Here is a 288,358-nt window from a genome sequence, read left to right as displayed (position 1 = left end):
AGTAAAAGCATAAGGACTTTGAAAAGCAGATGGTCAGGTTGCAGGCACAGAGCCAGGATTTGAAGAAGGTACACACAGCACATGCCCCAGAAACATTTGCAGCTTTCATTGTTTGACAGAAATGTCTACTAATGATGAACATCCTTACCAGGAGAACTACAACACTGGTTGTTTGTTGAAGTGGTTGAAAGCACTTTTGTTGAGTAAAACGTTATATAGTGCTGCTCACAACTTCTTGAAAAGGACGTCAGGGTGGCTTTGACACCAGGTAGGTGGTGTCCTATCAGTCCAGTGCTTTGTTTATTTATTTTCTTGCAAATGGTAAATGGACTTGAGCCTGTATAGCACTTTTATAGTTTTCTGACTACCCAAAGAACTTTAACACCGCAGGTTACACAAACCCATGTGCCACTTTGAAATTTGTTTTTAGGGATTATCTATCAAATCAGCGATAGAGTCATAATATCTAGAGCTAATAATTCTGCTTAAATATTTTAAGATTCCAACGATAAATAATGTACCACCAATTTAACCTTTGAAAGGTTTTGTGTATCAGGGGAAAGGTAAGTGGAGCTAGTGGAGGACACATCCAACCATTTATTTATAAGCTGAATAAGTTACCTTGAAACCTTATTTGAAAAAAAAAATGTAACGGGATATATTTTCCCTGATGGTCATTATTTCTCAGACTGAAAATGAAACAATCCAGTGGACCTCTGGACTGTGCTCCAGTTTACCCTCTATCAAAATCTGAGCTGCAATGAAAAAATGTGTCTTTCACTGAGTTTCTGTTGGTGCAATGCAACGACGACGAAGTGCCTCTGAACCTATGGCTTTGAAACGCATCAAAGAAAAATAATGTTTCATGGCACATCTAATTCATCAAAGTGACGCTACACCACAGCTCAACGCTGATGCATTTTTTTTTAGGTTGTCTCAGCAAGAATCAATCTGCAAGAGAGATCTGACTCTTAATGTGTCTGTGGTAGTCATTTGACCCAGTCGATTATCTTTCAACTTAATTTATTAGTGACACTTTAGCTTTACATTAATCTTTACCTATCAATATAACTCAGCTAGCAGAGGGCTCTTCAGCTAAATGCCATGGTACTCTTGACCCATATGACCACTGGTTCTCCACAACATTAGCTTTCCCCTTGTCCCCGATTAGAGCGGTCACAACCCCTTGAACGTACTTTGTGCCGGTTACCCAGGTGATAAATTTATAGTCTGCAGTGGTGAAGATTAGTCTGCCAGTTTTTTTTTCCAGGCCAGCTGCTCCATCCGCTCTCTATTTGACATGCCCTTAGCCAGGTGACGAAAGCCAATCATTAAAATCAGAAACTGTACTTAAAAAAAACAAAACACAATTTAAACTAGAAAGCCTCTACAAACATGCATGTATGTCTTGACGAGTCTTAGTTATTTTGAAGTTCCATCTATGGACTGACTTTAAAATTAGCCAAGGCTGTAAAAAGTGACTTAGTTACGTCCAAATACCAATTAAAAGAAGATACACTGTATGTATACACATACATTAAACTAACTGGACAAAACAGCAGTGAAGAGAGTTCCTCAGTAATGTCCTGGATCTGGCTGCCAATCTGTCTACATAGATGAGCTGCGGGGACCAGTAGGGGCCATGTGGTGGGCAGAATCATCACTACTACATAAACAAAGCCTGGATCTGTTACAATTGGAAATGCTGCTTCAATTGTGGTGGCAACTCAGTGCCAGAGGGTTGATGATGTAATCATAGGGCATATAGGGGTCTGATTGGGATTAGGGGCTTCTTGACTTTCATTAGGGCATCTTGTTTATTTCAGATTGTAAAGACTCGTCCTGACTTTAACCATGTTTTTTATATCCTTACCTCAACTATTGCTGAAAGCCCCTGTGAGAAAGCCTCAGAAAGTGGAACCCTTTCTTCTGATTTAGTCCTGTTCATATGTAAGTAATGTTTATGGAACACAAAAATACCAGCCTGCTTTCTTTTGACACTCAATTCATTCATTCGTCAGAAGTCTTTTACACAGTAAATGTAAAAAAAACAAACCTTCCCAGCAGTAGTAGTTTCAGGCCTTAAAAAATAAGAACAGAAATAGTGACTCATTTTGCTGAAAGTGTTGCTTGCTTTTTTTAACTCATTAAGAAGCATCAAAATATTTTAAGTCTGTTTTATAACCTTGAAAGAAAATGCTCACAGGAGCTTTATAATCGACATCATGAGGATCAGAAAAGCTTAAAATGTTACAAGCGTTTCTAAAGATTTGGCTGACATCTCTCTTCTTATCTAACAATACAGGTTTTATTTATCAGAAATTTGGCTGCTCATAACATTGTGACAAACTGGGATGAGGGTACAAAGTGAATTATGCTGCAAGAGTCTGTAAAAGAATGTAAGACATTATATAAGTGAGTCAGTGTTTCAAACTTACTCAAAGCTGTTTTGACAGGAAGTCCTTGTACCCAGCACCTTTTCCTGTTAAGTAACACTCTCATTCAGAATTTGAGTTAAATCAACACGACTCCGATGCAGTCGAACAAAAGCTGATGAATTCAAATAAGTCATTTGTTGTAAGGCTTTTAAACTGGGCTTAATCTTGTAGCTTGTTGCTTGTACTTTTTCCTAAATGTCTATGCAATTCAGTCTTAAAAAAAAGTCACTGTTGCACTAATGCGCTGACCTCTTCTCTACTCTGCTATGACACTGACTTTTATTGCATCTCACAATACGATTACAAGTAAGAGCTTTTTTTATTGGACACTTAATCAGTCTAAATATTTGTTAAAGCTTCAAAATAAGACACAAATGTACTAAGCAGCTGACTGAGAATTTAAGACTGGGAAATGTGGAAAAGTTTTTTTTTTTCTTTTTAAATGAGGAGCCAGTGGGTTTAATAAGCCAGAAATTATTTATCAATATTAATAATCGACACAGCTTTAATAGCCCTAATGTGCTGTTTGAATGCACTCTCATCCTAAGGGTCAGTAACAAATGGCGGTGCATCTGGTAAATCTTAAGTTTTTGGGGATTTATGCCTTGCTCAAGGGCGAATCTCAACAGTGGTCGCAGAGTTTAGATCATCTCTCCAGCAACCGACACAAATCCCACACTTGGTCTGTACAGGGACTTGAATCAACGACCCCTCAGTTCCAAAGTCACTACAAAGTGAACCACTGCAGCCCCGAGTGTTTTGAAGAATTTGGGCATCAGATTTTTGATTTGCGTCTTCACACAGAGCATTTTTTCCAAGACGAGTGGTAAAGTTTAGAGCAATACTATACACCTCTGCTGATCTTCATATGGTTCAAATGTAAACATAAACAGTATATATGTAAATGATCAGTACATTGAATATTCTCTTTGGTGTTGTGCGAAGGAGATTATCCCCAAGAAGATCACGTGAAAAGCTGAGAGCACGTTTCCTGTCAAAACACCCCAGAGGAGGACACGTCAGACCCCCCTCATACCAAACACAAACACAATATCATGCATTCTTTGAAGTCGAGAGTAGATTGAGTCAACAAACAGTAAAGTCTCAGGACTGCGTTAAATTGCAGTAACTCTCGTGAGCATCAACAGACGTATCTCGTTTCCCGTGGCACCGCAGTGCAAGCGCGCTTTACTGCACGGAAACAGCTCTATCTGTTTAATTACCCTCCTCTGAGGCATCTGCACATCTCAACTGCCACCCCCACCACTCATGAATTAATGATGCACATCTCTACTTGTTATTAGGAAGCTGCAGTGGGAAACAGACTGGTCGAAGTTAATTTGAGATTCCGCTCTTAAAAACCTGAGGTGGTTGTTGTTTTCCACTGTTTGTGACGGTTAAAACAAATATTCTTCTTCATTTGTTTCAACAAGATGTGTTGTCCTTCTGGGACCAGGGGTGCACGCTTCGGATACAAGGCCAGCTGGCACCAGCTATCCTCCTGTCTCTGTCATGTTGGATGTACATGCAGTCTGAATGAAGACCTGAAATAATCAATAACAACCTTGGAGGTATATGGTGTAATGGTCCCGTGCCAGTGGAGGAATATTCCTATGTCAGTGTGTGCATGTTTACATGACTGAATTGGGTTTGCAGAAAGCTATAATTAATTCACTAACCAGTTTGTTATTCTTCCTTTTAAGTTTTGATTGAGGCAACGATCAAAGAAGACAATATCAACATAAGGATTCTATTTAATCGTCAACATGTTATTGCACAGTTAAAGGAAGTTAACTCCTGCCCATCCTTCTGTAGTTCAAATCAAAGCGTTTTACAACCATGTTAAGTGTTTGATATTTAATAATACTTCCGTCTGTCTTTAGTTGAAACCACTTTAATAATATTTGTGAGTGTAGTTGATCTGTCACTGACACAGTCGCTTTTACTGGCTGTCTTTCAATGCTAACGGTGTTTACAAAAGAACATGCTACATTGGGAAAGTGTCTTAGTCCTCTGATCACAGTGTTGCAGTACAGACAACACTTGAGACCAAGACACAACCTAAACCAGAGTTCTCAGCGATTGAGACAAGGCCAAGACATGTAGGGATCAAGACTACGTCAATCCAAAGCAGGGCGACACCCAGAATAGACCAACATCATAAATATCACCAAAAATCATCATCCTGTGTGCAGGGGGTTAGTCACTCACTGGGACGGTTGCAGCCTTAACTTGGGGATCAAAATCAAATTTCAAATGAATTAAAATTTTCTTTTGAAAAGGGGAGTTTTCCTTTAAATGAAACAACTATAGCCTCATTGCAGTGCACATTTCTGCCACTGCAGCCTGGCAAACCAAAGAGGTTCGATACAGGGTATAGAAATTGCAGAACATGTATTATTTTGAAATAAGACAATAATAATAAGACATAAAAATAAGACATCTTTGTAACTTTTGTCTAATAAAAAGGTACAGAGCTTATATCACAATGAGGTTAATATACATGCAGGCAGATCTTATTTCCTGTGCACCCAGGGCACTTAAATAGATCTTAAATAGAAAAAAAAGTACATTCAGATCTTTCGGAGCATTAGTATCGATGCACAATTTTTCAAGCACCCCCACCTGTTTTCGATACTGGGATACGGAGTTCTTTGAAGTGTCGTGTTTCTGCAGGGTTAAGCTGCTCTCACTGTAGTTGTTGTGTATCTCTCGAGATAGGTGTCTAATGCATTGTAATTGCTTACAGGAGAGCACTTAGAATCAATGGCGATGTAGCTGCTGATGATACAAGATGGATGTTTTCTCACTGTGACTCTAATATGATTGAAATTAGCAGATGGACAGCCCGCTGAATAATAAGCAGGATGTCATAACATCAAAGGTATTGAGTGCTTGTTTTTCCCACTGTCTTTCGACCGAATATCCATTTTCTAAACACAAAGATCAAGGAGGAAACTTTCTACTTTTGATGCTAATGTATTTGGTAATAGGTATTATTATTTTATTTTAACTAAAGAGGTAAACAAGTCTTATAAAACAAAGTTTCATTTTGTAAAGCGGAGACACATTTTCCACAGCTATGTAACAACATATATTTACTGTTTTGATTCTGCAGCTGTAGTGGGCATAGTTGTGTGAAACAACATCTCACCTGTGCGCCGACGTGAGTGGCCGCACATTCAGTAGCTCCGTCCCTGTCGTACTTGTCTGATATGTTATTCGTTTGTTGTGGCTCTGTGCCAACTTCTACGTTTATAGTTTATATAGTTTTTATAGTACTATACTATATAGTTTTTATAGTACACCTTCAGTGTATAACTTTATGTATCCTATGGATACTTTTTCGTGTTTTCGTGGAAAGAGCAGCGGAAAACTTTCCTATTCACGGGAAACGCTGCTCTCGCTCCGGTCAGCGGGACAAGCCGGCATCGTTCACCCGATACCAGAGGAGCTGAGGCGGCGGTACAGAGGCTGTAGAGCGGGGGCCCTGGTAAGGGCTAAGCTCGCGGCTAAGCGGTGGAGGTACAAGCCCTCGGTTCCGGTGATAGTTATGGGGAACGTAAACTGTCTAACAAACAAGACAGACGAGCTGGCTGCGCTTGTGAGGAACAATCGGACATTTAGAGAGTGCAGTTTAATGTGCCTCACAGAAACCTGGCTGACTCAAAACACCCCAGACGCTAACGTGGATCTACCGGGCTTTACTACAGTGAGAGCGGACAGAGACACGAAACGCAGCGGCAAACGGAAAGGAGGAGGACTCGCGCTGTTTATTAACAACAGATGGTGCCACCATGGACATGTTACTGTGAAGGAGGCAACGTGCAGCAGAGACATCGAGCTGCTGGCGGTAAGTCTCCGTCCTTACTACATGCCGAGGGAATTCTCTCACGCGATCGTGCTCTGCGTCTACGTTCCTCCCCGGGCACACGCCGAAACTGCGTGTGACGTCATCCACGCGACCACCTCAAGATTACAAACGCTGCACCCGGATGCTTTCATCGCCATCTCAGGGGACTTTAACCATGTTACTTTGAACTCCACACTACCGGACTTTCACCAGTTTGTAAGCTGTCCCACCAGGAAGAACAGGACAATAGACCTCCTGTATGCAAACGTGAAGGACGCCTACACTGCCACCCCGTTACCACCTCTGGGTAAGTCCGACCACAACCTGGTCCTACTCAAGCCACAGTACAAAACTATGATCCAGAGACAACCGATAACTACACGCACCTTCAGAAAGTGGTCTCCCGAGGCAGAGGAGGCCCTCAGAGACTGTTTTGAGACCACTGACTGGAGTGCCCTACAAGAGACCCATGGTGAAGACATTGAGGGCGTCACACACTGCACAACTGACTACATGAACTTCTGCATGGACGTTGTGGTTCCCACTAAAACTGTGCGCTGCTTCCCGAACAACAAGCCCTGGATCACCAGCGATGTCAAGGAGATCCTTAACAGGAAGAAAAGGGCATTCAAGGAGGGAGACCAGGCAGAGCTGAAGCGGGTGCAGGGGGAACTCAAGGTCAGACTCCGAGAGGCAAAGGAGGAGTACAGAAGGAAGGTAGAACAGAAGCTTCAGCAGAATAACATGAGAGAGGTCTGGGAGGGCATGAAGACCATCACAGGCTGCAGGAAGAAAAACAACAACGCAGAAGACGGGGACCCTGAGAGAGCAAACCAGCTCAACTTGTTTTTTAACAGGTTCGACAGCCCCGTCGCTGCAGCCAGTGCCTGTCCCCCCAGCACCCCTCTACACACCCCCTCCCCCCCTCCACACACCCCCTCCCCCCCTCTCACTCCTCCCCCCCCAGCACCCCTCCTCCCCCCCCCAGCACCCCCCTACACACCTCCTCCCCCCCTCTCACTCCCCCCAACACCTCCACCAGAACAGATACAACCTCCAGTGACAATCCATCCCCCCTCCCCCCCACCATCACCAGAGACCAGGTGAGCAAGGAGCTGAAGAGACTCCGCCCCAGGAAGGCAGCAGGCCCAGACAAGGTGTGTCCCAGGATGCTAAAGGCCTGCTCTGCTGAGCTGGGGGAGCCACTTCAGCACATCTTCAACATGAGCCTGCGGCTCGGGAAGGTTCCTGTGCTCTGGAAGACCTCGTGCCTCACCCCTGTCCCCAAGAAGAAGAACCCCAGTGAACCAGGCGACTTCAGACCAATCGCTCTGACATCCCACGTTATGAAGACCTTCGAACGGCTGCTGCTCCAACACCTCAGACCCCAGGTCCAACACGCACAGGATCCCCTGCAGTTTGCATACCAGGCAAAGGTGGGCGTGGACGATGCCATCCTCTATCTTCTACACAGGGCTTACTCTCATCTGGACAAAGGGAGCAGCGTGATGAGAATCATGTTCTTTGATTTCTCAAGCGCTTTCGACACCATCCATCCCCTCCTACTGAGAGACAAGCTGACCGAGATGAGGGTGGACTCGCACCTGGTGAGGTGGATCACGGACTACCTCACAGAGAGACCACAGTACGTCAGACTGAAGGACTGCACATCTGACACTGTGGTCAGCAGCACCGGAGCACCACAGGGGACCGTGCTCTCCCCCGTCCTGTTCACCCTGTACACCTCGGACTTCCAGTATAACTCTGAGCTCTGCCACATGCAGAAATACTCGGACGACACTGCAATAGTTGGTTGTGTCAGGGATGGACAGGAGGAGGAGTACAGGAGCCTGATCGAGGACTTCGTGACGTGGTGCAGTGCCAACCATCTGCAGCTAAACACCTCCAAGACCAAGGAGATGGTGGTGGACTTCCGAAGGAACAAACCACATCTAGAACCTGTTTCCATCGGCGGGGTCGATGTGGAGGTGGTCAGGACCTACGGGTATCTGGGGCTGCAGCTGGATGACAAGCTGGACTGGTCGCCTAACATGGACACTACCTGCAGGAAGGGACAGAGCCGTCTGTACTTCCTGAGAAGGCTGGGGTCCTTCAACATCTGCAAAAAGCTGCTGCAGATGTTCTACCAGTCTGTGGTGTCCAGCGTCCTCTTCTACGCCGTGGTGTGCTGGGGAGGAAGCTGCAAGAAGAGGGACGCAGCACGCCTGGACAGACTGGTGAGGAGGGCCGGCTCTGTGGTGGGCACAGAGCTGGACTCACTGGTGACAGTGGTAGAGAGGAGGTCTCTGGACAAAATGCTCTCCATCATGGACAACACACACCACCCTCTGCACAGCACCTTCACCGGCCAGAGGAGCATGTTCAGCGAAAGACTGCTGTCACAGTCGTGCTCCACGGACAGACTCAAGAACTCTTTTGTCCCCCTGGCAATAAGGCTGTATAACACTTCACTGTCACGGCAGGGAAGAAGCGCACGGTGATCCCTGGAATCTTTTTTCACTTTTTTCTCACTCCTCACCTGCACTGCTGACCTCAGAGTCAGCCTCCAGTTGGACACTTTAAATGCATATTGATAGTCACCTTACTGAGCACTGGTCACTTTAATGATAATCACCCTAGTCATGTCTGGTTTCATCCTACTGTTGTGTTATGCTACATCTGTAAGGGTTGACATGATCACCCTAATTAGGTCAAGTTTCACTCTATTGTCTCCAACACTTAATGCTAATCTGCCCATCAATAGTTGGGTACTTAACGATAATTACCCTAAGCACTCCTGGTTTCACCATATTGTCTAGGTCACTTAATGCAAATCACTGCTCCTTTAAGTTGGTGAGCCAATTTACATTCCTGCATTGACTGTTTAACGACTGTACTCACACCTCTGGCATAAGCTCAAACACCTCTGTACATGCACATGTAACTAGTTTCTAAAGGTCAGCACTTTGTTTCTAAGGCTCTTTAACTGTTTACAGGTCTCTTTTAACCAACACATATTTTTCTCTCCTCACAGGTTATGTACATTATGCTATATTAGTTTTAAGTCTAACTGCTAATGCTAACTGCACAGGTTTAACATATAATTATGTTTATTCTTAGTCACATAGGGGCTGCTAAATCTGTTTGGGGGATTTGTATACAGAGGGGAGGGGGGACAGCGGGTGTGTATTGTAACTAATGTCTTGTGTCCTGCCTGTCTGTATACTGCTACTGGATGCCTTGAATTTCCCTCTGGATCAATAAAGTATCTATCTATCTATCTATCTATCTATCTGAGCTTCAATACTCTTTGTGGGCATTTCCCATGGCAGTATTAGACTGACAGGAGGCTGTTGCTAGGAAACAAGCTGTCAACCTCCATTATGTCTTACCAACAGTCCTGTAATTGATGAACAAGATGTTTTCAATTTTTTGGCCATAAATGAAAAAAATGAAATAAAATACACATTCAAAGTGCAGAAACGTATGTGTTAATATCAACATGGATTTCATTTCAGTTTGAAATTTAGTGTGTACCGTAAATTCCGGACTATAAGCCGCTACTTTTTTCTCACACTTCGAGCACTGCGGCTTCTACTCCGGTGCGGCTAATGCATGGATTTTTTATGGGGGACAATGAGCTTCTGCCGCAAAAACATTTGACTTCGTCACGTCGGATCTTAATATCAGTCATTTTGCGCTTCATGCACGCACCCTCATGATGGAAAACACACGGAGAAATACATATGATGCAGCTTTCAAGTTAAAGGCGATCGACCTGGCTGTCAAAGAAGCTAACAGAGCTGCTGCACGTTAAGATGACACTGACAGCGACAACAGAGACTGAGGAAGTGAGTAATGAAGTCATTCTGAGGCAGTGAATGGATGGACTTTTTCTTGTGAAATATATTACGGTCATCTTTTTCATCAGCCGTGTTACAGACACCGTCGGCTAGGCTTCGTATTGTAACGGTTCATGTTGTAAAGTCAGTAGTTGATAATGTGTTCATAATTCCGATTATGTGGAGAGTCAGTGAATGCACCAGCGCGAACGTGTTGAGTGGCTGTATGAGAGAACGCTGGGGGAGAGAGTTGGATTGTTACGGCAAGTTATGTGTTGTTCTCTGCTGTAAACGGCGTGGTCACAAGTTATTATTTGAACGCTCTCGTCGTCCTTTAACGTCCGTACGGACGCTACAGTATTTGCGGATGTTACCGGTAGCCTACGTCTGTGTAAATAGCTCTTGTTATAGCGTGGACACCTGCGGCTTATAATCAAGTGCGGCTTATATATGTACAAATACATTTATTTACTTATTTTTAGCCGCTGCGGCTTATATCCAGGTGCGCTCAATAGTACGGAATTTACGGTACTTAATTTTTCAGCAAACATAACTGAAATTGAAATCAAATAGTGCTTTGTGCATTTATAAGGGACTACTTCCAGTTGTGGATTTATTCATGCTTAGTGCGTAAGTGGCTCAAAGAAGCAGGGCAGTGTCAGTATACTGTATGTATATTTAATGTTTATATGTGCTTGTACTGTATTGTATTTGTATATGTACAGGACAAAATGAACTGAGGTGGATGTCTTTACTGTGTGCTCAAGCTAACCACTAGGCCACCAGTGCCCCCTCCTTTAATGCTTTATGTTGATTTGGTGGTCATTGAAAGTCCACTTACTGTAGTTTATGTATTAAGAGATATTTCTGTGATAAGTCATTCTGCTGGTCTTTAAATTAAATTTAAAGTCCTGAACCCATAACTGTGTTGTTATATACACTAAAGATCCCAGAGATCACATTTTATCAGGGGATTGGAAAATGAGTTCATGGGGCAGCGGTGGATGAGTGGTTTGTTTGCTTGCCCCATGTACACAGCCTGTAGTCCTTGAAGCAGACAGCCCGGGTTTTAAGCAGACCTTTGGCTCCTGTTCTGCATATAATGCCCCATTCTCTCTCTCTCTCTCTCTCTCTCTCTCTCTCTCTCTCTCTCTCTCTCTCTCTCTCTCTCATTTACTGTCCTGTCTCTTTAAAAAATGTAAAAAATACTATTAATAAAGATAAGCTACAAAAACACTCTAAACAATAACTAACGTAAAACGTGACCTGTAAAGCTCTTTGCATCTCCGCTCATTTCATCATAATACATTGACAGTTTGAAGGACTAAATACATTCAAAACAGGTCTGTCGAGTCTTTGTAACAAAGCTTCAAGAAAAGCTTGAGTGACTTGGCATTTTTTCCTTATCAATTTTCTCTGATGCTGAAGGAGAATTAGAAAGGGGGGAAAAGGCCAAAGTCATTCATGCCCATCTATTTCGCTGTGTGCAAAACACATTACAATTCAAGGCTGGACTGGCAGACAGTGCCCTTGATTACTTGTTCTTATTCAAAATACCGTGGAAAAAATCCTCACCAAAATTACAACTACCAAGTTGCACTTGAATATTAAAAACATGGCGACTTTACACTTTCCTGAGGTTATAGCAAGGATCAATGTCTTTGTGAGTCTGTCAGGGTCACTTTAATCTATTCTCTCTCTTTTACTTTCATACGACAACAATGAGCAAGGACGATGTCACTTTCGTATAAAAGAATTATTAACAAACAGGACTATTATCCGACAAATTCTCAGGACGCAGATCATCTAGAGAGACTGACTGCTCCCTTGAAACCGCGTGCAGATAAAAGTAAAGGTCAGAGATAATATCCTTGCCACAGATTTTCAAACTACTCGTGTTGCTCTTCGTTATAATGAAATTCACCGGAGTTAACTCCCTACAGTGGTAGACTTTTGAGGGGGGGGATCGTATTGATCGAGAGGGATGTGGATATTCTCCGAAGCATTTTCACAGCACATTTCACCGCATCAGCACTGCCTCGGGGCATCATAGTGAAAGCAGCAGACTAGAGTGGCTGCTGAAAAGTCGGGTGGAGGAACTTGATACAGGTGAAGTGCATATAATGACTTCGCTTTTGACGTACCAGGGAGACAGGAGTCCTTGAGGGCTCAGTAACAACATCCCCATTCCTTGATCCCTTGTTATAGACTATTGATCTGACGTGTAAGCTCCCGAATTTAATGGCAAAGGGTTTAAAAGATGGCAGAATACATGTTTAATTCAATGTTGGCTCTAGGTCTTGTAACTGGAGCTCTGCATATTACATTTCTGCCATTTCTTCCTGCTTTCGAGTGTACTGCTAAATATGTGTACATTAATTAACTCACATCACATCAATTCAGATCTAGGTGTTTGAAGTTATAGTATCAGAGAAATGCACAGTTGTGTCATCGGCACTAACCAGACTAACGGTGTTAGCTATACCCTAACAGTCCCTGACATGACAGACATTTCCCATATGTCTGTTTCATATGGTGACAGATGCTCCTTCTCCCACTTCAGTTTAAAGATTCCTTCCTCACTTTATACTATATTTGCTTCCAGACATGTTCTCGCATTTAAATTGTCTCTGTTACCATCAGGGAGTCGTTAAGTTTTACCTGCTACTAAAGCTAACCGCTATAATAAAATGTTTATCCTCTCTGCAGTTTAAATGTTCTGTAGGTACAGTGCTGTTTTTTTCAGACTGGATGTGCTTTCAAAGTGTTATCAGTTCATTTAACTGTAGGTGTTTTTGCAAATATTATTTTCTGCTGTATTTGTCAGGTTCACAATTTGGTCAGAAGAGTGGAAAGAGGAGGTAGGAACAAGATGCAGACTTCTATGATTCTACATTTCTGTTTTGCAGACACTTTTATCCAAAGCGACGTAAATCAGTGAGTAAGTACAACACAAGGAAGGATCTAGAGAGGAGGAAACAACATCAGAAAGTACAAATCAAAAGCTTTAAGTCTGATCTCACACACAGGTGCCGACAGGGCCAAATAAGGCAGTGAGGCAAAGCTCATAATTTACTGCTGTTCTTGAGAGTTCTAATCAACATCGAAACCATCCTACAATCACCTTTAAAAAACAAAACCATCATCATAATCATCCTTTAGGATGAAGTGTGGCCTACACTTTTAAAATCCTAGCTGATTCCACACATGACAATAAATGGGATTCTGTTAATGGCCACCAAACATGTTTCCTTAGGGCGAACAAACACGGAAGACAAGAGGCGGGAAGAATTGGTGATGATAGTTTCTAGACTAAAAATTGATTTGCTGTGTAGTCATGTTTCCTTCATTAGTCAGATTGGTCTCACTTGGCCATCGTTTCATCCTATTTTGCGGCCGAACAGATATGTGCAGATGGGTAAAATCACTCTGAATAATCCTCACACAACAGGACAATCTGGCAGGATAACCTCAAGAACTATAAATTAAATCTGGACTTTTTTTTGTTGTAGGAGTGAATCAGGCCTCTAATCAGCGTATTTATCTTAAAATGTGAACCCCACTTTAAGAATTTATAAGAGAGCAAGGCCACTTATGCTAAAGCCTGGCAAGCAAACAGGGAGGAATGATGAAACAACAACAATAGAGGTTTTTCTTTTTTCTTTTTACTGCAACAGGAAAGAAATGCAACAAGGTGAACCAGGAACCAGGTAATAAGGCAATAAGGCAAAGGAAATGGTCTGATACAAGTAGTGTGGTTGACAAGCGAAGCGGGAACAGGCAGGTATATGGCTACAGTATATGTAATGGTGAAAGGACTGGAACTCCAAGGACCTCTGGGAAATGGGTAGGAAATGATTATATAAGACACCATGGAAAAAGGAAATCTAGATAAAGAAAAGAACAAAGAGGATGGACTGTTACAGTTTGTAGGTCCATTTGTTTTGTGCACATGCTGCCCCTAAGACGCTGACTTGAATTGTTCAGTTCTTCTACTGTAGTATTCTTTGTAGAAGTAGATGATGTATTAAGTGCTTAAAAATACATTAGACTTTCCATGTTGTAACAGCAAAAACAACGCTATCACAGTGCCAAAGATGGTAAAAGCATGTTGCTGAGGGTTTAAACATTTATAAAACATCCTTTTTTTAGTAATGGCAACTTAAATCTACATTTTGGCACTGACCAATGCTAACGAAGCATTAAAGACGAAGCTTGCTGACAAACACTGTGACCTAAAGGTTAAATAAAACAGTTTGGGCCGCAGAACGGAGCATGGAGACGCATAATCAGCAACGGAGAGTAAACAGTTTCTGTTTTGGGATTAACAATAAGAAGCCCATCATAGACATGGAAATACCAACCTCATTTCCTAGTCTATTAATTACAACAAGATAATTAATCACATCTGAGGGTGGGTTTAGGTCAAGCAGCACTAACACTAAGCACTTACTGCGCTGTGAATTTATCAGATGATAATTAGTAACACTGAGAATAGTGGTTTTAATGACATGGGGTTAACAAAAGCTCCTACACTTGATACTAAGGCCTCTCAAATGAAACCAGCACACCAATTTACACCTTTCATTTGGGCGTCTTCTATACAAACTCAACTAAAAACACATCAATATAACCTTAGCCAGTGGGTTATACTGATTTTTTAAATAAATCAATAAGAGATATCAACCACGGGTCAAAAAAGCCGACTCTTATTGCTGGGCTGATTTAAATAATCTGAATCACTCAAAACAGCTAGAAATTTCATAACTGATGGGAATAGGACTCAGATTTAATGCAGAAGGGGTTATTTATTTATGCTTCCTACTGTAGAGTTGTCAGTAATAAAACGTTTGCATCTAATCAGTTAAGATCAACATAAAAACAGTTGTCACTTCCTCTGCCACTCAGATCATTCATTGGCTGCTTTGATCAGGCATCACATTAATGCTCCAACACCTCAGTGCACCTTCAGTAAGACCATATGTGTAGAAGTCACTGGAGGCATTTATTTTACCGCTTCAGCAGAGAGAGAGAGAATAAGAACTAATTCAGTGGAATTAAACTGCTTTAGCTGCTGTTATCTTAGGGGAAAGACCCTGCAGAGCCTATTTTCACTAAATACTCACTGATGGGAGGGCGAAAGCTTACGTAGGCATAAATGAAGAACAGATGCATACTGTTATCTATTTTGAACATGTGGTGAAAATATGTCTTTTTAGTGTTTGGATTTCAATCCATTTTGAAAGTTTCCTGGTCACATTCACATGTAGATTTTTTGAGATTGGTTTAAAGGAGATAAAATACAAATGGATGCTGAGAGTCAGAAGAGTTGGAATGAGACAATCAATAGAAAAGTATTGTGCAGCAAGCAAATGCCTGTGACAGTGTAGCCCATTGGGGAAATATCTAGAAATCAAATCTAAAAGATCTGTATCAAGGCAACCTCTAGTACATCATTGAAACAGATTCAAAGCGTTTTAACAAGTCAGCTCAGGAGTAAATTACAGGAGGCAACAATGAACCAATGTGTCAATGATTGCACAGTTAACAATCTGTCAGAGTTAACGATTGAAGCAGCTGTCAGGCCCGTGATTACAAAGTGATCACAGAACAGTCTTGATGGAAAAACCTGGAGAGGTAAGTTTAGAAAAAATATGAAGGAAGTCTCGATGATCTGATGGAGCAATAACCTGCACAGCTGGGTGAAATCATTAACAGATCCATTGTGAGGGAGGCGGCACTGTTCACACTCAAAGAGACAAAAAAGAGAACGTTCTTTGGGATGTTCATTACAGACATGAGAGCACACAGTGTGCTCATGATGTGTAACAGCTGCTATAAAACAGGGATAAAATAACAATACACCAGTGATCAAAGAATGTAATGGATGTTCCTTTTTTTTTAAAAGTGTTTAGACACTAAAGAAACAATTTGGCTGCATGGTTTTTAATCTGGTATACTTTCAGTACCTTTATTCAATTTAAAGAAGCACTGCCCTTCTTATCTGGTTTTACAGTGTGTCTCTACTGTACATTAACTTATCACTTATTGAATCTACATAGGTTGATCTTTTATATATCGCCCTTTCTTACTTGTCTATTGCTCCACCGTCAATCTTGAAGTTTTAAACTGAATGAAACTGAACTTGTCAATGGCCATCTTTCTCTTTCACACACTGCAGTCTATCTCTGGCATGTGCCAGCAGGGCCAAATTTCGCCCCAAATATTTGCCAAGTCTTTTTACGAAGGAGCCTGCTGCAAAGTACGGGTCAAGCCTAACAGAGCAGATTGACAAGGGACACATAAAGCATCTAGTCAGCTTCAAAGGAAAACACAATAAACTGACTCAAGATCGCTACCAGGGGAAGGCTGCTCGACAACTCTGAGAGAGGATCGTCTATGCCTGTGGTTTTAAAGGCTAAGGCAAAGACTTGAAGGCGTCTCGTTAAATCATTGGTTTCAAATTGGGAAACTATCAAGTGATTTGCAGAAAAAGTTTAAGGCATTCTGCGGATTTACCCAAAGATTAATCCAACAGATGTTTACCTCGTGATCTGAAACTTTGCACGTGTCTAGTATGGGCATCCAGCACTGTAACAATATATGTTTGTTTTGAAATGGGGATCAGCCAAAGTTGAACACGCCAACAAATGTAATTCATATAATGGTATTTTAATGGATTACTATCATTTAATGTTATCTTTGTTTGAAGGTTTCCTCTGTGTACTTTCATGTTCAGCTGATAAAAAGATTCTCAGCGTACAGCAGACTGGAGTACATCCTGAAATAATCACTATTTTGTAACTATTAGGAAATGGGATTTGAATTGCCGATCAATTTTGAATCACGACCCCAAGAAGGGAAATCATATCGAATCGAATACCCCTGGTAGAGAGAGAGAGAGAGAGAGAGAGAGAGAGAGAGAGAGAGAGAGAGAGAGAGAGAGAGAGAGAGAGAGAGAGAGAGAGAATGGGCGATAGATGTAACTTAAATCATTGTACAGTATATGCAAAATCTCATTGTCTGTCCATTCATCATCTATGCTGCTTTTCGTTCAGGGCCACGAGGGGATGGAGACGATCTTGGTTGTCATTGGGCGAGAGGCGGAGTACACCCTGAACTATTCGCCTGTCAATCAAAATGCTTAAACATACAGAGACAGACAACCTGCCAAGAGTTTCATTGCATTTTGTAAATTTGTCTAAGATATCAATGAAAAATATTCCTGAAAAAAACATTTTACAATTCTAACAGGTTTAGGCCTGTGTTGCTTTTTTAGAGTATAAAGGACGATTTTAAGAGACAATCAAAGACAATTTTGGAGAGTCCATAAGGGAGGCATGCCGTTTCAAAACAATCGATATAAGTGATGAGTCATTAAAACAAATATCCTGCAGTGGAAATGTTACATTAGGCACTGCCAAATGTACTGTCTGTTTCTTTACTACAGCCTTTTTACTTTATTGACCAAAAAGTGAAGAAAAATGGCTCAGAATTTAAAGTTTAAAACTAACATAACTTATTCAATTTGAGCTGTAAACAACTGGAAATTCTTTATTTTTACAGCTGAAACCAGTAAGTCAACACTGCAGGGAAAAGGAATCAGAGCTTTCTACCTGCTGTACTCACTGCTCTGTGTTTGGTCTCAAGCCTGAGGCCTTCTATTGATATCTGCTTCTCTGACAGTCCCACTCCACTGACCTATGAGTCACTTTACTTAGATTTCCTTTTAGCCATGATAGGCTGCTTTCTCACAACATGAAACCCTCAGGAGAGACTGTCCTCCAAAGGAAAACAACAGCATCAGCCATTTTTGCAAGTGCCCTGAAACAACGTGTTTACACTCAAGTGACAAGACGCCTCCAGTTGCATTTATTGTGATGGGAGCAAAGGAAGGCGACTTTATTATTGACTGATAAAGTCCACAAAGGGAGGTCTGTGGGTCGGTCTAGCGCAGTAGCGCGTACTCTTTGAAATCAACTGTAATTTTGTTTTATCAAGCATAAACACGATAGTTTAGTAATTGTTACTGCATTCACACACAGCTAATGAAGCTGTGGGAGCAATTTCAGTGTCATACCCAAGGACACTTTAACCCTCAATGTCCACAGTCAGCTGCAGGCCCTCACAAGTCAGACAAGGAAATGCACAGAGCGTCCGGTCAATTTCAAAATAAAACGCAATATATGGACTCACAATGGTATTTTCCATCACTTTATCAACATAAACATTCAAGTTTATTTTCATCCCAAAAAGTAGGAGCATTGGGATTAACTTTATTTGATTTGATTTAAGTTTTATTTTTAATAAAGTTTGAAGAGAAACTTTGTGTCAATGTTGACAACCCCTCAGGAAAAAAACAAATCTCAACTTGCTTCCTTCTAACCTTTGAAAATCACTCACTTTCTACCTTTGCGATGGGAAAAGTACGAGGCATGTCAGCAGGGTGCCATTTATCACCTTGTCTAACACTATGGAGGCAGCGGTAACGTGTATTCAAAATGAATATATGGTCTGGTTTGCTTTGCAGCTCATATAGAAGCATACATAATGTCAACCCCTTTTACAACTTGTTTCAGGAGCATTAAAGAAAAATCAACAGACTAACAACTACATCAAACAATTAGTTCAAACAGGAATGATGTAGTTACAGTTGGAATAATCTTTAATCCATTTTGTTGATCGTCTATGCCAGTGGTGTCCAAACTTTTTTTCTTGCGGGCCAAAGTTGTCGCGTTAGAATCGCTCACGGGCCACAGGGTTTTTTTTTTGGGTTTTTTTTTTAAATATTGGAAGGAACTTTTTGTATTTTTACCACTTCAAATAAATACACAATTAATTGCAGTGGGAAACTGTTGTGTTCTAATTTTTTGGAAAGAATAGTCAGGCTTTTGTAGGTCTCCCTCGCTAACATGAAAAAGAGAAAGAACAAAATATGCCATCTGATGAGGCCTGGGGCCAAAATCTTCTGATTCTTCGAACGAAGTCAAGGGCCACAAACAATCCACTCAAGGGCCACAAATGGCCCCCGGGCCGCACTTTGGACACCCCTGGTCTATGCCAATGAATAATTTAACTTAAAGATGATAAGAAAGATTCCTCGCAACCTGAACTCTAGAGATACACCCAAAAATCAAATCTTTGGTGCTGTTTAGAGGTTAAGTGCAGCATACAAGTATCCGTGAGCTGTCTGTATAATTCAGCCAATCGTCGACATCCTCCCATTGGTTGGTCTCACAATATGAAAGCTTATAATGATGTTTTCTGTACTAACAGAAGCACACACACACACACACACACACACCTACACACACACACACACACACACACACACACACACACACAACACATGCATCTCTTCATTCCTGCCACCCACTGTGACACTATTTTTGTTTTTGGTAATAATTGGATAACAAGGCGACTCAGCCTGTCTTTACTTGGCACAAATGTCTGCTGGTGATTTAAAAATCATTTGTCATGGTTGATTGGTGTCTGGTTACAAAAATAAACATTTTAAAACCTGTAACGAAAATACAAAAAGTGACAATCATGTACAGGACGGATTTTAAAGGACATTTATTTTAACCAAAACTTGAAAACACAGACTGGACATCCTCACTTGTGACTGATATGTGAGCATTGAAGGTTTTTGTTCTCTCCATCTTCTAAATCCTTTTTGAGAATGCAACGTTTTTCAGGCTTAAAAAAAGAAGTGAAAATTGTGTGCATTGTCGTTGATAAAATGCTGTTGAAGTGTTGTTTGTGGTGGAGGTCTTGTTTGGGGGTCACTGTATTGTGACCTTCTGACCGAGTGAAAATAAAAACCCAACCACCATTTGATTGAAGTTCGCTCTTTGTTTGGAAATGTGAGTTCTCTTGTTCAGCTGTACAACCACAAGTCATCCACGCACCAAATGCACAAAACGTGAAGGAAAAGCTCTCTGTGTAAAAGATCAGGCAGAAAGTGAAGGCTGCCTTTCTATGTCGCTTTCACTGATTTCATTTACTCAAGTCATGCAGGGGAGATGAAAACAGAGGTGGGTGGCTGATAGAAAAATATGTTTACAGGTGAAAATCAAAAAATGGCTTTTGAACAAGGTTGTGAATAAGGTAAGCAGTAAGCTCAGTGTTTGTTTGACAGCATTCCCATTTAACTCAAAATAACTAGTTTAAACCAGCAGCTCTGATTTATTTTTACCTGTAATTTACCATCTGCTGGGTCTACCAGGATTGTGTTTCCTGCTCCTAAAATAAATCTCATGCTCGAAGGATGAGCAGAACAGATTATTTATACATCATGATTTATTTGGGGGCTTTTTAGGCCTTTATTGTCAAGACAGGACAGTGAATAGAGTTGGAGATTACCCAGTGATTTACATTTTTCTTGTTCAATTTCTGTACAATTTATCATTTCTACAGATGCTTTCATTTATAGTCCAAGGGAAAATAATTCCGCAAATAGTTTCCTTCAAAATTTGATATATGAAACAGTCTATAGAGTTGCACTGCATTTTTTGAATGATGAAATTGGATGAAATCACACATTTTTCTGGCAATATCTGTGTGTTTTGATTTTAGACTTTTAACCTTTAACTGTATCTAAGTTAAGGCAGGGTTGGTAATTTTCAAAAACTAGCCTGATTTTGATAGTAGCCCCCTCTCCATATTTACACACCTCCCTTACCCTCTGTGCTCTCTCAAAAGCCACGCCCCTTACCTAAATGCAGCTCAGTTGGTTGAGTCGTCATCACTCAACTGGAAGGTTGAGGGTTCGATCTCCAGCTCATGCAGCAACATGTCCTTGGGCAAGTCATTACACCGCCAGCAGCGTATGAATTTTTATGAATGGGATTAGTTACTTCTGATGATCTTACTACATAGCAACCTCTGCCATCAGTGTGTGAAATGATAGGAGTCACATGCGCCTCAGAAAAGAAGACAAAAGAACTTTACTGTATAAGCTCAAGTGCATTCACCATTTCCTTTTAAGCAATATCATAACATTAATAACAACGTGCAGTGCCGTCTACTTGATTCTCTAATTTCACCTGCAGAGACACCAATATAATTTTGAATTGTGTGATACTTATTCAATGATTTGTATTAAGCAGTTTCATTTCAGTTTTAACATCGTGTTATAGAAGCACAGTGGAATTTTCAGGCACAACTTCACCAACTATCAATGTGCGTCAAAAAGCTCCTGCAACACTTCTAGTATGAAAATCAACTTCATTAAAATGTTAGATGACCCTGATGAAGGCCACAGGTCGATGTGTCAGTCTAATGTATTGATAAAGTTGATTTTCATTCTACAAGTGTTGCTGGAGCTTTTTGACCTTTACAAAGGGCTTAAGAAAGGCAGCAAATAAGACAGGTCATTAAATCACAAGCACAGCAAGAATTGACAAATAAATACATTTCAATAAAACGTTCAAGATTCAAAAAGAATGAAAGTAGAAAAAGAGAAAAACGAAACCCAGGAAAGGCTTGCCAGTAAAAGTAGCCTATGTCTTAGAAGGGATTTAAAAGAGATCACTGGCCAAGCTGACCTGATCTCCCCGGGCAGATGGTTCGGAGCTTCGGATTCTTTTCAGCAAATCCTCTTCAATCTTTACTGACGATTACTGTCTGAATAGCAACTTCAGAAGCTGAAATGAAGTTGGAGTTGAGAAGCCATGCTTCAGAGAAGGTTAAGTTGTTAAAGGATAATAATCAGCTAAATCATCCTTAGATGTCAATTCCAGAACAGCTTGGCTCTGGATTTTGTTCTGCCTTTTTGCTCGACAAACAGACTGTCATTTCTTTTCTTTTTGTAGTGTTTGTCATACTACTCGGAAACCAGAGCACTTCAAATACTAAAATCTGAACCCGGGTCTGCAGAATCTGTAAGTTCTGTTGAGATAAGCCTTGAAGTGACTGTTTTACAATTATATACCTTTGCTTATGTCATCTTAAGAGGCCTTGGGTTTAGAAGCTAAAATCAGCAAAGGAAGATACGTAGAAGTGGTGGATCCATTCAATGTCACCAGCTACTGTAACAAGTGTCCTGCTTTACTTTTGTTGAAAGCTTTAATAGTTCAGTGCCACTCCCCTGCTGGCAGACCATCAAACGCTCGTCTCCTTCTCCTTTTATTGTTGTTAAAGTCGTAAAAAATATCGTCTGCCTTGTCAAAAAAAAGCACATTAGGTCAATAATCTCTCTGCTGCTCAATTTAAATTCTGGGCCGGAAATTGTTGCCTCGAAAATAGGCTGGGAAAGTGTGTCCTGTTTGCAGTGGTCTAAATGGAAGAGGAAAGTGTCAACCAGCAGGAAGCCTGACTATTACAGAGTGAGAATGAGAATGCTATTCAGAGTGCCTTTGAGTTTTCTCTTTACTGCTTAATGGGCATCCTACGACAATGTGTTTTTCGGTTAGCCGAAATGAAATTCAGTGTTGGACACTATCAGCACATCGATGTGTGATACACAGCATGTCCCCGTTTTGCACAAACGACCAAAGCAGTTGCAATTAGACAACTTCTTTTGATAAAACCTCCGATTTGCACCTGCTTTTCGGTGGAGATGTGAACGCATTGATCAGTCAGACTGAGACAGCTGCGGTCATTCCAGCAGGATATTAATGAAACACCTTTTTCTACCTCAGCCTTTGCATTTGTGTGATTTCCTGTTAATGACATCATGAAGACTTGTCATTAATTCGTTGACTGAAAGCAAAAACACAGCTTTGTTATCTTGCCATCTGATTGAATACTGTGACCTTGTTCAGACCATATATCTTGTGCATTTGTATATATACCATTCCAGACTTTAGATTATGTATCTGCCATTCATAGTGTCACTTTAAGCTCCCGTTGTGATTACGTCGGCAGCAGATCTTGTATTAAAAGGACGTTTATTTTTTAAGTTTTGGAGCTGCAATGGAAAAGGTTTGATCGCCCATAGTTTTAAGGCTTCTTTTAAGCACGTCCAGCTGGTTGGAGGACTTGTGTTCAAAACAACTGATTGGGCTCTGTTGCAAACAGACTGCAAGTAGCTTTTATGGCAGTCAGTGTTGACCAATTTCTTTTGTGGAAATGTAATCTTTGACTTTGGACATGCATCTTGTTTTGAGTCTATAAAAAAGGAGGCACATTCATATGATACCACTCTGTTAAAGCATATACAATGATATATATATATCATCTGTATTGTGGGAGGAAGAAATGGTTTGCACTGCAACCGGGACTCATCTATCATTCATATTCGCTCAACGTTAACAGAACAATTTAAGGTGTTTATGCGTTACATGTAGATGAAAACCTGAAGGAAAAGCTCTCTGTGTAAAAGATCTGGCAGAAAGTGAATGCTGCCCACCAGAAGCTTGTTTCTGGTGACTCCAAATGACAAAACCAATCAATAAACACCATACCACAACATTCATGTTAAGCATCATATTTCTTGTATCTAGCAAAAAACATCGCAAAGCTCTAGTTTCACTTATGTGAAGTCAGCAGCATTCTGTTCTGATTAATCAATCTGTGCATGCTGTAAAAACCTTTGACTGCACAGTTCACCAAAGTTAAATTCCTTGTGTGTTTAAGCATACCTGACCATTAAAGATGATTCTGATTCTAAAGGGAGCATATCTACAGTAACTCCAAACCTTAACTCTTTTTTTTAAACTTTCATAGAAACACTCCTACGGAGAGACATTTCATTTCCTTGCCAAAGTGCTGATTTCTAGGATCAAACAGAATACCAAAGAAAGTTCTCACAGTGATGGGAGAGACAGCTGAGTTTGAAAAATTGATCTTAATGAAACCAGCATGCAATTACACAGTATCGAAATACATCAGTGGTATCTAACTTAAGACAGTTGCACTTACACCAAAGAGCAGAGGAAATGCATTAAGTTCTGCCTGAGCCACAGTGAAATCATTAATGTGTCAAAGAGCAGGTTGACTCATCGGTAAAGTGACAATGTTGTTTGGTGCAGCAGCAGTGAAGTTCTGATAGAGGTTAATGTGCAGGGAAATGTCAGACTGAATGTAATGAAACTCAGGCTGCTAAAGGAGAGGGCCCCAATATTTGCACGGCACACTGTGATAATTATCTGCTTGTGTTGGCAGAAGCAGCACGGTGTACTGCAATCAGATGTGAGATCAAACCAATAAGATGGTGACAAAAAAAAAGGCTCTGTGTCTGGTTTCTTGCAGAAATAACAAACACTTAGGGAGAAGAGACTACACGGTTCATCGTAGGCTGTCAATCAAAATTGGAAAACCAAAACATATTTTTTACCGCATTGCTGTAAAAGAGGCCAAGGACAACATGGAATGACAAAATAAGCCCTCAGCATCAAACCAATAGGTTTATAGTCTCATCTGACTTATCTCGTTATTATGGAAGGAGCCTTGGAGTACATTTTGCTCCATAATGAGGCCAGGAAGGACTAGTTGGTGCAGAGTTGCTTGAGGGAGAAGTGTTTGTTTCCAGTGTAGAATTGTATGCCTGTTTATTGGCTACAAGAGTAATGAGATTTATCTGTGAAAGCCAAAAGGATTCAATCGTTATCAGCTCTGGCAGTGTAAGGGTTTGTCCTCCGTGATCCGATCCTAAAAAATTGTTATAACCTAGAAAAATGAGTGTACACCAAAGTCAAGTTAACTGAACTTGAAAAGATGAGTTAAGCTCAATTTGTGATTATTCCTAAGAGATACAGTTTCCTAGTCAAATAAACTTAACATCAACTCAAATCTTTAAGTTAACAAAACTGTTGATCGCAATTCAGTTCCTGTGAAATTATCTAATTGAGGCAAAATAATCTTTCAATTTCGTTTGACTTGGATTGCCATATTATGTAAACAATCATACTGAACACGTTATATGAATGATATAAATCACTGCTGTTAATAGTTCAATCCCAAGCAGCTGTAGCAAGATGTCCAATGTGTCCTTGGGCAAGACACTTAACTCAGAGTTGCTCCCGCTGCTTCTTTGGCAGTGTATGAATGGGATTAGTTCCATCTGCTGGTCTTACTGTAGCAACCACTTCCATTAGTGTGTTAATGGATTGGTGTGAACTGTAGTGTAAAAAACTCTTTTAGTAGTCTGAAGATTGGTCAATATGCATAAAACATGTTATTTTAAATTGTATACGCTAGATATATGCCTCTATACATACAACAGTTTTTGTTCCATAGTGTTTACGGACACTACATGGGGAGTTAGAACGCTTATTGGGGGCTCAATTGGATTAAGGGGAAGTTTGAGACCCCTTGGCCCCTTCTTCCCAGTCCTTATGAGCCTGCAACCAGCTCACCGTCACCTTTGATAAAAAAAAAAGTCTCATGGTGTAACACCTTCTGAAATAAGTTGGTCCTTTGGGTGCACATTTAATGGAAGTCTGAGAAGGATTTTTGTATTGGTGAGGGATGAGCTGCAGTTTTCAGAGCTACATGGCCAGCAGCTGGAGCAATAAACATCAACAACAACATACTGTAACACCCATCTAGTAATGGGAGTGGGTGTGAGTGTGAGAAAGCAGCAATATCTCTGTTACCCAAGAGACAACAAAGAAAAACACCGAAACAAAGTGATTGTTTTACCCTTTCATCTACAACGTGCCTAATCCATACGAGGTTTCCTGCTGGGGAGGCATTCTTTTACTAACAAAACTCACTATGATACCTCAAAGTCCATTCTTTGATCTCAGCACATAGACTAAAACAATAATCATTTAAACATAAATGGTTTTCAGATGATGGCTGAATCTGGCCCAAGGATTAACGTTTTCATATGTAAATTGCTCTGCAAAAACATTCCCATCTGCTATACTTGCCTCCAGATGGACTTTTGAAGTACTTTGGTCTCTTTCCTACTGAAAATCCAGAAGCTTTTTAGGACTACTGCATCTACGCAGCCTGATGATGCTACATCAAGCCAACCATTTATGCCTAGAAAGACCCTTTTTATTGCTCTCCCGCAGTGGTGCCAAATGAGCATGGTGCATTTGTTGTACTGCAAAAAACAACAACGGAGTGGACACAAAAGAGTACTTAATTTGCCATGCTCTAATTTTAAAAGCTATGAGACAGCTAAATTATTCTACAAAAGCTAGACGGATGAAGCACTTCAGTGAACCCTGAAGGACTTGCTGTTGGTGTCCGACAGCTGATTGGCAGGAGGGTAATTCCCATGTGGTTTCAACCTTTTCAGCTTGTGACTCCTAAATTAAACAAAATAGTTTATTCTATTAGTTGTTTTCTTTTGACTTTTCAACATTTCAAAAACTTGAAAAGAAGAGAGAATTGCTGTCAGATTTTTACTTGAGTTGAAATTTCTCCACAAACAGATTAATCACCTTATTTGCATTTAAATGACACCACTCTAGGGAAATTTAATTACTTGTGACCATTTGATTTCAGTATTCCAAAACCTAGACTAAATTTATTTCAAAAAATAAAAGCTCAAGCACACACAAGTAAGGCTCACATCAAAAGGTGGAATTACATTGTAATTACATTGGCAGGCACAGTATTTTTTTTCCAAGTTTTCAGGAGTATTGTTAACCTGTCCCAGTGGGTCATATCCTGTTCTTGCATACATCTTTATTTAAATCTTTATATGTGACCTGTTCATAGTGTGTGCGTGATGAAAAAAAGAGTTTATAAGTAGGTCTTTCAGGATTCAGTTTAAATATATTATGCATTGCATGCATGCTCATTGTAGCTCTCCATAGGATTTCCTTTAGATCAAAGCTCATCCTTTTGCTGAAATAATGAGGGATGGAAATAAGCGGAAGATATCCTAATCAAACGTGTCAGTCTCCCACTTTGGATATACTGTACCATGAGCAACCCTCAGTCTCAAGTGCTAAACTGAAAAAAAAACAGGTACAGTTCAGTGTGTTCCTTATAAAGAGCTAAAAGGCAACCGACTACTTCGACTTGGCGATTACATTTTAGATGTCACCAGTTATTAAGCAAAGAGGTGGTCATGTCATTTTGTATCAAGAACTCACCTTAAGCATCTTCAATGTAGCACCCTCCTTTACACTCACACGCATGAAGGGTTACCATGGAAACAAGGAGTCTACTGTTCTAGCCTCCTTCCAAAGTGCTGCAGCCTCACAGCAGACCAAACCCACCCCTGCCTTCCAAGAATGCGGCATTGTCTGAACCAGCTGCATACAGGGTCATGTTTTTTCAGAACCCCAGCTTATATATTTTTAGTGTACTTTTTGTTTTTTTTGTTACAGACTCCCCATTAGCTGTACCCAAGAGCTCAGCTATTCTTCCTGGGGTCCTCAATAAATAACATGCTGTTAACAAAATCCTTTAATACCGATTACACACTGATGTCCCAAAATCCATTTACAATCCCTGGATGAAAGCCTCCAGAAGTAGGCCTATGCTGTTTCATCCTGGTCTGGAAAAAACACACAACAACAATTATTAATCGGATATGATTGTGTTAGACATAACTGTAAAATATGGCAAATGTTTTATTAGCATGAGTTATAGTCCCGAAACAAGCTAATGATAACAAGCTTGACTGTATTCATCCCTCGAAAGCTTCTTAGGGTACACCATGCCAAACTAAATCTAAATCTTTCAATCTTTCGGGAAAAAAAATCCAAGAGAAAAGCATGCTTCCTTTAGGAAATGTATAAACTCAAATAAGGCAGAGAAACAAGCTTATTTTTTCCTCAGTCAACAAATCAACAACAACTAAACAGAAAATGTCTTGGGTCTGATTGAAATAATGGTTACTTTTGAACCAAGGAAAGCCCCCATCTTAAAACTCACCTGCAGTGTTACAATGCTAGATGCCTAATAGAAATCTCAGGATAAGTCTGAATGCCTTATCAGAAGAGTTTTTTGTAAGATTTTCACGACGCTGCTAAACCTCCACATGGACAGTTGGAGCCATTTCCATTAGCTGTTCCACAAGCACAGGAGCAGCCCGCCCCCCTAGCAACCCTGCAGCGTTTTGCTCCCTAGGTATCTCCCAGAGAGCTGGCCAACCAGAGAAAAGTGGGTTCATGGGGGAGGGGGCCTTAAAGAGAAAGCAGCTGGAATAAACTATATCAGGCAGAGGCTAAAATGAAAGTATATACTCTGACAAGTAAAAGAAAATAAAGCGTTTGCTTTAAAGCAACATATTTTCACAGACCGACAAAATGATGGTGTTCATTATGGACAAACTGTCTAATAACAGAGCCCCACTCAGGTTTCGATCGGCGAGGCCGTTCATCCCAATCACCCCCCTCCAGTAGAAAATTGTTCTCCGGTCTCAATGAAACATCTATGCTGTACTTTGGTCAGCATATACCATGAATCAAGCACCAGAGGAGGTTTGTGACCCTGTATAAACCAGCTCTCTCAGAACGAGTTTTGGTGTGCGTGTCTCTATAAATGTAATACGCTCCCCCTGAGTTTACCTGGTAGACATCACTCCTCTATTGTGAGAATAAAAATGGCAAACCTGCGCAAAGGCTACTTGCTAATAATTATAATCAGAGTTTGCAGAATTAACACCTGCATTATTAAAATTCTATTTGCCTATTTATGTAAAAACAATCTGCTGACCAAGTGCTCCAACATACTGCATGTCTGGGGTCTAGATGGATGGGGGGGGAGGCTCATTTTCAGCTGTAAATCACAAAAATAAGTGGTGGCATAAATCAAATTGCTCCAACTGTGTGATTTTAAAGCCAGAAAGGGTTAGCTCTCATTACTTAGAGCCTTCTGAAAGCATGGCTTGCTTTTCAACCCTCTGCAAAACTATCAGCAAGCAGTGACTAGCAGCCTTTAAAATATTGTGTTGTATGAGCAAGAGATATGTTAATCAAAGCAATGACAAAAGATGACTTCAAGGCTGGCAGGGAATCAGAGGAGTGATCCTGTCTGCTGCTAACTCCTGAGCCCTCCTCTCTGCACACTATTTAAATGCTTAGCCACTGTCTGCACACAATTTATATGCTTGGCCACTCCATGTTATCATGTTAAACATGTTCTAAAATTGGCCTCATTTCTGTATTCAGGACCTGTATGTTTCCTACATCACAACTTGAACCAAGACAACGTGTCTGAACCTGATTAACATAAAAGTATGCAATTAAGCAAGGCGCTGCCACTGCTGTGAGAACTCATTTTCATGCAAGTATGCAAACCACAGTTAGTGTAATTTGTGTACAAATCAGTGATTGGCTGAGCACTGACAATCAGTCCAGTATCTGTGAGTGACTGACTCAGCCCACTAAAAGTCTACAGCATCATGGTGGTAGATTGGTAGTTTCTTACGATTGTTTTTAAACCCTGTCGGAAACACTTGACTTCCAATGGTGTGCCATTGTAGTGCATAGTGTATGTTAAAAGTGATGGTCTTAGGGTTACTATTCAAAATTACTAAGAAACATTTTTTGGCATTCATATTTTCTCTATAAATTAAGATTTCTGTGAATCCTTATATCACTAAACTGTATAAGGAGCACCCTAATAAAAACTCTTCAGGTGCATTACAACAAATAACACCAACCAAAAAGTAGAAAAGTCAGCACACACATTAAATGTCCTTTAATGTATTTTATTAGATACAGCAGCGGGGTACTCAACCCAGATTAAAAGACAACACACAAAGATTCTACCCGCTAATATGGTGGAAACTATACAATCTATATTATACCTATACAAGCTCAAGTTCATTTACCATTTATAGATATTTTAAAAAATGCACACCAAACAACATTTTGAGAGCGGCATTGATACACATTCCAACTCTTGGGAATCATTGCAACAACCAGTCCTCAACAACACCTTTAAAAGGTTCATCATTAGCTAAATAGCATAACAAACGTGCATATAGATGGAACTCAAGTGGTGGTCAAGTTTATTATAAACTAAAAAAACTTTTCATTTAGTAAACAAGACCAAATGTAACAATTCAGGCTGTTGATAAAAAGCTCTCCGTTAGTTGTGAGAAAAATCACTACCCACAGAAGTCTTTTGGCTCCTTTTAGTGCATATTTATATCGTTTTCCCCCCAAAGCTACGCCCACTCAGACCAGACTTTACTGCTCACAGTCACCCAAGAAAGGGTTCTCTCTTCTAAAACAGGTTTTTGTCATTGGTGATCTTCAAAAACACAACTGTATCAACTGATCATTTATATTTTAGTTTTCTATTTTCACGTGTTGAATCTACAAAGCGACTTTAAAGAAGAAAAAAGGATGGCACTATGTGGGTTTAGAGTCATGACTCATAGTTCTCCATCCCTTCAGCAATGTCAGAGATCTTGCTCTCTATTTTTGATCATGTTCTTGTTCATATGCACCCTTTTGTTTCTGTAGACTTTTCATCTCTGTCTTTGGACTTTTCACAGAAGACACTGACATGTCATACCAAGAAAAGCATGAAAAGGGGGCAAGGATCCTGAATCACTTTTTCTTTTTCTTTGTTCTCTTTCAAAAATGAATACATTTTTTGGAATCCTGCACATCCATAATAGGTGATGACAAAATGTTACATTTTTGGGTTTATGCACAGATGCAGCAACATAGCTCCATATCTCCCCACAAACCTTGATTCATGCTGCTCATTCAGTATATATCACCATGTTTTACAAAGTTATACTATTACATTTTTGAAATGGACTCCTTTGACATTCTTTATCAAACTCATCCTAAATCATTGATCTCATCCATCATGAAAGTTTATATCCAGAAATATCATTGACAATAAAAAAAATGCCCCCATCCTGATTTTAATTCAAGTGTTGCGACTATTGTGCTGTGTCAACCCTCAGTGTTTCACCGAGAAGTTACTGAAATATTCTTGGAGAAATATTATCCAAATAACATCCAAAATCATTGAAGATATAGTCATTGACTTTTTCACAAAAAAATAAAACATAGACCTGAACAAATATAATGCCAGTGAATCGTTACTCATGAGCTTATATATGTGTGGTGCTGACTGTGTCTGTCGAGGCGCAGTATGGATTTTGATGTTTTTGTTGTCTCTAAAGCCTTCATGGTGGGGAGTTGGTGTGTTTCCCCCAGGCAAAGACAGTTGACAGGTGAGATTCAAACCTGGGAGTGTGACAGACAATGATACAGCAAACAAGATAATTAAATTCATAGAAAAGTTCCAAATCGTGGGCGAACCTTGGGTTGGCTTTTACCTGCAGACAAGGAGTTGGCCTACTTTCTGTTGGAAAGGCAGGTGCCAAAACCCAGTGGTTAGTGACTGTTGGGCGATGAGCCCAGTAGGAGGAATGTTGTGTTTACGAGCTGGAACAAAAAATGCTACTTACTCTACCTTTAAGGACAATGAGAACACAAAACTTGTTTTGTCCAGCTTGTATATTAAATCGTATCTAATAAGATCATATATTTCAATTAAAAGGATGTGAGTATGTTGTACCCCGACACAATTAAGGAAATTAAGCTCATTGAAGGATGGACTTTCAAATAAACATTTCAAACAAACATTTCACAGCTTCTTCCTACTATACAGTGAGGTACATTACCATTAACGGATGTTTGGGTAATACTAATGCTTGATTTAAAATATAAGCAGACTCATATAAATTGCATTAAATGGAATTAATAGGAGACTAAAGATGTAGCCCCATGTTTTTCCTGTATCCAATAATATCAATTTTCCAAAGAAAAACAATCGCCCAAAGGCCTGCATCGGCTGCAGTTCTACAAGTTTACGAACACTTTGTGTGCAGCAGAGGGGTTTGCCTGTCAGCACATCAAGCACCATTTGTGAAAAGTGGGTCAGAATGAGGCAAACGATTTTGAAGTAGAAAATGTGCACCTATGCTTATTACAGCATGTCAGGCTTTTGGATTGATTGAACTACACGGGGTGTCTAACTTGAGGCCATGAACATTTGTATTTGAGATTGTGAGATGAAGATATTTCAGTGAGTGTTACATCGATTGCTCTCAGAGAACAGCAGTTACTGAGATGTGAAAGATAACTGAGGTCTTTCACTAAATATTTATCAGCACATAGATTTTATGAATAGATCCCATCTTTATTGTTAGGAGACATTGATTAAAAACATATTCCATGCTACAGAAGAGAGAATAACCTCTGATTTTCTTTTAAACTGTGACTTGTGCTGTCAGAGGAAAGAGTGACAGAGCTTCAGTGTGTCTGATTTTGCCTTTCAGATGTGCCCTCATTTCTTCTTTTCCCTATTATCATTAAATTATCCTCATCCAGTATTCTTAAGAGCATTCCTCTCTTTTCTTCCTGTTCATTGTTGTTGAGGTGATGTCACCTTGACATGAAGGTAGAAAAATCTTGCATTCCCGCTGCCGTTCTATCCACAGCCTGACCTCTGGGTCTCCGGGAATTCTCAATGGGGATGGACTCACAGCAGAGCGTCTACCTTTATCTAATTATATGACAGCTTCAAGGGATGCAGAGCTGCGGCTCCATGGTGCCTAATATCCCATTCCTTTTCATATTGAATCTTTTTGTTCAAAGCAGCCCTTTAATGCCTGCTGCACCCTCATCACCCAGACTCTGAGAAGGCACGGAGGCACAAGCAGGGGGCCTTCAAGTGTGCGGGGGGGGGTGAATCGTTGGCTTTCTCAATCACACCTATTGAAGAATGTATCAGATAGATTGCATCACTTCATATTTAGACCCTTCCTAAAGTTTTTCCTCTGTAAGGACCTCTGTGGTTCAGGGCGTCAGACTAAATGTGTGTGTGTGTGTGTGTGTGTGTGTGTGTGTGTGTGTGTGTGTGTGTGTGTGTGTGTGTGTGTTTGAGAATTGGATGCATGATTTTAAAGTTTTTTATCTGTATCTTAAAGCCCAGTCAGATTTTACTCAGATTAGTAGGCTTTGCTTTATGCATGTCATTAAACGCGTAATAATTCATGTATACAGAATGGTTTGAAGTACAGGAGGAGCCTCTGCATCGTTGCATCGTTTATGGATGAGGAATTCAGGTATTTAGAGTCATGTTAACTGCAGTGTATGTTAAAGAATTAATGAGGGCAAATGAATGTGTCTCTGTTCCCCCTTGATCTTCTTTCGTGTTTACTTAAAGGATTTTTGTTGAAACAGCTGAGCCATTTTATAATTAGAAATGACCCTGCAGTAATGACTGTGCTATCTTCAGGACCCACCAACTCCTCTGTGAAAAATCACAACCCAAATCTCTCTTTTTGACTAATCAGACTTACTGAGATGTTGTGCAGTTTCGACATCGGCCGGTACAAAACATGTCACAGAAGCAAGAAACTCAACAAAATAACTGTGTTGCAAAAGCGCTTCAGATGCACACATTCAGGGCTCACTGAAAACGGCTCTTTGACCCACCTCTGGGTCCCGACCCACCAGTTGAGAACCACTCCGCCAACTGTGCTCAATCCAGCAATTTGCACTAAAAGCTGCACATTAAAATATTGTTGACATTACACCCTGTCCCTTAGTACATTATGACTCCTTCTATGAAGGAAACACAAACATATGAACTAACAACAATCTTCATGTTTTTTTTTGTTTTTTTTAGATTATTCTTAAAGCTCCTCAAAACTTCAGTAAGATACTACAAAGTTACATTATGTGCCATAACATTGTTCAGTATATGGAGAACTGTATGTTATAAGGTGTGATGAATAAACAAATATTAAAGAGTGCATTCAGTTCCCATGTCTCCCAGTTGTTCATGTTTTACACAATACAAGTTTGTATTATGTCAGTACACAAAGAGCTCCATCCAAGGTATAAATGTAGCAATGCATGAGAAAGCTCTTGTTGTTGCAGAAACACTTATTGTTCTGTCAATTCAGGAATTTGCAACATGTTTATTGTGAATGCTCCTCTCGTGACAGTTATGAAATTGGAGTTTGTTGTGCTGCCATAATATATTACAGGTAGGACCTTTTATTTAGACTTTGAATCAGACTTTGCAAGTTAAGTTCAAGATAAATTTAAGGCTCCACAAACACACCTGTCCTTGGCCAAAAGCAGGGCACCCAAAGAGATAAGAGGACAGATATTAACCTGCAAATGGCTCGACTTGACACACAGGTAAACGATGTTCCTCTCCTGGGAGACACAAGACTGATGACACACAGTATTGAGGTCAAGCCTGGCCCTGCAACCAGTTCAGGCTCAACAGAGTAATGCAAGATATCAAAGTCATTAGGACAAACGTTAAACTCTGACCTTTTATTTCTCCAGTATGTTTGTAACTAAGACAAAATCTGTTTTTTAAAGAACTCATTAGCGTTTTTTCAACTTTGTTTGGAGCTTCTCATAAACTTTTCTCAACCCATTTCCTGCATCCTAGGTTTTCAGTTTGTCCCAAATGTATGCATTTATTTAGCATCTATAGGTTTCTGACTGTCAAAATGAAATGTTGCTATCTATAAAGCTATCTGCACCCTCAACATAGTTTAGCTCAGTGGTGGCTCCAGGATTGTTTTGAATGCATATGAGAGCTTCCTGCAGCAAAAACTTGAAAGCCAAAAAAAAAAATTAAATCAAAACTTCGATCAATATTTAAAATGTTTCTGAAGGACAAAGAAATTTCATTTTTACACTTGGGGTATAAAATCATATTACATGAAATAACTCACATTTATTAAGCTTAAAAACACACACACATAGTCATAAGATGTGTATTATCCTTGATGCTCTTCTAAAAGAACAATTAGCTCCCTTTTTTCTTCCATTTCTTTATTACAGAAACCCACACAATTAAATTAAATCACTAACAGCACACTTTTCGTCCTGACAGATCTATATTTTCATTGTCTATGCTGGGCTCATAAAGTAGCAGTGTTTAATCAAATAATAGAACAAACAAGTGAATATACTGAGCAGCAAAGTCAACTTTTCTGAAGTTTTCAGAGATTAGATAAAGGAATGCCTACATGCACAGAAACTCTCTACTTTGTGTGATGTTTACTTCATCTCTGCAGTGTCCCTCTCTCCGAGGTATAAAAGATGGGGCTGTCATCCATCACAGATATAGGACAGAGGCCTTTGAGCCTACACACAGGAGAGACCACCAAAGCCTCAACTTAATACTGCTGGACTGTCAGATGCATGCTGGGTGCCAACAAAATACACACCCACTGGAAGGTTGGTGCAAAAACACATGCTGAAGAGACATGCAGGCACATATTCACTAAAGAGTATTTGTGTTGTGTGCCAATGCAGGATTAACTAAATGTCATTAAAATCAGCAGAAGACGAAAACCTGACGAGTCTTTGTTTATGTTTCCCAGTAAATCAAACCCCAGCTAGTAAATCACAACACTCAATTCTTCATACATATCCATCAGTCTGACACCTGTATCAACTGAATGAGGTGACATCTGCAGGATGCGCTCATAAACTTTACACAGCATATGCTGACAGTCGATCTACTTATATTCAAGCAAGGATGATATATTCGTTACGTGTAACAGACAGGGGTTAAGAAGTGCTTCATAATCAAATCAAAAATCAAAAACGGGAAATATATTGTGTGATTTTTTTTATTTAACTTTTATTTGACCTTAAAGTATACTTGTTGAAATAAAAGAAAACAAATGTTGAGAACTTGCACAAAAGTCCTGATATTTGCCAAAGGACCTCTATGTGTGAAAGCAAATAGCAGAATTTTCCACCTGGTCTTAAGTTAGAGTTTCTCCTACCAGACCCCTAGTATTAATTTCTGCAGCAACACTGAATTGTGTGATATTGAAATTGTATCAGGACATTCTCCAGAGAATTCACCTTGAACCAATGGGAGGGGGAGTGACATTTATACACTGAGACTGGAGACTGCATTGACTGTCAGCCCACAAACTCAATGTTGTCCATGCACGATTTAAAAGGCAGCATTACCTCGTCTGTTTATCAGTATGTTCTCTGCTCTTTTTATGATGTTGTGATTCTGTTGAACTACAAGTAGCATTGATATATGTAAAGACAAATATTCTCATTATAGCATTACTATAGTGGCTCTACTGCTCAGTCAGCTACTTCCATGTTGGTTTTACCTTGGGAGATCCTCCCGCCCTTCCTCCCATCTGACTGGGATTATCTTCCGCTGTGAGAAGCTACATCAGGAGAAGATTCGGAGCAGTCCTCCTTAAATTATCTAGATATTCTACTTTTATAGTAATATATTATTAAATATTAAAAGACACAAATGACACATTTAAACTGCAAATGTTTCTCAAGATCACCCACAAACACATCAGAGAGCCAGGTGTATCCGCCTCCAAGTCAATAAACATCGTCTTTAAAGCACAAGAGCAGCACATATAGAATTACACCGACAGCTGATACCTAAATGGCTGTCTGAATATGCCTTTTATATAATCCACAGAACTCAAACATACTAGGAGACTGGACTATTTTGAAGCTTAGAAACTCACGTCTGGAAAGCAATTTTGCTCTGAGCTTTAAAACATGTCAGAGCTTTGACAACTCTGTGAAGAGGACCTCAAATGTTCTCTCATGGTGTAAAACGAGAGAAAATAATACAGAATATAGTGTTGAAGTTCTCTACCCTTATTTATATTTGATAAATAGTGCAGTCAAACTACTTTGACCCCCCCCACCCCCCCTTTATTCACTTTTCATCGGTTCCACCTTTAATTAGTGTGGATGGAGGTTTGAATGCTAGCGTTTGCTATAAAAAGACAAACAAACTTTTAATCTTTTTTTTTTTTCATGGTCCCAGTGTCAGATTCAGAGATCCTGGGTCTGTCACTTGGCCCAGAGGCATGTCAGACTTAACGAACTCTGACTAGTTTTAGCTTGCGGTCTTTTATAACCACGCTTCATTCCCTGCATGGCGTGCAGAGGAGAAGGTCTTTCAGTCTGAGCCTTGAAGTTATACAAAGTTTGAGTCTTTTTTTATCCTGTGTCATGATTTCATTCCAAACATAGCAATACAGTTTTCTGTTTTATTGCACACTGTCGCCATGTACTTATTGTACATGACTCATTTTAATTCTATATGTTTTGTCCTTGCAAGTTCAAATCCTTTGCAGAAATGGTTTCCACTTGTTTTGCTGTCTTTTCTTAGTCACTTGTGTTGCTTGTTTTTTTTTTTTGTTTTTTTTTAAGATTTATTTTTGGCGTTTTTATGCCTTTATTGTAGAGGGAGGACAGTGGATAGAGTCGGAAAGGGGGAGAGAGAGTGGGGAGAGACATGCGGGAAATGGGCCACAGGCCGGACACGAACCCGGGCCGCCCGCGCGCGAGGACTGCGCCTCAATACGCCACCGGCGACCCCTTGTGTTGCTTGTTTGTTCATGACTAAGATCCAATTAAAGCATTATCTTCCAGTTTTTCCGAGAAGCAGAAATTGTCACACCCAGAGCGCAATATATTTCACAGAATGACACTTGTTTTGGATGGTAACCTCTTTTAGGCTAAAGTTGATTTCACTCTCTTTGCAGAAATGTATAACTCAAAGGTTTTAGGATATATCTGATATCTGTAATAAACGTGTTTCAAATGTTGCATAATAAACCTTTAACATAGCAGTCTTCACCACTAGTGTACAGTATGATTGTATGTGCAGCCCGTTTACCTTTATTTGTTCAACATAAAGTTGAGAAAATCTCAAAGAAGGGACGCTGGAGGTTAAAGCAACAGGACACAGCTCATCAGGAACAATCGTTCCATAGTGGACTAGGACAGGTAGTGGCAAGGAAAAAAAAAAAACACTTAACAGCTTCCAACTCCTCTCTTTATTTTCTGGATGAAAGACAAAATGACATTGACTGGAGGGGGTTCTCAAAGCGGGTAGTGAAGGATGAAAAAGACACTATCTGCAGAGAGACAGAGAGAGGAGCAGGCAGAAAGCCACTGCCTCAGCCAAGAATACCAATCAGGAAACTTAAGTTGACTTAAGAAAGCAGCACAAAATTCCGAGAAACCACTGTAGCGATGATGCTCAGACAGGCTCGACATTTTACGGCTGTCTGCAGTATGCACACTCGAGAGCTGGCTGCTGCTGGAAACTTGTAGAATGAAAGCTGAAGGCAGACATGACTGCAGATGGTTGACAGCATGACACTCACGTCTTCAGAGAACGAGCAAAAGGCCATCAAATGATTTCAAACTGCAGAGTTGCTGCAATGATTGAAATGAGCGAGCTGTGGACAAAGCGTGCGACTGAGACACAAGCTGTTTGAGCTCAGGTGAATTTGTTTTATTTATCCAGGTGAAAATGTTTGACAGTAAAACTGAGTAATAATGAATGAACACATACAGTACTTTCTAATGTACAGACATTTCCTCACAGGGTTGTGTCTGAATAAAGATCATTGTGTATGACTGAGCATCTCAGTTGAATGTCAGGTCAGTGCAGCCTCAAGAGAACAGAATTCTTCACTGTTCTTCGCCTCTGTCACTATTTTTAGCTCTTCAGATGGACATTGTGTGGCTGTGGCTCTGACAGGAATGAGGCCATCTGAATGCGAGGAATGAACCTGTGCCAACTGCCAGGAGACTCCCTTCCCCCCTCTGCATATTCTTTGTACAAACGGTAACATCTGGGACATTTTCCTGTCAGCCTGATTTCCACAGTCCCTGTAATGTCCCACTTTAATCAAATGATTTGCCCATTGCCCTGTCCCTGCAAACCATTATTTGAAAGGCCAAGTGACAAATTAAGACTGAGTCAGACAGGGACTGGTACATGACAGGGGTTTGGCTGAAGCGTGTGTTTTTCAAACTTTATAAATGAACTGAATGCCGATCTAACAATTTAGGTTTTGATGGATATACACATTGCTGTGTGTTTGTGTTATGGAAATAGGCCTGCAGAAATTCACACTTGGAATGGCCATCACTTGAACATTTGTCCTCTGCAACATGTGTACAATTTGCTGTGTGCATCATTACAATGTGCAGTCAGCTGTGAGATATTCTACCAAACTGTCATTATAACTCTAATGTTTGATAGCCTGGCAGGTGTCTATTTAAATCATGTCAAAGTTCTGCCTTTTTTAGATCGGACAGGACATTATGCATTAATTCATGGCCACAGTATTTATTGCCATAAAAATTAAAGAGAAAGGTTTGATATTTGGGGAAATATACTGTACTTTTTTATTTTGTATTTCATTTCTTTTAACCAAAATATTCTCAGTTAATGTTTGCTGACTTTAGTCAGGACTTCCTTTGTTATGCTGCTTTGTGCTGTAGATGCCAATGCTGGCACTTCTTGATTCATTGCATCCCCCAGATAAGGCTGGGATTGAGTTGGTAGAGTCGGTCATATCTTAACTGGAAGGTTGGGGGTTCAATCCCCAGCACCTGCAGCAACATATATCTGATGTGCTTCGTCGGCAGTATATACATGTACAAAGATTTATAGTTTGCTGCACTTTGATGCAAACGTGTCAGTAGAGACAACAAATCAGTTTAATGACGATAACGATGCTGATATAAATAATAATACTTCATTTGCACAGCACAAATCAAAACAGAAAACAAAATGCTTCCCAGCAGAAAATAAAAAAAACAAGATAAATCTTTATTAATCTCACAATGGAGAAAAATCACACAATAAAAGAAAACAGACAATAAAAGCAATCAAGCCATAAAAGTAAATAGACTATAATACCTTATTTGGGAGCTATGCTAGAAATTTCATTGTGTTTCATTGCTTTAGGCTAACTAGGTAGCTTGTGTGCTGATTGTGGAAGCTTATTCAGCACAAAACACATTTGAGACTATACCTTTAAAGTATTGTTTAGATCTCCTCCTGCTTCTTTATGATGAGGTTTTCAATAGGTGGTCACAGTAAATCCCCGTCGTTGGTTTTCATATATCACGATATGTTGGCATGCATCAAGAGAAACAAATAAATCTTAATTCTACCAAACAAGTAAAAAGAAGAAGTTATTTTTCACTCAAAGTCCACTTTTAAAGTAAGAAGCACTCAACCACAAAGCTGCAGTCTCAAGAACACTCTTTCACCAAAGAGAACTGATTCTTGAGTGGTACTTTTTTCCTGTTAAAGAGGTTTTGTTGAGCACCATGAAAACATCTGAAACTACTTCAGTATTAGCGTCCCATTAAGTCGTTGCTCACACAATTAGTTCATTAAAAACACACCACTTTACTGAATAATAGTTAAATGGTGAAGTTGTGTTACTTTAATACTGCAATCAACCAAGACTTAAACTCCTTATTTTGGTAAATGACCAAAGTAGAATAAAGTATTTGTTATCCAGGTGTCTTCTTGATGGTGTGTAATAAAAAATGCAAAACTCTGAGACTTATATAAACTGACCTTGCCTGAGAAATATCCCTTTTCATGGCTGGCTGCCACACCTGAGCACATTGGTTCTGATTCACAAGTTTGTGCAAAAATTTGCAATTTTCTATGCTGAGACTTGCTGTTAAAAGTCCAATAAGAGGTCACCAGATCTGTTATTCCATTCATATGTACAAGTCATTGACTGATATGTGATTTTTGTGTTACCTCCTGAATTTAAAACTTCCACGTTGTCTTCACCATGCTTTCCATCTGTTTGCTTAACAGATCGGACTAATGCACCAAAATCCTAAAAGCACATTAACACGTTTAAAACAATGATAGAAGTTACATCTGTGTAAGTCTTCATCATCTCTTTAATCGCAACATAATTATCTTGGAATCTGCAGAGATTTTGACATCCATTAGTTTATAGTTCTGCCGAAAAATCCAACCCCTCTGAAACCTGCCATTAAAAAAATCAGTCTTCTCTCTGACTCTTCACAGAGCCACGTGTGCCAAGTTTCATGCAATTTCCTACTGAGAAGCTGTAACCTGTGATTAGCTCCAGTACAGTTCGTATTTTACAGGTTTGTGGCTCTATAGTTGTACTGTACTTGGCAAGCTGTAAATGAAAGCAGGGAGGTCTCAACTTGGTTGGACTGTCAAAGCAAATTTATTCATCTCTCCTGTATTTTTATGGTTGTTTGCTGAGAGGGGGTGGTGAGAGTTCAGCTGGTGTACATTTGCATGTGCAGTGCCAAAAAATGCCACGTTATTGACTCTCTTTTTATGGACTAAAATGACCTTGGCTATGTCAATTTTTAGGGAGAAAACTCCTGAGGTATGACTGGTCCATCAAAGCAGTCAAGTTGCCAAAAGTTTCTTTTCAATCGTCTTCATGAGGGCAAGTTGCTCAAAGTTTAAAAGTCATACTGTTTGTGATGGCAACTGGATGCAGAGTCAGCATTAGGCTCAATGTAATCAGTGGGAATACAAAGCCTAATATAGTTTTTTAAATCAGGATTGATGCTTTAATTGCAAAATAATGTTAGCCTCATGAACATCGCCGCTCTGTAATTGAAATATTAAAGTATCCATTAGTGGGAATTCAGTTGGAAAATTAAAGAGTGGATGTTTTTTTTTTTTTTTTTTTTTCAGGGAAGCAGCACAGACCAGTGACCTGATGCTTTCTAGGATCCAAATTTAGCTCATGAAGTTGGAGTTCCTGTAATCTAAAGTGGATAGCACCCAGTGGTCTATCTAAAAAGAGGAAATGAAAACTGAACTCAAATATAAATTACATAGCAATGGCCATAAGAAAAGGTTTTCCTCTGCAGGTAATCTGACAGTGCACCAGTCACTGCACACTGACAGTTGTGTCCGAGCTGCATCTATCTTTCTGAAATGTGACTTCAGAAGTAAACCTTTTGCCGTTCGTACCCAAACAGCTCAAAAACTGATTCACTGATGTGGCCTTTTTGCATCTGTTCTCTTCTTGTGAGCCTCAAACACGTCATGTACTACTCCATAATGACCTTTGTCACCTTCATTTCATTATTCTGTCTGCAGGGTGCTGACAGCCTCTATACTTGGTTATACAGGGATGCTATAGTCAGCCGCTGCAGGTCATGCATCATAAGATGTGGAGCACGAGATGGACTCTGGTTAGTGCTGTGTTTCTGCTTTCTAAAGGGATGATTATTTTGCACTTCTGGCAGAAAAGTGCTGCCTCGGTTCAATATTGTGTTGATAATCAAATCAGGTTATTTGACCCTCTGCACTTTGTTTCCAGAGCTTATAACTTGACTCCCTTCTGCTACGAGTAAATAAAATCTCCTCTGCAAATCATTCTTCTCCATTATTAAAGGAAGAGTTGTGCACCAGTGAAATCCATACCCAATTCCATTCCAAGTTAAGGAATGCTTAAATTCAAACTAACATAAAATCAAGTATGCTAATGAGTACACTTGCTAAAAGTAGTGAGAAGAAATCCTTGAAATGTGATTGGATCACTTAACTGGTATGTTGTAGCCAATGAAGTCTGATACAGGTCATTAGAGGACCAATAGGCTCTAATCATGTCTCGCCTTCATTGGAAGAATTGTCAACTTTTATCCAAACCTCCATTCAACGAAATCTGCTAATCCCCAAGCTAATAGACTTTCTAGAAGCAAATAATTTTGCATGTTGAGAAACAAAGATTACAAGTCACAGTGATAATAATATTTGAACACCTCATGTCATCCCTGTGAAATGTGTTCACTATTTATGTATTGTTAACACTGAGTCTTTCGCATGGCACAACGCAATAATCATCCACATTTCTTAAGCACGTGCTGGCTTCAATAAATTCTTGTTACACAGCAGAAATCGGAGTTTTTATTGCCCATCCATCCCACGCACAATGCATGCCAGTACAACACCAAACATGTACAATTGAGTGGATGAAAAAAAACATGTTATTTCGCAATCTTAATGTGTTTTTTTTCCCCCCTACCCATTTGTGGCATGATCTCACTTTCCGTCAGTGATCTACTCTTTTTCCCTCTGCTCCTGCCTCTTTCACATTATCAGTGTAAGTGATATTCTTCCAAATGTGAGAAGCAAGCAGTCGCTTTGCCACAAGTTCGAGGCCAAGGACGGCCCAATTGTGAGTTTAGTGTCACATCTCTCTGCTGTGTCGGCAGCTTTACACAAGGTTGCTACAAAAGCTGTCCAATGATATTTTAGTTCATAATATTTTATGAGGAAAGGTGCTTGATGAGGATCGGTGCCAGTAAAAAGAACAATTTTATCAGGCACACTAAAGCTCTTTTTTTAATCGCGGGCTGCACCTGTTTGGAATTACTATGTCACCTTGAACTTAAGTGTGCCAAAAAATACGAGGAGAAACACAGGCGAGTGATTTAGTGGAGTGGTCATACAGCAGATTGTGGGTACCATGATCTAACATGCTGCACTTTCTCTGCTTCCTTTAAGACACAAGCACAGTTATTTTCTGAACCATTATTGTGTATTTTCTCCAAGATGTTCACAAGAACACATCCTACCAAATGGCTGTGCTTCTTGGGCTGGGAGAGTCAGTGAAACGAAATCAGGCATATCTTTTTTTCACCAAGAATGCCAGCCAGTAACGACACATGCAGCAGACATCAACAACCATCATATGATCGTAAGGAAACCTGTGAAATGCATACACTCAAAAACCACCCACCCACACAGGTTAATGGTCTGTGCTGCTGTGCCTCAATAGTTATAGCCGTTATATGTGACAGATGTGGCTGCAGCTTTTCTGCTGCGTGTTATTTATCTTTTTTCCCCTTGAACCCCATCTCATCCTCATGAATATGTAAACCAGTAAGGAGCATCCGAGGGTTATTTTTTCTTTAATCGATAAAGGACATGTTTACGACAGAAGTGTAAAAGTAAAAAAATATGCGTCAAGAATGCTTATGCTAAGTTACGTTTGTTTTTCATTGAAAAACAAGGTTTCGGTTTTGATTTGAAGTCCATGAGAATCAAACATTTAGATTTGGTAATCCTGGTTCACTACTCACTTCTTAACCACATGTCCACCATAGCTGCAGCATCCATTTCTCTTGCATCGTTTGGTAATTGTGTAACACCCTGAATAGTTGTGCCATGTATGACCGTCTGTGGATCTGAAAATATATTCCAAAAATGTTTTCACACATGCAAACATCGCAGATGCAGTTGTGCTGGAACATATCTGGCCCCTGAAGAGTCAAGGTAAGAAAAATAAAAATCTGTTTTTTATTTTTTTGTGTGCTCACAGTTTACAAATCCGTTTACACAGTTTAGTTTAGTATTGTCTGTGCTCATGGATATGAAATCTGTACGGTTTCCTAAACTGTGTACATGGATTTGTAAACCATGGGAATGGATTCACAAAAGGCTTTTTCTTTTTATGTAACCACAGCCTTTGAGGGCTCTAAAGCAAAAACTACACAAAGAAACACAGCACTCACTTTACACCTGTTGATTACTGTTGTTAATAATAGTCATGTTGAGTCCCTATCTGCCTCTATCCATTGTCAGTGAACTACTTTAAAGTGGTAATAATCCACACATTGTGCTCATGCTGTGTTCACAGGCGTGATAATGTATTCTCTGTCTCTAAGGCACCATGTCCACATAATGTAAGTAGCAAGCGGCAGCTGGGGCGAAAACCGCAGCTTCGAGCACTTCATGTTGAAAATCTTTCAACTTTTCCGTAAGGGGCGGTGTTGACTTCACCGGTACACTTTCAAAATATAAAATATTACCTGTATTTTTGTCTTTTGTCTTTTACCAACATCCTCTCTGCTCTGTGTCGGCTAGGTAAAAAAAGGTCTGAAATATAAAAGATGCAGTTATAAGCAATGGAAAATAAAAAACGGAGGGATGTGCAGTGCTTTTATTCTCAACACACACATGCTTCATGTTCTTTTCTGCCTGCAAAGGGGACAGAGGCCCTTAGCCATTTTCAAAGACATTGAAACAATCTGTCCCAATGAATCCTCCAGAATCAAAAAAAGGAGAACGGGAACAAAATAGAAACATAATTATCAGGTATATCCAAAATCCTTTCCTCAACCCTCTTTATTATAAACAGATTTGCTCCTTACACTGTCAATTTTTAGGTAGAAAATAGAGAATCATCTTCATGGTGGTCCAGTAGTGGCAGAAAGTAAAAGAAGAATTGGACAAAGTGAAGGATGCACTGATGGAGTAGTGGAGGGTCGGCAGAGAAGTATCTAAGGGGTTGCAGGCTAGTTGTTTTGAGGGCTGAAATAAGGAACCTCTGGGCAGACTGTATTTTCACTAGATTTTGCAGTATTGCCTCAGCCTACATGTTACTTTGTCATTTATTAATTCATATTGTTAACATGAAAACTACAATGAATAAATGAAAACATTTTCCAGCATATAGGGTAGGTTCTCATATTGAAGACCTTTGTTCTATTTTGAATGACCAGCCATGAAGAAATCCCTCGTAGAGACAGCAGTGTTGAGAACGAGTTCCTTGAAATGTCAAGGTAACCCTGTAAAGTTCCCTGTGGAGCTTGTGGTTGCTATGGAGCACAGTTTTCTTGTGAAGCCACGTTCTGTTTGTTCAAAACTTTGATGAAATTTGCACACACAAAAAAGAAATTGGCTCTTTTTTGAAAGTCGATGTATTCTTAAAAAATGTAAATGCTTCAATGTTACTAGAAGGACACAGTGAGTGTAAACAGACACTTCATTCACATGAAAACTTGACGTAGAGCCTGAAAGTAAATACTGTGGAGACGTTCAGGATATTCCACTCAGAAGGCAAAGGCCATCTTGGAAGACCCTCAGAACCCTCTGCATGCAAAGTTTATATTTCTTACATGAGGAGGGCCAAATCAAACAGTTATCTGATGTTTTTTGTCCCATCAGCATTTGTGTTCAAGCTGTAGGCAGTGTTGCCTGTTCACTATGTACTGTTGGTCTTTGTGTCCCTTATCTCACTGACGTCCATCATGATGATATCCATTGTAGTTATATGTATGCATTTATGTCTTTGTGCTGTTTTCTATGATGTGTGCTGCCTGTATGGTTGGACATCTGTTGCAAACTAAATACTAGATCCCCTTACGGTGAATAAAGATTTTCCAATCCATTCCCAGGAGTTCACTCCATGTTTGGCAACAACAGCTTTTTGGTGGAAGGACCTCAAAGACTTCCTTACTGGAAAAAAAATAATGTAAAGATAAAAAGTGTTGTACCATTTAAGGTACTATGCTTCATATTTTGGTAAGGAAAATCATTTCAAACAAATAAAATACAAACATATGTACCCAGATATACATTTAAATATCCAGGTACCCACAGCAGGGAAGAAACGGCAACTGCCTGACAGATTTCTTACATAAACGTCTACACTTCCTCCAACTCATTTGTGTTGCTAATTAGCTGCTTGGTTCCTATCATAGACTGTTCCTACCTTCACAAGGCAGTTTTGGAAAGTGACCAAGCTGTTTTATTTTGATCTACTTTATAGTGAGAATGGGCAGGAAATGCTTCATTTTAAGAACAGGACATTATCCACCAAATACATTTTACAAAAGGGAGACATATATTACATTTCCATATTTATTTATATTTGTCCAGTGAGTGACAGACACACTGGAGGCTGTGGTTTATAGAAAGTGCATCCTTCACTGTCTGTCTTCTTTCACTCTAACACTTTAAACAGCAGAAGAAAACTTGCATTGGTATGCCAGATGCTCCCATCCCTCAAAGGGCGGCCATGTTGGCCATTTATTAGTAGAAAATAACACATCAAGAGGGCAGATAGCAGATCCATTTTCAAAACCTGTGATCTATTATTTTTAAAACAAACTTAATAAAGGTCAAGTGAGCAACCAATCTAGCAGATGTTGTAGCAGAAGACATTCTTGATGAATGTTGTTAATGAAATAAAGAAAGATGGAGAATAAGCTGTTGAATGTTGTGTAGGTGATTTCCTGAAAGAGCTCAAACATCGTGGTTTGAGACAATTCCCCTCTAGCCTTCCCTCTCTCAATCAGGAAGCTGACGTCATAATGATGATTCACTGCAGACCTGCAGCCACTTCCTATTAAGGGTGTCCAGCCGATTTTATCGATCTGTTTGCCTGATGAAGGTCTGTTACCAAAACGTTACCAATAAACGTTTGTTTACAAGTGCAGGAGTTTACCTTTGTGACAACCCTACTTTAAATATGTACATAGTGAACATTATGGGTGCTGTTGTAGTCATGAAAGTATCCAAGCTGAGACACAGCGTTATTCTCTTCAGGGGAATTGTTGTTAATAATGAGAAAAAGAGAAAATAACACAGACTGTTTCCTTTCAAGTGTAGCTCTACATATTTTAAAGGGTGCTTGTAAACCCTTTTCTTCTTCGTCCTCTCTTTTTTCATTTCCCTCAAAGACTCCCTCGAGTAACTTCAATCAAATCCTTCTTTGTTCCCTCAGAGTTTATGGACACTTTCAATCTGATCTTGGTGATCTTCCTCTCTGATACCTCTCTCAGTGGCCTTTCTGAGACATCTCTCTCTCTTTCACAGTACAGCTGTTTACTGTCGTGTATACTGTTTCAGTTCTGATGTAGCCTCTTTGTCTTTGTGAACTCTCAACCCTGCCTTTTCTGAGTCATATACTGTATGACATTTGATGACATACTCCATGGTTTCCTTTCTGCTCTCAGCTTTTCCTTTTAGCCTGTCTGGGGCTGTTTGCGCACAACTTTCACAGTTCCCTTTTGTCAGTAGCCCTAGGCCATTTTTGTCTGGATATTTCTACCTGCTGGTCTTTTCCTGCTCTGGCTACTTGAACTCTTGAACTTTAAAACACAGTTTTGTGCATTTATATGTACAGCCTGTACGTGTATGTTTAAGTGCACTTGAATTTAATTTGACTTCTGTTGAGGTTCTAGTATTCCTTTTGTCAAGCATCACTTTTTGCTGAGAGGTTTTCAGGTCATTGGAAGCTGTGAAAGGTTGGTTTGTATTTCCTCCCGGCTTTACAAACCATATTTTGTGCTCACATGATGACTTCTGTGTAGTCTGGCAAAGGACACAAACGTTTTGTGCAGTTATATCACAAACTTTCAGAGTCATTAACAGCACTTTAAAGAACGCTAATTTTGTCCTTCAATGCAGTTAGAAGTGTGCATTAACATGCTAATTAATGCAGGAAGCTGCAGAAGTCTTTCCTGGACTGTGCACACTTGGTCATTACCTCAAATCATCAAGAGACCATCCCTCAATTGTGTTCAAGGGCATCTGTGGAGCAGCAGTGCTGGAGTCCGTTTTCCTGCAGGCATATGTGGAAGTGTCCTTAGGCCTAACGGCCCCTCAGCTGCCTTGGCGGCATGTGAATCTGTATGAAAGGGATTAGTTAATGCTGATGGACACTTTACATAGCAGCCTCTGCCATCGGTGAATGGGTGTGAATAAGGTAGGTGTGATCTTTGGTATAAAAAGTGCTCTTAAGGCTCTGAAGGCTGGAAAAGTGCCAAAAGTGTTATCAAGTCTTTTTACCATTTCACGTTAGTCCATCTTATAAGTGCCATTGATGTTGTTTGTGACTTATATGTAGATTTGCTTCACTTTGTGCATGTGGTTTGTTTGATTTTATTTATAATTATTGTTTCTACTTAGAGGAAGCTCAATATGTGCAGCATTGTTTAGTCTAGAACACATTTCTCTAAGGGGACAAATCTGAATGGCCAACCCACCAGCCCGTTTAAACCCAATACACTTTGAGACCATCAATGTGACGGTGCTTTTTATTCAATATGGTCAGTAAACTTCTTTAACAATTGATAAATCAAAGACTTAATCAAAATACATTTAAAAAATATTTCAAAAAATATATATATATAATTAACTTTCTCTGCAATGTTGCCTCTGGTAATAAAACACCATTTTATTGTAAATAAAGACAGTGATCTTTGGGCGGTAGTTCACTCCGTTGGGACATGGGTTGGGAACCGGAGGGTCACCCGTTCAAGTCTCGTTCAAGTGCCGACCAAAATATGGAAGTTGGTCTGGTCGTTGGAGAGGTGCCAGACCACTTCTCAAGCACTGCCGAGGTGCCCTTGAGCAAGGCACCGAACCCCCAAGCAGCTCAGGGGGCACTTCCAGTGGGGGCAGCCGCCGCACTCTGTAACATCTGTCAAGTAATGCATGTCCACAGGTCCTGCTTGTGCATGTGTGTGATTCAGGCCTGTGTGTGTGAGAAGCATGTCTATAAAATAACAGAGACGAACCAGAATTTCCCCCTCGGGGATTAATAAAGTATATAAAATTAAAAATTAAAAAAAGATCTCAATTCAATGGAAGAAATCTACAGTGACTATTAAGAAAATATTAAAAGACGGTGTTACTTTGTCATGTTCAAATCTTCCAAGCACCGATTCCCCTTTTGTACAGTGCTTTGTTCAGCCATTGAAAATGCAGAACCCTCACACTTATAAATTGCAGAAAAACACAAGCTGACTTCAATGGAAAACGTTTTGATAGTATGTTGTGTATGTACTGTAAGTATCATGCTGAAGCAGCCTTAATGCAGCTCTCGAAGGGTTGTAAAACCATTAAATCCGTGGTTGGGTCTTTTCCCTCCCATCAGCTATTACTATTATTATTATTGTTCCATGGTCTTCCAACAGCTGTCAGCAGCAATATTCACAGCAGTGATTAGATGAATCTCACTGAGGCAATTATGCACGGGATCTGAACTGAATGAACTACTACAGTGCTTTCCACTATGGGGGATAACAACGGCCCTGATGTTGGAAAAATTCAGTTGATGTCATCAGTTACAGGAAGTTGTCGACCGACTTCTTCGAAATAAACTGCTGACTGTAACTTTTTGGTTCAACTGATGAAGCGTCACATCGAGTTAAAAGACCTGAAGATGTCGCAGGGCAAGATATTTTGTTGACAGAGAGAGAGAGGCAAAATTGTGAGCAAAACAAACAGTTTCAGCTCGAGGAAAGCAAATGAGAATAAACTTGACTTTCAGGTTTTCCTTTCAACTAATATGAAATGTATGGCTGATAATAGAAATACAAGGATTCAAAGAGGTCCTGGTTGTTGTTGTTTTTTTACATGGTTTATAGAGTCACAGTTCAGTACTGATGTTGTTTGTTCGATTTTGTGTTATCTGCAGTAGAACTGTATCTGATAAAAACCCAAGAGATTCTTACAAGCAAGTAGTGGATTTTGTCCTATCAAGTAACTAATACCTGAGAATACTGTTTATTGGTAAGAAATAATTGCCTCCAGAAAGTAAGGCAACAGAGTAAGTCTGTTGTGAGGCACAAACAAAGTAACGCAATTGCCGACCGACTGCCTGGCATGCTTCTGAAGGCTGTGTTGACGGGGTGCTCTCTTGTGATTGGTTGCTCGGTCCCTTTGAGGTGACTTCTCAGCACAGGTGGATGGTATCAGCAATCATCCTGGATTACGCATTACTTGCCAACAAACACGCTCACACTCTCACCGAACACGCAAAAAAAAAAAAAGAATGGATATGCAGGGCCGTCAAGGACGAATATTAATAAGGTGTTGGCCTGCTTCCTCGAAAAGACCATGCCAATATTTTAAATGATACAAAGTTAATTACAGGCATGATGCTTAAATTTGAAACCTTAAGTAATGCCAAGTCTGCCCACTACTTGGCACATATAGGCATGAACCTTTGGGAAATATTGCACTGCTTTTTTAATAAGATGCATTTGTTATAGTTTAGCCAAGTTTCATTAAAGGTTCCAGAGTCTCATCTGCACTGAGTGGTCCCATTCATCCAGGTAATGTAAAGAAAAATCCAAAGAAAATGATCCACTGGACTTATTAAAAAGGCGATATTTTTCTCTCCAATTTGCTTTAACAACAGGCAGGACCACCCTCAGATCTTTCTCCATTGGCACGCATCCATAGGGGATGAAAATAATTGATGCCATCTGTTCAGAGGGCATCAAAAGGTGAGCTCATTCTTACTGAGATGCCCCCCTGACCATCCACCTATTAGGTCCAGGGAAATGTTGAAGCTGAAGTTTTATAGCAGCATTTTAAAGCCATTAACAGAATTCCTCTGAGTGAAACACTTCCTGGTAACATGGTATAAACCAATACCGGCTCAGTGGGTCAGCTGTAAATGAACAAGCATTATCTAAAATGTCAGTAAAATTGGTTATGCAGTCCTACGGGCATCCTGGGTTTTGTCCAGTAAGCTTATGGGCAGTCGGCCAGTTCGCTGTCAACCTGATTTCTCTCTAATAGGCTCACTCTTCCAAAAATGAGAGCAGGAATGTAACCATTATGCAACAAGCTGCAGAAGGACCTGTTTGGCCTGCTGTTTACAACATGGAAGTTATCAAGAGGACATGTATTATTACTAGGATGTGATATGTGGGCTATTCTTCAATGCTTTATCTTTAAGAATCTCAAAACCTAACCTGTAAATGAACAATAATGGATGTCTTTATTTTGAAAACAAATGTAGAGCAATAAAAGCAACTGTACTGAAACTGTACAAATTTATCATGCTTACAATGAAAGGGGAACTATTATACATACAAAATAACTAACGCAAGTAACTCTTGCCAGCAATATAGCTCATCTTTTTTCCCCAGAATGATTTCCCACTGGAGTTTTCCATTCAGTTCACAAAACTGCTTTTTGGTCAAGACATCAATGACCTGGTTGTAAAAAACAAAAGTAATTTTCTGCATTTCACACCTTTACTTTTGGCTTATGGATAAAGTACATTCGTGGCCTCCATCTAACTCCATGGACTTTGCAAGGTCATAGACCATCGTAGTAATCACCTTACTAGAACTGACTAACAGCAGAACGCACTGCAAAAAGGCATCGTAAACCTTGCAAGAATTGTGTTTTTTGCAAACTCAACAAAAGAGAAGCCATTTGCTATTATTTTGAGTGGAAAGGGCTTAGAATGATTGATGACTTCGCCTTGCTGACTGACAAGAGGCATCAGATTTTATGAGGATAGTATTTCTCGGTCAGTGTTGCACTGAAAACAAACTTTCCAGGGACAGGAGACGGGAAAGGAAAAGCAGCAGATTGAGGTGGGACTTGGCAGTGATACATAAGGGTTATTTAAGAGAAGGGATTTGAAAGCAATGAAAGACCTGACTTCTTGGACTTTGGTGGGAAGAGGACGATATTCTCCGGCCTGTGGGTAGAGTCACCCAAGGTCAGGAAAAAAAGCGTTTTGGCAAAAGATGTGATAAAGAGAAGGGGAGGTTGTGGTCATCAAACTTTCTACGAGACACATGAAGAGTAATCTGCTATAAATCCAGGGCTGTTCATGGGTAAAACCCTGGACAATGCCAAGACGTGTGAGCCTTAAGTACATCATTAAGAGGATGATACTCTGTTCGACTTAATGGCAGATCCATTAAGATTACAAAATGTAAACTAAGAACACAAATATGATGTCAAAGATGTAGAAGCTTTCCCTTTACAGAAGCTTAAACACTGCAATAAAAAAAAAAGGTTAGGAACACAATAACAAACTAAAAGGGGACAATTCCAGGACAAATTGCAGTGACAGGTTTGTGGGAAACGGTTTAAATTCTTCACATGATTTCTCTTTTCCTCTTGAATTGCAAAATGAAAATCTTGCCACGGGGCAGAACACACACACAAACACTGCAGAGGAAGTATCATGCATCACAGAGAGAGACAACTGGCGAGCTCTCCTGTGTGTTCGATGATAGGGAATATGCACGTGTAGGAGTCACATCACTCTCATGGCCTTTATACTTTCATGTACTTTGCTCTAATGGAACATTTAGAACACATATTACATGTCAGAAACTTAATTTAATGTTTGTCACGAGAGGGCAATATGGCACTTTAACTTCACTTTCAAATTTAATCAAATAACTTTACAGCCGACTCGTTTTTTAATCCCAGATGTACATCACAGGGGCCCATTTCACTTTCTATTAATAGAGCGCTGTAATATGTAAAGACATCTACTGAAAAAGTGGCCCTAACGCACTCTTCTCACTTAACTCTGGTCGAGGTTTATAGAGAGGGGATATATGGCGGAGCGTAAAGGTACAGGTGGATAAAAACACACCTCAGTCTGTTGTGATTGCACTTGACTGCAAGTTGCATTTATTTAGAAATGTATTTGACAAAATCCAAAATCAAGAACAGACATTTAACCTGGAAAGGCAAGTTATTCAATTACACAACAGCACACAGAACAACAGGCTGCAGTAAATAGGTGTCCAGTACGTTAGTGCAACACATTAACAGCCAGCGAGTCCACCAAGCTCTTGCTTGAATCCATGGTGTCGCTTCTGAAAAAACTCCACCAAGTCCGGAGGAAGATGTGGCACCATCTCTTCTTCTTCTGTGGGACTATGTAGTTGTAACGAGCCTAGAGCGCTCTCACAGCCGTAGACGGTAATGTTTACTTTACTTGGTTCATGCCTGTCAGGATGCACGTAGCCTATATTTTGATATAGAAGTCGCACCTGACAATAAGTCGCAGGACCAGCCAAACTATGAAAAAAAATTACGACTTATATTCCGGAAAATATGGTAGCTAACAAGTTAAAAAGGTAAGAGGCACTGAATATGACAGCCTTGGAGAAAACAACAACAATCCTTAACTGATGCCCTTTGCACCATTCATTACAGAGAGGGTAAAGTGCTGAGTCAACAAGAATATAAACGGGTCACAGTTAAATAGTAGTAATAATAATAATAATAATCATAATCATCATCATCATCATTATTATTATTAAATAGTAATCACTAGTAATTAAAGTCACAAGTGCATTTTTTAAGACAGTCAAATACATACCATATAAAACCACAATAATGTGAGTCTATAAACATAAGAAAGTAACCGCTGACAGTACTTCCAACACAATGGAAGAAAGCTAAGGTCATACGTCAAGCTGCAACTGAAACACAACAATAACATCAGCATCATCAGCACTTTCAATAGCAACCTCTGCCATCAGTGTGTGAATGTGTAGGTATGACCTGCAGTGTCAAAGCACTTTGAGGAGTCAGAAGACTAGAAAAGAACTCTACAAGCTCAATCCGGTTTTTTCTCTCTCAATCAGTCTGTGTGGAAAATGACCTGTTCATCTCCAAAAGGTTTCTCCTGCGGCCTTGCATTTTGCTTTCACAACGAAAAAGTCAACCAAAGAAAAGTTCAAACATGAAAATGTTATAGAGGGGAACCTGCTGAGATTGCTGGCCGAAGAATTTGGCACTGGTCTCTTGGTTTTAGAAAATAAGAAAGAAAAAAAAAACACTCATACTTTATCCAAAAAACTCTTCTCATTACTAAGAAGTGGCTTATTATAACAAATTGTGCTTTTGGCAAAAGGCCTTTTTTATTGTTCTCAGTGGTACTTTGAAGCAGGTGGGTACCGCCCCACCCCACAAAAGAAAAATCTCTTTCCCATTTTTGGAAATAATAAATGTTCTATCTGGCGTTTCTATCAAGAGATTAATTCACACAATGTAATTCAGGTTAACAAATTGGTAAAGATTTGAATACAATGGTTATTAATCAATTCCAACTATTTGTATATGCAGGAACTCTCACACAGTTTACCTCCCAAACCTGCTGGTCCTCGCAGTGGCAACTTTAAGAGAACATCTCAATGAAGTCTGGAAACTAAAATGGAGATCGCTTTGATATATCGCCTGTCTCAACCACACACCAGGTAATTAAGTTCTTTCTTTTACTACTCACATTTAGCAGCTGATAAAAAGGTTAAACCTGAAACTGGGATTCGTCGTTGGAAAAAAAATCCTGCCTCTCTTGAGAGTCTAAGCAGAGACTGGTGGCTGCCGCTTTTATGCCTGTGCTGGATTAAGTTTGACACATGCATGCCTCCGCACAAAGCTTACATGCCTGGATCGACATCTTTGAACCTACGCAGACTAAACCAATGGCTTATTCTTATCCACAAGTCTATCTTAGGTCTACTTGCTTCATACAGTCTGACCGTCATCAGTCAGAAGAGCACAGACAATTAAAATCTTCGATCACAGGACTGTGATGAGGAAGGTACATCAGCGATATACTCTTATCTGAGAAAATTAAGCAGCAACTTCACACATGTGAAAATGGAGCGACCAAATTACTTTCTCCTTTGTTTCGACGACACAAACAGGGGTCCAGGCTCTCCTGGAGGGGGTGTCAAAGATCTCCAAGGTGACATGAGACTTTGTAGGCTCTGAGGTTTTTTATATTTGTATCCAAAGTGTGACAGCAATACATCACTGTTTGCCAGAGGGGTCTTGGGGCATCTTTTTTTTTTTTTTTTTTTTTTGAGTAAGTTTTTTTTATGATATAGTAATGATAATTGCTTACACCCTCTGTTTGATTGACCAACTTTTGATTTATTTTTGCCAGTTGCAAAACCTTAATGCTGAGTGACATACCGGCACCATAAGCTTGAATTAATCGGTCGTTTTTTAATGCCAAGCACATTTAATACAAGGTGTATACAATGAATAAATGTCTTGGTGTATTGGTGCGAAAGAAAAAAAACAAGGCTAAAATAATAACAAGTACCTATATAAAATAAAATATGAAAAGCAATTACCAATATATAAAATAAAATTTAAAAAATGTCAAATACAAGACATTTCAAACAAATAAATTGAAATATAAACATGGACAAAATGGCAGTTGAATAAAATCAGTACTTTAGGTCCTCTGTCGGTATGGAGTGACATTGAGCTAGGTCATAAAAGTCATTTTCTAAAGATGATGTTTCTTATTTGGGTTCAGGAGAGGGCTTTATCTGGACTCCTACTGGAAACATGAAATGATTTATATTCATTTTTTTTTTTGCCTCGAGCTGCTGCTAAGAGTAACTTGCAATTACCAGCAGTGCCTGTGAGGTCAAGAAATGAATATGTTCTCAGTGAATGCAGCTCAGTGCAGCTTGCAAAAACAGGAGTGAAGTAAAGAGGTTTAACATAGCCAACACACCTCTGCAGAATACTTTAGCAATATATTCTTCATTTTTAGAATTTTCAAATATACCTTGAAGCAACAATTGCACTTAGTTCCAACAGTAATAACTATGACTACAGTGTGTTATTACCAATTTTATCTCGCTAACAAACTAACACAGAGGTCAGACTGAAAAGATGAATGCACAAAGGGTGAGTGACGTCATGCATCTGTTACTGCATGGGGCTTTAGAGTCCCATTGATGGTGGTCTCCATGTTGGACATGCTGTCTCAACCTAACTATCAGTCAACCTAACAACAGACAGAGAGCTGGAGCTGCACCTGCCTATCAGCTATGTGTGTTGTTGTGAAGGACGCTTATCCTTCATAAACTATCCTACATAAAAAAAAATCATCCCCCAGTTAGTGAGTGGTGAGTAATGAGTAATCAGAACTATTTCAGTTTTTGAACCAGGCTGTAAACATGTTAGTTTTTGGCTGTAAAAAAAAGGATTTTTTGAATAGACATGTGACGTCCGTATGTGACACCTGCCTGTTCATCATGTAACACACTGAACAACGCACAGCTTCCCCACCGTACTCCAGGTTGGTGTAGTGCAGACATGTTCATACTTCACGTCTTCTCAATATTCTAACTCGTTACCTCAAACTCATCGTACTTTTCCCAGCGTAGGAAGCATTTGATGATTGGCTAATGTGATGCCGCTTCTTGTTGATAAGGTGCCTTCCCTATCAGACTGAGCTCTAACGACCCATCAGAGGTGGACAGTGATTTCATTAAGGAAATCAATGGACATAAATAACCGGATTCTTATAACAAAAACTCCTCTTCAGGCAGAAAGCTTTGTTCAGTTTCAGCAGAGCAAGCATGGATAAATAAGGCTTAGGAGATTTGCGTTGTACACCTGCTGTACGATACAAACATACTCGTCTCTAACACGTAAAGAGAGCAACAGTGCTCTTTGGTGAGGAAGGCCTGTTGCTATTAGACCTTGTCGTCCTCAACCACCGCCCGATGCCCAGCCTCTACCATCGGACCATGAATTGACCATGTTATGAAAAGTTGATCTACAACTACATCTACAACAAATAATTGATTGACTGAACACACATCTGTGTGGTCACAGATGTAACCTTTGGATCATTCACTGATAACAAACAGCAAAAGAGGTAAAGGGTAAATGGACTTGAGCTTGTATTGCTCTTCTCTAGTCTTCTGACTACTCATGTCACAACAACGCGTTCACACACCGATGGTGGAGGTTGTGGTGTAGAAAGACCATCAGAAGTAACTAATCCCATTCACACACATGCATACAGCACCAACAAAAAGCAAGAGCAATTTGGGGTTCAGTGTCTTGACCAAGGACACGTTAGACACGTGGCTACTGAAGCCAGGGATCAAACCCCCAACGTTCCAGTTGAGAGATGGTCGACTATACCAACTGAGCCACAGCTCAGTTCAGGGTAATCAGCCCTGGTGTCAATGGGCTGTATAGATACTGTATAGGGTTGGAGTTACAAAACTTCTTACTTACATAAAAGGTCTTACTTACATACAGTATACGATTCAGTCCATGCACAAGAAGTTTGAATCTATAAAAGGTTTACTATCAATGAAGGAGCTTTTAGGTCTGCACTCCTTGTTGACCTGGAGCAGGTCTTTAAGGAGTAGATTTACTGTATGTGTTGCACATGTCAACTTTCACAAACATGCATCCCATCCTGTTGGTTTAGAGGAAACATGCTGAGTTCATGACTTTGATAGAAATTAGAATAATTGGGCAGGTACAGAACTTTACATTATCTATCAGCACCAACTGATAAAATGTAACTATTATTCTTGAGCCATCTGTTTATTATGAATTCGAATGGTCTCAAATCTTGACAGGAAAACATCCACTTTCAAAGAAAAATCAAGGTGGGTAGCGATTGGTCCCCTCCTAGTTTCTCTTCTTGTTGTTCATTCAGGCTTGTTTATTGTTAGCTAAAAAGAAGTCGATACAGATGAATCTCTTTCACCTATCATTGCGACTTCAAAAAATGATGATAATTACTTGGGCAAGATTACACATTCATGAGAGCAAATCTCTTCTGCAGGCAATTAATCGTTTACATACATTTAATATGTAAATAAAGGTTTCATTGGAATTTAAATCCTTTACAAATAAGAGCTGGGATATGTGTCAATAATTATTTTCCTCCCACAGTCTGAGTGGGGATGCCAGGTTCAGTGGGATGCCAGGATTGTGTTTCGTTAATGCTAAGTGATAAAAAAGCAAATGAGGATTAATTCGGCAAAATAAACACTCAGCATACATTCCAATGAGAGGCTTTTTTTAAAGCCCCACATTGGAAGTCTTCCGAATAGTATGACTCTTAAAATGCTTAACCAGTCATCAGTTGAACGCTGATTTACTTTCTTCCAGGGAAGCAGCCTCTTGTGGCTGTGTGAAATAAAAACATAAAAAACATCTCTTAGAAAAAAACAATGTACATCGTGTATGACAACAAAACCTCAGACATCTGACCTGGTGACCTCCCCTCCTACCTTCCTCCTCTGACTTCAAACCGCTGAACATATTGTTCTTCCCTTACAACAGCTACAACAGTTTCTTTTAATCATCACTGTGATTGCTCTTTAACCTTTGACATGTATTTTCTTTCCACCAAGACAAAAATGTCTTTCCTCCAACCCTTCTTTAGGGTCTTTTGTGTGATGTATTCTCAGAAGAAGAATCTTCTCCTGCTTCCTTTCAATGATGTACTGTAATATTTGCTTGGCAAAATGTGAAATGGTATTTTTTGTCCGTGTGCTTTATTGGATTCTTTATTAGATAGAGGTTACTATACTACCATGTATTACATCTTCTAACATTTATTTTTGTAATCCGAGTAGGTCCGTTCTATTACCAGTAAAAAGTCTCCAAAGTAAGTTTGTGGATTTCCAGATGTGCAAACGCTTTTAAATCATATTGAGAGTAACTCATACAACTGATACTTGATATGACACATGTTGGAGGGGAATACAGAACTGTTCCTTGCTACTGCTTATAATGGTTTCCTTACTGACAATACACATTTCTAACTTTTAACTGAAAGGAAATGACAAATGAAAGATATTTTAAAGTTAAGAGGACTTGCATAATACAATAAATATATATATATATATTTTTTGGAACCAATGTCTTGTGTCCTGCCTGTCTGTATACTGCTACTGGATGCCTTGAATTTCCCTCGGGATCAATAAAGTATCTATCTATCTATCTATCTATCTATCTATCTATCTATCTATCTATCTATCTATTTCTTAGGCAACATAATTGTGATGCTCTGATTCTTTTAAGTCCTTTCCTAAATAATTTACATTAGAATGAAGCTCAAACTGCTTTTATATTCATTTATAATATGGCCAACTTATGAATCTTAGGAAAGTCTACCAACCTTTGGGAGTTATCACCTTGCATAGTGTGGTCAGACAGCATCTTTCAGCTCATGCTGTCTCCTTACTTTGTCCTCAGGCTCAGGAGAATAGAAAACACTCATGACACAAGAGAAAATAGTGCAGCCTAGAGCATTTAAATATATGAACTTATAAACGCAACAATTTAAAAAAAAAAAAGAGGCAAAGAGGCTAGCTTGTTATGACGGTCAGAGCTGTAGAAGACGAGTCTTCTCCTCTCACCTGGGAATCTCATCAATAACTATACTGTATTTATGTCACATTGCTGCTGAAGGTCTCCTTTCTCCTATGCAGATACACAAAGTAGGAAACCTTTTCATGAGTCCAATTTAATGTGAATGGCTCACAAGGCCAAACAGACTATAACAATTCAAAATAGTCTTCAATAAGCGTCCTTGCTGTAATGGCAGTATTTGTCAGTGTCTGACTATAACTGTCATTTTATTAATTTGAGTGGGAAACAAATCTAGCATAATTCTCCTAGTTTTTGCACAGTGCATGTTTGTTTTTCAAGTCGCTGGGTTAATTTTCTAAAATATGGAGACCCATGCTGTGCAGGTCTGCACGATCTGTTGCTTGTTTGCATAATTTTAAAATTCTAATCTCCAACTCCATCAAAACAAAATCAGGTGCAGATATTATGCTGTGTGTTTTGCTAGCGATATCATCATGAACAACAGAACACATCTGATTAGGCCTGAGACTCAAGTTAAAAAAAAAGGTAGGTGAGGTTGTTATCTTATTGTTACACATAATGATGACACAGTCGGCATAAAATCTGCTCTATGTATTTTTTTCTTTTCGTAAAAGAAACAAAGTTCACAGATATTGTCAAAGTATGTCAAGCAACAACAACAACAGCACAGAAATCTTCTGAAATTGCCAATGGAATTAGGGGCAAGCTGCTCCAGATAAGACAACCTCCTGTATCAACTTGGGAAACCTTAATCTTGCAAGTTAGTGGATTCACACGACCAATAGTGATCTTTTCATACAGCTTGTTTCAATAAACCAGCACATTGCCATATATAATTAAATTGAAGCGTGCCATTTTGGCAGTCCCAGGGATGATGCACTTTAATGGAACATATGTTGTCAAATCTATTGACTGTAATATGGACAGAATGCCACTTAAGGTACTAGAGTGTGTACACAAGTGAAGCCAAAATACGTCTATGTCGTCTACCACATAAAAATATTTGAGATTCATACAGAGGCATGTCTGAAGCATGATTTTACTTTGTGCAAACTGGCTCAAGGGGGCAGAAAGACTCCTGTTGAATGTTACAGTGTTTTGCTGTGTATTAGAACAGTCTCGGTTACCTAGAGACACTGTAGGATGTATTTTCATTGCATTGGCATTAATGAGGGAGTTGACAGAAGTTATACGTTTGGGACAGCTGAGGGGCTTAATAAGCATCTCACAGCATCTAAGACAGAGGTGCACATTTTGCAGCAATGGACTGCAAATGTTTTTTTGTAAATTATTCACAAAGTAGTGTTTGAGCTGCAGCCTATTTTTGTATTTTTGTGAGTCTTTGGAGAGGGTCTGCTATTAGGGAGATATGGTTTTCATCCAAACTTTAATGGTGCCTTGTTGTTTGTTCAGACATGCTTTCAGGGAGCGCCTGATTGTGCATCGTTTTTCACTGAAAGCTGGACTCTCTGCAGCCTTTTCTTCTAACTAGAGCACTCTGGCAGTCGGTCCTTTTGCACATTAAGAAAGTACAAGTGCATCTTCTGGTGTTTTGTATTTCATAATGAATGCTGGCTAGTTGAAGAGCAGAAAAATAGGATCAGGTATATTGGGATGCAAATTGTGACTGAGGAACTGAAATGATGATGCTCATGAAAATAGCTGTAAAAAGGAACTGTATATTTTATGACACTTTTAAAGCAATACTGCTAATGTTACATTTGTAGTGTCAAGCTTCACAGATGTGTACATATGGTCACAATTTCTTTTGATATCACTTTCTACAGAAACTCAAAAACACACGGGCAATATATACAGTAGCTTGGTTAAAACTGAACAACACAAACTACCAACCAACATCAAATGGCATGTAACTGCCTTAAACAACAGCGCCATTCAGTCCAACACTAATCTTACTGGGAGACAAGGCATGATGGTCCATCTGTAGAATAACTTCTGATTCTTTCAAATTTTTGTTGTGCTCGTCGCTGTCACTTCTCCCTCATCAGCCAATCAAAACCAAGAAGGGGTTGGACTATATATATATTAACTTTGCCAACAACAATGCTGGAGGACAAAATGATCAGATTCATCTATAAACATACAAGTTTCAGAAGCAAATGTGCTGCTCATGCCAGGACATGATTTACATTACCTTTGACAATGTATTCTCTGTGAAATGTCCTTGAATAAGAACAACTATTAAGCACACAAGGCAATTTAAAACAGACAAAAATGGCCTATAACGAGGCAAGCACTTCCCTAACCTTTCAACAGTCAGAAGCACTCTGAAGAGGTTGTAGCTGCCACCAGTTTTTTAAAAAAAGAAGACAGTTATGAACACAGGCCCTCAGACACTCAATTAAAAAAATAGAAAAAAAGAAAACAATAAGACAGTCACAGGCATTCAGGAAAATGATGGAAAAATTGTTTTTTTTAATCTCCACTGGGCACAGTAGAGTTAAGTCTGAGTCTATAACGGTGTAAAGACTGGAAAACGAGTTATGTAAGCCAAATCTCTTACTCGTCTCATTGGTATCGATCAATGAACCGGCCCACCCTGAGCAGATATATGAAGGTCAATTTGTTTTTTTAAGACGTAAAACCTGGAGAAGAAAATTGACATAAGCTGCATCAGAATACTTTATATGCTGCTGCAGATCTTTGTTGACTACATGAGGTTTACTTTCCTGTCTTATATAATGTCCATATGGAAGTATTTCATCATGGACAGACTTAATGATGCAATCCAAATAAACCATATACTAAACTATACTGGAACAACAAATAAACTGCATGCAAGAGAGAGCGGGGCTCACAGCACTGTGAAAATCACACAAAGATCTGACAACATATCCTATGGACAGCAAACGTCTCTATGGCCTTATAGTAGTCCCTCCTTAGCCAAGGTATAGAGCGAGCAAGACCAGCACAGGGCCCGCCTTTACGCCAGTCATATCAACCTATTGGAATGCCACTTTGGCACTGGCTCATCGACAAAGTACGTCACTGATACGGTCCACAAACCGGAATATCTCTGTTCAGCCAGAAGCCATGTTTACGCTGCTAAAACAAGTGAACTCGTATTTAAATGAATACAGACAGTCACCATCAAAGTTAAGTACTTACAGTCAAATGTTGTTTAAACACTCAAAGAAAAAGAGTGATTATTATGAATTGTTTGCCTTTCATTAAAAGGATTCTCCATGATGTAAAGGCAGCCAAGTGTGCTCATCATTAATGTGTTTGAATTTCCAAGGCTGGACTAAATATATTACGAAGCCGTGCTGTTGTTATTTGAGATAAGGACTCATAACAAAATGTTGCTGGTGTAATTGTGAAGCAGGTGCAATTATACGGGTGTGAGGAGTTGAGTTAATAAAACTGAAATATTTTTCTTACACTGCATTGTTTATTTTTCTGAAATCATTCTGTAATCAACCGTTTCTCAATCCTGAACTTCTTCGTCCCCTCTCACCTCGTACGCTGAGAACAGATGGATGGGGATCAGAGGAACAGAAGGACTCTTGGACTGATCACAGAAGCCCTTATGTGACTCAGGTGTCCCTCTGATGTCGAATTCAAGCAACGTTTCATCTTACACATTTTGGCTGAAAATACACAGTCAAAGAAGGATGGTGTAAGGTGGTTTGGTTAAAGGCAGGGTGAGTCTTTTTTTAAAAACTAGAATTATTTCAGTACTCCCTCAAAAGCCCCTCACTTACAAGCTCGAGCGCCATTGCGCCGGAAGCAGACCTCAGCTCATTACTTGCATTGCATAGAAACTACGTTGTCTCAATCAGTGGTAGGTAAACACCATGTTTTCATAACACATAATAAAATGTATGTATGTGACTATTTATGTTACTACTCACAACAGCCAACAACAAACTCACAGTATAAAGTCCCTCATGGGTGATGGGGTAGAGAACGAGCAAGGAGACCGGGAGGCCTGATTGGTTCATCAGGTGGCTACTTCGTGGCAGACAGTGGTCGTTATTTTTACAGGCTTACAGCTGCTACAGATGACAGATTTTTTTATTCGTTTTTTTCAGAGCACTTGAGTTATTAATTTCTGTCAGGACCTAAAGAAAATTAAAAGAGAAAATGATTAACCCTGCCTCTAATGTTCAAAGTAAAGACCTGCATTGCCTCAGACCACCAACCCAATAAGCATTAAAAAAGTGTTTATACCTTCAGCTAAGAGTAGCTCCTTTGAATATATTCCTTAGAGGGAATTTACAGCCCTGTGCGTCTCATACAGACACTGGAGTTTACATTGTGTGTCTGTATGTGACACTAAGGGCCAATAACACGTCACTGTTGGACAACGTGGGTGTGATAATAGGCTTGGCAACACTACAAGGGAACATTGTAGCTGATTTGGGATTTGTGGGATGTGTGTTAACATCAGGAGGCAGGGCCGATGGAAGTTATTTTGAACAGGGGGTGCTGTAAAAAATCTTTTGTTCTTTTTTGGACAAAAAAAACCTATGAGCCTATAGGCCTATTTAGAATACATTCATAATATATACATTTAAATATTTTTTTAAAAAATATTAAGATTCACCACGTCATTGTTTTACACTCTTCAGTGAACACAGCCAGGGCCACACACAGACACCATCAGTTCTCAGAGGCACAATTACTTAAACTTCACAATAACACTTTAACAATGCAACAGGTTTGATCAGCTGGCATCAACCTGAGTCACTGCACCTATATTTATGTCACGCACGACTCTATCAGCTCCTAAATCCTTTTACGCACAGCGCAAAGAAATAATCTCAGACAATCTAAGCACATTACTGAATAGCTCTCCACAGTCACTACGCAAACATACGCACAAAATCACAGTTTTCTCCATCTCCAACCTTTTTACGCAAGCCACAAGGAAACAATCCAAACCATTTATACGTTATTAAACTGTTCTCCAAATCCATTACGCACAGAACACGATCAAAGTAACACTCTCAATCCCCACCACCTTACAAAAATACGATAGTGTGACATTAAACTGCATATATGAAAGTGCGCGGCGGCACCATGATCTTACTTTGAGCTGCGGACAGGGTGCCCTGGTTACAGGTGTCCAAATGTCCAGGTGCGCTCTGGGGTCGTGGAAGTAATGTCTCTAATGAGGGGACGAATGTCCAGAGAGTTCATGATGTCTGTGTTGTCATATATCAATTAATGTTTTGTGAGTCTTTTCTGGGTCATCATGGTGCTGCGTGTCTTCAAAAGACGCAAGGCTGAGAAAGTGCCCTCAGGTGAGGCAACAGAGATTGACGTAACTCAATCAAATTCTCTGTCTCTGAAAACATGGCTCTTATTTGTTCCTGGAGCTTAGTCCAACACGATGCTACATCTTGAACTGTGCCACTCGTAGCGCGAGCATGGAGCGAGCGGGGAACCTTTTCACTTTACTCTGCGTCTGCAACCATGAGCCGGCCTTACGCTGACAACGTAACTTCCGTGAACTTGTGTTGATTGTGCCTAAAAATAATTAAATCAAAATCAAGAAATACATGTAATAGCCTACGCATGTCAAAATATTTCCCATTCATAAAGGAATGGGAAAATGGAATTTATAAATTGTGCAAAAATATTTTTAGTTTTTCTTTAAAAAAAAAAAAAAAGAAGCTCCCCTTCGCCACTAGGGGTGGCACCCCCACTTCCTGCGGCCATGTCAGGAGGCTACACTGCAACCATTTAGAGAAACAAGATGTAGTGCAAGGCTGCTATAGCCTATGTGCATTACGACATGATTTGAACATTGTTTTACAGTTTTTAAGTAGCTTGGAGAAATCCTAACATCAGCGGCAGCCATCTTGTTAGTCTGTAACTCCCTCTGTGTCGTTGCATCCGTTTGGGCTGAAAATCTACCTGAATGGAAAGAGGGCAAGTGTAGCCTGCAAGAGCAAAATGTAATTTCAGCTCCTAAATGGGTTTCATATTAAGTGATATGAAACCCATTAAGTGGTGAACTGATTTACAGTTTCAAATCTCTTACAGTTCTTGTTATTGACTATTATCTGCACAGGTATCCATTACAGGATGTAAAGAAGCCATTCTGGAAGTTTAGGGAACCAAAATAATTATTGAATCATGCAAATTTGGTTAAGAGCTCTACTTTACTGTTACTTGGCAATGAAGAAACAATCATAAATACACACAAACACATACTACTCAGAGGAAAGGGGGTTCTCTATCTGTCAAACTGAAATCCTGTCTTCTTTTTTTGGGGGGATGGATTTATTAGAAATGGGAAATTCTCACAGCAAAGCCAAATATGCTTTTGTTTTGGTCCACTGTGAATGGGGAAGAGACCTTGCCTCGAGTGGCAGCACCATTTTGATCTGAATTGTAATGTGAGATAAAGCAGACTCTGATCTGTTAAAGGCCAGATAAAACACGCTACTTAAAAAACGTGTTAACTCAGAACTGAAAAGAGGAATCTTCAGCATTGTAATAATTTGAATACCAATTGACCCTGAGCATCTTTTTTTATGATATTCCTCTTGACATTAAATCCTGGTGTTAAAAGGCATTTTACACTGGGTCTAGGAGTGTGTGTGTGTGTGTGTGTGTGTGTGTGTGTGTGTGTGTGTGTGGAGGGTGGAAAACTGCTGAGATTTGCAAAAGGGTATAGAGATGGATTGAAGTGGCATCACACTTAACAGATATGGGAGAAGATCAAAAAGTAGTGCGGTCAGCATGTAGAGAGACAGTTGACTGAGAGGTTAGATGTGCTGGGTCCCATTTTATTTCATTATTATCCCGGGCTGGATGCTGAGCTCTGCTTGAAATATCTCTTTAAAAAAAAAAAAAAAAAAGTCAACCTGTATTCTAACGGATTCAACTTTTGCAGCTGCTTCAAAAAGAATGGTTTGGTTTCAATGTTGAAATTAAGATTTTAATGACCTTTGACCTTAAACAGAACAAATTGCCAGGATCAAGATCCAAATAATTATCGTATTATTTAAAAGACAACCCCGCTCTGTGTTATACATTTATTTTGTACAAACTGATAAAAAAAATATCCCACAATTGTTCAAATAAAAAAACACAAGGGCAAATTCTGTTAAAACTCATCAGCCTTATTCTGCTATGTTTTAATTTGGAAAGAAAACATGCCATTCTTATCTTCAGCCCATGTCCCGCGTATAATTTTGCCTAATTGGTTCAGAGCTCCTGATTAACTGAATACATTTGAGGCAATGAACACGTTTTTTTACCACCTGAGGTTCCGGGAGGTAGAAGAAATTTGTTTTTGTAAATAGTTTCATACTGCTGTAGTTTAATTAGGTGCCAAGTGGTTGGTGTTTGCCAAATGGGAGTCCCTGTGCTAATGAGTGCTCCACAGTCATAGGAGAATATTAAGAGTCCCTGACAATGCTAATTTGTGACTGACTTCCAAACACTCATAGCTGGACATGTTCTCATGTGGTCTGTATTCTGGCACTCGACCCAGGTTTTAAACAACTGCTGAGAAAAATGTACGTATGAGCACCTTTTAAACCCACATACCTCTGTTCAGGATTGATGGTGGTGTAAAGCAGCTCGTCCATCACAATCCTCCTCCTCATTAAAATCACTTACCCTCTTAGAGCATTAGCAAGCTGAGCTTTAAGAGCGCTGGATAAAAGAGCAGATGAAGTGGGCAGTCTCGACACACACTTATGCACGCTCTGTCAATGTTTTTGCAGTCATTCGTGTGTGTCTCAATCCAGTATCGCCCTGAACAGCAGAAGAAGTTAAAGAAGAAGTAGCAGCAGCTCCAGGCTGTGTGACTGGAGTGAGGGTTTAATTAGCTCTGTGTGCTTAAGCAGTGAGAGAGCTATCCACTGTCATAATACAGCTGACCTTTGCTGTCTGGAGACCCAGCCACACACATTTTCCTCATTTGTAATTGTAATACAATCCTAAGCTTTAATGGCTACTGGGTGGACAGGTTTGTGTAGAATAATAAAGTCATATCAAAATACAATACTCTTCCTGTCCAAAGTTTCAAAGAGGTTTCGGTCAATCCAGTAAAGTATGATAAGTACTGATAAATACTTAAAGCTGCTGTGTGGAGGTTTCGACAGGTCATTAAACACACACTGACAGTGATATTGTGAGAACATATTTTTGTTCTATGCCAGTTAGATTGTTCAAAGACAGAAGGATGAACATGTTTGTTGTGAAAAAAAAATAAATCTATCTATCTATCTATCTATCTATCTATCTATCTATCTATCTATCTATCTATCTATCTATCTATCTATCTATCTATCTATCTATCTATCTATCTATATATATATATATATATATATATATATATATATATAGTGGCACCATTGGGTTTGTTCGCTCATGTCACTCCATACTCTCCATACTCATTTCCAACTCTCTAACACTGCCCTGTCTCTCCAATAAAGGCATAAAAAGTCACAAAATAAAAAAACACTACTTTCAGATTTGACAAACACTCAGGTAAGGCGTAAAAGCCATCAAGCATGTACATGTAATTAAAAGCAAGTTGAACCTTTATGTTCGTTTTGGTGACCCCTGTGAACAAGCAACACCTCTCTGTCTTTGTTAGTTCTGTGCTCTTCAGTCTTAAGTTTCGTTTTCTGAGCTAACATCCAACTTAATTGAATCGTTTACTCTGTCTCTTTTGAAATGAGTAAACAATGTAACTTGGGTTCTTAATGCTGTAAATAGCTTGCCAGTGGACCGACACTGACTCAGTTTCAAAGTGAGAGCCAGAAAGAAAATCACTCGTTTTTATAACGGTCTTCTTGGCTTTTTAACTTACTGTGTATGCAGAGCATCCATATTAAATCAAGTCTTTGTATAGCATTGTCTACCAAACACATAATGATGATGGAAGTGTTACATTTTCAGATGTAGTGAGTAGGATAATTCAATGTGATATAGGACCATTCTACCTCTTAAAAAAAGCTCCAACATTTGTCCAGTATTTCCTTTTTGCCGTCCCTTTGCTCTGTCATGTTTCTTTTTTGTATCGCTGTCCTCTGTGGTCGCTTCACCTCTGCCATGATGTTGGTACACAGAGCTAAAGCTAGTAACAGGAGGTGTTTGCCTTCAGGTGTTTGCCGTTCTTTACCCAGGAGATCAAACCTGCTCAACCAAAGTTACAGAGAGCAAAGAACAGTCGTGAGAGGCTTTCAGTAAGAATGAAAGAGACTCAGTTTACCCCATTACAGCTCAGTGCCCAATCCAAACAATTTTGACACTTTTAAAATAATGACATAATGCATAACACTTCCCTACACTATACTCGGGTTCATCTTAATATCTTACATGCTTGGAATAAAAGCACCATTCCACGTTTGATGAAGTTTCTGTTGAAGGCGGAGTTGGCAATTTTCTCCAGATTCATTTTTGAAGGTTTTGGTTGAAATATTCTTTATGTTCTGACCGAAATGAATGACCCATGTGCTTTGAAAATGGAAAGAAGGGAGGGAATGCTACTTTCAAAATCATGCTAGTTTTTGAAACTTACCAACCCTGCCTTTAATGTGCAATATCTTTAGTGAATACAAATATGGTATAATGGGTCAGCTTGATAGTTTTTCAGATGCCGTGAACTCACAAAAGCCACATCTGTTTTATTTAATCAACATATGTCTTGAATAATTGATATGTTTAAAGTTCTTCAGAGTGACTAAAAAGGTTGTACCATTCATTGTGTGGACTACCAAAACATTCAGCCTGCTCAAAAGTTGTAATTTATTGTTACAGAGTGATGCCTCCTCAAACAATCTTTGGCAGAGAGCAGACACCAGCTCGCAGAGGGAACAGAAACCTGCCATCAAGGTGCACACCGAATTCATGTTACTAATATCATTGCTATAACAAGGACATTTTAGGACATTTTTATTGAATACATTTTTTGTGCAAAGTCTCTCTGAAGCATCCGACGACTTTTTCAAAAAATACTGTGTCCTGTAATTTAAAACATCATTACTTTATGCTGTTTAGGGCAGGGGTCTCCAACAGGTAGCTATCGCTCGCAGGCAGGTTTTCAGTAGCTCGCCTGTAGTTTGACTGACTGTGTTAATAAAACAAGTGTAAAATGGTCATGTTTTCTTGGACATCGATGTGAATTTTCAGTAACATAGCATGTGGCACAATAAGAAGTGTCAAAAAATTCATGTTTTTTTCTTGGACTTTGATGTGAATTCAAGATTATTCTACAAACAGTAGCTTCGTTCAGCTGCAGTGTATAAATGCAAGCAATGTGATGAAAGTAGCTCTTGGCCACTTTGCATTTTTCAAAGTAGCTCTCAGATGAAGAAAGGTTGCAGACTCCTGGTTTAGGGCCTTTGTCCTGTTTCTTCAAGGTGAGCATCCCACAATGCATTGCTAACTGCAGAACTCAACTGTTTAAGATCAAAACAATATTTTAGTGTTGAAAATGTGCCTTTAGCCTGCCTAGTTTCTGCCTTGCTGTATACCGAACTTCGAGCTTCATTAAACGTTTTACCCTTTTGAACGCTCCCACTGTGTCTATGTGTGAATCCATGGCATGCTTATATTTGTGTCACCTTGTAAAGCTGTATCAGATAAAAGTAAAGCCACAAAAAAGCGTTTCCCTGATGCTCGTTAGTTGAAACGAGGAGAGGTCGAAAACCAGGCTGTTGCTAAGCATTTGTGCAGTGCAACAGTGATAGCAATCATGGATAGACGTACAGTATGAAGCTATAAAAAATGATGGATATTTGAGTGTTTTTTCAAGCATTCAAGCATTTGAAGAATTCTAGCTATTGACCTAAAATTCAGGTTTAGGTGTAGGACTCAGTATTCTCTCAACATTTTATGTGGGATTTGAGTGACTTTGCTCTTTTTGTAACACTCAATGCTGACACTGCACAAATTCCTACAACCTTCTTTTCCATACTTCTTTCATTTCATGGTGTAAAGAGAAGCTCTAAGGATTTGTTTATAATTTGCGAGGTTTTATGACTTGCCTCTCCTTAATAGTAAAGCAAATAAAATGTATTATCTTTCCAATAGGCAGTGTTTTGAAATCATGAAACCATTGAAATGAAACAGAAACCATTTTCCCAATGACTGGCTGCTTTAAAAAAACAAAAAAAAAACACGTTTACTGCAAAGCTCAGCAAGAAATTAAGTCTGATGGTTGTCCTGGAAAAATATCAGTGCTTGCACACACTGCGACTGTGAGGCAGTAAAATGAAGATGGCATTCACACACCACACTGTCACTTTAATCACATCCCAAGCCTGTTTACTTCATAGTAGGCTCGAGCATCTTTCTTCTCCCCTGTCGCTCCGGACACTGGCAGCTCACACATTTAATGGCAGCCTTTGCAAGGTCTGCCGTTGCTCGCCAAATCCTGGCGACAGGCCCTTTTGTTTGCTGCTCAGCAAGACGTAGACCCGACCTGGAGGAGGCTCTCCAACTTGGAAAAGAAAAGATGGATTACAGGCCTTAAAATAGAGCCGTGCACCTGTCGCCTAACATTTTCCAGCATGGACACTCTTAGAAGCAGTGACCGCACCAAATGTCACATGGAGCAGAGGAGCTGTGACCACAAAGCTCATTAAGTCAGTAACAAACCTACGAAATCCAGAAGAAGATTTTTATAAACAACAATAAATTACTCACAAATCCTCGAGTGCCACAAAGGTTTGAAAGCTGAAGATTGATGGGAATTGAGATGAAGACATTTGAAGGTGAAGTGTGTTGGATTAAAAAAAATATATGTGTGTGTGTGCCTTAATTCTATTTTCCCTGTTTATTTGCATACTTTCTCTGTGCTGAACTAGTTTTTAATTCTTTGTTTATCCACCTGTGTTTATTGTGTGACTGTCGTGTTATTCTGATGGATCTAAGAACTCCCCTGAGCCTTGCTGTTCGTTCTCTTTCCTCCAGTTTTATCTTCTTTTATATCATGAAAAACAATCATGAAGTAAAGTCAAAAAGCTTCTGAATATGCACTTTTTTTTTTTTCCCAATTTGATTTTTTTTTTACTTGCGAGGTCGAGTCCTTCACAAAGTTTTCGACTCTCAGGAGTTATCCACTTTGCAATGACTTTATAAGTAGACCGACCCAAATTAAATCTCAATAGTGTTCTCAACACATCCTGAGCAAAGTGTGGTTGTAATCATGATTCAATAGTACTCTCATCAGCATTTGTACTCAGCTACCTTAAAGTGCAGCATGAATAATTACATTTAGATATTACTGAAAAATTGTTTTTTTTCCAATAAACATGGTCTCAGGAGCTTCAACAAATGAAATCCTGCAGTGCGTTGTTGTGTCCTATTGAGGCTTGCCGCAGACGCATCACAATTCACACACGCACCCATTCAAAAAAAGCCAGTTTTGTATTTAATGAAGGATAATCGTATTTACATTAAGGCGCCTTAAAACTGCCTCAGCTCCAGCTCTATGTTGTTAGGATGACTAAAAGGTAGCTTGAGACAACATTTACACCATGGGGACAGCAATTCATGGGCTTCCAAACCCCCCGCAGTAACTTATGGGTGACACCACTCAGGCTTTGTCCAACAACATTTACAATCCGGACAACTGAAGACATTCCCCTTGGGATCTTTGATTTACTAAAGGACATGTAGTATTTGTTGTACTGTTCTGCAAATGTGATCGGCTAATTTATACAAAAAAATACAAACTGAGACAAACACTCACTCTCTCATTAATCATAGCAGTTTCAGACAAAGTGCACACATTGTGTACAACTGCACATGCAACAAAAAATGTAATGTGAAAAAGTAAGCGCCAGGCAGGGACATGTCCTGGCTTAGTCAGTAGGGACTTGGGTTAGGAATGGAGGGGATGCTGATTCCAGCCTGGTGCTGAACAAGTCTGGTAATTGCATAGGTGTCTGGTCACTTCCTAAGCACTTCTGAGCAAGGCACTATCCTTTTTGTGTGTGTATTTCAGCCTGTGTATAAGATGTTCAATAAAGTCTAAAGGGATTAATGAAGGATATCTTTCCCTCTGTTATCCTGTGATAAATACCCAGTTGTTTTCTCAAGATGTCCTCCTATTTCATGCCTTTATCTTGAGATAATAATGTTGGTTTTCTCGTAATGAGTTCATTTGTAGTGTAATGAAAAATTGACCTGAAAATAATGTATAAAAAAACACTTAGGACAATCCAACATTGAGATGTCAAGATATGGGTGGCAGTAGCTCAGTCTGTAGGGACTTAGGTTAGGAACCGGAGGGTCATCGGTTCAAGTCCCGGACCAAGTTCAGAAATTGGCCTGGTAGCTAGATAGGTGCCAGTCCTTCTCGAGGCATTGAACCTCAAAACTGCTCTGTAGCGCGCTCTGTGGATAGCCCAATCACTCTGAGACCTTTCCATTAATGTGTGTCACGTGCGTGTATCTTGGCTTTGATGTTCATTAAACAGATTGTAAAACACATTTCTCCTCGCAAGATTAATAAAGTATGAACTAGTATCTTAATAAATCAGTCAAGATCTCGAAAAACTATCAAAAATGTACTTGGTATTAGGAGAAAATGTAGGCAAAATGAAACATGTAGATACATGTCCTCTTGAGGCTTCTGCAGTTTCCAACTTTAATGTATTTCTAATCAGTAATGTTTCAGTGACCACATAAGACTTTGATAAATCATAAAATCCATACTCTGTGAAATTGATTTAATTCAATCATTTCTTCATGAAGATTCAAAGTCATTCAGGTCAGAAGATATCTGAAAGTGTCGAGTAAAACATGGCTGGATTCAGAGTTTGGGAAAGTATAACAAAAAGCTCATGGTTTGACCTTTATAAATGATGTCATGGTTAATTTCCCCTTTAAAAGAAACTCTGATTTGGCTTTAACCTTAAATGTCAGTGCTCCTTTTTAACCTCTTCTCTGAAAATCTAATTAATATTTACGAGTCATAAGTTTTGATGGCGCTTTGCACTGTGCACATTTTTTGCCGTCTGTTGATCACAAACATATTCACTCATTTCTTTCCCACAAAGAACCATTTATTCTTCACACATTTACTGAAAATTACAGTTTATTGAAAGGACACAGAAAGGTCAGAGAACACAGATACATGTAGCTAGGAGTTACTACTCAGTGCATGGCACATTCTCAGGGAGACGACCCATTGTGAGTCTTTGGCTCTTTGCCTCAGGAGTGTTAAAGGCAGAAAGAGTGCTGAAATATTAAATGTTGAACAGTTGGCCAGCCAACTTGAGCCTCTATATTTCAAAATGTGGAGGAGTAAATTAACCTTGCTACAATGAGTGACAAACAATAGTCTAAGTTGGGTAGTAGAAGTAGTAGTAGTAGTAGTAAGAGTAGTAGTTTTTTATTGGTCAATTGATATACTTATCACAGGATACAAGTGTCAGACCTCACCAGTGCAAAGGGAATTTTCTAGAAAGATCACACATTTAGAAAGCAGTGTCCTCACTCAGAATAAAACTCAGATAAGTAAACAACAAAAGAACAATCATGAAACAAGTTACCAGTGCCATTGCTACCTTTAAAAAAAAGAAATTTCTAGAATGCATGCCATTTTACTATGGAAATTTTCAGATGACAGTTGTTGACATTTCCATCGTCTCAGGGTTCGCAAACAATGCAGATTTGAGTTTGTGTAGCAGTGTATGTCTGCGATTGTGTGAGTGTTTGAAAGAATGTCTGCACGCACGAATGCGTGTGTGTGTGAATGTGTGTTAGAGCGCACATATGTTTTTGTGAGTGCGCCAGTGTGTGCTCTTAGAAAGATCCTCCGGGCGATGCAGGGGCTCTGCATTTTGGATGCTCTGCCGTCCTCTCAGTCGTATTTATGCGGCTTTGTCTTTCTGCTGCTGCCTCCCTCTGCCTCCTTGCTGTCGTCTGAGAGCTTTGTGTCGAGTTTTGCAGTCTGATTTTGGATCCTTTGCTGTAAGGTTCAAAAGATAAAGAATTATAAATCAGAAGGACTGTGGTTTGTGACTCATGCAGGAAGCATTCCTGTATCTGAGATGCAAAGAAAGTTGGAGAAAAATAATTTTGTTGCATAAAGATTCATCTGATAGTTTCACTCCTTTTGCTCCTAGCAATTATAATCAGAAAGGTCCTGACTCCTCTGTCAGTCATAGTTCTAATCATATACAGTAACTTTTGTCTCACTTGAAGACTGCAGCACACAATTTGATGCAAACACAGAGGGTGCTGGCTTTGACAGATTAAATGCTTTTGTCTAAATCTTCTTAGCTCTCCAAACAGGATGACTGAAACATTCAACAAAGTGTTGTTTTGTCCACATCCGGGCTCAGACTACAGATGTAATGGTGCACATTTGGTTGACATAAGAACAAGAGACCATGAAGAACATATCAAACTCGACATGAAAATATATATTTAAAAAATAAATAAAAGTTAATTTATAATTGTATTGTTTCTTACTAATACACACTGGATCTTTGTAGGAACTTACATCCTAACAACATCCTTACACAATGAAAAAAAAAAAAACATGGAGTAATGTGACAATAAGAAGCGTCAATATGTTTTTTAACTGTGCTGTCCTGCCTTTTGTTTGACCATATTGCAGATTCCATGTGCCATCTAGAAGGTGGTTTCTCTCTGTCAACGGCCTGCCTGAATCCGTGTGAATGAACAATGAGCAGGAACTGAACTTAAGCTTCTTCACCGTCCCTGCTGCTGCAGCCATTCAGTTTATCATTTACGACTCATTACAAGTAATTATTAATCATTAATAAAAGTGGCTTCTATGACTTCAGCAGGGGTCTAATAAATACGAAGAACGCAAAACACTTGCATCGCCCACTTGTGGGAATTAGCGTCTTTTTTTTCATGCTATCAATTTTGCCTTTGAAGCTTAAAAAAAATATAGGCCCGCACACTTACTTAAATGCGACAAAAGGTTTTAATTGATCCGAACGTTTCGACCAGATATCTTCCTCAGTTGTTCATTTTTGAATTGCTTTTGATGCTGTCAGCAGTGATAAGAAAGAAATGGGTGAAGCGTGCAGGATATGGATTTGTCCATGTGCTTAACATGTCCATAAACAAAAAAGAAGCGTCCCACACATATACACATTGGTTCATTGCAACGTAAGGTAGTCAACAGACTCCCTAACGACTAAAAATGTTAAAAAAGCAATTAAACACCCACGTCGAAAACAACCCCTGTGCAGGGGGCCAGAGGTGGCGTGGACACTCCTTGAAACCTGATTGGCCACCAAAGGTGCCACCCCAAAATCTTTGATTGGCTATTTGCCTTAACAGAGACAAGTGCAGTATTTTGGCCAGTTTCAACAGGCTGATGGTAGGACTTTCAATTGTAAATAAATACTTTGCTGTTTCATCAAATTTCCATGGCAAAACTTGGACACTTCTTCATAAACCTAATTACAAACAGTGTACAAGCATGTTCATGCAAGTACTTTAAATTATGACTTTGCACACCCATCTTTGTTTTAGAGTCCCAAAAGAATCAAGCCAGGAAATTACCCATTGCCAAATTGTTTAACTTGTGTGTGCCCACAAACATCATGCCACCCCCGCATAAGTCCGTCCCCCAAGTGAGCCACCCCAGTTAAAATACTGTGGACACGCCCCTGTCCGTGGTTCACCATGATCATTTGCTCAAAATTACTATTTGTGTCTGGTTTTGTCAACAAAACAACAAACGTAGATTTTCTTTGGACAGGAAGTTAATAACCTCTCGAAGATTGCTAAATATAATGTTTAGATACATCATTTAGAACAACCCTTTATTGAGGTTGGACAGAGCAGCAGAGTCCTGCTGGTTTTTATTTAAGCTCTCAAGAAAGGGAGTTACACTTAGGAGTGAATGCAATGAAGTACCTGGTGGGAAGGAAACCGTTTACATTCAAACATAATGAAGTTTAACAGTTTTTTTGTTGGATTTGTTTCCTTGTTGTTATCCTGCTGTTTTTGTAATTTCCCTGTAACATTTTAAAGACAATTATTGGACCGCTGTGTGTTTCTTTAATGGTTTGTAATTTTCTTTGTGTTTATTTTGAATGGCTCCAGTCATTTGAGCAATGACATGTTTAAGCACTGCACACAGGCATTAGAAAGCAATTCCCCAAACAAAGCATCTGTTTGTGTTTACCAATGTCACTTTAGAGAAAGCCTGGAGGCGTTCTTGGCTGCCTCTGAATTATCCAGTTACAGATCATTCTGCATGGCGGTGGGTTAGAGCTCACTCACCTGGCTGAGAGCAAATCAATCAGAGAGAAGAAAGAGAGGAAAGAGACACCTCTGCATTTCTCCCATCACGCTCATACCAGGGCCTTTAAGCCTGACATTATGAGTGTTTGCCCTTGGGTAGGAAATCATGTGCTGGTCATGTGGACATATGTGTAATAATGAAGCTCTCATTTATCTCTCTTACTTTCTTCAAGACACACACATTAATGACAAGAACATGGTGATGATAAGACACCAGTGTTTTTTTCTCTTTCAAATGAACATGTTGCCCTGTTGTATGGATTCACTCACAATTATATTTCCAAATGCAAATACAGACAACAACCATGGTTTGTTTGGTCTGCACTTAAGAAACTTCACTGTGTGATTTCAGGGTGTATCCCTCACAGCTCTTCAGTTCCATACTGTCAGGTCTGTCAAAAAATATGGTGTGAATTTGACCTTACATTCGAAATTGTGTAATTGTGAGGGAAAAAAAGGCCATTTTAGACTGAGAAATGGTATTAGATGACTCTCACTTCCATCTGCAGGCGAACTGTATCTCACTTAATGCACTCTCTCCTGGCTTCTTGCCAACCTGGTTGCCGCCCACTGTGATGTGGGTTTGGGATTTTCTTTTTTTCTTTTTTTTTTTCCGTGTATCTTATTTATCACAGCAAAAACACCCCCAAGGACATCCAAACGATTTTGTGAAAGGGTTGATTTTTGGAAAAAGTTGCAACAGCTGTGTGAGCAGCAGCAAGTCAGCTGTCAAGTTGATTTAAAGCACACACAATAAACTCCAACTTTGACCTAATTTTGAACAATCCTGACTGTGTTTTATTTATGTATACAAACAAAACCAAACAAAGCATAGCAGATAGAGAACGCTTGAGACCATTAAAGACAGTGGTTTAAAAAGGGGGTAATTCACCAACATAACATGGCAGTGCTTGTGCTGCTAATATATTCTAAACTCTAGGATGACGTCATCTCACAATCAACCAGAACATTTTTTTAAAATTTTTTTACAATCCTTACAAAAGGGTTGAAAATCATTTATATTAAGGCTCTGTGTCTTTGATTTTATTGTTTTGTTAAAAATAGTATTACCGTAAATTCCGGACTATAAGCCGCTACTTTTTTCTCACACTTCGAGCACTGCGGCTTCTACTCCGGTGCGGCTTATTTATGGATTTTTTATGGGGGACAATGAGCTTCTGCCGCAAAAACATTTGACTTCGTCACGTCGGATCTTAATATCAGTCATTTTGCGCTTCATGCACGCACCCTCATGATGGAAAACACACGGAGAAATACATATGATGCAGCTTTCAAGTTAAAGGCGATCGACCTGGCTGTCAAAGAAGCTAACAGAGCTGCTGCACGTTAAGATGACACTGACAGCGACAACAGAGACTGAGGAAGTGAGTAATGAAGTCATTCTGAGGCAGTGAATGGATGGACTTTTTCTTGTGAAATATATTACGGTCATCTTTTTCATCAGCCGTGTTACAGACACCGTCGGCTAGGCTTCGTATTGTAACGGTTCATGTTGTAAAGTCAGTAGTTGATAATGTGTTCATAATTCCGATTATGTGGAGAGTCAGTGAATGCACCAGCGAGAACGTGTTGAGTGGCTGTATGAGAGAACGCTGGGGGAGAGAGTTGGATTGTTACGGCAAGTTATGTGTTGCTCTCCGCTGTAAACGGCGTGGTCACGGCCGACAGTGATCGGGTTATTAAAAGTTATTATTTGAACGCTCTCGTCGTCCTTTAACGTCCGTACGGACGCTACAGTATTTGCGGATGTTACCGGTAGCCTACGTCTGTGTAAATAGCTCTTGTTATAGCGTGGACACCTGCGGCTTATAATCAAGTGCGGCTTATATATGTACAAATACATTTATTTACTTATTTTTAGCCGGTGCGGCTTATATCCAGGTGCGCTCAATAGTACGGAATTTACGGTAATCTGTTTTAGGATGCTTCCATGAATAAAGAGTTGATGTCCTAGTTGTGACTTAAAAGAACAACAGTTCTGCTCAGCAAGTTGTTGGGTTACTATTATCCTCCTTCTCAACCAATTGAAAGGGGTTACTGGCCTTTGTGATATCATTAAGGGAAAATCTTCAAACGGCCTGTTTGAGCAAACATTTCCTGAAAAGTGGAGCAGGCAAAAGACGGAGAGGTGGACTTTTCTCATAACTGGGGTGTTTGTTGAGAGACGTGTTAGTGTTAGAAAAACATGGTGAAGTCTATTTTAAAGAAAATTTGACCTTTAAGTATTTCTTTATTTTTAAATTTTGCTATTTACATATTACAGTGGGTACAGTATGTTTCAAATCTGAAATATTAAATATGAGTAATGTTGTTTATGATTGTAGAGCCGTTTCTAACTCAACAATGAATGAAATAAAGACGACATCAATGTCTCTTTGTCTGAACAGTTGGCCTGGGGAGGGGAGATAATATCCTGTCTCTGTCCTTCAGACTGCAGATGTGGCGATTCTTTTTATTTAAATCCTTCTCTGTGTTTTACAAAAACACAACAGGAGTAGGTCAACAACAAGAAGCTTTTCTTCAACGAATATTTACACAGAGGGGTGATGCCACTCGGGGTCTCAGTCTCAGAAATCGAAACCCAAGTAGAACACATATTGAAGGTGGAGAAGTGGCAGGAGTAAAGAGCACTTTAATGCAGATTGATCCTGAGAGACTGAAATGCCAATCATTACTAATCAAATTGTTTACTGCAGCAGGGACGGCAAGTGCTGTGCATAGGAGTATGAAGCGAGAAGAGAGGGGGAGGAGGAGATTCAGAGCTGCAACATAAAGTGAGAACTCACCAATAATGACATACAAGAAAAAAGCTTTAACAGACTCATAAAGTCATAATTCATTGCTTCGTATGTGTTAAATTTGCAGCTGCTTTTCTCTTTGGGTTTAGTATAAAACACAAAGAAAAAAATAAAATAAAAAAAAAATAAAATAAAAAAATAAATAAATATATATATATATATATATATATATACTGTATATATTGCTGTGTTATTGTTTTGTGCTTATCTTGCATCTTGTTTTGATACACAGCACAAGTGCCTTGGGATCTAAACAGTTTTTGACATCAAACATGTAACATATTATGGGGAACTATTTCACTACATGGAGTGTTAAACAGAAGACGGTTCTCTTGTACCGCTTTGAAGCCGTGACATATTTCTATGTTGTGTTCCTTGCGATTGTCAGAAGCTCTCTCGCTGAAAATCTCTGGCACAGAACCAACCAGTGAAGTCAAATCTGCAGCATTTTGTCGAGATCTCCTTTGAAATTATCTTGCATTCTTGTGCAAATAGTCATGTGCTTCTAAAAATGGATCAATGCCACTTGGAATGCAAGACGGTCGCTCAGTTACACAGCATTGCACCGCGCTGAGATGAGATGCATTGTTTTTGCTGTACCATCTGCCACCGCCAAACAGGTGTGACTCAATTCAATAATCTGATGAGCAGCGGCTTTGACAGAGAACTGAATCTCACACACTATATATGACACTGCCACACTGAATATGAGGTTTGAGGAGATTTGTTGTCTTCTCTTTTGAAAGGGATGCAGGCGTTGCATGTCTGTGGAACACACTATTTCATAATCTGTCTCACATCTTTTATGTTGATCTGTTTGCTGGCTGTGTGGACTCTGCAGGTTATGAGATGTCACTCACTCACAGGTTGTGACATCTGTTTCGCCTCACTGTCTATAATTTCCTTTCACGTTTATACAGTATCATTATTGATCAGAAAATATAATAATCATTGTGAAAACTTTCCATCTGACAGGAATTGTTTTCTTTCTAAGACTAAAATCACCAAGGTCTTTCTTTATATTATTTCTGGTCATAGCTGCAGTATGAAAATGTTCATTCATCTTTGACATAAACCTCCATTATTTCCCTAAAAAACACATTTAAAACAAACAAACACATACATGAACAACTGAGTTGGATAACCTGACATTACATTTACTCCACTATCAGGAAAACACACCTTGCTCCTTTTTTTGGAACCCAGATCCACCAAGTTCAGGGTCAGGTTACTTTGTTTGTACTTGTAGGTAGATTGGTTTTGCAGCAAGAGAGACCCATCCATTATGACACACACGTTACAAAACAGATGTAACAATAAATAATTGATGATAAAAGGTTCCAACAATCAGCGCTTATAGGAGAAAGAAACATGGACCAGTTAAATGACTACAATTCACATAAAAATAACCTTTATGCTCAAGTTCTGGATTTAGAAAATATCTTTATGGCTCTTTCAGTTCAGTGATAGCAGCTTTGTTCTGGACCTCGGGACTATGACCTCTAATATGACCCCTAATGTCATGAAGTTAACTTTTACAATTAGTCTGCAGATTATTTGTCTTTTGAGCCTTGCTGGGTACGCACCCATAAGAATCAGGTCAGAACTCTGATCCATTGCATCCCTTTTTCACTCATTGTTGTTGTTTTTATTTTTTTACCTAATGGGCTTAGCTGAGAAAAACTGAATACACACAGAGCACCAGTCTTAACGTCTTTTGATTAATAATGTTCTGTGGGGCTAAAAATAAGACCAAGAATTTAAAGCAGCAACCTGCCGCACTTTTCAAATTGTCAGATGTTATTATTTCCACATAAATCGCGACTGGAGCTCACCTGCTCTGGCTCTGGTTGCTTTTTACTCTCCGGGGTTGATTCCTCCGTCTGATTCTTGAAGCAGTCGCCCCCGGCCTGTCGGAGCAGAGGAAAAATATCTCATTGCGGAGCAAAAAGTGCATGCTGGGAAGTGTTTTTTTTTGGCTTCCCAGCTGTGTGTGTTTTCAATAAAAACACATGGGATGAATAAACTGATGCCAGAGCCGTTAATGTGCTCGTTTGAATTCCTTTGAAAGCTAAGAAACCTTTGATTTACTTCTTTTACAACCACAGACTCTACTCTTACATTTTCTCAGGAGCGGTGCAGCTTTCTAGTTAATTAACTGTAAATTAATTAAAAACACAAGGCGGATTCATGAATGTACTGATAAGTGAAGGAGCTGATTTTCTTACTTTTCTACTGTCAAATGATTAGTGAACTACCTTTGTGTGCAATGTTCTGTTTTATAGACATCACCTCTGCCTTTCAGAACTCGCGAAAGTCATTTTACTGCTTTCCTGACATTTTATGAATAAAACACTCAGTCTTAAAATAATGACTTCAGACGTACAGTATGTGTTTTTCCTTTTCTTGTAAAATTGTATTAACCAGATACACAGAATTATTTTATTAAACTGAGATACAAGTTACAAGTACAACACATACTGATAAATAACGCATGATAGCAGCATCAGTGTCATTGCAGCATTTTCAACTGCAAAATATCCGACCAGCCAAATAAATCGTACAATATTTGCACATCAAGTGACCATTGGAATGTGCCAGTATTACTGGATTTATTTACCAGTCAAATTGCGTTTCATTGTATTACTAGCAATTCTCTGTCAGCAGCAGAGTGTGCTGTACAGATGACAATGAGCACTTTCAAGGGGCGGCAGTAGCTAAGTCCACAGGGACTTGGGTTAGGAACCGGAGGGTCACCCGTCCCAGTGTGGACCAAAATCCGGAAGTTGTTCTGGTAACTGGAGAGCTGCCGAGGTGCCCTTAAGCAAGGCACTGAACCCCAAAACTGCTCTGGTGCGCTCCCTGCATAGTAGTATGTAGCAGCCCCATGTCTGACATCTCTCCACCAATGCATGTCCTGTTTGTGCATGTGTGTAAACCTGAATTTTCCTCAGGAATGAATAAAGTATTTCAAATTTGAAACTTTGCAGAGTGGTCAAGCATGGTTAACTTTCGTGAGAGGGATCAAAGTAACCATCTTCAAACTCTTATCTCTACCTTCAACTATGTCTATCATTTTAAAGCCTGGAAGATTTGAAACTATTCGCTGCAGGAGAAACATTAAAGCGGGGCTGTTTGTCCCTTTTCCTCTTCTGTCTCCAGCTCTGCTCAGGTGAGGCTACTGATTGAAAGACCAGGTGCACCTGACCTCAGTGTTTAATATCCGTGTGCTGTCTTCAGCAGGGAGGCTTTTGTAGCAGGGAGCTGCTGCCCCTCTGCCTCTCAGACAGGGATTTTGTGTTGTCTCGCTGCTTAAGTCCTTCTTTGACCTTTGTGAAAGCCTCTGTACACCCACACAGGTGTTTTGAATTAGTCCGTCTGATAAGACAAACAAAGACTTGTAAATAAGTGGTGCTATTGTAAGAATGTAATAAATTCTAAGCAAAAACAAGTACGATAAAATATCATCAAGTCCTCCTTTGCCAAAAGGTTTCTTTGAAAACATACAGTACAGATCAGTGGAGTTGTCAATCCAACAAACTTGGCCACACCCACATGTACCTGAGAGCAGGTTCAATCATGGTCTCAATCATTAACAGCTGTTCAGGAGTACAGCTTTAAACGTGCAGTTCTTTATGTTACTGAGGCAAAGTCACATAGGAGGGTATTTTTGAAAAAATAAGTTTTCCTCCTTTGTTTTAAAAAAATAATCCCATCCACACACAATCCCAAAAATATCTTTGTCCACATGAAAACACATAATCACACCGCTGTGGCTGTCATAAGCATGCAAAGTCAACAATGGTTTTATGAGGCTTTATGGGTGTAACAAACAAGGGCTTGTTCCTTAATATTTGGATACATCTAGTTGTGTGCAACATGAGAGTTTTAAGTGAACAACTTTTGGTTTGTGTGGATTTAGGTGACCCCTGTAGACAAAGTGATTCAAGTTTGCTGATCTTGTGCTGTTCATGCTTAGGTCAAGTTTTTTTTTCTTTTTTTTTCTGACAAAATCTTTTCTCTGTATCGTCAAGCTTATCAAACACTGAAAATATTTTCCATCAGAGTTGTGAACAAAGTCTTGTCTGACACAAACCCGTGCGGCAGCAATGACAAGCTTTAGAAACAACTAAATAAAAAAAAAATCATATTTCCTTTGGTCTGATTGGCAATTAATTTAATCTTTGTATTCAAGCAAACCTATAACTGTTCATTCCCAGATCATAGCATTGACTTCAAGCTATCGATGATCAGACAAATTGTCCCTCCTCATTTCCTTCCTACAGGGAAATGTGAGTCCCTGTTTCAAATACATCTCCTCTTATCTGTATCACAGTGTTCCTCTCTCTTGCTGCAGATTTTTACAATGCAGCCAAAATTATATCATCAATTTTGGAACATTGGCGAACATTGTTTTTGGCACAATTTCATTAAAGAACAATCTCTCGTACAGAGTTTTCCAAAGAGGGTAATTTCCTCTCTGGGTGGCATCTCTCCATACTCCCCTGTCTGCAGCGCTCTATCAACTGAGATCTGTAATAGTTCTTGATAGCCACTTGTCAGAAATCCTTATGGACCCTGTTTCCTTCCCCTGCTTTCTTCACATCCTCTTACTTTTGACAGGCATAGAGATACTCATTCACAGCCTCCCTGATAACTGACTGCTCACTGTTGCCTGGATCTTAATGGGTCTGGTCGCTGGAGAGGTGCCAGTTCACATCCTGGGGGCCAGGGGGCAAGGCACTGAATCCCACCAATCCACCAGCTCAGGAGCACCTGCTGTGGGCCGCTCCCTCACTACAACATCACTCCATTAGTGCATGTCCATCGGATCCTGGTTGTGCATGTCATGTTTCATGACTTAACAGAGTGTAAAAACAGAATTTCCCTTAACGGGGATCAATAGAGTAAATCTTCTTTTTCTTCTTAGAGCAGTAACTGTGTTACTATCAGGTACCAAATACTTTCACAATAATCAGAAGAGCAGAGGACAGAGACGTATTCCCTCTTTCCTCCTTCAATCACTGCTTTCAAAGTGTTAGCGAGACACTCACCTGTCTCAATAAAGATCCTCAGTGACAAAGTGTGTTTGCACTGTGGAAGCGCAGCAGTGAGTGAAACGGTCTCTGCAGTGACTTTATATGTCCTTGTTTTATCCTCAGTTACAGTCCTCTTATATACAACTTTAGTGCAGTATTTGGCTTACTGTCTGGAAGCCTAGGCCTGTATCAATTTGTTTTTTTCCAATTGTAATTATTTTGTATTTGAATTGTTTCAATTGATTTATTTAAAAAGCCTGTCATTGTCTGAAACAAAAGTAATAAAATGCCTCGGTTGATGTCTTCAAACTGCTTTTTTATCCGACCAAGATTACAAACTTAGGCTCTAAACGTTAAGATCAGACATTGCATCGCACATTTTCTGTTGATAATTAATCAGCTGATCAGGTCAACTATAAAAAAAGCTGTGTGATTGACCTTCTCTGATCCTCATAGTTTTCATGGGTTAAAGTTTCAAATTCAAGAAAGAAAGCATATGATCAGTCCCTGAACAGTGTCCAGGTTTGCGGGTTTAATGACAAGTGAGAGACTAGTAACCATGCTGGACTCTCTGTTGCTCTCAAAGCGATAACCTCCATCAGGACACAGGCAACACGCAGCTGGTGTCTCCGTAGGCGCTGGTGAGATTATGATGATGTCTTGCTGGGGTTATCCATCCATCTCTTCCAATCAGAATATGAAAATCAATTTAGATGTTCGGAACCGTTAGCAAGGTTTTTAGTTACGTTAAATTTAGTCCATAAACTTAAATGTGGGCTGATCTGTGTTTTTTGACCAGAACATGAAAAACGTTTTTTGATTTACTTTGAAATAAAAACATAACAGAAGTAAAGTGTTTGCAGTTTGAGAGAAAAGACTGAACCCAAAAAAAATCCACATTTTTCTTGAACTGCATTCACCAAAAATAGTTGCACCAACTCCCTCATCTTACAGTTACGTCGCTAACAGTACTTGTTGTTCTTCAAGTAACCTCTGTTGTCTAAGCATCAGTAAACCCAACAGGACTAAATGAACATCTCTACAAAGAGAGACGGAAAAACTCTCATGTGTTTGATGAGTTACTCATCCATCCATAGACTTATCTCTGAGTAGTGAGACGATAAAAACTTAAAACCAACAATGTTTCATCCTGCTTCAAGTTTCCCAATTAATGGCCCAAACAAAGACACTTGTGGAGTCAAAGTAGCCCGTGTGATTTCTGATGTGGGACTCGAGTAGGAATTCAGCGAACAGATGAACGTCATGGAGACGGGCCCTCGGGTCATACAGGCCATTTCAGTTTAATTACTCTAAAGGCTCACCTTTTCCATCTGGCACTCTTTGACTCCGCCACTCTCTCTCCTCATTACTCCGATGTTCACGGGTGATTTAGTGGCTGTGACAATTCTCTGCACTTTAGAGATATCCTGTCGGGGAAAAAAAAAAGAGAAAACATTTCAACTGGGGGTTGAAAATTAAAAGTGCAAATGGCTCGTTGATGCAGCGGAGGCTATGGGATTCTTCAAAAGTAAACAGCTCTGGCTCACATGTTCAACAGTGTTTAATTCATACTTCTCATTTAAACTATTTCTGCTCATTTATTGTGATTAATAACTAATGGCTGGAATAACTGTTTTATACCCTTCCTGCTACCTTTCAATAAAAAGAGCTCCAACAAACAGAAATGTTATATAACGCTAACCACTGGCTTCACTGGAATAACTGAGAAACTTCCATCTGTTTCCAGAGGTATGTCTCGTCTGTCAGAGAATGATAAATTAAAATTTGCGAGAGGATCTAAGACTGCTTACATGCTGATGGTTGGCAGGTCAAATGTTGACCATGATCCCTCATGGTTAAGGCTTTTAACATCAAAACATTTCCGTACAGCACTAAAGATAATGTGGAGCTGATGTTGATTTAAAGGTCTTTTTTGTACACCATTATTTGATTAAAATGTAAAATATGACACAAAGCAGAATTTACTCTTCACATTACCACTAACAGAAAAGTCACACGTAAAGCATAATGTTGTACATTCATCCCAGTGCTGCACATAATCAAATATTATTGAGACACAATACCGAGACCAAGTGCAATATCCTTACCACAGCAACTTTTTAATGAGGAGTGAAAAATGAGACAAAACAGAATTTTAAGGATGTTCGTCGTGGCGCTGCCGAGAAACTATCAGAAATGTTTGTAGAGTTTAGATTGTGGTCGGTGATGGACCATCCAACAGGAGCAATGCACCAACAATGTCATCCAAACAGAGACTGGCTGATCGCATAGCTCTAAATGAGTCGAATGATATGAAGCATGATTTTTTTGAACATTGTAAGAAAAGGGAACATTTAGATAACATGCACTTTATACATGGGCAAGACAGGTAGCAGAAGCAAAAAAACGACAACATCTCTTCACCTTTGTTAAGTACTTTGTGGGTCTGATTTTCCCTTAAAACAAATGGAAAAATTCAAATTGTGTGCATCGACGTTGCAGCCTCACGTGTATAACTTTACACCAACGTGCATCTGATGTCTCTGTAAACATACACAGATCAGCTCTGAGAGGAAAACAAGCTGAATTCTGGGAGACAGATTTAGGATGTACTGCTGTGAGAGATAAATGTGATGGACAATGATGCTTCAGTGGAGTCCAAAAAAAGAAGCTTGAACAATGTCAAAGTGGTGGGAGGAAAACAAGACGGACAGTCAGAGATGAAAAGTTCTCTCTGGGGATTATCGAGCAATCTATATCAGTAACACCTGAAATGTTGTCCAAATGATAAAACATGACTCCTGTGAGGTTGATGTGCTCTGAATCGGTGGTGTAAAAAATTCTCGGTTTAAGAGGCTGAAAAATAGTTAATAAAAAACAGAGATTTCAGGAGGATTACATGGCAGGCTCCCCTATCAATCTGTTCTTATCACATATTAGACACCCTCATTTGAATGCTGATGGGATGTTGCTATGGTGTGGCATTTTGGCAAATGCTACACCACACCAATTCGATCCAAAATTTGATTAAAAAACTTCTGGTTAATAAAAAGATGCCTCATTCCCCCTCCATCTTTATCTCTTCCTTGTGCATTAAATATATTAGGACGTCCTTCATCATGTTGGAAGGGAAACACAGTGTAGGTATGTGGAAGAGTTTGTTTTCTCTTAAGGAGAAGGTTGGTGGTTTCAACGCAAAATCCGTCAAATCTCAAAGTGTCCCTCGAAGATACTGCACCCCACATCCCTTCTTAATGCTAGGTCAATGGTGTGTGAATGAATGTAAATGTCTGATGAGATGTTTGGTGTTTAAAATTATTTTGCAAATGTAAAAAAATGTTTCACAGTTAGTCTCATGCAAATAAAAAGTTAGCGGACAGGCCTGCAGCCTGTCTTATTCTGGAAACAAGTTATTAGTTGTTACAAGTTATTACAAGTTTGTCAATATCTGACCCTGAGTACAGCAAGTGACATCTCCGCCCTCATCCTGAAAGGTTATGTGTATTATGTTTTGGGCAACTCAAGTCTTTCAAAAACACAGACTTAAAAACTTCTCACAACTCCAGCAGGAGGCCATCAGAAAAAGTCAGCTACTCTCCATGAGGCGACAGTAACGCTGATCTCATTCAGTCTTTATATGTTCTTAACTCACAATCATTTCTTTAGTTTTTTATAAGCTTTTACGTCATATGTCAACATATTTTTGTTTCACCCGAAACCTACATTATTCATTTGACGTACTGTTTCCAGATGCTGTTTTTTTAAAGGCCTATAGTAGAAATGCGTCTGCGTAAAATGCTTTTGTCGAATAATCATCTCCTGTATGTAACTCATTTTCAAATTAATTCTGTCGGTTGTGGTCAGTTTCCTGCACAGGACTACTACAGTACATGGCGTCTTTCTTAACTGGGTCAAAAGAGGCCTCCTGAGAGCACAAAACAAGATGGTTGCAAGATGAACATGAGTAATTTTACCCTGTCAATGTCAGCCTCCATTCCGAGCCTGTCAGCTGAAACAACATGTTTTTAGGCAGCTTCAGTGGAATTGGCTTGGCATTTGGAAATGACCACTTTTGGCTGAAGATTGCATGCATTATTTCTGAACTTTGACCACACCCCTGAATTTGCAGAATATGTCAAAGATAAGATGGATCAAGGACAACATTTAACACGCTGTTTGGTCCCCATCAAGTAAGTTTAAGTGCTTTATCTGAAGACATCCATATGATAGAAGATTCTGTTTAACCGAAGGCTTCATTTAAAGAAGAACGCATTGGAGAAACATGTAAAATATCCAATCAAAATAAACACATTTGATCATCTGAAATCTTCCAGTGTGCCATGTTTTGCACTTTTACTATGGCGTTGGTCTTCAACACTGGAGGCTGCCACATGCCTGTAACATCACTGTTCAAAAGTGGATGGCCTTCTTTCTATATGAATTTTGCACATACTATCAGTAAATTGAAGAGGGCATGCCATGATCTATTTGCTCAGAATGGAAGAGGATGCTAGAGATAACACAATGTATACATCAAATGGAAAAAGGGACTGTTTCATGACAGCTGCTGCAAGGTAAACCTATAGCAAAGCAATTGGAGTTAAGTTGGAGCCATTGATTTGCAGACATTGAGGGCCGGCAATAACAGTAGTTTACATAACACGTATTTGGCATTAAGCATTGCTTTGAGGACACACAGGGGCCTCTCAGGTAACATTTCATGTGTATGCTAGTGTTACCCATCGCTAAATGACCAAATAAATAAATGATGAATGAATCATTTTCAGATGGCAGGACAGACAACTCAAACATCATCATCATGTTTTGGAAGAAATGGTCTGAAAAGCACAATGAGCATTTCCTTTAAACCAGGTTTTCCAAAAGTCATGAGGGCTTGTTTTCAGTCAGATTTTATTGATGCATGATGCCATTATTAATTTTGATTCCTTGATTTCTTACTTTTTCAAACCAAAATTGTACAAAATATTCAAGATTTATTTTAGAAGAAGATTTACTGGAAATAAAAAATTGAGCAAACATGTGACATAAGTCACATTTTGTAGCATTATGGACCATGTAGTTCTTCCATCCAACTTCAACTTCAACAATGTAATTTTGCAGGACATTCTTATTGTTTTGCCCTGTTATCTCCTCCCTGGTAGGCAGAGATGAATATACTCTCGATTTATACAGACAAAGAAACAATCATAAAAGTAAATAGCAAGTGCTGAGAGCAGGGCAATGAAATGCCTGCTTCCTCCTCCGGCACAGTGCTCCCAGCATCGCAGACATCATCTCCCATTACTCTGATGAAAATTGCATGCTATCGGACCACAAGCCTTGGCGCTCTCCCTGAGACTGTTAAATATGAAGCAACTCCCTCTCCAATCTTGCTGATCTCTGCATCCTCACACTAATGAATCTTTCACCAGTAACAGCAGAGTGTTGTATGAGTGTGTGTGGGTGTGCGTGTGTGTTTGAGAGGCGAGGTCTTGGAGAGTCTTATCTGTAGCGTCTACCAAAGCTTAAGGCCCATTATGTTAAGTCAAAGTAGGAACGTGAAGCTCAAAGTGGATATCAGTGAGTGCTTGAACAAACAGCCCAACACTTACTCACTCTGGGTTTCCAAATCACAAAGCGGATTTTGGTCCATGTGTAATCAGAAAACCCAACGTGTGTTTTATATCACTGCAAGTGGAGAAAGGCTTCTTCCATATGCTTCCTACAGTCTTTTCCACACTGATGTTTGTGCCATAACACCCTGCTGAGTGCAAAAGTAATTGCCTTTTGATAAGCAACAATAATTAGCTCATGATTCTGACATATTAGCATATCTATCTGATGCACTGCTTACTAATACAGCGCTTTGCTTAAGCATTTACCCCCCCTAAACTCTGCCATATGTTGTAGCAGATGGAAATATAGTTTAGTGGGGTTTTATGCAGACATACACATTTAAAAGCATACTTAGATTAGATGCATCCAATAGCTTCAGGTTAACTTGTGCATCCAGCAGAGGTTTGCTTTGGACTGCCCTTGATCATTAATCATACATTAAAAGCCAAAAAGTCTTACGAAACATAAATTATTACAAAGCGAAATGTTAAAAAACGGCCTTTCAGGGGTGATGTAATGTAATTTGATTCAAATACATCAACTTTATTCATCCCACCAGGGACCCCTGGTCTGGAGCAGTATCTGCCTAAAAACATCAAACAAATCCAAATAGAGAAAACAGCGAATACAGTAACAGGGCTAAATGCTAATTGAGTTTGTTAAAAGAGCAAAAACATCTGTTTTCCAATAAGTTGGGCTGTTATAATGACATTTATAAGTTGTTATTTTGACACTGAAACTATGGTTTAAGTTCTTGATTTCCTATTCTCAGCGTGCAAATCTTCACAAAGTTTCAAAGGGATTGTAATTGTAATTTGTTTTATATTGTACATAATACGTAAGATGACATTGTGTGTATTGAGATGGCTTTAGTTGTCACATGAACTGTAATTAAGAACACCTGCTCACCTGGAAAAGTATTGTAAACCAACACTTAATGCTAATTAATTAAATGTCTAACATGCAACTTATACAGTAGTTTGTACACTGGACAGCTCCTTCAGTGACAGGTTTCTCCTGCCACTGAAGGAGTGTGAAGGAGAGATACCGCAGGTCCTTACTTCCAGCTGCAGTCAGACTGTTTAACCATCCTATGGCAATAATATTATGATATGGTGTTGCCTTGTGCAACAACATGTTCCACGATGTGCACTGTGTGCATGACAGCATTTTTACTGATGGTATTTTGTTAAAAACTGCACCTCTCAGCTATTTATATTTTTGGTTCCAGTTTTCCATTTCTATATTTTTTTTTATTGTGCACTATGTGGACAGTGTGTTTTCTTTCAGCGATCTTTGCTCTTTTGCTGTAACAATGTAAATGTCTCCATTGTGAGATGAATTACAAGAATATATTTTCTTATCTTTAAAAAAATATTTGTTGTGGAAATATTCCCTCGTCTTACACCGACTCTGCGGCAGGGGAGACAGGAGAATTACAAGTCTAATCAAATTATAACAGATTCTCTCTCTGATGCTCTTATTTGTTTTTATAGGTCATTAAGAGGCATCAGTATACTTTTTTTTTTATCTGTTTCAAAACCTTCCAAAAACTCCTCAAATTAGCTTGAAAGTGCAGTCTGTCTGTGAGTAAAGATTTGAGCTGATCATATTTATCTTTCATATTTTTTTTTACGTTTGCTTATTTATTGTGTGTTTGTGTGTGTGTGTGTGTGTGTGTGTGTGTGTGTGTGTGTGTGTGTCTGTCACTCTTGGTCAGGTCTCCATTACAATCTCCAAAAGCAATGCTCATGCATGTAAAACATAACAGTACTGGTGCCTTCATGCTGTAAATGGGCATAATGAACAGCACCATGGTTATGAGAGGGTTCTTGATATTTGCCTCTCTGTCAGTGGGCTGCTACCTCGCGTTCTCAGCTGTTGGCCGTTTGGGTCCTCTACTCACAGTAAGTGCTTTTGTGTGTTGTATTTCTACTGCTTCATTTGAAAAAAACTTGGCTCTGATTTAAACAACATCTGACCCACCTCCACAAGCACAGGCAGAGTGGACAGATGGAGCACCCCTGTAATCTTTACAGTGAGGGTGTTGCTCAGATTTATCAAAAGGTCCGTCAAAGAGTATGGCAGCTCGAGGAGATAATGGAGCTGGAAACGGCTCCCAAATGGAGTGCTACACTTTGTATGCTAATGAAGTGGAAAGTATAAACTACATTAGCATAAAAAGAAAAAAATCAACCCACGCCTACCTTGAGTTCCGCTCAGTTGTGGTTTCTATTGTAAGATGTTGATTTTGCCCATGTGCTTCCTTTTGTTTTTCTCACGCTTGTTATAATGGAAACATTTTCCTGTTTTACTGCAAACAATGACAAGGGTTTAACTGTGAACAGAAAGTGACAATTACGGATTACCGTCTCGTGTGATTCAACGGCAGAGGGACAGCGGTGATGCTGGTGAAAATGTTGGAACTGAAACATGACGAGAGGTGATGAAAAGTGGAAAAAAGAAAGAAACAAATCTTCTAAGTTGCATGTCAAATCTGTCCGACGCCATGAAAGATGAAGAGTAAATTGTGACTATACTATACTAGGAGAGAAAAGCCTCTTCATGACAGGATTGCTCTCCAGGATCATGGCAGATAAGGCTCCGCGCGGCTGTGGCCGACTTGATGTTTACAAAGTGACTGCAGCGACTCCTTTTCAGAAATCAGAACGAACCAGTTCTCTGATTGGGGCTGACATGACTGCTTGCTAGAGGGGAAAATAACTGTAGATACCTTGAGGTATATTTTCAAGAAAGAAAAAAAAGATGTCTTTATTTTGCTGCTTTTCACTTTCTATTTTCTTTGTGTTTTTTAGTCTGTTGAGTCACCGAAACACACCGAAGATATTGACTGTGTAAAAACCTTGACACACATTAGCTTTAAAATGTCCGAGTGTTTGACTGGGAAAACAAGAAACGATATCTACACTGAAGGCATAATCCTATTTTTACAACAAATCCACTTTGCAGTCAGCTTATTTCTTTTTTGATTCTTCTAAAAGGGATTAAATCCTGAGCCCGTAGTGGGGTCTTTATTGACCTTGACTTTGAAAGGCTCCAAAAACAGGTTGTGTCATGTTGTGTTCATAATTTCATACAGAATAAACTTTAAGTCCAGTATACATCAACTCACACAGTATCCCCAAGATATCGGGCCTTACCTCCACATACAGGAGCAGAAGAATATAAAGATTGACATAAATAACTTGGAGTGCTTTTTGATTTAGACACGTTATTATCCCGAACAACCTCTGGAAATGTGTTTGGCCAACTATTATATTTGTTTGCAATTATTGTCCAGGATATTTCTCTCCAGAGAGCGAAACTCAGGGCATCAGATTGACAAATAACTGCTGGAAAAAAAGGAGGTAATAATCGGCTGACGCTCACATTCATATAGCAGACAGTGCATTATGTGCGCTGTGATGTGCAGCGAGGTGAAGAGTATGGCGCCAGGTTATATCCCACCGTGTCACCAATCTCAAAGTTACACTGTGAATTGAATTTCAATCCAAAAGTGTTTACACGGAAAGGAGAGGAGGGAAGAAAAAAAAAACAGCAGCATGCCTTATCTTATCGAGAAAGTCAGAGTGAATATTATACCTCACCATTACAGAGGCAAATCCCAAATCCAGATTTCCTGGTATTTTCACTCTGCAAAAACAAACTTATCTTCCTTTCATCCTTGAAGACACTGGCTCTGCTGTGTTCACACTGAGGTCACTGACAATCAAACTGCCCACATAATGCAAAGCAACGTGAATGCTACAGGCGTTTTTTTAAACTGCAAACACTTTGACATGTCAGAGCAGGAAAAACCACAGGCGGAATAAATAAGAATAATGAGTCCTGCTCTCCATTTAGCCTTACCTGTTTCAGGGCACCTCTATTTTTCATGCTTGCTCTCTGACATGGCCGACTGATACACTTTTAGGGATTGGAGCCAGAGTGATGAACGGTTTTAACATGCATATTCTGCTTTGACAAAGAAAATGTGAGCAATATAAATAGAATTTTACATCCAGCCTTTTGTTGTGAATTCAAAGCCGTCAAATAGCACGGCCAGCCGTAGTCCGCGAAACCAAAGTCTGAAGTTCACCATAAAGCAGCATAAAGTCAAAGATGGAGGTAGAGTAGGAGGACAGCGTAACACTGAGTGGTTTGAGAGCAGCTCGACTCCAATCTGGTGGCGGCACCGATGCTCTCTGCTCTGCTGATGGATGTCAGTGAAGTTGCCAAAACCACTTTTAAAGTTAGCTACAACTTGATTTGCTGTCTCTCTGCTGTGATTGGCTATTGATCACTGATTGATTGTACATCTTAAATTGAAAACAACGCATGTGTTCACTCCCCGACTGTGTAGAAATCTGATAGTTTCACATCACAGTTGGCACAAACGTGAGAGACATATGATAAATATACCGACTGGTAGAAGTGTGGCACTGGGATGAGAAAAAGGAAATAGAGTTGAGGGTTGGCTACTTTGATTTATGGTCTCAGAGTTCAGACTGAAAATTGGCAGTATTTCTGCTTCCTTTCCTTAAAATGTGTCAGGTTAAGAGAGAGAGAGAGAGAGAGAGATAGAGAGAGAGAGAGAGAGAGAGAGAGAGAGAGAGGAATATTTTCTTCGTGGACTTTGAACCATTTTCAAAAAAGAAAAATAAACTAATTAAAATTTCCGAAAGTTTTCCGAAGTATTTTCAAGGCTTTTTGACCCCACTGTGAATAATATAAAAACTTTACATTGTATAAATTCTTTGATGGAAATTCTTGTTCTCATGACATTATTGCATGGCACATTGATGTCTCACAGTAATCACTCTGTTGTTCAAGGATCTCTTTAACACGAGATCTGTGCGAGGCTGAGGATACCACTTTAACACATCTTCACATAAAAGGAGGATATATTTTACAATAACCCAGGCGCTCTTTTTGATCGACATTAATCAAGATGGAGCTGAGAGGAGTGCTGAATTACCTTGGCATGTGGCTGTTGAAAGGTGACTCTGGAGCTGTTGATGAGTGATGAGTATCTGAACAAGTGGGTGGGGGAGGTGGGAAATCTGTGAGTGCTGCTGGGCTGGTTGTGCAGGACAGCTGAGAAGCAGATGTGAACTGTGTCCTTCAGCGCCTTTAGCTGTGACTCCTGTCCCCAAACAAGATTACACACACAAACACACAAACAAGAAGATCTGTAAATCCCTCCATCCCGTCTTTCATGCATCCACATGAGAAAATTTACTTGGGCATAAAAGCCATCGGAGGCCACGCTTTAGAGTGACTTTAAAGCAGCCGGGAAGCATCGTTAGGCGAGATGTGGAGCGGAACTCACCGGGGTAATAAAGCTGATGTAATGCTCAAAAGATCATTTACTTTAAATCAATAATAATAAGGGACAGAATGATTAATTTTGTTAATCTTCAGCCTCTGATGCCAAATCTCCTGAGCTGAGTCCCGGAATCACCTGTTTTCCTAATCAGCACTTTTTCTCCCCTTTCATTTTTAGCTCATCTAACTTGCCTCCGGTGACAGGGTGTCAATAAAAAACATATAAAAATAACATCATAACCTCTCAAATTAAAGCTGCTGCTTGAGCGCAAAGTGCTGAAGCTCAACATTTTTATAATACATCTTCAGGATTGAACATTACGTAGCATGAATTGATATCTAAACTGGGCGTCTTTCAAGGCATCATTTCCACATATGTCTGTACACTGTTTTTAAAGTTTCAGGGTACAGACAAGACAGACCAATATTGGACAATCACTGCAGCAAGTTTGATCAATAAACTTCAATAAATAAAATCTTTGTACATTTTATGATCTATTGCTTTGTACCAAGTATTTAAAGATTAGGTTTGTCAATGTAACCATCATTTATTAATGTTCTGTACACGTCAAACTTAATGACTAAATGCAAAAAAAGCACATTTTGTCAAAAGTTAACACTGAAACAGTCTTTTTGTGTTTATTTCTCTGATCTCTTTTTCATTTATTTTTTTTACGATAATCTTTTACAAAATCTGGTATTTTCGGTCACAGCAATCACAGACATTGGAGCTAAATCAAAATGAAAAAGCCTTTGGGAGTCCTGTTGGGACTGTTTTAATGTCTGATATGCATTCACACACGGAGCCGTTTTTCTGTAATCTGACATTATTTCATCTGTATTTCTGCACACTTTCATGAAGTTTACTGACCAACTGTCGCAATACACTGGAATTTATGGGAGCAGTGTTCAGAAGAGTGACCAACAGTTAAAGCCAGCAAAACACACTATGAACACATATATAACATGGCCTCTGCTAGACGCAGGGACAGACAGCGAACAACAAACAGCTGAGTGGAGCTCGAACTAACACTAAATGGAAGTTAGACCTTGAGGTCCATGGGAGACCACGCTCTCTCAAGTGGATGCATTTTTCTAACGTCAATCCCAACATAAAGAACATGTTCATGGTTAGTCACAGGTATTTCACTTCAAATGTGCTTTTTTTCATACGTAAAAGAAGTCAAAGTGAGCCATTATTCACCTTATCCAGTGCCGTCTTCTCCAGCTCTTCCTTGGCGATTGTTAACTTGTGCTCCAGGTCCATTAGCTGCTGCCCCTGCAGAAAAGACAGGACATATAAATTGGCTGAACCTTCTTTGTTCAGTGCAAACAAAGCATTTCTCCACATGCACGTTGTCTTCCCAGCACCATCAATAACACAAATCTATAGCACTGAGGATTAGCAGCCCTCTTATTATTTTGCCAATTGTCACTTTCATCCTGACTTTTGAAATTCTGCATTACGGCTCTGTCACACACACTAATACACATCGATCGAGCACTAAAACCTCATGTACATTATACGCTCTTAGCCCTCGACGATTCTCTTTTTCTCTAAACAGGAGAGTGCTGGGAACTCATAAAGCCTCATAATCACAGCTGCATAATACTGAATAAAAATCTGAAAGTGGTATTCAAATGCTTTAGCGAATAATACCACTGGTCGGTTTCATGACACACAGAGAAGTGCAGAATCCAGAGGTTTAAGCAAGTCGGATAAGCCCGAGTCAATTCAAAGCCACACAGAAAAAAAAAAAAGATCTGATCTGTCCTTTAGAGAGAAGAAAGGTTTAGTCCTGACAGCTCGGAGAACAGACTCCCTTAAACCATCAAACCCCTTAATGAGCATCATTGATACAGTTTAATCCCTGAGTCGAAAACACACACACACACACACACACACACACACTAAGATGTCTTTTTACTGTAAATGAGGCCGTCTAACCCCATATGAGGATCAGCTGAGTCCCAGTGAGGATTTTTTATTATTGATAGATTCATCAGCAAGAAGAAAAGAAACTCTATTTTAGCATCATTTGCATGCAAACTGTGTAAAACCAGCCTCTGTGATGGACTCTGAGCCATGAACTTTTATTGGGTGTCTTTTACAGGCCTCTCAAAATGATAAACTGCATGGACTTACACTCTTTAAACACTCAAGGTCAGCTGAGCCAACAAACTGCATCTACAAACTCGGGGTAAAAACAGTATGAGCAATGAGCGGGATTGATGGTTTTTGGTGAGTTTCATTGACTTATTGGGTTCTTCTTTTTTGATTGTAAAACTCCAGGAACAATGTTTTGGGTGATTTTATCTGATTCCCATCTCAAATCATGCCAGTAATGCTGTCATTTCATGATGAACATGTCTGTCACTTCTTCAGCTCTGCAGTCCCTGACAGATGAGTCGTGCTGTGGCAGTCAAGGACGGGGCAACTTTCAACCGCTCTGGGTTTTCAAAGAAGCCAAAGAATCAGATCCATCTCTCAGTAGTTCTTTTTTCATTTACTGGAAGTTTGGAACAGTAGCACAAAGTCATTTGTAGCTGTCGGGCTTTGCTCCAGCGGCGATCCAAAGGTGATAAAGTTTGAGGATGAGTTCTTTAATCATGGCACAAAGGCCTGTATCTCTAAGAAGCAAATGGCAGAAGAAATGGACGAGTTTCCTTAGACATGCATTTATTACTTGTTACATGAGATTATGATGAGTACTGATGGCAAAAGATTTTTGAGATTTTTGAGACAGAATATTGGATTATTCCTATTTAAGTACTGACAGTGTCTATTTCTTTTCAATTTTGCATAGAAGTTGCCAAAAGAAAGAATTTTCGATTTCCACTATCCCTCAGAATATAACACAAGATGCTGCACTTCAGCCTCTTGAAATCTTTATGTCCTGGGCTCAGAGGGAGTATTGCAAATAAAGAGTTCTGAAATTGGAGAACTCATCTCTGTTTTATACCCAGAAAAGTGACGACACAACACTTGTGAAGCTTTGCACCAAAACTTAATAACGTGATACATGATATTAGCTGCTGGCTTCCGCGAGAAACTTCAACTTGAATGATTGCTCAATCTCTAATTTACACAAGCACCCTCACCAACACTGCTGTGTAAAAGGAGAAGATATCACACAAGTGTACATTAGAGGATATGTTAACCTACTTCAAAACTTTTATATAGGGTAGTATTATCATGTATTTTATCTTCCCTGTATGTCTTGTATCTTATCTTATCCAAAGCACTGAATAATGAAGAGTGCATGTTCTCGGCTCAAAAGCACACAGAACAAAAGCAGCTGCTCTTAGTATGTCTTCTAAAGGGTCTTGAGGATGTGCGTTTGTCCGTGCATGCGTGCATGTGTGATGCATTATAGTGAGAGCCATTACATCCATTACACAGAGCATCATCAGCAGAGAGTCCTTAAGGACTGCGGGCGCACGGCCACTGACCCAGAAATGCTGACTTTCAGGGTTAGTGCCTCCAAGTCTGAGGCTCCATATTCCTGCACTGAGTCCATTATAGAGGTGTGGGGTCAGTCAGGTACTTGCCACTCTGCCAGACAAGGCGTGCAACTACATCAAGCTGTCATTTTTCTTTTCTGTTTTTTTTTTTTCTAAGCTGGAAGAGAAGCAGCTCTGGGGGTCCATTTAAAAGTGGACTGACTGAGGAGAGAGGATGTGAGGGATGAATGCAGCTCCTCTGCCAAAAAATATTGTCTCGTAGGGAAAAGCAGGGGAGGAGCTGTCATTTCCTCTGAAGGCTTTAATGTTATGGCTGAGCAGGTGAGAGGGAACCTGTCTGCGCGTACTCTTTACCGTTAAGTACTGGAACTTCAAGGAGTAGGTAGAACATCTGAGTTTGTAAATTTGATGCTAACACATGATGGCAACTGCTGTCATCATGCTAGCAGTATTAACATCGTAATTTTAAATTCAGAAACGATGTATTTTATCTCAGTAAATCGGCTTTTTTTTTTAAGTTAAGAGATGATAAGAGAATCTTAGTATCGCCAAAGACTGTCAAATAATATGTGTCATTGGCCATTTAGAGTGCATAAGGGCATTAGTGACGGTACGATGTATATACTTTATTAAGGCTGCTGTATTAATAAAGTTTATTTGACATAAAAACATCAACCTGAAAGAAGGCGTCAGCTGTCCAATCACATTAAACGAAAGAACACTTTACTATTTTACTGCCAATGACAAGGTAGTGTCTGCTGTGCAGAGTGCTGTATCCCATGGGAAATTTGAGACAAACCATTAACAGAGAGGTCACCTCAGTTCACCCGCTTGGCAAAATTGCAGGATTTACATAACCCATAACCAGGAAGTAAATGTATTCATACAGAATGAAGCAGTGTGATTTGGAACCCATTTGTACCCATTTTAACTTCTTCTCTCTATGTTTGGTGGGGGCAGCGTCCCAGCTCCCCTTATTACCCAATCACCACTGGTTTTATATCAGTTCATGGTATTAATTGATGAAATAACTTAATAAAATAATAATACAAGCAAGTGGAAAAGTAGTTTGCTTGTGCTTTCAGAGTTTAGATTTCAGTACCGGTACAGTAGTACTCAGCTTTCAGTCACTTCCGTTTTGAATTATCCCCCAGGGACAAATAACGTTTTTTGAATTGAATTTAAAGTGGGGGCATGATACTGTAGTTTAACTGGACTCTTTTAGATTAATGAAGCTCCCTGCAATGTGCCTGTCCTGTTTTTTTTGTACCACCAAGCAGCTGTATATGTGTCCTTTGAAATTGGGCAGCAAAATGGGGTTTTTTTGTACAACAGTTGTCATAGCCACTTTGATTGCCTCCAGGTCAAGGTGCTTTCACTGACATGCCCCCTGTGAAGCTGATGAAATTTCTGTTTCTTGACTGACTGTCCTCTGTGGCTACTGCTCCCTTCATTTCCCCCGCTGGGCTTTTGATCACTGCACATGTGGAATACATATGAGTTTTCAAGGAAAAGTCACATGGGGTCAGAGGGACATGATGCATTTCCCTCTGGCTGCCATCAAGCAAAAGAAAAAAGCAGACTGTGTGTCATTCCCCAAAGATGACAGATTTTGCGAGACAAAGAGTGTTATAAAATTAATCTAATCCTTCTGCAAGCGCATAATGTTTTGAAAGGTCCACATTAAACGCTTGCTGACATTGAGGAATAAGGTTGTGTTGGCTGAGTGACTGATGCAATTTAGAGACAGCGATTTACTAACAGCAAACAAGTCAATGCATCCATCATTCACAGGCTGGAAATAGAACCACCAACAGGACATCCAGGGACAATATATATTCAGGCGTCAGGGCTTGGTGCCTAAAATTCAGCCTGTGAGGATTGAGCCCCCTTCTTTAATCATCCTATCTGACAAGGGTTTAGGAAAGATTGGTCCAAAAGATCAAAACATACATTTAAGAAGGGGAATCACAAGATATTGTAGCAGGAATGACATTTGAACACTGCAAACAAGGCCTGAAAGGTCAGTGAATAAAGCAAAAAATGCCAATAAATATGATGTAAGAACCCAGTTCTTATTGAATATTGATAGTCCTGGAAACAAGAGGGGCTGTGGAGCACGGGCATTCAGGTAACAATACAGAGTATTCTCTTGATGGCTGCTCCTTGTTTTGGGCTTCCATTGGCAGTATGTGAGCTGGAGACCAATTTCTGGTGTCAACTGCATACAGCACTGCACGGTGTCATGTGTAATTTGTGTCTTAGTGATCCCCCTTATATGATCTAATGCATAATTCTGTATGAACTTCCTCCACAGCTGTCCACATCATTTATCCACATAGTTTGCGTGATTGAAAGGGATGGGATGAGTCTTGCAGAGGGGAAAACAGAGGACAGCAGTATGTGAACCAACCGACTTTGCAGGCTGCAGATTATGAAAGACTTTGTGATTGCTGAGTGAATTAATTAAGAGAAGTCCCTGTGATTGGATCATGGTTCCAAGGTGGTCTGAAGTACCTGTTTACTCCTGGTGTGGAGCTACCATAAAGCTACCCCTAAGACCCCCCCACCCCCCCTTCAGTTTGAACTTACCTTAAAAATTAAATCCTTTTTCCCGTACCGCAGTTCTTTCAGTTGAGCCTGGATTTTTTTGGACTGCAAAGGAAAGATAAGGAAATAAGTGTTAGCTTATTCAAATAGCGAAATTGGTTTTAGATCACGTAGCAGGATTCTGCCAGCTGCCGCAGAAGACTCCTTTGTGAGTGTTCCCTGGGCAAAGCTCTGGCTTAAAGCGAGGCTGTGGTGAGAGGAAGAAAATATCAAATCTCCCCTTCACTGAACTGTATAGTCCACACAATGATGCAGTCATGCACTGGCTTCTTGCCCACTGTCTAAACCTGAATTCTCCCTCCCACTACACACATTACCGCCAACATCACCACACACATGCAGGTTCCCTTCACACCGTGCTCTTGCCTGTCAACTGTAAGCAACACACACACACACACACACACACACACACACACACACACACACACACACACACACACACACACACACACACACACACACACACACACACACACACACACACACACACACACACACACACACACACACACACACACACACACACACACACACACACACACACACACACACACACACACACACACACACACACACACACACACACACACACACACACACACACAATCAGAGCAGATCTTTACAGCCGCCCCCAAACAGACACGGTGACCGACTCTGCCTGACATTCACTCTGCTGCTGCACATCAGTGGGCACACGGAGCACAGAGGCTGTCTCCTAGATAGCTTGATACACAGGCATCCTCAAAGCTGCTCATGATGTGAGAGTGAACACGGAAAGCCTCCACACGGGGAATCAGCATCAGCTCAGATTTCTCTCCCTGTCTTTAGACAGACTGGAGGTTGTCAATTGTCACAGAGATTGTAAATAGCTGGTTCACTGTGAAGCCTTACAATACTGTATCTCAGTAATTGATATTCAAATGGAGTGGACTGACTTAAAGTTGAAAAAAAGATACGAATCGTCTGGGTCTCATTTTTCAGAGTGATTGGAGCTAACATGAAAGAACATGATAACATTAATTTCATTCTATTCACCCACTGTGATATTTAGATCTAAATCTCTGTTTTCCACATATCAAGGTGAGGCTTTTTCATGAGATGTAGTCCCCTTTATGATGTATTTTCATCTGCAGAGAAATAAAATAAATACCACAGAAATGTTGTTCTGCAGACCTCCACTCTTCAATAAAATAAACATCTCCAACATAATAAAATAAAGGGGAAGTCTGAGCAGACTGATGAGATAACTGTCCGTAAAACAGCTGGTGCTAAACCATCTTGTTCAATTGTCTATTTGAGGTCTTCTTGGTTTTCAGCATATTTTTTGTCTCAATTTTTTCTTATGTCTAATGTTTTTCAATTTTGTATTTGCATCTATTGATTGTTGTGCAATTAGATTACTTAAACGCACAGAATTGCTGTCAATTAATACAACAACAAGAAATGACGTTGAGGCTGGCGAGGAATCATGGGAGTGATTCTCTCTGCTACTTAAACCCACCCATCATTAAAAGGAGTAACGGGCAAAACAGACCTGAGGAAGTGATAATGTTTACTGACGATTTGTCCAAGTATGATTTACATGACGTTTTCATAACAACAGACTTCGACTTGTTATCTGCTATTTCCTTGACATGATAAACATGTCCTGTCTGTAACGGCGGCCACTAAGAAAAGACACGTCCCATTATAACTATAAAATCAAGGATTTCTTTGGCTTTCAATGAAAAATATTACTTAGAATTAGTCAATGTTTAATGAATTTAATTACTTAAAAGTATACACTCTAATGAAAATCTATATTTCATACCTTTAAATAACTTTAACTTTATGTGAAATAATATCTTATTATAAGTCATAATGCTTGGCTAAAAAGTTGGCCTGGAGCAGGTAAAAAAACCCAAAAACAAACAAAACACCAATATCAAAAGAGACTTATCTATGAACAACATAGATGATGGATGTGACCTACTCTTCCATAGAGAAGTGAAAACTGTCTCTGATAGCCTGTAAACTCTTCTACTCGGGATATGTTTGAACATCCTTCCAAACAATGTTAAGTCATTTTTATCATCTGAGATTGGATCAAGGATCTTCCAGTTATTCGACTTTGCAGATACTTTGCCAGTGGTTTAACAGCAATCTTTTTCTAATACATGTTCTACATGTACGTTTTCTTTTTGTATGTACATATCAAACATCTCTCTTTTTAACTTTCTGTCTATCAATATCTTTGTCTTGACTTCTCTCTATATATCTCTTACTTCTACCAATCTATCCAATAGCTGTTTTTTTTATCTGGCTGTCTATCTCTATAAACCTCTGCTGTTCCCCTTTCTATCTCTCAGTCTCATCCCATCTCTGCACTCCCTCGACACAGGCAGTAAAAAATGTGACATGAGGTCTAATCTCTCACCAAAGCACACTAAACACGATACTGAGGGACACATTCACTTCAAAGGGTTTTGTGTACTTGACAAGCACCTGTGCCCTTTTTTTATTTTTATTTTTTTACGAGATTCTTTATCTCGTTATTCTCCGACCCAGGGTGCCGCCATGTCCCAAGACAGCAATCTGTGTTGCGTGTAACTGGATTCAAAAATGACATCCTGAGGGCTCCTAATATAAAAAGGACAAGGTTAAACAAACAGAGACATTACTTGAAAACTCCCAACCCCAACACACACACACACACACACACACACACACACACACACACACACTGTGAGCTGTGTGTTTGAATGGTTATGTTTTCATACTGTCCATAAAAGGAAATGTTAACAAATGCAAGTTATTTCTATCTGTTGAGTGGAGCTGTGGAGATGCTCGCCTGTAATAGAATGAATCATATTAAGAGGCTCGAGAGTCACATGCTCTCAAGTGCTAACTTATAAATGCAAATATGTGCTGAGCCCTCAGAATTGCCAAAGCATTTGTCTATTATTTACTGAGAATAAATCATGTGAGCTGCCTGCTCAGCCCAGGAGAATCTCAGCATTATCTCTGCCTAGTTTTTCCTGACGGTTTGAATCCAGAGAAGGCGGAGCCTCAAATCTTCACAATCCCAACAAAACTGAGTTTCAGTGTTTGATAAGATTGCTGCAGTTTCCCAGCTCTCCCTAACCTGTCTTGAAATGTATCAGTGTGAGTTATAGTCCCTGTTCAATTTCTGTCCCAAGACAACTTCATTCTTGTGCAGTTTTGGTTTTGAAAATGTATTGCAAGGTTAATTAATGATGTGTTTTTAATTACATGCCCAAACAAACAGTGCTACACGATGCTACAGTCTGACAGATTCTGCTTGGATCTTTTTGTTGGATTTATTTTGCTGAATTTCCATTTGTGTGCCTTTATTGAAAGGGCATCTTAGAAGGAGACAGGAAATATTTAGGGGAGCGTTGAGTATGTCATGCAGTAAACAGTTGAGCGGCGGAGTCGCTGTTTTATGGTCTTTGGTTTCTTTTAATAGGAACTTATTCCCCTTGACAATTGTCAAGTGTTGTATAAATAATGTACATATTTTGTTCACTTTGGAGATAGGGCAACAACTGCAGATAGGACAAACATGTTGGCTGACAGCTGCTGAATTACTTAGCAACATTAGCCATCCTGTCATGTTTGTGTCATATATATTTAAATCCCTGCTCTGGTTTGCAAATAAAAATCATTGGTCTTTAAGTTGCTAAATGTTACTTGTTTTTATCATGTGCCCGTTAGTGTTTGGATAAGAGCTGAACAAGTTCATCTGGTTGGGAAAGTCCTAACTAGTATCTCTATAATTTCAGCATTACACAAACATACGATTATTTCATGCCTTACACTTTAACATTTAATTTCTGAAGAATTTTGAACTTCCTAAAATGGAACATGTGGCCTGTGTTTTCTCTTCTGTCACCTTCAAGACAGTGAGAATCTCTCGTCATTGTTAATGATTTTTTCTTTTTTTAAAACCTGACAGTATCCAAATGATGTTTTATTCTATTCGTGTTTTCCCTTAAAAAAACAAATCAGTTTCACATCTTTACATTTGTATCCCATTTGTTCTGGCTTACATCATGGAGTGTATAAAACATGGACCTAGTCTGAGTGAATTATTATTATTTTATTTTTTTTGACCTGGCACCAGCCTCGAGTGGACCTGTGTGCAAGTTCATTTCTTTGTATTTCAGCAGCGGTTTCATTTTTCTATACCTGAGGTTGCCGCCTGACTTTCCTCCCCTTAGACCAACAACTCATGTGCATTTTTGTGTCATTGACTTCAGATTAGTGTGTAAACATGATTTTCATTTCCGGAAATTGTCAATAATTCAAGGTAAAGCTGAAGCCATCCGGTTCTGCATTAGAAGACATGCCACAAGTAAAACAGCCTTTAAAGTATTCTTGTTATCCAGGTTCAAAGAGCCTGTGGTATATAGTGTACTGTAGCACAGCAAGTGGGAAAGTTTCTACTGAATTAGAAACATGGAGATCATTAAAAAAGACAGAGAGAATAGAGAGAGTTTGGCTTGGTCACGAAGCAATTTCCTCAGGTATATGAGATGCTGTCAACACTTTAATAATAGGATGTGTTTTTATGTTGTTTCAAATGTTTGGACGTCTTTTGTCTGTCATGTCAAAGCTTTACGCCAGAACGGACACATAACAATCGGCTTATATTGTTTCAGAAAAAAACATGAAAGAAAAGAACATTTGTTTGCCTGTTGCAAAGAAGCCTGCTCACAGTCCACGTCTATATAATGCACTATAAATCCTGCCTTTATGAGAACAACACAACAGCTCCATGTCATGTAAAAGCGGATACAAACATTATTATGCAAGTGTATACACATCCTCAGCATGCAGTTGTCTGAACACAACCACACACTCCGTCTGTGTCTCATTCCTACTTTCTACACATTGCTTTATTTGTGCGCTGTGTCTGATTGGATGGCACAAGATGAGCTGAGGTAGACCTTTGATTGGCAGGCAACCAGAACTTAACTGAGGGAGGTTTATATTTTACTTCAAACATTTGATTCAGGGTAATGTGATTCATTCAATACAGAAAGCAAATGTAGTAGAGCAGCAAAGTAATGCAGTTGTTTTGTTTAAAGGATCCACCAGCGTCTGTTCCCTGCACACGTAGTTAATTGTATTGTAGCGTATATCACTGAAGCTGTTGGCACATAACTCCCCAAACAAGACGCGAAAATCAAACATTTATGATTAGAAACTGTGCTCTGATTTCTTCTTCTGATCACTTGGTGAGGCCTGGGTCATTTTAAAATGGCACGTAAATACATATACGTCATCATTTTGCTGCTCCAGATAGGATAGAAAAATATGTCTTATTCGTTTTTCCAAAGCATGGACATGCATATTGGGAGGGACAGCTTAGACGTATCTAACAAGAGTCATGTGGCCGAGAACGCTAACAAAAGTGTCACTGGTGATCCATCTCTCCCATAGCTCTCATATGAGCACACACCCACTGTCCTGCTCGCCAATGCATCTCAGTTCAATTTGTCTTTATTTTTCATATTTGTTCAAAAAGAGAAAGAGTTTCTTTTCATAATACGGCTCTGAAGTAATATCATAGAAGAGAGTCACATGACTATTGATACAGCTGCCTCTCCCATTACGCATCGCCACGCCTTCGATAAACAACTACTGTTAGTGTGTTTTTCTGACCTTCCCAAACGAACAAATAAACAAATACACACACACACACACACACACGCACACACACACACACACACAAACAAACACACACACATGCACCAGATGCACGTAGCCACACACACAAACAATCGGGTGGCTGTGGCTTAGCGGAATAGTGATTGTCTCAGGAGGTTAGGGGGTCTAATCCAGCTGCTGCAGTCAGACTACTATTCTCAAATCCATTTACCATTTTAGATACAATGATAGTGTCTAATAATGAATAGATATAAAGGGCATATATTTAAATCACTAATGTTGTCCAATGACAACACAGGGCCATTCTCCTTATGATCAGACAAAAGAGGAAAACCTTCAAAACCCAGCCTGTTATATTTTATCTGTATATGGTTCAGGTTATTTCATGTTCCCATCAAATCCTTATGCAAGAATTTAATTTAAGTCAAGTCATAACAGATCTGAAATATTGAAGTGGAACTGCGCAGAAATCCCATAAATTTGTCAGACAAGAACATTGGTGATAAATTTATGGTCTGCAGGAAAAGATGCCCAACAGTTTAAATGGCATCTCTAATGCCATGTGTCGCTCTCCTTCACTGAACGGTCTTAACCTTGACTCTGACTCGGGTTTTCTAAGGTTTAAGGTGTTTCCCCTGAGGATATCGCTGTCTGCTTCAGAAAGGTTGCATGAACATTTCCAATGAAGCAGATAAAGAGCAGTAATGGAAGGACATGTACAGCATGCAGCTGTAGCAGAAAGACCAGTCTGAACAGCAGCAAAGATGTGGTTCTTTCCCATTCCAATTGGACTGGTATAAGTCTTTAGCAAAGAAGTGTTTCATAAAACAGATTTTGTCCATCTACCCATTTTTACAATAAAAGGCATTTTGAAATACGTTGTCTGTTTTAGAAAGAAACTTAAGGAAAAGACTTGAGCCTAAGCAGAAGTGTATTATGGTGATAAAATATATTGCATATGTCTATTTTAATCTCTTATCTTTGCTCAAAGAGGTCTGTGATTTTTGTAACTGTGTAAAGCACACAAGTTGCACACAAGTGGAAACCACTGGTCTTGAAAAATAGAGCCAATGTGGAAAAGCAAAATCCTACAGTTCTTCGAGGGTCTGCTTAAGGGTCTGCTCCAGGAGTCCCAGAAGGCACTTACACACCACAGCCAAAAAAGCTTTTTTTTTTTTTTTTACCACAGAAATAAACGTGTTTAAAGCCTGGTACAAAAAAGTGAATAGGTCTGATTAGTTATTTTCATCACTGGCTCACACTGCATGGGGGTTGAATATTTTTTAAACGTCACTGTTATGAATTTATGAACGAGGTGTTCTCCATAGTTCGATGCGTAGCTGACATGACTGGCAGATGGGAGCAATAAAAGAGTTCGTCAAGAGGCTTAAAACCCGCCTCAGCTCCAGCTCTAAGTCTGTCGTTAGGCTCACTGAAAGCGAGGCTGACACATCATTTCCAGCATGGAGGCTGCTGCCGATGAGCCTCGGAGCCCTCTACAGGAACACATGATCACTCAGGCTTAGTCAATAAATATTTACAGTCGATGGTTGCACAGGTATCTTGTGTTGCATTGTTTAAATTTATGCCCTCTGTTTGTTAATTTCGATGTTTTTTATCTTTAAACAATAAATATGAACACTGCTTGGTTCCTGGTGTCACTGGTTGGGGGATGGAGGCAGTGTGAGACAAACGGGATATTTGGGGGGAAGAAATTCATGTAGTTTAAATGAACAAAACGTAATTTATATAGATATGGGAGGAAAATGGCTGCACAAACAGCAGAAAGCTGCAGCCTTAACTGCTGCAGTCGCTGAATCTCCACAGAAAACTGGTAGGTTTTCCTTCCAATTTAAATGGACTGCTGAATTTGTCAAGTGTTTGTGATTGGTGAAGTGAACAAACACACAGCTGACTCAGGCCTGTGGCTGCCTGCCAGCTCTGCTGAGCCTGTGATGCATTTTTCGTAGTGACCTATCCCCATTTAAACGGTCATGTTTGAACATTTACGATGCCCCTATTGTCTTTCAAAATGGTTTTTGAGATTCAGGAAAAGAAAACTGGCAAGGAAGATTGCTTCCGTCCATTCTACAATGACATATCTCTCTGGGTTTGAAATTACAACGGGTCTTAATGGTTCACAAGTCTTTTAGAGCAAACAATGACATTCTTGAATAGCCTTCACCGAGACTATGGCAACTGTGATAACAAGGCCAATAGTTGATTAGCCCCATTTACCCTCACAGCAGCTAATGTTGTCCAAAGTGACCTTGATGGATGAAATGACTTTAAGCCAAATGACTGAATGTTTTAATACCTGCACAAATGGTTTGACCACATATTCTCACTGCAGCTGCTAAGTAAGAGGAAACGTAAATTAACTTTAAAGGGTACTCCTCTCCTGGAGAACAGTGTACGTGTTAGCCTACCAGAATTCATTTGAAATGAAATATATTGTAATTCTTTTTTTGAAAGCATTTCATCCTATCATCAATCTGAGACAAGAAATCAATTTGTTGGCAAATCAAAAATAACAGTGACATTGTGATTTATCTTATGTTGATTTTTTCAGGAAAAAGATCCGAAATATTCTCTGTTACTAGATTCCCAGTCTGAAGGATATGCAATTTTTTTTTTCAATTGGGAATTCCGAAAGTTTGGGTTGTCAATCAGCTATAAATGACCTCACTTTAGTCAACTTTTAGTACCTTTCATTGGCTAATATTTATCATTATTCTTGTCTTGTGTAGTCTAAAAAATAACACTTTCATCAGGGGAATTATTTCATGAAAATAAGTAAGTATTTGTATTTGTATCTATTCCCAAAGGAAACCAGTTTGGTAGCAGACTGAGAGAACCCAGTGAAGTTCATTTCACAGTCTGAGAGGCTGCAGGATGAGTTGCATCTTAGTGTAGTGGAAATCATTCAACACTTCTTTAACAATGTTGTTAACATGCAATTTCATGTCAACTAGTTCTCACCACAGCACACAGATTAAGAACACAAAGCATGCTCCTCCACCTCACACACAGACACAGAAAACCAAGCAGTTTAAGTTTAAGCTGCTTTTTGAAAAACGATTACCACACCAGATGAAATGTATTCCAGTACACAAAGCAGGAATTCCCCAAGCCAATTTTCACAAGACGAGAACACAAATAACCCATAAAGGGAAGCTGCTGATTATTCATACATAAGTCTTTAAATATATCATTTGCAATAATAAGCAGCCTGTGTGTTGAAAGTTTATCCAAGGTCATAGAAAATAGACCAAGCCTAATCTAAGTTCTTGGACATGTCTTCAAAGACATGATTTAAGATTCAAAGATTATATCATCAGGTTTTTTGTAATAGATCTGACTCACTTAAGGCTTGGAGGAAATCTTAATTGAAAAGATCTCTTAAGCATGATGGAAACATTTCCAGACAAAAATGTAGTAAAAGGTCAAGGGTAATCAATATCCGAAGAGTTTACCACGGGTCATCTTGGGTGGGCGATCCCGTCTTTACTTTTCTAAATAACAAGTAAAGACTGTTAAATATGGACAGCCAAAGGTTTTCCATGGAGAGTACTTATATTGCCTAAGATATATCTAACTGTTTTCAAAGCCTTAGATATTATTATTATTATTTCATTATTGTAAGGGGATGTTTCTAGTCTTTGTGGGCGCTATAACAGACAAACCATGTTTATTGTTGCCTTGGAAACAACAGATGTTGAGTCAAAGACAGCATCACAAGGAAGCGGGAACTGCTACTGAAAGCTGCCATATTGTATTATAAAGACATGAGGTTATTATACTTGGATCCATCATCGGGAATCGTTTGTCTTGGCTACGGTAACTCAGAGTTATTTTTTATTGGGGTTCGGGTTAGACAAACAGAGAGAATCACTCCCATGATTTTCTGCCAGCTTCAACATCATCTTTCGTAATTGTTTTTGATTGAGAGCATGCTGGTTGCTGAATTTACATTGGTGGCTTTGAATGACACCACCAATTTTGGACACAGAAGGAGACATGTTGTCCTTATTTAATCTACCCATGGTCTAAATACAGTTAAATATACAACAGCACAATAAAACCACCCACAAAGATTGTTTTCATACAGACAAAGCATAAAGCAGTATGTAAAACACATAAACAGAGGTTATGTTTAAATGTCTGTCCTACACACACACTTGCAGGAGAATAATGTTTGCAATTGCCTGCCCTGGTGGCAATTGTTTTGCAGCTTTAGTATCTGTTTCTTTCAGCCAGTCTGCAGTAATTGCAATGTGATTACAGGTTCAGTCTGTAACCTTTCCCATTTAAACATAAATACCTTCCAGGATTAAAGTAGGTGCATGCAACAATGCTCCTCGCTCTGATTTACTTCAACGTTTATAGCCTCTGGAGGGAATTGGAGATAGTGACCTCGAATGATCTACCTGTGTTTGAGGAAACTCTTGTAGCCACTCACTCCCTGAAGACCTTGAAGTCTACCTGCCTTGATAACAAGCGAAGAGACAAGAAAGGCACTGGACAAGAACAAATGTTTATCTTAAAGAGTATCTTGAGACATATTCCTCCGCAGGTACAAAGCCAACCAGTCATATTTGATTTGCAATTAGATAACTTCCTTTCCTGTTGCTGGGAATATTGTCGCTTAGTTTAGGCTGTCGAACAACTTCAATCAGGACCTCTTCATAGCCTTTGTGCGGCTTCCAACTCGTGAAGTGTTATAATCAGACTTGGCTGCAGAGCTGCCAAATGTTCTATCATCTCATCGCGGAGTTTGAATATGTGATGATGTCTTGGATGGGCTTTGCTGGTGAGATGTCAGGGATGTTCAGCTGGAGGATTTATAGCAGGAAGCGGGCTAGTTATTTTCAACAGTTTCCTGCCTCTCAAGAGCTTCCAAAAACTAAATTCTCTTATTGTATACCTCTGAGCTTTGGTGTGTGTGTAGCTTAATCAACATGTGTTTCTGCATTATGGGCCGAAGAAAGATTAGAAGATTTTCTGTGCAAATTACTTCTGAGTCTTTGACTGTTAATTATGGTACATCCCGATTAATAATTCATGTTTTTAAAATCTGAAATCACCAAGTAAAATAAATAGCCTTCAGTTATTGTAGCAACAGGGTCACAGTTTGTAGTTGGCAACCTTAGTTAGGGTAGGCAGCATGCTAAGGCGCTGAGGCGACAGCTAATTATCAAAATAATTCCCCTTAAGGTCATCCTTTCTCTCCATTTGTCCTTGTCTCCTCATCTCCTTCTCACAAAGCTTTCAAGCTCTATTGTGTCAGCACTCTGCTTGGGCTGAATGAATGCAGCTATGGAAATGGCTGTGCAAAATAAACAATGAGAGGGGATCAGAGGTTGTTTAAGTCACTGCCTTGTTTATACATTTATCCCATTTTTAAATACCTGAGTTTTTAAGGTACTTACTGCATGGTAAAGTACTCGGTTTTCAAGCTAATCTGTGTTAGCATCTGTCAGAGTTTAATCACCAGGGATCTCATTTATCAACAGTGCGGATAGAGTGTTCTAAATTCTGTCTTACAAATACAATGAGTGGACACAACGTACTGACATTTGTGTTGTTTCAAAGAATAGGTCAAATAAAAAGCCATTGGAAAACTCAATGGATAGCCTTTAGCTAGCTATAGAAAGGTGGACTTCATCCTTGACACTTGTCTATCATGTGTTGAGTGGAGGGGCACCAGGTGAAGATCCACATGGGAAATAACTATTAAAAGAGGCAAAAAAACGTTTTGAATGAATGATAAAACACATTTAAAGTGTAGTAAAATTAAAGATTAGACTTCAATTTGGAAATATTGAATATGGTCAAAAACGTACCTTTAAATTTAGATGGATGCTTTTTTAGCAAAAAAAATATTCATTTAAACTGTCACCTAAACTTGATAGATCAAGATTAGATAATAATCAATACGATAGGCCTATATGCATTTATTTTAGGTTTGTGGAAGTTGTTTTAAATACAAATCAGCAATAAGTAATTGACACATTTTTATTTTGTCAGAACTAAAAGACAGTAAATCTAATGAATCAGATGGGGGAGTATTCATCAACTTCCTTATTCATGCCCTCCCCAACATATTATGGCACTGTTGTGATGTGAGTCTGAAATAATGTGTAGGTTTGGAAGTTAATAAAGGGACGGGGGATTAGGGACATGAAGTAGTCTATGTCTTTTAAGGACATGGTTATTTCTTAAGGGTACCGATAACTAATTTAAGAGACCTAAATATCACATCAATTTCCCATTGGATAACTGCCAGGCTGTATAATTGCTTGTCTTCACCCGAACATGCACACGACTGACAATTGTTCTGTCATTCAAAAACCTTGACAACATCCTGTGTAGCATTGATCGAACATGCCTGAGCTGCCTCAGGGGATGACAGGCTCAGGGTCTCTCGAAAGAAAAACATCCAACTCCACGTCAAGGTTCCCGTCCATCAATGTGTTCTTTGTTGTAACCATTGAAAAATATTGCACACAGTATGACTTGGATAAAGGAAACGCTTGGAATCACGGACTCCAAAACTTATTAAATATTGAGCCTCATGATTATACAGCACGAGGTGAACTCATGTGGGCATGTCATCAGGACACCCATAGGACCTGCTGCCTTGTAAGAGTCTGCATGACTAAATTACCACATGAGCATTGGTCAGCATGAAAGCAAAAAATACCAGTTCAAAGCTCAGCTCACGGCTTCACCAAGGATGTGCACCTGCTGAACGCTGCTTACCGTAACAAGTTGAAAGTCTAAAAAAGTAGACGGCAGCAAAAATAAAGACACCTAAAGTGCACTTACTCAAGTTTCTCAGATTACACTGTACCACTACCAAAGAGATACACAAGTGGCTCTGAGATTCACAAGACAGCTGAAGTCAAAAGTGTGTGTGTGTCAGAGAGGGGGAGAGAGTGACACTTTTTATTTGATCCTTTCTGCCTCTATAACTGTATATAAATGTGGTCTTCATCTTTTGTGAACTTACCAACAATTTAAAGGGTGTGCACGGGTTTGCCTTCAGTTTTTGATTCTTAAAAACAGAACATTACCAAACACAGCGGGCCTAGGATTTCTATTTTCTGCAGTGACAATGAAACAAGAAGCAAAATCTTTGATTTGTATTATTGTTATATCAATGATTAACATTTGGAAGTACACTAATATATTTTTTGGATTGTTTGTTATTTCATTAAAGTCCACATAAATACCAATATTCCTTATGTGCTCCAAATTTTGCAATATCCAAGCTCATGTCATCACACCCTTAGAACTCAAAGAATTCATGGCTTACTGTATTTAGAGTTATTAAAATAAATCCCCTTAAAAAAAAGTTGTTTTTGTTACCTCTCGTTCCAAAATAATGAAACATGTCTTATCATGAAATGCACCATTTCCAAGAAGAAGAAAAAAAAAATTCAGCCATTGGAGCTGAGAAATATTGATGTATGTGATAAAACAGAATGTACAGATAAATAATCCTTACCTCTTCAGCATAGGCGTCACAGAGTTTGTGTCCCGAGAGCAGCTTATTTTTCAAGCTCTTGTTCTAAAAAAGAGAGCACAGAGAAAGCAGTGAATCCATTGGTTTCTGCCCTGTGTTCCGCACTACATGTTCCCGTAACATTTCTCACAGGTTTATAAAAAGAACTATTGACTCAGTGGGCCTCAGTTTCACCAGCAGGGCATTTGGCTGTCGAGGAGCTCTGTCAGAAAGTGCTTGGTTGCCTCTTGATTTGAGACGTGGCCGTGGAGCAGACAGGAGTGCCCCATCTGAGCGTCTGAAAGAGCACTCATGCTCACAGGCATCTGAAAGGTCAGATGTGAAACTGGGGGCCAGACCCCTAGTGAGCTTTAAACGGGATCAGTAAAGCTTTACAATAAGAGAATGGCAGTCGGTGAGAGATGCCAAAGTAGAGGTCAGAGGGTCTTGTCGCATCCTGACATTGTGCAGTTTTTTAAACAATATGGAAGCCTAAGACTGATTAATGAATTAGAAAGCATGACTGTGTTTTACACTTATATACATAACATCTTCATGATAATATCCAAGTTAAATGGGAACTAAACCACTTTAGATTTGGAAAATGGCCCTTCAAGGTAGAATATAAAAACATTGATGAAGTTGTTAAAGGTCACATAGTATTAAAATATACATCACCATATCAACACTTGTCCCTGGCAGGGAGGGGCGTGGTCAGACACAGTTCATTTGCATTTAAAGCTACAGACACAGAAACAGCATTTTCTGAGCAGGGCTGAAATATAGGGGTTTATAGGCATGATGACATACAAAGGATTTACAACAAAAAACTTCACAGACATGTTTTTGGGAGCTCCGAGAATGATTTAGACTTGTTGAAAAGGACAATAATGTTATAGCCTTTAAATCTGTTCTTTATTTCCTAAATATATAACTTCCTTTGCTTTAAAACCATGCCTGAAGTTAAATAATCTTTGTCATTCAGATGTACAAGGCTTTTCTCATAGTTGTTGAGGTTGTAAAAGGGTAAGGGACATATTAGTGTTAGACACTTTTGGTAAAGTGTATTATGTATAATATCTGACCTTTAAGTCATAGTTACATTAAAAGATAACTCACAGGTTTCTGGTCAGAGGATTTATAGGAGAGACCAGGGTAACAAGATCTTTAGCTCTCAGTAAAATGGACCATTATCTATTTAAAATAAAGTAATGGCCCGGACAAGAGGGGGCATGCAAAGGCACAAGAGAATAGGACCTTAAAGCAGTAACAGCATTCAAAGAGAAGGGACTTTCCTTTTTAATTGACAATGATCTGTTTGCAAGATTGGCCACAAACCAACCTAATGTTCTGCCAGAAGTGCCCATCCAGATCTCAAGATGACCCAATAAAACAGCACAATGATCCATGACAAAAAGCTTGGCCGTGATTTAAAAGAACCAAAATTGTACAGTCTCCTGCATTGGCAGTTAAGAGAAGGTTATTCGAGGCAGGATGTCTTCAGTGTGACTTAAAACGAGCCCGACTGTCGCAGAAATGTAATCACAGTGCAAAAAGTACAGCACATGGTACAGTGTTCCACACTGCACACAACATAGTGCACCATTAATCAGAAAGGGTCCAACGAAAATGCAAAACTGATATGATGTATGGGATGTAGGGTGTTTTAGTGCATGCTTGATTACTTTTACATGGTACAAATAGGGAGAGGGCATAAGGAAAACATGCATATATCCAAAATAAAATGAAAACACACAACTATGGAATTCGTAACACCCACACATGTACAGTAAATGTGCTTTTAATGGTTCATACTACAGCAAGCATCGAGCTTACAGCATGATTATACAGCTACTTTAAATATGTCACAAGTTGTGTGCATAAATAAGGAAGAAGTTACGCCTCAGTCATCAAATCTTTAATCGCATGGAGTTTCATGCAAAACATTCTAAGAAATAGCCTGCTTTCCAAAAATGAGTTTTTACTGAGGGGCTGGGGAAATATAAGGAAAATGTTTCACAGATCCTGAACACGTGTTGAGGGAAATGGGGCCCAAAATTGCTTCATTGGCTCAAGAAACCGAAAGATGGTCTCATAACTTTGGATAATGATGGGAAATAACCGCCACTGATACCTAACTGAACCTGATGTCACTCCTGTTTTATCTCAGGAAACAAATGGAATTACATACAACTTCATCATAGCAACCAGCAGAGATTTATGAACCTTTTTCACTGAATCAACAGCACATTTAAACATCTTAATGAGTTTATCAATGGGGCTAATTACCTATAGCTAAGGGTCTATTCTTCAAAACAACCCAGCAGTACTCAAGCGAGAGCAATGAATATTCATTCAGGAAAACTAAACCCTCTAATCAAATGAACAGAAATAGAAACCCTGCACAAGACGCTGGCTGCTGCTCTTCTTTTACAGTACAAACAGTATGGCATACTACACAAACAAGTGCATGCAGAAACTCCTTCGACCCACATGTTTTGCTTGTAACGGATTATAGTGTATGAGCTTAGAGTGCGATGTAACAGACTTTGAAACAGCGTGATGGCTGATGCCACCAGGGTGGTCCTGAGTGCCGCCAACGCTGTGTTGTTGCTAAGCTTTTTTTTTTTTTCGAAGGCAGTAATCTTCGAACTGTGCAGAGAATTGACCAGAAAACCTTATCTCACTGTGGGCTATGTGGGAGGCAGCTCTGGAAAAGATCCACATGGGAGATGACGGCTGGAACGGGCTATAAAAAGTTCATCTCAATGCCAGAGAATGACAATGTGGTTCAATATGTCAGTTTTGGAAGACACAATGCATTTCATTTAAATTACAAGAAAGCAAAGTGAAATCAAATGTGATCATTTTGAACATATTTTTCAGAAAGATGTTTTTCCAGTACTGCAGATTAGAAGAACTGTCAGCTTAAATTTAAGAGAGCTAAAACTTGAGAATGAATTACTACAATAGAGGAGGAACAATATGATCGACATTTCTTTTGAGATTGTGCAGGACGTTTCAGAGAAGCAGTTTTTTTTCCCAGTTTCCATTAGTCAAAACTAAAAGTAGATCTAACAACGCAGATTTGGGAATATTCATGAGTGCTGACAGCTATCTCCTTTTTGTATCTTTCAAACAGACTGTGTTTTATTACGCCACATTTCAGACACAGTTGGGTAGTCTGTCTGTCTGTTCGTCTGCCCTTCAGAATCAGTAGCAGTTGGTGCCATTCTGTCTCCACTGACAGTGAAGTTTGTTTTCATCCACATGTAGCACCACTTGAATCAGCTATTATTGAAAACACAATATTGCCATGAGCAATTAGGGCTTATAAATGGTGTATTAAATTAATTCAGGTGAAGATAACACATTTGGCGATTATGTGGCTATGCTCTGATGATAGATTTTCTCCTCGATGTTGGAGACAGCTCAGTGTTATTAGGTGATAAGCCGGCCGTGAACCATAGGGACAATTTGGATACAGATGGAGAGGAGGAATGTGCTTCCAACAGCTGGCCTCTTGACATCTTCATATAAATGATGAGGCTACCTCCACAATTCTCAATCTGTGTCAGGGCACAAAGTTACTGCATTAGAATTGAGTACTGGATGACAATCATTCCCAACGCAGCTGCAACTCCCAGTCACTCGATGATTAATTTGTTTAGTTTCTTTTGCCATGCTAGCTTCACAGTTAGCATGGCAGGTTGCCAGGTTTAAATACATTTCAAATTGTTCAATGTACTGCAACAACGTTTTAGAAAAACATGAAGGTTCCAAAGGCAATGCATTCAACTTACTCTGTTGATGCCTAACTTTTCTTTAGCACCTGCATGAGTATGACATTTCTGTTTTTACTAAAATCTGGCACCAAACCTCGTATATATTCCTATAGAATTGTGAACAAACAATATGTTTAGTTTTTTAAAATTTGCATATCCTACCTGTTAAATATCTGCAAGTTTGAATTTGAATTGTGGGTCTGTTAGCATTGTAGCTAAAGCTTAAAAGATTGCTATGCAAACATAAGATGAAACAATCCTTTATCGATCCCTCTGAGGAGAAACTTAGCAGATGCAACAACACAAGACATGAAAGGCAAGAAGGGGAAATAGGCAAGTAATTGTGATAAAAACAAGAATAGATAAATCACAGCAAGAGATACATCCTCACATGGCTGCTAGCCTGATTCCAAACCCTTACTCTTGTTTAAATTAACTGAACAACTTGAACTTGCAACATGGTCTTTTGGCTTTACGTTCTAATGTGATTTAGCAGGATTTAAAAATGAGCATCGTGTCTTTTCTCACGTACGACATGTTCTGGTCCCTGTGGCTTTCCTTTCTCACTCCTACGCACACCTGTACTGTACACAGAACATACAGTACTGTGCATGCACACCGAGCAGAGGTAATGAGCTGGGAATGCTGTTGTTTTGGGAGCGATGTGGTAAAACCTGCGTATCAAAACCTCCCCCCCCCACCCCTTGATAACAGGCCACTGTTTGAGGATGTGTAAAAGTGGCAGCTGTCAAAAATGTGACGTTGTGTAGCCTCGGGAAATACTGAGAGTGAAAATGTGATCCTCTGGAGCCTATATGTCACAGAGCATTATGCTAAATTGGACACACAGCCATATACTGTATGTTGTAGCACGTTGTTCCAACTGCACTGTCATGGAGGGAAAAAAATTTACATTTAGATGTTGCACATGTTCTCCATTTTTAAAATGCAACAGCACACAATCCATCTCTCATTGTCTCACATGACTTTTACTACTGATACATGACAATCAGGGAGATCTGCTTCAAACAATAAATCACATAGGAAATGTGCACAATCGCAATGTTTATGTTCACAATTCAAACACACGATCATATCTGGTTTTCTCTTCAAAAAAAAAAAAAAGCCCAAATAAAGAAGAAATAGAAGTTATGTGAAATAAAATCAAAAGCCAACCATATAAAAAATCTGCAGTGATGATGCACCAGAATTTGGGCAATCAGTCATAATTTGAAGGACATCTGCACTCCATGTCTATCTGGCTCAACTCACCAGAGTTATTTTCACACTTTATAAAGTGCTGATATGTCGACAGCCCCCGAGTGTTGATATTTACTGTCCATCTAGGTCAGCTTTTTCACTTCCCCATACATCAGTGTTGGATCCTTTACTCCTTGAGATAACATGTTTTATTATTTAATTCAGATCAGAAATCTTTCTCACATTAACACCACTGAGTGTGAATGTGTATAATTAGCTTTGCCAGATTGCATATTTATTTCTTAAACCACTTGAATTCCCAGTGGTAAATAAGGGGAAATCACCTATTTGCATGCAGCTCTTTTGCTCTCTGCGTGTTCAAAGTCAAACACATCATTTCATGGGTGATTCAGAGTTCACACTTTAACATTCAACAAGTAGGGTCACACTAAAAATGGCATGCACAGGGCTTGACACCACTGAGGAACTGGTGTCATAACATATTTCACTTTAAAAGGTCAATAAGCAGACAGACTAAATGAAACAACAACACGTGCCTGTGACATCACAACTGTTTATAGCTTTCACATCTCAATGGTGAAAACACGCCTTCATGGATGTCAATTAAAGGTCTAAACACACTTCACTAGCATATGGTTTAAAGTAGAGGTCAACAAAGGCAACAGATAAACAGAATATTAAGAGGGAAATGTTCAATCTTGGGGTTGGTTTAGTTTTAGTGCACAGTTTCATGATTTTGTTCAGAGTGCCTACCATTAGTTGTAGCAGATGGCTGTTCTTTTTGTTAAGTGTAACATTTCTTATGACTTAACATTTAACAATAGAGGGTCGAGATTAAGCTTGAGTGGCATAGAGTTTATCATGTTTGAAATTTTCCCTTCTTAGTCATGGAAGCAGAGAGAGAGATGTACGATTATCGGACCCTCTTATAATATTGCGCTCAAAATGAAAGAAAGCTGGTTGAGTTGATCACTGGAAAACCACACTTCACTGTGACTCAGATTTCTGGCTATACAATACATAAAAACATGTTGATAGTTGTTAGGTCCCCGGTCTAGGGAAACCACACATACATATGGAGAGCGAGATGGGACCCAGTAGAAGGCCCTTGATGCATCAGTCTTACAAGATGGCTGTGCAGATGGTGGCTTCAGTTTGCTGGTGCATGTTGTTATGACACACTTGAATTAAAAACATATATTTTTGCATTTTTTGATGTAATTGCTATGTTCTGAAACACCTAACTAATTTTGTATGCTGAGACCTTTATAATGGTAAAATCCCATTCTGACTCTGATGAACTTAAAATGTAGGATTTAAAAGATGCCAGAAGCATCTTTAAACATAAATGTAATTAGAACAGTTGCTGCGTCTGAAGTGATGCTCAGTACAAATGTAGCTCGAAAATGAAAAGTGTCATTCTTGCTTTTGAGATGTCAAGCAGACAGCAGTGATTTAATTGCTCTCCGTGCCTTAGTATTCATCTTCACCAAATCATTCAGGTTGGTTACATAAGATAATTTCTATAAGTATGAACTCTAATATGTTTCATTGACAAAGTATTGCTTTTCTGCACAAAAGACTTGAAAGAATGTGTTCTTTTTTCATATCAGTTCTGCATGTAGTTTTCATTTGAACCATTAGCCATTCATTGTAGAGGTTATAACTGTCTAACTCAATCGCACAGAGAACTGCATGTACTTGAATCTACATGACCCCCTAAAGGCTCATTAAAATACATGTGCATTAATCAGAGTGGACTTAAGAAAACTAAAAAGAAACCTAGCTTGTCTTTCGATGTCAACTTAACTGTAAAACCCTAAAACTTAACATTGAATACATCCAAACAAATAATATCCCTTTCCCAAAGTCTCCGTTTCTCACCTTTAAAAATGACCTCTGATAATCATGAATAGCAGAATTAGTTGTTGCTGACCTCTCTCCTGGGTCTTGCTCTTCCTTATACGTTCTAAAATGCTTTGCAATGATGTGATAAAATGCCATACTTGGGGTCTTTTTACTTGACAAACTCTGTCATGTAATAATGATCAGACTCTAAACCATTCTCAATTACAATCTCTGTCAGTACAATCCAGCAGGCCTGTCTGCTTTCCCACTGCTGGGGAAAAAAATGAACTCACATCACAAGGAAAACATGGTGGGGCACTTATGTAGCTGTTGAACGCATCTAAAATAAATTACTTGCATTAGTAAAGCAAAATGTTCAGTGTGGATAAGCTATTGCATATGACATACCCTCAGACATTTGGCAGCTGGAGCTCAACACATCTTAGAAGCTTTGAAGGACTCTTTGGGTCAAAGGATTATTTGTAAATGTAGAGATTGCTTTCCCATCACTGTTTCATTGTTTTATTGCACTTATCATATACACTATGTCAACTGTAAAGGTATCAAGGTTATCTAGTAATTAAAAGATTGGCCCCGTCAGTCCCATTCATTTTTTCTGTGAGTTAAATATTAAACCAGTTTTTCCCACAGTGTAGTAGAAAACCATGAGGATCTAAACATAAGCAAAATACTGCAAGATCAAAGATGGCTGTTATTCATGTTGTCATGGTCTCATAATCTACAGCTTCAATCTGTGCCAACACATTAAGGAAAAACCCTGAAGAGCAGGACATGAGCCAAAAATCTGTAAAAATTCGGTTCCCATCAGACGTATAGACATTTAGCTTCCTGGCCTCATCGCCTCATGAGAAAATCTGTTTTTTTAAACAAACTCATCACTTACTTGTGATGTATGTTGCACATTATTCACAAGGGGAATAATTGTTGGTTATTGTCCAACTTAACTTCATGCAGCTGAACTGAACTATTAGCATCAACTAATAGCCCCAGATGAAGACACAGTCTATCAATAACCCTTTTTAGAGTGCTACGAATCGTCTCCATGAGCAGTGATAATGTCGTAAACCACAGATCAAGATTTTACATATACACCATAAAGCTCATGAAACAGGACACACTGGTGTCAATAATGCATGACGATACACCACTACCCAGAAGCTGCGTAAAATGTTTTGCCTCAGACAACTTTATACATACATAATAATACATTAGTCATATGAATCAGTTAATAGAAGGGACAACACACATAAGGTAGACTTCCTGACTGTGAACTCTGAATTTAGATACTTTAAACTGATGTGATTTGATTGACTAAATGCAGAACTTTTGCTTTTTTTAAATTTGGGATTAACATTACTTTTACTTTAATTAAGGATCTGATTACTTCCTGCAATCCTGCTATATGATTGGAAAAAGAAAAAAATACCATTTCACACCTTCATGCTGCATATAATGGAATAATATGCATAACTTTTCAGTCCTTTTATTGTCATTCATGAGGTATTGCTTTGATAGAAATATTATCCACATCCTCATTTGACCTGATCAGAAGCGTCAGATTAGTTCTTCTTCATAGATGTTGCCCGTCCCTCATAGCTGTTGAGTCGTTGTGTTGTGTGCCTGAAAAGGCCTCAGGCTATTTGGAGGAAAGAGATAAGATGAACTCTATTGATCCTCGCAGGGAAATTGGGGACGGCTGGCGTTTCAAAGGAGAGATGAAATATTCCATGTGAAGTAGTCAGAATTACTGTCAGCATAATAATGGAGCTGCAATCCATGTCTGCTCTTACTCAGCCACCTGAACACTAATGTCTGGTCTTCTTATTCATTAGCTTTCTGTTTATTACTTTAAGATGAAAAAAAGGGTCGGAATAATCTAAAGAATGTGATGGAAATGATGAAATTCTGGGAGTCAGCTTGTTCACACAAAACTCTTGAAAAAGTCCTGAAGTTTTCGGGGTGAGCTGCATGCGTGAAAGCAAATAGCCATATTTTTCACTCTGACTTTATCCGTACTTCCTCCTCCCAGCCCACAAGATTTTTTTTCTGCAGATAGTCCGAGTGAGCTGTAGGAACACAGCAGGACACAACCATTTCAGCTTGAGTGAGTAGGAGGTGTCGGTGATCTTTATTTTCTGCAATCAATGCATGAACCTTTTTATGCACATGACCTTAGGAATCTCTGTGCAAACTTCTGCATTATGGTAAATGGTATAATTAACCTGTACAATGCGTTTCTAGTCTTAAGACTACACTGCTGATGGCTGAGGCTTCTATGTTAAGTGACCATCAGTATTAACTAAACCATTCATACACATTCACACCGCCGACTAAGCAGCAGGAACAACTCGGGTGCAACAGTGCTTAACACTGCACCATCATGCAACCAACAATGCCTAATTGTCAACTAAATTTAACATTCTGCATAGCTGAGAACCTGTGTTTCATATACAATTTGCAATGAAAATAAGCCTTTGGTAACATTTAGGGACAACAGGTTAAAGGGTTTGAACATTAATGTGGCTCTAAGTTTAAAAACTGTCCTCAACAATCAATAAGCTGCGGATTGGAGTATTGATCATGCCTAATGGTGTTTAAAATTATGTTCTGCCTTGATACCACATCAGCTATACTATTGATAGTAGGTGTTGGAAGAGGGTGCACTGTATAATGGCTATTCTCCATCGAAATGAACTAGGCATTTTGTAAAGGAAAGGAGGCGCCATATATTCCCCCTCTACTCAATAACAGTCTTGCGTATTTGCTTTAAGGGTGTCACAGTACATCACATGGAAAGTAAATTAGCTTCATGTACTAAGCGAAGCACTTGGCTGATGTCAGGAGCTGGGAAAACACTTTCTGTTGCTGTGCTCATTATGTAAATGATATTGCTTCTCATTGAGAACTCAGCTGTTAGTTAATGAGGAACATCGGCAGAAGGATGTCATTGTCATAAAACGTCGTTATGTTACCATCATCATCTGGAAAAGTTTAATATGACACATTTACTTTTTAAATCACGTCTGTACTTGTTTTCCTAACACTCATTGCTGACAAACTTTTTTTATTTGATTTTATAACAAAAGATAGTTTACTAAGCAAAATAACAGATGGATGTTTACTTTAACTAATCTAGCATGGTATCTTCCAAGTTAAAGGCTAGCCTTTATAGTATTTAAAGGTTGCTACCACTGCAACCCAACCTCGGTGAAGTGGAAGACAATGGATGGATGAATTGTTAATTTACCCAGGATAATAATTGCACATTTCAATTCTCACAGGTGATATTATTGGGTGACCTCTGTCTTTGGTCAATGTTTTTCATGTAATTTGCAGTGAAATTTGACATTAAACATCACAGACATGGTGGATTTGCAGAGGATAGATCAGTCTTGATTGAGTGAAGCAATGCTTCTTTGGCTTTCATCAAACTTATCTCCCTGAAAAATCTGTTTGGCCAGATTGGAGCTTTAGCCTGAGTACACAAGACATCGCAAACAAAACAATGGGATAATGATTTCACAGTTTTGCCAAATTAAAAAAGTAACTTAAGACTTAATTAACTTATAAATTTGAATTTCTTATATCCATGCTTTCATAGATTTTGGACCTTTTTAAAATCATGCATTAAGTCATTGGGTAAATGTTTTTGTTACACATAAATACTTAATCACATATTGTCAATTCTTACATTAGCACAAAGACGTCTGCATGCTTGGAAAGCATGAGTTTATATTATGAAATTGTTCTGTATTTTATATTTTTGCAGCTTTTGAGTCTCATTTTTCCTTTAATAGCCTGCAGTCTGATGGTCCAGCTGTCTGTCTCCAATACAGCTATAATAGTCAAGTTAAATTAAAAGTGTATCAAAGAAAGAATAGAGATGCCAGATAGCCTAGCAGTTACTGTATGTTGTGGGAGCAATGTGCGGAGGCTATATTCCTCACGCAGAGACCATGGGTTCAAATCCAAAAACTTCCTGTCTCTCTTCAGCTGTTCAGTCTAATGAAGGTAAAAGACCTAGAAAATATAACCATAATAAGAAAGTAAGAATACAATCAAATCGTAATGTATAAAAGATTTTGTGTCATTAGATAATTGTATTACTATTTCAGTCATATTGGAGGAAACACAAAAGCTAATTTTGATAGAATGAAACATTAGAGCAGCTTATTATCAACCAAACTAAAGGATGCCTCGAGCAAAAACTAAAATATCATAATGAAGGAATTTGTACTTCCAAGATATTTCTCTTTTCTAAAAGATGTGTATAGCTATTTTCTGATTTCTTGACTAGGCACTGTGATGTCAGGAGGATCAGGACAATTTGAAATAGCATCTCCTGTGTTGCTGAAAATTGCTTTTTTTTAATATAAAAAGAAACAAAACGAAACAACAAAAACCTAAAATGTTATATTTGTCCAAACATCTGAGAGAAATATGTCACAGCATCCATCAGTCCTGAGGCACTTGGATGCATTTCTGTACAAAAAAAACCGGACCATCCAATTTATAATGTCACAGCAGAATATCACAGAAAACTGGTCACTTGTCTGGAGGCTGAGGGGCCAGAAATCAATATCCAGTCAGGCTGTGTGGAATAAAGCAACTCTGCTAAGTGACAGCATGAAACCATTCCCCTGAACACATCTTTCAAACAAGTTTCTATGATTCGGGTTCAGCTCCAGTATCCATGAAACTACACACGGAGAAATTTGGTATTATGTGCAAAACAATGAGAAGAGTGACACAAATGTAATCCCACTTGTAGAAGAAATTCAAAGACTTATGCATAAATGTAGGAGCTGCCAGCAGGTGGCTGAGTTGGCCCGACAGACATCCCACACACTGCAAATGAGGAAGTATAATTTTTCACTTCAACTTGCTACAAAGCTCAGAGAGCGGCATCTCTGCAATACGGGGGTAACTTTGTTGGTGAATGTTACCTCACATTCACTGCAGAGGAGAGGGTCATTTCAGGGTTCTGAGACGCCTTGTAAGATGCAGCAATATGTATGAAAATGGATAATCAAACTAATAGCAGACTGTCTGCTCTGCGGGCAGAGGTCCTACTGCATTAATGATGACATTTGACAGTACATCTCAGCAAGCATTCAGTTGGTTATTTGGAATGAAAAAGATCGCTTGACATTGAGGTTAAAGATAGATGAACATTTAAGGCATGGGTTTAGGTTTTATTTAAGAATTAATTCAACAGCATTTGGTCTTCACTCTATTGCACTCTAAGGTGGAGAGGGCATGTTTTAAATTGAAATATTAGTCATCAGTTTGACACAATTGTCTGCTAGTTTTGCACTCGGAAAAATGTGCAATTTTTAAAAAATACATACTGTATATAGAAATCAAGTATACCCTTTGTAAATATCTCTCTCTGAATTATCACTGTCTGCAATGAGTGAGAAGCACGAGTCTCGCATGCAGGAGCTATGTTCACGTCATGGACGGGACGGCCGGCCTTGCATATTAAAGCTGTTTTAGCCAGAGAAAAATAACATAATCACTGCTTATTTTAATGTCACTTAAATGTCTCACAGTCATTTCGTATCAGTTACATGCAAATTAAACTATGAGCTACCTAACAACAAAACCGTGATAGTAAGTCTTGAAAATATAATTTAACATTGTAGGGACAAAGTCAGCCAAAGTTAGCCTACTGCTAACCACAATAAAATCATAAATGGGGTATATTTAAAAATGTCAGAAAGTGTTGCAAGCAGCCCCGAGGCTGCAGCTTTCTTTCTTTAGGCTGATTCAGTTAGCTTTAGTGAGGAGCTGCTAACTGGCTACCAGTGGTAAGAGTTCTTTATTCACTCACAGCAGTACACACATAAAAACACCCTTTTCACAACAGCTATAACTTAACCTGAGTTTAACTGGACACCCTCTACTGACTTTAACTTAAAGAATGGAAATCATACCCTTCCATGTGTCTGCAGTACATCCTCTCATGAGGGGTTGGACAACCTATTTATCCAGAAATACATTGTTGGACTTCTGTGATACAATTATTGAATCACTGGTGAATCGATATTTCAATTAGAAATAAAATGAGGCACTGCAAACAGATCTACCCAGTGTGACTCAATGTGTCACAACTTGATAACTTCTCACAGTGGTGCTCATGACAGGAATGACCGTAACTTGAACAGGAATTAACTGGCCAAGGAAGAAGCTGATGGTGTGACAAAAGTGGAAGAAGAAGAAGGCAGTGGGATATTGTGAGACAGCGATCAAAACAAGGATTTTTATATGGCTAAAACAGGATTAAGCCTGTGATACCAACCCCTACTTCTTACATTCTGCCAAATCAAACAATCCCACTGCCCTGCCTAAACGATGAAAACTTGGCTGACTTTTTGTGAAATAACTTTGGATCGACTCTTGAGGCGCAGCCTTAAACATTTCTAACTTATATTGATAAGAGAAAGTAGAACTGCATGTATCTGCAGTTTTTGCTGCCTTGATATGTATGGAAGAGCTGTACAAAAAGGGAATAAGAGCATCTTTCATCTCAGAAATCTGTATCCATGGGCTTTGGGATAACTCAGGCTTTGGTAGTTTATGTTCTATCTTAGCTGCCTTGGACAGATGGAGTTTGTTCCCATCTGATTGTTACATACAAAGCTGTACAGAAAATTAATTGCAAAGCTAGAAACATCCCAGGAGTTTTAAATAAAGGAATGTTTTGGAGCTGCTAAATTTGGAAGATATTTTGAACCTAACAATTCATTATAAATGAAGCATCCCCTCAGCTGTACAATTCAGTGCAGCAATAGATGAGACTTGTTTCTGCAGAAACTGTATTGTTAGGAAATGGTTTATAGTTTCAAATTAATTGGACAATCCAAGGCTATGAGAACAATGTATGGGAATTCTGAAATTGGGAAAAATTACCTGTAAATAAAATAATATTGCAGTATTGGCTGTGTGTCTCAAATGGTTTGTCTTTTTGTTTATTACAGCACATTGGCAGTGCTCAGAGAAAATGCAGATTGAATACAAGCCGCCCCTGCAGGGCTCCCAGAAGAAACACACCCTGTCGTGAGTGTGAGATACTCAAGCTGCACACTCTGCTTTCACGCTTACCTGCCACTCCAGATTTCCTTAAAGACAAGCGATGCAGGATTACTGTACTTCATGATTAGAATATTCTCTAAATAGGCTTTTTCCTCTCACAGACTCCTCTTAGATTAACTCACAGTGATGATGTTCATACTCTCTGCTCATGAAAGACCTTGTGTTTGTGCTCATGCAGGGATTTAATAGGGCCTCACTATATTTGGCAGTTCCCTCGCTTAGGGTTTTCAGTTCTAATTAAAACAACACATTACAACATTACTCACCCTGACGTCATCCCTTGCATAAGCTGCCCGGGATGATAATGAATTAACAAATAACAGAGCCAGAACACATTTCTAGCACAGCATCCTCTGCTACAGATTAACTTTGCCATTAATTGACTGGATTAAATAATTAGCCACTCGGACGTCATCCTCAACAAATCCTTGAAAGCATAAATTTAGTCATTTTTACAATGACATCCATTTTTACTTCACATGCTCTGGTTGCCAGGCTGCAGTTTTTTTTTGTTTTTGTTTTTTACCATTCCTACTCGAACTGGAACTAAGTGAGATTGCAGAATGATTGGCTACCAGTGATTAAGACCATACACAATCAAAAATTGTTTACTGTGATGAATAAGAAAAGTATAATTTTCCTGTCTGGTTTTGTACATTCTGATGTCATTTATAACTAATGACATCACCCCCTACTGACCATTACAAAGGCTGCAGGTTTAAAACACTTGGCTTCACCTTTAAACCAGAGGCTATGTCCACTTCTTGAATATAATTTATCAACATAACCCCTCCCCCTCATCTACTGGCCTATAATCTTTACAGCTCAAGAAAAGAGTCTTTCTTTTACTTACAACTCGGTCACTTAAAAGAACTGCAGGAGAAATCCAGGTTTTGTTTGTTAAAAGAGAAATCCCTCACCAAATGTTGGATAGTAAAGAAGACCTCTCAAAAAGTTGGTACTACAACACAGCTAGTTACAGAGCACTTATATGCAAATTAGATCGAGATGCATGCCATACACATGCAGCTAAAGATAAGATGTTTACTTTTAGGTGTTTATAAAACGATGTACTGAATTCCTCAGTGTGTGCTAAGCTAAAATTGTAATCATCTATAGGTTGGAGTGAGAGGGAGAAAGTTTATAAAAAAAGGACCTGTTATTCAGTAGATATCCAAGATAGATTTACCTTATTTTTGTTTCCTCCAGCAATGACTTTAGTACTGCTCTCATTCAGTGCTGTAGGAAAAAATGCAGTGCTTTCACATTTGGAACAAGCTCCCTGCTAACGCCATGAGGCAGATACTGACTCAGTATTTTAGCTTGTACTCAGGACTAATTTAATTAATGCAGCTCACAATAATGTGCAGTTCTATGATTGGCACAAAACCATTTTGTCTCATCTTTAACTGCTCAATAGAAAAAGATTAGAATTACAGATAGCAGCATATTTTAAAAGGAAGGTTCTGTTAGCTGATTGATAAAAAAAAAAAAGTGATATGAATTCATTCATGAGATTTTGACACTGATTGAAAAGAAGATACAGTTCCACAATCATTTAACCCACTAGGTAACCATGAGCCACATTCTGTCAAATGCTAAGCTGTCCCAAAAAAAAAAAAGTGCCTGTGTTTCTACTGTGAAAACATGACTTAAGGAGAAGCCGTTTAGGTTTCATCCTGATCTCAGAGGAAGGAGAATCAATGCTATATGTATAGAGTTTTTCGATCAGACTGTGTTTCAGAACTGGACATAATATGAAGTGGGCATGATGTTAGACATTATAAGAACATGACCACTGCTCAATGAAATAGTAAGGGAAACTCAAAAGACGTACATTAAAAAGAGAAACAAGTCTGGCACTGAACCAGTAATGTGCTTTGGTAATCAGAAACACAGTTTATCCATCTGTGAAACCAAACTGGGACATTTTCACACAGCCGGACTCCTCATTTCTTGAAGTTTGATTCCCATTCAAAGCTTGAGTTTCCTTATCATTGCTTTTTAATACTTTTTTTTGTGTATTGATTTCGGCACATAGTTTTCTACTTTATTATATCTTTACTTCCTGGTTCCTTGCTTCCAGATTTTTAAAGCAATCTGGAAAACACTGCTCTTATCTGGTTATAATCTCGAATGTTTGACAGCAATAACAGAATCATACTTTTCTTTTCTCTTGTGCTACTTCCACATTGTGTGCTATGTTTGCATATAACCATGGCAACCTAAGACACATGGATTTGTTGTACTGATTTTATTTGCATCTCAATGAGGTGCCCATACAATCCCAGTGTCTGGTGTTCAGTGAAGTGTCTGAAGGAACTGGATAGAGTGTTTCCGTTTGTTCTGCAAGCATACATATACTTGTATGTGGTGAAGAAATCTAAATCGTATTACCTGAACATTTTTATTGCTGTTATGCATGGGTCCACTGGTTTCGACTATTTATCAATTAATTAGTGCCAAGCTGTGTCATGCAAACTGGGGTTCAGTGGCATGCAATGCTGAGACCATCTAGCAGCCATAACAATTCCCAATACTTTGGTCCATACTGGGACTTGAACCAGCAACCATCTGGTTCCCTAACCAATACATACAGACTAAGTTACTGCTGCCACCGGATGTACCATGGATAGAGTAAAATAATAAAGTATCTAAAAATCAAGCAGCCTGTGTAAGAAATGTGTTAGAGTTAGTGGATTTTACATTGTCCATTCAGTTACTGCAACATTTAAGCAAGGGTAGGACGTAGACATTGATTTATTTCAAGGGGCTCAACATTCAACCATGACATAACATCAAAGTTAAGACTACTTCTGTCCATCAATGTCGCACATATAAAGTTAAAAAGGGAGAAAAGTTAACCATACACTGTTACTGCCAAACATTTTTCAGAGCTTTAGTTCGATGGCAATGACAGATTAGACCTTCTCTCTTGAAAAAAAACAAACAAAAAAAAACGCTGTCACTCTCACTGGATGCCAACTACACCATCACTCTTGTGTTACAAGTTGGGTTTGCTGTCTCTTCTATGTGAGCACAAACGACCAGGCTGTACATCACCTGTCGGTTCTCTGCAAAATGTGACATCACCTGCCATCACCTGTCTCTACCCATTTCACTTTTATATATCCATTTTTTTTGTGCCTGTTAACTTATACTCTTAATGCATGTCAGTGACCATATACGTGCAGGAGTCTTAGTTAAGGACCTCCTTGTGTTGAAGTCGTTTTTCAGAGATTGATGAGAAACAAAGGACATTTGTCCTTTGTTTCTTTGTTTTCAAGGCCTCCCAAGAAAGCTTAGCATTCTTTTCAAATGTATTATTTTTTAATTTGACTAAATGCGCCTGCATTTACAGTCATAAAGAGTCCCAGAGGGAGTGTATCATTGAGTTTAGTGCCTTCTACACACTTTAAGTACGCACCACATTTTGAAATCAGCACTTGCATTTCATCTGTGCATCTGTGTTTCATTACTCTTTGAAGAACTTCAAATAATAAAAAAGGAAAAAACCTGAACTGAAATGATGATCCTGATGCGATGATCAACCATCGTATCAGCAACTTTAAGGCAGTGATCTTAGGCAATGTATTTATTGAAGAAAGGAAAAAAAGTTTATAATTGAACAGACTAAGATTCTATTTACCTCAGTGGTTACATCTGCTTTGTCTTTTCTTTGGCCAACTCAAATACTATTGTTGTTTCCATTCTCTCCCTGCATCAGTTTGCTGTAACTTTTCCCAGCATGATTATCACGGAGAGATCCTGTCTGTTGCATGGTGTTTTCCTGACGTTTAAAAGGTGAAATGACATCAGGAAGACATGAAAGCTCATCTTTCTTACAGTTTTCAAACTGTAAGAAAAATGAGCATGAGCAGCGAGGAGCGGCGTGTGTGGAAACGATGTCTATTACAATGCTCTGTGAGAAACTGATGAATGCCAGCAGGATCTGAGTCTGTCTGTAAATCACTCTCCCTCAAAATACTCATAATCAGTCCTGAAAGCAAATCGTTGATGATGACTTCACAGTGATTTGTGGCCACAAAGAATCCCCGCTGACATCACATCACAACTCACAGCGATGGGCCGACATAAACACACATTTTAAACTGTAATCCCAGTGTAATCACAAGAGAAGGATGTTGGCCCCACAGATGTTTGTTTCATCGACACCAAGGGATAGAATGCAGATATAGCTAAGGACTCGTGAATGCGAATACAATACACACCATACAGCATGAATACCTTATTTTGAAGTTCATTTTGAAGGAGGAACAAGTTATTGAAGCACAACATGAAGTCAAATGAAGCAGCACTCAAACCTTCCTTTCATTAAGGCTTTGATCATACTGAGGAGGAACCAAAGACGTAGTCAGCTTTAATGTGTAGACAAAGGAAGATATATTATATATATTAGAAAAACCTCTCTGCACATGGCCGCCTAAAATATGATCGTTCTGTTGAATCATTCTTGCGCTGTTTGGTAGTTTATGTTACATGTTTACAGACGTTTGTGTTGCACTGTGTTCTCTTTGTTGAGCTATAGATAGATAGATACTTTATTGATCCCGAGGTAAATTCAAGTATGTGACATTCTCCTGTGTCCAAAGCAAATTTCTCCTCAGGGAGACAATAAAGCATCTAACTAAGTCATTAACTAACCTTTCTAACATGTCACCCGTTCATGTCATGCAACAGACTTAAATGATTAAATTTAAGATTGGTTGATGAAGATGTGCCTCGGGTGCCCTTGAGCAAGGCACCAAAACCCAAACTGCTCAGGCGTTTTCCATGTGCAGCCCCCTCACTCTGACGTCACTTAATTAGGGCATGTCCATAAAATCCTGTTTGTGTATGAGTGTGTCTCTATGTTTAGCGAGTTTAATAACAGAATGAAAAAAGCTGGATGTCACTTTAGGATTAATGAAGTATTTATTCTTCCTGTTCTTTCCCTGAGCTTAGAAAATTGGTAACTTGTGCTAATTAAGAATTGTAGAGTTTAGTCCACACTGCAATATAAACATCCTAATGTTAATGTTAACAACTGACTTCCATAACATGCAGCCTTTTGTTATCATGCCGCACAGTGCGGTGACCCACCCATTGTAGCTTTTAGGTCAAGTTTGGAGAACCTTTTCTTTCTCTGTGACACTCATTATTTTCATGCATGCTAACTGTGCTGTTTTTACTCTTGTACGGTGTTATTTCTCACTTCTTTGCACAGCACCATGACTCTACCACTGTGTATGAAACAACCATATAAATGAAACTACCTTCCTTTCCGTTCCTGCACACAAGAAGATTTCTAAAATGATCTCTGTTCCCCACACACACACCGGACTCATGACTCGCTGCATGTATCCAGGACTTAAATGTCAGCATGTCACAGATGTCTGGGAACCTCCCTCTCTGTTGACCGCAAATGACCTCTTCAATGTGTAATTATAGAGGCCCTCAAGCCTTAAGAGGCCTTTCCATGAGATATGTAGATTTGGAAGAGGAAAAAGGCAAAGCTCAAAATGTCAACTAAGTATAACACTCATGTGAGAGGGGAGAAGTGGGTCTATGAAAGGTGCCTTACGTTTGTGCTTCTGCTCTTTCCCTCCTCCTGCCTGGAGAGTAATCGCAGAAACTATCCTTGATGTTGCTCCAGTTGGCGTGCAAAGGCGTTTACATAGTTATTCTTCCAAAAATCTAGCTGTGTTATTTTAACTCCCTCCAATTACACTCTTGCTTACTCTAATTCAGGTCAAACCCATGGTAACACTATTTCCCTGCTCTTTGTTTTGGTGAGACGAGAGAGAACATTGAGGATTGACTTATGGTAATGAGCTTTTCACAACATAATTTCCTTACCTCCTTACCAGTGTCTTTGTACTTGTTCTATGTCAAGATCAAGATGTTTAAGAGTAAAGAAATCTGTAATTGTTCATTAAAAAGTCAAATCATGGCCTCCTTTATGGGTCATTTAGCCCGTTAAGCTGATCTTCCTAACATGTGCAGCCTCCTGCTGTGCTAACCACTTGACTGATTAAAGAAGAGTCTCCACATTTACCTCTGATTACTCCCTGCAGAGTCAAGCATGCAAGTACAAATTTAAACCTCACATTCACAGACATTCCTTTTCATTTAAGTGCGACCTTTTTAAAAGCTTGAATAAAAAATGTCTCAAGGCTCATCTACTTTAAATACATCTTTTATCTCACATCCTAATGGTGCTATGATTTGGCACTTTCATGATAGATTAGTATAGAAATGTGTACTTGTGTGTGTGCTTGTTTATTCATCGCTAAAATCTGATGGACAGTTCTACAGAGCGAAGACATTTATGATTTGATAAAGGTTCCATGCAGTATAACACCACAGTAAAAATCATGGTGCATATTTTTTTTCCCCACAACAAACCAACCAACCAATCAACCAACCAATTAAGCAATCAATCACCCTTCATTTTTATAGCGCCAATTCACAAAAAAAGTTATCCCAAGACACTTTACAAAAAGTGCCGGTAAAAGACCCTACACTCATTGTCACACTATCTACAAAGACCCAGAACATTAATCCATCAAAGCTACAATCACTCTGAAAAACTGCCTGTTGCTATTTTGTGTTTAGAACTCCATAAGCTGGTAACTATTGACTAATGGTGCACACGACACAATCTAGGACGCAGTTATACTAGCATTAGGATGACTTCATATTAAATGATATCAGTCTCCAGCTTTTATTCAACTTTGTCTGTCAATCTAGAATTTCGTCTTTGATAGAAAAAACTATTAGGTAAATGCTTCTATGAAGTAAGCCATTCTAAAATGATATTAAACAATCAAACCTGAAGAACAATATAAATCACAGAAAATATTAGGATTTAGAATCAGCTTTATGTGTGCTCAAACAAGCACTCTGACTCTCATTGACATAGCTCATATGTGCAAGCTTTAAAACTTAAAAAAATGAAATGTTATGAAGCAGTTATGAGCATCTTTGTGGCAGGAAAATAGAAAGAAATGGTAAGTTTGGATCACAACGTTGTGAGTGATGTGAAACAACTGTCACAGATGTTGCTAAAGAAAGCATGCAGTCTGGGAAGGTTGGGATGACTGCATGCTTAAATGTATGATATTACTGTCCAGAGCAGGTATGATTTAATTGTGTCAGTCAGACCTGTGTAGATTTTCTCAATCTTAAAACACAACAATAAAAGAAGAGAAGAGAAGATATTCACTTGATCGTTTTTAACCTACTGTATTGATTGTGATCTGCAGTGACGTGTAATGAATCAACACACAAAAACATTGATCAGTAAACTGATGTCTCTATATTTAGCTGAGTTTCTTTGTTATGTGTTAATCCTGCCTCCAGTGCAGAGTTGAGTTAAATGGATGTCAAGTTAATTTGGAACATCTGGCAAAAGTCTATTTCCCCACCGCAACAGAGATCATTTCAGCAAAATGTGACCGCTTTTTTTCTTCTGATCGTCTCACATAACATTGTCATGCTCTCATGAAGTCTGTCTGATTTGAAAATCGAAAAAGGTATCAAAGGAAAAACAATAAATAAGAATCACTTCGACTCCACTTTGACAACAAGGTGCAACCAAGTTCCTTTTCAGTTTAATTCAAAGCAAAAAGTAAATAACTTGAAAAGGGTTGAAAGAAGGTACAATTTGTAGGTGTTGTAGCATTTCTTGTGAGAATCAAGTCAGTCTGTCTGCCACGTTCAGCGACAGGCTCGGAATAAAGGCTCCACCTCAATGGAGTGGGCAGCACTACAGGTGTCCTTTTCATTTGGCCTGCAAAAGTTTCTGCTCCACAATTTTCGTTCTCCTTTTCTTCATGTTAGTATTTTGACAGACAGAGACAACAATGGAAGAATCCACTTTAAAAGTGCGAACACCTTTAAAGGCCGTTGTTGCCGATGTAGTTCCAGTATGCTGCTCTTAATGGGCCCGTGTTGTTTTGATGTTTGTTTTTTTAGTCTGTGTATTTCATTATTTTTTTCTGACTCCGACAGATAACAAGCCAAACTGTACATAATACAGTGTCACATATTTCAGTACATGTATAATGGTATTTCTTCAGCAGAACTTTTTTTTTTTTTCGCAGCTGTCAGCCCGCAGGAATCAGAAGAGAGGGAAAAACTTCCTTTTTAGGCAAACTATTCTGCACTGATGTTCAACAATCATGTGGGAATAAATCGATCACAGAAGAGAAAGAAGAAGAGGAAGAAGAGATCCATTTCTGAGTCAACAAAAGCCAAGACAGTCGTGATCACAATCACGATCAAAGGCACATTCCAGTGTTTGCAAAGTGCTCACTAAGATAGATTTATTCCTGCCTGTGTATGTCCGCCTCTGATTGAAAGCTACCCTCAGTTTCTGGAAATTTTCAGGCAGCTTTTGGCAAACATCAAAAATCATGAAAGGACATGTGAGATGTCATTGCAGGGGAAGTGGGTACCTGATCCTTAGATTGGAGTAAATTCCTTTATATGTGGCTATACGTACATTTGTCTCAAAGGTATTGAGAAAGGACTTATGGCCCGACGCGAAGTAATCTTTTTTTCCTCCACACAGGCTTCACATTAAACTTTGATGACTTACCTCTTGCTGTAAATCCTTGATGATTTTGGTCTTTTTCTCCATCTCCACTTTAAGAAATTTGATCTGGGGAAAAAAAGGACAAAAAGAAACAAGTTTAAAGGTAATCATACTAATTGCATAGCTTTATTCTGCATATTCTTCCTAATGGTAGATGACAAATGGACTTGATGTTACAGTGCTTTTCTGGTCTTTAGACAACTCAAATTGAATTTAAGCCGCACGTCACACCTGATGCTGCTGTATATGTGCAGTAAAGTGGGATTAAGTGGTTAAGATTCTTGCCCACAGATACACCGACATATGGCTGAAGGAGTTGGGGATCGAAGTTAAAACCTTCTGCTTGAGCAATGAACAGTTCTACCAACTAAGCCCCAGCCAGTGCTCCAAACATTTTGAACAAAGATTGAAAGATGTTCGGCAATTTGCTAAAAAAAAAAAAAAAAAAAAAAAAAAGGACCATCGAATAATGTTGTCAATAAACAAATAAAGAAAAAATAAGTCAGTATTTGGTATCATGTCCTCCAATATTATGAAGAAAAGAATGAAATTATTAAGATTTTTTTTTGTTACTGTCAACACAAATAGACGTTGCCTTTATCACTTTTAAAATACCATCCAAAGTCCCCAGTCCCCACTGCTTAATGTTTCAAGATTTTTTATTGTATTTCATAGCAGACCTCATACATAATGAATCCACTATTTACTCCTAAAAGATGTAGTATTTTTGAGAAGTATTAACCCTATCAGACAACAGGGCCGGCATTCATGGTAATGGAGAAACATGTCATTCAGTGAAACAGTGCAACTAACTGCACATGTACACATCGAGATTATTGGTTTCTGTCTCTACACTGAATTTGTTGGCAGTATTGAAAATATCACCAAACTCAGCCCATCTGTTAACATTCCACTCTGCAGTGCCACACGTTTAAGACATGCAGAAGCAAATGTTACCAGGAGCAAACTATGTTCCCTCACTTTTTGTTTTCCCCCACTTTCTAGCAAAGGGCCCAGAGGAGCTGTAAACTAGACCACTAAGATGACTCACCTCCCAAAGCAGAGCTTGATAATGTCAAAGTTATGTTTAGTCACTGCCCCCAAAACACACAGATTCACAGAATGAAAGAAAGAGCATCCTGCTGCAGCATTTTTGTTTTCTCATTAACCACAATGAACAAAAGAGGAAAATTAAAGCAGCCTTTTTTTGTATGAGAGGATATGTTTCTTTTATGAGTGTAATAAAGGCAGTGCAAGAAGGCAAAACCAGTGTTAGCATTGGATTTAGTGTCTTTAATTTAACCACCATGGGTGGTGTTGGTGTACAATCAATAGATATGAGTGTCCTATCATAAATCAACACTGTTCTTTATAAACATACAGATGCACACAGGCCCCTTGCTTTAATGAAGCCCAGATTGTCATTTTTAGCTGGCCATCCATCAGGACTTCACGCCTGTATATGTGGAGTCAGACAAAGTCAAATATGACAAGTGTTCAGAATTGTTCTATGTAAAAGTCTCTGATTGCAGCACATATGATCCTCTAAGGTTCTTATTCCTGCAACTTTAGTTTTCCACTGTGTGCCTGATTTAATAGACCATGCTTATCATGTCAGAGTGATATCTTAGTTTATCACAACCCTTATATCATGAGCTCAGCGTGTCTAACTGGTGCAGGTCTGTTGCTCAAGTTTAACATCGAGGCAGAGGTTCAAACACCAAGTGCAGATGGGAAACCTTGGCTGCCACAGGCTACAGTATAAAAGAATGAATTCTTCCCGTATGAGAGAAAGCTAGCTCAAGGTTTCTTCTTTTTTGTCATTCTGAAGGATGTTTTTTTGCAAGCCGTGTGTCCTTGAGAGAGGTCATGGAGATAGTAGGGTAACAAAGGGGAGAGATTCATGGGGCTGGTGACCTCGGAGCAGGTATGCACCCCAGGGAACTGAAAACTAAGCCTCACCGGTTGACTCACATACCCAAGCAGCATGATAACATCAGGTTTGATGTTGGTGCCTTCAGTCACTGCCACAGGCCCTGGCAATGCTTTAAAAAACATTCTGCTGCAGCATTTACGTTTTCAGTTGAAATGAGTCAACAGAGGGGCAAAATAGCTGCTTATATACATTTCCATCTCAGCGTGCTGATTGCTACTATTTTTGTTATTTAATGGATTTGAATGCTGCAGAAAGCTGCCAGCTCCTACAGCTTCTGCAATAATGGATTTTGAAATGTAAGAAGAGTTGCAGGATTGGGAAACAAAGCATTGCATGAAGTACTGATTCTGTGAAAGGGATAATTTTGCCTCATGTGGCCCTTAACATCTTTCATGCACAGTATGGGTATAATGGAAAAAAGAAACTTCTCACTTGTTTTGTGTGTCATCAATGCTCGCACAGCTTCAAAAACTCAAATCATAGCAGATGTATGAGTTACATTTCTAAATATGTTTATGTAAAGCCACATTCACCAGACTAATATATGTTATGGTATAAAAAGCAAAAAATATGCATGCAATGGTTGTTGGAAGTAGAGTTGGAATGAGGCTCGATACGTTTACCTGCTGAGTGTCCTGAGAAGAGAAGCCGGAATCTAAATGAGTTGGTTTATCTGATTTTAAGCATGTTTCAAAATATCTGCCGTAGATAAAAGCAAGCTCTGTTGCACTATCATCCTATATTATCTGTATTGAATATGTATCTAAAGCAAAGCCCTGAACTTAATGCTATTATATGCTACAATTATGTTCCTTCTCTGAGACAGACAACTTGTGTGTTACAAAACATGATTGAGTGTGAAACTGTGTCTCGCTCAGAATGAGCAATTATAAAGTCAAACACTAATGGTAAATATGGGTCCAATCGCTATTGACATATTTGAACTCATTTGTTTCTGCACATATAATCTGCTAAAAAAGAGAGACATGCCTTCAGCATCTTAATGCTGATTCTCTCTGGGGATTTCCCAAGCACAGATTTCCTTCTGAATGGTATGTGGACACGAGGAAAATGAAGCGGCTACAGTATTTCAATGGTATGCTAAACTTGTGTGGCATTTGCATGCTGCAGGGGTGTTCTTTTTAATCTTGTAACTCGGCAGGGTTGATAAATACCAATTAACAGAACATGAATGTCAAACGTAAACCATAAAAACATGCAACTGGGATTTGCTAAGGGTCTCTGGAAAATGGCGAAAATGTCACTTGAAATGTTGCCGTCCCATTTTATATTTCTGCCCTGCCGGTTTCTACGCTGGTTTATAGCGAACAGTACATCAGTGCATAAATTGAACATAAAGAAAAATGTGTCACTTTTCTGATGAGAAATGCAGCTGTAACTGTGTGAATATAAGTACACCAGGTCCAAGTGTGCCATAGAAAATAGAAATAATGAATATTACAACAGTTTTGAATGGCCTATTTAATGGAAAATAAGATGGGGGGGGGGGGGGGGGGGGGGTAAGAAGTGTTGCATGTAAGAATCATGGACTTTTATCGGCCAGGCTTTTCATTAGCATATATTGAAAATCCCAGCAGGATTCCAGGTCTGCTGTTACACTGTCAGTGCAGCCAAAAAGGCTTTATTCTCATATGTTGATAAGCAGTTTGGGCTCAGAACAAGCCACAGTTTATATGAATAGTATGAGGATACAAAGGCAGGACAAGACAGTGAGATAGAGCATATGCATAAAGACAACTGGTAATACAACATGGACCATCAACAACACACGTTCACATTAGTAGCAGCAAATGTAACAGCTGAGGTGAGGTGCTGGAGCTGAGTTTATTTAAGAGAACATCTATGGGCCACTGAAGAACTATAATCTACCTGCATAGCCACATTATCTCCTGACAGGTTAACTAAAGTAGTCTATTTCTTGGATTTATTTGTTTTTATTTGCCTTCTCTTCAGCTTCAACCAAAACAAACGTTTGTCTATCTGAGGATCAAGCAGAATAACAATCCATGACTCTATTATTGCAATACATTCCTTCAAGACAAATCCTGCGTGAGCAACAAGATCATTCTAATTTGTCAGTTCAATAAGGTTTTCACTCTATTATTATTACCCTCCTCATTAATCCATGCACAATGCTTTATGGGAGTACCTACATATTATTTTTGTTCAATCATTACGTATTATCATGTTCATCTCAGCATTTTTTGCACTACTCAAAACTGCACTGTTATCTTATCTAGCCTTTATTAGTTACTTAAGTTAATTAACTTAATCCACTTGGATGGTTGGCTCCTCATGCTCATAACAGAAGTCTAGCCAATCTTTTACTTAATCCCATTTGCCATAACGGTCAGAGTGAATATGTATTCATCAGTTGAGTAGGAAGGCAATTCCAACCAAACAACAACCTGGTAGAGTTCTAATTATGAGCAGGGTATCACCTGCAAACACAGTTAGTTTGTTGTCTATAACTGTTGACACATCATTACATCTGAAATGACTGGAGCAGAAATAATGAATTGATTAATGGATTTGTTTGACAAAACAGACAATTAATCAGCAAATATTTAGACAATCAGTCATCTTTTGTAATTTTTCATAAATTACATGTGCACAAAATTAAATATCTCCATGTACTCAATATCATTATTATTTCATATTACAGTAAATGGGGGAAAAAAACAGCTTTGGCTGTGGAAAAGGGAGCAAGGGTGATTGTTTATGTTTTTATTTTAATTTTTTATTGTTTAATTGAATTTGCAAGACAGTGTGTGAGATACCTGCTCGAATTTAATTAGAAGCAAAGTGCCAAGCGATTGGGGATCAGGAATAGATACAAATTCAAATACGTTAGATGGAGAGCCAGGGCTCGATTGAGGGATGAATAAGTGCTTAGCTTCTAACGCCTTTGTCCGATCTCATTAATTTTTGCGTTGGTGGGTGCGAGTAGAGGGACAAAAAGCTTCTCTCGCTATTCCTGAGAGTTTGAATTAAGTGTTGATGCATGTAGGCGTGAGAGCAGGCTGCTGTGTAATGAGCATGGATCACTGAGGGGCCTGTGTGACAAGTGATGAAGCTGGTTTAGCCGAGGCTGGATGTTGATGGTCAGGTCAGCTCTGTCTTACCGTGGCCTGCTGCTTCTCCGCTCTCTCATTTGCCTCATCCAACTGCTTCTGCAAGGCTGCCTGAAGGGTCTTCATCTCTTCTCTGTCAAGTGAGAGAGAGGTGAGAAACACTTGGTTAGCACATCCTCCTTACACTTTCACAGGCCTCCACTGCTCTGGCACAGAATGATTCTCTTAAATGTAAAACTGTGGAGAGAAACTTTGAGTATTTTTTTTACACATTCACATCTCAGGTTGACTTTGGTTGAAAAAAGAAACAGAAAGCTATTATATTGGATTATATTGAGTCAATGCCGTTATTGTAACAGTTAGACAAGTGTTGTCAAATGTTTTGAGACTCAAAGGGTAAGCTGTATGAAAATATATTAGAGGAAAAGGTAGTCGAATCACAGATTTTGTATACTTGTGAAAGGCAGTTTGTGAAAATGAAATGCTGGATGACCATTTCAAATTTAAATTGGGGAATTTCCAGGGGAAATGAAGGACATATCTTAGTTCTTTAAATATCAGAACTTTATGTATTTTGTTTTTCCGTCTTATGCCAATGCCCCCCTTTCCTTTCCATGACGGCTTCCTCTACAAGTACAGTACAGTCCACACAGACAGAGGCTCAGCAGTGGCGCTTTATATGGAGCTGCTATTTCAAGCCCCATATTCCTACATTGAGTTTCTCTTGAATAAAAGCCTTCAATGATTAAATCTTTAATTTAATTTCCTCCAATACAGTATAAGCAAATTTCTTTAAGGCCGTAGGATTCATCTGCAGATGTAAACACACAGATGTGCACACACACAACCACCGACTCACGTCCAGCCTCAAACATCGGACTGTGTTGTCCCAACCACCGAGGTGTTTGTACATTATTCTCAGCTTAAATAATTACAAAAAGTCCCTTCTGGTTACACTGAACAGAGTTTTGTCACATTTTTCCCTTCAGGGCTCTTTGGGTTCATGTTTTAATCTTTTATGGTGCCATGTTTAATTCAAAGGATCAGCTGCAGCTAACATTTCATACAAATAGCTGGTTACTCCAAACATAATGCATAGTTTAACAAACACACCAAGACAAATATATCCCAAATGGCAGACAGGACTAGATTTGAGGTCAATGAAAGAATTTATGAAGAAAATATGGAGTGTAAAAATTCATTATGTTGCATTATGTAGGAGCCTATAAGCATTTGTAACGCTCCACACAGATTTTATGCATGCTGTATGAAGACTGGTTCTGCATTCATTACGCATCAAACATAAATGTGAATGCATTAGAATGCAATTGGTATTTCAGTATCGTTTGATGCTCCTTTGCAGAGATAACAGCAATGCACACTGAATTATGAATCAAGTGGGCAAGTGATGTGGGTCAGTGGATTCAAAAAAGCTTGTCGAAATCACATCACACAGGAGCCCAGTTAAATTTAAGGTAACAGTCTATTTACTGTTTCCAGGCCTGGCTGTAAGTTTAAGAGCATGTGGCGCGGCTGGAGTCAGGCAGCGGTGTAGTCAAGCGGAAGCCTCTTTGAAGGGAATACAGCAACCCTAAATGTTTGTGTGGAAAGGATCTCACTGCTCAACAGCCAGATACTCCTACATTTCATATGCCAATGGGCTTGTCTCTTGGCATGAGTTCAGCCTAGCAAACATTTTTCTCCACAGCGACCAGGCAACCACCCTTGCTTTGGCATTTCATTGATATTCATATCGCCTGCATCCAAGACTTGGAAACATTTTGCATAAACAAGATCAACACTGGCCAAACTGACGGAAAAGGGCACAGTAGAAATAAGAGCTTGTCATTCCAAGAAGCACAGGGTTGTGATATTTGACAAGTGAGCACAAATAGGCTGACAGCAAGTTCAATCTTTGCCAAATTAATTGTTACTATTTTTAAAACTTGTAGCATTTTTACTGACTGTTCATGGTATGTTTCGACGCATTTTTGTAGCATTACAGTTTTGTCGCAAAATTATTTCCAGAAAGCAATCAAACCACTGTAAAGAGTTGTCAAAAACAAATGAGTTGTAATGAATCACCTGTCTGAATGGCATGTGATGCAGCCAGCCAGTAATCACACTTGACAGACATGGAACTCCAAAGATGGATTAATAGCACTTTGGAAAAACAGATCCCCACAAATGCTAGCTAGGCAACATGGAGGCAAGCAGCTGCTGCTGCTTTATGGTGGTTTAGCTTGATGACATGTGAGAGCTGCCATGGGCGGTGGTGATGGGCTATTGATTGGCTATCGGGATACAGCACACAGGAGGGCAGGACTTCAATCTGACTGACATTTTCAGAGTGCATGAAGGCCACAAATGACTCCTAATCATTAAAAGTCTCATTACACACAACATTAATCAGACAATCCTAACAGTTAAAGCACTTTAGGTAAACACTTTTGCAGATCGCTTGCAAGAAGATAAAGTGTGTTATGTTTGAGGAGATTTTTCATAAAAACGAGGAAGGGCCATTATTTGTTGGATATACAAGAAGGTTTTATGATTGGATTATGAACTACCCAGCTGTTTTTACTTATACTGCCTTTTTATTAGTAGCCCATTAGAAGTACCTGTATCAATAATAGAGAGTCAACCTCAAAGTGTTTAAAGTGATTTTTTTCAATTTGTATCTTATCAGTAAACACTGTTGTATGCCAGAGGTAGAACCAAAAATGAATGATAAGACATAGGATCACTCATCGAGTTCATTGTAAAAGGGTGATGTCACAATTTTTTTTTATCACACATTAGGATTCACCGCCGATTGGATTGAATGGGATGACAGTCGGAGTTATTACTTTTGCCAGACAACTTTCAAGTAAATATTGCTGGACTTTTGAATTTGAATGACATTTACTTAGGCAATGTTTTTCCCTTTGTTGGTAAGGCTGGCCCTTAGCAATGAAGTTGGCCTCAACTTTGTGAGGCCTTGAGACCCTGCAGGGCTCCTTGAGGGCAGGGATAGTACCAATGTACCAACATATTTTAGAATAATCTCAATTACACATGATTAACTTAAAAAAATAATAATAATGTAGTACAGTACATGTATAGCTCCCACCAGAATATGATATGATACCATAATATATATTGTTTAAATGAAATACAAACAGTAATCACAATTTGTACAAGCAGCACACATAATTAAAGCCAATTACGCTCTTTTTGGATTCAATGAACACCGTTTTTACAGGTTATTAGAGTATATGTTTTTAAATTGCCATTTTTTTAAATGACTTAAGTCATGCTTCACAAAACATTTTTACAGGAACGTTTAGATTAAGTAATTTCTAAACAAAGAATAAAAGATATATCAGTAATCAATGATTGTTTTAGATTTAGTCTTTTTGCCATATTAGGTAATAGGTTAAAATCCTTCATGCGTCATTTTGTCATTTTCGTTATGTTTACAAATGATTGATGTTTGAAATGGACTTGTATAGCTTGCCAGTTGCCAACGCTTGCTTGTTAGGGCAATTTCTTGTGACAACATTTCCATAAAATACAATCAGTAACATAGTCAACGAATGCATCCAAACTCTGTTCATGGGTTGTGAATAAATCCTTGAGTCAAAGCACAACACATAGAGCCCATGAGATGAGTGTTACGTTAAGGATCCTCAACATGAAAAGATTTGGAACAGGTTACCTGAGGGTTGTTGGATTGTACTGATATACTGTATCCATGTTAGGTTCAGAGAGTTATGTAATAACTGTTCTGGTATTGGACTCTTTATACAATACTTGTATCTATTACATTGATTGGAAAAGGTCAACTTGGGAGCTTGTTTTTCACTAGTCTGAACCATGCCATGACCCTCTTTGACATACCATATGAAGGAGTTATATTATTGTCTTGTTTCTATGTCATGCTGCAAGGCCAATCGCCCTTAGGGGACAAATAAAATTGAAGAGAAATATCACACACACACAATCACACATACACACACACACACACACACACACACACACACACACACACACATAAATCTTACAATATAACAGCGGCTTGGTTCTTGTAGAAATGCACCTTGGAATACACACATCCACTCTGTAATCTTACATAACAAAGCGTGTAACTCTTTTAGCCATGAACCAGCTAGTTTCTTATACCTGTGTTCCTTGTTAGAACATATGACTCAAGATGAAGAGTTTCATGGTCTCTGAGTCACGTAACATTGACTGATTGAAAGTAGGATGTGTGAAGCTGAGGATGCCTTGGATTTGATATCTTCAACAGCCATAACTGATGGTTATTATAAACCTCGACCTGCATTAAGATGATTTTTATAGGCAGCATGATACTGTAGGTGACTTGTGACAAAGTCATTCATGTTGCCTCACTTTACCTCTGTTTGTGGCTGAGCTCCAGAATCCTCTGCACATCCTTCTTAGCCACTGAGTCATCGTTTTTCAGCGACTGAAAGAGAACAGCAGACACACGGTCATGTAATATGCAAACGTTTTTCTTTCTAGGAAAACAAACTCAAAATAAGAACTATTTCAAAGAGCCAATATCAGACAGGGGGAGGTAAACATACTGTATACACTCGCCTTGAACTACACATGCTTCCAAATATATCCAGGTTTCTAGTTCCTTCAAGGAAAAAGGTCAAATGCTTCTGTAACTGTGCCAGTCATTGGGGAACTAAATACTGTAAAAGCACCATAGTTCAATGAAGTGAATATCATAAGATAATGAAGAAGGTGTAAAATGTTGTTGATGCCTGAAAACATCTCATAGCCCATAACAATCTGAAACCATAACGAGGGTACAGGCAGACGAGCAGAGCGGGTTCAGATGGCGCCTCAGCACCTGCCTGATGGGTAATTATAGATTAGTGAAGTCTCTGATCGCCCAACAAGCCCTCCAAGATATTTTTTATTTGTTATGAGCTGAAAAGTAATTTCCAGACTTCTAAGAAAACGTGGACTCAAAGGGAGTGATAGCTTCTCTTAAAATTATGCTTGAAGGAGGTAATTAACACTGCATTTCCATAAACCCAGTTTCCTCCTGTCGCAGAGGAGATGATTCTCCCCCTCCCTCTCCAGTCCCACGCTTCACTTCATGTACATTTAGAATAGAGAACAGAGCCAGAAACTACTTTCGACAATAGAGAATGTATATTCCCTTCAGATAAACTCATATGATAAGAAAATTGTTCAGTTAAAAATACCAAAAATACCCTCTCTCTTGTGATATCCTATTAAATTCAATGATTTGTACCATTAATCATAAAGTCCCCCTGCACCCCTGTCAACAAAACAAGGTGGAAAAAGCTCACTCCACACATTCTAACAATATTTTTTTTTGTAATCTGAAAGCAGGCTTAAGGTTGCAAAAAAAAAAACGTTGCAGTTTTGATTAATTTTTCAGTCTGGGTTTTGGATTTCAGAAATCCTTACACAATTTGGACATTTTCCAAAGCAGACCCTGGATGTAAAGTCAACAAGCCCACAGTGAGCTCTGGTCTTCCCATTTAGTATCATGAAATTCAAATTATGGTTAAAGCATGCTTGAAATATTCAGTAAAATCCAACACGACACTCAGCAGAAATTCTTTCATGTTTGGACTTTTTATGAAGCTTGTTTTTCACTTTAGTGCGTTTAATTAAGAGCAGTTCCTTTAGAGTCTGTTTTTGTCTCATCGAACTCTTGTCCTTCCAATGAGGGAATGAAAAAAAAAAACATTTCAACGAATGTGAAAAACAGAACGTGCTAATTAACCACTTTAAGTACACTTTTGACAAACTTCAGATATTTTTTGTGATTTCTCTCCACTCTTTCACATTGACTTGGCACCACAAATAACAAATTTAATTGGCCCTAAACATGCCCTTTGGTAAAACTGGGTAGTTCTGGAGCTCAGTTTGAATTCAAGCAACTTCAGCCACTCTTTACAACTTCCACCATTCTGGAGAGTCCCGGTTCTGGTGATTTGCCTATTTGAGGCATTTAATCTTTCAGTAATAGTCCAACACGATTTCGCCACAACCTCTCTCCCGTGGTCAAATTTGAAAATCTGTTCTCTCTCTTCCACAGTGAGTTTGTCATTCCAGTGCAATCACTGCGACCCTCCTCGGCCCCAGTCACCTCAACTTCAGCTCAGCAGAGTTCAGATACAGTCTCAGAAACTCACTCCTCATCACATCCTGCTTTCTTCTAACACCACCACCACCAGAGTCGAGACTCCACTGAGGGCATCTTATCCTGCTGTCGGCCTCATCAAACCTCCCAGTGCATGGAGTTGTCATCATGGAGTCTCAATCCCGAAGACATTTACGCATTCATTTCCTATATTGTTAAATAAATGATTGTTCATTCCTCATAAAGAATGATTGAAATAACAATGTCTCCAAGTCAATATAGTGATAACAGCATTCCTACATTTTCATACCAAAATCAAAATGAAGAAAATGTTTAATACATAAAACGATATAAAGTATATAAAGATGTACTTCATGAGATCACTGACAAGCTACTGGACTCGAAAGGACTTGTCTAAAATCATTTTTATGTTTAAATTCCCCCTGGTGATATGACTCCAACTATCCATCAAAACAGCTCCTTCTTACTTGTGTGCACTTGTCACATAATGTTACTTCTCAAAGTACTATCCACATTTTAGCTTAAGCCCAAAGAAAGGTGCAGGGCAAGAGAAGCCCTATTGTTGTACTTGCTTTAAGAGATCTCACCCTAGAGCTGCTGCCAAGATAAATCCCTCATCACACAAAGCTTCATTATCAGGGTCCATGACCTCCACCTGTGGGCAACTCATTAAAAGTATAAACACTTGCTCCATCAAATCTTCCCAGAAATGCTTAATACCCTCCCCTGTTGACTTGATTCTCTTTGTAATGTTGATAAATTTTATGTATATGACGTTTCCCCCCTGATGAATAGATTAATTCCACAGCAACACTTTTCCAAATCTGAACCAACCTCTGGCCTGTCCAGTGCGCTGGCTCAGGGCCCGGGGCCAAGATAGATGCCAGCCTAGCTCGCCTGGAGTGAATAGACATCAAAGTGTGCCCGAGGGAGGATGATAGCCAGACTACATGAGCTGTTTCCAGACACATGGGTCATCTCCACCAAGCATGCAGAAATTCAGGGAATAGTCTGCAGAACGGTTTTCTGATTATTGATTTCCTGACAATTCAATTGGCTGGAGAAAAAGTTGCCCGAAGCATTAAACATCAACACCCTGCAAAGACGGAAATATCACTCAAACTGCAGCTTGGGGAGCAATGCACATACATTGCAACCAAGAGCCAAATGTGGAAGAAGGAAACATGTTATGCAAGATCATTGTTGCACAAACTAACAAATCCTGAAATTTAAATGATTAAAACATCTGAATGTATAATTAGGTTTCTGTGTATTTCTCGTCATTGCCAAGAGCTGTAATGAAGCTGACCCACACTGACTGGTGAGAAGTGATGTGCAGTATCTGGCACAGAGATAATTGTATTTTGAGAAATGCTTGCAGAATTTTAATATCTACTGTATAATAAGGTACTTTACTTGATAAAATGTCCAGGTCTGGTGTTTTTGGGGAACTAACAGATTCGTCCCTTTGCAGCTGGGTTAACACTCCTTATTATCGTCCAGCTAAAACTGTCTTATGAACCTATTTCTGTTCTCTAAGCAAAATCCCCTTCTTGCTTAAGGAGCTGTTTTTTCAGGCCACATTTAGCAAAGAGGGGTTGTGTTTTAAAAAAAAAAAACTATAACTAACACAAACAGCTTATAATATGAGCCGCAGGTTTGTTCATATTTTGCAAGAGAGATTCTGTTGTTTCCATAAAAAAAAAAAAAAAAAAGAGTTTTGGGAATGCAGCAATGTGTAAAGTTAAAATCCCTCTTGAAAGAGGTATTAAAGGTTCGATAATTGATGTTCAGAAAACATTCTGGCGGTAATAGGGTTAGGGGTTGATAGCCTATACAAATAAGTGCAAATGACAAGCTGCAAAGGCCTTTCTAATAAATATGTGTTCAATAGTGATCCTAGGAGTGAAAACTATAAGGCTTAGGCAGTAGGGATATTTGCATTTAGTAGTTTAAATGTGATGACATATTAAAATAATCAGTGGTTTTGCTTACATTTTAATATTTGTCATTTTTACACTTTTGCAGATGATGTAATTCTGTTGGCTTTTTCAGGCTGAGACTTTAAGTAGTTATTGGGGTGGTTTGCAGTTGAAAACACATCAGGTGGAATGCGGGACAGCACTTTCAAGGCCATGGTTCTCTGTCAGGAAACAGTGGATTGCTCCCTCTGGGTGGGGAATTAGTGAATTTGTGAAGAGCTTTCTTGGTTTTGTTCATACTTCATACTAAATGGACCATGAGATCAACCATTGCAGTGAAGAGGGAACTGAGTCTGAAGGGAAAGCTTTCCATTTACCGGTTAACCTTTGTTCCAACCCTCACCTATGATCAGGAGCTGTTGGTTGAAACCAAAATAATAAGATCACAGTGCCCAAAATGGGTTTCCTCCCAAGCTCAGAGTAGAACAGCTATTATTTGCATCTAACCAAGTAAATGTGGTTTAGGCATCTGACTAAGATGCCTCCTGGGTGCCTTGCTTCGGAACTTTTCGGGGCACGCCCAACTACAAGGAGACCCTGGTGTACCTATCTGCAATCCCATCGGGCCAGGGAATGTCTCAGAGTCCCCCAAAAATATAGCTGGGGAGAGGGAAGTCTGGGCTGACTTGTTTAAACTGCATGCCATAGGGACCCTGAATACGCAGAAGATCTTGGCTGAATAGATGGATGGCATTCCAACAACTTATGTTTGCTCAGCAATGTTCTTAAAGCTTATTTTTATGAATCACTATAAGTTGCCCAATGTATTAATGGTGCTCCATAGACTTGACTTGCTTACGTTTAGTGGAAGTGGCTGCTATTAATGCGATCCGAAAACACCACAACGTTTTGTCTTTGGTCAAACTTGAACCATGGAAACAGTCTGGAAACTTCAGTGTAGGCCTACATTTAGTGACAACTTTGCACATTGCGATGATATGAACGCCATGACCTTTGAAAATAAAACACAAGTTATACTAACCTCTGGTTTTACTATGTAGTGCAGTATCAATACTTTAAGTTGAAGACTTTGAGGCCCTGCAAATAGTTCCCACTTTGATTTCCTTCCTCTTGAAAGCTCCATGTTACTTCTGTTTTATTCAGAGCTAAGGAAGAGTTTTTTTCACTCCTAATTGATCTGCATTCCCATCTGTGCATTGCTTATTCAGCAGCTTAATTTCCAGTAACACATTACATACAAAACAATGGGTGGGCTCGCCAAATTAAAACAACATTTGCGCGTTAATATTTAATAACAGTTGGTTGTAGTACAGCAGATTGATGGAAAAATAAGCAGAAAGAGCCATGAGTTTCCTGGTAATAACACTGATGAAAATGAAGATTACCCACAGCCAAGAACTCATGTCATACTAAGCCTTCCGGCATTGCAGTATCTTTCAAAACGAAACAGTAAGATGTCCAACCTGAAGGTTGCCTTTTATGCTGTCTAACTCCTTTGAAGTCTTGGAGAGCTGGCGCAGGATGCTGCTTCGTTCACTGAAGACTTCCTTTAGCTTCTTCTCCAGCCCATCATAGCTTTGTCTGTTGAGAGAAAGAGGAAGAGAACATTCCCTATTAAACATCTGCCACCAGCTGAGAGTATTCACTCTTTATTGGCACCCTAGGGGAAATAGGTGTTTTAAACTGGATTAAAAGCTCCATCGTTACAGCTAAAGGGTAAAGCAATAGGGGAGAAAACTAATATCTACTCAACAGAGTCCCAGGAAGAATAAAGGAGAGGGGAAAAAAACCTCCCTTCCTTTCAATCAGCCAATTTAGCGAGGGCTCGTTTTACAGAGATAGGTCTTTTGACCAGAGGTATGCCCCTTCATATTCATGTCGTCCATCCAATTATGAAGAGAAAAACCATAGAGGGAACATTTGTCAAGCCTAGTTCCCCTTTTTGCAGAACCTAACTCTTTTTGAAAGGCCTGCAAGGATGTTTTTTTTGTTTTTGTTTCTTCATACCATGATATCACTCCATATCACGTTTGCATGAACTCTATATGGTAATTATATAGATTATTTTTCTTTTGAAAGATATTCTGAGTGACGTACTGCAAAACCAGGCACAAAGAGCCTCAGGGCATTAAAATAACATTTCAAGAGACTTGCTGTGCCATGAGTGAACAGGGAGAAGGCACGAAAGGTCAGGAGTTGGCTAAAATATGACCCGACACATTTGGCATTTGGTGGCCCCATTTTCTTTTTACCCTTTTAATTGACACCATTAGAGATAAGTATTAGTAATGCCAGTCACCATATGTTCGCTTTCACTGCCTGACATTAATATGAAAAGTGAAAAATAAACGTTTGGTTGAATCTGACATCCTTGTTTACTGACTCAAGGACAGCAACAAGCCTGCTGGGAGGTGTTTTCATCTGAATGTGGTTACCATGCTAATAAAAGATCCTTGGTGGCTATAAATTTCCACTAAAGCCCATCAATTTGATTACTTTGAAGACTCCCTTGAGTCTTCTTATTGTTATTGTGTGTGTTCGCAGAGTAGACCCCATCCAGCAGGCATGTAAAATGAAGGTCATGCACGACACTGTTCACAGTATTTTCATAGATTTAAAAACAGAATTTATAAGTAGGATTTTTTAGTTTAGTTGGTTAGTTAACATTGTTAAAAATGTGTTTTTGGGTTTATCAAGGGAGATAATATTAAGTGAAATGGCCTAGCCTAACTGTTATTCCACAAATAACCCACTTTTTCACAGCTCATGTTACAGCACTTCTCTTTAACAGAGAGTGTGACCCAATTTCACGTCATCATGTTATTAAACAACTATTATATTCAACTTTGTAAATGGCAAGTCCAATAGATCAGATGGAGAACAATTAAATCAAACATTTAAATATTTTTTATAACTATCATCAACCAGGAAAATTTATATATACGACTTCTATATAGATTTATCTGGATTGTTACTTCAAATGAGCTACTGCTGTGGATCTGCCAACTGCTACAATTGTTAATATCAGTTTGATGCCATTAATATAAATGTGAACCTTAGAGCAGCTTGATCTCGACTGCTTTAACAGAATCAGTCCGAAAGGTGTTACAAATGCAGAAATTTCACTTGCACACTCTGTCAAAGGAACTTGCCAGTAGCTACGGTAAAGGACAGGAACCTCCCTTGGTGACTTTATTGACTTCACGATCATAACTATGAAATCTTGGCGACCCATCTGTTTTGCCCGCGAGCAAACTTGGTGATGCCTAATGAGAGCGTGGCACTTCTCCATTGTCAGTCCTCCTTCTATCCCCTCTCTCACCCCAGTTGAGGCAGGTGGCTGTTCAATGTGTGTCTGGTTCTGCTCGAGGGTTTCTGCCTGTTCAAAGGAAGTTTTTCTTTTCCACTTCTACTTTGATGAATGTTACTATAGGGTTGTGCTCACAGCCTTAATGCTGGGTCTTTTTAAATAATATCACAGTATGGTCCAGATCTGATTAAAAAAAATAAAAAAATAAAAAATAAAAAAAACTCTGGAGAACATTGTCTAACTGGGAGAGTATTAAAAAATAAAATAAAAATAAACATAAAAAAAAACATCCACTGGGGTTACAACATACTGTAACAGCACAGAATGAAGTCGGAGTGAAAAAGCACATTTATTGTCCGCTGCATTGTTTATCTTACAATAAATTATCCAAAATAGACCTTATAAATCATATCAGATAATTAGCTCATCCTGATAAAATACCATCCAATAGGCTTATATGGTCAAATATTTATTTTCTGATACACATCTTCCATCCCTGCATAGAAAAGCAAAGCACACACAAATGTGCCTCATTTTAAAGATACTGTATTCACATTATGTTCTTCATAATTCTTTTCTCAAATGATAACGATGAGTTCTCGCTACATATTCACTTGTGTTTTATTCATAAACTCCAGATAACAGAAACAGCATTAAGCAAAACATATACTGTACACTTGATAGAGGTGAATTATTCCTCACCTAATACCAGTCACACATCTTTTACTGACTTCCCATTTACATTAATCGCTTTTTAAAGAAGGATCTAGTTAAGCATCCTCCCTTCTTACAGTACATACAAAAAACAACATGCCCATGAATGGAGCTGAGTTGTACCACATCCATCATCCATGGCTTTGTTTCAGCCTAGGCCTGCTTCCAAAAAACCCTGCACACCCCATGTCATAGTGCCAGCAGCAGATCATACAACATAACACATAAATCACTAATAAAAAAGCAACACCTGGGAAATAAATAAATAACAAGGCACAATGAATCCCACACATGACTTGCCACCATATGGCATTGGCTGGGAAATGTACTGCAGGTTCATGCAACGGTGGAAGATGAGGTGAGAGATTCCTCCCTGTCTGCCATATTATTCATCACCCACTGGAACAGACCCCTGGGTATCTGTGGAATGAATAAGACCCATCATTTGAAGCCCACTGACACAGAAACATGTACATCACTGGGTTTGTCGATAAAATCTGCGCTTTTGTCTGCCAAATCTACCATTATCCACATGCACATTACAACAAACAAGTGGTAGCAGCTGCACGATTACACCATGACCTCTTAAGGGCCCAGTGTTCTATCTGCGTCTTCCTAAACAAAGATGCCCATTTTTCAGGGCAGAGAAGTGAATTACTGAGGACCAGAATGCCTGACAAAAAAGGCTTATGATCAGAGATGGCACCACTAGGCACTCCATCATAAAGCAGTGGCGATGAGATAATGAAATCTTTCATTTCAGACATGTGCACTTTGAAATCATTCCCTGACCATCCTCATCAAACTTATCCAACTCCCCAGACTGAGGGGGAGGCATCATTTATTGGGGCCGATTAAGAACAAATATGTCTTTGCCCTTGGAGTCACAGCAGGTCTCTGACTTATATGAGACTGACCCTGCAGTGTGACATAGAACTGTTGAGGCTAAAGGAAATGCCACTGAACACTACAGTTACCACTCAAGCAATGGCTCAATAAAGATAGCCAAGGCTGCAGCAGCAGGCCTCACGGAGAGATCTGCTCGTGAGCTCATGATCCAGTGTTGACAAGGGTTAAACTGTTCCAGTGTACAAATATAGGAAAACACAAGTGCCCCTTTCAGCAGTGCAATTACAAATTTACCACTGAAATATTTATATTATTAGGACCGTGACCCTCAAAATAAACTCATAACAGGGAATGTAGCCTCTATAAAGTCAACATTTATTTTGTGGACTGTTGAACATGAAATAAATTGTATTTAAAGCACTTTTACCTTTCTGACCAATCCAAGCTATTTTTAACCACTCACACACTAATGGCAGAGGATGTTATGTAGAGTGCCCCATTGATTGTTAAAGCAACTGGTGGCAAGTAGGGGTTCAGTGTCTTGCCCAATGACTTGCGGTTGATACAGTCGTATAAAGACCCACTCATTTTTGTGCCTTTGCTTTTGTTACAGGGAACTACTAATTTAATTTACATCACAGTTGCTAAAATGTATTCTGTGAGGTAAAACTATTGAAGGGTATATAATTAACAACAATAAAACACATCCAGTATGAATAGCCTGAAGTTAGACATGCAGTATAGAAGGCAGTTTTTTATAACCTGGAATTTAGAACAGCACAGTGATTTTTATGAAAATGCTTAACGTTGGAACAGATAATAATCCGTCATTTCGCTGTGCACCCTACTTATTGTGTTGCTTATCCCCTATTTTGCATTTGTATTGAATTTAGCAATCACCCATCTACATGTTTGCTTGTTTTGCTTATATACAAATTAACTAAAAATACATCACAAAAAGATGATTCCATATTAATGGCAACAACTAAAATTTAACACAACCACTGTCTCCCGTTTAGCAATTAGCTCCGGTAAAAAAAAGAAAAAAAAGATAGAGGATTCAGGTTGAGTAAGGTGATGTCTCACCGTCTCACACATAGACTCTCACAGCCATTTTTGGAAAGTTTGTAAGAGACAGTATGGCAACTCAGAGAAGGACAAATTTAAGGATTCCCCTGGGCTCAGTGTCTTAAAGGCCCCCCCTTAATACCCACCCAGACTTATCAATCATTCATCTCCCACGATGGATAATCCAATGACCCTGACAAAGACGCCGCCAATAATCTGTCAGTTCTACATAAATGTGTGTCGTCTTGGAAACAAAACAAGTTACCTTCACACCTTCTTCTTCTCTTCTTCTCTGGATTTTCTGGCGTTAGACTCTAAGTGGCGAAAAATCCATACTCCGAAACAAATTCACAAAAACTAAAATTAAATTTCCCTTGAGCTACTTGGGCAAAATAAAACCTAGAGCTGCAAACCATGTGCCCTTGTGGCGATTTCCCTTCTTAACTTTGAAACCACCACTTCATTGCTCTGCATCTCTTATGACGGTGTCAGCAACAAATACTATGCTCATACTTACATAAGTAATTATCTGATAACATTTTAATTTAGCCCAAATGAAGAAGGGCAACATGTAAAAGGTCAATTCCGAACATCTTTTCAAAAGTCTGCTCCTCCTTGAAAGTGACTCAAAGAGCTGCTGTGAGGCCTTGAAGCCTGATGCTCCCCTCTGGGCTTACAGGCTGTCCCTATGCATCATGGATATCAATTTATGAACCAGACTCAACAAATAAAGAACATAGGACTGGAAACATGATTCCCCATCAGTTTTTAAACCACTTTTTAATCTAAATTTGGCTAAGTTGCCGAAATGTGTTTGTTGATGAGTCGAGATTGAAAGAAAATGAGTTTGAAGGTGGAAAATCAAAAGCTATACTCGAGAGCCTTTTAAAGCTGCAGCAACATGTCACAGTTTTCTGTGACAGTAGTAGTCAGTAGTCTTTTTTCAGTATTGAGGAATAGACTGGTAAAAAGTAGAATAAGCAACATGTTAAACATCAGTTGCGGAGGACAACTATATTCTAAGTAAATGACATTGATCAATGATTTTTTTTTCAAGGGGGAAGTCAAAATCCCTTTGGATTTGGTGCTCTGAGCTCAGTCGTCACTTTGACCCCTACTTCTCAAGGTCTTGCCACAACTTGCAGAAAATCGGCCCTGCCCAATCAAGAGTTTTGTCTGTAGGGGCCCAATATCAGAGTTAAATCACAAGAGTAAAACTCAAGTAGAACAAAGAGACTTTACAAAACACAAGAAAAGACTCGTGTTTTTGGTGTAAGGGATCTATTGGATAGAAAGTTGAGTACCTGGTTGGTTGGTACAATTTATTTTGACAGGTACCCTTAAAAAAATATGATTGGTCATACACGTATGAACCCATCGAAGATGATTGTTCAAATATGAGTTATTTTGTGTTGAACTCTTTTTTTTTTTAAACTGTTTAAAGGCAGAAATCTACATTTCTAAATTCCACTGTCTGAAAGTTTCCTCGGTCCATCACTAACTGTTTTAATGTAGTTATTTTACCTTAGAGGGAGTTGTATTGTTGCTGTTTGATTTATTGTGACGTCAAAACACTTTGGGATACATCTTTGTATGAAAATACAAACAACAATAAAGTTACAAATAAAGTTTGATTGGTTGATAAAGTGCTTGCTCATGGTGGCAGAGTCAGTTATAAAGTGTCTTTAGACATATAGTTTTTAGAATACTGATTCTTTTATGATTTACTTTTCAATTCATTGATCGAGTTTTAATCTGAACATCTGAGATATGATTAAAAATATTGTTTCAGTATTCATTTAGCATCGAGCGACCATTACTTCCAACCCTAGAAAATGAGAACACTCACGAAAAAGTCAGTTGTAGCACCAGTGCTAAGCACCATCACAACACAACCCTGATTGAATATTGAATATATTAGAAGGCTACAGCCACACAAACCAACAGCTAGAGTATAAAAGCCGTTTATTTGCCGTCATGCAGATTATGGGCAGACAACACTTTATGTGGTACTTCCAATTTCAGGCTGGATTAATTATGCCATTAGGAGGGGGAAAATAACTAGTTATAATAAGGGGGACTGCCCAAGGCCTGTCAGCAGTTAATATATTCCTCCAGCAGAGCATGACCACCATCCAACATCTGCAACCTAAGTCAGCCATGTTTACCAACTGTTGTCTCAACATGGCAGACAGCAGGGGATATTAATTGCGTGGATGTCAGGGCACGTCTGGCATTAAATCTTTAATTGTTAAGTGGTGGGGGGATGGGAGGAAAGAATTGGTCTAGAGGAAACTAATTCTGCTTTGTCAACAAAGGTCAAAGTAAGAAAATGACATGCAGAGGATATGAATAAGTTTACCCTAACATATACAATTATTTTCATAACTATGTCACAAACTGCAGAAGTGCATTATATTGTAACATTAAGGTCTTGAAGTTTATTTTTAGGATGCAATCTTTTAAAGTGTGGTTACTTAAACTGTCAGAGCGATCTTTGGTTTCACCTTTCGTGCCACATTTCGTCTTTCTTGTAATTCATCTTTCTGGGTGTAGACTGAATGTGCCTTGGTAACTTTCCGCGTCAATTAGAGCGACCTTTTATTCTTTTTTGGAAACCATGTTATATCACAGTATTAAAGTATTAAAAGGGACTGCACATTTGAATGATTAATCACACACTACGACTCCCTTCCCCCCCATCTCAAACAAGCCTGCCATGTGTTACTCTAATCACTGTGTTCAGTTCTCAGTTTATTACAGAATTTGTGTGGGTTGAAGTTGTGTTTCTCTTCTGCAGGTGTGTTAAAATGCTGTTACATCCCAATGTGGTTCTTTCATAATAAACGGCAAAAATCCAAGTCATGGAATAACATAGTAAAAGTGATGGTATGGATACAGGTTTACTACCCAACCGCACCTACAGGTAAGACAACACTCACAAAGGTCTAAATCGATTACACTTTGCCTAAAATTGTATGTGGTCTCTCATAAAGTGATTCACTAAAAGATTAACACCTTTTTAATGCTAATTTCACCAAGTAAAAATGTTAATATGTCGTTATAAAGCTGGGTAGCACAACAATAATGCATTCCAAAAATTTGTTTTAAATATCACTCTAATCACATAACTCAAACTAATGATTTGAAAATAAGAAGCATCCAACAAGAAGGATACATTCATTACAGAAACATTAAATGTACATTCATTTGCATTAAAGTATTTTATCCTTTAGATTGATGAAATTAAAGTGTAAACCAATTTTACACATGAGCAATAAATGCCGAGATTGTGCATATTTCACCCTTTCATGAATTGTGGAATTCAAGCGTGCAGAAAAGTAATGAATTTTCTGTCTTCAGATGTGTTTGTGTGTGGATTTGAAGAGCACAGGAAGAAATGTGACCTCTGGTTCATCATTGTAACTGTTCAGAAGTCAACTAATATAACTAAAACCACTTTTTCTTCTCTGTACTTGAGCTGTTCATATATAATTACAATGGCAATGAATTATGATATTAAAATGATATAAGCTCTCTCCATGTTCTCACCCTTGAAGAATGAGTCCTTCATTTCCTCATTTGTTCATCACTTAAGTTATGTCATTTTCAACCGAGGGAAGTTTAAGGCATTGAAATAGAATTAGTTAGCATTTTAGATGAATAATTCAATGATTACTCTGAGGCATTCTCATGCATAAGTAGATGCCAATTACTTCCCCTCGACATTTTAACACTTTATCATGCTCTGCGTGTACTTGGGAACAATATTGTTTCTCGACAGATAGGCACTTTACAGCGAAACAAAATGCAATCGTCAAAGAGTCCATACAAATAACACAAAACACTCTGACACGCAGAAATAATGCACTTAAAAGCAAAAACGCAAATAAAACTCCTAAAAAAACACAAGAACACTTGTCCACCCACTGACAGATGGGGTATAATGCTCATTCACAACTCTATAACCACAGATTTTGAGTTTCAAAATAATAAAAGAAAAGAATTTGTCTCAGTCTCGTGCTCAAGTTCGCCTTGAGCCATATGGAAAAAAAGAGATGTAAATCCCCAGTGTATTTCTCTATTTTCTGCCTCAGCTGAGCCCATCAGACAATCCACTTTGCTCCCACCGTTGTCATGTTGAATCCAAATCATTTCCACTGAGACATGATACCCTCTCAATCAGTTTACGAGAGGGCCTGCAAGAGCTGCATATGATTTAGAATTAACCAGGTCAAAGAAAAAAAAACCTTTATACGTTCACACATGCATTTTCTATACATTCCTGCTTTATTTTACATAATAAAAATGCTTGGCATTTGGCAGAGACCCTGATGCTCAGTGAATGTGTCATTATTCAGCTTGAGGTATGATGTTGACTCTTCTGTCTTCCTATGGTACAATCTCTCATCTCTGGACCTAAATCACACACATTAGGGCTTTAAAGGCATCCCAGGAACCCTTGTATGGTTGCCAGCTTCAATTAAATCCAAGATTTGAGTGTATGCAATGCAATTGCACACTTTGCTTTGTGAAGCTGTGCAAAGCAGTGTTACAGCCTTGGTAATTGTTGTGCTATAATCAAGCCAAATTGAGCTAGGGCTTTATTTTTGTTTCCTCTGAAAACGATGTCGGCCAGACATCAATGCTTGGTGCTACTGCAACCAATTTAGTGATCCTTTTTCATGGAAGAGAGCCTCACCTTTTCCCTTAGAGACAACATTAATCCAGTTTACCAAAGACGTAAGTTGTTCACATTGGAAGGAACATCCTCAGGACAAGCACTCTACAACTTCAGCTGAATGTTTCTATAGAGCCAGAGCTCTATAAAAACATCTACCGGTAACTGGAACTTCAGGGCCCATCACGGCAAACTCTCAAAATAGCAAAAAAACAAACTCTAAGCCAGTACATTATCCAGTCTGATTGTATGTGAACATAAACCTGATATGATGCAAATTATTTAAACTAATAATTAATAATTAATGTTGTGTTAATAATTTAGAGATTTGGAGAGTATGTGCCATACTAAGATTTGATTTACCCAGTATAAGGTTTGTAAAGTGTAGTTTTATGTAGTATGTGGCGGAGACAAGATAGGATAAGAAGAATGAAAAAGTTAGCGTTACAAAATGATGAACTTTTTGATCTGTTTATCTCACCCTGTGTTGCAAGTGGACATTCATCTTAGAACACATTTAGGTGTTTTGTGTGTTTTGTGGATGGAGGAAAAAAGATGGAAGACATTTCTGCACAATGGATTACAGACAGAGGCTCTGCAAGTTTCTTGTTTTGGCATTAGCGAAGGCCCACAGTAGCATGTGGATAGGGACTCCAAGGTTGGGAAAGCCTGATGTAGCATTTTCAATCTGACACCTTGAGCGGTTGATGTTCAACATGGATTTGTTAGGTTACCTCCCAGGAAATTGGAAATCTGCAGAAGTGCTTATTGGAGGATTTAGACCACAGGAAGTCACAAAATACATCTTACCTCTGTGTGATCATACAGTTGATGCAAGTGTGAGATCATATTGAGCCACTGTGTGTCTGTGTGTGTCACTATAAAACCAATGTTTCATCACTATGCTAACAACAAAATATGGCCGAACGTCCATCACCATTCCCAGAATCCCAAGATACCATCTTTATCCAGTAACCATACCAATACCAGTATCATTATCATACCAGCCTTAGATACATCTAAAATGCAGTGTTGCCCTAATGTAGTGAATAGCCCTGTCAATACATTAATGTTGACATCATGTAATGAAATTGAACAATGGCAGTGCAGCGCTAGCAAAGGACGGTGAAATTAGTCAAACCTAAAATGTATAAAATCTGAAAATATGGCCAGCATGTAAAAAGGGTTAAACAATGGGTATTGCCTCTCATACTCAAGTCTTCCAGAATAGATGACATGGTATATATGACATGGTATAACAAGACTTTGCTTTAAACTTTTTCCTGACTCCTACTGTAGTCTCAAAACCCAAAGCTATTCTGTGTCTGAAAATCCAAAAATCACAAAATGTACAAAATTCTCACAAATGAGAAACGTCCCAAACAATTACTCAAAATACCAAACAAGCCTAATGTGTCAGCTCTAAAAGTAGATTTGAATAATATTCACATTATTACTCTACTTTAATATCCAAAAGAAATTCATAATTGTTGTACTGTAAGACAAAATATTCTCTGTAATACTGAACTCTCGCAGTTATCCACCTGCAGTGTTGTCTTCTGTCCCTCGAGCTGACCAGTGACTTAGAAGTTAGAATCTGGCAAGTCGCAGGCAGATGCATCTGATTCACATCAAGGGCAATCAGTGAAGCTGCTCCACAACTTCCAAGTGTCACTCAGGGAAAACACAAGAGGACAAGTTAAGCCAAGCAGACAGAGAGGAGGGAGGGGGGAGTGTGAGGTGGAGAATTTGGAATTGGATGACGGATGTGACTTGATTACTGGTTAAATACCCTGCTGGTGCAGCACTCGGGTCTGGATGAGAACGCCGCTGGTGGCTGGATTATCAATTTGGTGCAGCCAAGTCTCTATTTCAATCTATTGTTTCATTCCAGATAGGCTGACAGTAATAGAGAGTTGGCTATATCTTGCTCTTGCCTCAGTGATTTCCTCCTCACCAGCTCTTTTCAAATATTCCATTAAGCTTTCCCTCAAATGTATTAGTTTGCTAGTTTATGATGCAGCTGCACCTGCCACACAATTCTGCATCCTACACAAACCCGCCTAAACTGACCTAATGCGAGTATTGCAACATGTCCTGCAAATCAAGCTTGCAGAAAGCCTGACTCTTTTAGACAGAAAACTAAAAGAGGAGACAAGAAAAGAACAAGATGACTGACAAGAGGAGATTTGGATCAGTTTGAAATTCACAAATTCAGAGAGGTACACTTTTGTGAGACAAATTCAATGAAGCATGACCAACAGTCCATTTTCTGTTCAAGCTTTTTCAACTAAACTATCTAGAATTTCTAAAAGTTCACTTAGAGGGATCATAGAAGGTTCTGCAACTCGTAGAATCACAGGGATCACAGAAACTTCTGCAAGATAATCAGAAAGCCATCCTTTCAATTCCAAACAAGACATCTTCTGAAATCATGACATGCATAATATACAGTAACAACAAATATGAGGGCGAAGAATGACACATTCAATTCATTTGCAAAGCCAGGGTCATATCCATTCATCCAGAATGTCATTTAAAACATTTTACAAACAGACTGGAGCTAGAGGCTGAGTCCTGCCCAAGGAGAAGGACAGCATCAGCTGTTTCTTTCACAGCAACAACACAAACATGTGCTTTGAGGTCAAGTGATAAAACTCTCGAGTGTCTGTCGTTATTATGCCGGGGGAAGGAAAAAGTCAGGTGAGGTCTATAGAGCGACTAAATCTGTGCAGAAGCAGAAGCTGAGGTGGATGGATAGGTCAACAAAACACCACATTAAAAAGACCATTGGAAGGCACCGACCTTATGAACTTGACCTGCTAATACGGGGTATCATATCAGACTCAATTAAGAGGCACATTGCACAAGCGTAGTCCGACAACAGCCAGAAGAGGAAGCCAGGAGGTTTTAGAGGAGTTACAGAAACTTTGAGGAAAGAGGAGTTCAGCCATTAACATTATGTGTGACTATAACATTTAAAATATGTGTCATTTTAGACTAAAGTCTGGCTACCTCTCGTGAGCCAGAGAAGTTTTCCAATGTAAAATATCTCAGAGAGAAGGAGTAAAATATCGCTTCCTGTCAGAGAAAATAACACATTTTATACTGAGATGTCATGATTTTTGGCACATCACGTGGCTCTTCAACACACGCTTTGTTTAACTCAGTCGAGAATGAGCCATGGCCTTTAACACCCACATGCATTAAATCCTGGAGGGGGTTTTATGCTTACATTGATTAAAACAAAATAAAAAGACATATTTGAATATAATGTTGTAGCCTTGTGTCTCTCCCAATAGCCATCCTATGGTTCTTCTACAGGTTGTTCATTCTCACAGCTCCTCTGTTTCAAATTGTATTAACTGTGCTGTTTTTTAAGCTCGAGAAAGCCCCGCTGTCTCTGGTGGATTTTTGTTTGGGTATATTGTCTCTGATGTTTTTGCTAGCGTTCAGCATAAAATAAATAAATAAATAAAAATCTTCCTCAAGGCAATGAACCAACCTACACACACTGTGATTTTATCAACACTTATGAGCCAAAAGCTGCTGTTTGTCTCACCTCAACAGTACATCTGACATCGCTTTAGCTGCTAATTGAATGTTCTGAGTTTAAAGGCGTTCTAATAAAGGATGCTAATTTGTGTATTTCTTAAAAACAGACATCGCTGGATTTAATTCAACACTTGTAAAAGTAAAACTGTATTTTTGAGCTGAAGCTACTTAGATTACACATCATAAACAGAGAGTGTATGAAGCTGCTGTTCTACTAGCTATAATAGATGTGCATAATCCAGTGGAAATTAGTGATAATCACTTTATAACACTAACATACACTACTAGATAAGGATTAGCACTGACGAGCATGTATTATACATACATGTATTATATAAATGGTGCTTAGTATTGAATAGAAAGTGTAAGCAATCAAAAAGCACTAGCGCTGCTGGAGGATCAGTCTATTGAACACAATACAACGGTAAACATGGATTTTGAGGTACATCAGATATTTGCTTGCTGGGAAAGAAAATCTATTTCTCAATGGGATTCCTTGTGGCTTTCTAAGTCACCATAGTGGAGCGTTTCTCGATTAATCACGGAAACAAGAACAAAACAGCAGCAACAGATCATAGACTATTAAATATTAAACCCCTGGCATAGACTATCTCTTAGCGTGTCAGCTAAACCATCTCCTGTATATACAAATGGAAGTATAAAATGTGATCAAGCTGACTTCAGGGTGATGCTGCAGAAGACGACAGGGTTTCAGAAGTGCGTCTTTAATGCACAGCTGTGTGTTTCTGCTTCTCCGAGGCTCAGAGTAGATACGGGGGTTAGGGAGGTGGGGGGAACTATGATGACACCTGTAAACACCAAAGGCTTTTCATGTCAAAGCTCTGCAGTAAAGAGAGCACACATTCTGTTTCATTAATGCATTGATGTAGCCACTGCAGTCAGACAAGCTCTCCCCGGGAGAGCACCCGTGTCCTCGAGCTCAAAAATGATGAGGGTGAGTACAGAATATGGTAACTACAAACTACAAAAGAGCATACCATAATAAAGCAACGCCATAGACAATGATATAGTTTTATTACCATGATAGTGCACTGTTTTTTTATGCAAACTGACTGATGCAGGAGTAACTGCTTGACAAGTTGTACATACAAAAGCCAATTTCACACATGCACTGTTCTCTTTAAAATGTCCTTTGATGCAGAGAGAGTGCAGTCTACCAAAGTTAATTACTTGTGTGTTAAACATTACTGGCCAATAAAACTGATTTTGATAGATTTGTTGTCCAGTGGCTTAACCCTCGTTCTTACCTGTGGACTATAAACCTCTAAGGCCCAGGGTCTACACCATCAGAAACACGGTTAACCTACAACTAACAGGGTGAATAAAAAAATAAATAAAAAAAGGTTTGCTTTTTTTGTGCTTTTGACAAAACATCATTTGTGTTGAAAGAACACAATGTTCACATCACAATCTCTGCTTCCTTCAAATGTGTGGGACTATTAAACTGCCTGGTGCTGATGATGTACACAGTGTTGCTTTTAAAAGAGGCTCTCAGGAGTCTACACAGTCTAAAGCGTCTCATTAAAGTGCTGACCAGGACAAGCTTTTGTCTGATGATTGCAATGACAGACGTGCTGATAAAGGCATTCAGGTCAGAGGGACAACCTTGATGTAAGCATGCAAACAACCACAAATCACATCAACCTTCAACAAAAGCAATTTTCCAGGGACCGGAGCCATCAGTCATTTAGGTGAAAGTAGGTTTGTTGTAATGCAAACGCACACACATTACTAAACTTCCATCAACAATGACAAACTGGCAATAAAAATGAGACACATTAAATGTGTTGATGAATTACAGGGAATAGGCCAAGATTCTCCATTTAGACTGCATGGATTTTCTATCAAATTTATAATTACACTTATTAGCATATTAAGTACAAAAATCAGCTCTAATCTGCAGGTCATTTGCATTGCTTTTCATGAGCTACAGGCCGCGTTAAACTGCATTAAAAACGAAATTATTTAACGTGTCGACAAATAAGAGCGATCAGTCGATGGACTGAAACGAACCGAGGTTAATGGAGGTCTTCGCCCTCAGTTGATAAGAAAGAATATGAGCATATGTGGCCTTGCTCAAGTGGGAAAGAAAGACTATTGAAAAATAGGATTTTATTCTGGCCATACTAAGATAATTATCCATCCTCCATATCTGATATGTTCCTTCATAAGACAGCTATTAGACACCAAAATGACAGCAATTAGGCTGTTTAAAAGCCACTAGTAGTCAGAGCTGAAAGCTCATCGCTAAATCCAGGGAAAGATGAAAAAGAAGAAAATGAGGCTCATCCACATTGATTATTCTAAGAGACGACTGAGAATGAAAAAGAACATAGAAAACAAAGAAACATGGCTCATCCTCCTTTAACAGGCTGGTTTAAAACAAAATCATTTGAGAGATGAGTTCAAACAGCATATCATAGTGCTACTTCATTTATTTTTAGATGACATCCTGAACAAACTTAATACAGAGAATTACATTGACCCAAATATTGTCACTAAATATATACAGGCAATGTGAAACAAATTTAGTCAACGAATTAACACAAATGTGGTCAAAGGTTGTTGGCCCTTCCTACTGTTGTCATGGAAGTTAGCATTTCAGAGAAGAGAAGACTTCCAGAAAATCTAATGAAATACTTGTGAGGCACACCTTTGTGGAGCTGCTTTTGTTAGTCAGAAAGAGTAACGATTCATACTTTGAAATACAAAACCAAAAGCTTTGCTTTTAGGGAGACAGCGTTCAGCTTCTTCAGCACAAAGCACTTTTCTTACTGCTTTTGTATGGGCATAACTCAGCTCCTGTTCATTGTGCTATTTCAGAGGAAACCGTCGATCAAACTATTTTTTGCTGTGCTCTCAGTTAGCTGGCCTCTCAAGCTTTGCCATCTGTTAACATGCTTAATGTGCTGGATTCTCTTCCAGCTTGACCCTGTCTCTAAACACATTTCTGCATTGAGAAAGCATCCATCTCTTTGTGTTGTTCTCTGCTGGCTCAGTATCTTTTACAGTTGAGTAAAGCTGCTATGGACGTTTTTCTCGGAAGAATAAACTACTACTTGATTATTTTTGTTGGGGGGAAGCCACTTTGCCCTGCGGCAGCCTATTTGAAATGGGTTCATCATTCATTTCTCAGATCTCCTGCAAAAAGCTCATCTTGTCCATGAATATTAATACCATAAAAAAAAATAGTCATATCTTGCAGCTAAGCACTAATGAAAATGCAATTTCAGTGTCCATTTGCATAACAGTGAGGTAGGATATGGGCCTCATGTGCTGTCTAACTGGGCATGAAACAGGATTAGACAGATTTATTTCTAAATGGAAAGATTATGGTCACACTTATTTGCTGAATTAGATTCTACAGTATAAACCCACACGTTGTGTATGATTACTTGAGGTGTTTTAATGTTCACTTGCTGATGGATAGCACCAACTATTCCAACCTCATGTTTTCACAATTTAACCTCTACATAGTGTGCACTAAGGTCCAAGTTTTCATAAGTGTTTTCCTTTTTTTCCCAAACTAAGCCTAAACTATAAATTGTGCACAGTGAAAGGGCCAGTGGTGATTTTAGAGTCTGTTGGGGCCCCAGGCAAAAATCAATTGAGGGGCTCTCCAACCAAGATCTTTGCCAGTGTCCCAATGCATACTCCTCTTACTCTTTTGTCCTCTTTCTTTTTCTCTCTGAAAAATAATAATAAATAATTCCTCTCCATTTTCTACTGTCATTGAAAAATTTACACATTTTGGACCACTGCTGTCGTTATAAGTTAATGTGCCTTTTGACAAGCAGCCCCTCTGAAAGGGGTACATTTGCATTGTCAGGTCCCTTCTTCAATGTGTTGGTGGATCATTCACGCAAACTGCTGGCTTTGGACAGTAATCAATTCAAAGATTTAAATCCTGTTGTCAGGGACTATTACTGCATGTCATGGCCTCTGCCTCCCATCATTTTGTGCCTCTTCTCTATGAACTGTATAATACAGTAAAAACGCCATAACAATGGTCTTTAAAAAGGCATTCAACTGGAAATGTTTAAGGGTTCTGCAGTCATGAATCTCCTACTCGAGACCTTTTATCGCAAGTCTACTTTTGTTGTGGTGTTTTCTCAGCTGCCTGTGGATGTCCTTCAACGATAGAAGTGGTTCTAAACTCATACAATAACCATTTAATAACTTATTATAAAGAAAGCATCTCCTTTGGCAACCTCATAAGGTTCTATCGACAGACAAACTCGAGGGGTTAAAAGGTGTACCTCAGTATCGCTTTAATGCCCTGAGCGCACACCAGATTCCAAATAAAGCAAGTTTCTTTTCACTTCAAGGATAGAATGAAAAAATTCAGTTGACCCTGCATCAGTCATTTCTCATCGCTTAATAATGTCAGCCCTCAAACTTTACGCAACCTTACCTGAACACTGTATGGTGGTGCTGCTAAACATTTCAGTAGACATAATGTAGCTCTTTATTCCTGTAGATCTTCAAAAAGTAAAGTTTAGCAATTCACCTTAGGGAAAGTCTTGGCACTAAACCTATAACAGGCTAAAAAGTCCAACCTCTCTGCATATTTACATATTGAGCGAAATAAATGATATGGAAGATTATACAGGCTATAGTGTGGCATGTCTTTCCAACTTAATAAACAATATCGGACAGAATAATCAAAAGTCTAAAAGGCAGGAGGAAAAAATACCTAAAGTTTGTCAGCTCTTTTCAATATGTCGAATGATTAATTTAGACAGTGAAAAACTGTTTTGAAAAGGTTACGGAAATATGGCTCAATAACCTTGAAATTGACAGCAGTCTTCTCTTGATTTATTCCTGCCATAAACGTTTTCTGATGAGTCTGTGGTTTCATTTTCAAGTGTTCTTCAATAATGTGTGATGTTTACTTCATGAGCTATATGGTCATTGTTAAGTAAAAATGGCAGTATTTTATTTCTTTAGGGCATGGCTTCTTGTGGTTGACAAGTCACCATCATGGTGACATGTCAACCACAAGAAGCCTATTGGAAAGTACCAAGGGAATAAACTGCAGAAACACTGTACTGTGTAACATATTTGCACAATTTGACATTGTGTCGGGCTTTGCCTATATTACTATTTGGAAATTGTATTCATTTAGGCAAAAAAAGAATTACATGATATAAAGACTTTTGTTGTTTTTGTTGCCTTGGACTCTAAACAGGGATATTGTTTGTTTTCTTATTAGAACTATATCAAACCCTAAAATGGTAAAGTTTGTATAGCACTTTTATAGTATTTTCTAGCAGTGGGAGCTACTTGGGGTGCAGTGTTTTTGCCCAAGGACACATCGGACATGTGACTGCGGGATGGCATTGGCCAAACACTCAAACTGTAGACTCCTAAAGTGGTTACACTTAGCAATGGTTGACATCATGGTGGTTACTTACTGTGACTATGTTTAAAAGTGAAATACATTCAATCCAGGGTTTTTCTTTGCACATTATTTATGTTGCTCTTAAGCTTCTCTTCTCAATGGACGTTTCAGTCTTGGAAGTGAGTAAATAATAATTACTGTCAAGAACAAAAGGGCTACATGCATGCAACATTTTGCTTATCACAAACTGCTGTTGTATTTGTTGTATAGCTTGCCATTTGTAATATTAAGCACTGGCTTTTACATTCTGCAATTTTCTACATTTGACAGGCAGTTTTTCACATTTTGTCCCCTCCAGATCCTCAATCTGCTGGATGTTTACCGTACATTTATCCAAGCACATATCATAGCTAAAACAACTTCTATGCAAAGATGTTTCACAATGTTTCAAAATATTTTTGTGCATCTGTTCACATTTGATATCAGTCTTGGTATTGACTGAGTCTGGCCTGTTTCAACACTGGGTGCTGTCACTGACTTGTTCTAAGCTTATCCATGCTCTTCACTGACATTAATTAGCTCAGCATGGATTGGCACTAGCTAATCCGTTGCACTTGGATTGCTAACACGAGTTCAGAGGAGAACATGAAAGGCTCACGAGAGGCTGTTTGTTTGAGGCACTATACAACCTCTTTTTTATCAAACAGCAGGCAGTTGAATAAACAGGTTCACTGCACTCGTTTTCATGACTAATCCCAAGAGATGCTTCTCTTATTTCTAAGAAAACAATGTGACAGAAGTACAGTTATTTTGACATTGAAACAAGTGTTCTGTTGTGCAAAAGTGTTATGTGAGAACAATTTAAACTCACATGATGGACTGCACAGCAGAAAATAAAAAAAATAGCCACATTGGGGTCTCCCATTAGTTTGTGAAGTCTTCCGTTTGGTGTTTTGGCCTTGGATATCTTGGTTACTATGAACCAGATTTGACCAAGTTATGAATACCACAAAAAGTGTTAATAAATAAAGTTAAAAGCAGGTTAATTATCCAATCCTGTTGCATCCAGTTGTATTCTAGTTTCTGTCAGTAAATTATAATCCAACTGGCCATCATAAACATGCAGGATATAGCAACTGCTTCACTTTTGAAACCAGGGGCTACATCTACATCTCACTTGTACAGACTTGGCATAGACAGTCTGATTCGACAAAGTCAAGCCAATGCAAAAGTACTATAAATCGGGGTGTTAGCAATAGTACTAATATAGAAGAAATATCCATTTTGAGTTAAACAAGCGCAAGTTCTGCTTTGGGACAATCACTTCTCTAAGAATTATGACAATACTTCATCAATTTATGTGGTATGTGTTCATAACTCCATACACAAACTGTCTTCAAAGGAAAATGTGTTCTCTGTAACAATGTTTGAAGATAAAATGATACGTGAGAACTTATGGTGATGGGTCAGCAACAGTGAAACCATAATTCTCCTGGTAGCTTTTAAGCTCTAAACGTGTTCCAGTGACCATTTTTTTATTTATTTTTAAATGTTATGTATTTTGTTGAGATAATTCAGAAAATACGGCATACAATTGTTTAACTTCTCCATGTTTTAAATGTCACAAATAAATCTCTATAATGCAACTCTAACTTGTGTTTTTATAGTCTCAGTTAGTCATAATGAAATAAATTATTATTTTTTTATTATTTTTTTTTTCTATGCACAGAGTTGGCTAAGATACAAACATACAGTATCTTTTCTTACCCCTCAGTGTATGAAACATGCAGTTGGTTGTAAGCAACATTACTCAGAATGACTGGGTTTAAAATGAACATAATATTGCATTAAGCACTTATAAGACCAATACCCTATATCCATTTGCAGTGCACCACACACCACAGGAGGGTTTTTTTTTTTCATTTATCCAACACTAATGTAAAAGTAACAACAACACTGTGTGAAAACAGTCTATTAGCACTGTGTTCAGTTAACTCATTACTGCATCTGTTCTATTGATTCACACTTTTCACAATTTTAGGACCTTTTTGTATGTGTGTGAGGCTCTCTTTCCTGTATAAAAGGTGTAGCAGCAGTTTCCCAAACTTCATTTTTATCATAATACCTGGTTCAAACAATTAACACTGAATGTTGATCTCTGACATGACGCAGTAATAATGAGCACACATGCTGGTTGCAAATCAGTGACAGTGACTTTTATCACTATTGAATTTCTTCAAATTGCCATCTTACTTTGGAGATCTGCACAATGTTCTTCTACAGTGAGTAGCTCTAAATGTGGCATATGCCTGATGAGCCACATTTCTCCTTCCAAATTGGACGAATGGAGGAAGAATTGCATGCCTTGCACGAGAGACAATTTCATCACAGACAAGTCTTTAATGATGTCTCATCTGCATTTTTCAATTTGAATGGCGACAAAAATAGATCCTTGGCCAGACTGTAGAAATGAGTCACATTTAATGGATAGCAGTGAGACAATCACCTATCAGAGGCTTACGTGTCTATTTTACCAATGACTCATTTATATGACTGTCAAAATCCAGAGTTTCAAGTTAACGATCATTTCCTGTTTCATATCATAAACACAGCCTGAGAGTGTGTTATCACTTATCTTATTTTACTCTTGTTCACATTTTAATGGAATCAGGTTTGTTTATTTGACTGTAGTTTTTGTGTCGATGGCAGTGAAAGTGAGCTCATGCATCAATTTAAACGAGTCACAACACAACATACAACAAATGGCAGTAATAAATAATAATCCTTACAGTAAAGATAATCACTCAAGCCCCTTTTCTTTTAATTACTTAAATGGTCTACAAAAAAAAAAGTAATTTAAGCCATATCATAGTGGATAAATTGTTGTTTTGAGCTATTTAAGAAAGTGCTTCTTTTGTCATTCATGTATCGCTTTAAATTGAATATTTTAGTTTCTTAAAGGGAAAGTTTGGTATTTTTGAAGTAGGGAGCATACATTGAAGCATCTCCTGTGGCTGACCTGACAAGTACCTTATATGACCCAATCCCGAATTATCCCTTTAAATCTGGCCACAAGAAAGATTTGATCATTTGTGGTACTTTAAAACTACTACAGCATAATAAACTGTTAAATAATGTACCATTAAAATGATAATCAATTGTCATCGGTTTTATTCTTAAAAAAAAAAATGGTATTCACAAAGCTTAAAAAAAGCAAAGGAAAAGTTAACAAAACTGTGAAACAGGATATGAAAGTACGTTAGTCAAACTTTTCAAGAAAGGAATTATTTTTTCATCACAAATATAAATTTAATAGAGCCTCATTATACAATGATGTGCAAACTCAAATTGAACATCCAAGGACTCTGAATGTTGCTGGCACTATATCTCTTCTTCTACTACTACATCTTGTTATGCACTGACATGCTATTTGCATATGTCATGTGCATTTTCAGACCCTGTGAGTGTTTCTTTCCCCACGGAGTCCCCTGCCCTGCTGAAAGCTGGGGCCGAGGCTTCGCATGTTGGCTGAGCCAGTGACAACATGGAGGCTCTTTTGCCACAGCCAAGCTGCCAACACCATTAACATTTGGACAAATTCAGCTGGGAGACTGAAGAGGATCATAAGCTGATGAAGTGCGACAGATAACGGCTAAAGCTAACACTGCGTCAAAGGTCAAAACGGCTCGTTTGTCGCTCTGGATTTTGCATTTTTTCTTCAACATGGCTCATGCTTTAAGCTCCGAACGGTGTCGCCTCTTCATCCCAAAGGCAGAGCAGAGAGTGGTGGCTTAAACTCATCCCTCCCTCTTTCTCACCCTTCCCCTCGGCTCGTTTGTCTCTTTATGTGAGCGTCAAAGTCTGCAGAATCTCTTATTCTGGTTTCTCAGAGTCCTCAATTCGTTCATGACCTCAAAGATCACAGATAAGCCACAAAGATTTAGCTTTAGTTCACCAGTGCTTTCTTCCTCTTTATGTGCTGGTTGGTTTTTTATTTAAAATGTTAAAAAAAAAAAAAAAATGAAGGTTTAAAGTCGGCTGATGTTCAAATGACACATTATAAGCCAAAAAATCCATCCTGAGAAATAGGTGTGAAGAATAAAGGGCCAGCTTATGAAGAAAACTGTGATTGAAGGATTAGAAAAAAAAATCACTCTGGAGGAACAAAAACATCACACGTATTCTAGCAGATATGTTTCTGTTGTTAATCTGTTGAGTAATTAAGCATTAATGTGTCATTTTAGCCAGATCTCACAGTCAGACACCTACAAAGCTTTCATCAGTGCAGGCCTAACAAGCGCCTGTGTCCCCACCATGACTCATTTTCCAAAAAGAAACGGCAAAGAAAAATACATTTCATATTTGACTCTGGAGTCTTTAAACCAGTGGGTGTGGACTGTAGCTGTTTCCGTTCTACGTTCGTGAAGCTTTTTTACGGCCCTCATGGGCGCTGTCATCTTGGAATTTTGCAACCAGAGTCTGCGCAGTAGGGTCCGGCGGGAGGAGCCCTGGCAACACGCCCCGCCCACTTTGCGTACCGCTCTGATAGCTTACGCAGCCCAGCTACGCCAAGAACTTAAGAATCTTTACGGAGAGAAATTCATCTACCGACCATAAACGTGAGTAAAAAAACCACCATATATTTCAAGTCAAATATCTAAACGTAGTTCATTCAGAAATTAAGAAAATCACACTTTTTTTTATTAATTATTGAATTTAAACGTTTTTTCTTTGTGTCCTGTATGTCTTGTTTATTGCTACTGGATGCCTTGAATTTCCCTCAGGATCTATCTATCTATCTATCTATCTATCTATCGATCGATCTTCTTTAACTCTGTGGGTTATTAAACCTTTTATTTTTGGCAAAAAACGAACTAAAACTATTTTAAGCTAAGTTAGCAACATAAGCTGTGTACAGATCTAACATATGCTGGTGAACATATGTTATATGATTGAAAGTAGTGATGCACATAGTACTTAAGTTATATCTGCTGTCAGTAGTTACTTCAGTTCTATGTACATTTACAGAGTATATGTGTTTCTGTGCATAACTGTGGAGTTGGTAAATGAATCTGTTTCATTAAGGTTTCTGTTTGTATGGACCTTTTCTCTGGTTCTTTTCCTTGTCTAAGATGTTTATCTCATTGTTTTTTATTATCCTCATTTTAGACACAAGGAAGAAGAAAGATGGCTGATAGATACCCCTGCCAGCTCACCTGATGGTCTCCCTTACTTTGTTCTCCTCTCGGTGAACACCTTTGGACTGTGGAAGGAAGAGAGCATGCAAACTACTCACAGAGAGACTCCTGTCAGACAGGGATTCAAACCAGTAACCTCCTCACTTTTATAACTGAACCATCATTCCCACTATGTGTTATAAATCAAATAAAGTGTTTATTGATTTAAACCTTTTCTCTCCTGTTTTAAGCTGTAAAAACATAGAATGTCTCATGTTCTTGTAGGGCAATGACAGAAGTCACAGCTAGGAAACAAATAGCTTTAAAAGTACATCAACACTCGAGTGCTGAACATTTAATGCAGGTTAGTGTTAAAGACAGCATGCACATAAAGACAGTAGAGTGGTATGATACAGACACGACTGAGAAGGCAATTACATTATTATATTTTATTCAATCACATGAAATGTAACACTAGTCTTGTAACTTTAACAAATACAGATTGTGCTTAAAAACATAGTGTGGTATTTTAAGCTACTTTCTTTCACTTGATTGTTCAGTTAGATGGAGGTAGTATTTAAGGTTTTTGTGGGTTATACAGGTTTGAAAGAGGCAAATGAGTGCACAGTATTTTGAAGTTAAAGCAGATTAATCTAAATATATCAAAAAGCTAATATGGCTTATAAGAAAAACCTCGGTATTAAACAGCCTCTCTTTTCTTCCCTTCATCTTTTGAATGAATTGTCAAACATTGCTCAGGACGTGCGAGCTGCGTCCTCTGTGGCTCAGGCGCGACACTCGGCCCACTGTTTCACATCAGACCGCCGTCCAGTGTAAGATCAGACCAAACGCCCTGGTAAGAGAAGCAGTGGTCAGGTCCTGCAATCCTCCGAGGACGAGCTGGAAGAGAGAGAGAGAGAGAGAGAGAGAGAGAGAGAAAGGAAATCCTCAGTTTAATGTATAATATGTTGGTGAAAACAGGGAAATACCTATTAAAAGACATAAAATCTTCATTAATGATTATAGATGCAAAATAAAAAACATTAATATATCATTTTGGGAGAAACGTGATCTTTATGCCTTCTTTTATTGAGCCTGTCTGTCTCCTCCTAACCACCATCACAAGCAGCCTGTTTTTGTAGTCTGTGTCAAGTTTTGTGAAGTTATAACACAATTTATTAATAAGCGTCATTAAATGTACAACATTATCAACTTGTGATTATTGGATTGGTAATGTGTGTGTCAGCTCATGCTGAATATTTGACAAGTTTAAGCAGCATGATGCTCGGTTAATATTATATTACACCACCGCTGATTGTTTGTGCTCATGTTTCTGTCAGTCTCTTAAATCAGACAGAAGTTAAATCAGAGCTTACTTTAGTTTTATCCTGATATCTAGAGAAATATTCTACCTCATTATACAGTATTATAAATATCAGGCTGCATGGTGACATGTTAATCTCTGTATAACACACTCTTTACACAGACTGTAAACATGTACACTTACTTTTTTAAAAACCTTACCAGACCTATTTCTTATTTACTGAAACATAACTATACAGTCAATGAACGGCATCTATGAGCTGATTTTAATTACGATGTTTTGGTTTTAAATACAATTTCACTCACAAAAACGATATAACAATATCAAGAAACATATCATGTCAGTTATTAGGTTTGCTCATATGAAAAAGTAAAATAAAAAGATAAATCATGCCTGATAACTAACCTAGCTTAGACTGCTAATATGTTAGCTTGCTCGATAGCGCTTTAAGCAATGACACATAAATCAAACTTTATTACTTACCGAAAAAACTGCAAAGCTCCCTTAGAGTCCACAGGTCCGTGACATTAGTTTACTGCAGAAAAAACAGCTTTCACCAGCTCAAAAAAGACGAAAAAACTGAACAGAAAAGCTCCGTGGCATCTGGGCTTCACTTCACGACGTAACTACTTATTTACCAAGAGCGCTACGCAAGATCCGCGGCTGTCAATCATCGCCAAATATGACGTAAAATCCCGTTTTTTAACCTCAAATAACTTATTTAAAACAAACTTCACAGAAAAATGAGCACTTGAACACCATGTAGGGTGATAATATCTAATGATCACAGCAGAGTTTAGGTCTGGAAAAAAATTATGTGACGAGTATTTTAACTTAACAGTTTGACCCAAGTCCCGTCTGTTATCATTGAGGAGGCGGGGTTTATGACCTATACTGCAGCCAGTCAGTAGGGGGCGATCTAAAAAAAAAAGCTTCACTTTACAGGGGACCTTGTCCCGTCCATTATTTTTACAGTCTATGCTTTAAACACACAGCCAAGTGTCGCTCCACTTCTGCAGTCAAAAATAAATCAGCTCCAGCTTTGAATGTATGCAAATATGTTCTAGAACTGTACCTCAGCTGCTGCAATAGGAGTGAACTTTAAAAAAACAAACAAAAAAAGTTCCCTTAATGTTGCAGGTTGATAAGAAATTAAATGAAGTATGCCTTCAGCAGAACTAAGAGAAGATGATGACTTCCAGTTGAGGAGAAACTGCTGCCAAAAGTGTCGTACATTACCATGTGCACGTCCTTTTTCAAACGTGCTCACATTTTGTGTGTGAGCGAGGGAACGAGGTGTTTTAAATGTATGTGGTCTGTCAAATATCAACTGACAATGCTTAAAAAAACTTACGCTTGTTTTTAAACTATAAAAGTGTATTGCAATTTTGTTCAGAAATAAGAGCTCAAACATACCGAGTTTACTGGCAATGCAAACACAAGGAGGGATCACAGACGCCTGTGAGTTGCAGGACAACAGTTTGTAATACTAGTATTAATTGAATTTGTTAAGCTTGTCATCTTAATAAATGTCCTGTATTAACGGAACAGATGTTTGCGTGTTGTCAATAAGCTGCTCCCCACCAAGCACATTTATTATCCTCAATGGCTTTGGTCATCTTTTGGGGATTACTTTGAAAAAAAGTGAATCACAATTCTATTTAGAAAAGAGACAGTGCCCTAAAATGAATTGAAGTCTAATTTATGAATTGAAGCTCACATTGTAAAATCCTTAAAACACATATAAGCAGAAATGGGGGGTAAAATGTCAATAATTAACAAAAAAGAATGTAAGTCAATTAAGTACTGGAATTAAACTTGACATTATCGCAATTATATTTACTTAAATTGGAAAAAAAAACCCTGAATATTTCAACTTTAACACTGATGTGCTGAGTTGGAGCAAATTTCCATCCAGGTTCAAATTGTAATAGGAATTTTAACAATGCAAACAAACGCTCAGCTGCCCAACACCCACCTCAACACCCACATCAACACCCACACAAACAAACCAAGAAATGTCTTTAACACAGTCTTCAGGGCAAACATAAAAGGCAGGGCAAAAATAATGAACAATCGCTGAGCTAGAAAATCAGATTGCTTTATGTTTTGATGTGTTCCTGTGCTCAAAGCTTGAAATACCACAACTGTACCTACAATGATAACAGCAACAGCAAAACATTGACATATTGTGTTGCCAACATCAGAGCGTGTCCTCACATGGCATCACAAATAAACCTGAACTTGAGATGTTTTCTAACCGAGGCCGTTTCAACTCTTCCCCTCTCTCAGCTCAGCCCTGTTGACTTCTCTCCAAAGAGCGGGATGGGAGCAAGAAGTTGCCAGCTCTCCAGCACTGCAATTTGTAAAGAGGCCTCAGCGGAGAGTAGTAAATAGAAAGATGAGAGAACAAAACAGCATTCATGATTAATCCTTGTTTAAAATTACATTGTCAGGTTCAGCTGGTGGGAGTGTTTACCAGCAGAGAGAAGAGGAAAACACTGAGTAACATGGAAAAGAGTTAGAAAGTGGTAAGTGTCCAAGCACACATTCAGACTTGAGATGATGCAGTGTTGGGTTCATCCAGCGACTGATTGTAGAAAGTTTGTTCTTACGCGCTGTTCATCTTGTAGTATTAGTATGACGATTTGGACCATGAGGATGGCAGCCAGTAAAGTTTGGACAATAGGGATCAGACAATCATGATGAGATGAGGGTTGGCACACAACAACAGCTATGAATGGGACTAATTGCGTTCCTCATCATAATTGACAAGCCAAAAAGGCAGAACAACTCAACATACACAGTTCCAGTATCTACAGTATATACATACATTTGCTGTTGGGGACATGTGTAAGGAGTTTGCACACCATTTCTATACTTTCTGTAATCTCACATTCTTATAAATCATTATTGCAGCTCTTCAGCAGAGCCACTGACAGCTTCTCGCTATCACAGAAAACGACACCTGGATACTCGAGGTTAGCCGTCAGCTACATGAGGTAAAGTGATTGGCTTTTTTTTTTTCCTTTTTGCACCTCATCTCGGGGCTGGTCAATGCTGAAGCTACCTGTACATAGGAGGGCTGTGTGTAGAGTGGATATGTGCATAATGTTGCAGTGGCTGCAAAGTAACGATAAGGTGTGAAAAGATGGTGAACTTTTTTCTACAAATGTACTGTCACAGGGGCTCGTGTACAGCCCCTGATACACGTACACAAAGACACACAGACATTCAATCTACCTTGACATCTTCCTGATATGAAAATGATTTTTGAATTTTTTTTAAAGTTTGCTAAGTTATTTAAAAGTTTTTATTTGATCTAATTTTGACACATCAGCTGTTCATTCAACAGTTGATCAAAGAGTAACTTCCATAAGGCTGAATCAATTTCCATTTAAGTATGAGGGTTGCTTTGTTTAAATGTCAATAAACATTGTGAACATGTAAATAAGTGAAATTATAGTGTTGAATATTGAGCAGTACAGGAGCAACACACTTTGGAATCTAGAGAAATCCTGCAGTGTTTCAAATGTCAATACATAAAAATATAAGGACTACAATGTCTTTTTTTTGTTTTGTTTCCAATGTGCAGCTGTATTCTGTGTGGGGGATGTACAGAGAGGGAGCACCAAAAGAATACTGCCTCTGTGTACTCATGGCGTCGACATGCTTTTGCACGCAGCCGCTACAGCAGTGTTGAGGTTACCTTCCCAACAATTCAAAAATAGATAAATATGTATCCCCTGATATGGTGCAACACGATAACTATTTCCCCCCAATAAATGTAAATTCTGCATACCTTGGAGTGTGGAAGTGTTTATTATTTCACGAGGCCAGAGACTGCTGAGGCACTTTAAAGAGAGTTGGAAAACTGTCATTCCACTAACTGAGAGTAACTGATAGTGGAAACTGAATATTTCATTACGACATTCACAGAGAAACTCTTTTCAGTGTTGATCGGTCAGATCATGGCCTGAAGCCAATCTGCTTAAATGTACTGTGAGTTTTATTTTCTTGTGACTTGTTATGAAACAGACTCAATTAAAAACTGATGTGTCTTTACGACCGACTAAATCAAACCTGACCCTCAGCGAGTAGACATTTCCCCACAGTTATTTTTGTCTGTCTGTCACAGCTGTCAGCGCAAGAACACCAAACACATCTTTGGTTACATATTCCCCTCACAAAGTTTCACAGTGTGAAGCACTTTAGACAGTTAATACTAAGCAAGATGTTTTTTTTTATTTGTTTTTTTTAACCATTCTCCCACATATATGTACTGCATCTCAACAATGGCCAAATCAGTCCCAAGTAAAATGTCCAAATAGTTACGCTGAAGCCCATGTACTACTACTACATCTACTCATTTCAACTCTACTGAGTCTTCTTCAGGATATAATTTTGTTCCTAAAGAGCACCTGATTCCGCAAAATGTTTTGACCCAGTGCAGCATTCACTTCTACCTTATTTTTTTTATATATCTGCATTTATTGTAATGCCTGAAACCACTGACATCGGGTAGGTGTCACACAGGGCAATGTACAGCTTGCTGAATACTTTTTATACACCTTTTTCACGGCAATGACTGATACAGTTGACTATGAAAAGAAACAGAATGAGATTACCTCTGCAAAATAAACCTAGTCTACTTACACGGGTTCAAGCCAAAGCCAGCAAAAACCAACGTTGTGTTTACACAGTGCACCAGAATCACCATTAACTAAAGGTTCATCACACCACCTTTAAGGTCTTAAAAAAACTTTGTTTAATTCCATATGTTTACTGTGCATAGTCTAGTCATCTAATATCACACACATCTACATCTTGACTCAATACAGAGGTAAATGTCCGGAAGAATAAAAACAATTTTTCCAAGTTTTCAGGGGCATAATTGAGGTCATTCTGTATACCCCTACCAATCAGTTGGATCAAATTATTGCAAATGATAGGTCACTTTGAGTATGTACTTCCTTCAAATAAGATCCAGTTTGGAGTTTTTTAAGGCCTGTCCCTTGTCTACTCATGTTCATCAAACACAGAGGCTAAAGCACGTCCCAGTGACAGCCCTTCATCTGGAGTATTTGTCATGTGCCTTATCAGTAGAGTAGTTATTCAGCCAATTGAGCATGTTGAAGAAGACGTTCAGGCTTTTTTCTCTGTTTCTGACTGGAAGCGACCAAATGGGCTCCAATTTGTATCCAAGCATTGTGGGCAAAAAAATGACAGCTCTTTCACTGAAAGGAAGCTTTTAATCCAGCCATTAATGCAGGGAGGCCACAGGAAGCTGAGTTCAAAACCACCCTCTGTGAAGGCAAGAGGAAAAAATGTTCCGATCTCTGTTTTTATTGCTATTGATGGTTGTTCCAGTGAACTTTGAGTGTCCACGGATTTAAAGGGTACGTGGTATTTATAAAAGGGTCAGCACACAGGTTCATGCGGAGGACATCTGCTGCCCACCACAGGGAATAATACATGTATTTGGCCATCCATGAATCCGTTCAATAACACAAAACTCCAGTTGTGCATAATGACCTGCTTTGATTTGAAGTTATTGCTGCTTCAAATGCTTCTCTAAAGTTGTGTTTTAATGCATGACAGGACATGACACATGGCGGTATCGTAGGGGGAGGATTTTTAAAGCAAATGGGTTCTTTTTGGTCTTTTTTGAAAGAAAAAAACAAAACCTTGTTATCTCTGATGGACAGTCTCCCAAGATGTGTTTGTCCAACTAAGTACATTTTGTTGTTCTGCATCTCATTTGCATGACTATATATACGTTCCAAGAGCTATTTCACAAGAGACAGTTAAAAAATAAACCAGCTTGCAAAGCTGACAAAAATAGACTGAAAGCTCTTTTTTTAATATCACACACATGCCAAAGACAATAGTGTTCAGACAGTCGCACACTTCAATGGCTAATTCAGAGCACGGCAGGACATGATGCGTAATTTGCAACACTTAGTAAACAAGGATTTTGAAGACACACTAATGAATGCCTGCACAGGTGTTCCAACGTGTTTTATTAATTAAATACAGACATCCCAAGAACGTAGCAGCCTGCTGGAGTTAAAAAAACTAAACAAATGACTGGTCCTTCGAGACTGTCCGAGGAAAGGAACCTGTTTCAGGACAAGACAGCACGTCTGCTGGTTTCCCTCCACAAAGTGTCAGGTGGCGCCCGCTGGTACATAATTCACATGTACAACATTGTGGTTGACCTGATTTTGACTGTCCTCCACCATACAACCACATACAGCTTGTCTATTGCAATCCGTCTCCATCTTACAGACAAGCCTAAAAAATCCAGTGCTTTCATCTGTGCTGTATTTTAATACTTATTCAATACTATATGAAACAATGTGATGCAAAATAAAAAGGACACAATACGACACAACCTGTAAAGATATGATACGAAAAGATAAGGATACAATACAACACGATATGAGACAATAATGATACAAAACTATACAATCTGAAATGATACAGTCCGGATGCAATACGAAATAATCTGAAACGATACGTTACTCATACTCTACATTTATTGGCATCCACAGTAGCATCAATTAATTAATAAAAAAGCACCAATTCAAATGCAAACTGAGAAGTCTTTAGTCTCATGAAAACCACAAACAATTCAAAGTGCACTTTACCCATATTAATAAAATCTGCATGTAACGCAGCATAATGAAAACATGTTCACAATCCATAGCACAGCCCATACAGCCTGCGATACGTTGTAACACTTTCTATGAATGATGTAATTTGTTACACTAAACCTGTAGCTCCTACAGTGATCTCCTTCCATATTCAACATTTATAACACGTGTCTTATCAGTGACAGAAGAGGGGATTAGTTAGCACTGCTCTGAAGCAAGAACCCACTGAAAAAAAGATCTTAATGGGGACAGTTGATATAGAAGGACAGTTAGCAGTTAATTTACAGTGTTGAATTTTGCATTTAATCATGTTTAAAAATGTCATGGCACAGATATCAAAGCTCATTTCTACGACAGGCCTTCAAAACGGCACGCTCAGAGGTTTGAATGTTAATGTACAACATCGCCTTTTGTCTTAATTACTGGCACAGCGATACCAAGGAACCTTATTCAAAGAGACAATCAGTAAAAAAACAAAACACAAAAAACCCCTCTTCGGTGGATAAATTGACATATACATCTGCACAAACTATAAATACACTTGGAGGGCTGGAAAGGTTTTCTCAGCTGAATCGCAGCCTTGCGTGCTCACTGGGATGCGAATGATGAACAACATGCATGGAGCTATGTTCATTTATTATATTAATGGACCACAATGAGGTCTAGACGGTGCAGAGTCGCACATTTGTAACCTCAAGGGAGCTGATGAAAAGGGTATGCATACAAACCCAAGGCAAGCTTTTATAAGTCTGGTAGCTCTCCACATGGCTGGTGTAAAATGTTTTTCATCTGATTCTTCAAATAAATCTCCAGGCAGAGTTTTGCTGTGAGAGTATTACATCACCCGTTGGCCTTGTTGGCCAAAATTCAACTTTTCCTCTCATAAAAAGTGTTGATATTACAGTTTCTACATACCAATTACTGCTGAATCTCAGTGTAAGCGCATGCAACCAAAAGCTAGGGAAAAAGGAAATGTGTAAATCATGATTGATTACATCTGAAAGCACAATGAGGAAGCCAGTGTTGCATTAATCAGGCAGATAGCCCTGTCATGTCGCTGTGACCAACCACACTTAAGAGATGCTCTGTTGTCAGCATGTATCTGCACATTAGCATAGAGGGTAGACGGTAACTACTCACCATGCATCTGCTCTACGTGTTGAGTAAAAGTTGGGATCTAAAAAGTCACTGTGTCATGTGTGTGTTTCTTCTCACAGTTATTGATGATGAGCTTTTCAAAATGTCTTTTGGCCTTCCTTGCAATCCCCAAAAGGTTAATTCACATTGAATCATTTTAGTGGGTGTTTATTTTAGCTTTAATCAACCATAAATATTAATAACTCAATCCCAGGATGCCTCCTGAACCTCTCACAAACACCAACGATGACCTCTAGAGAGTCTGAAAGAGATGTTTGATGCAGACAAGGATGACACTTTTGAGCTATCCAATGAGCGCCATGGATGTCAGTCAGTTGTTCAAATCATTATATCAAGAAATACCTCTTGAGGTGTTTTACATGTAGATGTCATTGAAATCACTTATTTTTGTCGAAAAAGCTACATAGCTACAACATTTTCATCTGAGAATCTATCTGGACAATATCTTACCATGACCATGACAATCACTTCAGTCCCTTTTGGCATCGAGTGTAAAGAAATAGTTTGATTCAATTTTTCTTTTCTGATAAAAACCAAACTTGTGGGGCCAGTGACCTATAGATTCATGCACATCTCTGTGTACACAGTCCTTCAGGCTGGCGGCCTGGGTTCAAGACAGACCTGTGGCTCCCCTTTCAGCATGTCGTTCCCCACTCTCTCTCCCCTATTTCTAGCTCTATCCACTGATCTGTCTGTAAATGAATGCATATAATGCAAAAAGGATAAAACTCAACAAAAATAAACTTGTATGTGCTTCTATTAACAACAATCCAATGTGTAATATTTATTTCACTTTGGACTTTTTTTGAGGGAGATTCGGGATGCTTCAAACCGCGTCAGGACTGAGAGCCTTTAACCGGTGTGAGGACTGTAGCTTCTGTACGTGGGTCGCCTGCTCTACTGGCTGAACTCGACCAGCGCCTCACAATGTGGCTTTTAACCTGCCATACTGTATAATTGTGCTCATGGCCAAAATGATGCTACTTTCTTCTACTTTTTATTCATATAAAGCACTAAACTTCCACCGTGTCCTGCCTGTCAAACTCAAGCAGACCAAGTGCCAATTAAACTCAAAAAGAAAGATAAGCAAGTAAAATCTAGATTAGTGTTAGTTATATGCCTGTCAGCTCTGTGCATTTCAGCAGATAAAGTAGTCCCTGGCTGTGATTTTCATTAAAAAAGACGTGGATTTAGACACACTTGAGTGAAATGTTGATGGTAAAAGCTTTGCAGGCGAAATATGCCAGGCACATGTCGTGAAAGTAAGCCACCCTGACGATTTAACTATAGGCAATATGGTACCTGTCAGTTTAAACACTGAAGAGCTTCAACATGCTGGGATGCCAAACAAATATCAATCACACCAAGGACTGCTTTTCACTTTCAAAGTTAGATAACAGAGAAAAAGGGGAAATAACATTTTATCACAAGGTACAGAGGGAGTCATTGGTCTAGTTTTAATATCTCAACACACCATGTTAGTGACCCGCTCACAGAAGAAGTTTCCAGGCGTAAAAAAAAAAAAAAAACTCCAGAGGGAGAGTGCTTTAAACCATCCAGATAAAGACAACTGCAGGTGACAGGGAGGCTGTGAGGGGAGCATGTCGGCCCTGGCACACTATCAGAAGTGTACAGTTTACAGCTCTGACCTGCTTCTCATGTGTGGCATTCCCATTTCTAAAAAAAACCCCACAACAACATGATATATTAAGACTGACAAAGAAGCAGAGACCTGCAAACACCACCTGAATGTCATCGAGCAAATGGAACAGTGACAAATTGTAAAACTTTTATGAACAGACTGACACTTTGAAAGAACAATATGACTGCAGTAGTTGTTTTTTTCTCGTTATTAAATTCATGGAGGTCAATTATTATTAACATCTTATTCACTGGTTTTATGAAAATATAAGAAAATATAAAAGTTTGCTCAACAAAATGTTCCGAAATTCAAGCTCGACTCTCCAAATGTGTTGTCGCCTTTTATCTGCAATCCAAAATTGGGTGCACTGTTTAAAAACAAAACAAGCTAATGTTCTTTTCTTTTATATAAATAATTTAAAAAAAGATGATTTGGGGCGTTTTGGCTTATTAAAAATGACACAATAGATATGAAAATGATCTGTTGCCAGCTCTTAGAATGAAGGACAGAGTGAGTGTAAAGAAGAGGAGGCAAAAAGGAAACAAAAACAGGCGAGAAAATAGAAAATCGTTGTTGTTTACAGAAGGTAATGGAGGCTTGTCTGCTATCCTGAATAATTGGAGGCATTGATAGAGGCTGGGCTCACTGCTTTTATTTTGGCTGATTACCCGGCATCTTTAAACAAAGGAGATGCTGAGTTGCATAGCCTGCTTCCAATCTGCATAATACTGACAGGTTAAAAAAAAACAGTCACTGCAGGGGTCTTCTTCTGGTCTCATTGCCAATCTTAATACAGGACAGCTTTAAAGAATTATCATGATTTTCTTTTTTAGATTGAGAGTCTTGAATTGGCGCGCTCCTCAGTATTCCTGCCTGTGCCTACATGGAGCATAGTTAATTATCAGGCCTCATTTCCCATCTCTTAGAAGAAGTCGCTTGCTGTCAGTCATTCCTGTCGAGCAGGAACAACAACGTCCAAGACTTGAAAGTTAGATTATCTACTTCAGTCTACATAAATGCCTCATTACGGTTATTTTTTCAGCTCCTCTTTTGCAGGTATGAAACTGTGCTTACAGCTGACATCGACGGACAGAAAGAAAGGCTGAGGGACTCAGTTAGCAGCTAAGTTCACCTAAAACTCACGAACAGCCCTGCAATAAAGCCTTCTGTCTTGAATAAATGTTTCAGAGTTTTTGACCTCGCTCTCAACTTTTGAGTCAACACCTTCCCTAAAAATGCTCTGAACGATGAAAATCTATATTTCTATGACAAGCTGTATTCATTTACTGAGGGAGACGGCATAAAGTGTGAGAGCTATACAACAGCTCCTGATGGACTCTGAGATTGTTGGAGGGAGTTAGTGATTCACCTTTATGGTCATATTGGGGACTGCAGTGTGTTGTGCTGTTAAATTATAACATTGTACATGAAGGTGGTTCCTGTGTTAGCAGGACACAATCAGAATCAGATTCATTCATTGTCATTGGTTGGTATTCTGGACAGAAGTGCAAAAGAGCAGTGTTAAGTGCATAGAGCCAAATAAAGTGTCACGTGTGCATGAATGATATAGAACTGCATTGTTACAGACATTACAGACACATAGTCAAACAATGCTCTCATTCAACAGCCCAAGAGATCCTTTCAGTAGTTTTAGATATGTTACAATGAAAACCACTTTAAGGAATAACAAGTCAAGAAAAGTTAAAGAATGACTAAACTCACGTCTATACTGGAGATTGTCTGCAAAAATAATCACTTCTTTAAAAAGAAAAATACTTTGCACTTGTATTTCTGAAGACAGGTGCTCAGGAGACGCATAAAAGATTTTGAAACAGAAACATTTTGGTACTAGACCTTCATCAGGCAAACAGTTCTGTCAACAATATCTTTTTTTTGTCAACTTCAATAGTGTGCTGAGTTTTTTTTTCCTCTCCAGTACATCTTGGTGATGACAGTCTTTCTCACAGGATGTCTGCTTGACTTGCCTCCCAGGAACAAATAAAGTTGTTTGAATTGAATTGAACATTTGGATCAACACTATATGAGTAAGCAGATCTCTAGGGTTTATCCCCAGGGACCCTATATGTCACGACAACATGATGTAGCAATACATCACACATTGTTGACATATTTCAATTCAAACTAAATTGGTAGACAGCCATTTAGATCCACGCCATAACCATGACTGAAAGGATACATTATGCATTGCAAAATGTTTGGGAGAAAAGCCTATTACACAAAACATTGTGGAAAGTTCAAATGGTCAGTGGCTCAATATTTCACTGGATTTATTCCTAAAAAGTTATTCATGAAAATATCATCGGCAGTGTAGTAAAGACGATTCCACGCCATATCTGGGGTGCAGTGTGTATTGATTTTCCAGCTCCGGGTCTGTGTGTGCTGCTGATGCCCTTTTTTTTTTTTTTTTACATCTGAGCCCGTGGCCTTCAGGTACTTTCTGAATGTCCACAGCATCACCAGAGAGCAGACGACTACATCAGGAAAAAGAGACACGCTGCACGCTCGTTTAGCTCTGCCCATTTTAAACGGAGACTTTCAGCCTGCAATGAGGCATCATGGGGCGCTCCTGAAGAGAGCGGCTGAGTTATGTATCTGTCTACTTTGATCAGAAACCACTCATGAGATAAGACTGTTGGCTTTCCACACACACACTGCACACTATCTATTGACCAACTCCTACCTTTAAATGATGATTCAGCTCACTGAGATGGGAGCTATTTTCTCTGGCTCTTCATCGCTTAGAGAGTCTTTGAGTTTGCCCGCTGGTGATAGTAGCTCAGTGTCTTGCTTTTTAATGTTTTCAAATTAAAATATATGACACTACTGCAACTAATAGATTTTGAACCTGCAACTGATTGAGTGGAATAAAAATCTGACAGCCGACTGTCTATTTGACAATATAGCTATTTCAGTATGTAATATGCGAGTACCTCCTACTTGTATCGAAGGAAAGCTGACCCCCCAGGACCCAGAAAAACAGAAACATGATACATTGCTCTTAAATTGCATCATCTGCGTGTCTCTCTTATGGTGTAAGCTTGACTTTTTTTTTTATTTAACATCCCACGACCCAGTGGTCAGTTTGCTCGGATAGTGCCTGTTGTCCTTAAAGGGTTGATTCATTAAATATCCCCCCCCCATGCTCAAGTTCTGTGTTATTTTAGACCCCCTAATGCCACACTTGCCCACTGAACGCCTCCAGGAAGTTCTGTGACTTCTCCTATGATCTACAAGACTGCATCGCATACCTCATTAGTCATGAGGAATATATAGAGGACGTGTTTTTCTTACCTTTTGTCAGACTGTCAAAGCTGTCTTAATATTCTTGCTCATTACCTCCACATTCTTCTTGTCTGCTGTCTTTATCCTCACACAGTTTCCTCTTCTTATCGGCACACCTGCCTGACAAACCAGTGAGCCATTTTAAACCCAGAGCTGCTTGAGCTCCTGTATTCATGAACTTGAACTGATGATTCCTCTTACTTATTACAATGAATTCAAACATTTTATGTTCTAATTTATTTTTTTATTGTTAGAATATTTATTGTACATGTTTTATGCTCTGACTTCTTGACAGTTTTATTGTTGTTTTCATTAGCTTTTAGCGCTTTTAACGTCTTCTTAAAGCTTTAGTCCTTGTGGTCTTTTGTTGTTGGGTTCTTGTGCGGCACGGTTCTCATCAGGGTTCTTTTAGGGGTCCTTTGATGGTGGGGGGTTAAATATGTTTGTTTAGTATTTTGCAGCTGTTGTTTATGTTCTTCTGTTTGCTTTTCATGTTTTGCTTGGTACTTTTTTAAGCTTTTGCTGAATGTCAAATCACTATGTAAACCCATGTTTTTAAAGGTGTGATATGAACCAACATTATTATTATTATTATTATTATTATTACTTTATTTCACAAATTTTTTAGTGTAAAAAGTAAATTCTTTAACTGCCTTTAGCTTGGTATTCAACTAACAGCTCAGTAAAACAAAAACAAACAAAACAACATGCTGAAAAATTTCTTGCAAACATTTCTTCATAGTATTTTTCTGAATATGAAATCCCAGCAGCCAAATTTTTTTCACTTCTTACTGATAACATGTGCAACATGCATGCCAGAACTGTGTCCAGTCAGTCGGGTCTTCAACAAATCAAATCAAATCAATCAACTGCTTGGTACCATTGCTGCTGTCGTTGGAGTCTGGCAACCATTTGCAACATTTAGCCAGAACAAAACTGCTGCAGCACATCAGATGAAACTTTACACTGGCATCGCTAAATGTCATCTTATTTGCTGATATCTTCACAGCTGTCAACAGAGTGAATCCTGGCTGATACAGTTATTCAGCCTATAAATCAGTGCATCCTTAAAGATCACGTTTTCACGCTTTGACAGTCTAACTCGACTCCTGACAGATGGTCATGTCAGAGTGCAATCCACCCACAAAGAGAAGCCGTAACATATTCATGAATACATAACAATTTAATTGCATGTAGCCTGTACTGCGATGCAATCTCAGTAATGCAGAGAAGCACACGTTGTATCCACTTTTCAACACAACAAATACATGCATATATACCAAGAGACCATATATTCATTAGCTAAATGATGCTCAGACACTCTGTGCAAATGATATTTCTATGTCTTTGGCATCCTGCAGGCTCACAACAGGCACAGCCACATTTCACTAAATCAAAGGAGGGCAAGTTTAATCTCAGAAAAGGTCAATAAAGCGACACTGTTGTACCTGCGGATGGAGCTCTTTTGATCACAGTGTTGCTAGAACCTCCAAATTTCTGTTTTAATGTGTGTTGTCTTTGGGCTATAATCTTTTATAACAGCGAGTGTGACATTGAATGAATTCAACCCCCGTTGCCCAAATCCCTCAAAGTGATTCGCCATTAACCTTGAAATGGTGACAGAGTTTCCTTAGATGACAGTGTGAGCTCCAAGCCATTTTTTCCCCGCTCGCTGCTTGATGAGGAAGCAAATGGACGAGAGCCCTACGTTTATCAGCATGCAAGAACAAATGTAAGATGTGAGGAATGCTTGATTCTAAATGTAAGATCCAAGAAGACTTAGGGCATGTGCGGTAATATTTTGTGGATGGTTAAGTATATTGATTATAAAATGTCAAAAAATCACTTCTAATTTGTTCGTTTCAGGAATCAAGTAGACATGAAATAGCATGTTTTGCGCATTACATGATGGCCCTGTAGTTCCAGTTTAAAAGTTTGGATGTGATTTCAAATCGGTTTTAAAAGCGGAGCTACTGTTTTGGGGGGGTTGCCAAAAGTTCTTACATCCAGATACAGTAGTCAAACAATGAGTTTTCCTTATAGTTTAGCATGCCATTTCCTTAGACGTTGTTTTATGGTTTATGGCTTAATATTTGTCTGTATTTGTGTTGCACATTTCATTTTAACAAACGCAAAAAAAAATATTAAAGCCAATATGCAGACATCAATCCCTGAAAATGATTGCAGTTATCTGAAATGTCTGAGCCAGAGTTCCTCTGAAGGTCAGACACTGTGAGTCAAGCGACAGTCTGACCTTCAAAGCTTCTGCAGAATCAATAAAGAAATCTAATCAAGGGATGTTAGCCGCGGTTCAAAACCAAATCATGTCAGGCAAAAAGAGCCCAGGATTTGTGGGCAACCTGTTAAATCGGGGCAGAATGTTAAGTATAATTTCATTAATTGGCCAGAACATCAATGTTTGCTCCATCTGTTATAGATTACACGAACATTTGGGCCCTCCTGTGCATTCATGGTTGCTAATCATCTCTAATGCACGCAGCAAAGAAATGCACTTTTAAAAAGTGATTCTCCAGTAAGACACGCACACAATTGTGCAATGAGATTAAGTTGGTTTGGCTCAAGTTCCTGCATTTTCTGCACACTCGCAGTGTTTATTAATCAAGACCACTGTCATGTGCTGGACCAGATCCCTCCTCGCAACGAGCTTCATCAATCAAGTCCATCCCATCGTAAAAACTGTCCATGCTACTGCCCTAAAATTTATGTCACGTCCATGTAACTTCATCACAATTTGACAAAATACTTAGGCCATGAAAGCTGGATATAAAGACAGACAGCCGAGTGTAAAAGTTAACAACTGGAAAAATCTCATCTTGATTTACCAAACATCAATTTTATGGTGTGACTTATTGTGTAGTATTTCATATTTTTGGCACAGAATCATAGACATACGGCAACAAAAGAAAAACAGAATCAGACGCAGTGATTCAAGGGTGAAAATAATTTGAATGACATTTGATGGTTAAGTGGATAAAAATGTAACATGTAGAAAAACAGTTTAGTTATCCTGTCTTTAAGTCTGCACATGTATGGAGCTGTATTTTTCGTTTGATGCAACTGTCTTATCTATGGTTCATCATCCAAAACACCAAGGAGACTGCAATAACCTGGCTCCCCCCTACCTGTCTGAGCTTCTCCACAGGCTGATGAAAACCTGTTGTCCCCATCCTGCAGGACAAACCCTCAGTCCTGCTGGGAAAGGGCATTCTCCATTACTGCTCCCACCTTCTGGAACTCATTCCCCAAAAACATTAGAGACTCCCCCACCATCACCTCCTTCAACCTAAAACCTATAACAATCTCAACTCTTATCCTTCTTCTCTTACATTATACTTTAAATTATATTTGTGGTTTTGTATGTTTTTTGATGTTATTCCTTCTGCAGCGTATTGGAGTATTTAGAAAAGCGCTATACACGTCTACCGGAAAATACAGTAAAAACAAAAAAATATATACTTTAATAGTACAAATCCAAATATGTATGCTATTTAAAAAGTGTATTTTACTCACTTAAGTAATCAGATAGTCTTCGGTGTGCCTTTACAGTAGCAGTTCTTTAGATGGATTCTATCCTGTGGAAAATGATTCGCCTTGCCCGTGGCCAATTGATTTGAGGGATTGATTGCCCGGGACGGAGAACATTCCACCTCAGTAATGCAGTTCTAAGGTTAGCGTTTAGGTTTGTGTGGATCAGACTTGGTATTCATAGCCGTCCCCATTGCCATGTGTGATAACAGGGTATGTGCACGAGTTACAGAAGTGAGGCGGTGCTCAATCAAGACCTCACTCACTCGTCATCACAAGCTTCCAATTTTCACACGCATCTACCTACAACAGTGAGACGGAGCCGCTGAGTTGGTATTTCGATCACATTCGAGGTATCTCGTCTTTCTCATCAGTTTTTCCAAAGCAGCCGCTCTAAAGAGTATCTCCTCTGCTGCTTCTCTGCAGCTCCTTGAACAGAAGTCGTCTATTAAGAGAGCGTCACTCCACGGTTCTTAACAAGGCTGAAGCCTGTGATTTCATTGGAGACTGGATGGTAGTCAACACACTATCAAATAGTCAATACACATTTTGTGCCAAGTTGAGCATCATCTGATCACAGCTATCTAAGGTGTGCACGATCAAAACCTTGAGTGAAAGCTGGGAAAACACTTTCGTTGAAGAGAGCACAGAGGCAATGATTTCAAATCTAAAGGGCCATTAAATGTAACTCTTGCCCCACAATTTTTCATTTTCTCAGCTTACATGTCCTTTTTTGTGTGTGTATATATATATATATATATATTTTTTTTTTTTTGCTACAAGCTTAGGGCAGCTATTGCCCTGCTCAGTGTGTTTGCATTCTGTCTCTGTTATCCTCTCGAAGGGTTCACTTTGAAGTTCATGTATTTCATGTTTTCACTGAGGGTCTAGGGTTACTGCTTTGTTACAAAGGTTAGAAAAACCTGTGTTTTGTCTCTGTTATTTTCTACCTTATATTCTGTTCTGTCATCATAGTTTGTTAAAAAAAAATCCTATTACATCATATGGTTTGGTATTTCTCTGTAAGCCTGATTGGGGTAAGCTTTCTTAAGCCAACACAATGGTTTTTGAGGCCACAAAAAAAGGAGACAATGCATAAAGTATTTTACACATGTATGATGTCACAAGTCATAGTTTTTCCTAGATTATCAAAAGTTAATATTATTATTGTTAGTTAACAGTAGAGAAGTTTGGTGGTCTCCACAAGAACCCACAACATTATGTTTGCTTTTCAAAAAAGGGGATTTGAAACTTTCCTTCTAAACCCTAAACTCGTTCTTTTTTTTTTTCACAAAAAAACGAGTGTGATTCTTTCACCTCAAGTGCCAGGAATATAGGGGGTGACGACTTGAATTGTTTTAAGCTTAATTAACCAACAGATTATTTAACAATGAACTTTAAGTTCCTGTGAGGCGATTGTAGCTGGTAATGAAATAATCAAATCACTCCTGGTGCCTCTCGATGAGCTAATAAAGCAAACAAGACAATCAGGGACAAGAGTGATTATTTCTTTAATGTTATGGTCTGTCACACTGGCTTCTGGCAGGTGGGGCTGCTGAAGCTGTGTTTCTTTGTTTTATTCATTTTGAAGAGAAAAAACACAATCACATCAATCTCATAAACATTAAAATACTGTTAATTCCTACAGATGTTTGGATTTTTAATTATGTGTTGGCATGGTTTATTTTAAATGAAAACCATGAACCATAAATGCATCAGTCTCAGCACTATACAGCACATATTTGTTCCAGGCAGCATTGGCCATATTGTGACTGAGAAAAACATTGATACCTTACCTTAGTTCAGAAATAATAAAATGTCATTAAAGAAAGACAGTGAAACCAGCATTACAAACCACCTCCCTGGATCTCGATTTTTTTTTCATTCGGGTTGCAGCTTTAATAAAAATTGAATTCAACTCGTGTTAAATCTTAAGAGGAAAAGATCTCGGCGCTCCATTAAATTATAATAGGTCTGAGATGTCATTCATTTTTTAGAATGACTCTTAGATATCATTCATTTTAAGGAGAGGAGTGGAGTAATGGGAGGCAGATTGCAGAGGACTTGGAAGAGAATAGCATCTGCGAGCTGTGCTTAATGCATGCTTGTCTATTCAAAGCCTTTTGAGGATTGCTGCAGGATGCATCATCTATAATGCAAAAAGTATAATGTCAGTTCTTTCGGGGAAATTGAATACAATTCATCCCAGGAGAAATGTGCAACAATCAATCCAAGGATGCTCTACTCTTTTTGTTTTCTTGTCACTAAAAGTTTTATTAGTGGATTAGAAAGCCCTCAAGGGAAGTGAGTGTTTCCTGGATCTGCAATCATTTCGATATCAAGATTTACGAACTAGATCAACCTCAAACTCTAAACTCATACAAACTATGTTGGTATGAGTGATTAGACATTTGTATATTTTTGTACAATACCAGGACATCTCCAACGTGTCAAATATAGATGCTCGTTATCAGCATTTGGCATCTCAGAGAGGCACACAAGGAACCTTTCAGTGTCTACATGAGACACACAATACTGTCAACAGGCTGCAATATTATCACTGCCACGAAAGTTAGACACTTGAAGAAGCTATACTGTCGGTAACATTAAAAGTGCTAAGAGTGTTAATCAGGGGTGATAGAGGGCCTTTACCCAAGAGACCAAGGATTGGCCAAAAGCCTTCAACTTTACCATATGTTGTTTTCCTTACCTTAATGTGTGCCTTAACCTTATCAACAACACAATTTGAGTGTTAGACAAGGAGGAAACTGATGTTTTCGTGTGGCATGAAATAGACCCTGAGGAATACATTGCCAATCAAAATAAAATGTGAAATGTGTGTGATAAAGTAGCGGGATGATGAGCAGGGATGAGAATACTTTGGGAATATTGGCCTTGTATGCTGCCATGATTAAACTTTCTCTCATGGCAGACATTGATGATGTGTGTGTACAGAGTGGTTTTTCTTCCAAAAAATTTAAAACTGTAAGCTTTGAATCTCACCAATTATAGGTCCCAATTTAGTCAGTAAACATCAGCTGTCATTAAATGTGTTCTTTGTGTGTTGATTTCTTCTATTAACTCTAAATTAGATCATCATTGGATTTAATGCCAATACACAATAAGACCTGTGAGGCCTTAGCTCATTAACAAAGGAACAAGGCAAAAAGATGCAGGTACTCAATAAAGTGTGTACAAATGTCAAGCCTCTCCTATGATCTGACACTGATCACAGTGTATGGTGTCCTGAATTTCCCCATTGGGGATCAATAAAGTAATATCCTAATATAGGTATCCAACTAAAGTGACTATGCCATGTTCATTTCCTCTCATCCTGTGACCTAAAGGATCTTTTTCTTAAAACCCAGAAGGAGGCACAAACATCTACTTTTCAAACTGTCAGCTTGAATTTCTCCAATTAGGTCACAATTAAGTCTTTTACACTGACTGCCATCGGGTTTGCTCTCCACGTATTGATTTTTGTGATTAACTTTAAATTAAAGCATCGTTAGATTTAATGCCAAGAGCCAAACAAGCAGAGAAAGCCAAATGTTCCCCAACCAAGGGAAGAGGCAAATGATGCAGCCTAAACTAAAATCAACATACAAAAGATATTACCACGTTGTCTCATGCTAATCATGTCTAATGTAAATATATAAAACGTGGTAAAGTTGTGCTGCAATAAAAGGTGTCCAATCGAAGGTTGTAGTTGTGTGAATTGTATTCAATCCTGTGACTGAATTGAATTGAGGCCAAACAATCTTGGAGGTGAAACCCTGAGGGGAGCAGAGTGAAAAGCTGCAAACCGATGCAGGGCCTTTCCAATTAGCTCTATGAGATCCCTGTGAATGTTGACAGCTGAAAATGATGACGGATGCTCTAGATTTCTACACCCCTCTATCATATCAATCAATAGAGGGACCGTATTCAGGTCAGAGTGCTCCCACTTCCCAGTTCTTCACCACAGTGAAAGTTTTTTTTCATGAGCCAACTCAACAGTCTCTCTCGGGAGGTCTGGATGATGTGCCAAGTACAGACTGGGGGATAATTAACTCAGCTTTCCAATTAGGACAAAGCAATCCACCGAGGCTACAAGTAGAAGGAGGATAAATACTCAAACATCAGCATGGGAGGAGGACAGGGACAGGAAGACAGATAAATAATGAGAGGGAGGCACACAGGCTAATGCTTGATACATAATCAAATACCAGAGTGTGATTGAAGCCAATGTGCCTATGGTGTATACTACTGTATTTCAGTTTTCATGCAATTATGATCAATTCCCCTGCATGGTATCAGCACATTAGCCGAGTTTTACATCTTGGTGTTATTTAACATTGAATACATTTTCTAAGATTGCCCATGCTGTAAGATTATTACGAAGCTTTCAGATGATGTTCCTAGCAATTTCCATGGAGTGTAGATGAAACACAAATTTAAATTCAGATGAGCTGACTAGTCTCAAGTTAAGAACACACTCAGAATAAAACAGACCCAAATTGAGCATGACTTACTAAGGCCATCAGGACCAAGGCATCCACACATAGGATGTCAAATTGTTTTGCAGTTTAGCTAACGTTAGCAGTGCTAGCACCGCTAGCTTTTCTTCCTCCTTCATGATGATGTTGTTGCTCATTACAATTATTGTTAGGAGCTGTTGCTCATTACTTATTCACGAGAGCAATTAACTTTTTTTTTCTTCCTTACATTTCTTTCTTTTAGAAACAAAACAACAACATAATGGATTGTTGGTAAGGATGGCCTGCCCAAACAACCAATCTCCTCCTCCCCCATCCCATCCTATCCTTCTTTCTGCATCTTGTCCCTTCTCCTCCATCCCATTTTTAAGCCCAGCACAGCCGAGTAGACTGCTGTGCCGTCGTGAGCGCGGGTCTGCTGAAGATTTCGGCCTGTTAAAGGGAAGTTTTTTCTTGCAACGCTATGACGGATAAGGCTGGGTACTTGTGATATCGCAATAAGTAAGGTATTTTACCTAATTTTTATAAACGATTATATAATGAAAAGCATGTTTTTAATAATTACCTTAACAGACTAGAAAGTCTGGTTCTGACTTTTGATTGTGACATCAAATCGTTTTGTCAGCTTAATGCCTACAAAGAATAGTTGTAGTTCAGTCTCAGCAAAAGAAAAACACAACATTAAAATGGACAGATGTGGATCTTAGAGGAAGATTCCCCCCACACAACTTTATAAGGGACACCGTTAAAACCGATAAGTCACTGACAGCAGAGTGTATGGTCAGTTTTAATAAAAACACTCTGTACACTAATGGTTGTCTTTGGATTTCTCAAATTAGGTTTGGAAAACAACATGAAATATAAAACATTAACCATCATAAGGTGTGAAAATGAAAGAAAAACAGGGCTTTGTGGCAGTCTTGTAGAGGAAAGACTTTGGTTGATTGGGTTGAGTTTTCATTGCAGTTTCAGGAGCTTGTAATCATCTGAAGTGTTACTAATGACATTAAAGTTGCCTTGTTTTCATTCGCTGCAACAATAGATCACATCCTTTTTTTGCCTCTGTTTCGTGTAATGATTTCACAAAGAAAGGTTCAAATGTGGTCAATGTGTTTCGTTAGCTGCTCCAAAGCTTACAGAGGAAAAGTGCCCACTGAGAAATGAAAAACATTTGGCATACTCCAGTCGATGCTCTTTTGTTCTTCTAAGCGAGATACCAAACAGATCCGGTCTCGTGTGGTGCGAGGACAATTTCAAAGGAGTAAACACACTTAACAACATTCATATTGTTCCAATCATGTTACACACCACGGTTTTAGTTCCTGCTGGCAGTGAAGACAAGCCTGGCACTAAATCATAGACCTTCATCATATTAACTGTATAACACCTGAAAAAACCCACAATTACATCAAGCCAAAAAGATACTGGGCTTTTAGTTAGGATATTCAGCACATCCAAACCTAAACTGATTAGCTCGTAAAATAACATCCTGTACGTTGTGTTTCAACGTCAATAAAAGGCATACGTCGGAGTCATGAAATCTGTTTATGCAGCTTATATGTAGAACAGTGTTCTTTGCTGATGCAGATTATTAGTCTTTTCTTGGAGCTGTTGTTGGCTTCATTTTATCCACTGACAGTGATTAATTAATGTAATACTATTTATCATCATACACACATCCATCGACAGGGGCTAAGGCAGATGAGTCTCTATAAGAGAATCCTCAATACACATTAGTCTGAGGATATACAATTCCAAGTCAGCAACTATGATGTGTAATGAAAGAGAAGCTTAAATGTCTCTATACTTCCATTATTCTTACTCCAGGATCAAGGTTTAGGATGAACAGACTGTTCTGTTATGATTCAACATTTTGTTAAACTTTGTTTAAAATCACATAGCTTTCCACTTCAAATGACTATATAGTAGCTCTGAGTGAGAGATTGCAGCGAGTTTCACACAGTGTGTTTTTACAGTCTGCACCCAAAGTGACTTCCTTCCATTTTCACTCATACGATAAAAATCTGAAATAAAACATTGAACACAGGGGCTTTGAGGGGAGCTCACTATTACTTAACTATTAATTAATCATGAATTACTTTATGTCTAGTGACCTTCCATCCACACACAGCTTTTTGGAGAACACCACAACCAGAAGCGGTAGGGTCACACCTGAGCCATGTCAGAGGTGGGGATCAGTGATTGCAGGGTGTTACATGAGAGTCAGACAGCCTGAGAATGGAAGTAAAAATCTATCAGCCTGAGGGTTTAGTGTTCAGTGACAGCTTGTCAGTGTCTGAGTAACACTTTTTTTTTTTTTTTACTTGGTAGGGCGAATCAAACACGCTTCATTCTCAGGGTGTCATCGTCCATCATTAAAACATGGAGAGTCTAATTCTGAAAGCACTCAATGGATTCTGTATTCTGCGGACGTAAGAAACTCATTACACAAGAGAAATATTGCAGGAATAGAATCGTTGGTTTGGAAGTGTAAATGGCTGCACATTCAGTGCTGTTGAAAGTATTCATGTCGTGGAAGTGTAAGTGCCTAAAGTGTTCCTGACAACTGCCATATAATGCTTCATTAATAGAATTGAACTTCTACTAGGTTTTTTTTGTTTGTTTGTTTTTTTTTACATTAAAAACAGTTGGGATCTAGTTTCATAAACAAAACCTTTACTTTCTGTTTAAAATAAATGACATTGTGTACTTCATGCTTTGTTCCAAACTGAATTTTCAATAACAATCTAACATTTTCCCATTCTATGTGTCTGTGTGCATATCATCATTTAGGCTAATGTTAATATATCTGTACCATTTCAAGTGACTATAAGTTTAAATATGTATGTGTTTGGTTCTTATAAAGGTAATTAATGCATCCAAAAGCTTTATGAATTTTGCTTTGAGAGTTAAACAATGTTGCTCCCCCGATCCTTGTCTGCATGTAGCGTCTCTGCGTTCAGAAAAGTTTCTCTCTGAAAGTGCTATATACATGAGCTCTTTTTATCGGAAGAAACTTTTCTTGGAACCCAAGTACCATAAAGAGACATAATCTGCTTTGACAGCAGGACACTCTTACCATCAACGCCCCCAAATCCCTGCTGCCTGAATAGCAGTCTGGTCTCACAGGAATTGTTGTGAAAGAATTTAAAGCAAATCACTGACTGATAAAATGGAAGCCTTTTGACTGGTTCACACGGGGAAAGCATTCATTTAGACTTTTTACATAAGCTGCCTCTCATAGGTCTTTCAAATGTACATGTCTTTCAATGCTGTTGAGGTTGACTAAGTCATATTAAGGAATATAAATATTGAAGAGCTGAGAGAGAGAGTGCATGCTGATGGAATTAAAGTGAGTAAGAAATAGAGCTGAACTTCTTTTTTTTATTGTTGTTACTAAAGCAGACATTGAAACTCCACAGACTGACTCACTCTTAAAAAAATGTGTTTTGATTTTCAGCTTATTAAAATGCTCATCATCTCTGATCAAACATCCACTCTAACTTCACACTGCCACCAACACACCAACAAACTGCAAAAGGGAATATTTGGGCTAATAAAACCATCATATAATCGTATTCATACTAAGTATGATGTCACACTGACGTCCCAAAACCATAGTATGACAGTATGAACGTTTATGAGTCAATTGATAGGATGTAAAATAGATTTTCCAAAATTGTTTTAAAGTATGACATAGGCGAACACCAGTCACAATAAACTGCCCCACAATGCATTGCAGCTCTCAGAATATCCAATAGCGGAGTTTGCAACAAGTGACATTCAAAAATAACTAAATATACTGTTGTACAATTTACAGGTTGTCAAATACCCTTTGAATAATGTTGTAACTTTATGACTAATGACCATAAGAGCACAGCCTTTAATTGTATTGAACATATTTCCAGCCGCTTCGTGTTCATTGAAGTCGTGTAACCTGCAGAGTAGTATGTTACTAAGGTTAGTCTGCAGTGCGCAGAATACTGTTTGAGTATGTTGTTAGTGGTATGTTAGTATGTAGTTTTGGACACCGCCTCAATCTCCTTTGGATCTCAATTGTTCTTATTTCTTACAGACTGATTGACTCAACACGAAGTTCAGTAAAGTCTCAAGCATATCTTTCATTTGCCTTTGAAATGTTAAATGCATGACTGGAAATTAAAGCCCCACAGATCCTCAGGTGTGTGCATTAAAAGTCAGTCCACTGATCCAGACAGTTGAGACTAGGGGAAAATAACATCACTAAATGTACATTTCATCCAAGCTATATTAGCCGTAAGCCGTTATATATTTGTAACACTGAATTTAAAGTTGAATTTAATTTGTTTGGTTCTTACAGATCTAAATTAACTGCCAGGGAAACATTGCCCTCCCTCCCTGTGTCAGGTGTGTTCTACATGTGATCTACACTGGGAAATCTGCTTGGTCATGTTTCTGCTACAAGATAATGCTTTAAGTGGTTTCTGCTCATAAGCCAGACGACTCAGCGGGAGCACGGACACTCAACAGCAAAGCTTTTATCAGAAACAACATTAATGTGTGTGTGTGTGTGTGTGTGTGTGTGTGTGTGTGTGTGTGTGTGTGTGTGTGTGTGGGTGTGTGTGTGTGTGTGTGGGTGTGTCAGCAAGCAGTGAGGGCTGGGAATAAATGTTGACAACAGTGTAATTTAAATAATGAAACATCTACTCTATATAAGTAGTAAAAGATTATTACCTCTGTATAAGCACAAAAATCAGGAAGGCTATGACGATAAGACATAAAATCACCAAATGTACACATTTCTCCAACTCAATGTGATTATATTGAGCACGGCTGTTTACTCTGTGAGAGTGTCATGACACCCAAGAATATCTTTATGGTTAATGCAAAAAATTGTTCTTCAAAGATACCCCAGCAACGACTTAGCATGGCTTCAGACATGTAGGATTTTCTCAGCTCATGTGTGACCTTTCTGCAGCCTTGAGGCCTTTTGAATCACAGAGGAGGAGATGATTTATTATAAATGCCACACCAATATGGAGCCATACCAATGTGGGGAAATTTGTCCTCCAAAACTGAAGTGTTTTCTTTTTTTTTTTCTTCATGAGCTGAGATACAAATCAAGCGAGCTTTCCATCTGCTGAAATGTCAGCTTATTTTGGCATTGTTTTTCTTAATGAGCTGGGTTGGCAGTAGATTTGATCGCTCATGTTCACTTGCAACAAAGCTGTTAAAAAAAAAAGAAAAGAAAAGATTTCTGTCTATTATGTGCCATCAAATGGATATATTTTGAATTTATACCCATAATTCCTTGCTTTGATCTTTGTCAATTCAAAATCTTTCATGGCATTGAAAGTAATGCCTTACTTTAAAACAAAAACAAAAGAGCTGACAGACATTATTGTCTGTCCTGAAAGTGTCTTCTGCTGTGCAACGTTGAACTCTTTTTCAAAAAACAGACATGTCCAACCTTCACCTCTGGGGCGGCTGATGAAGACACTTTGGGAACAGTTGTCTTTGACAGCATTTGACACTGTAAATCTCATTATGTAAATACAAATGATAGGGGCCACATTTAAATCATGAGTGGTGGCCCTCGAGGTCGAGCTGATAAACTATTTCAAAATGAATATAAATTTGTGCACAGTGATGAAGGTGATGATGCAGGCAGCTTCACGCCCCTGGAGGAGCCACTATTCACTGTCAATGTGTGTCTCTGCAGCCTTCCATTACATTATTCTTAAGGACAGCTGTCTACTGCCACATAAATATGTACCCCTCACTCCCATAGGGGTCACTGCAATCAATGCTCCCCTGAGGCCCAGCTGTCACACTCGATGTTGTGGTAAAAGCACACTTAAGTGAATGAAGTGGAGTGTCTCACGCAGACTCAACATGACTTCTTGCTCTCTGAAGGACATGAAGATGTGCAGCCATTGATTTAGGATGTTTAAAATGTTCCATGCAGTAAATGTCATGTTTGTGTCTTAGTGACCGAAACAGTCACAGCGGAAATACCACAGCGTGACACGTTCTAACCAGAGCAGCAATACAAATCTCTCCTGTTTGACGAGAGGTCTGTTTAGTCTGATGCCACATAGTCATACAACAAGTGCACCAAACTGTACAAATAAACTGCAGGCATCCTCTGGAAAACAGACGTTCCTGTTGGAGGCGCCTGCAACAGGGCACCATATGTGCTTGCTGAGATAAAACGGAAGGGATGAGCATACCCCCTGTAGGTAAATACTCATCAGACCAGAGTATTGGCTGCTGTGTTTTCAGATTATTCCATCATTTACAGGCAGTGCCAGGCACAGTCCTGCAGCACCAGATATCCTCTGAAGAGTTTGGACCCTGGTGAGTTGGAATCTGGCTCAAAGAAACCCGTCCGCATCCCTGGAAGGGCCACATATGTCTTATTTTGTGGGTTTTTGTGGCAATTTAATGGATGCGCTTGGTTCTTATTGCAGAGGCCAGCCTGGAAAACGCAAAGAAAAAGACTGGGAAAATGGTGTATTTGCCATGCAGTTTATAAAAAGGTCTGAAATACAACAGTTCTGGAGTCTTATCCATGGCCTCAATATGTTTTCTTTATATCCTTTTCTTGTATTTTATAATGCTCAGATATCAACTGCTTCCTTGCCGTGATGGTCTGCTATAATCAGATATATGTACAGTATGCATTGAACTATTTCAACTCTTCAACACATATCGGACTGCCAGTGTATACTTTTTTCATGTTTTGCTTATTGTGATGTCATTTGTCAGAGAACCGTCACATTTGTTATACTTTTATAATCTTATAAAATAATTAATGTAGATCTTTCAAATTGTGCAGTGGTAGAAAAAAAACTGAATGTTTGATTTGCATTTCTTTTCCTTTTTTTAAACACATTCACACTCAAAATACAGCAGCCCCCTGCTGCTCACCTTATTTTATTTTTTTTAACAAACCTTTAAACTGCATTTTAGGAACCAAATAAAAGGATTAATTATTTTGTGATAGAACGCTTCTATCATTTTGTATGTAAGCATAAGATATTTTTGCCGCTATTGGATACGTCAGTGAAAGATAGAAGGTAAATATTGGAAAGAGAGATGGAGATGCCATGCAGCTAAAGGCAGTGGTTGAATTTGAACCTTTGTGGCATCGCCTGTGCCCCAGTGTTTCTGTTTAAAACAAGAATCAGGTCTTAAGCTATAACCTTTAGATATGTTTTATAGTTACAGTTTTATGGAAGATGTATTAACAGGATGTGACCTGCAGGAGGTCTGCTTTCAAAGGGTTAACAGAACCAAACGGCATATGCTGGTAAAAGCTGCAGTGGAATTCACACCATGGCAACCATGTATGCAGCAGCCATGAACCGTGATATTTTCTGTTTGCATGCCAGGAAGCATACACAGCCCTGCTGCTCACATGGGCCCCCATAAAAATTCAATTACAAGTAATTCTATATTCTCACACGCAGCACATTGGATTGTTCAATGAACTTCAATACAATCACCTCACATGCAATGAGATCTTCATGCCCCAATGAAGATTCAATATTAGCAATTCAATAACAGACTTTGGGTTAGTCTGCTCTCTACATAGATAAATACTGTACTCTGGTTGGACATGGACGAAGATGAGATCTGCAGAGATACTACACATGTACGCCCTTCACCTGACCATTTTGATTCAGCCACACAGGATGTTCTCCATTATGTCTGCTGCGAACCAGCGGGCGTCCGTTATGACTGATGTGATTATGTTGTCATTCAACTGTGTATGTGTATGTGTGTTGCAAGTCAAAGACACCGCACCTCAGACATTGTGTGCCTTTCTGTTTAAACCCAGGTAGATTGCGTTGGATTTTCTTTGACTCATCATATTTGCCGCTCTTTAATCTCACAACATCCTGCAAAGACATTTCCCGTGAAATTAATAATAAAGTGACTTTTGTTTACAGATTCTCCACAGCAGAATGCACATCTGCTTTTAACAATCAGAGCCAAATTATGCTCAAGATATTCATTTTCTCCTGTTTTACTTGTCAGTGGTGTTTATTTTCAGGGACGATGAGGAATAAAAGTGCCAATAACAACCATCAGAGATTTTGAAACCCCCTCCCAGCCCTTCCCATTACATGAGGTGTCATGGAGATTTGTTTGGCATGTGTTTGCATCCCGGTGTGACTGCACAAATTATGCACAAAGCAATTCGCAGAGGATTGCCTGTCCCACCGCACGATGCAGTGGGCTGTGTTTGTTACAGCCTTACACCCACACAGCCCTGTTAAAACAAGAATAACTAAATGTACTGAAGCAAGAAACTGGCTGGTTACTGGTTTATGAGAAAGACATTTGAAAAAGAGCTGATATTAAGACACCAATCATACAAATGAAACAGAACAAATTAACCCATTTTGACTAAATTCAGTCTTTGGCCAATGAGTCTAAGTTTGATAAATAATTTATCATATAGTTTTTCTTTTAATAAAAAATAGAGCCACTCTACCATGTCTTTTCAAATGCTTACACATTAATATGTCCCTAGTCTGTCTTCAAGTCCCCAAATTATGAGTATAAGTCCATCCTCTCAAGTCCTCTAAGCCCTCCCAAGTAGGTGACACTCCCACAGCTAGGTGTTTCTTCTGCCCTCTGAGTCTGCCTTCTCACTGTAAACAATAGGAAATGAAGCAAGAAAGTCTGAGCCACTGGACCCCTTCCATCGAAGGGGCGTGGTCAGGGACATCTCATTTACATTTAAAGCTACAGACACAGAAACAGCCTTTTCTGAGCAGGGCTGAAATAGAAGGGTTCATCGGCAAATACAGGATGAGAGTGGATTGACAACAACAAACTTCACAGACATGTATTATTTAAACTGGATGAAAAGGATGATAATATGTCAGCTTCAAGCACACATTCATTTCTTTATGCATGTTTGTCTGTTTTCGCCAATCAAATGGATCTGAAAGGATTTGTGCAGCTTACCTGTTTACTGTATATATGAGATCATTTCATTAAATACATGATGAAGAACTAAATACCATCTGTGACACTCAAAGGGAGCAACAATTATTTCTAATTCTAATGTCCTTGATCCTACTCTTTTTCCTCTGCATGGCCAGTGAATGTGTTTTTTTTTTTTTGGTCTTTCATAGTTACAGTGCGTCACAACTGATAGAGGCTCTTGTTTTACATAATTTTGTAATGTCCTTCATTGTCAAAAGTTAACTTGTAAAGTTTGCCTAAGAAGAGAAACTGTTGAACTTCTCAGGACAGCTGGCTTTCAATCTGCAGATATTGTAGGGAGAGGCTATTGCAGTAATGGCAGCTTGTCAGAATTATCTCAACTGTATTTTTCTTCAGCGATACTAAGAAATAAGATATACATTTTTTTTACACATCACTGTGCCTCTCACCATCCTTCACTAACTCTGATAATTAGGAAAATAGTTATTGAGGTTCTCTTCATGCATATTCATCACCACTTATTCTGTTTTTATCTGAAAAAGAAAAAAGGTGAGAGCACAGAAGATCTATTCATTCACATCCGGAAATAACGAGCTGCTATGCAGGGCACTTAATGTACGTCCTAACTATATATTATCTAATACCGCTAAGTACATTCTAATATATTATCCTGCAAATTCTGAAAGCCAGCCCCCTTTATTAAAACAGAAATAAAAAAAGAAATGTACCCACATAAAGGTTAAGTCTAAGAGGCTTGCGGCTGCTCATCTACCGAGTGTCATGTGGACGGCAGAGCTGTCAGACATCTCATCTTGGTAATGGGAAACCCCAATTAGTGGAAATGTGCCAGGAAATGAGGGTGACATGAACGCAGCGCCGGAGACACGAGGCTGCTGCAGGTGCCTGAGGGACAGTCTGCTTTTGCATTTGAAGAGAATGAAGCTTACCAATAATTACATCTGCTCCAGTCATTCAATTTGACTCAGAATGCTAATCGACTAAATAATGGACATGACAAGTTTCAATGCCTGCTTTGCTGTAATGACTTTCACCAAGAAGAGATACATTTTTCTGTGAGATACATTATGTTGTGATCTCACAGTTAGAGTTAAAAGGCACTTTCTGGTCGTTTGTGTACTTAGTGGTTGTTGCAGGAAAAATGCCTTTTCCAGAATGTTCTTTCTGAACTTTCTCTTTTTTTTTTTCTTTCCGGTCTTCAAAGTTCTTCAAAAATCTGCTACTTTCGGTCGTCTTTCTTTCAGCTTCTTTAGACGTTCCCTTTGCTTTCTGGTGGATTAATCTTTGATAGATTCAAACTGACCCTCTTCTTTCATTCATTTCCTTCTCCTTGTTTAAATATATTCATACTTAAAGGGCTCAGCTTAACCAGGAAGTGAAACTCATTGAGATAAAAATCTCTTTTTCAAGTGTGTCCTGGACAAAACAAGCAGCAACACAAGTAACAGAGTTTCAGACAGACAACAAGCAGCCAAACATAGAAATACAATACAAATAAATCATTGGGCAATTGAAAGACACAAATAACAGTTTTGAGCAACAAATGTTTGTCAGAATCATCCATAAACATATCAAGAAAAACATCTATAGCCAGATGTCTCTGCCTCCAAGTCAGTTCCTCTTTAAAGCTCCTCTCATAGTGGTTAATTGTGAAGTAAAATGGGAGATGGTAAGTCAGAAAATTCGTACAGCTAATTTGCAAATAAAAAAGATAAAATAATCTAATCTGAGTAAATGAGTATGTACATGTCCACTCAGCAACAACCTCCTAATGGGACATGAAAATCAACACACAACTGGTGCAGTGCTAGAAATGGCTTATAATCTAAAAACTGCTCAATTCCTAAAATGACAAATGTGTTTGTATTGACATTAAAATATGGGTGAGATTGGGGTGTGATCATATTTAAAGTTTGAAATAACAAAAGGACTTGACAACTTAAAAAAAAAAATACAATTGGACGAGTGCACTGCAACACTTTCTAGTCAGGCTTTTCCCAAGAAAAGTTACAAATTTATAAGGACATGCACTTAAAATATCTATTATGTAGGCAGTTTTACAGTATTCAGCCAAGAAGGAATGACTTAGCCGTTCTATGGAGGTCAGTGGGGGTTTATGTTTTTTTTTAAAAGGCCTTTTGAGCCAATCAACAAAATTACAGAAACAAGTAGGGACACAGGATATTGAATTGCAATTGTGTTAAAGGTACGTTTTCTGTTGGTCAAGTTGACCCCGAGGAAAAAACAACTTGGGTAAATCTGAGGGGAACAGGAGAGTCACATCTTAATTTTTATGATTTATTTATGTTTTATGATCATCAATATGCTGCTGTTGTATTCTAGAAGGTGTATGTATCAAAACATTAAATTCCATCAAGGCTTTGTTAACGGTTATAATTGCAAGATAATTTAACTCCCTCACTAGAAAAGCATACTCTTTTTTTTACCTTTGTTTCATGAACCTGGGATTTCTCCAGCAGCAACCGACTTCAGAACAGAGAAATATTTCAGATTTTTAGAAGCCCATGAGTCCCAGAAGTAGACAGAGCTCACCCAACCTCCAGCCAGGTGATCGTGCACTTCTACCCCCCGACATCCATGACGCCTACAGCCACAACCGTTGGACTGTGTCGTACCCATAACCACCACTGTGCTCATTCATGCACAGCCTGCTCCAACCTCCACCTCAGCATCCATCAAAGCAATACGGCCATACGGAAAGCGAGGAATACAAAGGAGAGATCCTTCCTGCATGTTACCCCCTCACTCCCCATGCCATTTTACTTTTGTAACATAACAGTGAGTAAGGACTTCTATCTGCTCTTTTGTCAAATTAAAATAAAAAAGATTAATTTTTTTTCCCTGCTTTTTGTAAAGTGTCTTCAGATAACATTTGTTATGCATTGGTATTTCGGTAGTAAGATGAGTTTTCATTTATTATTTCACCCCCCCAAGAAATAACCTTGTAACTGTTTATAATAACCATGTTGTATTTGCTGCTATTTCAAGCTGAACATACAGCAAAGGGGAGTTTTTATAGTATAACCATTTTGTTTGAAATTCCCCTCCATTTGTTGACCTTCATATCATATTTGAGCCCACTACATTAGTTACAACCTGCCTGTTCAAACGTGAGGACTGCGGAGGTCACTCTTCAACCACAATTACTGCACTTCTCGCTAAAGGTATCGCTCTATCTGCTCGTAGTGTTGGCCCACTGGAGGGCTGTGACTGGAATGCCAAATATGTATCTCTGCACCAAGAAGGCCAGTTATGATTCTGCAGTGCAAACACAAAGCACCTTTCCACGTCTGTACCTGACAGTTTTCAGCGCTGTCACTACATGTATGCCTATAAGAATTAGCTCATCCAGAAAATCTGACGTAACTATTATGTGTGTTTTGAAACTGGGGTTAAAGGCAATAAAATGTGCAGTGTGTTGTGCATGATGGGAGAAGGGTGGAAAGGAACTCAATTCTCAGTAGTCTTATGAAGTGCTGAAACCCAGTCATAGATATTTCATTCAATTGAGCCCATATCTCCACAGGCTTCTGTACTGACTCTGAACAAGTCTATAGATATAACAAATCCATTGTTATGTCTATATACACAAGTATTACAAGTATTATGTTGCTGTACTCACTGAACACGCGTGGCATTTATTTCATGGATGATGGTCTGTTTTATTCCATTCTAATGATCTGTGAAAATAAGCAAAGTCCATCCGCTAACTATGAGATCAAAACATTTGTTTCAGGCTCTGGTTTGTTTCTCGCTAATCTAATGTCCTGGTTTCCCTTCTTCAACATACACATCAATCTTGTTTAAACTCCAAGGAAAACTTTCTGCACAGTTACTGCCCTCTTCCAAGAGAAGCTACTTTGTTTATTCCCAGTAGAGGCATTTTTTGAAGACAGTGTTAAATGCCTGATGAAACCAAGTTCCTTTTAAACACTTCATCTGTGCCCAAGACTCACACTGAGCACTGACTCTGAAATGTTTGCAGTGGGTGCTCAAACTTAGTACTCTGTTTTTTTTTTCTTGTGTTTTTTTTTCAACCCTAATCCGAACAGAAAAACCAAAAAAAAAGCAAGATACTAGAAGTTCAAGGTACCTCATATTAGCCAATCATTTGCTTTTAAAAAACAATTACAAACATGCTTCTGAATACTGTATATAGTCTAAATTGGAAGATTAAAGACTTGAGAAACCTAAGTACTTGCCGGATAGTTCATTTGAATGGACCACTGCTGCTCTCGGTTGTTTTCTTGTGGCAGCGTTTTGGTTAAGATATGACTGCAGATTGATTAAAGCTTTAGTACTTTTCAATATTGTTGATTATTGAAATGTGTATCATTATTAGTGTTGGAATCGTTTCAAAGTAACAGAACTTTTGACAACTCTAGATCCACAGTGTATAAATGTAATCAGTAAATTTCTTAAACAACACTTTGGGAGGCAAGATGCCTTCAGCGTTTCTTTATGATGTTTTGTATGTAACGTATTTTGCTAAACTTACTGTACAGCACTTTGGTCCCGGCCATTATAAATGTGCTGTATACACTAAGCTGACTTGACTTGACATCAAATATTCTGAAACATGCACTTTATCTTTAGAAGCAACATTTTCTCTTTTTTTTTTTGTATAATATGCGTACAACAATGGAGAACACACACACACATCCAAAACAATAAGGGCAGGTGTGGAGTCGAGCCTAAAAGTTAGGGGCCATTCCACTGATAGACAGTTTGCAATGGTTGCACCGAGGAAGAAATCAATAAACGAGCGAAAGCAGTGAATAACAAGAAGACTGCATGCTAGCAAAGACAGATCTTTTCAATGCATGTGGTTCAAATAAATGAATCTCTGCACTGGAGCATCTCAAATGGGCAACCATCAACTCATCCGTTGACAGTAGAGGGCAATTTTGCTCGGATTCCAGCTTGAACCCAACCAATGGTAGAGGTAAAAGCTGTCCCTCCTTTCAAAGACGTCCACTGAGGTTAATGGGATTTCATATTTCATCTTCATATATCAGGAGGAGTGGAAGGATGCCATGCTGGTAGATTATAACTCGAAAGGTAAACCTGATTTGTACACAGATGGACACTTGAGCCTGCTGCTTATGACTATTGTGTTGAAATCATGTAGGGGAGCACGTGAACTTTGCTTTGGACCTCGGTTGGACGTGTCATAGACAGAAAACAGGAACTCGCTGGTGACCTTGCTCTCCTTAAGAATGAAGAATCCTGATTTATTGTCTGAAGCTCATCCTGGCCCAGGTGATGAGCCTCTCTGGCTCCCTGCAGAAGACACCTGCCTCTTCACATTAATGCTGTGTGGATGCTCATAAATGTTCCTATCAGGGGATGACACAAGCTTGTCTTTGACACGCGGCTACCCTGCTTGAAATGTAGTATAGAGCGAGAGACTTGACTTCCTGTATGCAGGGAAAGAAGCCCTCGGTGTTTGTTCAGTGAGGCAAAAGCACAACCAGATTAACTTTGCTTTCTCTGGCTTCCCAAATGCGCCCGGTAACCACTACTGTGTGTTTTAAACAGTTGACCAAACATCAAACCAACAACCCTGAAGATGAAGCAGCAAAGATACCATCCAGCCTAGGTCGACCATAATCCTCCATACAGTGTGTCATAATGACTTCCTTAGTCTCACCTTTTTTCTTTCATTTGCCTTTGCAGTGGAGTGAATTTTATGTTTATGTTTTCCCTCTCTCAGCATTCCCAAGCTGACCTAACTTGTGTGCATTAATTCAGGTGTACAGTGTAGTCCAGCAGTAAGCACATAAACAGACTGGAAAGCCCTGCCTTTTCCCTTGCTTTATTGACCAGCATGCATTTATTATCCCTCCGCCAATCCATGAACACAAAGCAGCAGAAGCTAAATTAACTTGCTTTAAGGCTTTGTGTATAAGAAGGTGTTTATGTAGAAAAGGCAGCTCAACAAATTCCCAAGCGCACAAGATCATTGTTAATCCGTTTAGGTTGGAAGTAATATTTTATTATTAGTGTTATCCATTTAAGTAATGAGATTGTGCTCGCATGCAGCCAAGCGCTATATTCAGAGCAACCTGTTGTCAACTCAGGTTGGAAGGTGTTGGATTAATGTAAGTTGTATAACATATTACACAAGCTTTGAGACACTCATGGGAGGAACAGTGAGAGATATGAGCCAACCCAAAATGCTGCTGAGGCTCTGCTGCTCCAGGCAGAAATAATTTCTGCTGATGGACTCAGACTCGGGTGTGTTATTTATTTATTTATAGTAAAAACGATCTGCCACTGCTCTTACTTAAATTAAAACGGATTACTTAATTATATCATATACTGTATATATGTTTATCTTTTTTTAAAACTTTTTTTTTTTTTTCTCCCAGTTTATTATGGCTGTAGCTTATCAGTTATTTCCCTCTGAAGCCAGATTTAAATACCTTTGAGTAATGCTTTGAATTTTACCTTTTTAATTTGTTTTACATCAGATGTAAAGATCTTAGAATTGTCCTGTTGTTGAGAGGTGCTTCACAAAGAAACCTGCCTTGCCTTGAACATGTTCTATTGGATATATAAAACCTCTAGAAATGTCTGTATAGATGTTTATTAAAGTCTATGTTTTAATCTTCGAGTCTTCTATCTATGAAGTACATTTGTATGGGTGCTGTTTCAAGTGCAGCCCCTTTGAGCATCTTCTCATATTCAAGGACAGATGGGCACACTGACTGTGCTCTGATTCACTTGTTCTCAATGCACACTGCAAGAAAGTGCCGACCCTATATCTGGATCAAGTCTGATAACGAGGCGACTGACGAGGTCGGGTTTAGCAGGGACAATGCCTAACTCCCAAAGGTCACTTACGTGACAGTCTGAAAAAACTTCTGATGCATTTTTATTGAGCTACAAAATCAAACAAGACCTTCAGGGTTGAGTTTGTTTTTTTGCTCTGTATTGTTATTTTTAAGGGCTGAAATGGCTTCACAAATGTTGAACAGCATGCTTTAGAAGCAGCATTTTTCTCACATGTTCCACAGCAATTACTCATGGAGAGTGATTCATTTCATGTTGAAAAGAAAACAGGATGATGAACAGGATTTTTAAAGAGAGGGCCCCACAGTAAACACATACCCAAATTCCTCACAAAAGCTTTTAGTCTGGAAAGATCAAACTATACCTTGTTTTTTTTGAAAATATGCTTCCATCTGATTAACATTGTTGAGATACATTTGTTCTGCAAAATTAAATATTCATAGTAAACAAATGTTGCAGCAACAAATGAAAAAACAAATAATAATAATTTTCCAATAACACCATTTGTTTAATCCTGGTAAATGAGTGTCATTCTCTTTACTTTTTCATTTGCAAAACTTTGAAGATAGAACAGAAACTAATTATTTTCCATGATCAATTAATCTGCTCAAAGCTCTTTAAAAAGGTGATTCATCAATTAGTCAGCAAGCTGAAAACAAAAGTGAATTCAAGTTCCATGGTGACACGTTCATATTCAATCTTGCTCACTCCAGACACCAGACTAACCTAACACAAGTCTGCATCCATACATTCAATCGCACTTTGTGAAAATAACACTGACGTGTTTGCAGTGAGGGATTCAACACAACGAGCATGCATAGTGTGCTTACTTAAATAAATTTAAAAACACTGCTGGCGACAGAGTGAATTATTCACTGTACCTGCAGGTGGGCAGACACAGTTCTCATTGTAGTGCAGATTCACACTAAGTACATGTTACTATAGCCACACACACACCACTATGGGACACGTCTAATGAGGATTCCAGACTTCCAGAAGATATTGAAAATCTTGCAGCAGCAGTAGCCAGCACACCATGTTAGCTTGCATTGTTTGCTGAAGCATATATCATGTTACCACACATAGGTTAGTTGATACCCTCTTCAGATTCTGTTAAGCTGTTAACGCTTCCTTTGAAACAGCCAGCATTAACAATGAAAGTCTCACTGAGGATTTCATAAGCACAAGGAGAGATGTGTTGAATGAATTATCAGTATTAGTGTTCATGACTGAATGCAGCAGATTGAAAACTACAGGTACCATCAAAATCAAGGTTAAAACATCAAGACTACATCAGAGACTGCTGTCCAATAAAAAAAGACCTTGTGTGAGGATTTTCCAATTAAGAATGCCATCAAGATAAAGAATGCAATCATGACAGCCTTTCTACATAAAGATGCTTCCAAGGAAAGCATGGGTTCCATTTAGTTTCAGTGATCCTGGTGATGTTAAGCAGAAGAGGACATGCAAACATTTTAAGGGATTTGAAACACAGACTTTTCATTTGCCTGTCTCGAACAGTATCCTGAAAGTAGGTAATCCCAAAACCCTGTATTCATCCTCCAGGGACTTTCACAAAGCTCATTAAATCAGTGTTAATCCAAACACCTGTCATCAAATGCTAATTTACGCAACCCGCCAGGGAGGTTGTTTGGTATAACTTATTTAATGTCTGAGGTGAGTTTGTGGATGCAACTCCACACACTTTCATGCAGCGATAAACAGGAACGCTCTGTGAATGCTGATGTGTAGATTATGGATTCAGATCAGTACTAAATGTCCCAAATAACCTCCACCTTTCCCTAAATCAGTAGGTCTTTATGTTTTGAAAGAGGCTTCAGTGTAACTGTGCCCCAATTAAAACAGATTATGAGATAAGAGACACATTAGAAAGCATCTCTAATCCCAGCAGTCAAGTCAGGGCAGTAAGCAAGTCAAGGAAAGCTCTGATAACACGAGAGCTGCGAGAAGAAACTACAGTGAAGCTGTGTTAAAGTGCAAATTATCACGGCTCCATCATAGTTCCTCCACATGCCAGCTAATTGCAGCTGCGGGGGTATAATTAGAGTCACAGTGTGTGCACATAATGCTTGTATAGGATCAACGACTGCATAATGTACAGTGTTATGCATGAATGTGAACTTGTATGTTATATTTAAATATCCAGTTCCTTAGGCTTGGCCTTTTTTAAACGACAGCTCTATTCATTCGCTTTTTTTTTTGTGTGTGTGTGTGTGTGTGTGTGTGTGTGTGTGTGTGTGTGTGTGTGTGTGTGTGTATGGGAGTTTCAGTGCTCCTGGGGAGGCACTGCTTTGCAGACGAATTGACATTCACCAGAGTGTGCCCCCCTCCTGTCATTTTGTCAACACCATCACTGTGCGGAGTTCAGCCAAGCAAAAAATCTGACAGACAGGCAAATGGGAGTGGTTGACTTCAGCAACATAACACCCTCTTGCTGCCCCCTGTGTGCCCAGCGGTGAGGTTCAATGCACATACAAACACACACAGAAGAAGAAAGGCCACGTTTTTGTAACTGCCTCTCTCCTTGCTAAAAGCTTGCAGTCAGCTTGGACAAAACATAGCAAGTGAAGAGAAAAAAAACAGGGACAGACAGGGATGATCGGACAGATGCAATCAGCAGGAGGCTGAACTGCATGAGTGGGTTTCCATTTGTTGCCAAATAGTGAGCCTCACACTACCAATTGATTAGCAAGTGACAGAACCTCTTTTATCCTGGAAGCATTATCCAGAGAAGAGCATTTCAAGAAACTTGAGAAGGTGTATGTGTAATAAGGTGTGTGTAGGATGTTTACTGCTTCTGACCAAGCAAGACCTCTTTCAATCACTTATAGGAGAATTGCCAATCAAAGACACGCGCAATAAAATCTAATTTCAACAAAGGCAGAAAACATAACTCTGATTGAGATCTGGCTTTAGTTTCATAAATGCCATGAATGTAAGTAAATTGTTGCTCCTTTGACCACAGCTTCTGGATTAATGATGTCTCTGACACTTCACATTTCTTCAAGACACAATTTTTATTTCGCAGTGAGTAAGCGGGAGTCTCGAAAGTGTCATAAACTTCTGAGGTGTGCAGGCGTAAAATCCTCGATCAAAAAATAAAGCAAAAACAGTTATGGGATAAACTGCCACCATGGGCACAGCAAAAAACGGCTTCCTCTGTGCTAAGTGCTGTGTGTCACTGCTGAAATCCTCCCCTTCTATATACACACACCCAACACCAGGCTTATCAGTCAGGTGTCATGGCAAAACAGTGGAAACACAGGGCGATAGAGGACTAGAATGGAACCAGCACTTGTCAGCCAGGATGGATCCTGACACCAGAATATGCTCAGGAAATGATTAGATAAAAATAACAGAATCCGCCATGGTGTCTTTCAAGGAGGTGTGCTGGCGGCTGATAAAGGATTCAGATTTATGTAGCCTTCACCCGAAAGAAGCAGATATCATGTTTGTTGAAAAATGGTACATCGGAGCTTGGCTGTAATGTACAGTGCCCAGCTGAGATCATAGAACAAATATGGAGGGGTTAATAAAAGAGAGGAAATGAAAAACACTGCGGCAGTTTGGCAGATCTCTGTTGCATCTTTAAAAATCTATTTCACCTTGTGAACATAACTTTTTCATCGTCCTTTATGATCGACAGTTCAGACAGCGTTCTTCTGACTAATGCCATATTAGCACATAAAGTGTAGAGAGAATAACGTTGTAGATACAGTTGGTGGTCTGTTTATTGGGGAAAAGCTTAGCACTGAAGTGGGAAACTCACATCAAAGATGTTTTGTTAAATCATGCTCAAGACCGCTGACAGCTGTGGAGTAAATTCTGGCAGATCAGACACTCGTCCAATCCTTGCTCTCAACACTGATCAGACCTCAATTACTCAACGACATGGTACCAACACTCAGGCTAACGCTAAGTCCACTGTTCTGCACCATATTAATTTCAAATTTCCTTCAGTTTCAATTGCAAAAACCTGCACAAGGGACAGCTGTTGCAAAACTGGCATCTGAAACCAAACTGTTCCCAGTAGAGACTGTTCTGGGAGCGGATTCTGCTCACTTGAAACAGCCTCTTCTTTAGATAAGGACATGGATCCCCCTGCTGAGAGAAAGCAAATCCCTGCCCTTCAGTATTGAGTGAATACAACAATATGCGTTGAGATATGCTGGCTGTGTTCATTTGGCTTTCCAAAACTGGGCTCCGTTGAAAATAATAGTGAATTCAATACTGCACAAGAAAGTCACATACTCCCACATAATTTATAACATTGTTCAAGGTGCATTCTTTAAAAAAATCTGGATTAAGCTTCTCAAAAGTTTGACAAATGTAATACTTTTTCTTTTTTTTATTTCTAAGTTATTTTAGTGATCTATATTGAAAGTATAAAATCTAAATAGAGACACAAGCAGTTCAGTCAACTGCCTTGAGAGAAATAGGTACCGTAAATTCCGGACTATAAGCCGCTACTTTTTTCTCACACTTCGAGCACTGCGGCTTCTACTCCGGTGCGGCTAATGCATGGATTTTTTATGGGGGACAATGAGCTTCTGCCGCAAAAACATTTGACTTCGTCACGTCGGATCTTAATATCAGTCATCTTGCGCTTCATGCACGCACCCTCATGATGGAAAACACACGGAGAAATACACATGATGTAGCTTTCAAGTTAAAGGCGATCGAGCTGGCTGTCAAAGAAGCTAACAGAGCTGCTGCACGTTAAGATGACACTGACAGCGACAACAGAGACTGAGGAAGTGAGTAATGAAGTCATTCTGAGGCAGTGAATGGATGGACTTTTTCTTGTGAAATATATTACGGTCATCTTTTTCATCAGCCGTGTTACAGACACCGTCGGCTAGGCTTCATATTGTAACGGTTCATGTTGTAAAGTCAGTAGTTGATAATCTGATCATAATTCCGATTATGTGGAGAGTCAGTGAAAGCACCAGCGAGAACGTGTTGAGTGGCTGTATGAGAGAACGCTGGGGGAGAGAGTTGGATTGTTACGGCAAGTTATGTGTTGCTCTCTGCTGTAAACGGCGTGGTCACGGCCGACAGTGATCGGGTTATTAAAAGTTATTATTTGAACGCTCTCGTCGTCCTTTAACGTCCGTACGGACGCTACAGTATTTGCGGATGTTACCGGTAGCCTACGTCTGTGTAAATAGCTCTTGTTATAGCGTGGACACCTGCGGCTTATAATCAAGTGCGGCTTATATATGTACAAATACATTTATTTACTTATTTTTAGCCGGTGCGGCTTATATCCAGGTGCGCTCAATAGTACGGAATTTACGGTAGTTCATTTAGATGCACAGGTCATTTGCATTTAAAGCTACAGACACAGAAACAGCCTGTTCTGAGCAGAGGGGTAAACTAGAGGGGCTTATAGGCATGTTCAAATACAGGATTAGAGTGGTTTTAGAAAAAAGAAACTTTACAGACATGTTTTGGGGAGCTCTGAGACTTTTTTTAAACTTCTTAAAAATGAGAATAATATGTGACCTTTAAATATGTTGCCCATGTACAGTAAATTTGAATATATCAGCATTGACTTTTATTTCACATGAGAACCCTGGTCCACTGAACTAAACACAATAACATCATCTGACTTCATCTGCACATAATTAAATACTTCTATATTCAATTATATTTATAAAGAATAGGTAGACAATATATACGGCACATTTAAAAGGAAGCTGTACAAACCAATCCTTTGTGATGTTTTTTTTTTCCCCCTCGAAACATCTATTGAATGTGTTCTTCTAAACCTCCAAAAACCATTGAAGGGATAATAGAGACACTCCTGCGGGAAATATGACATTGTTTTTACCCTTTGGCACTTTAGCAGCGTGTGGTTGGTAACTCTGGGAACAAGATACGATTATACACGAATGAAACACTTTTGCATCACACATAAAAAAGGCAACACGGGGCATACTTTAAAACAATCGTCTCTGCAGAAGTAAGTGTATTTCTACACAGCTGTTTGACTGACATTTATTCCGTATTATTCCCTGCATTTAAGATTAAATAGATTTTCGCATTTTTTGTTCACCACTCATTATAATTGGCTTCTATAAAGTTGTACTGAACAAGTCTTTATACCTTATTTCCACTTATTATTATTATCATTATTATTAGTTATTTTCAAAATATTCACACAGTGACCATTTTCCTTTGAGCTCATGCTTAAGGTTGGAATCTCAATGAAGAATCAACAGTAAAAAGTATGAGCAGCAAATGTTAGCGTTGCACCAAATTGAGTTGTTAGATATCTAACACTGCAGTGTGCTGTGGGAAGTTAACATCTTTCATATGGTCACACATGGAGGTGGAGGGAGGTGAATCCATACAGCATAGTATCGCGATACTTTGCTGTGATTTGATATTGATTCATGGCCCCCAAGAATATATACTTTCATTAAAATAATAGCAAATGTGCTTCTTTAATTTGTAATAGCTGAAGGGTTTGTGTAAGTCATCTTGAAAAAGTTGCATTGTTACAAATTACTGTGATTGTACAGTTGTTGGTTCATGTTTGTGTTCACTGTAAGTTCAATTAGACTGAAATACTCACAGTTCAGATTGTGTCAGGGTTTGGCTTGTATCACATTGTTGGTCAACATGTGGGCTTGACTCCCATCATGAAAAAATAAAAAAATCGATTGACTGTGATTTTCACTATTTGACAAAACAGTTAAAAGGTTACATTCTAATACATTGTATCACAATTCTCAGCATATCACATAATTTGTTTAAAATTGCAATATTATCGTATCGTGGGCCTTCTGGTGAATCCCAACCCATCGTGACTTGTAACACAGTAACAATAATGAGGAGTTAACTTCTGATTAATGTAGGCTTATGGGTCATCATATTTGTTATTTTCCTTTAAAATCTACAATAGCTTTGTGTACTTTCTTCTGCTTTCCATTGATTTTTCCAGATAAGGTTGCTCTGATTCGAGTGTTTATCGAATGGGCAAACCTGGAACAATGTTGAAACAGAATTTTACCTTCCCCTCTTGAAAATGTTGGCAGAGAAAAATAGTAGCAATGTGGTTGTGGTAAACATGCCTAGATTTGGAAGCCATAGTCAAACATTAAGCCAATACAGAGGAGGTGGTAAGTGCTGTCAAAGGATGTTTGTTATAGAACAAATCAGCTGTGAATAAATGACATCTTACAAATACTTCAAGGCTTTTAGAATCAGGAGAAATCAGAACATCTCAATATAAATGATGGGGAGACAATAAAAGAACAATTAGCTTTCTATTGAGACAGATTTTACAAAACAGCAGTCTCAATAGGCAGCAGAAAAAACTAGAACACCGACAAGTGCTGAGACATGATGAATATATTGATGAAAAGAAAGAAACCACTAAGCTTATTCTGCTTCCTTTCTCACATGAACTAATGTTTTTTTTTTTTGTTGAACTGTGTTATTGATGATCCCCATCTTCTGCTCATGTCAAAACCAATAACTCCACGTTCTCTGATCCCTCTAATATTGTGTAATCTAGTAATGCCTCTAAGAGCTTTGATTCATTCTGGAGTGAACCAATTAAACAGCAGAAAAGAATGAAATTGGGAAATGGATAAATTGCAAGTGGCAGCTCAATGATTAGAGAAGTAGTTTATAAGAGAGAAATGAATCCCAAGGAAGGCTGAGAATATCAAGGTGGGAGGGAGGTGAGCATGTTTCAGTTTGATCCCCAATAGCTGCTATCAAGGTAGTCTTCAGCAGACTCCAAACGACCTGCTTCTGTGGAGCTGGACAATCAGCTTTATACATGTGAAAACATTGCTGAGAAGACCTTGTCTGCTTAAAGAATGTTTAAAGAATTTCAATAAACACACATCACATTGGGTGGAAGAAAAGAAGAAAATAATATACTCATTGAATTCAAATGTTTGGTATTTAAACACTGGGCTCTGTTCCACTTCAATTAAAGAATCCTCAGAGAACTTCTTTGTGTGAGACAAGGAAAATGTAAAAAAAGTATGGCTTTATATCAGGAGTGTAGTCAGATGAGTATTTAACTGTTATTTGACAGACAGTGTTCTTGCAATGCCAAAGCTGTCTATTATTGCATGATGCGAGAAACTGCCTTGGTCTAGCATATATTAATTGACAACAAGCATCTCCAGAAAAAGTTACTGCGGTGTATGACCCACGGTGCTCTGTAGCCCAAACTAGTATCATTTTCTGATTCCTCTCGTAAAATAAAATAGTATCATATTCAACAAAACACTATAACCACGTGTCAATATTCAATTTCTCCTGGGTATACACTCAGTACCATAAATGCTAAATCAGGATTATTTTTTATACAGCTGTATTGTAAGAGAGATGGTAAGAGAGATTAGCAATAATGTTTCATAAAACATTGAAAAAACAAACAATACAACCTTGTCCTTCACTTCGTTAAGGGATGTTCTCAGCAATTGGACTGTGAGTTCTTCTACTCCCCACTTTTCATTCAAATGTATTCAGGGGTCCATTTAGGTTGCAGTCTTTCATGCATTCTGCCATTTTCCCAGCTAACAGATCCAAGTTAGCCCCAAAGTGAGTTGCACTTTGGCTGATCAGAATACCCTGATTGGGCCAGGCCAGTTTTGTCCGAAGTTCCCATGGAGGGCCCACATGGGAAAGCCCAGATGGGTCAATGGAGGACACTTGATGGGCTCCTGACTGAGTTTACAAGGGAACACTCCAGTTCCCATGCTAGCTGTCTGAATAGTGTTCCCACTTCTATTCTATGTAGTATATTCTTCTGGCTGCTTGTGTGGGACCTACAACCAGCCCATTTCATTGCCAACTGTACGCTTATGACCAGTGGAGCTGTTGTGGGCAAGGTGAGCACATGAAGGCCACACTTGTCATTTTGATAATAGGCTGTTTCAGGAGCAATTCTAATGGTCTGCATGATTTTTCCCTCTTGCGATGAGCTGCTATTTGGAGCAGCTGATTGCGTTGACCCTGGAAGTGCTGCTTAAAGACTGCACATGGTTGCATGCTCCTGAGAACCTCTTTCCAGTCTATTGTACCATACATTGGGTTCTTAGCAATGCATTAGCCAAGTGGAAAGTCAACTGAATGAACAGTTCTTGAGATAAGTAGTAGACCAAGATTCAGTTTTTTACAGTGGTAAAAAGAATATATAGAATATAGATATCTGCTTATACTTTGAGCACAGTAACCCCAATTATATGTTTACACACACTGCATGCATCTGTTATAATTGATATTATTCATGGCATTACTATTGAGCCGCATTGACAACAAAAAAGTTTGCACCGGAACCATACAACGACACCAGCGATCAATCTAGTAGTGACCTAACATGTCATGTACTCAGGAATCAGATTGTTCAGTTAATAAATCATAATTATAGCTTCAATGATTGATCACAAATGTAAAGTTTAATGGTTGTCAGAAGAAAAACATGTCTACAGCTTCTTCAGTAAGCTTTAGTGTTGGCTTTAGTAATACCTTATTTTTTTCTCTGAGAATTTCTTACTTCTTGGTTTTTTGGTTGACAAATTTTTTTGAATTTGCTGGTTGCAAAACAAACAAATATATCACGGCATCGCCTCTGAGGGTATGTGAAGGGCAATATTACAAAGTCTCTGACATCAAAAAGTAAGTGATTAACTCATTTAATGAGATACAATTAGTCTGTAATGAACATAATTACCAGTTAGATCTAAGATAGTGATCAGCTAAATATAGACTTCTCTCTTCTTACTGTTTGAATGTTGCCTCTCTCCGGTGCTTAGAGCAAATGATTCAGATTTCAACTGAATCGAATCATAGACTTTGGAAGATAAATACACTTTGACTCAAATCTAATTCCATGACTGATGTCTACATTAGAGGACACACAGTAATGTATGGACGACCATGCATGAGATGATGAGAGTGATATATTGTTCTTCTTTAGGCTCAAAGTTAAAAAAAAAAAAAAAATTCTTCAACATCAAACATTTTATTAGTAGAGACACAATGAAGAGGGATGGTGCTGACTTCCTGCCTGTTATGATTATACATCTTGCAGCACACTGTAAAACAAAGAGCCAAGGCTTTTGTTGTAGTGAGTCGTCACTGAAAGGACACAAGCATCATGTTTACAGGGACTGAGCAATTAAGTGCCTGCCAATTACAACTGTGACAACCAAACACTAATGTCTCTACAGACAGTTGTAATGGAATGGAATAACATACTGTTTGATACATCAATTAAGATTCACATCTGACTTTCATTATAACTTCTATTCATCATCTTTATTAAATTGGAGGTGCATAGAGACATCTAAGAGACAGTGAGGAGAAATCAATAATTGGAATAGAGAGTGGAAAAGAAAACGGTCTCTAAGGATCATAATGCTTTCTTTGTTTTAATATTTATTTCTTTAGTACAATTGGACAGGTACTGTGCATTTTTATAACATCCATGTTTGAGCAAGAGGGGCTAATCTTCATCTGTAGTCCCTGGGTAGGTAATAGTTGAAAGCAAAAACATTACAAACAAAAGCACTGGAAATACAATGATGTCAAAAGTAGTAGAACATATGCAGAGTCTGCAATAAATAAAGTCAGCAAAGAAGCTCTCAGAACAGAAGTCCTGACTTCACTAATGGACAATCTGAAAAGTTTTTAAACTGCACAAATTGATATTGAAGTATTTACATTGCATCAAATGTAGCAAAGATTTAGCTCATAGGGATGAGCTGATGAGTTGAGTTATAACTGGATTGTGAACTTAGCCTTAACCCTACAGATACATTCTCTGGGTTTCAGTTCTCTTGTTTTGATTTGCTGTCAGGAAACTCAGCTTTAACACTGTTTCCTGGTGCACCAGCTGTTAACAACCCACTCTTAATCCCACTCTGAACAGCAGCAGATATAGTTAGTTACAAGCTACAAGAAGACATATCAAGCTGCCAAGGATGCCACATATAAGGTCAGATACTGGAGACAATCAAAGGATAGTTAGCCAAGAACAACTGCATGTTTATGTCACAGTAAATGTAAATGCAGCGTGGTTTTCAATTGAACTTAAAAATTGAAGTATGAGCTTAGTTTAAAAAAAAAAAAAAAAGTGTCTGAAATAGCTGGCGGGGCGTGTCATTGGGAGTTTGATTTACAGCAACCAGCATGATGCCACCTGCCTTTTGTTGCATTGTGAGAATGAGAGACTGTTTAAACAGATTTATTTGCACAGGTTAAAAAAACAGAACCAAAGATATAAATGGACATCTGAGGAACAAGCAAATGACCTGAAATTGAGGAGAAGGTTGGATGAGGATGTTGTCACAAAATGTCACTCACAAGAAAAGTGCATTAAATATGTTTGCACTATGGAATACTTCACCCATACATTAGAGGTAATGAATTTGCATGAAGCATAGCTTATTGCCTTTAATAATACTTAATGTTTATCTTTTGTTTGTTTTTTAAGCCGGAAAAGTACAGTCATATGTGTGTGCACTCTGTTGCAGTTCAAACTACCCCCACATTTATGATGTTAGTAGTGCTTAATCTGTGCTGGAAATGTTCAGAGGGGTGCTGATTCATCTTTACGGTGATGTTTGTAGCAACAGTTCAGAGTATAATTCTGACAATTGTTCTCATATTTTGCTTTTTCATGCAGGACATGGGCAGACAATCAGTCTATAAACAACATTTGCTATAAAACGATCTAATTCAACCGTACTGCAAACAATAACCCCAAAATGTCCATAAAGATGATTCGTCATCCTTGCGAAAACAGTTTAAAAATTCTTTTTTAACTGATAATAATAATAACTGAGGATTCTGTTCATGTTTAGTTCTGAAGTTGACCAGGTCTTTGCATTTTTGTGACCATTTGTTTGCTGGTAATAATGTGAGAGAGAACGTTTTGAGCACTTGACGATCAAGTAAATGGCAGGTCAGACATGTTCGACTGCAGAAGTCATGCCTACAATACTAAAACTGTTCAACCCCAAAATGACCTGACCTGTACTCTTTACAGCATTTTGAGACCAGTCTGAAAATGTATGTTATAGGACTCCAAAAAAACTTGTTTAACCAAGCAAACATTCAAGTTGTGGTGCACCACATAAGAATGACAAGCATCTCAATGATGAGACTTTGTGTTCCAGGACGCGCAATAAAACGAGAAATCTCTGACTCACACGTTGAGTGTTTGAAGAATAAACACTGCTGTCATTTCAAATGTCTACAGAGAGCAATGAGATCAACAGCGCAGTACCTGAAATGTGGCCTTGAATATAAAACATCTGTGTGCTCTTCACCCTGCACTGATCCTGGTCCTTTTAATTACTTTCTCATTTGTAGGAGCCACCCAAGGTTCTGTTTATTGTAGCCCACTTCATTACTGTCATGTGGCCAATGTGGTTGCCATGGTGTGACCATTATGCCACGTCCTTTGAATTTCAATTATCGTTCCCAGGCCGACTTATACCAAGGACATTAACGGGTGGCACAATTATCAATTTCTCATATTGTAAGGAGCTAAACCACACCACTGAAAGTCATCTCTATCATCATGCATGCAATCATAGATACTTGATGGCATCGAAAAACAGAGTGCAGATGGATAATTCTCACATGTTCTAATGTTTTATGTTGCATGGGCTCAATGGAGACATAGATCACGTCTGCATGTTAAAAGCAACTCTTTGGGTGCCTTTGCATGGCAATTAAGCAGATGCCTATCTCTCAAGGTGCGCCCTCACTCCAGACAGACATTTTAACCACTTCCCACCAAACCGCTTCTCTGCAAAAGGCATAAACACAGCTGCCAATTCAAACAAGCCAGGCTTCTACAATGTCTGTCAGTGTAAATAAAGCATCAGTTCATTTAGATAATGATGGAGGAAAGGCTCAATAACAATACAGACAAATAGCATGACAGCCAAGGCCCATTTAAAGGCTGAACATAAAGGAGCGCTCTGTACTAAGGTAAGCCTTTTCTTTGAGAGTAGTTGCTCTCTCTCATTCACAGTATAAACAACACCAGGGATAGGATGTGGATTGTTTACACTTAACCATTATCCCTGCTCACCATTTGAAGCCCATCGATGTATAGATTGACATTACCAGCTCCCCCAGTCGATAGTTAGGTCTCTTACAACACATGGCAAACTCCTGACCTCTGTAGTCAATTCCTACTCCCCCAATGAATAAGAAAATATTAGTGAACATCTTGACTCTGCACACAGCAGGTTTCTCCTCAGAATTAATAAAGTACAAATCAAAGCAAAAAATCAGACTGCGAGTGATTGCTCGATGAGATGTCATGTGGAGTTTCTCTCCGCTGCTTTACATCTTGATTGAGTTTATTCATTGTTACATGTGAGGAGTTATTGATCGGATGCAAATGAAGATCGGTGGGATGTTTTCAACTCAGCAAACATGTGACAGATTGAGACAGAGACGGCATCTTCTGTAGTGATGAATGAATGAAATGGGAGGCCGACCATCATTTAACAGTCTTTGAGATACAAAACTCCTCAAAGCAGCCGCTCTATGATATGTTGCATAAAAAATGTACAACCACAGACTCATTCATTAACCATTTTAAACAAATATTATGACATAATGTTTTGATTACTGGAGGGAGTCAGTTAATATAAAAGGTTAGCATACATATCGATATCATGGAAAATGTTCCATCATGAGGTGTAACACATCACAAATGATCCTCCTTTTAATTTTTGACCCTATGTTGTATTTAAGAGACGCTCCACTTGATTTACAATATGCTCATATCCACAGACAGATGTTAAGATATCAAGCGATGCTTCGGCTGCGTCTCGGCGCTCTGTGTCTAAGCCGAGTCTCTCTGTAGTCCTTCTAATTGCCGTCCAAAATACTCATAAATATTTGATGCGGTGGAGATCCCACCAGATATCACTGTTCCTAAGAAGACTCTGCAAAGGTAAGAGACTTCAAAGATAGTGTCAAGAAAATGTGTCAAATGTGTTTCAAGAAAAGCACTGAAAGGGAATATTTGAAAGTGGAAAAAAGGTGGAACTGTTTGATGTATAGAGAGAAGCAAAAAAACAAGTCCAATGCAGAAGAGAAATCTTACTGTACTGTACTGTGGTACTCACCCACCCCCTCCCAACCCTGACCTATGGTGGACAGTCATATCTCACAGGACCAGTGTCAATGCAGCCTTGTGTTACGTCTGAGTACCAATTGATTTCTACAATGACACATAGCCCTGTGCTACCATTATGTGGCCTGAGTAATCTTCTCAATCCATTAAACTCCAGTCCTTCTTAATCAAGCTCTTACATGGCACCAGAAGGGTTCATTTTACCAATTTTCCACAAATAATGGGAAAGTAGATTCAATATGATTAAAACATGTGAGTTCCTGTCAAATGGGAAGGTGCTTTTTGTGCTGTAAAGCCATGTTTTTGAATTCCTTATACCAGACTATAAGCCAACAGGACATCTTTTGGATTTTAAGGCTATAAAACTGAATTAAACGTGGACCAATGGCTTGATAAAATGCTGCTGTCATGCACACACAAAATGAAAAGGCTCCTGTTTCATTAACTCAGGTTCCTTAAGGCGACTATCAGCTCACACAATGGAGGATGCTGTTAACATAGGAAATGGATTCTCTCCCGTACCACTGATATGATGATAGTGGATCAAGCAAAGTGAGGGCAGAGCAATACGTAGACTAGACAGCTCAAGTCACAATTCATTTTCCTGATGCAGATACACCTTGCAGTCAGTGTCTTCAATGTTGAACCACTACAACAAAAGAAAAAGCGAGAATGTCACAAGCGATAAGGCGTGTGTGCGCTCGTGACCTCCAGGATAACAACAAAAAGGCAAGTGTTTGAGGACCCACACAAAATCTGATGACAGAATAAGATCTTTCACCGGCTTTGCTTCTCGTTTTGACAGAGAGAAAAGAAGACAACAGTAAAATGCAGCATTTCTTTGAAATACTTTTCACATGCATGGGTGAAATATTGTAAAGCTAGAAGCTACATTTTCTATACGGCTTTTAACAGAATCTGACCGCGTCAGCAGTTTTAGAACCTATTCAAAGACCTTTCTGTTAAATACATTTGTAAGAGCCCGAAATGTAACAACAACCTGAAATGTTTTAAAACAAACAAAAAAAAAAGTAACAAAACCCAAAATATAATAAATGGTCGATAATTGGACAAATACATTATGGGGCAGGCAAAATATTTTTCTTCTAATAATGTGACAACAAAAAAAGTCAGTGTGTTTTTGGCTCAACCCTACATAATGGGTTACATTACATTTTTTTTCATAACATTTTGGGTCAATTTCGGGTATTGTTACATTTCAGGCTCTGACATACATCACTGCCAACTATTATTGCCGCAGTACAATCATCCAGGGTGGCGGTATATCAAAAGACAATCTAGCGGGATAATGCACTGGAGCTAATTACCAGCAGCTAAAAGCAAAGCTAATTCCATATGTATCTGTCTTCGCTCTGACAGATACATGAACTCGTTGTTTTGTAAATAAATAGATAAGTTCAGATCAACTTATCTTCCCTCGGGATCAATAAAGTATCTATCTATCTATCTGATATGGATAAGGGCATGTCAATCACTGCAGGAGGAAGAGCAGTAGAGCCAACTGGTATTATGAATCACATGGTTTCCGTGTTCAGTCATGACCTTCTCTTTGAATTCATCCATGGATTCCTGTTATGATGAATCTTTACAAACACAAAATAGCATTAAAACGTCCTTGCGGATTCTTTATTGCTGTCCTTTTCATTAAAAATCCATTAAGCAGCCGAGCCACTGCTCATTGTAGGGTCATAGTTTTTACAAAAGGTGAAGTACAGGTCTACATATTGCTTCCGCTTTCTACTGGAAAAAAACCCCAAAAAGAGTTGAGAGGTCTTTTCACAATGAATTTCAGATGTTTTTTCAGGATCTGGGGACAAACATGCAGGAAAGGAGCCACTGGTTAGATTTGAACCTCGGACACCCGCTTGGAGGACTACAGCCTCCGTAAATGAGGTGCATACAGTGACCTCTTAAATCTCTTTGTTAAGGGTAAAACAGAACCTAGTGAATCGGAAAATTTTGATTACAGTTCTACTTAAAAGACTTTTCTTTACTCACGTCAGTAAAATGAGAACTGACAAATGTCCTTTATATATGGGGCAAACTTTGGAGAAAAAGATTTCAACTATATATACTTTTTTTTAATTAATTTTTTAATTTAAAAAAAGCCTCCCGACTTTAATTAACCCCTCCTTAATACAACATCAACAGTCCAAATTTTTATCAACCTCATAAACCAAATATTTGGTGATAGATTGTGGAACAGATAAAGGCATCAGAAAAAGACATGTTGTTTGAGATCTTGTTTTTACTCACACCATTAATAATAGATCTCCCCCAATTCCTGTGATTTGTTTTCCAATTGCAGGATGTGAAGAATATCTGGTGACACTGTGTGTCTTTCTCAGTTTTCTTTGTGTGACTCTTTCAAAGAAGACAGGTTCTGTGGGTCACATTTGAGGCATCACATTTTTGCGGAAAACCCCCACCAGGAAAAAGCAGTCTCTCATAGCACATCATCTTTTACGCTGAGTTTAGAAACAAACTATCTAATAAAACCCTGATTATACTATCTGTGTGTTCAGGTAATTACTTTTCATGACATTACCCCTAAGAGGTAGCAAAAAAGCTCTGCGCTGACCTGCCAAATTATAATGTAATGCTTCCCTCTCCAATTAGCACCCAAAATATCACCTCCAAGCCTGATGATGACACACAATTGACAAATAAACCAAAATGGGAAACAAATTTAATGAATCAAACTGTAACAAGAGCATGACTTGTTTCATAGCTAAGGAAACGGCTAAACGACTCTTTCTGTTTGCATCATCCGAACAGAAGAAGGCGATAAGACAGACTGAAGCAGCTCAGGCAGCTGCTTCAGGTTGTTGATGCATTTGCCTTGAAAGAGCAGTAAAATGTTTGTGTTAAAGGGTGTGTGAGGGCTTAATTTGCCGGCTGCTTAGTGCCCGAGGTTAATACATCAACACAGCCTATACTTATATGAGTCATGCATCATCAGAGCACCTCTCTAATATTGACAAACATGTTGGACGAAGGCTGTAACCTTGATATCTTTCTTTACAAGTCTATCTACTGTAGCCCAAAAGGGCAAAATAATTTAGTCACACAGTGGCCATTCATGTTTGGCTTTCAACACAACAACGCAGTTACTTATCTGTTTAGTTCAGATCAACAACAAAACAACGAGTTCAGAGCGATCCTGCTCCTCGTCTCAAAATTCAAAAAGGAAAGATCGTGACAGTATGGTGATATTTTAGTGCAAGGAGGAGAAAAAAGAAAGGCAAGTTTTATAATGCATGCCTTCCTGTGTGTGATGTCTCCATGGTATAGTCAAAGCCCCTGAATTTCCTCTCCCGGCTCTCATTAAGGCAGCGGTGTCAGGCACTGGCAGAGAAAAGGGACGATTTTATCAATGGTTTAATTAATCATCAAAACTCTCCCTCTTCACACATTTCTGTCCTGATCATTCTCCTTGTGTAACTCTCATCCTTCTGCTTCTTTTTTTTTTTCCAAAGCCTTACACACATATTCTCAGACACACACACACACGCACACACCTGCTCTTTTTCAATATACTGCAACACAAGTAGCCTTGTCCTTTCTCTCAGTTTCTTTAACTTGCTCCCTTTCAGACCAGCATGCAGCATTAAAGAAAAAAAGTCCCCAAAAGCAATGTCACCACTATTCAGGAAGCATCGCGTTCTGGGCATTAGCACCACAAAAGGATAACTGTCTCTCAGCCTGCATAGAACTGAGTGAGATAATAGCCCAGTTCAACAGATAAGCTCTTGCCTCCTTCTTTTAAGTCTTTCGGTCTCCAACATGCTTTAAGCGCATGGAGCAAGGCGAATTAAGGCTTCAGTGTTTGGCAGGACAGAGCAGACCTTCAGATTAGTGATCTCAGATTGCATGCTTTGAACCTGCTTTTGTTCCAGTCTCTCACAGGGTGAAACAGACTAAATAAAGACAAGAAAACATCTGCTCTGATTAATCTCTTACCTGGTGTTGAGGCTCAAAGCTGGACAGAGAAGCAGTAAGCAAATAGCTTGGATGAATTTCATTCTCACACTCCCGTCTCCTCTCTCCCTTCTCAGATGCTTTTTGCCTTTCCCCCGCGTCTCTCTCCTCGCTCTCTAGCTCTCCCACTGGCTGCCTGGGTTTTTTAGTGCTCTCTCTCATACACACACACACATACCCAGACACACATGCGGCGAAGCAGACAGATGCAACACAGTGGCTCAGCGAGAGAGGGAGGATCTCTGGCTTTAAATAACACAGGGACACGGACCGACTTGCTAATGGAAAGGAGCGGGTGGGGCTGAAATCAAGAGAGGGAGATGTGGGAGTGATATGATGTCAGCACCCGTGCAGCTTCAGCTATTGGTGAGGGGCGTTCTAGTCGTTGTTTTAGGTGCTGCTTGCTCCTCCAACAGTACACCTCTTCATTCATCTCATGCTGCCTGTTTACTACCTGCAGTGTGATAGGTGGAGATGCAACAAAACAGTTTGTGCAGAGATCAAGCAGCCCAAACTCAAGGGGTTAACAGTTAAGAGTCACAGTTTAAGCAGACACTAATAGATTTAAAGTGTAATTAGCAGTGAAGCTCTGTACTTAAAAAAAGAAAGCAGGGTTAGGTTGTTGAGCAGGGGGAAAAAATCAATTACCTTCAGCATGAGAACAAATCCTAAAGTAAATTAATAAACTCTGGTGCCAACTATGATTCTAATGTGTCTCTCTTTGTTCTTTTTCTTTGTTAGCGTAAATGATTTTCCTTTTTAGATAAATGATGGATCCAATTATTTTGAAGCAAATAAGTTATTTAAAAAAATCAAGCTACAATTGGATGAAGAGGAAAAGTTTTCAAAGGTGAAAACTCGACAGATAAAGTTTTTTACAGACAAAATGATAACTGTCATTTTATCATTTCCAACTGAAGTAGTTATGCAAAATTATACACAGGGAGAGTCTACAGAAAATTAGCAGCTCCGAGAAAGTACAAAAAGCCTGTAGATTACAGAGAAGATATCATGTTATACCAAATGACTAAACTACAGATAAATCAATCTATCTATCTATCTATCTATCTATCTATCTATCTATCTATCGATTTTTAACTACGTGCAGTTTTCTAGCGCCAAAACATTTTCACAGTGCCGCACTTACTACTCTCCTTTATTGGTTCTCTCTGTTTCATTCACTTCAAGCCATTTAGTAAATAGTGACACCTGGTGGAATAAAACAAAAAGCGGGTAACCCAGGTTGCTCCATTGTTATCAAGCTAGTTTAGTTTTCAACGGTCCAACTCTACCACTTGCCAACAAAATCCATCCAAGTTCCCCAGATTTCAAAAAGGAGAAGTTTTTCTCTTCTGAGTCAAAGATGATAACACATACTGTACATAAAAAAGGACAACTGCACACCAAGTCACCAGTCTTTAAAAATGACAGGAATTCATGTCTTGCATGAAGTACTAACATCATCCCACCCCATGGCCTCATTTGCACTGTGAATCTGAGGTTATCCTTGTAAAAGTAAGAAAAGCTCAAGAACAAAATGTTGAGGACAGAGGGGATGTTCGAAGTGAAACTCTAAGCCATGTAATACAGGTAGAATATTAAGCAGTCCGTACAAAAGGTGGAGGTCACACACCAGAGGCATGATAAATGATTTCCATTACAGCTTTAATAGAGTTTGGAGTATATTGTACCCCACTATAGTCCTAACCCATTTTCCATACTAAAAGATTTCCACCCATTTACTTGGTCTAATTGGAAGTTCATGCATGGAAACCCATGGTGACCAGATGTAATGAGTCTCCTCGACCGCAGCTCGCCACGGTTACCAGGGGGAACATCCTCATTGGACCTCCGTAATCTGTCTCAATCATGAACCACGTCAACCTGAATAGTCCCGTTGCTGTGAGTCAACTTGTTGAGCTTCTCACCATAATGAAGAATGATTACAGTAAAATGAGACTGTATTGTTGATATTATGTAAGATTACATCAGTGCAAAATCGCCAAACTAATCGTGATGTCATACCAATTGATTTGTACATTGTGTTTCTGACTGTTTCGTTTGAATTTCGATAATGCCAAAGGGGATTGCTCTGATTTAGTCAAAGCAAAGATCCATTTAATGTTTTCTATGTATTCTGCAAAGGAAAGAACACATCTGTGCTTCCAGTTTATTTATGCAAAAGCTACATAACACAACACAACAGAGTCTAAAAAACTTCAGGGGACTTTTTTCGCTGCATGTTTTCTTTCATTAAAACAGTTTTGCTATCAGAAAAGACACACTGCTCAGTGCCAGTTTTACATTGCACATAACATGACTACAGATGTTCAGTGAATCCAGTTGCTTTCCCACAATCTGAGCCGCTCACAAGCACTGTATTACAGCTGAGTAACTTGCTTTTACTAAAAAATTTAAAGCCTGCTGTGTAGCTCTGCAAGGCCCATTAGAAACATTATTTTAAGAGCATATTTCTCTTCTTGCACTTCCTCCCATCATTTTGTAATGCCTGTAAGCAAAAGTAAGAGTCAGAAAATCCCCGGAGTGATGCAACAAAAAAAACTCATGAAGACATTTTTTTAATATTTGGCTATGAAGTGGAAATAAAAAAGTTCTCAGCCTTTTATTCCCCACTGTGTCACTGTAGAAAGAAATGAAGAAGTTTGTTGGAGGACTTTTTTTTACTGGTTTCTGATTCTTCAAAAGGGAGGTTTGAGGGACAAGGCTTTAGGGCACTTAAGGTTAGATCAACAATTGTTGGACTTAATCAGACCTTTTCAGTTGGCAGACGTGGGCCAAATCAGGCCCGGTAAATAACCTCAATCCTGCCCAGTATGTCCATCCATCCATTATCCATAACACTGATCCTGTCGGACATTGCAAAGGGGGGGGGGGCTTTAGAGGATCTAAGCTGTTATCGAGAGAGAAGTGGGGTAGGCACATAGTGACAAACAACCATTTAACTTGCCTATGGGGCAATTAAGATCTCTCTATTAGGTATGTCTTCGGACCGTGAAGAGTGCTGAGATAAAGCAGAGATCCACAGAGCTCGATCAATGTGGAACTTTTGGAACTTCTGATACTGATATGGATATTAGGGAGGAACAAATGCTAATATTTGCATGTACTGATAGTCACTTGATATGCTTATATCAGTGATATTATTGATATATATATATATATATATATATATATATATATATATATATATATATATATATATATATATATATATATATATATATATATATATATATATATTTTTTTTTTTTTTTTTTTTTTTTTTTTGGAAGAGATAGGAAAAGGCAGAGCTTTCAGGCCAGATGTCAAAATATAGAAGGCATGGTCAACATGTCTTTGAAGACATTAACTCTTTAGCTGAATCCAGCAACATGAAGCCTGTTGTTTTGTGAAACCCATTATTTATTCCTGAAAGGATTCTGATGCGTACCGTACAGATTCTCATATTTAGCAGCATCCTGAATCAATGTTAGACAATGTGACCAACGTGAGCATATTGACAGTGAAAAAGCCAAAACAAATACTGTTTCCCTGTATGTCGCTACACTGTGCAAACTGGGTTAAGTGCTTTGCTAAAAAGCACAGAGTTATTTGTTCTTGAGGGATTTCACAGTGTGACTCAATCACATTTTCCTAGTCCAGATCTCTTCTCTGTTTTTCCCCTCCTGGTCACAAGCTGCTGTTTTTACCTTTAGGCTGCTTCAGTCTCGGCAGGCAACGCTTCCACTTTTCAGCAATAACATATCCAAGGACAAAGATATTGACTGACAGTTGCCCAAGTAAATCTAGATATCGTGATTCTGAGGAGCCAAAATAATGGGCTGTCAGCACGTTGCCTCCAACTGTTTTCTTTCTGCAAAGATGCATCTCATTCCCTTTCTGCTCTTCTTCTGCATGAATGTTAAGTTCAAGAAGATAAGTTCGTAAAACTGAAATCTCCATAGTCTATTATGTATGTTTACAGAGTGGTTGCGCTACAAGAAGGAGAAAAAAAAAAAAAAGCCCCATTCCCTCGCATAAATTTCCATCCTCAACATCTACAGTGCCATTCAACATTTGTGTGGAGAGAGCAAAGAGAAAACAAAAAAAGGCAGAAGTCTGGCAGTAAAGCCGAAGCTTAAGGCACTTTGCTGTCAGTCGGTTCATGGATAGAGTATGGAAATGTGCTTTCACAGAACTGCTGCTGCTGAAATAAGCTCTGAACACCATGTCTGGAATGTTTAATCTGTCAACATACGTGCAGAACAAATAAACAGAGATACTGGAAAAATGTGTCGCAAAATGCAAATACCCCAAACTGTTGATGTTGGTCAGTAGTAATCTTTTGATAAAAATGGTGTAGCAGTACAAAAAACACATGTTATGCAATTAATCAGTTACCCAACAGATGCCTGTCAGTTACAGCAAAAATGAGCTGCTATCTGATATTATGCAAAAAGTGAAAAATAAAGTTTAATCCTCTGACACAAAAAACCTTCGGAGATGTTTGTTAAAAGTTTTAGCTACATTCGGTCAAGTTTTGTACAACAAAGGTCATAAACTGACCCCTAAAAGATCACACGAGATGCTTGAATTTCCCTCGGGATCAATAAAGTATCTATCTATCTATCTATCTATCTATCTATCTATCTATCTATCATCCATCTTCACCTGCTTGTTACTAACTTGCATGCATGCACACGTGCCTGCCATTATGTCTATGTTTCCACCCAACACTGGTAATACAATCTTTTGACATGTTTGCCCTGCCTGGATCTCAGCGCTCGGTGGCTTGATTGAATAAAAGTCTTTTTGCTCAGGTTACAGAAACATAATGTTCTAGAGAAGTTCCTGTGGTAATATGGTCATTTTGTAGGATACTTAATAGTAATGTTATGCATATTTGGAAATTGAATTATTTCTCAATTCTTTAGGAACCCCTCTGGGCTTCCTCTGACAGATTCCTGGAGAGGCAAGAGTGAAAAGTAACAAAGAAAAGTATCTTCAGATAATTCAAGTCAACCTCCATGGTTTTCTCACAACAACTACAGAAACTATTGAATATGTCAACATCCTTTAAGCACCTTTAAAGAAGACTCATTATATTGTGCTCTTGCTGAATCAGGCACTGAATCATAAAGTGAGCGATAAAACAGGTACTGGAGATTTAAAGACTTCCCTCTACAAAAAAATAAAGCGTAATGGTCCGTGGATGCCTCAAGTTATGTGTAAGAGACTCTACCCTTAACCTCCTAAAAACATGTTCAAAGCTTTATTCGACATCACAGAAGACGCCCAGACTCAGATACCATACAAAAGCGGTTTGCTGAGGTTTTACTTCCTCTCATATATAAGTGACCTTTTACCTGTCATGTGAGTAATGTGTGCTCAGGGGACTTGTCTGTTAGCGGAAATTATCTCATATGAGAATACCACACAACATTCACAATATCCACAGTGATTTACAGTTTTCCAGCTCAGAAAATGAAGTCGTAAATGTGTGGAAGAGAAACTTTTCAAAAGTCTGCAGTGATTCAAAGAGTGATTAAATACAATGACACAAGGAGAAATCTCACCCGTTGAGACTGCAATGCAAAACCTGTGAAAGAATGCTGACATTAGCAAGCGGTAGTCTAACCAGACCCTGGGCATGAGTGTGTGATAAAGACGTTTACTATGCATAACATTTATATCCTATGGCTATTCTCTTGGATGAGTAATAAACACAAGTATACTTTATTATGAATGACACACTGGCTGTCTTTTTTGTCAGGTCCAGTTTTTTCTTCAGTTGAAGTAAGAACATTAACTTGAATTCATTTATCAATTTTTTCTGTAGAATCATTGTGGAGATAATGAACCCCCCCTGAATCATCACAGCGCTAGAGAATCGAATAGTCTTGTAAAGGAGAGAATCAGAATCATACCAAAAATGTAATTCTTTAACTACTTCAACTTAGCTTCAAATATTTTATTAATTTCCTTCATGGAAATGTAGTACTTGATGGATAACATATTTTCTCACTCAACTTAGGAGTACATTTTACAACAAAAGAAAATCTGACAATCGCAATCGATTTAATTATTCATAAAAAATACAATTAACTGTTTATACTTTAACATTTTAATGTATTTAAATGTTTTTATCTTCTAAAAATGAAGATTAGGAAAGACATCACATCATTCTCACAAGCTGTTTGATGGTTAGGCAACAGTGTCATACATCTTTTTTTACAGCACCAAACCAAAGCCGACCCAGGTGCAACAATAGCAGAACAATCGTGTTAGAAACAGGGCTCCCACAATAGGAGGCAAGAAGCCAGGACACCCACATTTAAAGCTGGTAAACTGGCAGCACACCCACACAGAGCCGGAGGAGGAAGCCAGGACACCCACTTTTAGTTACAACACAGCAGCAGGACATCCTCGTTTACTGGAAAAGCAGAGATTTGTAAGATTGCAGAGTGTACAGGATGTTCTTCTTCTTCCTGCCCGGTTCAAACCAGTGAGAAAAACCTCCATCATTGTGGTCCAGTTTTGTTCACTCCAGGGCATTGAAATGTTCCAGAAAGAGCCGAGGAGCCAGAGCCTTGGCCTTAAACCATGGTGATGCAGCCACTGGAGAGGGGCATTTGTGCGGGATTGTGCTGCTGTTTATTGTGATTCTGTTGGCTTGTTAGCTAGTGAGCTACTTACCCAGCATCCTCAGAGTAAAGGCGAAAACTACTAAACTGCTTTCTCCACAAATTATTCACCCAAGTGAGACTTCTTAGAAGACTATTAGTAATTAAGGTAATTATGTATACTCAAGTATAATTAGGTGCAGATTATACTTTACATTTAAGGGGTTTAGTTTATAATCTTACTCAACAGAATGTAAGACCCACACAAGCAACATTGTATGTATCTTAGAGTGCAAGTGGAGTGGCCCTAGTGATAAGAGATGTGATATGTTTCTGGGATTAAAGGAAAGATTAATGCTACTGAGAAGAGCTAGATAAACCGAGTATTTAACCTGAATGTTGAAGTATGTTTTTTTTTTTTTTCCAAGTTTGGATAGAATATTCAGGAAAGTGTGCCTTATTGCTTTAATTCATTGAAACCATATCGAGTGAATTCATTTGGACTGCCGTTGTCTGACCTGGGCGGTCAGTATAGTCGGTCACCTCTCAAACAGAAGGAAGGGTGTTTGATCCCCATCTCCTTCAGCGACATGTCCCATGTGTCCTTGGGCAAGAAACTTAACCATTTGAATTTGTACAGTATGAATGGTATTATTTACTTTGGATGGCTGCTTTGAAAACTCTGTGTGAATGTTGAGGTGGAACCTGCGATGTAAAAGTGCTGAGTTGAAAGAAGACTAGAAAGTGCTATACAAGCTCGGGTCCATTTGCCATTAACCATGGAGCCTTGTTCATCCCCAACATGTACATTACAGCCAATACAACAGGGTGATAAGATGGTGCCAAGTTTGCACATATAAGTTTGCCAATGCCACACAAGAACTTGAGTATTTAAGTGCCATAGACTGTAATCCAATACAGTGTGTAGTAGAATGCACATTTAAATAATATATATTTGAATAAATATTACATATTTTTATTTAAAGTTATTTTTGGAGCCTTTTGCCTTTGTTGGATAGGACAGCGGAAGAGAGGAGGAGAGACATGAGATGACGAGAGGAGAGAGTGAGGGATGACAGGTCGGACTTGAACCCACAGCTGCTGTGAAAAGGACCACAGCTTCTGTACATGAGCTGCGTGACATAAACCGCCAGGCTTTCAGCACTCCTATAAATATTGTATGCTTCACATTGAGTTGAAGTTTTTTTTGTATCTATCCCACATTGAATTAGCAGTCTGAAAAAGAGTGTATTTTTATTTTATTCTATAATTGCCTGTTGGCCTTCTGGATAAGGGAGGACATTTGTACTGGTTATAGTTTTGATTGTTTATAAGACATTCAATTGAATCTTGCAAATTCAGCATTTTATTACTTGGGTGTTTTGTCTATGCAATAGTAGTGTCTTTTGTTGAGGGCAGATATGCACAATTTACATTAAACATTTGAACTCAGGCTGTCTGTGGAGGGGGGGGGGGATTTAACTAATGGTCAGAAGAATAAAATAAATGAAACTGCATGTTAATTAAAACACCATCCTATTGCTCTTTTCGGATTAAAAGTTGCATTTTTACCATATTTAAAAACTTACTGTAGAGGCTTTACATAGACATTTTAATTGTCCTTCCCCGTGGTACTTTATTTATTTATTTTTTTCAGAGGAAATAATAAAATAAAAAAAAACAGCTTTATGACCTTTTCAATAACTTTGAGAAAATGTAATTTGCTATCAACAACAAACAAAAATTACTTCAAATGTATTACATAACGGCAAAGAACAATCTCATGTGTGTAGAGCTGACACTAACTTAAATAAATCCAAGGACTTATGACTCCAAGACAAGTACCAGAGACAGCCTTTGTCTGTGAGATACTTGATTGTGACTGCACTGTACTTGCAATAGCTCCAGGTAAAGAATCTATTCATTAGCAGATCTATCGACATATAGATTTTTTCTTTCTGTAACATCAGCAGCTCTGCCATGTTGTTCACGCCCCAGGTTTGTCCTCCATATATTCAATGGCTTTCGTACCATTACAGGATCATTTGTGGGACTTATTTTCACCATTTTAGCTTCCCTTCATAATGTAGGCGGCTTTGGCCTTAACAGGATGACCCCACAGGTGACTGACTGTTTATGAGGACCATTGTTCTGAGAGCCTTGTAATGCCAGCTCTGCCATGAAGAATTGTTAAAAGCCTGTATAAAAAGGTCACAGTCCTGTTAAGGCAGTTGTGTTGTACACACTTTTTTTGTTGTTGGCAGATTATACACTGAAGCTTTGGCATAATGCAGTTGAATGTGATGCTTCATCTTAAAGATGTGCATCCGTAAAATACACGTTTTTTTCTTTATAATTTTGGTATTACCAATGGATTATGGTTTTACAGTTCTAATTTCCAAATGTAAAATAACAGACAGACAGCAGCATTCTCATCTGTTATGCCCTGAAATAGAAATTGGAGTTGTTCCATAGACGGAGAATAGTAAGATTGAATTTTTGAATGCATATAATATTGATTTGAGCACCTACTTCACACTGGCATGAGGTATCCCTCTTGGTAGAGCCTTTGTACGAGCCAAAAGAGAATAAAACCCCCTCAACTTCTCATTCAATCCATCCTATGCCTGAATGTCCCTAATACATTACTCGAGAGCAGCTGGAACAATGATGTACTACAAGAATGCAAACTGAATTCTCTGACGTGAGAGGATGAACCATGCTCATAATTCAGAGGCTGTCTGCTTTTAAAGCTCACCAATGGATTTTTACCTCCATCTTCAGGAAATTCCTTAAACTGCAAGTCATTTCTCCACCGAGCACGGCAACAAACCACAGGAACAACATGTCATCGGATGAAAACGCATGCCGTGTATAGCTTCAAATATATCAAAAAACAATAAACACATGCAACGCTTCTTAAAATCATGATGCCCGTGCATGTGGTTTATGTAATGCTATTCATTGTTTTGTGTTTTGGAACTGCTGAAGCCTCTCAAATAGGTAGTGAGGCATCTTAAAGTCTTGCATAGTTTCTTCTGTTTCACAGCTGCTGCATGACCTGAATTAACAAAATGCTGCAGAGAGAGAATTTTTTGTTGCTATGTCCCATCAGTGCCCCCTTATACTATTGGGCCACACAGGCTTTCTGGTATTGGGCAGAATTGTTTTAATGTTTGAATTAAAGTGCTACAGTGAAACATGAAAGTTTAGGAAAGGTTCATCTTGTCATTGGTACTTAAAGACAACCGTATTTTGTAATAATTATGTAACATCCATGCAGAGAAATGATGCATAACATTAGAAGAAGAAACAATATGTGTTATCACTGTGTATTATTGAGATCACTTTACCAATGTTCAGCTATTGTTCCCTATGTTTGACACAATAACCGGGTTTGCAGCACAGATGCAAGTAGACATGGAGCTTCCGAGTTGAGGTTTATATTGCATATATTGCTGCTAGTGATATCTAAACATGTTATAGCACTTTATGAAACATCATTCTTTAAAAATCTTTTCATTCATAGTAAAGTTTCGAATGGTGAATATAAACTCATGAGAAGAGAAGGAGAGCAGGCACAGCACAGACAAATCACAGGGATGCACAGCAGTCAAAGGGGGATACACATGAAGAGCTGCAGCAGGGATTCACACTGCAACAGAAACATTGGCCGCGAGACAGCCCGCCGCAGCATCAGCCAAGAGAACATAAACATGCAGGTTTATCTCTGCATCTCGGAGCCAGCCACACCACTTGACAAAATGATAAAGACTGACAAAGTGCAGCTGTGCCAACAGTGGGGAAAGATAAAGACTCAGCCGATGGGAACCAGCAGCTATAACCAGCAGAGCAGAGTTAAAATGCTGCAGAGACTTTAATGTGTTGTTGTTTTGGTCACATTCTGTCGTCCATGATATAATAGATACAAAGTTAAGTGTGTCTCCAGGGGGATTTGTTCCGAGAGGGAAGTAAAGAAACTGGACTACAATGGTTCAACTCTAAACAAATGTTTTCATCATCTTAGCATCTGGTTATAAGGCCTGCAGTCTAATGCAGTATCTAATGCAGTATTACTGTTAAAGTCACTTCTTAAATAAACTCTTTCAATATGTCCTACCATTTAAATGTTATACAAAGTCGTTTTAATCCATCAACATAATCTAATGATGCAGAGGTCAGTAACTTTACCCAATAATGACATTTTATTTTAAAAATTCCATACAATATATGGAATAAAAATCATGATTAACTCTGGACATTAAGTGCCACCTGGACCACTAACTCATTTGTACAGTAAGCTCCTTGCACGACATCAACATCGATGGGGAAGAGAAAATTCATCATCATGACTTTTACTTCTGATACAAAGAGAAGGGAGGGTGTGTAAGACAAAAGTATCACAATGACAAGAGCCAATTAATCAGCCAACCGATATTAGCATATCAGGTGACTATCAGTATCAGCTAATTTAATCGCAGGTGTATTTCCATATTACTCAATTTATTTAGAAAGCATTTCAATTGAGTTTCATTGTGTTTTACTAGCCAATGTCAATCTGTATTGACATTGGTTGATATATGTTGAATAAATGTGAAATACATGTTGAAGGTTGGTGCGTCTGTCGATATAAATCGGTATCAGATTTTTTTTCCTTCAAAATATAGATATCAGTATTGGCCTCAAAAATCATTTATAAGTCAGGCCAACAATGACAACTTATTCAAGAGCATTAACATTTGAGTATGTTTTATTTGTAAAGACAGGTCTGTGATTCAATGAGTTATAGTCTCTGTCATTTATTTTACAGCGTGAAATTACACATTAATGTTTCAACACTTCAATAAATACCAGTAATAAGTAAAATGTATTTTAAAGTGCTTTAAATCATCCTGTTGTATCAAAAGTCAAATCATAAATAATCTTTTCATCTTGTTCATCTGGAACTTCAGAGACACATTTTGTTCCACTTTAAAATATTAATAACTGTATGCTGTATTCTTATGTTCTGTTTGGTTTTTTGGGTTCTTTTTTTTTAAATCATCAAAATATTTTTTTTTCCATCTTCTTTTCTGATTTATCATGGATTTTTACTTCCTATTGTTTGATGGTGGTTTTTATTTCCCAGTGTCAACTCTTTTGAAAACAATTGTCCGCCTTTTTAAAGCAATCCTAATTGGCTCTGTGTTTGGAGTGTGTCAATGTATTATTCCTTCCTTTACCTTGTGATTAGAAACTGAAGATTATTTCAACATGAAAACAAATAACAGAAAACTGCCAACAGAAATCCCAGAGATCTCTGACACTCTCTGCGGGGGCCCGGACCCCAGGTTGTGAACCAATGCTCTACACCATTGTGACTTGCTATATTGCATGTTGTCTTTTGAGCTGCAAGAATGAAATAAATTGCAAATAACTGTATGTTGCCAGGGCACAATTCAACATTTTTCATTCAATTTAAGAAGTTCCAATGGAATTCCTCTGCACCAAGATTAATAGAAAATAGGGAAGAAAACAAAATGTGCCCCTTAACCCAAGACACAGCATCCTTATTCAGTGGCAAAACAGCCTACTCTGATTTGTTTGCACACAAGATAATAACCAGAGCTAAACACATTCATAACATAGAATATATTCTCACTGTTTTCTACACGGTGTCGTGCCAGAGGAAACAATGTAAAAATAAAAAGATGTGGAGGGCACTCCAGCTCTGCTTAGACCGTCCTGACAACTGTTCCCTGTGTGGCTGTGACAGGTCCCAGTAAATTTGGACTCTTCCCTTCAGGGTCACACATATTTTAACTGTTCTAAAGGAAGGCAGGTCTCCACCATGAGTAAGCCACAGGCTCACTTTCTGATGTGTGTGGGGAGAGAAATCCTAAAGAGGAAGCCGCCCCGGAGCAGCTGTCATGTTTTTCAGCCAGCGTCAGATATCGATGGTGGTTTGTGAACTTTACTTCAGCTGTGCTTTTTACAGAAGTGATGAGGCATTACAAAAAGGCTCTTTGTTCAAACTAAGTAGACAGAAACGAAGAAGTCAGCAGTCCTGCCCACTCCATCACAACACTCCACTTTGTTCAGTCTCTGTTCAGCTCATGGAACACCAGGCAGCACTGTGAAGTGTGAGAGGTGAATTTTTCTACATTTAAACAATACAGCGTTGAACTCACTCGTCTGGCAGTAAAAACAGAATTATTGTCTTTCTTTTAAAGGAGAATAGTCCTGCAGAGAGAGAGAGAGAGAGCACTTTATCACTTATGATGTCAGTTCTCTCACTACAACTGCACTTATGAAGGTTTAATGAAAAAAAATCTGAAAATCTTTTTTTCTGTACTTCATCTTTTGCTGTTTATGAAGTGTCTGGATGATTTATTATTATAGTTTGAACACAGTCTAACTCCTTTAATTTTAGCAATTTGTGTGCAGTCTAAATTCCTTTGAAACGCAATTAAATTGTAATGACTGACTCACTGTATTAAACCTATTCTTTGTTGAAATGTTTTCAGCAATTCAGTTTCCATTCTAACATCATGCTGGCTCAAGACTATGTGGGAAACATTGTGAATGTAAAACGACCTCCTCATGCCATGCCAAGTCATGTTATACATGGGGATATCATCCTCTTTAATATGGTATGTCTGTTAGGAAAAGGTCCAAGTGGTTACTCTGTTCTGTCTCTTTTCATTTTTTAGTCTTGCAAGTGCCATTGCTTTACGGATGTAATGTCACTTGGACAGTCTGTAAACTTTGGAATGGCTCTCACATTTTCTAATGTTACGTCTCAAAGGATGGTCCCAATATTCTTCAGACAATCACATTTTCTTTTCCAGCAGCATCATCATAGAAGCTTGCATCTGTTGTTTTTTCCTTATTTTCTGAAAAATTGGTGTAGAAATGTTTGCCCCTCTTCAGACAAAATGTAGAAGTTTGATGAGTCCTGTAACTGTGTTGTACTCTTTATTTTACAGATTTAAACAGTTCACTTCAGCTTCAAATATTCTTTAAAAAAATGAAGTAAAAATAATAAGCTACCTGTTTTGAATGACACATTCGCTTTATATAAAAATATAAAGCAAATCTATTTTACACAATACCAGCCAAAATACTCCTGTGACAGGTGGCAACAGATTGCGATGGTAAAGCCATTTGGAGTTATGGAAATGTCAACAAGTCTTGTGTTAGTGTTTATTACTTCTGTTTGTCCTCACCTGTTCCTCTGATGAAGAATGCTTCAGGAGCCACATTTGTCAACAGATTAATTAAAAACTAATTAAAACTAAAGTTTTCTGAAAAACAAACTCTTGGACATAACTCACTGTCATGACAGAAACCACATTTATGAACAATGTTTTAAAAGTGTCTTAAATGAATATGAAGTTTGCCCGATGTCCCATCTGTTAACATGGAGGAGGCTTATACTTCAGCTAGTCAGCAGGGGGAGCTCTAAATTGTTCCCTTCCCTTCTCTCCTGCTCTTTGTGTTCTCCTGCTCTGTGGACTTATTGTATTGTGTTGTCTAAGAAGGCTCAGTCTAATTTCCGCTGCAGAAACATGTACTGATGTTTTTGTACTTTCAATGACCATAATTCATTTGAAATCTTTCAAATCAAACGTTTTTTTCTATCACTTACCTATAATTCCTGTAGGTTCGTCCTTACCTTCAGCAGACGATAGATGTGTAATATTATCCTATTCAAGCTCTGAGCATACAGTCAAGGAGACTAATGAGAACCATTAGGTGGCTGATTACTCTGAATGGTCATCTAATAACCACAGAAGGGGGAGAAATTATCAAAGGGCCACCACTCCATATGTTGAAAACTCTGTTCCCTCCTGACATCCCAGTGTTCAAAGATGATGAATGCCACCCTCTTTACAGGCCGAGATGTAAACAGAACAGTTTATATAACTCTGGGGAAGGATTGTGGAGCAAAGACAACACGGATAAAGCAGTGTGCAATGGCTGTATAAGGTAAGATATATCCTTGTAGACCACAGATCGTAGATAGTTTTATATAAGCATATATATGTATATATACTCAACAAAAATATAAACGCAACACTTTTGTTTTTGCTCCCATTTGTCATGAGATGGACTCAAAGATCTAAAATTCATTCCAGATACACAATATTACCATTTCTCTCAAACATTGTTCATAAATCTGTCTAAATGTGTGATAGTGAGCACTTTTGCTTTGCTGAGACAATCCATCCCACCTCACAGGTGTGCCACATCAAGATGCTCATCAGACACCATGATTAGTGCATAGGTGTACCTTATACTGCCCACAATAAAAGGCCACTCTGAAATGTGCAGTTTTTGCTTTATTGAGGGTCTGGGGACTCAGAACCAGTCAGTATCTGGTGTGACCACCATTTGCCTCATGCAGTGCAACACATCTTCTTCGCATAGAGTTTATCAGATTGTCAATTGTGGCCTGTGGAATGTTGGTCCACTCCTCTTCAATGGCTGTGCGAAGTTGCTGGATATTAGTGGGAACTGGTACGCGCTGTCGTATACGCCGGTCAAGCACATCCCAAACATGCTCAATGGGTGACATGTCCGGTGAGTATGCTGGCCATGCAAGAACTGGGACATTTTCAGCTTCCAAGAATTGTGTACAGATCCTTGCAACATGGGGCCGTGCATTATCTTGCTGAAACATGAGGTGATGTTCATGGATGTATGGCACAACAATGGGCCTCAGGATCTCATCACGGTATCTCTGTGCATTCAAAATGCCATCAATAAAATGCACCTGTGTTCTTCGTCCATAACAGATGCCTGCCCATACCATAACCCCACCACCACCATGGGCCACTCGATCCACAACATTGACATCAGCAAAGCGCTCACCCACACGACGCCACACACGCTGTCTGCCATCTGCCCTGAACAATGTAAACCGAGATTCATCCGTGAAGAGAACACCTCTCCAACGTGCCAGACGCCATCGAATGTGAGCATTTGCCCACTCAAGTCTGTTACGGCGACGATCTGGAGTCAGGTTAAGACCCCGATGAGGACGACGAGCATGCAGTTGAGCTTCCCTGAGACGGTTTCTGACAGTTTGTGCAGAAATTCTTTGGTTATGCAAACCAATTGTTTCAGCAGCTGTCTGAGTAGCTGGTCTCAGACGATCTTGGAGGTGAACCTGCTGGATGTGGAGGTCCTGGGCTGGTGTGGTTACACGTGGTCTGCGGTTGTGAGGCCGGTTGGATGTACTGCCATATTCTCTGAAACGCCTTTGGAGACGGCTTATGGTGGAGAAATGAACATTCAATGCCCGAGCAACAGATCTGGTTGACATTCCTGCTGTCAGCATGCCAATTGCACGCTCCCTCAATGCTTGCGCCATCTGTGGCATTTTGCTGTGAGACAAAACTGCACATTTCAGAGTGGCCTTTTATTGTGGGCAGTATAAGGTACACCTGTGCACTAATCATGGTGTCTGATGAGCATCTTGATGTGGCACACCTGTGAGGTGGGATGGATTGTCTCAGCAAAGCAAAAGTGCTCACTATCACACATTTAGACAGATTTATGAACAATGTTTGAGAGAAATGGTAATATTGTGTATCTGGAATGAATTTTAGATCTTTGAGTCCATCTCATGACAAATGGGAGCAAAAACAAAAGTGTTGCGTTTATATTTTTGTTGAGTGTATATGTACATATGTACATACTATATGTATATAGTTCAATCTTCTTCTTTTTTAAGAATAGGAGGACTAAGTTATTCTGATAGACCCACCAGAGTTCAAACCTATGTGTTTGCATGTGGAGTATATGTATTCAACTGTTGCCATATCATTAAGTTATTTTTTAGTTATTTGTGTCAAGCCTGACTCATAACTTTGGTTTAACAAGCGATGACATGAGAATTTATTGCACAGCCAGTCTGTGGACATGGGAGAGACCCCATTCTCCCTGTTGAAAGTTATTGTACTATTAAAGTGACCTTTGAAACTGTATACATTATTTTAGATGGAAAATTTGCATCTAATTGTTCAAAGGTTATTTTTATTTGTCAAGAGATGTCAGTTGTAATCAGTTGTTTTGTCTGTCTGCACGCCACATAAAGTCAAACTATGCATGTTTTACTATTGTTATTTATGAACTTACATCTGCTCTCAGTAAGAAAAGAACATTGTTAAACTGTTCAATGTTATTTCTTGGAAAGTTGTTTGTATGAAACAATCAGCTAAAGAGTGAATGATCGGACATTCATCATCTAATAGAAATCGGCATGGGAAATAGAAAAGGATTCTTATGGCGTGGTTGGTTTTTCTGCCCAGTTCCTCATCTCCATTGACATGTGGACCCAGATGTATAGCCCCCATACTTTCCTCTTTATGTTTAATGTTATACAAATCCTAAATATGCTTGTTATTTAGTTTATCTTGTACAGAATTTTTGTAAAACACCAAATAACACGTGTGGAAAAAATGCATCTAAATGCAGAGAGCTTGCTGGACTGAGGTCAGAAAATGTTGAATACATTTCAGTGCAATGAGCCCAAACAGCATACACAGTGTGTATTATTAAACCGAAGGCTGAAATGATCGAAAATACACAAAATCACCTCAGATTCTCTTGTCTAAAACAAGGTCACACCAAACGGTCCATGACTGCCAAGCATGGAAGGTGGACATGGTTCACTGCTTCCACAATTATGCACACTTTGAACACAATCAGCTCTGTGCTCACTGGCATTCAACCTCATTTTAGAGACAGGTGTTCCCTTTCTTCTATGTATTCCCTCACTGCAGTAGCAGAAAGAGAAGAAAAAAACCCATCTTCAGCAGATGCGTTATACTCATCGTTTTCTCTCACATGCAGCCAAGCACCGTCAGCATCATGCCAGAGGTGTTCTGAGTTTATGCACTGAATAAAACTGCATGTATGTCTGCAATATTTATTTATTTTTTTAAAGCGGAGCAGAGCTTTTTTTAGTGTCCGACTGTGCAGCTGGTAGCACTATTTCAAAAGAAAATGAATGGGAAGACTGATACTTAGTGGGATTAACTATATAAGATAAGATAAGATAATCCTTTATTCATCTCACGAGCTGAGAAATTTACAGTGTTACAGCAGCAAAGCAGGATAGCAGAAGAAAATCACACAGTGCAAAAAATTAAAATAGATAAAAATACAAGTGTAGAAAAAAAAACATGCATCAAAATAGTAATCAAGAGCTTGTACAAAAAAGAAATGTGCATCAATAAAGAGCTATTAAAAAACATGCCTCAGAAAGGAACAGTTGAAATGCCAGTAACTTAAAGATGTAAGTCTGTATATGTGACTCTCCCTGCAACCAAATAATAATAACTTAAGTGTCTGTTCAATACTGAAAAAATACCATCAGCATAATAAGTACAGTGTATGAGTTTAGGATGTGAAACTTTCTAGTCAGGCCGTTTAAAAAGGAAAAAAAAAATCTGCAAATTAAAGATACTAATTGGCCACCCATACTTCTACAGTAATCACAGATCTCTTATCAACATTTGAGATTAAGCTCAGGCATCATTAATATGTCTTTGTAAAATGGGACGAGATCATATGAGAGCAAGCTTAAAGCAATGCCGTGCAAGAAAATAATCCTCACACATAGGTTGCCATAGCAACAGAAAAGGTACAAGTGAATTACGTATGTACTATGCATTATTAAAAAATGACCGTTTAGAAGTCACCTGCCGCACCTTTACTGCCCTCCAGGGGTCACATCGCACACCTCAGGGGAGGCGAGGCAAGTTTATCCATTTAGCACACTGAAGCAACAAGGTCATACAAAGTGATTCACACGAGACATCACAAGCATCATTACAGAGAGGAAAAGAAACATTAAAGGATGGTAACATGTTGCCTGCAAATTATCCCATCTGCTCCTTTGTACAGTAAAGCGTCTCGAGATACCGCTCGTTAGGAATTGGCGCGACACAATAATAATAGATTGATTGATTGGTTGGTTGTGTTTTGCTTCAGGCTGTGATCAGCAGCTCATAAATGAACGTAACAGTCCACTGCTGGAGAAACACAGCGTCAACGAAATAAAAAGCATTGTTGCAATTGCTACTGTTTTCCACACGGTGGTGGCCTTTCCTTTTATAAATCTTCAACAACAACAGAACTTAATTAGTTCTGTCAACAAACGTGTCCTCCTTATTTTCAAATCAAGGTTTTGGAGACAGTAAGTCATTGTCTGCCTGTTTTTGACTGTTTTGAATACATATAAAAAAAAGACTGATAACGATGTCTTGGAAATAAATTGCTTTTAAATGAATACTACCAATATAAAGCATCCCATTAACCACATTGGGCATTTGAGGAATTGCCTAAATTATTTTAAATTTAAAGCAACATATCTGCAATGGTTTTTACTCTGTGTTAAAATAAAGACATTTTGGGATTTTGTTTAAAATGGGACCTTTTTGTCTACAGTTAAGTATCAGATTGTTTTGTTTTTTAATGTTGAAAAACTGAACGTGTGGCTCAGCTTGCAAATGTGGATGTCCTGCAGTTCGACAAGTGTGCGCTTGATGCTGGCTCGAGGAGCACCAGGAGTCACGAACACACCACAGGCAAAAATGACCTTTTTTCAACAGAAATAAAAATCTTTACAGACTGATACAAAAAACTCAATAGGTTTGATCAGTTATTGTTATCGCTTTATGGGGGCGGGGGGGAGGGGGGGTCACGATGTAACAGCTCGTCAAGATGCCCCCCCCTTTAGCTTCAGCTCTCAGCCCGTTGTTGTTGTTGTTGTTGAATGAAAGTTAGTGTGATTCAGCATTTCAAACATGGCGGATGCTGCTGATGAGCCTCCGGAGCGCCTCGCTGTCATAAGATGGCTGACGTCACTCAACGGTGTCTGCTAATCAAAGATTTACTCTCATGCTCCTTTTGGCCACACGCATCAATTATAAATGGGACAGTTGTTCGGGGGACAATTTATCCATCCTAAGAATACAAACTCCCTTGAACATGTCTGCTGCCTTTGAAAACAATAGACTTTGGGGATTTAATTAAAAAATGATTGTATACTGTACATCCATTCTACCCACACCTTACACTTGAAGGATAAAACCAGCTCTTCAATGATTAATGTTTCGTGCTGACATTCAGCTAATTAAACATCAGTCTCATTACTCTGTGCATATCTGGTTGCCAATCATCCATTGTCTTTTTATCCAGCTGCATTGTTTTCACTCTTCAAACATTCTTAGTCACCAGCTGTCAAAAACTGAATTATTGAGCAGCACATCTACCGCTGTTTAACATTTGCTTCACCCGAATACTGACAGAGTCCTGGGAGGCCTGTCCTTGAGTTTGTTTGTTTTTTCTCCGTGCTTTGACACTGATAATCAGAAGAAACGTTTGTGTTATTCTATTCCTTCCCAACAAAGACTGTGAAATTTTATCCACACAAATCACTACGGTGTCCTCTCTGTTTCTGCTCATCTCTGAAGTGTCGGTGCATGGAAGTGATTATCTTACATGCGAGTGAGCATCCTTGTAAGCTGTTTTCTTCACAAACATTACTGCTTATATTGTACTCATTATCGATGGGCTGCTTGTCTTGATTGTGAAAATGTGCTGTTGTAATTCACATCGAACTAGACGACACGAACAGCTGCAAGTACATTTAGTGATCATAACTGTCTGCAGCCACTTAACCCTTTCAAACCCAAGTACAGAAACAAAAGCTTTTTTTTATTATGTTCCAGATGTTTTTGTAGGAGACCACTGAAGAGGGAATCAAAGGATTCAAATGTATTGTATGTATTGTAGTACCTTGTCTGAATAATTAAATCAAACAGCTATGGGTTAATTTACAGGGTTGTGTGTTTATTCACTCCCAGCTTACAGTTTGTTATAGATAATAATCACCTGGCAGATACTGTATGTTATTCATGAACAGTTGACTGCTAAGAAGTTTAAAATACAGACAAACATCAGCCTTTTGACTTAAGGGGTGTATAGTTTACTTTATTCTCACTATTTTTTTGTATTCCTATCTATTGTTCTTTTATTTGGACTTGAATTTCCCCACAAGGGATCAATTAAGGAGTATCATCAAACTATACTGAGAAGCTGTAGGACATTTAATTTGATTTACAGGTAAGCTCAATAGCTGTTTTAGCCATCATGAATATGATTTAAAAAAACACACATACACTAAGAGAGAGTAAAGAGGTTTTGAGTTTAGCTGATCATGCTATCACTACAGCAAAACCATGAAACAATGTAAGAAAAACTTTACAGATCTTAGGAAAATTTGAAAAGTTAGAGGATTTGGATCTTAAAAATCAATACCGTGATGCATTGGACCGGTGAGAAGAAATTGTCTCTTTTTTAACTGCAAGAACTTTTTCTGCATCCTTTTTGACATTTAGACTACATGGAACAGCAAATACAAGGAGTAACATATGCCAGGAAGTGAGCAGGAAATTAACATATTCTCAAAGATTGACAGTGTATTTCCCAGATGAATGCTAAATAAATATGATTATCAAAGCTAAGATTGCATCAGAGATTAACCCAGATTTTTTGGGAAAATGCGTTGACAACGTTTCTGATTTATTATGGGGGGGGGGTAACGATGGAGTCAGGGAGAGTTAATATGACAGACTCAGACTTGCTCTCATTAAGAGGGAGAAACAGTCTTTGATGTTTGACACGTCAGTTCATTCAGTCAGTCATGAAGCCAAAGAAAACCCACGCACCCTCACAGATGTATTTCTGGTTATACTTATTGTATTTACAGGTGCATCTTGGGTAATCAATTAGATTTTCTTTCTTCGTTTTACACAACTTGATAAAAAAAAGAAGTGATTATCAGCTATGAACAGGTAACCTCTACTTGTTTTAGAAAGCCCTACAGTGTGTTTAACTTCGTGTCTTCTTAAGCTCAATGTTTAACTGGGCCTCCTTTTCCCCATCATCATGATTTAACGTGACATAAACAAGTCAAAATGACTCTTTAAGCCCTTCAGGCCTCCACGTGTACAACTGAGTGCAGGCACAGAAGCCTCTTTAAAGATGACCACTCAGTCCATGAACTTTGTCAGTCTGTGGCAGTCTTCCTGTTGAGACTTAGAGAGGAGCCTTTATGTGTATTTTAAGGAATATAAGCCCGGCAACATGTTAGCAGCAGCCTGAGAGACACTTAATACCAGATACAACAGCTCTGAAAACACATTCTCAATACAGTTTGAAGTTAAATCCTCTACAATCGGGCTTAATGGAAAAAAAATCCACCCTGAAACCGTTTAACAACAACCAAGCAATCTGTGGCGAGGTCTCTCTTCAAATCCTTTATTTTTTTTTTTGCTATTATACTTGAGAAAAGGGTCTGCCACTTCACCTGCTACTAGATGGATGTAGAGTCAATTATATCCCTTTGCCCTCTTTGCAGTTATGGCTGTAGAATTAAAGCTACATCAGCACGTCAGTTATATTATGGTGCTGTTACAGCGCAGAGGCCTCTTCTACTGAAAGTCTTACAAAAGGAATATTCACAGCTTTCAGAGCTATTTATAGGTATAAAAATAGACTTTGTGATAATAATATAGCATCAAATAGCTGCCACGAAAAAATGTTTTGCTCAGTTTAAAAGAGAACTGAGAAAAATGAATAACTTACGGGCCGTCATTTTTTAACAAGCCAAGTTGTTCCGGTCATTATTAAGTAATTACAAACATACTATCCTGCCATTCGACAAGATTCTTATATTTAAAACAAAAGACTGCCAAAAACGTGTGTAGCTTGTGTCTGACAAACCCTGAAACGCTGAGTTTAGTTTGGCTGACTGCTGAGAGGAAATTGTTCACCATCAAAGCAGTCCAGACCAGGGGCTCGTCCTGCGCTCACCATTTTCTGTGTGATCTGCTAAGATCACTTTGACCATTTTCTTTTAAAAAGTTACAAAAGACGAAAAAGGAACTTATGATACGTACTATGTTGTGGGCCGAGGACAGAGTAGACCAAACAGCGAATCATTAACTTTCTTTCTTAAATGTATTGGAATATGCAAATGGTAAGTTTGACGCTGATTTCTCTGAAAAGCAAACAAGAAGGCAGCTTGAAAAGGGGAGGAGCAGGCTGAGGTTCACCGATCGTTGGTTGTCAACATTTTCGCTGGTGGCACGGAGTTACTGTTATGCTCACATCTCCTTCAAACTGACAGCGAACAGAGGATATGACACTGTCTGAAGCAAACTACTACATTGGAAACATTCTGATACTGAAACATGACCAATGTATTAGTGCAACTTAAATGTTTTACAGGAGTTTACTTGCATTTCATGGTAACTAAAAACACAAACGTTCTTATTTTGGGGGTGTTTTTTGTACCTGTGCTCCATAAAAAGGTTTGTAAAAGTAAGTTAACCATTTTTGGTATTATGACAAGCCAACCAGACACTGCCTTACCATTTGCAGGATGATAATGTCGAAGTTCTAAAATAAGCTTTATTGAGACCCTTAAAGGGTAGCTAATGTGTTCTTTCAACTTGAATAGATTTCCTACGAGATTTCAACTGATGATGGTCTTTTTATTTGCTTCGGGATTAAGAAGCTGTGAAATGATCATTTCATCAGATCCCAAAATGTATGATTTAATAAGCAATAAAATATTATAGCAATGTTTAAGCATGAACATGATGTCAAAGGAAAATGTCTACTTTGTGAATATTACCCACGTCTCATATCTATATTTTCTCAGCCATCAAGGAAGAATATTTTTACAACTTTTAAAACCTTTATTTTGAACTGGATGAAGTTGCTGCATTGCGATTGGCTGTGAAGGAGACATGTAGCCTGTGCTCATGTCAACATACAGCCAAATAAAAGCAACATTATTCTTTATGTTTTGGATTGCAGTGATTAAATAATTGCAATGGGGGAGAAAAGCGTGCATTTATTATTCTGTTCAGTGATTCTATTAACTACGAGAGTTGTGTTGCATTGTTGTTGCAGGTGGAGTTTTCACACTTATTTAACACGCTTAGGCACAAACCCCAAAGCACCTAAAGCTCAGGCTCAGATGTTTAACAAGCTTGCACAGCAGTTTTGTGTGACTGCGCAGTATTCATTGACTTTGTGAATTAAATATGTGGGGTTAAAAAGCAGCAGCTCATCAGTTAGCAACACACCCTCCAGAGACAGCGCTGAGCTATGCGACGATTTTGGTACCGTGTCCAAAATTTGAACCATGGGTCATCTGAAACCCTTGAGTCAAAAAAGCCATTTGATCCCAGTTCTGACACACATTCACATTACTCTTTGAATTGTCCGTCTGCTAAAGTCTTCCCTTGAACAGCAATGTTATGGGTTAGCAACTGTAACCTAACAGTCCAATGGAGATTTAGATTTCTCCACCTTGAAGCAGTATGGATGGGCCTGCAGTAAACGCTCTACACAGAGCTTAGAAGACAGTGTTTTTTAGCAGTTACGCCATGTGCAGACTCTATGGTCCTCATCACACCGAATGTGGGTTCAAATACGACCTTGGGACTTTGCTTCTTGCCACTTTCTCCTCCCAGCATTCACTGTCTCTCTTCAACTTAAAGTAGACCCCTGGAGAAGAAGCTGACTTTTGCTCCTTCTTTTGGCAAACAATCATTGAGGCATTTAAGGACATATGGTATATAACAGGGGAGACAGGGGACGCCCTCTTCCCTGAGTCAAGCTCAGAGCTGACCGCCAACCTTAAGAAAGCATTTCTTTCAGAAAAATGTTTTTCATGTTTGAAGTGCTAATTGAAAAAAAAATGCAAACATTTTCATAAAGACAGCACTTCCACTAAATATTACAGTTTCGTAACATAGCTATCATTTTCATCAGGAACAAAACCCTTCACAAATCTGAGGCTCTGAGTCACTGCTAACACCGAAATGGAAAACTTCAAGGCACTATTCCATGTAAATGCATGTGTCATGAATCAGCAGTCCAATCTTTTCAAAGCGCTCACAGTGCATTCAGCACCATTCACAACATAAAACACGAGACAAATTCATCTTGCTCCATGTCAGATTGTTCTTATACTCAGCATCATCCATTCAGGATTCTTCAAAACTCACCTTTCATCTACTTTGATTTCCTACAAGGGCCATAACTCTTCTCTTTTAGATTAGCCTCTAGTTGAAGAAATGAGCCATCAATTCATTTTATGTGGTATTGGTGTGTGCTCTCCCTTTTTCATTGCAGAAATAATTCTTCCCCCTCTGTATGTTTTATTGTAGAGCACAGATGCGCAGCCATTGGCCGTTTACAGATCTGTGTACTGCTCTTAGTATAATAGATGAAAAACAAAAGCAGGGTGGGCGCCTTGAAGGGGACATGTGCCATAAAACTGGAAAGAATTCATTTTGTTCTTCGAGAAAACACGAGATATTGAGACAAGAGATATTTAAACTCAAAAACTAGAATTGTTTCAATTTAAAACATGTCATTAAAGCAAGATATAGATGTATTATTAAGCATGAAAAGCAATAGAAATATGCCAAAATATCTACTGCCATATACTGGACCCAAAGCAAACGGAAGCTGTGTGCAGAAAAAAGGACATGCAATTTATTTGACCATTTACAAGCTATGATATGATTGATCAAACCCCCCTCCCCCACTGGGGTTTTCCTCTCCATTGGAGAGCCAGCTGAGGTGTTTGTTTCAAGATGAAATCAAATCAAATTCAACCAAACACATCTTTTTGATATAGACATTAATATAGAGTTTCAAATGTAAGAAATACAATTCAGATGTCTCTTTCTTTTCTTTTTTTTTTTTCTTTTTTTTTTTCCAACGTGTGTCACACTGTTAATATTGAAGCCAGGAGCCCTTCATGTCCACCACCACTCCACTAAATCCTCAGCCCCATAATCTCCCATAAACACTCCCCGACTGTGGAGCCTCCTTAGCACTGGCGGCATGTGTGTGCCAACTCTGTATACCCATTAGCACCACTAAGCCTCAGTTTCTCCCCTCCAAACCCTCGATCCTCTCAACAAAGGTGAGTCTGTCTGATTATTACCTGACTTTGCACTATGGGTGGTTTTAATCCTCAGCTCTGGCAAGAAATGTGTGAAAACAAAAAAAAACACTGATTCATTCCTTTCCAGAGAAAAGTCTTAAGCTGCCTCTCATTACCAGCAAACGTTTGCATACTGCAGAAAATGAATTTCAATTACTCTTTTCCCTGTAGCTTCATCACTCCCACCTCCCCTTCATAACCTCACTTCACTTTTCCTGCTCATCTTCATCCTCCTGCTTTTCTGCACATCTCCCTCTCTAGCCTTTTTTTCCTGTATCACACTCTACTCCCTCTCTACTCCTCTCTATTTCCCCTGCAGCCTGCTAACAAGATCATTCCAATCCTCCCATAAATAGGAAAACTACAGTAAACAAAAATGAGAGGAAGACGCTGCCGGTGCAATCAGACAGCATTCCTCTCGATTTCTTTTCAAGTCCCCCTGCTGCCTGCGCTCTGTGCCGCTCATTCCTCCCAGTGCACTGCAGCTCCTCCTTCCACCTCCTCTCATCAGCTGCCCCTCCCTCTTCCTCTCTCTGTCTCTGCTAGGTGCAGCATGTATGTGAGCGTGTGCGAGTCAGCAGAGCCGCCTGTGTGTTTACATGTCAGCCTATCAGGGCTGCCGGATTTAGCGCATCTGGAGAGGACAGAGGCATTTCTCAAATGCCCCTCAGACGAGGGATTCTCATCGCTGCAAATGTCCCTCTTTCCCATCTGAATCTAGCCTAGTCTCCAGTCTTACATCCCTGTCTCCATGCTTTCGGAGGCATTTTGAATTTCCTTGGCAACATGGAGCTGCCTGAATTAGAATTCTCTGCATGACAGTCCTGGTAAGTACTCTGTCTCTATGGTGGGCTTTGAGCGCTGAGGCATCGGATCTGATTTATTATGGTGCAGTGGTGGGGCCAGGAGATCACCAGGGAGCAAATTAAAGTCAGGAATAAAATTGTGTATTATAGAAAAAAGGGAAGGGATGGAAAGCAGGGGGGTCATTCTCAGAGGAGGGCTTCAGATCTTATTTGTGCTTTGTCATCCAGATGGGTTTCATTTTTTGCTGTGTGCCATGCAATCAGGCTGTGTACTGTGTGGAAGACACAAATAATGTGTGCATGTGTTTTCTGATTGCACAATATGTGGAATTTGTTATCTCAGGGTGAATTTATTAGTCCAGAAACAGTCTGTGAACATGATATTAAATGTATGAAATCTTAAGTATGCAAACACACCTTTGTCCCGTCTTTTAATTTCCCATCTTAAAGGTGTGAAGCTGAGCAGGAGAGCGTCTGTTTTGTGTTTTCTCTCTTGACTGTTTTGGCCAGGCTGGTTGTTGCTGCTTCCTAATCTGCTCTCATTAACATTCATGTTCCCCTTCAAATGCCAGCAAACTCATCGAGACTCACACTTATTCATTCTCAGCAGCTTTTTGCTGCTGGCTATTTCCAGTGGCGATGAGAGATCCTATGCAGGTGTTTGATTGGCCACCGGTTAGAAAGATGGGTGGATGGTGGTGCTGATGGGAAGGGTGGGTGGGTGTGTTCAGGGGGGGAAAAATGATGGTCGACTTGATGTGATTATTTATGCAGGGCCAATAAGCAATCTCCAGTTTAATTGCTATTGCTTGTTATATTTGCATCTTCATAATTATGGCTGCAACGCTTCAGCAGGCAGACAGCAATGAGGGGACTCTTCCTCTCTGGTTTTTTAATAGTGCTGTAACATCCTCTGCAAGACCTCCGACAGTCTCAGAGTGAAGAGTCTGCTCTTCATGTCAAGGTTTAGGATCTCTCAGAGCTCTTAATTGGGACCCTGTAATCAGGTTATGACAGCTGAGTGGAGTCTCTCTTTTCTTTTTTTTCTTTTTCGTACTTATTTATGCGTGACACTCTCGGTGCATGTCTACAGCTCCAAAGCACTGAACACATTTTCAAGGGATTGAAATGAGCAGCGCATGTTTATGACGGGAATTTCTGATATCATCTGGTGAACAAATGAGTGGTCATCATTACCATTGTCACAAAGCAAACTTCATTTCAACAACCTACGTATTTCCAGTGTCAGTTTGTTCCGTTTGCAGGTCTTCAAGTATCCAGAAATGTATATGACCATTACAAGGGCAAGTTTCGAACTGCACAATGTATCCTCACATAACAGATATTTAATGAGCCTACATTAATATTCATTGAATTGATATACAATGTATTATCACACATGGCCCAGATGTCAATTAAAATAGGATTTAATTGATTATATAAGATGCAAGTGCATTGAAAAACAAAAACAACCTTAACCTGCATCCATTGATTTCTTTATGATTGGATCTCCCAAACTGGTGCATCACAGCAAGCTGCTGGGGATCTATATTAACATACAACTTCCCTACTTTCACCATGAGATAATATGTGAGATATTCAACTTGTTTTAACATTCAGATAACACATAGCTTTGAGCATTCAATAGGGCTTGTATTCCTCTTAATAATTATACAGATATAATTAAGTGTTTCCACTGTTGTATGTTTTGGTACACTTGCATGAAAGTTTGTCTCCAAAGCTGTATTGGATGGCAACACTTACCAGATGTTGTTTGTTTTTATTGTGACTGGACAAAAAACCTTCTGCTTTTGTAAAAGGGGGAGTCTGGGAGAAAAAAGAAAACTAAAACTGCACTGAGTCCAACCCAAATATAAAACCAGAAGATGCTAAAATCATAAGAAAGAAGAAGAATCCGAATGATTTAGCAGATCTGTGGTTTCCCATATTGGAGCATAGTTTGGCATCAGTTTACTTAGTACTCACTGTTTTTTACATGTGTTCTGAGGAATTGACAAATTTGATGACATTATAGAGGACAGCTGTATTTATTTATGCTATGACGTTTCTTTACTAAGTGTTTTCAGCACAATTATTCAATCCATGACTGCTGCATGAACATGAAAGATGTCACTCTAACGGATAAGTTGTCAAAACTAAGTGTCTTAAATTCAAAGTGTCTCTCTGAAACAGACACCAAACAGCCACAGCATTACTGTAGGACCACTGACAGGTGAACATTGATTATCTTGTAACAGTGACACCTGTCAGTGGCTACATGTTAGGCAGTGAGTGAACATGTTGTCCTCGAAGTTGATGTGTTGGAAGCAGGTAAAATGTGCAAAAACGAGGATGTGAGTGACTTTGAATGGGCCTAATTGTGATGGCTCGACAACTGGATCAAAGCTTCTCTAAAACTGCAGATGTTGTGGGGCGTCCCCACTCTGCACTGGTCAACCCAAAAGTGGTCCAAGGAAGAAAAACTGGTGAACCAGTTACAAGGTCATGGGCAGCCAAGGCTTGTTCATACAGTATAGGCGAGGACAAATGGACTTCTAAAAAAAAGATATTCATGCTGGTTTTGATTGTAAGGTGACAGCACACACAGTGCATTTCAGTTTGTTGTGTTTGTGACTGCATGCATATAGCTGCAGACCAGTCAGTGTGTCAATGCTGACACGTGTCCACCACCAAAGGCACCTAAGAGATGGTGCCCTGGAGGATCACAACAGGGTTTGACTTGCCCTCCAAATTCCCCACATCTCAGTTGAATTGAGCATCTCTGGGATGTGCTGGAAACACATGTCTGATCAGTGGAGGCCCAAACCCACAACTTACAGGAATCAAAGGATCCTCTGCTAATTTCCTTGGGCCAGATACTACCTTCAGAGATCTATTGGATTCCATGTCTCGTCAGGTCAGAGCTGAAGAGGGGCATCGATACAATATCGGGCAAGTGGTAATAAGGTGATGGCATAAAGTTAAGGAACACAAACCCCTACTGCTCAGAATAGAATAACATTTGTGGACATTCACAGTACATGCTCAAAAATAGTCAATTAATACTGAAACAAACTTGTAGAGTGAAATCTGTAAGATTCAGAGGCTCTTCCTGCTGCATGGAGAGATTCAGTAATTATTAGAAGCATATTTGAGAATGCACTTATATCATCAAATAGCTAGAACACAAAGAAGGAATGGATGTGTTGTCCAAGCAAGCTGATTTAAGTATTACAATTCCTCTCAAACGTAAATACTGACTCAATTTCTATAATCCTGTTGTCAATATTAGTTAGCTATTAAAAGATTAAGGCAATGCACACAATTGAAATAAAAGCCATGGGGCCTAAACTTCACTTGATTCCATTCCAAACAAAACATAGCAGCTGGACACACTGATAGCTGCTCTGCTGCTGTGTTTTTCACACAGTTTTTGTTCCAAGCTGTCATAAGCTTTATATTCGGTGATGCATAATAAAGGTATAATGATTAGAAAGCCACTGTATTTGTTCCAGAGTTTACAACATGGGCTCTTTGTGAGTACCAGAATGAATAATTTCCCTCCGTGTGAAGCCTCTGTAATGTTTTTTACCGTTTTATTTTTTTCACATTAGATTCTATAATCTAATTATAGCCCATTTTACTTACAGCTGAAATCAGAACACTCTTGCACATTACAGTTCATTTCTGATGCCCCAGAAAGGACGTCTAAAATGGCCAGCTAGGGTGTTACTCTTAAGGCCTCTTTCTGTAACCAGATCCGTGTGGAGTCAAGTCACTGCCACATAATGGGTAACATCAGCCACCTTGAAGAGGAAATGGTGAAAAGTGATTGTGGTGGTGAGTGCCAGAGCTCGTGTTTAGACAGTGGTCTGCTTGATGCCGAGGTGACAGACGGCAGATCTGTCACAGGATACTCAGATTTGCGTTCTACAAATGTATTCAGAAGGTCACCGTCCTGCTGCTCGGCTGCAGCCTTCCTCATTTAAATTTAATAATAACAGCTCTATGCAAAATATGAAACAGGCGTGGGCTACCAGGATGGAAGGCAGAGGTTGTCTCATGCTCATGCCACCGGCTCCATTTAGGCTTTTACAGAGCATAGGCTGCAACAAATTACATTAGAGGTGATCATGTGGAAATCCTGAGAAGACGGTCAGTTTCCTACTCATCCAACTGTCTATAGATATCATTTTCTAGTTTCTACGTTTGAATTTATCAAGACAAGTCATCTAAGTGATACACAATGACTTTTTTCAAGAGAGAGATGAGCAAGTAACAAGATGCAAAACAACACAAAGTTAAAGAACGTCTGACACCAGTCGTCTGGTTTGTAAAGGGATATGTTGAATTGTAGTATTTCTGCATTCTTAAAACTGCAAGGACTGTGTTTGTTCGCCGTGGTCAAGCTTCTGGCACTATACTCTGCTCTCAACACAAACGGCGTAAGCATTCCTTCAAAGAAAGAGACGTTAAAACACCATTGAAATACACTTCTCAAAAATGGTTCAAGTTTCCTGGCATCTGTATGGGGGGGGGGAAAAACCAGCACAGCACTTCATATTTGTACTCAAGCCAGTAATTATTGCCTGAGTGAGTTGGTGTGAAAATCTCTCACAATCTCCCTTTGTGCTTTCGATGAAGCACTGTAAGAGGCTTGTGTGAGGTAAAATTGCCTTTAGCGCGGCATTTAGCCTTTTCTCTTTTTCAATTCCAGCCTCAACAACATTGTATGTCCCCCGATGGTGAGAAGGAGATAAACGTTTAAGTAATTTCCAGCTTATCCTTCTTGACTTTCAGAAGCATTGGGTGTTGATGAAGAAAAACAGAAAAATGTGATATTAGACTGTTGTTGAAGCAAGACACAGATCTGCATGCCAATAATGGAGAACAGGTTAAATGTAGAGCATGGTTTATCCAGGCTTTGAATTCTCAGTATACTTAAAGTTGAAGTATCGTTTAACAACTTTAAAATTCAAAATGATTCTAGTAAAAATCTAATCTCTGTTTCGGTACCACAGCATCAAGAACAGAAGTCATTGTTTTTAGTGACCAAAACATGCAAGCAAAATTACACAAATACGATGGCAACATATTTGTGAAATTTAAACACGGTCATCTCGTCTACTCTCTTTCTGTTTCTAAGAAGTATAAACAGAACTTAAATGGCAGACGGATTTGAGAAACGTCTGTGCAACCTGAGAATTAAAATGGACCAGGACTTCTCTCTCTTGGGTTTTAAAATAAGACTAAAGATATGTACTTTTTTTATGCCCATTTACTTTTTCAAAACTATCAACCAACAAACACTGGAGAAAATGTCCTTTTAGTAAAATGTGGCTTCAAAAAAGTCTCATACATTTTGATAACTTTAACTGGTTCCAATCCATTTGCATAATAGTTCTGATTTGATGATTCTGAGTGTAACACAGGATGTCACTATATCAGCACCATGTCTTTATTTCTTAATAACAGCAAGAATCCAAAGAAATTCCAAAAAATCTCATCAACACTAAATTAGATGACTAATAAATAGTTGGAGTAAGCTAAATAATGAATAGCACAATCTGCAGTTTCCAGTTTCTCTCAGTTAATTTGTTTTAGTTCTCTATCCCGTCTGCTTTAGTCCCTCTGGCTCTCACTGACCCCCCTCAGCATATACTGTAAAAGCCGTGGGCAGCTGCTCCAAGCTTAAAAGCCTCCAGCTCAAAAAGCTCCCACACAATGATTTTACGCTACCTGTCCAGTATGGAAAAAAAGCAGAGTCAGGGCCAGTATGTTTTAGAGGGTCGAGTGCCCGGTAAAGACAGTCAAACAACTACAAACCCAGGAGGCAGAGATATGTTTTTACACGAGTTAAAACACCAAACAAGGAGAAAATGTGAAGTGATAACTGGACCATTTCTCACTCGGCCGGGGCAAAGAGTCGCGAGAAAAATAAATGTAGAGTCCGAGTGAATGAGTAAGTGACCATGGGCCATCCTTAGGCCTTGTTCTGCTGGATAACATTAGTCTTTCAGTGCTAAAAAAAACGCTTGGCTTTTTTCCCCTTTTATTAAGTTAAATCTAAATTTTTTAAAGGACTATTGCAGAAAGTTCTACACAAGAATACCTCGGATATACAATCAATAAGATATTATTTAGATCATTTAGATTATTGTGTAGTGTTAAGAGTTTAAGTGTTGATCTTTATCTTCTACATAGTGTTTAATGCAAGACAGATTTCCTGATGTAATCTAGTTAAAGCGATTCTGTAATAATGGTTATACATTGTTACCAAACATATGTCTAAATACTGTACATGTCTCCAAAATAGCCATATCCAAAAATGTGAAGGAAGTAAATAAAGCTGATAGAAGCGTTGAGGAATGCAACTTTAGGAAGTGTGAGACAGGACAGCACGACCACAATCTGTTGTCTGCCCCCGGCACAACGACATGAGTCACGTGTAGAACATGAGACTTTTGTAGGCTGATAATAGATTGGTCCTGAAATGATGAATAAAAAAAGTCAAGCAACATTGTGACGATGGAAGAGGGTTTTCGTCACAGCAACATTCGGGTTCGGGAGGTGCTGGTTGACTAATGATTAGTGTGCGCACCACACGTACAGCACAGAGGCCAAAGTTGGCTGCCTGGTTTGAAATGGTCACACGTCATTCCCCGCTCTCTTTTCCGCCCTGATTTCTGACACTATCCACGGTCATGTCTGTAAAATAAAAGGCATAAATTAATCTGAGGACGCCTGACGGCAAGCCGAGGCTTCACCTGATTGGCCTAATTGTTGAGAAAACTTGTATTCATTCATCTTCAGATGTTTTTTGTGACGTGTTCAATGGGCATGTTCATACTGCAGTAGAGATAAATATTACATTACATTTGCCAGTCCTAATTAACATACAGTCACCATGTGATAAAGGCACCCGAGGCAGAGTTCTGAGTGTAGTAAAAAAAAGCTTTTATCCAAGCATGTCTGTCCCCCACATCTTCTTTAGGGCATGACTCGTAGGTGTCGGATCAGAATTCCAAGTGCTTAGGATTTCCTGTTGTTTTTGCACCATCCTCTAACCCTCTTTACTCTTTGTTTTTTTATATGATTCAGTATTTTCCTCTTAAACAAGACACATTTTTAGTTCTCTCATTGACCACTTCTGAGATGCTTACGATTAGACTTTTTAAAATGTACGAGTCTCAGAGTCTTTGTCTGCATGTACGCAGCAGATGGTCCAAGCATATGTTCTCTGTCTATGCCTGCATCTGTGTTGGTTTGTGGTCAAACTACATGGCGTTGTGGCATATTGACAATGTCTACACACAGCAGGATGCACATCAATCAGAGCTTTTAATGAACATTCAAAAAATCATTGGACACATCAAAACTCATGAGAAACACATCAAAACCTAGAAGATGAAGGCAATGCGGTCGAAATCTTTGATCATTTTCTCTTCATATGAAAGAAGTAATTGTATTGAATTTTCGGGTATTTGTTCAATAATGAAAAACCTAATTGAACATCAAGTCAGAACAACAACTCTCGCTTTGTTCTTTCTTTGTATACAACAGATGAAAATAACAATTTTTATTATTGATTGTAATTTTCTTCAATATTTGTAGCTATGACTACAAATGTGCACTGCAGTTCATTCGTCCACTGTTGTAGTTCTATGGAGAGCCCTTTTTCACTGTGGTTCCACAGAGTCACTTGACAAAGTAGAAAAATGTACCACACTAAATACATGACCACTGGAAACAAAGAACTAGGAGCCTGAAACTCCAGCAGTTGCAGTTACCTCAATTATCGTTTTTATTAACGCCCATCGTTAATGTGTCTTTTACTACATGTGGAATGTTATTTGTGAAAAATGAGTAGAAGTGCTGTTTAAGCCAACGATTAACTTGTGTTTATAAGACCATGGAAAAGACTGCATGTCTCCCACAAAAAGAGTTTCCATTGAAGAGTCTCAGGTGCACTACAGCCGACTGAGGATCAAAGATGATTAAGTTAGTTTCGTCCACTGACCACACAGGAGATGAGAGACGGATTTGATCTTGAAGCTGGTTATTTCCAGATCGCTGGTAGAGAGAATGATGCAATCCTTACTGACTTGCCATTGGCTGACAGAGTTAGGAAGCCTTTGAACATAGTGCAGGTCCTGTGGAGTCACAGTGTGCTATCTTAACATGATGTGACGCGCCCTGACGGGATTAAAGCATGAACAATTAATTTCCACAAGCACACATGCTGCAGGTGAGCAGAGAACAAGTGTTAGAAGCCATCATTTGTTTATTTTTATTTTTTTCAGGAGATTTCACACAGAATAGGATTTCTGTTTAAGAAATAACTTTTTAATCCCTGAGGAAATATATGGAGGAAGCATTACATTAATCATGCAATTCAAAGGATAGACTTGACGTGAATGCACTCAAGGAACTGGTTTGTATACGTTTTGTACTATGTTACAAAGAAAGCCTCCTGCTTGGCTGGCTTCCACCACTTCCAGCAGTGATTCCTGTCAGCTGAATGAATGCTGTATTGGTCAGAGTGCATAAAGGTACTTCGAGGCGAACACAGTCAAATGGATAGCCTAACGGACATTGTTACTTGCAGTTCCATTAACCACAGTTGTCGGTGATTTTAGCTGGATAACAGGCATCATCCAGACCATTCATCTATAGTGTCACCTGTCAAAGCGAAAGCCATCCTGCATGAAGGCCTATAAGCTTTAGTATCTTCCTGGAATTGTTGGCAACTATTCTTAGTCCGAACAGTGCATCTCTTTTTCAAGCAAATTTGCACGACCTCTACTCTCTATCAACTTGTAACTCTGGATACAATACAAATACAAAATGCAAGACACTCTTTTACATTTTTGGTCCAAGCAGCGGTACGGACAATGCAAAGGATTTCCAATCAAATAAGCCAGATTTTTTTTTTTTACAACTCTCTTGTGTTTGCTTTCATGCCAAAAATGTAATGGGTGTATTATGCTTCTGTGGCCATAATTGTTTCTGCAGTGGCACACAGCTTTGTCAGTGCACACCTCTCTGTCTGAGGCTTCTGCAAACTGCCGCATGAAAGGCTTGGGAAAAATCTCTTTGCAGAACACTGCAGAACAATAGTTTTAGTGAAGAATACTCTAAATCACTAAATACACTAAATCTTTTTTTCATTACTTCAAACTGCTTGGTTCCTGAAAAGCCACGATGCTGGATTATGGGGCATGATGTGTTTTGACAACATTTTGGGTTATTTAGTTCCCTTTGGACAGAACCGGAAGAAAGTTGCCAGACAGCAACATTGTGAAAATTCACTGTGCCTTATGAAGACATACAATCTGCCACAGGTAATTAGATATAGTCGAGCATTTTCATTTCTGCATGATTCATGCAAGAACAAGAAGCTTCTGTACATCTGTTTGTCCTTATACTGATCACTACAATTATCCACACTCCCCTAATCTCTCTTGACACCATCTCCTTCAACAACAAAAAAGTGTGTCAGTGTGGATATCTTCTGTTCTGAAACTTCTGAGGCAAAGAGTGCACGACTTTTTGGCTGCAAGCCCCGTTAGCTGGAGGATAAAACGAGAGAGATTGATGGTTCGCTGACCACATGCAGGTGTGTTTCTGCATCCCAGCAGGAGTAGTTCCCATGCACTAGACCATTTTGCTTTTCTCATTCGATCCTGGCACGGTGGCTTGTCGGGTCTTTTCTTTTTTTTTTTTCTTCTTAAGGTTTGCAGGGGGTGTTAAATTTATCTGAGGTTTCCATGGAGGATTTGTTTTGAAGGGATTTCTCATATCTGACTGCTCATTCTTCTGCAGGATGTAGATTAGCTGGCAGCCTTCTGCAATACAGTTCTGATGCGTCTATGTTTATCCTGCAAGTATTTGGTAAAATGTCCGCATTGTTACAGGTCACTGTAGCCGTTTGTCACATCATTAATGTTTAAAGATCTATCTGGATCTCGTAATGCTACAGACTAGTTTTACATCTTTTCATACCAATGACATGAATGAAGAAGAGGATATCAAAATCTCATTTTCATTGAGAAAGGACATTGAAAAATATGGAACCTCTTGTGTTGATAACTTGTGTTTTTTTGTTTGCTGTTCAGACATTGCCTACTGCAGGTGGAGTTCAGTCTCCGTCAGCCTGTGGACGTTCTGAAACCCTCATCCACTGTAATCTCCTGCAAACACTGTTACTCTGATGCAGTCCACAATGTTGTCTTGTTTGTTTGCTTATTACGTTTTTTATGTTAAAATTTGTCAGTCGCGCAAACATACCAGCGGCAGCAGTTTTAAATCTCTTAAATCCTGTCCATATTTACCGTGTTACATTGCAGCTGTATCCTCTGTTTTGTTTAATCGGCACAATTCTCTAAACAGCTGCAAAAAAAGCAGTTAAAAGCTATGGAAAAGGGAGAGGTGCGAGTGAGCCTGTGATTCACATCTCTAATGAAGGCTGAAGCCAGAAAGCTGTTTAGTGAGAACAATTCATTTAGGAGCTGCTCTAAACTGAAATAAAAGCATTAGACAGAAACATAGGGAAAGAGATAATTGTCGATCGTGTTTGTTTCACTCTGGAGAAAAAAGTCTTGTTATAAATGTTCTGATTTAAACATGAACTAAAAAACAACACAATCTGTCAAGGACATTTGTTTTTTTCATCCCAATAGAATCAAACGTTTCGCAAAGATTTTAAAAGTTGAATTGTTGAAGGTTGACTCAAAGATTGTGTAAAACCTTCATAAATATGATTGAATCTAATTACAAACTTGTATCATATTCAATCCAAACAAGCAGCATGTTTCACTTGTAGACAAGAAAAAAAAAAAGAAATCTTCCGCGTCATAACAGCATGCACATCAATCACAGCAAACAGCTAAATAATTTACTATATCAGGGGAAATACTCTCGGAGCTCTCCGGCTGCTTTGATGATTCATGACAGCGGTCACAAGTTCAAACTCCCTGCAGGGACGTGACAGACAAGAGTTGCAGTGTATTGGTTTACAACTCACAGAAAAACTTTTAATTGCATCGACGATTTTGTTTATGTGAAGTCGAATTCATTTTTCATGAAGTGTTTACATTACTTTGCCCACCTCTTCTATTTAGAATGTTTCAATAATAATTAATATGGTCGCCAACTCCCTCGTTAGTTTAAATAACCAAATAGTCCTTCTAGCATTATGCTGCACACCAAAAGGTACTTAACAATAAATGAAAACAACCGAAGGGCATGTGTGCACTGAAGCATATAGCTCATTTGTCTGCGTGCTGCTTGCTTGCAGATATTCCTTGACCCATTAAGGGTGCACACCTCTCTTCTTCGGTTCGCCTTGTATCAAACCACACGGCACCAAAGGAGAGGCAAAGCAGAGATCCAAAGGAACCACCGACTAATGGTGAGCAGAGACATGCTTTTGAGAGGACGATGACAGGGTGAGAGGTCCACGGAGAAAAAGCAAGCAGTAGCAGATGGGCAGGAGGGAAAAAGTTTGTACACTCATATTCTTTCTTTGCACAGTAATATCTAAAAAGGAGGATGGGAAGAATCAATGTGAAGAGAAAGAATATGAGTTGGAGATCAAGAGCTGAAATTACATTTTTTTCTCTTGGCAGATGAAAAAAAAAAACTTTAAAGTCAAATCTAGGAGGAGGCTGAGGCTCAGAAAGAGTGTATAGAAGCGAAAATGCCGCTCTAATTGAGAGGTTATTTTCCAACTCCTTTTTTTTTCATCCAGAATTAGAGCTCAAGGTCAAAACAAAGTGTTGATACTGTGTGCAGATCTGGGCAGTGAGGCCAGATTACAAAGATGGTACCCCCTGCCCTTACTACACTGTGAATCATAAATCATGCATGGTACTCTGGTAAGAAAATCACTGCTGCATTTGCTTTTGCTTGTTTTCGATTAGCAATGACACCAGTGACCCACATCCTCATTCATATTCCTGACTTGACAAGATAAAATCGCATTCTGAGTCAAACAGATAAACGTGTCACCCGCTTTGTGCACCCAGTATCTTGGTAATATTTAATTACACGCTAAGGTTTTTGCATCCGTCACAGTGGATCACATTTAAAGGTGTGCTTACAATATGCATAAGCTTTTAGATTTTAAAAAAAATGAACTGAACAGGCTGTTTCCGAAAATATTTCACCATCCTATTGAAAAGACCTTCCCTGCATGCTTTCCATAAATTGGTAAGAGATAGAAGACAAGGAAAATCACAAGGGAGTAACGGAGAGACACGAGCTACACGAGCTTTCATTCTGACAGTCTGCTTTTTCACAATGCCCCATTCACAATGGACTGCTGCCCAATGTGTCTGACATATGCAGCCAACAGAAATTAACAGTTCTGGAGGAAGTGAAAATGAAAGCTGTAATTAGTGTTCCATTGGAAGTGCTCAGACCACAATCCAAGCTGCCTCGGTCCCATGATTTTAATTCAGTGAGAGTGATGTGGCATTTGTGTTGGAGCACTAGCCCATCATTCTAATCCTCACTATCAGGTTGGATATTTTTTTAGTGCTTACAGCATTATGGTAGACAGCCAAAGTGGTTCTAACAAGTACTAAGCCGATCATTTGAAGCACTCTTACCAAACCCACTCCTGTAGTGAATGAGTTACAGAAAGAATTTGCAGTGCCAATTCAGCTCCCATGTGTTATGACAATATTCATTATGATGAAAATTCAGACGAGCCCTACTGTATATTAACCTCTCATAATGGAGTTCCTGTTTTGAGATTTCAAAGATATTTACATCGCTGTTTATGATTGAGTTGTGTCATGATTTCCCACTTGTACAGCTGTATGGATATGACTTCTTTACTTCATTCCATCATGTACGCGACTGTTGTGCAACCTTTTTTAAAACATCAGGGATTAAGAGGGTTTTATGTGCTGATAAAAAGCCCAAGCCTTCATTAAATTCACAAGGCCAATCTCATACATAAAAAAGTTAATAAAAGCAATATAGAAATACACTAAATTCATAATGACATCATATAAAATCAAGGTGTGATTTCACAATATAGGAATATGGCTCTTCAAAGAGTCATAATTCAAAGCAGGAATAAACACAATATAATGTATGCTTTGATGTTACACATTATGTTTTACCACTCCAGTGCTTCAGGTTCTCTTTATGCAAAATAGGAAGGAGAAAAAAAAGCTTTAATAAAGTTCACGATTTCAATATGTGGAGAGGCAGTCTTTAAAAGAAAAAAAAAATCTATAAAAACTATCTCTCTCTCTCTATATATATATATATATATATATATATATATATATATATATAGAGAGAGAGAGAGAGAGAGAGAGAGAGAGAGAGAGAGAGAGAGAGAAATGCAAACATCGCTGAGCTTTGAAATACTTTGCATGTTGATTTTCAAAGAGTGCCTCACAGATGTAGCAGTGACTGAACTCACATGATTGATGTGAGAAGTAGAGCTTGAAGGTTTTAGCAAGTTAAAGTTCCCCCGAGTCAAAATCAAATGGGGGGTTTAAAGTCCTATGACAACCTCTCTCTCTCTATTTATCACTGCTTGGCAGAAATCTCTGCTTTATATCACTGCAAGGTCAACAGCTCAGCAGTGGCATTGGATGTGTTAACTTTGAGGGGCAACTGTTTCAAACAGTAGCATGGCAGTTTTGGGGTTCTAATTAAACGTGGTTTGTACAAGCGGAGACAATGTGTCAGTGATAGTGGAAGTAATTGTTTTCAGCACACTGTGAAGTCTGAACACATCAGGGTGGTTATATTGTGTGACCGAGCCCTTGTATTGATTGGCTGATTTCATTACTTGGGGGAAAGCCAACACAATAAAATGTCATGCAAGGAGAGAAGAAAGGCGGCTTATATATTGGTAAAAGTGCTCAGAAAAAAAGAAACATTTAGATTTTCATTGCATGGCTTCCCAAACATGGTGGCAACATGACTTATTCAAAAAAGACATAACTTTTAAATAACTCATAAATCCGCGTATTGTATTATGTCTCTTCTTTTGAAACTATTGACATTCGTTCAAATGAAAATGTGATTAAAGACTGAATGGAAACCAAAGTTCAATACATATAATTGCTTTCATTTTCATATTACTGTTGGGGTTTAAGTGGAGTACAGCACTGTCCAAAGTTGTTGAAGCTGTGTATTTTCCAAGCTAACACTGCTTCTTTCTCATGTGTTTACAGGTAAGCAGTAGGATGGTGTTTGGGGACACTGGTGGGCACTGCTACTTGGTGGCATGCTGGCAGCCCATCCTGATCCTGATGCTAGGCACCGTCCTCTCTGGCTCCACCACTGGTTGCCCCTCCCGATGTGACTGTAATGCTCAGGAGCGTTCAGTCGTGTGCCATCGACGGAGATTGGCAGCTCTTCCTGAGGGTATACCAACTGAAACGAGGCTGCTAGACCTCAGCAAGAATCGCCTAAAAACTCTCGGTACCGAGGAGTTCATTAATTACCCTCAGCTGGAGGAGCTGCAACTTAACGAAAACACAATTTCATCCATTGAGCCTGGGGCTTTCGGCAACCTAATGAACCTTCGAATCCTAGGTTTGCGCAGCAACCAGCTGAAGCTGATTCAGCTTGGGGTATTCACAGGTCTGACCAACCTTACACAGCTGGATATAAGTGAGAACAAAATTGTCATTCTGCTTGACTATATGTTCCAGGAGCTGTATAACCTGAGGGCTCTGGAGGTGGGGGACAATGACCTTGTTTTCATCTCTCCACGATCATTTCATGGCCTCAGCAACCTTGAAAGCCTCAACATTGAGGGATGCAATCTGGCCTCAGTGCCCACTGATGCCCTCAGCCATCTGCATAACCTGTTGTCACTTCGATTACGCTATTTAAATGTAACTGTCATAAGGGATTACTCCTTTAAGAGGCTGTACCGGCTCAGAGTGCTGGAGATTTCTCATATGCCTGCCCTGGATACCATGACCTCAAAATGCTTGTTTGGACTCAACCTCACATCATTGTCAATCACAGGCTGTAATCTCACTGTCATTCCCTACCAAGCCATAAGTCACCTTAGATATCTTCGTTTTTTGAATTTGTCGTTCAATCCAATTCACACTGTCGAAGGGAACCAACTGCACAATCTACAGAAGCTTCAAGCTTTTCATCTGGCTGGAGGGAGATTAGCTGCCATAGAGCCCTACTCTTTCAGAGGACTCAACCACCTCCGTGTCCTCAATGTTTCCGGCAATAGCTTGAGCACCCTGGAGGAGTCCGTGTTCCACTCAGTGGGCAATCTGGAGACGCTAGCTTTGTATGACAACCCATTGGCCTGTGATTGTCGTTTGCTTTGGGTCTTCCGTCGGCGGTGGAGGCTCAACTTTAACAGACAACAGCCCATGTGTGCGTCACCTGAGGTTGTGCAAGGAAAAGAGTTCAAGGACTTCCCAGACATCCTGCCTTCTGACTACTTCATCTGTCAGAAATCAAAGATTGTGGATTATAAGGTTCAGGAGAGCCATGTAGATGAGGGAACTACGGTTCACTTTGCTTGTCAAGCTGAGGGTGATCCAGCCCCGGCAATAATGTGGCTTTCTCCTAAAAAGGAATACATAACTACTAAAACTGTGGGGTCAAGACTTTCTGTGTCTAATGAGGGCACACTGGAGGTGCGTTACTCCCAAATCCAGGACAATGGCACCTACGTGTGTATTGCAAGCAATGCAGCCGGCAACGACACAAAAGCTGCCCACCTTTTTGTGCATAGTTACTCCCCTAATTGGCCCCACCAGCCAAACAAGACATTTGCTTTCATTTCCAACCAGCCCAACGATGAAGGTACTAATGTAACTCGGGCTTCAGTTCCATTTCCATTTGATGTAAAGACGCTTATAATCGCAACCACCATGGGATTTATCTCTTTCCTGGGAGTTGTCCTGTTCTGTCTTGTGATATTGTTCCTCTGGAGTCGAGGCAAAGACAGTACAAAGTCAAGTATAGAGGTTGAATATGTACCCAGCAAAGAAGAAACTGAGGAGGCCAGTCCAACTGAGCCACCCGTACAATTCAACATGAAGATCATGTGAACCCCAAAGGGAGTCCATGTAAGCTTCTAAACTGCAGTCAGGATGCATACTATCCTCGCTTCAAATATGTACTTGATTTCAGAGCGATAGATAATGCATAGCAGCAAACTACATCTTGAAAATATATCCAACACATTTTTTTTACTTCAGGGACTGAATCTTTAAAACAAATGTTGAATTTCAAATAATCCAATTTCTGTAAATTTGTATTGGCATTTCTCAATCAGTATGTTGACATGCACTTACAAACCCAATTGCTGCGTGGAACCAAACTAAGGTAATGGGTCAATGACTTTTATGATGGAACATTTTGCCTTTATGTAAAAGTTGAAGCTGATAGGTAGTGTAAAAAGAGACCTTCAAATACGGGCCAGGGTTGGAATCATACCCCTTAGTGCTTTGAGGACCATTCAGCATCAATTGTATCCTTTTTACCATGTGACTTACCATGGGGCATAAATTGTGGTGATACACATAAGGGTGAGCGCAAGAAATGTAATTCTCTCGGGTATTATCCTTGCCTCAGCACAAATGAGAAAAAGATTTTTTTTTAATCAGTCTTAATCCTGTTTTTGTTCCTCTGTTTTTATTAATGGAAAAAGCACAATAACCCCTTAGTACCCCCTATCTGTTACTAGAAATTCTAAACTGATTATCAAGTTAAATTATTCGTTATCTTTCATCCCATCAAGCAATAAGTATGAAATGGGTGTGAAGGGGGATTTTAGATAAAACAAAAAAAAGAAGAAAAAAAAACGTTAGGGAAGAGCGTGTTTTGACAACAATCAAGCACCCTTAATAGTGGGCAACTGAATTACTAGTAATATTTATTCTTTTTTTGTCCCTCAATGGTGGTTAAATATTATGCCCAAACTGTTTTGCAACCACCCACAACTAGCAAGGGCAACAGCAAGCCTATGGCTACAGCCTGAGCTTGGCAAAACAAATTAACTGTATTTCCATCGACTGGCTGTTGCCATGGCTAATGGGCCTTCCATTCTGGCTCTAGTGTCTGCATTTAATCAAGCACAATGAATGGAAGGCATCCCATAAGGCCAGCACATCTGGCAGTATTCTGATCAAGAAAATGGATTTGCAAATGTATGTAAGTTGTGTTAGGTTAAACTGGCATATAAACAGGATCAATCTGTATCCACATTAGGGCATGAATGTGGACATTAACATACAAGAAGGACCAAAGGCTGGCCACGCGAACACTGTTAATATTTGCCACATGAACCAAGTTACATTGTATACCCACAGATTTATTTCTGAGAGAATTCATTCTTTCTGACTAGTTCAGAGCAATTAACTTTAAATTAACTTTAATTAATCTTTAAAGATAACTATATGAACATTAATTTTGTCCGTTTAAAATATTTAAGGGAGGAAGTTATCTTTTTCTGGAATCAAAGATGTATAAAAAAAATCAGTTGGTGGATACAAGAAAAAGGAGTGTACTTCATCACTCGTCGAGTCAGTGAGCAGTGGCCTTTATTTGACAACATCATCCAACTGGGTTTTGTTTTTGTTTGGCACTGCTGTCTGGAAGAAACCAAGAAGCACTTATCTCCATGACTTTTTGCAGAATAATGATAACCATTGTATCCAAGTGCGTGTATCAGTTATAATAACTGAAGCTTACTATTACTGTGGTGATTGTCAAATGAGCAATGAACAAGTGTGCATGTTAACACACTGAATAAGGAAAATAAGCCAGTCCTACTGTATTGTGCTCCTTTCTGCCAACAAAAGAAGTGTGTCCTTAAATGTACTGACATGTCCGGCTATACATATTTTTTCTGTATTTTATTCTTTCCTTGTACATTATGCTATGGCACAATAGTATTGCTTTTGAAGGCTGTGGTTTATGAACATATTACCATCTAAAGAGCAGATTTTAAAATGAGTCACCAGGTAATCGGATTAACTAAACCCAGAGTGAGTTACTGCATTACTCCAAATAAAAGATAACACTTACTCATCTGACTGACAATTACTTATCCAGTGTAACTAAATTAATTTGTTCACACATCTGGCAGCACAAGAAGTAAGAGCACGCAGTCGCAGTCTGGAGGTCATATAGTCATGATGACTCTCAGAAAGTGGGATATTATGAATTTGTTGCCTTAAGTTGCCCATTTCTCGATGAGCACTGCCCAATATTTCTGCGTTAAATGAAGCATTATGCCTCATACAGATTTTATGTTGACTAAATAATTTCATAGTCTAGGTCTGCTCTGAAGATAATGTGTTCATTTACTTTTGAAGAACTTGTTTAAAAGGATGGGAAGATGGAAACTCTATTAAAATAAATAACGTTTTATATTACTGGTGCTCATTTTATATTGATGTTGAGCAAAAAAAAAAAAAAGAACATCTTTTGGACACATTTTTTCATAATTAAAAAAGGCCATATCTCCTTTTTGCAAGTAAAGTGATAAAATGTTCAAAGAGCTTATTGCTCGATTTAGGACGAACACAATGAAACACACTTTTGGTATTTGCCTAAAATAATCATCTCACTGCAGTCTATCATGTTGGTATTTGCCAGTGTGGTTGTTCACGATAATCATCGTGGATTCAACATGGTGGTAATGTTGCACCAAAATCCAGAGGATCTCTGTTTGGTATTGTACTGTGAACCAAAATAGCACAACAATGTGAGATCATGTAAGGCTGTGGTATCCTATTTCTATTGTCACACCTGGCTCAGTTTTCATCCGTCTGAGCTGCATATTGTACGCTGCAGCTGTCCTTTGAGCTTTATGCTAATATTAGCACAGTCCTTTTAATACATTGATCTATGCGTGGCAGCCCGCCAAGATGTCAACGTTGACCTCTACATATTGATTTTCTATTTTTCTTACTATTCAGAATGGGTAAAATCTTATTTCATGGCAGAGCTGTACGTATCACATTCGCCCATTGCTTTTTCTTTCTCTGTCTCTCTCTACCTCTAATACATTGACAACAGACCCGTGTGTGAATAACACTCCCCCGCCCCACCCTCAACACTGTGAATGAAAACATGATCAAACACAGCTCTGCAGCAACATAATGTGAGGAACAATCATAATAAGATTACCTTCAGGATAAATTCTTTTTTGCATCAATATTCTTATTTTCATTCAATCTATGAACACTTGACGGTGTTATGTGTCAGGGTCAGTAGCAGGAATACATCATCTCTTACATCTGGAGATGAACATTTTAAAGATTTGTTTCTATGCTGTGCTACGGCACTTCATTATGCACTTGCATTTATTTCGATTTCAGTCACATTTCCATTGTGCGGCCTTACATGGGAGGAAGGATTGTTGTGGGCTTTTAGCCTGCAGGCAAAACATCACGGTTCAATTTCTGAATACAATCAATCCTGAGTTCATGCATGGCTTGTGTCGTGAACATTTGTCTAAAACGAATACTGTCAAGGTAGTTCTGATTAATAGCTCCATGTTTTCTTAGATTAATGCTGTCACCCTCAAAGAACAAATTCTTTTCAAAGCATGAGAATGGCATCGCAAGCAAATGGTGATCGTTATCATCAAGGATACTGCAAGAAGAGGAGTCCATTGTAAGTCATGTTTGGACAAGGTGGAGGCTAGAAACATCATATGCAATCAACCAGACATACCGAGAAGCAACAAAAGTTGATACTCTGAGAAGAGCCATGGGACTCTAAATAACCATTAGTATGAATTATCAAATTTGTTTTGGATTTAAAAAAAAAAAAAAAACAGAACAGAACAGAACAGAAGGGTGAACAAAAGTGGTAACAACTTTTTAACACTTACAAGACCAAAGGAAGGGAAGGTTAAAAAAAAAAGTTTTTTTTAACTGTACTTTTGTTTTAATTTTTTCACTAGAATTAAATATTTCTGTGTGTCTGCTGGGCACAGGTTTTAATCTGTATGTTTGTAATGCAAACTAACTTTTTGTCTCCGATAGGAAGACACCATAACTGGCCATAGAGCGGGGCGATATAGCCTAAAAATAAAACCCTTGATTTTTTTCCGCCACATTCGATTTACAATTTCCAGTGACTTTTTTTCCCAAACAACCTACAAAAACCTTTTTTTGGTACCTTTTGTGAACAAAATTAAATAATTTATTTGCATGGTATGCTCAATAAGCTACGTGATAATCAAACCGTAGCGAATGTACATTTCAAAGTGTTTTTACATGTTTCAGTGAATTGCACTTACACAGGACTAAATGGGCCTGAACACGGTTACCTCTAACGTCGTAATACAACACGCTTTATGTTAATATGAAGCGTGTTGAGTTTATAAGATGAAGCCCAGAGAAACAGCGGAGGTTGTTTACCAACCATACAGGTATCCATGTTAAAGCGAAAATTGATCTTCATATTTTTTAAATCCTCCAAAACCATGAATTCAAATTAATCTAAAATCAATGTATCGCCCAGCATTAACTGGCCAATCTTTAGACATTTAGTTCTAATACCAAACTCAATTGCAGCTGCACATTATGGAAACAGGAATGAAACCGGAGGCTCCGTAGTACATTATAAGCTTTGTGAAAGAGTTTTTTAAGGATGGGATTTTATTTATGCCTCAATTTCAAGCAAGAGAAACTTGCAGGACACACTTTATAGAATTACAGCTGTAGCAGCAGCAGAAAGCAGCCAGATACCGCTGAGCCAAGTAATAACTGCAACTTTAAAATCGATTCTGTAATGAAACCAGTGTAGAGAAGCCGTGAAAAATAGGCTGATATGGATGAATGAAGTGTGTTTATTCTTTATCAATAATAAGCAATGTATTGGCAGAAGAATTACGCTCAAACTGGAGTTGAGTCATTGCTTGTTCAGGACAAACATTAAATTATTGCCAAAGGAAAGAAGAAGGAAGAACAGCAGTGTGCTCTATCTCTTCAATTGTACATGCTTGATTAAATGTTGCCCTACTTTGAAGCTAAAGTCATAATGTTCTGAATTCAATTGGGCCAACTTGATGTACAGTTTTGGGGCTGTGAAACAGTTTTTGTACGGAGGATTTCAGGCCATCATACAGGAAAACAGTTGTGATAAGAGACATTTTGGAATATTTTCCTCATATCTTGTCAGGAAATAGATGAAGATTAATCACATGGTCAAGAAATAACCTGAGGGGAGAAAACTAAAGGCACTTCACAAGTAAATAATGGAGCAGAAGAAATAAACACGCCTCAGGACTTAACGTTTTCTCTTTGACAGGTAGGATGAAAGTTACATCTGGGTGTTATTATGAGCTGTCAAAAGACACCCTCAATTAAAAATCAATTCAAAAGGAGTACATTGGTGTTGTAAGAGCTGGAAAACTACATAAGAGCATAAGCACTTAATACCAAGTGTGCCCCATCTCTTCTTTTGATAGATTTTTATAATCTCAATGTCTATTTGGTTAATTGATGTCTTAAATCCTGTTAAAATCTTAACATGATCTACTACATGTTCATCACACTGAGAATTATGTTTCTCTATAGAATTTCAATTGAAGAATCCATTGAAGAGAGATGTAAAGCTGGGCTGACAATAATATGACAAAAATCTGCCATAGATGTCCAGAGGAATCACTAGCATCCTTGTGTTTCCAATGTTTAGTGAGCAGGATAGCAACCACATATATTACAAACAGGTGAATACTTTCAGTTCTCACTTTAATGCATCCATTATCTCTGGCTACAGTGACTTAGCCCTGGATGGATTTCAATTTTATCGATTTATGCGTGGCCAAAAAAACTGGCTTACAAGAAAAAGGGAGCAGAAACCACCATAAATATAAAATACGAATAAGATTTAATTATGTCCTTCTCTGTATTATAATTGTTTAAGCTCTGGAAAAAAAAGTAGAGTATCATATAATAATGAAATGTGACTTTCCTTTCTAGGAGGATTTCAAACGGTGTTCCAGTTTCGCAAACCATGTCAATATTTCATGACTCCTCAAGATGGCGCTTGTGACATGAGTAGGGGACGATTAAAGGAAGTTATTTGGCACAAAGTTAACGATAACATTTTTAAAAAAACTGGAAACTGACATCATGGGCGGTAGTAGCTCTGAACGTACAGAGACTCGAGTTGGGAACTAAAGGGGTCAAGTCCCGATGTGGACTAAAAGATGGCAGTTAGTTTGGTAGCTGGAGAGATAATTTTTGGGGGCTTTTCATGCAGTTATTGGAGAGACAAGACAACGGATAGAATCATAAATCGCAGAAAGAGAGAAAGTGGGGAAAGACATGCGGCAAAGGAGTCAGAGGTTGGAGTCGAACCCAGCCTAACCCCTTGGAAGACAGCCTATGTACTGTAGCTTTGGCACTAAACACTAGGCTAGTGGCATACCTTCCTCTTGATATATTTTGACAATAGTATGAAGCTCTTTTCCTTATGCAGAATTGTTTACGTGACTCAAATGAAAACGCTTTTTATCAAGCTTGTTTTCCAGAATATTGTCAACAATCTTTATTTAGATTTGCACCTTCGTGTGCCCTGCTTTCTTCCATAGCAACTACTGATGTAGTGACAGCTGTGGGAAGATAAGAGTGGAAAAACATCAGACCATTATGCTCCTCAAACCACCTCAGACAGCGATCCATCTTTTATTGTTGTTGGTTGCAGTTATACAACACTGAAAAGAAATCCATGCCTCCCAAAAATACAAGAAGTCCAAATGAGACTTATAAGCACGTCTATTTAATAATTCCCATTTTAACGTTTAAGGCAATCCTTTTTTGTGTACATACTTAGATGTAAACATACAACACGTCAGCCAAAACTAAAAGCTTTTTTAACTACTAAGCGTCCCTGTCACAACTGTCTATAACTCTGTGTTGGAGTGCTTATGACAGAATCAGGTCATGCAACAAAGTACAATGATGGCAGTAATTGGAAGTTCTTCTGACACACAAAAGCATTAATGGATAGTCTTTTTTTGTTGTTGTTTGTTTTCGTGAAGCTGCACCTTAACAAGGAAAGCATCGATGAAATGTCCCCAAAACAAGAGAAACAGCTATGTCTCCGATATTTCTGTCTGAGAGGGCACCATGACCTTGACAGGTTTTTTTGCTCGTTACATTGTCTAATAGGCAGAGTGGAGTGGCACTTCATTACACTTAACAAGGCTCGGTTGCATACACAAGGAGACACCTGTTCCAGCTGACAGAGTAAGTGGATGTGTGGCTGATATAAACATTGAGAGTCTGACCTGACCTTGTTTCAACTCACAGCTACCATGACATTCTCAATTTGTTGATGGAAAGACAGATTCTTGTAAGGACGATAGGAAAGGGCGGATCACAACACCCACTTCTCTGAATAATGTAATGGGTATGCAGAGAAAACTTTGTCTGTGTGTGTGCCGACAGGTGTGGCCAATGTGGACTGGCCATCTGGACGAGTGGGAGTCCAAGTGACCAGCCAGCTCCATATGGGTGTGTGTGTGCAAAGCAGAACAAGTCATTTATTCTATCAGCATTTCAGCCAACAGAGTGACTGTGCTGGGCATTCATTGCTACCTGGAGTTAAAAAGGTAGGTCTCAGTAAGTAATAATAGTAAAGATGTTCATGGGACTATACTATTTATTATGTATGCGTTTGATATGGACCTGTGTCTGCAATAAAGCTTATATATTAATCATAAAACACAAAGACAAACAGACGTTTGGCTATTACTGCACAAGACTATCACTCAAATAACAGGTTTTAGGTGAGCAATGATGGTACTAAAAAAAAATGCAGAGAAATAGAAGGACAGCACTATTGGTGTTCGCTCCCCTCTGGAAAAGATCGAGTATGCAGCGTCTCCTATGTAATGTTGTTTACACCAATCAGCCAGAAGACTCCAAAACATCAACCATAAACTCTTTTTTTTATTTTTTTATTTTGTTCTACTTTTTTTCACAGTGTGTTTGCAGGGTCAGAAAGGTGATGAACTCATTTGTATTTATTATTAAAGTCATAGTGCGTGGTGGTATATTGGAGTGCATTATAATGAAAAGTGTGTGCGAGGATTCGTCCCCTTTGTGAATGTTAGTGCATTGTATCAGGAACACCCTGTAATACATTGCACTCCAATAGACCACCACCGCCCACTATGATAATACGAAGTAGAACTGTGAGCTTTCTGACCGAGGCAAAGATAACTGAAAATGTAAAAGCTTCATAAAAGTAAAAATGTTGCATTGAACTGCACAGATGGTCATAATCTTATAGCTGTTATAGTGAATAAAAGCTTTACAGGTGTACTAATCTGGACTGACATGATTTCATACCAAGTTACCATTTATTTTATCAACAAGCCTCATTCACACAAACTCACCTGCTGTAGTGAAAACTGACCTGCAGGTTAAAACAACTCGAGTTTTACTTTCTTCTCAATTTTACAAAAGGTAAAAAAAGATCAGAAGGTGTTGCAGTGAAGGCCTGTGTGGCTCAGACTGAGTATATTATATAGATACAAACATTCTTTTAAAAATCACAAACATAATACGGCTTTACCTGAAGACAGTTATCACACACACACCTACAAGCTGTCAGGGATTAAATTACACAATAAGGCCCAGAGGCTTATTTCAGTGGTGATCCTCTATGGGAGGGCTGGGGGAGGGCAAGATGACAAATGTGGGGCGTGCAGGTAGTGAGAATTAAGACAAGGTGATCCGGGGAGAGCTGTCAGGGCTCTTACTAATACACAAAGAACTTTTATAGGATGATGTTTAACTATATCAGTAGAAGCTCAGCTGAGATAACATGAGGCCCAGAAAATGACCACAGGTTCAGCACCATTGACTGCACTCGATGCTTATACGTTAACTGTTCCAAAGCAGCGGTCAGGAGATTTATTCTATTACCAGCAATACTGTGCAGACTAGAAAAGACGGTATGTTTCTGGATGCCCCAAATACCTGAAATGCCTTGAATATATGCATCCTGTTGAGGTGAAGTGCAGAAATTCTACAAATGCATGTTTGGTTGTTACAGCTCAACTCAGTCTCACAGCAGTTAAATAACCATGTGTGTCACATAGAATCATGCAAATGGATCCTGTTTTGGTGTAAGTCAGCACGGAATACCAACTGTATTTCAATTGGAACTATTTTTGTGCCTGCAAGAAATGAAGAGGATATAGACAGATAACTGGGGGGCTTAACGTGTGTGTGTGTGTGTTCACACTTCACACTTCAGGAGATGCCTGAAGTGTGAAGTGTGACTAAAAGTTCTTCAGTTAGATTGTCATATTGTGTTGTATTTTTAATTTGATGATAATATGAGCTGGGAGAAAAAGTCAATTCACTTTAGTGTTGTAGTTTTTTTATTGGATATTTTGAAAACAAAATCAATGATTGTGTCACTATTAATGACGATTTGTTCCATCCAAACTGAAAGAAGATAAATCAACGGAAAGTTGTTGTATTTGGTTGTTATAACATTTCCTTCCCAAACCCAACCAAGTACTTTAGTTAAGGTAACGTTTGGTATCAGAGCCTAAACTGAAACACTGCAGCTGAAATAACAAGTCTTGTTTACTTCAGCATTAACATGGCAAAACCATCCGTCTCCTGGGTGATAAGCTGTACAGACAAAGGAATTTAACAAGCGACACGACAATAACACGCTGTTGTGTTGAGTGTGCCACAGCGTTTATAGTCAAGTGCATAGACAAATACTCAGCTCTACTTCCAAACAAGTTTGTTAAACATTATTACATTTCACTGTCTAAGAAAATAAGGGTCTGAACATTAAGGGCCTTGCTTTTTTTACATTGGGACTTGTTTATGTCTTTATTAGAGGGACAGGAGGACAAGGACTTCAACCTCTGTACATGGGACGTGTAAATGAACCACTACGCCACCAGCGCCCCTGATCTCCTTATTTAAGAAGATGAATTAGTGTTCCTTCTGTTGCTTTTATAGCTCATTCAAAAGGAGGTCCGCAAAAGGTTGGAAACGCAAAGATGTGAGTTCTCGGTGTCAAAGTTTGGATCTCATTTGTATTCATCAATCAACACAGATAATAGTTTTTACTCAACCACAGCTTAAGTTTTAGTGGGTTTAAAATTAAGTTTACACATGTGGATAATGTGATTTATAAATGCAGTCTAATAGCTCTGGCTGACCTCTGAGTTAGGCGAAATGTGTTTCCTTTCAAGAGGTAGAAATACAACCCTCTCCTTATGTCTGAAGATGAAACACAAGCACTGCAAAAGCCGCTTTAACTTGTTGAGATTATTCACTTTCAACGTGACTGAATGATTGAGAGTATATTTCACAGGTTCAAGTTTTACCAGAAGTTCACATTTGTTGAAAAGCTCAGAACTTCCAAAAGCACGAATACGCCGCATACCAGAATGATGGAGCTTGAAATAAGACGGGAGAGAAGCAGAGTGTGTGTGGGTGTGTGAGTAGGTTGTCCTGTGTGTGGACTAATCTGTTATGACAAGAGAACGGACATCTCTGCTTACTTTTCTTTCGCACGTATCCCTGATTAAGGCATAATATTTTGGCGCAGGAGATTTGTTTTTGTTGCTCAACAGTTGGTTGCTGAGATAAGCATCTATTAAACGACAATAATGTGGGTACGAATGTTCCAGATAATTACTACATGAAAAGAAGCTGCTGAACTCAGTTAAAGTTGATCTCAGTTCAGTACCGACACAATATTTTCTGTCTATTGATGCACAGGAAAAGATGTGAAGATGTAGCAAGATAGTAAGGACATTGTCTGTTTATTTACTTTTTGTGTTTAAGCGTTTGCTTATTATAAAAGGAGCTGTTCCATCTCGAATGTCTTTAATGGAGACAAGTTTTGGTCACTTTTAAAGTGCCCTACCATTGTTCTTGATCTGTGATGTGGATCAGCTTTGTAAGTCTCATATCTGTAAACTTCTTAAATAATCAGTCCTGATAACAATGTCAGATATGTCCCATTTCTATTTCAAGTTACATTTTTATTTTAAGTCTTTTACATTTTTTTGATATGTATATTTAAACTTTGGAGGAAGCTTTATTAAAAGGAATGTTTGCACCACACTTGTAGTCTTCAAGCCATTTCAAGCTCTTGATATTCATATAATGAAGGCAGAGGCTGCGGGGGAAAGTGCCAACCTGCTTTTCAGGACACTCAAATAACACACTGGAGGAGCAAGGCCAAGTGGACCAAATGATGGTCATTGTTCATTAAACATTTAACTTTTTGAAGCAAATCTATGGCTGCTAAAAGTGGTTCATAATACTGTCAAACTTTCAAGTAAGAATCAAATCTAGAAGTATAATTGACATCACTTCAATGTTAAAAAAAACGATACTGGGTAAATGTCAAACAAGCTTTTGAAATGTGAATTTCTGACTTCTTGTGTATGCTAGCATACACGGTGAATGGGTTGTGCGAGCCAAGAACAAAACAGAAGAAAAATTACAGTGGCCTCATTACCATGCTTGACATTTCTGTGGGGCAGTGATATTTCAGAGTTTTTAGATTTCCAAACACAGCTTAATTCAGCCAGTGGTTGCTCAATGAGTCTGAACTAATCATGTGGTGTTATTTATTCAACAAATGTGCTTCGAGTACTGTTCACCTGTTAGTCATCAAATAGGCACAAGTGTGGCACCATGGCAAAAAAAGCCATTCTGTTGAGCTGTTATCGGACACGATATACAAGGAAGGATTATCCTCTTTATGACTCATTTTTCATATCGAATTCCACATTTGAGCACATAATTGCTGGATTTTTATCAACCTTCACATGAGAACACAATAGAGTCACAGGTCTTTCTTTATGTCAGGTTGGCAAATGAGCATTCAAGCAAGCCTTACCTGCAGTAATTATTCCTTCAGTTCACCCTGTCCGGCCTGTAATTCCATTCTAATGATCCTCCTAATTGGGAGGGAGCCACAGTCCTCGCGCTGTGCAAATATCTAATTAGAGTTTTTCTACGATTATCATGAAGCTGCTGCAGTGTGAAAAAAATCAAGAAAAGGTATCATCAAAGTCACTCTCGGTTTTTTTGGGGGTTTTTTATGAAATTCCTTTTCTCACCCCTGACAGAGTTTGAGTGCTAAGCTACAAAACAGTTGAGGCATACAGAGTTTCAGATGAGGGGAATTTTGTACTTAAGGACTAAATTTGGAAGATCCCCACTTGATTTGGATAACCCACGCTGCTGAATCCCTCACATAACCTTCAAAAATAGAGAGCAGACGAATCACTGAGGATAGCAGAGGAAAGGAAGCTCCTGATGGCCAATGAAAGCAGAAGGCAAAGTCTATTTCTGATGTTCATGTTTTCACCGCTATTAAAACATCGAATGTGGAAAATCAAAATTAGTACTCTTGCATTTGAAAAATAAGAAACAACATTCAAATTCACAGCCAGCAGTTATATAATGGAAGCAGTGATGCTTGAAAAACAGGGAAAGTGCACTGAACACCACTTTCTTTTTATTCCTATCCTTGTAATTAGCAATGAGTGTTGTTCTGAAATGAAGAAAAACATCCAGCGTTCGCTCTATTCTTTCTAATTTCCTCCTACAAGGATCTCTGGGGGTGTATTTTAAGATTCTGCACTGAGATGAGGAGGATGAAGCTGACAGACAGCCTCTGTCTTTGTGACCAAAGTCCCCGAATGACAGTGATGGAATTTATTAATCATTAGCAGCCTGCAAGCATCTGACCCACAGCCAATATGCCTGCCGTGACGCCCCTTAAGCTTGTGCCTTTCACACACACACATACAAAGTTTATTGGGTTACACAAATATAGATCTGCCAGAAGGAATAAAAAAACTGTGTTATTGGGTTTTCAGGTTTTCTCATCACCAACATTTCACCTCTCTGCTCTGCTCCTGTGCTGCTTCAACATGCCATCCTGCCCCTCCCCTTGGCACATGGTAATGTGTAGCACGAATCGTGATGTGAGTGGACAATTTTGGAGCAGCGCAGAGGAAGTCCAAGAGGGGGCGAAATGATGTAAAGTGGAACTAACTTGTCCTCAGGCAGACCTCATAATTGAGAATGATAAGAAATGATCCAACCTAAATATTAAAGTGTCAGATAATGTGTTTGAAATTAGTTTTATTTAGAACTAAGAGCAAATCATGCGAGTGGGATTTGTCACACTTCGATATCACACTTGACTTTCTGTTGTGTCCTGTGTACAGAAAACACAAAGTGGTGGCAATACATTGTGGGTATGATTTCCCCCCACCCACCCATCTTTTAGTTGCTATGATACAGTGCCTCGGCCATTGAAGAGACGATCTCACAAAAGGTCCCTTGGGGTTTCAGAGTTACAGAGCAGCATTTCAGATAGTCGTAAGGAATCCCAGGAAGAATGCTGGCTGGAAAATAATGATGGTATTTGAAAATAACGACATGAATGCAACACCAGACCGTGCTTCAAAAAATAAGAAGATAAAAAACACAGCAGTGGTACAGTGCAATCTTTGTCTTAGGTCTATAATAAAGCCACAGGGGTATGATAGTGTTTCTGATCAATACCAGTTTCTGAAAACATAGCCTCAACAACAAAAATCTCAGGTGCTGCGCTTTCTGACAAAAAAAAAATAAAAAATAATTTCTGGCTTTGTGCACTGACAGTCAATCTTCCAAAGTGGTGATTTCTGGATGATACATGTGAATAAATATTGCACAATGGAGTAATCAGGGTCTCTAGAGAACATGTTTTTTAGCCTGCAGAGTCAGCGTTTTACCTGAGGTATACCTTGAGTTGGACTACAGGAAGAAACTAGAGCAACTAAATAAAACCACAGAGAAAAAAAAGGTGATGAAACAGTTTTCCTGCAGAAATAAGGCAGTGTAGCTCCAGTGATCATCTTCTTTTGAATTGTGTTTTATATTGCAGACAAAATCCCTGAGTTTCAGTACCAAGGCAAACACTGTGGGCTGATAAAACTGTTTTCAGAACCAAACTTTAAGAGTAATCGAAATATTTTAACCAAGATCCTCATTCAATAAAAACAGCCAATAGTATCCACTCCTCTTAGTCTAGGTTGAACAAAGGCAGCGGTACAGGATAATTGCCTTAAAATTGTGTTGATTTCACTTCGGTTTGCTTTGTTCGAAAAAATAACTTGACAAGATTATGAACCTTCTCAGACATTTGTGGTACGAGACATCATTTCTACAGACGCACTTCAGATGGTACAAAAGAAAGTTGACTTTCAGTACCAAGCCGTGCATGAAGCATAAAACGGATTATGACACAGGAATTGAGTGGTTGAACTACATTATAATGGATCGTAATCAAAACTTTTAGCATCAATGGTTTGCTTGTACTGCACTACGTTGAAAAGTGGGATAATGCTCTTAAATACTGTTCTTCCAACAGTCAGTAAAGCCAACTCCTCTGTGACCGGGTTGAAGCCTAACATCCTCATGGCTGTTCATTAGACCTGGTTCAGGAGAAAAGGTCAGTCAGGGCCACCCCGCTGTCTCGGATATCTTTCCAACATGTTACTTAAAAGTTCGAATAATGCATCCGT

The 288,358-nt window shown here is 38.9% G+C and overlaps 2 protein-coding genes and 1 long non-coding RNA gene across 4 annotated transcripts; 1 reads left to right on the top strand and 2 right to left on the bottom strand.

Moving 5' to 3' along the window:
- Positions 1 to 73,296: 73,296 nt before the first annotated feature.
- Positions 73,297 to 231,583, bottom strand: luzp2 (leucine zipper protein 2). Of its 2 annotated transcripts, none has more exons than XM_079340255.1 (12): positions 231,311 to 231,583; positions 152,017 to 152,134; positions 146,851 to 146,921; positions 142,502 to 142,583; positions 137,423 to 137,485; positions 114,848 to 114,910; positions 101,641 to 101,703; positions 96,788 to 96,853; positions 95,234 to 95,401; positions 85,962 to 86,066; positions 81,436 to 81,510; positions 73,297 to 74,457 (listed from the first exon to the last, which is right to left on the bottom strand). In XM_079340255.1, exons 1-12 carry the CDS (start codon positions 231,370 to 231,372, stop codon positions 74,350 to 74,352), a joined length of 1,044 nt encoding a protein of 347 aa, XP_079196381.1. In that variant the 5' UTR covers positions 231,373 to 231,583; the 3' UTR covers positions 73,297 to 74,349. The 2 variants fall into 2 exon arrangements, with proteins under 2 accessions (XP_079196381.1, XP_079196380.1); XM_079340254.1 differs by having other exon boundaries at positions 73,300 to 74,457; positions 96,788 to 96,862; positions 231,311 to 231,582.
- LOC306821700 lies at positions 175,707 to 177,261 on the bottom strand. Its single transcript, XR_013778829.1, has 2 exons — positions 177,080 to 177,261; positions 175,707 to 176,172 (listed from the first exon to the last, which is right to left on the bottom strand). It is a non-coding gene; the product is annotated as an uncharacterized lncRNA (long non-coding RNA).
- A 25,948-nt stretch (positions 231,584 to 257,531) lies between the features above and the next one.
- lingo1b (leucine rich repeat and Ig domain containing 1b) lies at positions 257,532 to 275,399 on the top strand. The gene is made up of 2 exons (XM_079338741.1): positions 257,532 to 257,811; positions 271,998 to 275,399. The coding sequence occupies exons 1-2, from the start codon at positions 257,800 to 257,802 to the stop codon at positions 273,855 to 273,857; spliced, it is 1,872 nt and encodes a 623-aa protein (XP_079194867.1). The 5' UTR covers positions 257,532 to 257,799; the 3' UTR covers positions 273,858 to 275,399.
- The last annotated feature ends 12,959 nt before the right edge of the window (positions 275,400 to 288,358 follow it).

Source organism: Symphodus melops, assembly GCF_947650265.1.
Source record: "Symphodus melops genome assembly, chromosome: 3".
In the NCBI taxonomy this organism is placed as follows: Eukaryota; Metazoa; Chordata; class Actinopteri; order Labriformes; family Labridae; genus Symphodus; species Symphodus melops.
The sequence above is the reverse complement of the archived record's forward strand: the minus strand, read 5'-3'. Positions and strand labels throughout refer to the sequence as shown.

Coding starts and splice junctions, on each gene's coding strand:
- luzp2 (XM_079340254.1), bottom strand. CDS start 231,372: ATGAAATTCATCCAAGCTATTTGCTTACTGCTTCTCTGTCCAGCTTTG. Junction 96,863..101,640: donor AAAAGGATTTAATTTTTAAG/GTAAGTTCAAAC, acceptor TCTTTTCTGCAG/GGGCAGCAGCTAATGGACCT. Junction 95,402..96,787: donor AGAAGACGGCACTGGATAAG/GTGAATAATGGC, acceptor GTTTGGGGACAG/GAGTCACAGCTAAAGGCGCT.